This window comes from Ammodytes marinus (genome assembly GCF_949987685.1).
Source record: "Ammodytes marinus genome assembly, chromosome: 1".
In the NCBI taxonomy this organism is placed as follows: domain Eukaryota; kingdom Metazoa; phylum Chordata; class Actinopteri; order Uranoscopiformes; family Ammodytidae; genus Ammodytes; species Ammodytes marinus.
The window spans coordinates 25,927,964-26,205,457 of record NC_137230.1 but is presented as its reverse complement, the minus strand read 5'-3'; the positions used below and the strand labels follow the sequence as shown (position 1 = coordinate 26,205,457).

The 277,494-nt window shown below is 40.7% G+C and overlaps 13 protein-coding genes across 18 annotated transcripts in view; 6 read left to right on the top strand and 7 right to left on the bottom strand.

Moving 5' to 3' along the window:
- Nucleotides 1-32,014: 32,014 nt before the first annotated feature.
- On the top strand, nt 32,015-32,953 carry LOC307250086 (forkhead box protein B1-like; the record flags this gene model as incomplete). Its single annotated transcript, XM_080027044.1, has 1 exon — nt 32,015-32,953. The coding sequence occupies one exon, from the start codon at nt 32,015-32,017 to the stop codon at nt 32,951-32,953; it is 939 nt and encodes a 312-aa protein (XP_079883170.1).
- Nucleotides 32,954-92,808: 59,855 nt separating this feature from the next.
- LOC307255605 (annexin A2-A-like) lies at nt 92,809-101,527 on the bottom strand. The gene is made up of 13 exons (XM_080034324.1): nt 101,466-101,527; nt 99,849-99,910; nt 99,131-99,224; nt 97,446-97,540; nt 97,175-97,288; nt 96,543-96,633; nt 96,020-96,099; nt 95,501-95,560; nt 94,754-94,847; nt 94,402-94,497; nt 93,495-93,553; nt 93,218-93,340; nt 92,809-93,035 (listed from the first exon to the last, which is right to left on the bottom strand). Exons 2-13 carry the CDS (start codon nt 99,897-99,899, stop codon nt 92,976-92,978), a joined length of 1,017 nt encoding a protein of 338 aa, XP_079890450.1. The 5' UTR covers nt 99,900-99,910; nt 101,466-101,527; the 3' UTR covers nt 92,809-92,975.
- Nucleotides 101,528-110,016: 8,489 nt separating this feature from the next.
- On the top strand, nt 110,017-134,859 carry cngb1a (cyclic nucleotide gated channel subunit beta 1a; the record flags this gene model as incomplete). The annotated part of the gene is made up of 30 exons (XM_080028690.1): nt 110,017-110,124; nt 112,230-112,312; nt 113,968-114,064; nt 114,505-114,526; nt 114,613-114,676; nt 115,686-115,746; nt 115,840-115,867; nt 117,241-117,320; nt 118,442-118,539; nt 118,833-118,970; nt 119,267-119,308; nt 125,204-125,408; nt 125,810-125,915; nt 126,770-126,920; nt 127,622-127,720; nt 127,810-127,958; nt 128,708-128,941; nt 129,340-129,548; nt 129,639-129,689; nt 130,052-130,138; nt 130,573-130,637; nt 130,907-131,029; nt 131,120-131,261; nt 131,523-131,682; nt 132,037-132,134; nt 132,374-132,457; nt 132,564-132,682; nt 133,239-133,385; nt 134,140-134,329; nt 134,665-134,859. The coding sequence occupies 30 exons, from the start codon at nt 110,017-110,019 to the stop codon at nt 134,857-134,859; spliced, it is 3,435 nt and encodes a 1,144-aa protein (XP_079884816.1).
- Nucleotides 134,860-138,085: 3,226 nt separating this feature from the next.
- kifc3 (kinesin family member C3) lies at nt 138,086-190,835 on the top strand. 5 transcript variants are annotated; one of them, XR_013844984.1, is made up of 23 exons: nt 138,086-138,268; nt 163,768-163,888; nt 166,283-166,425; nt 167,539-167,574; nt 167,784-167,931; nt 172,335-172,423; nt 173,207-173,272; nt 173,526-173,675; nt 173,890-174,171; nt 174,679-174,852; nt 179,120-179,267; nt 179,360-179,490; nt 182,535-182,646; nt 183,014-183,195; nt 183,393-183,497; nt 183,578-183,708; nt 184,707-184,830; nt 185,061-185,190; nt 186,210-186,439; nt 186,781-186,927; nt 187,029-187,158; nt 187,924-188,100; nt 189,610-190,835. XR_013844984.1 is itself a non-coding variant. In XM_080032638.1 (23 exons), the coding sequence occupies exons 2-23, from the start codon at nt 163,807-163,809 to the stop codon at nt 189,616-189,618; spliced, it is 2,796 nt and encodes a 931-aa protein (XP_079888764.1). In that variant the 5' UTR covers nt 138,086-138,268; nt 163,768-163,806; the 3' UTR covers nt 189,619-190,835. The 5 variants fall into 5 exon arrangements, 4 of the variants coding, with proteins under 4 accessions (XP_079888764.1, XP_079888763.1, XP_079888765.1 ...); XM_080032638.1 differs by having other exon boundaries at nt 187,924-187,970; XM_080032637.1 differs by having other exon boundaries at nt 187,924-187,974.
- Nucleotides 190,836-191,124: 289 nt separating this feature from the next.
- katnb1 (katanin p80 (WD repeat containing) subunit B 1) lies at nt 191,125-200,974 on the bottom strand. Its single transcript, XM_080053477.1, has 20 exons — nt 200,841-200,974; nt 199,652-199,810; nt 199,156-199,286; nt 198,209-198,326; nt 197,777-197,877; nt 197,235-197,276; nt 197,031-197,114; nt 196,632-196,747; nt 196,202-196,273; nt 195,956-196,106; nt 195,655-195,845; nt 195,315-195,463; nt 194,992-195,042; nt 194,505-194,569; nt 194,181-194,402; nt 193,661-193,810; nt 193,419-193,498; nt 193,058-193,132; nt 192,720-192,836; nt 191,125-192,216 (listed from the first exon to the last, which is right to left on the bottom strand). The coding sequence occupies exons 2-20, from the start codon at nt 199,689-199,691 to the stop codon at nt 192,075-192,077; spliced, it is 2,097 nt and encodes a 698-aa protein (XP_079909603.1). The 5' UTR covers nt 199,692-199,810; nt 200,841-200,974; the 3' UTR covers nt 191,125-192,074.
- A 954-nt stretch (nt 200,975-201,928) lies between these two features.
- On the top strand, nt 201,929-206,111 carry cog8 (component of oligomeric golgi complex 8). The gene is made up of 5 exons (XM_080053620.1): nt 201,929-202,467; nt 203,030-203,237; nt 203,575-204,399; nt 204,697-204,865; nt 205,014-206,111. Exons 1-5 carry the CDS (start codon nt 202,139-202,141, stop codon nt 205,349-205,351), a joined length of 1,869 nt encoding a protein of 622 aa, XP_079909746.1. The 5' UTR covers nt 201,929-202,138; the 3' UTR covers nt 205,352-206,111.
- A 2,286-nt stretch (nt 206,112-208,397) lies between these two features.
- Nucleotides 208,398-214,138, bottom strand: nob1 (NIN1 (RPN12) binding protein 1 homolog; the record flags this gene model as incomplete). Its single annotated transcript, XM_080024826.1, has 10 exons — nt 208,398-208,884; nt 209,073-209,217; nt 210,354-210,451; nt 210,821-211,078; nt 211,219-211,359; nt 211,743-211,886; nt 212,046-212,117; nt 212,625-212,758; nt 213,037-213,169; nt 214,070-214,138. The coding sequence occupies 10 exons, from the start codon at nt 214,136-214,138 to the stop codon at nt 208,615-208,617; spliced, it is 1,464 nt and encodes a 487-aa protein (XP_079880952.1). The 3' UTR covers nt 208,398-208,614.
- A 487-nt stretch (nt 214,139-214,625) lies between these two features.
- Nucleotides 214,626-232,915, top strand: wdr59 (WD repeat domain 59; the record flags this gene model as incomplete). Its single annotated transcript, XM_080032879.1, has 26 exons — nt 214,626-214,679; nt 215,640-215,689; nt 216,215-216,350; nt 217,442-217,527; nt 217,643-217,723; nt 218,099-218,136; nt 218,735-218,823; nt 218,929-219,045; nt 219,446-219,523; nt 219,767-219,923; nt 220,304-220,383; nt 220,477-220,606; nt 222,126-222,235; nt 222,691-222,855; nt 223,013-223,108; nt 224,952-225,056; nt 225,304-225,425; nt 226,017-226,170; nt 228,345-228,478; nt 229,281-229,362; nt 229,816-229,928; nt 230,031-230,181; nt 230,843-230,927; nt 231,055-231,175; nt 231,271-231,413; nt 231,865-232,915. 26 exons carry the CDS (start codon nt 214,626-214,628, stop codon nt 232,098-232,100), a joined length of 2,913 nt encoding a protein of 970 aa, XP_079889005.1. The 3' UTR covers nt 232,101-232,915.
- A 205-nt stretch (nt 232,916-233,120) lies between these two features.
- LOC307251336 (serine-threonine kinase receptor-associated protein-like) lies at nt 233,121-239,789 on the bottom strand (the record flags this gene model as incomplete). The annotated part of the gene is given in 13 exon segments (XM_080028677.1): nt 233,121-233,246; nt 233,414-233,512; nt 233,879-233,947; nt 234,038-234,120; nt 234,322-234,406; nt 234,408-234,431; nt 234,435-234,483; nt 234,763-234,892; nt 234,965-235,103; nt 237,071-237,134; nt 237,611-237,699; nt 238,501-238,611; nt 239,667-239,789. Coding segments are annotated over 13 exon segments (1,191 nt in total).
- A 386-nt stretch (nt 239,790-240,175) lies between these two features.
- gpatch1 (G patch domain containing 1) lies at nt 240,176-250,002 on the bottom strand. Its single transcript, XM_080053555.1, has 20 exons — nt 249,921-250,002; nt 248,411-248,545; nt 248,113-248,198; nt 247,592-247,752; nt 247,055-247,152; nt 246,514-246,572; nt 246,101-246,349; nt 245,866-246,013; nt 245,634-245,713; nt 245,319-245,535; nt 244,818-245,114; nt 244,050-244,231; nt 243,480-243,607; nt 242,867-242,955; nt 242,321-242,517; nt 241,918-242,206; nt 241,426-241,503; nt 240,653-240,768; nt 240,435-240,565; nt 240,176-240,311 (listed from the first exon to the last, which is right to left on the bottom strand). Exons 1-20 carry the CDS (start codon nt 249,988-249,990, stop codon nt 240,278-240,280), a joined length of 2,844 nt encoding a protein of 947 aa, XP_079909681.1. The 5' UTR covers nt 249,991-250,002; the 3' UTR covers nt 240,176-240,277.
- Nucleotides 250,003-250,411: 409 nt separating this feature from the next.
- Nucleotides 250,412-255,024, top strand: ddias (DNA damage-induced apoptosis suppressor). The gene is made up of 5 exons (XM_080033389.1): nt 250,412-250,665; nt 250,925-251,086; nt 251,542-251,650; nt 251,773-252,080; nt 252,506-255,024. Exons 1-5 carry the CDS (start codon nt 250,544-250,546, stop codon nt 254,184-254,186), a joined length of 2,382 nt encoding a protein of 793 aa, XP_079889515.1. The 5' UTR covers nt 250,412-250,543; the 3' UTR covers nt 254,187-255,024.
- Nucleotides 255,025-262,302: 7,278 nt separating this feature from the next.
- Nucleotides 262,303-267,376, bottom strand: LOC307252595 (uncharacterized protein). 2 transcript variants are annotated; one of them, XM_080030305.1, is made up of 8 exons: nt 267,333-267,373; nt 266,507-266,584; nt 266,123-266,236; nt 265,844-265,933; nt 265,070-265,126; nt 264,580-264,747; nt 263,987-264,100; nt 262,303-263,884 (listed from the first exon to the last, which is right to left on the bottom strand). In XM_080030305.1, the coding sequence occupies exons 2-8, from the start codon at nt 266,528-266,530 to the stop codon at nt 263,840-263,842; spliced, it is 612 nt and encodes a 203-aa protein (XP_079886431.1). In that variant the 5' UTR covers nt 266,531-266,584; nt 267,333-267,373; the 3' UTR covers nt 262,303-263,839. The 2 variants fall into 2 exon arrangements, with proteins under 2 accessions (XP_079886431.1, XP_079886432.1); XM_080030306.1 differs by lacking the exon at nt 266,507-266,584 and having other exon boundaries at nt 267,333-267,376.
- A 1,673-nt stretch (nt 267,377-269,049) lies between these two features.
- Nucleotides 269,050-277,494, bottom strand: part of lpin1a (lipin 1a) — a 21,313-nt gene continuing 12,868 nt past the window's right edge. Inside the window, exons 12-23 of the mRNA XM_080034099.1 lie at nt 276,619-276,815; nt 276,381-276,474; nt 276,162-276,231; nt 274,678-274,770; nt 274,467-274,531; nt 274,231-274,369; nt 273,704-273,852; nt 273,418-273,504; nt 273,032-273,184; nt 272,485-272,599; nt 272,138-272,241; nt 269,050-272,033 (exon numbers count right to left, since the gene is read on the bottom strand). Of these exons, the coding sequence (XP_079890225.1) occupies nt 271,859-272,033; nt 272,138-272,241; nt 272,485-272,599; nt 273,032-273,184; nt 273,418-273,504; nt 273,704-273,852; nt 274,231-274,369; nt 274,467-274,531; nt 274,678-274,770; nt 276,162-276,231; nt 276,381-276,474; nt 276,619-276,815 (1,441 nt within the window). The 3' untranslated portion in view covers nt 269,050-271,858. The remainder of the gene's footprint in view (nt 272,034-272,137; nt 272,242-272,484; nt 272,600-273,031; nt 273,185-273,417; nt 273,505-273,703; nt 273,853-274,230; nt 274,370-274,466; nt 274,532-274,677; nt 274,771-276,161; nt 276,232-276,380; nt 276,475-276,618; nt 276,816-277,494) is intronic.

The following is a 277,494-nucleotide window of genomic DNA, read 5'->3' as shown; positions in this document are numbered from 1 at the left end:
CTTCAGCCTGCCTATGGCCCCACACCCTGCACAATGAGCAGGGTTGGAGCCGCCTGTATGGGTCCACAAAAAGTGTGGGTGCGCAGTAATTACTATTAATATAGGCTATGTATATGTTGATCGGCTCATCTGTTCTCTCATCTGGATTTTTAGCAGCTGGACAGAATAGGACACTATTACTGATATCCCGATGTGACTCTGGGTGAGATGAACTTGAGAAAAGGAGAATTTCTACACCAAGCTACACACACAGAAAATACAGATTCAAATATTCACATACCGTATTTCATATTACAATAAAATAAAACAATAAGACATGCAAGGTAATATAACAAAGTATATCAAATAAGCACTTAAGCAAGAGATAAAGAAGGAAAATTAATTATATTTACATGAGAGATAAACAGTTATGTATATGCATCTGTATAATATTTAAGTGATATTGCAACAAAACAAAATGTGAGGTGCTGGGCAAAATGAGGATAATTAGAGGTACAAGAGGAAACATCTAATTGTTTCTTTATGGGGTCCACCTCGTGCCCTTGGACCATGAACTTCACATTTTACCCGTATGGGGCCACATAGACCTGCTGGTCGTCAGTCTGTGTGTGAATACGACAAAGTGCCTCAGATTTCCTCTCAGACTGGGGTAAAAGCAACTTGGCTGCTATTGCTGCTGCTGCTGCTGCTGCTGCTGCTGCAAGAGTTTGTGTGATGGATGTTGTCGCTAAGCGTTGGGAACTGCTGTTTGCTAATGAACATATCTGTTTAGCCAGCCGCTCCGCTGACCTCTGACCCGGCTAACTCTCCACGCTGAAGGAAAATAAAGCACAATGTCGCTCGGTAAATATGGAGGACGGAAGAGACAATTATTGCAAGAGATTGTGGCTCAACGTAAAGTGAAATGATTAAAATTGATGCATGAATCTGGATTTTAGATATTCAGTCTGTTTTAGAAGAAGAAGGACTGATCACCAGACAGGAAGTGCTTCTTTTGAATAATGAGAACATTGAAGAATTATAGTGGCAGGAGTAGGAATCTATTATTATTTGCAAAAAAGCAAACAGAGCAAATTTATTTGTGATTTTTATCAACTCAGAAGATGCAACAAAATAAAGGTAATAAATCAGCTGCAGCAGAAAAGATACTGATGGTGTGTCTGTGCACCATATTAATGAAAAATAATAATAATTTAAAAAAATATATAAAAAAAACATTATCTGCATTCATCCAATTGTAGTGAGAAAGGTGGTCAAACCAGCTCCTGGGATTGCTCCCATTCAGAGATCAGAATATCAGTGAGGTCCAACGCTGATGGTTGTGCCGGCTCTGGCTCACAGTCAGTGTCCCAGTTGGGGCTGCAACTAACAATATTTTTAATTATCGAGTTATCATATTTTCTCAGTGGTGGGCCGTCAGGGCCAGCAGGGCCTTCTCTGCTGGCCCTGTCAAAATCCAAATAATATTTTTCTTTTTGTTATTTAAAATTATATTAATTTGTGTTTAAATGTGTATGAATTTAATTTAAAAAAATTCAGTACGTTACAATAATAATTACAATTTTTTTGGAATATAGTTATTTTTTGTGAGGCTGAGCTGGGTTTTACGGTGGCGCTGAGCATTCACCAAATAAAAAAAAGTTTCACAGCTAATGTAACCGTTAGCACACTCAGGATCTCGTAATTACGAGAAAATATCTCGTAATTACGAGATAAGGATCTCGTAATTATGAGATAATATCTCGTAATTACGAGATCAGGACCACCCATTCATCAATAACGATGGCTGTGTGTGTGTGTTTTTGTGCAGACGAGGTGAACCTAGCCATAGGCAAACGTAGGCAATTGCCTTGGTTTCCGGACTACAATGGGCCCCATAATCAATACAATTATTTTAAATATGTTTTGACTGTTCATTCATTAATCAGCGATCGCATCGGGTAGCCTATACTGAGGGACAGACTATCGGCTTTACGCCCGTGATCAGCTGCTGAGGTCCGACCGGGCTTTTCTCCTGAACAGTCCCAGTGACTGCATATCTGCGAAAAGTTGACAAGTAGAACGTTCTTATGTGTTTGTATGAGTCAAGGATCACACCAAGTTTAAACGACTGTATTTAATCAAAGCATTCAATAAAACTGCGCTCCGATACAGTAACAAACAGGAGGTAAAAGTGAACTAGCCCACCGGGCATTCTGATTGGATGATTCAACACAGTACGGTGGCTCCGGTGGCTCATAATGAACAAACTGCATATAATTTAACCAAATGCTAATGTAGCCGTTAGCACACTCAGGATCTCGTAATTACGAGATAAGTATCTCGTAATTATGAGATACTTATCTCGTAATTATGAGATCCTTATCTCGTAATTACGAGATATTTTCTCGTAATTACGAGATATTTTCTCGTAATTACGAGATCCTGAGTGTGCTAACGGCTACATTAGCTGTGAAACTTTTTTTTATTTGGTGAATGCTCAGCGCCACCGTAGGATTTCCCTCATCTAAACGCATCACAGCTATGTGGAGCAGCAGGACCTGCACTAGAAGTATTGCTAGCCTTTCATTGAAGCTGCCGTCCCCTATTGGATAATAACTTTGACTGGCATGTCTCATCAGCCAATCAGATTCTGATGTGTAGTGACAGCCCGCCCCAAGGCCCAGCGATATCTCAGCCGCTAGTCCCCCGTGATGTTATCAGCGATGTTTGAAACTTCGGCGACTACTAGCATTGTGATGTGAGTGAACTTCTATGGCCATCGCTTTCACACAACCTACTCATCCCGTTGCCGATCTAGCGTGGCTATTTAAAGGTGATCGTTTAACATAGTTTAGATATAGTTTCGACAGGAATACTACACATAAGCTGGATGGGCTGACAACGTTTTTTTGCGGCACTTCACTGACTGTAACTACGACGCTATGACTGGCTAACAGCTAGCACCGAGCGGAACACGTTACCGGTATGTTGCTGGCCGTGTCTGCTTTTTAAACCTGTGAAGGAACATGGCACATCACGGATTTTAGCAGCCTTAATGGCTTATAGGATCCGAGGATGGGTTTCCTCTACACGTGATGGGTGAGTGTTACTTTTGGCTGTGTCTATCTGTGAAGAGATAACGTTTTTTGTGGAGTTTTAAAACCATTTTGTTTGTTTGTTATGGTCGTTGTAGCCTAGTATATTGCTGGGACTTGGGCAGTAGGTGAAGCCTATATTTTGTATGTGGCTTTGTTGGCTGTATCGGCACCTGTCGTGTGCGTTTCTCAGTGTTTGGGAGGGGGGGCAGGGGAGGGGGGGGGGGTTGGAGTTCGCTACTGAAGGCCCTGACTGAAACCCCACGGTACGCTACTGTATTTTCTATATATGACAGACTAAGCATGCTCGGTATAATTTCCCTGAGCTAAATGTAACATCTTCAAAGTTCTTGTGTTATCCGACCAGCACTCCAAAAGCCAAAGGTATTAAGTTTACTGTCATATGTCTAAAAAAAGCACCAAATCCTCACATTGGATAGGCTGGACTGTGTCTGCTCTAGTTCCAGACCATCCCAAAGGTGTTGGATGGGGTTGATGTTGAGTCCTTTTAAACCAAACTGGGAACAGCATTTATTTATGGAGTTGCTTAGTGTGCATTACAGTATGTCCACACTAGTATCCACATGCTTTTGGCTATATGGTTTATATTACATACTGTGATTAAAGGGATTTCAGTGAGCATGTTGGTCTGCTGTATTATGAAGCTGTGTAAAGTTTCAGCTTCTAGAATTTTAGCATTAGAGTTCAGTTTTGAGGTAACAAAAGCAATACAATAATCCAGATCTCAGATGACACAAAACAGACAGGTAATCCAGTGAAGAATAAGAATATCCAGGTTTACACCATCATGCAGCCAATAAATAGCACTATCTATTTAACCTTCATCCTGACTGTTCATCCAGCTGTGGTTAATCGATCAGCTGTTTTGGTGCCAATCAGGATGCAGGAGAGGCGGGGCGACAGAGACATGGCTAAAATGACCTGAAAGGTTTTAGTCCACTTGCACTCTGATCCATAGCAGGTAGTGTTTCCCATCAGTCACTGGGGTAATGACCTCTGAACGTCGGGTCTGTCAAACAGCAGCTGCATTGTTACCAACTGGAAAGAAGCATGAGCGATAAAGCACCAAGACGCCACATACACTCCAAACACTGCCTTCATTTCAATGCCAATTTTGTATAGTACAATTGTCTTCAAAGAGTCCTCTTTAGATCAGACAAAAAAAATCAGCAGTCATCAAGACAGAAATACTGCACTTGCTAACAGCGGGGAGGATGATTTCATCTGCTTTATAATTATAGTAAAATACATATCTATCCCATCTTCTGGTTATATACACCACCATTTTCACGTCACATACACTTCAGTAAAAAATGTGTTCTCTTTTTTCAAATGTGTGGTATTTAAATAGCACACATTTTAATTGTATGAAAAAAATATAAAATTCAAATAATTGAAAAATGGCCCAAAGTTCACAGGTAGGATGGATGCTCTTTGTAACTAGATCTTTAAAAAGCTTAACAGTTGAGTGTTTAATTGTGGAGTATTTATCTGTGTGTCAGTGTGAGGAGGTTAAACAACTGATTAATAAAAGGCTGAAAGCGTGCAGCTCCACTCCATCTCTCACGGTTATGATAATGAGCTCATTCAATATGCAGATTCAGTCCTTGGAGGCCTCACAAATTAATTGTTCTCGTTGACTCGAGTAATTGTTTGTTTGCGGATTTAATTTGGAGATTTATAAAGTGTCGATGCCATATGATTTGTTAGCACATTATTTAATCCAGACCTGCTGGAAAGATATGCAACAGGTGATCATGTGGCGCAGCCAGAACAGAAACTGATCCTTTCTTGTTAAGCAAGTGGAAAAAGGTGACGCAAATCTCCTTTGTTCAAAGGAAGAGTCTGACATTTTTGTCCCTTTCAGGTGTGTTTAACCTAGCTTAGCACAAAGACTGGAAACAGGAGAAAACTGGTGTTATATATATATATATATATATATATATATATATATATATATATATATATATATACAGTGCTGCTTGAAAGTATGTGAACCCCTTGAGCCTTTTGGAATTTTAATTTATTTTACCATTATTAATGAATTTTTTATCAATACCAGTATTTTCTATGTGAAATAGTAGATGTTTGTTTATGAATACAACATGTTTCTTTTTGGAAATCAATTGTTAAAACAGATAAAACAAATTATTTACCAACTATTGTATGTGCAAAAGTTTGTGAACCCTGAGCTGCATTGCTTAAATTGAGCAGGTAAACACAATCAGTAGCGCCACATTGAGTGATGTCATGGACCAATGTAATGAGAGATCTTTATGGAAGAAATTGGGCGGCACTAGATAAAACAGAGATAAAACCAAGTCAGTTTAGGCCCCCCCCCATTTTTCTGGTAAAGGCCAACCCAAACATTTCCACAATAAGAAGAAAACTCAGTCAACATGGCTTTCAGAAAAGAACACAACTGCTTGTCACAACTTTGCCAGAGAGCACCTGATACCTGAAGTCTTCTGTAAGCCTATTCTGTGGACAGATTAATCAAAGATTTAACAAAACTGCCATGTTTGGGCAAAAAAGCAACTCTGCCTGCCATCAAAAGAACCATCTCCCAAGTGAAGAATAGTGGTGGCAAATGGTCTGCAAATCTCCAGATGTAATGTTTGGGTTGGCCTTTACCAGAAAAATCACTTTTCTTGTGGCGCTTGTGGATATTTTTGAAGGAAGACCACTCCTAGGCAGATGTTCAGTCACTCTTAAAGCTCTCCATTTGTAGATGATTTGACTCACGGTGGACCGATGGAGCTCAAACTTTTTTTAAATGAATTTATAGCTGTCCCCAGACAAATGTGCAACACCACAACTCTATTCCTGAGCTCCTCGGAGATTTTCTTTCCTCTTGGCATGTCTGACCTGAATGGGTTCACTTTGGTGAGCCTAAACGGACCTGGTTTTATCTCTGTTATATCTAGTCCCGCCCAATTTCTTCCCTAAAGATCTCTCATTACATTGGTCCATTTCATCACTCAATTTGGCCCACCTGATTGTGTTTACCTGCTCAATTTAAGCAATGCAGCTCAGGGTTCACAAACTTTTGCACATACAATAGTTGGCAAATAATTTGTTTTATCTGTTTTAACAATTGATTTCCAAAAAGAAACATGTTGTATTCATAAACAAACATCTGCTATTTCACATAAAAAATACTGGTATTGAGAAAAATGAATGATTAATAGTTAAACTGAATACAATTCCAAAATGCTCAAGGGGTTCACATACTTTCAAGCAGCACTGTATATATATATATATATATATATATATATATATATATATATATATATATATATATATACATATGTGTATATATATGCATGCATGACCTCATTCTAGTGCTACAGTCGTTTGACAAAGATGTGCATATGAAATGTTTTCAGGAGTTGTCAGGTTATCAATATCAAAGTCAAACGGTCACTGTCAGTGTTTTACTACAGTAGTATATCTGAAGTTTCTGGATTAATGTCCCTGCTGCATTTCAGTAATGTGTATGTTGCATTGTCCTGTTGCTCTAAAAAGTCATGAACTCAGAAAAACAACTGATCATAAGAGGTTTAAATACATAGTTTATTTAGCTACAGAGGGGGGAGAATTTCATTAAGGAAAACTTTGTCCTTCAGTTCATCACAAACATCTGGAGATACTTGGTTTTCACTGGACAGAATATGGAGGGAAAACTTTATCTGTAATCTATAAATCGAGTACAATATTTGCCTCAGAGATGTAGTCGAATGGTATAAAGTTGCATTAAATGAAATGGAAATAGTAGAGCTGTAATTCTCAGCAGGACATGAACATTTCAGACAAACAACAGTTAGAGGTTCCTACTCCTTTCTTTTGTCTTTGCTGTGATAACTTCTCCCTGTCACTAAACCTTCCGAGCAAATACAAATGATTAACATAGTACTAAATATTCCAGAGTGTGTGAAGTTGGATGCTTTTTGCTGTATATTCGTGATCCACCGAGCGTGTGTTTACTGACAAAAAGCTCCGATATATTTCCTCGGAAAAAGAAAAACAGACGGCAGTTTGTATAATTTTGGTGGATTACTCCTTTAATCACACAGCTCTGTGATCTCACAGAGCAAACACTGGCGCTCTAATCAGAAGCATTAGTGTTAATTAGCTGTCAGCAGGGCCGGCGGTAGCCAGGGGCCAGGGTGTGCCGTGCCCACCCAAATGTGGGCTGTGCCCACCCAATAAAAATAAATAAATAAATAAATTTAAAAAAATGTTTTAGGTGGAAGTCCAGACCTACTATCGGACGGACCTGTTCATTTGCTGTCCAAGAAAATGTAAAATAAAATTCAGACAATTAATTAATACTAAAGAATATAGCATTACCATGCATTGCTTCTAATTGTATTATTGGGTGGGCAGGACAGCCTGCCTCCAAGTTACCCACCCGCTTATAGTAGTCACTGGTCAGCAGAGCCGGCCCGAGGCATAAGCGAAATGAGCGGTTGCTTAGGGTCCCGACTGCCAGGGGGGCCCACCCAATTTATTTTTTTATTTAGTTTTTTTTTAGTTTGTGTGTTTGATATCAACATCATATTATGTAAATGTAAATTATCATACAATAAAAGGAATACAATGTTTTGGTAGATAGTTAATAGCTTAATAATTGAATCAGTTCATCTGGGAGGTAATCCGAGGTTAACTGATCACGTCACGTTCAAATCCATGGCATGCACAGTTAGTATTGAGTTTATTTAAAAATATTTGAAAATGGGTCTGCCCTCAGTTGCCCATGCATTGTGTATAGTCTATAGCCTATTTCAGCCTTGTCTGTGGAAAAAAAGATAACTGGACAACAGAGTTCTTCTGCTTCGTTCCTCTTACTGCATTTAAATGAATTCATTATATTACAGAAAAATATGTCCCGTAAAAGAAAAAGAGCACCAAGCCCATCCCAGAGGACACTGCATAATATTTTTATATTATTTAAAATTTATATTTCTATGGAAAATCCATGTGTCAACCTAGCAGAGTTGTAACCTCGGCTGGCTACTATTTTCACCCAGCTGGACATTGGAGCCAATAGTGGAAATACTATATATCTATGTGTATAGTATATAGCTCTGGACTACCACCATCCAGCAACACTCAAAGTTTAATTGCATATTGTGTTATACACAATTCACAGTAAATGTGCCAAAAATCAGATGCAGAGATCTTACAAGGGCAAAATATTTCGGCTCCGCGCGCGCTCGCATCTTCGGTCTCTCTGCCCAGTGTGCCCACCTAAAATTTCTACAGGCCCACGCTAATCTGACTTTCTAGAACCGGGCCTGGCTGTCAGTAATCTGAAGTCTACCCCACTGAACTGTGTATAGGGTTTTTGATTCCTTCATGAGTTGCACCACAATGGAAGTCTCTCTGGTCTCCCTTTCAACAAAATGTATAATACGTGTGTGTGTGTGTGTGTGTGTGTGTGTGTGTGTGTGTGTGTGTGTGTGTGTGTGTGTGTGTGTGTGTGTGTGTGTGTGTGTGTGTGTGTGTCATGGGATAGCATTCCCAACAATAACAACAAAAATACCACAGTCCAGCATTTTAAAGTTTGCCAGTTAATAACATAATTACATTTTCAGCTGAGCGACCTTGGGAGAGGTAAAACATAAAAACATGATGGATTGACGACACGAAAACACAGGGTCACTGCTTGTCAAAGGACTCAAAGTTATTGTACTGAATATTTCTACAACTGAAATAATATGACTTTAATATATATATTTAAACTTAAGGCTCAGAGGTCAGAAGCAGCACACTGAAAGCACAGGCAGACAGCAGAAAGGGAGTCAATGGTCAAATCAGCAGGAAACTGAACAGAGGGAAATAAGTTAAGATAAGATAGGATAAATTAAGAAGGAGGACTGAAGGACAGCACCTATTAGACTCATTTGCAAATTCATCCTGGCCGTGCTTTCAAATGTGCCTGCAAACTAAAATAAATGCATCCAAACAACATTTTAAAATTATTAATTGTTTGAAGTCAGAGATCAGAGGATCACATTATTTTGAATTGAGGGCTATTTGTTCCTCTGAGACACAGGACGGGAGAATAACAGGTAAGAAGTATGTGACGAACAATACTGAGGTTAAAATAAAATTAAAATCAATTTAAGTTAATGATTTTTAGTTCAAACATATAGTATGTGCAGTATATAAATAAACACCTGAATAGATGTATAATTATATTGCCATATTTGTAAAGAGTACTTCCTCCACCACTTTATCTGTCCTTACAGCCTTAGGACATAAGGACGTGGGACAGATTCAAAGTATAGACTTTTTTTTTTTTTTACAATATCATTAAATGAGAGCTACAGTTTAAATACAGTCAGTGATCAGTTTACTGTCAAAAATTAAAATGTGAATGTGTGTCATTAGTCTGACATGATGACTGTCAATATTGTCTGGATTCCGTTGATCCATGAGTTGTGGTCACCTAACAAACCAAATCAAATTACATATTAACTTTCCTTTACGCTACACTCGGCTTTTGTCTCCGTAATAGCATCGACTTCGCCGAACAGTCAAATCACCTGTCTGAGATAACTGGAGCTGTAAGTCATTTCTTCATACATGGTACGAGCGACCTCCTCTCAAAGTATTTTATGAATGTAATCTGATGCATCCATCACAGTGAGGCAGCGAGGCCTGAGTTAATCCTTTCTGTTCACTTGGAGTTTTTAGCTAAATGGCCCTAAAGAGTAATGAGAGAGCAGACTGAGCTTAACTCTTGCATTCAGAGGGATTCATCTCTTCTGTCACTGCTCAGTGTTGAACACATTGAATAATTATAGAGCTCAACATGAAATCACAGTTTTAACTTGCATAGCCATTTTTATGAAAAGTTACTCGGCTAGGACCCGGCAATACAACGATAAGGGTAATAAACTCGATAGAAATTTTAAAAAATCTATTTAAGTTAACTGAGCACTGAAAGGATGGACGATCTGCAAGATCTGAAACATGACACAGCTTCAATAACGTGTTTCATAGAAAACAAAATCAGCAGAGACATGATCGCCCTGTGTGTTTTGTAGTTTTGTTGAGTTTATTGCAGGATAATCCAAAATGTGCGTGTAGACGCATTTTTTCTTAACGCTGGTAAACCCGTGTAAAATACTGTAGGCAATTCCAATTTCACAGTGCAAGCAGACCCGGGTCTGATCAGCAGCAGGTGATGACTTGCAGTGTGTCCTGTTTGGCGGAGAACGGTGAAGTAAACAGCAGGACAAGCTGCATGGAAACCAGTGACACTGTGGTCAACGTTACCTAATCATATCATGTACTTTCGTCCCTCTTTCAAAGTAGAATTTGTGAATTTAAAGCATGGAATCCCTGTTGCAAGCTGAACCCACAAACGATAATGCTTGTTCCTCATTTGCACGTGCAATGTTTTTTTCCTCCGTTGCCGGCTCAATGCTATGACAAGACATTGGCACCCGCCTAATCGCGCAAATTAGCATTTTTATCCGGTTGTGATGTTCACATCAATGTTGATCGGAGATAAAAGCAATTCAGCTTCCGCGCGACAGACAAAAGCTAGATGTTTATGAAACAATCGAACAGTTTTATTTCAATAGCTCTCAGGTAAATATAACAGTCAGGTGTGAAGATGGCTACGGCCTCAGTCACGGCTGTCGCGTTGAGCGAGTGCTCTCATTGAACTGTGGGCCGCAGCAGATGTATCATCACACTCAGACTATCTGTCTTTATCTGAGGAGCTGCAGCGAGGGAGGCCCATCAACACCCGCTGAGACGCCAACACATTGGAGGGACAGGAAGCGTCTGATTGGTCAGAGTCTCCAGAGACTGCAGACAAAGCGAAGGCTGCAGCAGACATCTTCATGGGCCCTGAAGTTTAGATCATCTAAAATAGACCAGTAGAAAACCTACGGTGTCTGGACCTTTTCCGAAAAAGGGACCGTACCTGAAGGCAACATGAGGACAGTCAGACACTCGACAATCCTGCTGTTATTACAAACATTGAACTAACCACGCGCAACCTCAACTCAAACATGAACGCTTTTGTTGACTAGCAACATTTAGCACTAACAGAGGGATTTTTAATGATTATTCCTACTTCTGGAACAGAACCTTTTGGTTCTGGTTTGGGGATTTGTTGCAGTTGCTGGCAGATAGTGTCACTGCACATCTGTGGGTTTAACTTATTATAGACATTAGAAAGCAGTGAAACTGAACAGAAGACTAACACGATAAACATGGTGAGACTCCTGTGTGTGTGTGTGTGTGTGTGTGTGTGTGTGTGTGTGTGTGTGTGTGTGTGTGTGTGTGTGTGTGTGTGTGTGTGTGATGGATGGACTGCTCCAAATGATCTGTTCACTAACAGGAGGTGACACAATAATCTGCTCGTTTGTCGGCTTAACTCGAACGCCAATACTGTATCGACTGAAATGTCAGCCACACCGAGGCCTTCATTAACCTGCCATCTGTCACACACACACACACACACACATACACACACACACACACACACACACACACACACACACACACACACACACACGCTCAGCCTGAGGTGTGACTGTGTGTGTGTGTGTATGTGTGTGTGTGAGTGTGTGTGTGCAACAAAGACCCATCCCTAATATCAGACATGTGACAGTGTCAGAAGCTGTATCATGCCTGCAGACTGTGTCTTTCAATATTTAACATTTAACCACAACAACAAGCTTCTACTAGCCTGGCACTGTCCGCCTACCTACTTCCGCTTCATTTTCATTTCCCTTCAGTAGTCAATCTGGGGCTGCGGTATATTCCTCTCAGCCAGATTTCTGCCAGTCCAATCAGCGAACAGAGGGAGTGGCTGAGAACAATGATGTTGAGGTTGTGCGCCAGTTTCAGTTGAAGTCAGAAGCCGGCGCATGTCATACGCCACGACCAAACGTTATGCGATTGGTTGGCAGATCCAGAGTGGCACTGGGCACATCCAATAGTTTTAAACTTCAACAGACACCTGCCTTCAAGTGAGTGTACGTTTGTCAATTGAGCGATTCCAGACCTTCTGTACAAATGAAATGAAGTAAGATGGTCTGCTAGGACCAGGCTAAGCTTCTACTACATTCTACTGAAAGGTTTTAACTGGACAAGCTGGTTTCATGAAGTGTCAATAAATCCTCAAACATACTGTAGCTGTCTGTATTATATTCATCCTCACCTGTCTATCTCTCTCCTTACCTGGCTACCTTTATCCACACCAGACATTGGCTGAGATGTCTGATTGTTAACTAAGAACAAAAGATCGAGCAGTCTTCATGTGGTTCAGGAGTCTGTGGACAGACATCTCTACTGAATCCACCTGGCAACATGGACAATATGGACACAGCCTTTTCTCATACAAATTAGATAGCTTAGTGTAAATTGTCTTGGTCGATTGGACGTGTCCAGTAACAGTCTCTCGTCTTACAGCAGGAGAGGTTTCTCCTGGGGATATAAAAAGTTTTGACCCCCCGGATCATCACAGACTCGTCTGCAGGGATCTTAACTTCCTTCTCATCTTATTTAACAACCGCAGAGCCAATGCGGTTCCATCGCTGCACTTTGGTCCCACATCCCCTGAACACATCAGAGCAGTCCTTTTGGCAGATTGTCTCACTAACAGTTCAGGACCATTTGAATGGTCCTCCCCCCATCTCTCCTGGCTCTACACCTTGTTAAATCCCACTTTGTTTGTGGCCCTCGTCCACTGACAGTTAAAGAAGTGACGAATGGCCATTATTATGGAAAGAAGGTTACTTTTATACACGGCTCACGGCGCTGAGGGGAGGGGGGCAACAGTGGCTGTTCCATCACTGTCAGGCAAACTAATGATAAGATATCATAAGACACGGGACGGCCACGTTAAGATGGAGTGGCCTCCCGCCGACTCCTCACCAGCCGCTGTCTGTCTGTGCTCAGCATTCATCTTGATTCTGCATCCACTCGCACTTATTTTGCTTTACAGGTGCAGAAATACATCAGACACTCGCAGCTCCTGTAGATGTATAAGTGGTAGGATCTGCTCACACAATTGAAATGAATAATGATGTGAAAGAGTCGTCTTCACCCTTTATTTTTTTGCTAAACTTCACTGTTCAGTAAATTGAGAAGCTGCTGTGTGTTTGCACATCAAACTGTGACAGATTGATAAGCAGCGTCCGAACGCTGCAGCTGCACAAGAAACAAAGATGAAGTCAAATCAAACAGTTCTGACTTAAAAACAAATAAGCAGATGAACTGCAGAAGATTAGAGTAGAAACAATTTATTTTCTCTGGTTTCTATAGGTTTAAAGCATACTAAGCAATCATAATCTAGAACACTTTATGTCAAAATCAGCTAAAATCTCTCACCAACTGGCAGAAAAAAAGTCGAGTGTTTACACACAGCCGCGGCTCCGCTAACGGCGACCTAAAAAGCTGGCTCAGAGCAAGCAGCCGCCCATAATGTTGGGGATCGATGTTTAAGGGCACGGCCGGCCGAGGCCACTCGCCAAAACGTTGATCCCAGACGCACTGGCTTCGGTTAGTATAAACATAAACAAACTTTCGCTTACTGATCGCTTGGTGTGCCTTTAATTCATGGCATTAATGGGAACTCAGACCCAAAAACAGCCCGGTTCAACTTTTTGGCAGGACTGTCCTTATGTCGTTCTGGCTCTGCATCCATCTCTATTATTTTTATTTATTTATTGGTCATTTTTGACTGGTTATCGTTGTCAAAACTTGAAATGATTTATAGGCTACAAGATGAGGTCAGCCAGAAAGTTGTGCCCCATGTTGACTTTCAGTCAGACTCAGTGTTTACAATGATTCATGTAAAATCTTCAAAGTGTTGATTTGGACAGCTGTAGCATTAATGCACGTTGTTTTCAGTAAGTCCTCGTTTCGCCCGAACAGAGTTAGGAGGACCTCAAGAGCCACAATGGACACATTTATAGGAAATATTCCAGGCTTTTCCTGCAAGGTTCAGGAAAGATGCTGGCTCTCGGTTAAATATTGAAACAGGCAACAAGTCAAGTTAAGTCAAAGTTTATTTATATATCACATTTAAAACAACCTCAGTTGACCAAAGGGATGGACAGGCTCAAAAGACAATACAACATATAGGCTAGGCAACATTAAAAATAATTACAACAATGACACAAAGCACAATACACAACATGTTTATGCTTAACCAAATAAGCTTAAACCTTTTTTCTCTAATATTTGTATACTTTTGTTGCTTTGTTCACTTTGTATGTCTGTCACCCACTCCTCCCTTTTCTCTGGTCCTGGTGGAAGCAATCAGACATTGAGCTCCTCTGAGAAACTGAAGAGCAAAAACTGAGGAGAAATTTGTGAAACTTTTAATCAGACTGAAGGGGACAATGATAAGCTGTTAGTCCAGGGAGCTGTGCTGTATTCAGGGCCTGCTAAAAAAAACAAGGGTCTCAGGATTCTCCTCTGGGATGGATGGATTAGAGGTTCAGATTGTTTTCCTGCAGCAGTTTCATTGAAGTTTCCTCTGAATTAATTGAAATTGTGTTCTGGCTAAGCCCTAGAAAAACACTTTCAAACACCCAGTCTTGCAGTTTTTACCAGACGATTCCAAAATCTGAGTCTGAGGTTTGTGATGTGTTTGAGTAGGCTTTTTGATTTAATTATACCACCCATACAGGAATGGGAGCAAGCAATGCTCCTTTTCAATCAGAATTAATATCAAAACAGAATCACTCATCTTTTGATGATTAAATCTTTATTAGGCAGCTTTTATTTGTTTAATTAGCAGCAAAGGAATTGAAGTTCTGCTGCAAATATTTGCACAGACAAAGATAAAATAAAACCTAATGCGCTTTGACTATGAAACAAAATGAATCAGATATTACTGATGTCCAACTGAAAAACATTATTCTACCATGTAGAAATACTTTGGATATGATTTGCATCAGTTACACACTGTATTCAGCCTAACATATTTGGTGTCTTCGAAAATATTGAGATGACTGTTAATGATCTTAAACAAAGTTAAATCAGTATTTGGGTTCGTAAAGACGGAGAGGGTCCAGCAGAAACACTACAATCTTTAAAAGAGACAAATGTGTATACGGCCTAATCTTTAAACCTTCTACAGACAGACAGATTTGACTCCCCTCACTCGTTTGTTGGCCCTACAGCCGACAGCCTTACTGCGTGTCTTTCTAAGCAGTAAGGCTGTCGGCTGTAGGGCCAACAAACGACTGTGCTGTGTAAAGAACATTATTTCCTTTTGTCCCGCACTGTCTTCCGTCTTTATTATTGCATAACAGAGGAATAAATACAACAGATTCATCCTCTCTAATGACTTCCTTGTCGGCCGTGGCTCCCTAGACACATGCTCCGGTTTGATTAATGCGGTGCGGCGAGTCCAAGCTGAAGCACGAGGGAGGACAGTGGAATGTGACAAAACAACAACAGGAATAAACCAAAAAGGTTTTGGAGAGATCCTGGGCAAATTGTACGAGGATCGACTTGTTTATCAGAAACATTAAGAAATGTAATGTGCTATTACTCTATGAGCTGCTAGCCGCCTTCCTCCAGGCTCGGCTGATAATAGAGCCAGGCTTTAGGACTCGTTGGCAAGCGAACACACCGCCGCCAACAAGGGCCCTCGACACTCCGCCACCTTAATACCAACCTCGCCCATCGCTCCTCAGACAAAAATTGACATCGCCTGGAGAGCAAAGCAATCAGACCAGCCGGTATTACAGAGCATTTATGTCTGAGCTGAGCCCCGGCACAGCAAATCTTGACCTTAAAGAAGCCTGTTGTTCCATTTTTCTTTCAGACAACTCGGTAACTCCCTGTAAGAGCAACGGTGGGTAGGGATTTCCGGCAGGTTATCTGTGGGTTTAATTCACTGATTCACCAATCTGTTTCCTCCTAATGCAGCCCGGGACGAGGGCCTGACAACACCAACGGAAACACCGAAAGAGAAATATGGGCAAAGACTCTGGCATGTTGATATAAGTTCCGACACACAGACACAAAGCTTTTGTTTTTAAGAGAAAATACTCCTGAGATCAGCAGCAGGGCTGCACGGGTAAATGTAAAGGTGAGTAACTGTGGACCAACACAGACACAAACCAGAAGCGCTTCAACATGAACTTATCAGCTGCACCGGCTGCAGACTTGATCCTTCATCGTGTGGCATGGAAAGCTTTTTGTCTGAAGGCTCCAATAATCACAAACCTTCAGACTGACTGTTATGTCGACAGTAACACAGGAGCCTCAAAGTGCTTCTGATGTACTTTTTTTCTAATATCAGAAAATATTTTAACTTTCTGCTGTCAAATGCTGTGACAAGAGTATAATCGTATATTGAAGCTCTTGCAGGAACTAAGAGCTTCCCACTAGAACACAATTTAAAGAAATATTGAGAAAATCAGCAACCACAGAAGAAGAGGGCACCAAGAGATGAAGCCATGATCAGATGGAAAACCTGATGAAAATATGATTATCTGTGTTAATGTAAGAAAGGTAACAGTCCTGTTATTGCTCTACATAGATCTGATATTTTCAAAGACATTTAAGTCTCACACTTTCTATGCGAAACATAAATTCACTTAGTATGTTTCTGTTTTCATAAACACAACAATGTTTAGGCCACAGGCAATGGTAACATTTTTTTTTAAATATTTGAGTTTTTTCTTAATTGCTGCCACTCAACAGAAAATGCACCTAAAAACAGGTGGAAGTTATGTGTCATTGAGCTCTGTAAGGTCACTCTCACACCTGTAGTTTGGTTAATTGGTTCCAGACCTAGAAAAGGAAAATGTATATGAATTAATGTTAGTCCTTTGGACACAGCATACATTTCTTAGGAACTCCTCAGACTCAGACAGATTCTTTATTATTTCCCAACTGTCCAAGTCACCTGACCCTGACTTCCACCTGCTCACTTATTCTTCATTCACTCACAGTATGTATAAAAGCTCAGCTCCATCTGCTCAATCCGCCCATGCTACTCTCCTATCTAACCCCCAACTAGTGGCTTTTACCTGCCCTGCACCTTCTGTTGGAGGAAACTTTGATGCAATGTTTTACTATTTAAATCTCTGAACAGTCCCTGCCTGTCTGGTCGTCTGTCTTATCCATGCTGCCACTTTGTGATGAAGTGTTGGTGGTAACGTCTGGCATCAGGATATCCACTCCAGTGGTTTGGTTTCTCAGATCTGTAACATTGGTTGCTTGTTGCAGGTTTGCATACGTTCCACGCTGCATCTCCTCAAAAGTGAAAAACTTTACAAGCTACCCTTGATGATGACTTCCATGAAACCTTGTAAAGACATTGTATCCAGAAGATGAAGTCCAGTGACTTTGGTGATCCACTGATCTTTCATTGGCACCAGCTCCCATCAGAATTGGGGTCCTCCACACCCACATAGGTGATATCAGTAATGTTTGACTATTTAATTTCTTCTAGGGTTGAAGGTTTGAAAAAAGAGGTATTTTTTAAATGCTTTTCTCCCATTTCCTATTCTTTCCTTCCTTGTTGTCTCCATCCTTTCCAACCATTCTTTGTTTTTCCCGTTCTTGTTTTCTTGTTCTCTCCTTCCTTCACAACCTTGTCTCTCCTTACTCTTGACATCTTCCTTCGACCTGGTGACCTTTTGACCTTGTGGCGACCGAGGTGAAGTGTAAAGAAGAGAATAAAAGCCATCACTTTGTAGTTTTCTTGTTAGTTGCTGTGAGTTTGGCTCTGAAGGCTCCTCCGGTGATGTTTTGAAGTTGCCTCCTGGGACCTGCCCGTCAGTAAACACCTCGGTGGTGGACCCAGACGTTGAGGTAACAGCCTCTCCGGCCTCGTTTCAGCCATTAGAGCTGTGGACTCAGCCTTCACTCAGAGGAGACAGCCTCATTTTCTCCTCCATCCTCCTTCTGGGAACAGGAGGAGCAGTTTAAGTGATTTCTCTCTAAGCGTCCCCATAAGTGCAGCAAATATCTCTCTTTAAACCCTGTAAATTGTAAAACATGATGTTTCTCCTCTTTTTTTCCCCTTTCTCAGACGTGTCTTTTTAAAAAGCTCAGCAATCACCGCCCGCCATCCAAGGAGATGGGCTAATTAAATTGGTACTTTTTACAAGTCTTACTCAATAAATCTGAATAAATTAACAAGGCATTACTAAGGCTGCTACATTAAATTTGCATAGTGCATTTAATGAATATGCAACCACGAGTGGAAAGGTCTGCCACTGTGAACCCTGGCGAATTAGCATAACTACTTCCAGCATGTTTCTTAAATAATGCTCTCATTTGCACATCACTGAGTTGGCTAATTCTGGCTTCGGTGAGGGCGGCCTCGTAATTAAAGAATCCCACTTTAATTTTTAATGAAGTTTATGTTACATCAATCCTGACAGTAATGAGGGGGACGTGGAAACAAAAAGGCTGCTAATAATTAAATGCACAAACCAGTTTGAGGGATAATAACTCCTGAGGAGGAATTACATGACTAATTATTAATTAAATATTCATAGTATTGAGCAGCGGAGGCGACGGTGATGGCGGTGGCTCTCTGTAAGCAGCCGCCTCTGCGCCGGCGGAGCCCAGATGCCAAACGGCTTTTATCTGTGAAGGACTTGAGAGGCTTGTAACAGCGCTCTAGACTGTCATTAATTATAATGACCCCTAAAATAAAAACAGGCTATAATTGGTCGTTGTCTGCTGTGCATGGTGTGATGTCAGTGGAGGTTCGGTCACAGCTTGGTCAGGTTGCTTAACGCGGTACACATCACAAAGAGGAGATATTTGATTTACACAGTAAGTTAAGCTTTGACACCATTTAGTCTGTTATGTAGAATTAACTGTAAATGTGGAGTGAAGGAACTCCGTAGGGGGTTAAGGATTTTACTTTCCAATACAAAACTTGTCAGGAGAGTTTCACCAGTGGTGAAATAAGATTATTTACTTATCTAAAGGACAATTGAATGTCTTTACAGCATTATAACAATACTCCAATACAAGTTGAAATCCTGTGTTCAAACACTGAACCTTTTCCCTATTTTAGAAGCATCCAAATAAGGCAAATATAGTACTATTCATGAAAATATATCAACATTGGTACAATGTTCTCTGTTCTGTGACTATTCAGCCTGAGTTTAAGCTGTCCATTTTCAGATGACAAACAGGTGCTTAACATGAACTTTATTTTGTAGGACCTGTCTGACATTCAAATACCTTTTTGCAGAGAATCAGAAGGATAAATACCAACTGAAAGCCTCTCAGACGGCTGCTTGTAGCTGAAGGTGTGTTGGCATGACCTTTGACCTCTCTCTAACTGCAGTGGTCTCTATCATCCACTTTAATTTAGGAGCAGTGGATCAATGAAGTGATCACTCAGGAGGTTGTGACACGGCTGTGTTTGTTTCTGCTTCACACTGATGAAGATGTTCACTCCATAAATATTGATTGAATCCAGGCGCAGACTGAACACTTGAGCAACAAGACATTTTCCAGTGGACTGACTGCCAGGTTGGCCTGGCCTATACAGTCAACCAGACACTAGGTAAATTAAAACTGGCTAAATGTATTAGGTAAATCAAAGAAAAAACATCAGATCTGTGTGAAGCACAACATCAGGGGAAGATTTAGAGACGTTGAAGATTAGAATGACCTTTGTGCAGCAGCTAAATGCTTCCAAAATCAGCGACATGTTCGCCAGCACAGGAACATGTAAGTTTAAAAACACTAGCTATAGCTTGTACTGTATGGCTAGCTAATTATTTAATAGACAGTGGCCTATTATTATGCCACGGTTTGCAAAAAATATTTTTTGAGGGTGCATCAACTATGAAAACTAAGTAGGGGAGAGTGGCCTGAGTTGTGCCAGTGGGGAAGTTGTGCCACCCCTTGTTTCTAGAAAACCATAGAAGAAATTGGAAATGTGACCACATATTTAAGAAGAGCCATCCATTTAACTCATCCTGTACAGAAGGGAGAAACATGAAATAAGATATAAGCACATTTAAGCTAAAAAAAAACAGTTTTTTGCCTTTTAAAGTAACATTTTCATGGTTTTTTGAATATTGTGTCTGAACAATTATAGACACGTTTGAAAACATTTGACACATGTTTAGTACTTAAGTATTCTACACTTTGTGTCTATATAGTTAGCATGCTTATTATCCAAAATTCTGGGGTTGGGGTGATTTGTGCCAGAGGGCCTGGGGTGATTTACAAGTAAGTAAGTAAGTAAGTAAGTAAGTAAGTAAGTAAGTAAGTAAGTAAGTAAGTAAGTAAGTAAGTAAGTAAGTAAGTAAGTAAGTAAGTAAGTAAGTAAGTAAGTAAGTAAGTAAGTAAAATGTATTTATAAAAGCACATTTATAACAGTTTGCACTGTCCAAAGTGCTTTACATAGTGCATTCAGTAGGTAAAAAATGAAGGTAAAATAACAATAACCAAAATAAAAGACATAAAGCCCAGACATCCACATATAAACAAAGATAGTAGTGCAGAGGTAAGATAGTTAATGGGGAGGAAAAACCAGGGTGCACAGATGGGTTTTGAGCTTTTGATTAAAAAAAAAGAAATGGAGGGGGAATCGCATATGCCAGGTGGCAGTTGGTTCTACAAGGGCGGAGCAGCTAGTACAAAGTACATTTCTGAGAGTTGTGCCATCGGCATGGCATACACTGGTCACCAAAAGAAAGTCTACAGTAGCTCAGAAGGGAGTGACATCTCCATTCCACTTAACGACACCACTAATGAGAGTTCAGATGGCCAGAAAGATGATGATGGTGACTTTGGCATTGTGAGCTTTGCAGGTAAAACCATTCGATCTGCTAGGCCTTGTTCAAGAAAATTGTCCTTCAATCTTTGTAAAATATTTACTTTATTTACTTTAAATAAATATTAAATAAGTGATTGTCTAATGGATTTGTCTTGCAATACAGTTTATGAGATATATATTAATGGCACAATTGACCCCATGGTATTCTCTCCAACGGCACAAATTACACCACACCGGGGGCAAGTTGTGCCACAAGACAACTTTTTTTTCCGAAGCTATATATCTTCAACAGTTTATTCCAGATCCAAAGTTTTTATTGCCAGGGATGCACAACAACCTGAAATATATGTACATATTTGAGTTGGAGACTTTACTGTCAAGGCCTCACTTCAAAGTCACTTTGAGTAAAAAGTGGCACATCTCACCCCACTCTCCCCTATTCAGATAGGCAGTCTGAGGGTTTACGTGAACAGGGCAGCCTGTAATGTCAAATTTTGAATAATTTTTATAGTCTGCCCCTGATAGAATACATATAACTTCTCAATGTATTTTGAATCTTTACATGTATCTGGAACCTGGAAAACATTGGCTTCAATCTGCCAGTATTCGTCATTAGAACTGCTTGTGCAATCGTCCCATACAGACATCACAATATTTTTGTCTGTTCAGATGGTCAGATTCTTAAATCACAAATTATTGCAGAGAGACAATTGACACGTTGGTCCCTGACCAATCACAGCTCACCATATTTCAGTGCCTGCATGATGTCATTGTGAAAGAGGTGCTAGGTACGGTTAGCCTGGAAATCCAGACCCTGATATCTTGAACGATAGAGGGTCTGGCCACGATCAATAGTAATTTCCGACTCAAGGGGCGGCTCCTACTCGTGCATTTGAAATGCCACTGCACGCAGTTGGATAGCACTACAACCAATCAGAGCGATGCACAAGGTGACGTCTTAACCCCCGTTCGTTTAGCGAACAGCTGTTAAACTGTTAAGTTAAACGTTTGCCATGGTCGGTCGGCAAAACAGAACATTCTACTTACTTGCTAATGAAATATTTGAGATTTGTCTTCCAAATCGTAACTGGTCGAGGCCAAAGCAGTCTCATACTCGCACAACATATCCCCAGCCATCTTTGATGTTTACTATCACGGCTTTGACGTCGCATGCACGTCACTGTCGTCATCCGGTTACGTCCGCCCCAGAGCACCATACAAAGAGCTCTGGCGTGCCCATATTAGATAGAACCAATTGAAACGTGAGTCTGGATTTCTGGATTTTCTGAAAAAGCTTCAATGGAGAGTGTCCAGACCAACAGGCGCAGCAAATCTAATTTGCCAGCGCCTAGTGGCAGGTCTGGGAATGCCAGGCTAAGGTACGGTACCAACTCCTGGTGAAAAAAAAAGGATGCAAAAAAGTCCCAAAAAAGTCTTGAGTAATTTTTTCTTGGGCAAGTCAAGTCAAGTCACAGGTCAGGTCAAGTCAAGTCAAGTCGAGTCCTTAGTCCTTTTGGAATTTCATTTTCAGTATGTTTATGTGTATCTATTAACTCACACTGAACGAAGATGGGAAGAGACGTCAGTCACTCAGCGGTCCAATCTAGGCGGACACTTTCTGCAATTTTTAAAAGTTAATTTCAGAGGTAATGAGTGCTGAGCTCCTGCTAATTCACCACCGCACTCTGAAATCAGACGGAGGGGAGTACAGGGGGATGGAGGAGGGCCATCTTGTCTTTTCTCATTACAGACTTGTGAAACATTCTCGTTGCTCGTGTATTTAATTGAGCTGCAGAAATGCAACATCAGGAGGACTTGGGGATAAATAAGGAGCGTTCCCATTGGTCCCACTGAGGAGCTATTGATGTTCCATAAATCCGAGTCAGATACATTTAATTGAGTTATACCACGCTGAATTACCTTGCATCTAAATGGCATCCAGGTCCAGGCAAATGGAATAATTAGACCCCGACCAAAAGGAAATAGAGTGTTATCCCGAGTGACGTGGGGCCGTGGATATTCATGAATGTGATGCACTCGATTGGCTGCATTTATGTAGAAGCATATCAGATAACAAGGCCGAGCAGGGAGCACTTCATGAGTTCAGAGTGAAGACGCTGAAAATAACAGCTGCCTCAGTGGATAGACGACACATACAAAGCACTGTGTCGTACATCCCATTTTCCAAATATTTCCACCCCATTTAATCCTTTTCAACCCTTTTTTGTAAATTTGAGTTTGTTGGGTTTTAATTTCAACATAAAGAACTCTAGTAGATTTCTAGATGTTTTGCAGACGATAAAACCCCAAAAATGTACTCTTGTGTCTGAAAGCTCATTCTTCACTTTGGAGACGACAATTTTAGTAGCTCTTGTGGACAATTAAACAGTATCACCTGACCTTCATCAGTAGAAGGATTTATGTCCATTTGTCGTGGAATCGTTTTCTTGTTGGAACACAGACAAGATGTCTTCAAGGTTTTTCAGATTTTCTTTTTATTCAAGCATCTGCTATTACACGTCAACAGGGGAAGCTCCTTCTCTCCAGGAACTTCACAATAGCGACTGAAAGCTCAGGCCTATCGCTATGTCAGGTCCACAGAAAAAAAATTCTAGGCTGAGAATAATGGAGTTAATCAATGGAAATACTCCCGATGATATGTACTGTACATCTGAGAACAAGAAAGGAATAAAGAATTATTCAATAATGCAACAAAAGCACCAGTACGTTTGATAAATAAACATAAAGTCTACATAAAACTTTTAGAAAGGTAAAAACATTGTTTTTTTTGTCCGCTTGAATTCAGCTTAACACAACAATGACATCATCATGAGCTTTTAATTTGAAATAGTTTAACTTTTTAGCAAACAGATGCTAATTAATTAATTTCTTATTCATCTCAACTGATCAATATAGTCCAATATTCAAATATAGATTGGATTGATATTAAATAAAGTGCACACTTGCTTTCAGTCAATGAAGAAGGTACGTAGAATTTCTCTCTGCTGCCTCTCTTACTGTGATGAGGTTCGCTGTATTGGCAGCCTAGTGGAGTAATAATCTCTTAACGAGTATCAGCACCTCATTCGCTGCTCTTTAAAGCCACTAATCGCCTCCCTAATTAGCAGCTCTCCTGAAGACCTCTGCTCATTTACTAATCAGCCTCCAATTTGCTTAATCAGCGGTTTAATTGAAGTGATCGGCTCCTGAACACAGAGAGCCACTCGAGCATGTTAGTGACAGCCCTGACGAACTCAGAGATGTTAGAGCCCTGCTTTACAGAGTTCTTTTGTCCCCCACTTTTCAGCCGATTCATTGATTTCATTTACAAGCAGAAAGGGACTTAATTGTGGACTCTATTGCCTGAGATAGAAATATCTCTAGACAATACTCTTTACCCTTTTTATATGGGTTTGGCTTACCTACCGCAAACCATCTGCATGTTCTGTTAGGAAAGCAATCGTTTATTTTGGTTTTATTTACAGTTAATTTCCTTCATTATAAAAGAGATTAAAAAGTAGGGCTAATTAAAGATGGCAAAAGACACCATTTCTCTTTTAGTAAAGATACGAATACAACAACAACATCAAGTTTGTGTCAAATAAAACAAGGAGCATTAAGTAAAGCTGCAGTGATGATTCATTAATAGATGATGGAGAGAAAATCTATTGGTAATAATTTTATGTTCATTAAACATTTTCAGTTACAGTAGTTTTCCAGAAAACATTGCACAAATTCAGCTTTGAAAAGTCACCTGACCACTGAAAACCAACAATCGGACAAGTAAAGGACCTTGCTCCAGATGAAAACCACGCAGGCAGCAGAAAGCGGATTAAATCCTGGACCTCTGAAGTGTGGAGGTGTCGGGGATGGAGAGCTGCAGCCAGCAGGAGGTAAATCACACACTGCCACTAAACACATTCAGGGGGTCACAAGTACTTGCCTTTTGACCTTTCCTCTTGAGTGCTTACATGTCTATCTTTCAACACTGTCTGACACCTGGTACAACAAAGACACAATGACACTGATGATTGTTAAATGTCTAAAAGTCAATTTTACATGTCTGACTCAGGATCTTTGTTGGAGCCTAGGCTTCCCCCAATTCAGCTGGACTATCAACTGAATTTTAGTGTGGTAATTAAACCTTATTTTAGTTTTATAGGAAAATGTCAACACTTTGGGAAAAAACACTTATTCAATATTTTGTAACATGTTAAAGGTTTACATTTATTCCACACTCCTGTGAGAGTAACTTCTAGTAACAGAATCTGAAGCTCTGATATTGGATACATTTAATTTTGTAAAATGCACCCTGGGAGTCGTAGTTAGTCCAGCCAGTCCATATTCAAACAGTGTAATTGAGTGATTTACGCTGTTTTGAATTCTCTCCTCCTCCTGATAAATCAGCAGCTATAATGGAGGCCATTGGCTCTCACTGGGCTGGTGGAAGGAGGGGGGAGGTTGTAGATGGCGTGCTGTGTGGTAACGGCCATGACACATTCATTGGCACCCATTCATTTATTTCATAATAAGGGCCCGGCTAACCTGCTGCGGTGGCAGCAGCGGGGGGGGGGGGGTCTCCATTAATCCGTCACAAATTGGAGCCTCGTTGGTGCTCCATGAGTCGACGCCAGAGGAATATTTAAATGTGTTAGAGAGGAAACACATAGGTTCACATTATTAAGTCTGATATTTACTACCCAGTTACCAACATGCTGACATGGTGGAAAAACAACAAACCAAGGACAGTAAACAAACATTTAAACTTTTCCCTGACATTTTAACAAATACTGTTCCTTCCAACAACACTTTTTCATTCTGCGTAAAAACACTGTTTTCCTGATTGAATCTCCTCTTAGGAGACCACAGACACGGATCAGTCAGTTGGAGCAGCCTATTACATTTGCTGTTTCAGATGTTGGTTGTTTTCTTTACATAACAGTAATGTAGAGATAAAGATTTAAGAAGAATCCAGACTGGTCTCTTAATTTTTTCCAGAGCTGTATATGAGCATTATAGAATAAAGTAAAGGTGGCACAGGGATAAACTCCCCATGCTATCGGTCGTTCAGATTAAGCACTGCTTTTAATCAACACAAAGTGCTGTGTCTGTGCTGCAGGTACAGGTGAGACAATAAGAAATTACTTTGAATCCACTTTGAATATGAAGTCCAACATGGATCTGATTAAAGGACATAATGTGTTGCATGCAAAGCTGATGTGGAGAGATAAGATGGATAAGTTAACATCACACAGAACATTGATGCAAAAACTAAAAATTGAAAATATACTTACATACTCATGACATCGAAGGCTTATCAGGCACCCAAACACTGCACAGCATGTTGTATTAGGCTACTATAAGATAGGATTTTACATTAATGTGAGGTAATTGATGACATATTTATGGATATGATGAGTTGGTCGAATAAAAAGAGTTTGTCAAAAAAGGAATGTATATTTAGAGATCCTGTAGAACCTGTTACATAGTTGGAAAGGTATGCCTTTATCCTCCGTCTCCACCACCAGCAGGTAAACAGCAGAAAGACCTTGTTCAGAGTCATGTAGTGAAGAGAGTGTGACAGGCCCCAGACAAAGACAACATGTCTATTAGCGAAGTTAGCACTTTGTTTGTCGTGTGAGTTAACTGCGAAATATTGTGGAGAAAATATAGACTTTGTTTGTGAACAGGTTTCTTGACAGTGTGGTGGCAGATATTGAATGTTGGAATGCTTATTGATGTAATAGGAAACATTGTATTTATCTTGTATTACTCCTGTATGTCTAAGGTTAAAATCCTCAAAAGTGTATTACAGAGTACTCAGATTGTACCTCCCCAACCCCCCCCCCCCCCCTCTCCCTTGGATGGACCTCCATGTTCTACTGGATAGAACATGAAGCCTCTGTTGTTTGATTGAATACTCTTTTGCTTGATTATTAAACACTCTCTGCTTGATTATTACAGCCTTATGATCTCACTTTTCTCACTACAACAGTTGCTGGGAAAAGAATAATTGAACTGGATGGACACCTCACTGTATCCTGACATATATCCTAAAGTGTACAAACAGATGTATCTGTGTTCTTCTGCCGGTTAGATATACATTAGAATATGCTCAGGTCTCCATCTGCGTCCAACAACTGTGTGTGTGTGTGTGTGTGTGTGTGTGTGTGTGTGTGTGTGTGTGTGTGTGTGTGTGTGTGTGTGTGTGTGTGTGTGTGTGTGTGTGTGTGTGTGTGTGTGTGTGTGTGTGTGTGGATTATGCAGGGGCGGCTTTCTTGGTGCTTCAGCACGCTTCCAATCATCCTCCAACACTTCAGCTGCACTCACAGTTGTAAAGAAGAAAGACCACACACACACACACACACACACACACACACACACACACACAAACAAACACGCACACACACACACACACACACACACACACACACACACACACACACACACACACACACACAGTGGCATGGTCATTGATTCGCTGCGTCACATGATCTTCAAAGATCTTCATATTTTAGAGGGTGAAAAAAGAACAAACTTCCTTGAGATCGGTATGAAAAAGCATCATGCATCAACAATTTAATATTTTCAATGTTCTTTCCTCTTCCTCCAATCCTATATAAATCCATATCTCAACAAAGACCTGTTTGATTCTATTTGTTCATGGTCTCCACTGTTGACCTGTCGACCCCTGCACTTAATCATCTGTATGTGGTTTGTTGAGTGGAGGCTGCTCAGATGAACACATTCACAAGTTAAAGGATCAACCCAACCCTGATCTGCTTCCTCTGAGTTGTAGAGCTCCATTAAAAACAATAAGAGAAATGACCTCTGGCAGAACTTATGGTCAACTATCGTTTTATAAAAGCCAACATCAGTTGTTGGTGGTTGACTCCAACAAGCTGTTTGCATACTAATTAATTCTGTGTTTTGTTGAACAACATTTAAACATGTTTGCTGTTTGTGGCTAGAAATGTATCTTCTAGGAGGAGGAGTGCCTAATATCTCAAGATTCAATAGCTATTTGATAATTACTGGGCTGGGAGTTTTTCTAATTTAGCTATTCAACATCCTTAGTTTTTATTTGGGTATATTTCTATTGTGCATTGATAGTTAATCTGAGCAGTGTGTTTAGTGTTGGACTCAAAGATTCATATTTAATGATGCAAAGCCAGTTGTCAGTCTTACGCAGGATTTGAATCCATCCAACAGCATGACCTCCAGACTTTACTGTTTACTGCTCGACACAAGGTGACATAACTCCCAGGTTTATTGCTGAACACGTTGTCTTCGTGACTTTGGTCTTTTATGATTTTTATTTCCTGTCTGTACATCGAGGGTCTGAGGACATAGGGTGTTGTCTGTTGTACATGTTTGAAAGACAAATGAGGCAAATGTGTGAATTGTGATTTAGGGCTGTATAAAGGAAATTGACTGGGCATTTGAAATGTGTGCTGCAGAATATTGGAAGATGAAAGTTCCTCTCTGGAGGTGTCGGGATAAACATGAATCAAACTCACACTCAACGTGTGCGTATCCAACGTAGGTCAGAAAACGTTGTGTAACATCTTTGACGGCAACCTCTGCAACGCAAAAACACAAAAGGGTTGATACAGAGTATGTGGATGATGAAGATGATGTGTCCTCATTCATGGTTTCTCTGCAGTTTCATACACACTCACACACACACACACACACACACACACACACACACACACACACACACACACACACACACACACACACACACACACCCACTCACTCCTTATTAATAAACAAGCTGACTAATGAATGACACACATATGAGAAAATCCTCCTGCTAATTGATAGCTTGTTGAATATCCATGACTGTTAAAGTTTAATGTTACAATCTTCTGTTTATGATTATTTTTTAATTATGTATTCATTCTGTTGGTGGTGGTGGTGGTGGTGGTAGTAGTAGTGGAACAATAAGTAAATACACACAGTGTTTAATTCATTAGAGTACACCTTTATTTATTTAAGGAGGCAGCAGCACAAACACAAGGAAACAAGAAGCTATTAGTAACTTCACTCTTAAAAATCAAAGGCCATAAGAGGCTTGCCCTATATAAATAAAAATGGTAATACATACATAAATCATCTCAAATATATATACTCAGTTTGTCGGTCAAAAAACCTGTTTGACTTAATAAAACTCCTCAGGTTGTTTTACACAGGCATATAAACATGTATGATATCAGTATTAATCTATTTTAACATGACTACTATTAATATAGTGTTATCCTAATCCGCTTCTTGCTCGCTGATTGGCTGCAGTGTAACCAGTCACAAAGCTTTGGCAGGATGACAGAAAAGCTTTAAAATTTAAAATTGTATCTACATTTTCATCTAACATGCAAATATTAAATTATATATCATTTAATTAACACACACACACACACACACACACACACACCTCTAATTTCTGTTGTTTGTTTATTTGATTAAAATCTAAATCAGTGACACTATAAACTAAATTCTAATCAAATTAATAACTAAACTATTATTACATTGAATTATACTAATTAAATACTAATTAAATTATTACATTTTCAATCATTTAAACGTGACACTTAGTTAAAACAAATTTAAGAAAAATCTGAGTTTTCTTCCTTCAGAAGCATTGTTAAATTGCTATAGAAATACAACAAAAGTGTTAAGAAAAAAGAAAAAGATTAAAAAGATTGGTATTTATTAATGCATGTTGGGATTATACGTCTATTTATTTAAAAAAACGGAGAGAAGAGTGTTATAAATACACAAATTGAATGTTGTGTCTGTGTTTTCGGAGCGTGTCTCTGCATCCTGAACGCTCTGTGTCAGATTATCAACTCAACGGTCAAAGGTCAGACGTGTGAAAGTGGCTGTTTGGTGTCGAACCCCCCCCCCCCCCCCCCTCCCCCCTCCTCCTGGGAATATTAAAACCTTCGGCTTCTCCGCTTTAAATCCTCCCCTCTGAAACACTGACAGAGAAAGTGTCAGCAGTAATTCATCTAATCCGATAGAGAATACAATGAAACATGTGCTGCTTCGAATATTTTAATCAGGTAATAATGTCATAAAAATGTCATAATTCTACGTTAAATAAAATTCTGATTTAATGTTTGGTGGGCTATTTGAACATGTTCTCTCTTTAACACTTCATTCTTTATTGATTACTAATTGTCTTGTAAATCTATCAAATTAATCAGTCCAACAATTAACTAATGACTCCCACACATAATTAAATTACTTATTAAAGTAATTATTATCAGTCTAATAATGTAAAGTACTTCTCCGTTAGTATTTATCTGACATCATTATTGTATCATCATTATTATAGTGTAAAAATTATAATAATTAAATAGCATAATAAAGATGAAGAATAACTCTGCACACTCTCCATGTTCTTCATGGTTATTATTATTATTATTATTATTATTATTATTAATAATAATAATAATAATAATAATAATAATAATAATAATAATAATTATTATTATTATTATTATTATTATTATTATTATTATTATTATTATTATTATTATTATTATTATCATTATACATCCTAGGCCTACATGTATGCCTTGCGTATTTGTGGTCAATAGGCCTGTTTATTTATATTTCTCCAACAGGAACTAGTGATCAAAAGTTTGCAAGAGATAAACTCATCTTCACGTTGGCTTTCATCTCTGAAACACAGACAACATAGGCTATTTGACATTTTAAAGTTTTGATATGTAATGGTATGAACGAGAAGAAAAAAAGAAAAATACATAAAATAAAGGTGGCATATAACAGCGGAATTTAGACCTCAAACAAATTAACCTCTCGAAAGGTCCTTTATATTTAAAAACAAGTTTAATATGGTTCCCTAAATAAACGAAGTGTTACCTTAAAAAATGGGAGAACATTTCCAGATTCTATGTTTATTTAATTAAGCGTCAATGTTTTACAATGAGTATCGGTGAGGATCTATGTAGGCCAACTTAAAGTTGGAAACACGGAGACGAAGAGATCAAATTCAATCCATGCGGTTGAATTCAGCCAAATACTGAGGCCGTCGATAAAGGCTATAACGAAGAAGAGATCATTAATTTGTTTTGAACATGTTAAAAAAATTATTGACCCTTATTTTCTTCCTAAAAAATATAGCTCATCTCAATGATCATTTTACTTGGTGGGAGCAGACGGAGCGCAGCAGCTTCAGATCGGAGCTGTAAAGGTAAAAAAGCCGACAATAAAACGAAACAAAGCAAATCGCCATTAAAGCCGCTCAAACAGCAGCTCTCAGCGGATCTATTTGTCAATGCAAATTGGTGAGGGGCACCCAACAACCCCCCTCACACACAGACTTGCACATACGGGAACACACACACACGCACACACACACACACACACACACACACACACACACACACACACACACACACACACACACACACACTGTGCGTAAAATGTTTCCAAACACACCGACATACCTCCACAGAGCTCAGCGCCGCTCCATCACAAACATCCCCGACAATCAGGCTTCTCTGCTCCGCTCACTCCTGCTCTGCTTTCCTCTGCTCTTTTTGCCGCCTCGGCTTCAAATGGAAAAAAATGACTTGTGTTGGCTCAGTGCGTCAATGTAAATACGTGTAAACGAAACCACATTGTGCACCCCCGGACCCTCCCGCCCCTCCAGAACCCCCTCCCTCCTCCTCCTCGCTGTGATCATGTGATGGTGAGGAATTGGCCCATTAATGAGCCAGGCTCCTCTCCGGGGGTCTTTTCTGCTCCTGTCACCGCCGTCCAGCCCGCAGACGGGACAGACCGATAGAAGGGCATGGAGGAGGCAGCGGCAGCCGCTTAGCGCAGGAGGAGGACAGACACCGCGCTGCACCTGCCGGGGATCTGCAGCAGGCAGGGAGGGACGACAGGAGGAACCAGCCGCTGCTTCTTTTAACTTTTCCTCAACTTGACGTCGGAGTTGCGGCTGTGCGTGATTGACGGGGCCATGCGTGCCAAATACCAGGCAAGTTTATGTTCGTGCGTAACGGCATTTTGAAGTGTTGGAACTATTTGGACAAAGTTTGAAAAAGTGAGGTGAGTCTCCTGCTCGTTGCAGACTTGGGATTGAACTCATCTCGGCTCGGACTTGTTCTACAGAATAATGCCTCGCCCGGGGAGGAACACGTACAGCGACCAGAAGCCTCCCTACTCTTACATCTCCCTCACGGCCATGGCTATCCAGGGCTGCCCGGAGAAGATGCTCCCTCTCAGTGAGATTTACAAGTTCATCATGGACCGGTTCCCATACTACCGGGAGAACACGCAGCGGTGGCAGAACTCCCTGCGACACAACCTCTCCTTCAACGACTGCTTCATTAAGATCCCCCGTCGGCCAGATCAGCCCGGTAAGGGAAGTTTTTGGGCTCTGCACCCGAGCTGCGGCGATATGTTTGAGAACGGGAGTTTTCTGCGGCGCAGGAAGCGCTTTAAACTGGGGAGCATGCTGGCTACGGACTCGCTGGCGCCCAGCAAGCAGCATGACGCTGCCCATTACCTGCAGCAGCAGGCCAAGCTGCGGCTCAGTGCGCTACACGCCGCCGCGCACCTCCCGCAGATGCCGGGCGGATACAACCTGACCTCTGTGACCCAGCCGTCAAGCTTCAAACACCCGTTTGCCATCGAGAACATCATCGCCAGAGAATACAAGATGCCGGGCGGGCTTGCGGCCTTCTCCACCACCGGGTACCCGCTCCACAACCAGCTGACCCCGGCCTGGCCTCACATGTATGGCTCCGGGATGATGGACACAGCAGCTCCAATCTCTATGGCCACAAGCGACTACTCGGCCTACGGCATGCCGTTCAAGTCCATCTGTCACGGTGGGCAGACTTTGCCTGCATTCCCAGTGCCCATCAAACCCACGCCCACCTCAATGTCAGGCCTGCCGGGGCTGCCCACACACATCCCGGCTTTCCTTGCGAACTCACCCCAGTCTTTGAGCCCCACTTCACCGCAGACAGCCACCGGCCAGAGCAGCCCGGCCGCTCCCGGAGAGGCGCTGTCCTCCTCGCTGCTGCAGTCCACGGTGGCGGTTCACTAACGGGACCTAACTTTGTTCTCTCTTATAAATATAACTCTTTCAAAAAGGGAAAATGACAAACTTATTCGACTCCAAAGCAGTGTTTCATCTCCAGGACGCACAGTGCGCAAATGCGAGGATGTGCGTTAACTATTAGGATATTTTTGTCTTTTTGTTTCGAAAAGAGAGACATCCATAGCCTACTTATTGTCTTTTTGTTTCGATAAGAGTGACATTTATAAAGTTTTTCTATAAAGTAAAGAAACAGCAAGTTGACCTGTGACCTCCACTAAACAAAAAAAAATAACTAGGCTTATTATAGGCCTATACTTTTTTCGGCTTAACATTCATTTGATTTGTTTTTCGTCAGTCGTATTTAATTTAGAAATTAAAATAATTTCGTCCTGTTTTAATTTGTGTTCTCCACATTTCTTCACAGCAAGACCCAGTGTGGGATCGTGTCGTGACAAATTATCCGGGTCTTTTGTGTTTGCAGTCTATTTGCCTTTTCTTCTCTAAGTGAAAGAAAACTCGCAGATTAATGACTTTTTAACATTTATTTTGGTTCATTCAGGCCTATCTGCTGTTTCTTTTCTGCTCCCGAAACAAAAGTCAATTCCAAAAGGAAGTTTGTTTCCTGCAGGATTTCTTCCGAAAATATACATAAATGAAAAATATGTGAGGGAAATCTTTACAAAAACGCCACTTAGCATTTGGTGAACCAAATAATCACTCAGTATTTTCTTTTCCTATTTTAAAATGTAAATTTTTTATATTCCACGAGAACAATCGCAGAGTTGAGAAGATAAAATAAGACTTGAAATCATATATTTATGTCAGAGGTTCTGCATAGTTTAAAAAGAAAACCATTGGATTTTATTATTTTTTGACGTGAATGCGATGATCTACTGTCTCTGATGCACTTTTAAAAGATTGAAATCTAGATGTTTTTTATTCAGTAGCTGACAGTCGTGTTCAGTCGTTTTATGTTTGCTTTTTCTTTACTGTAAAGTGACCCAATGTCCGTGTATTTGTATTGATGCATGCTTCTCCTGTCTGAACAAGTTAAAATAATTCAGTGTTTGTACGTTTTTTGAGGCTGAAAGCATGACGCATAAACAAAGGGATTTTTATTCCCTGCGCTCTGTCTGCTCATCCAGATCTATTAAAAAAACCTTCGTGGGAAAAATACACAAAAAGCAGTGAGGCTTGTTTTCACACACACACACACACACACACACACACACACACACACACACACACACACACACACACACACACACAAAGGGTGGCGTTTCACTCAAGTGTTTACATTTTGAAGACTTACTTCTTTTGTCATTTTCATTTATTTACAGTATCTGCCAATTGGAGTTACTGGTTACAGTAGGTAGCCTTAAGTTTTAAAAAAAGAGTTTGTGGCTTTCAGATACAGTTTTGGTTGAGTTAGAACTCCATTCTCACTTTCTAAACACATGTTTTGATTACTGTCATATCAACCTTCAATGATTGATTACTGTGATTATTATACCTATTTAATTTCTGTATCTCCCACCTTTTAGAGAATTTCTTAACATGTTGGAACTAGTTACGTGGGAAAAAGCTGCAATATCCCCCAAATTACAAGATTTCCAGGGGATGTGACTGTAAAATAAAAATGAAGAGAAAACTACTGGTTGTAAACTGGGTTAATGTCACCACTAACTGTTAACACATTGTTTAACTTACTGTGGAGATGATCCGTGTGCTGCAAACAGTTTTTAAATTACTGTAATGGCATACTTAACCCATAACAGCAATACATCACAGAAACACTGTACTGTTATTTTTTTACTTCAACAAATAATGTTAAATATACACAAATGTACTTGTTACACACCTGTAGAACATGTCAATACAAAAACAGAAACCACACTTTTTTAAATATCCCCACCTTAATTTATCTTCAGTGCACTTTATGCCTAAACTAATTTTCAATGTATTATTCTTTTAGTAATATGTATCTCCAGTGTGCCAAAAATAGTGTTGAAAAGGAAATTTGGGAACGTAACTGAGCAGGTATTGTACTTGAGTGGCCTACACATTGAGGTACTCATACTTTACTTGAGTATTTATTATATTTCCATTGCTACTTTCTACTTCTACTCTTGTTAAGAGGTCAATGTCATACTTTTAATTATTCACGGTCTCATTTACTTTGCAGACCATAATACATATTGAACTTTTGAAAACTATCAAAACATGATGTAATTATTATTATGTTTTGGTAAATTCATAATGTGTTTTCGCATGAAAGATCCTGCTGAAATGATGATTATACAAGAAAACATCAGTAACAATAATCCACTTCAATAGGCATATATGACAGTATTAAACCTATTTGTCTACTTGTAATGCTTTTACTAAATGTTGCTTATAATATTAACATAGGCTACTTGTTCCTAAGCACCATTTTTCAATCCAGGATTTCTTCTTGTAAATGGATTATTTTCAGATTATGTAAAAACACAATTGACCAAACAATTTAGGAGTTTATATAAATATCATTATAGTTCTTGTAAATTAGTTAGCATCCCAACCAGATAAGTAGACTTAAAATAGGCCTATGCGTGTAGACTAGGCTATGTAATGCTGTTGATTCTTTAGAGCAACTTAATCATAACATTTAGGTTAACCTTTTCCTTTTCGCAGTGAGTTTGCTGCTGTATGTTGAGTTTAAAGCTGCAGACTCTTAAAGGTTAACCTGTGTGTCTGATGTGTTTTCTCTTGGCATATCTGTTCAGTTTAATCGACTCTCTGCTGCAGTTTCTCTAAACGCTGAAAGACGACAGACAGCTCTTCTGGAGGGAGAAAAGCAAGTCTGAAGAGCTTTTTATTCTTCCAGAGTGACGGAGGTCTGGTGTGTAAACACTGGCGAGTTTGTGGAGAGCGGTGAATTAGCAGCAGGCAGCGTCTGGGCTGCCGTAAGGGATTAGCCAGTTAACACTTTCCCTGGTGCCAAACACAATTGTGCCCGTCAATGAGTATAGGTCTTTGAGTGTGTTGCCGAGAGACGGCGACTGTTACCGTAAAAATGTCGGTTTGTGAACACCCCCCCTCTCTCCCTCCTGAGCTTTGTGGCCACACACAAGTAAAACAAATGACATTTAAACAGGAAAACTCTCGCCTGCTGTTATTGACATTCCTGCTCAGAGAAGAAGAGTAAGGAGGAAGAGAGCTTAAGGACCAAAAAAAATACCACAGGATACAAGAAACAGCCTTACGTTCAAATATTTATTAAGGTAAAAGTAATCAAGTGTTCAAGCAGTAAAATACACAGAGGTCTCGTAAGTAAAAGTTGGGACAGGAAGAAGATTAGGAGTTCAAACAAGAGGCAAAGGAGCAGATGGAGGAGAAGGAAAAGGTGAGGATGGAGGACAAAATGCTGAGGAGGTGAGGTCGGGTTGATTCAAGGTTTAAGTGAATAGCACACATTTGTTGTCACTGATTAATTTATTCCTTGGAGACGTCCCCAAAACTTGAAGTTGTGCTCTCTAACCCCAGTGTAGATTCTATGTATGGTCCATAGCCTATTTATGCAATAGCACTTCAATGCATTTCGATTCTGCAATCATCTCTCTTTATGTAGTTGCTGTTACTGTTAGTCCACCAATCCTGAGCAAATTGTACCAGAGCTGCATTAAATTACTTCTAATGCTATCGCAACATTTAGATAGTGTCATATCTTTTGTAAAGCCCTTTTTAAATAACATGAGGCTTATACCTTCATTCACTGACTTTTTTTGTCCATTTCTTTTTAGCAGAAACCAGTAGTGAACACAACACTGACACATCATCAGCTTTAAAGTTGATATGTTGAACTTGTTAGAAAAAAGTTGCTTATTTTCACATCCAGCAGTTAGGGAGTCGCATGATCCATCATCTGGAGTGGTGTTCGTGTCCAATATTCTTTATCTTTTTGCTCGGCTTTTCTTCTCCACCCACCTCCTGATGGAAATATGTGGTTCCTTTGCTGCTTAATGCTCCACTCAGTTTACCAGCTACATTATGTCCATCTGAGGTTTTCTGCTGAGCATGTAGTGTACAGTGGATTTATACAGCTTGTCCTCTGAACACAACTGGGAACCGTGAGGGTCGACTAGAATGCATAGGAAAAAATCATGAGAAACTCATAATTTAGCTCTGTAAAGTTGATGGGAGCTTGAGTTTCCCTATCAGAGCCACCAAACACACTGTCATTGGGCATTGTTATAAAAGCATATTTTATAGCCACTTCAAATAAGCTACCATGCAGTACCTTCTTCTTTAACCCAGTGTTCATTGAAATATATTAAAAAAAAGCTGTTGTGAAGCTTTCTTGCATTGACTCTAGTTTGACAACAACAAACCCTGATGTCATGTTTTGGTTCCAGTTGAGTAAAAACTTGACGGGACACAATTCAGGTTTGAAATATCACAAACACAATTAAAGTATAGATATCAAATGTCTGATGCTAACGGCTGGCCCTTTCACCGGCCGTATACGTTGAGCTGTAATTAATCACGAATATGTCTCTGCAATTTGTGTGCCATTAATTGGAGACTTCGGGGAGAGGCATGACAGCAAGGTGTCCGGGAAAAATCTCTAACCAAAACACTAATTAACAGTCTCTTTACCATACGGGCAAAACCCTGTGGAGAGATATGAGAAGGAGGAGGAGAACAACAAGAAGCAGAGTAGAACATGATGATGGTGATGATGACACGCTGGTGCACAGAGCGTCCCGCCCCCGCCAGCCAGACGGCCACATGGCTTATTTACTCCAATGAATGAATTCATCACATGATGAAATGCTGTGAAAGAAGATGAAGATTTGTCATAGTCGTCAATAAGAAATGATGAGACGAGCATGACACTGTGGGGGGTGACAGAGAAGGATAAAAGAGAAATCTCTGACACACTCAACAGTAAATGTATTGACATATACCAAAGTAAAAGAGAAGAAAGATATATACTGATTGTAATTACCTATTCAGTGTCGAAACTAGAATTGTTATTTCTAAGTTCTTCATGTTGAACTCAACCACTCTCCCACCTGTTAGTTTGCTTCCTGTTTGCCCCTATATTTTAGATGCAGAAGCAAAATGCTGTCCTATAAACAGCACCAGAAGACACTACCGATTTGTACATGTGCTAATTATTGTATGTAGTTTATACATCATTTCCATATTCATTCATTCACTGGGGTCTGCAAACTGCAAGTTGCTCTTTAAGAATCACCTGGCAGCAGAGAAGGCTATCATCAGTGTGGGCCTTCAATAAAGGTTCTCTCTGGGTATATCTAGGCATGTGTTGAAGAAATAATGTGAACTTTTTTTAAGTAATACATTACTAGGAGTGTGCTTTAAATCTGCAATGATCAATTTCTTCATATTAATGATTGATCAAATGATTATATGTAATATGTGTCAAGTTATCTCAGAGAATATTCACCATCTCTGCACTTTTTGGATGTTTTGTTAGCCTCGTTTAGCCCCTAGTTTAGGTTTTGTGCCTGGTTAAAAAAAAGCAGCACCATACAACTTTTGTCACTTTCCTGTTCTTCTACAGTATAGTGATTCACCACCCACCATATAAACCAATACATTCTGGGTTCAAACCCAAAATGAGTCCAAGTCAATACAATAAGTAACAAGACGTGCGGGATTTTCTTATGGGTGAACCCCTAGCAGAGCAGCAGCAAGAGTTGTCAACCTTTCTTCCCGTTCTCCACAGTGAAAACATAATGTACTTATCTGAGTGATCTGAGTTACCTGTTGAACTGAAACTCCTGGTCTGTCCCCAGGTGTTGATTGACCCCTCATTGTCCTGATGTGGAAGCTGGTTTTCCTGGTCAATCTGCTCCAAACCCCTCAGGTCTGATGTGGTCCTTTTTTCCAATCTAGAGGAACATTTCACTCCAGTCCTTTTCTTTCGGTAAATGTTTCTTTCCTCCCAACAATAATCTACGACACCTCATCAATCTGCACATATTTTCCCTTAAAGCGCTGGGCTGGTTTCTTTGACACCTCGGCCTCTAACGGCAGCTTTGAAGTGTCGTTGTTAGGTGTTAGTTTACGGTTGGCCGCTGCAGATAAGATTCCTGAAAGGGCCGTAAATTAAACTTGTTGCGCACAAAACTAAGCTGGAGGCGAAAATACACAGAGGCTGTTAAACCTGACAGGGTCTGTTATCACCTGACACATTCTCCAAATACAAGAAGAAGCTCTTTAACAGCCAAACAACAACTGTAACCTGCTGCATGAGGACCTCAAGGCAGATTAGACACTAATAATGGAGAAATTGAATCGTATAAAAGTATAAATGAACACAAACTTCTCTAATATGTAAATGCAGAATTTAAAATATCACTTATAAAATCAGGCCTTAACAAACATGTCACAGATTTTAATTAAAACATATTTTGGGACTGACTCATTTAGATCTGAAAAAAAGATTTGATATACACTATAAGGCCAACAGTATGTGGACACCTCACCAAATTGACTGACTAATAAGAGTTATCATTTAAAACACTAAGTATTAGGAATGGTGCTATTAAATCAATGCAGTCTCTGCTGCAGTACCTGCTGAAGTCTTTCTGTGGGTTCAGTAGTTCACCACGACAGTTTACGGCGGTGTTTGGCCCACCTGATGGCTGCAGGGAGCTACAACCAACCCCTCCCCTGTCCTCCCCCTTCTCATCATGCACAGGTGTGTTATAAGAGGGCGGAGCTGCCTGCCACAAACCATTTAGAGAGCAGAGAGAGGCAGGAGAGGGGAGGTTAGTTAGTGGGCGTGTGAAAAGAAAACGACACAAATTCATTGGCAATAAAAGTCCCCCCCTCCTGTTCCCAGGCAGTGCAGTGCTCAGCACCTTCACTCCGCCCTGCCTAACCCCTACTCCCACGACTAATTGTCAGACATGCAGGGGGGGAACCTGCTGCTGTACCAGCAGCCTGCGACCACCACAGCTAATAAGCATCATAATAAACAAACCAATAAACAGTGAGGTTCAGTGAGGAGTCCTAATGGTGGTAGAACAACTCAAGTTTAAGTAAGTAAATAGTAATGCACATGATGGAATTAAATATTGAGCATTGTCCCTCTGTGTTTTATTGGCAACAGAAGCTTTGAGAATGGCCTTTCCACTTATGCTAAGTGATAAGAACTACTTCAAGAGTTGAACAAACAAAATTCAAGGTGAAACCTGAATTGTCATTGGTTCAGTATAGCTGCTGAATGAATCTGGTTCAGTATAGCTGCTGAATGAATCTAGTTCAGGTAAGCTTCTAGTGAAGTCTTGCAGCTAAAACCTTTGGAAGAAATCAAACCTACAAAGCTAGTTCATGTCATGTTAAAAGTGTGTTTCTATTGGTATGATGTAAAGGTATGGAGAACTACAATTCGAATAATCTAAAGATTTGCTTAAATACAAACTCTAACCTCTCTAAATTCAGGCTCAAGCCAAATGTTATAGTCTTGAGTCTTTCAATGAAACCATAACAAGTATCAGCTGTTAAACAATTCAGACTGACAGCAATACAGGTCACACACTTACACACAGTGTGTTGTCTTAAGCAGTGGTGTAGTGGTGCCTGGAGAAGTGGGTATACTCTAAGTTGTACTGCGCGCGCATCCGCTTTTGCCGGTCCTATATTTCCCATAATTGCGCTGCCTCACACAGCCACTCCTGAGTAGTGGTCCAACACAGGCCTAATGCATGAATAGCCTATAAGATATTAGAGAGCGTAGCTGGCAGAACGGCTATATGTTTAGCCTCCGTGTCCGCTCCATTTACAGCCATTAGTGCGAGTGGGGGGGGGGGGGGGGGGTTCACTGTCCTGACAGCTGACTGCCGCTACGGTCTGCCGGACCATCACTGTTTGCACAGTAGGCTAAATAGGGAGACGTAGGTGGGGACCCTGGACCTTCTAGGGGGGTCCGGGGGAATGCTCCCCCGGAAGAAAAAAATGCAACCTTTTAAAGTAAAATTCATCAATCTGGTGCACTTTGAGAAGAAAACTGCATGCAACCAGGCCCAGGGGCCCAAGGGCTCAGGGGGGCCCTAAGCCAGAGATACTGATAGTAACTTTACATGTCGCATTGTCAAAGAGCTCAGTCACTCATGTCAATAACAGCCTAGGGTCCAAAAAGGAATAGGAAATAAATCATCATGGCCCCTAGCAGGTGAAAAATAGAAAAGCAAGTGCAAAACAAAAGCATTATTAGCTATGTCTTATGGGCTTCATAAGGGGCCTCTAAGGCCCCCACACACATACAGGAATAAGCTTTATACGTGTAAATTCTATACTGTTCATAAAAAGTAGCTTTCCACCCTGTATCTGTTGCAATGGGCCCCTCCATCATATAACATGGGTCTGCAGACCAATCTACTGAAATGTTTTTACAGTTGAAGAGTAAAGAGTGCTGCCTGTTTAAGAAAAATAATGTTCCTTCTGCAGCTCAAGATTTGATTTAAATCTAAATTTTCCTCTGAAAGTGCATCAGATTGATGCATTTTACTTTAAATCTCATAATCCGTCTATGAACCAACTGGTTTCCACAATCTTTTTTATTTTTGCGGGGAGCATGCACAAGCATTATTCATAGAAAAAAAATGTGGGGGCCCCCCACAGGGTCTTGAAACGGGCCCCGAGATCGTTAAGACCGCCCCTGCACGCTTGCCGCCTTCTCTCTGCCCGCTCGCCTCTCTATTGAGAATGCATTAGTGGGCGAAACAAACGCCTCGGCCCGTGTGAAAAGGCCTGAACTACTGAACGAAGGAAATCAAATGAGGTTCTGGCATTTTCCCCAAAAAACGGGACAAATTGTGTCCCGGGAGAGATTTTTCTTTTCCCGGGACAGCTGGTGAAAAAAAGAGAACAATTTCGGGGAAAACCGGACGGGTGGCAACAAGTCCCGCAGTCGCGGCCGTTAGAAGTGGGTATACGCAATGTCGCCTGAAAAATAAGTGGGTATACGCCGTATACCTGCGTATACCCCCCACTACACCACTGGTCTTAAGTCACTTTTGGGGACCTAAATAGGCTAGAGACTTACAATCATTTCCTGGAGACAAACCATAACCAGTAATTTTTCCAAACTTAACCACTGACCCAAAAATTCAGCGTTTTACCAGTGGGTCATGCTTTTGTTCCCAATTGCACAAGCTGTCCCCTATGAACTGGTTTTAAGTCTGGTGTGTGTCCCCAGAACCCACTTATGTCAGAAATACACATATTCATCCACATATTACACTCCACACACACACACACACACACACACACACACACACACACACACACACACACACACACACACACACACACACACACACACACACACACACACACACACACACACACACACACACAGGGGAAAGTCTTGTTATTTGGGTCACAAATTAAATCAAACAGATTCACCTCTAGCTGAGACAGATGATTTATTTAGTCGCTGGCAGCCGGTCTGCACGGCGACAGATTGTGTTCTTGGGGATCTGCCTAACAGCGCCGAAGGGAGGAATCCAAGAGACGAGGCTCAGCAGAGACACAGAGACCGAGTTTAGCCTATCTTTGCTCAGCGACTGTTTGGGGAATGCTCCTTCATCTACTATGTCTCATTTTGACATTTCTGTTCGTGGGTGTGTGTTTCAGAAACAAGACACAACATGTAAATCAGACATGGTGCTATGGAGACGTTGAAAGGTGGATTTTCTATCTGTTTTGATGAAGCTAGCATTTACCCCCTACTTACAGTCTGTTTGCTAAGCTAGGCTAAACATGGCCTGGACCTAATGAAGTGGATATCTATTTGATCAAATGAGAGTGGAATTTCACTAAATGAGTTGCCTTACTGTACAATCAGTGTACAGTAACAATGGTTCAGGTTATCTAACAAGTAACTATTATACACCAACCTGTTTGGTTTAGCAGCAACAAACAATTGGACTCGGGTTTAGATGTTTCTGTTCAGCAGTTAAACCTATTCTTATTACCAATCACGGCCACGGGATAACCCCACTTCAGGTTAATGGTTCAGTTTAAGCAGGTCTAAAGCAGTTTGGTTCAGGTGGTTAAAGGTTACTGTTTGGTTTTGCAGCTCAGGTTACTTTCAAATTTATCCACATCTAATCAGTAAACACTAAGCATTAGTTTGTGATTGAGCCTGTGTCTTGGGGGTAAATGTCCTGGCTATTTGACTTTCACCCTTACGTTCCATCACTAACTGCTTACTTTAGGTCTCTCAGCTTCTCTTAATGGCAGTGATGGATATCACCACTTTAGCTGCTGTAGCTGCTGGCAGTGAAATTTTGCAGGGTTGTGAAGCCCTTTTATGTTTGGAGAAGGTCAATCATCTGATTTGACACTTCGAAGGAAAAACTTCAATTATAATTCAGTGTCATGAAAAATTGTTCCAATCAGATTACAGTGAGACACATCCGTCAATCTCGTCAATGACAGCAGCCATGACCAACATTTTTGTTGACTTTGAAGTGTGATAGCAGCTCCCGCCCGCTTTGATGTTTGTTTCTCCAGCAGCAGTGTTAACACTCTGACAGCAGTGTGGTTCAACAAGTTGAAGTTCGCTCGGAGGTGAGCGATCAATCAATAGGTCCTGATCTTTATCACTCAAGTCACACCATCCAGTCCCAGTTGTCTGATGAATAACCTTCAAAACAACTTTTTTTATGCAAAATTAATGTGATCAACATAGATTTTAAATGTTTTATGCATCTGTAGCACTGGAGACATTTTTCGATGTTTGAAAATTGCAAAGATTAACCATTTAAAAGGTTTACTAAGGATTCGCAGAAGTATATTTTAAATAGTCAGATAGTATTTGTCTAGACGTTCTATGCGTCCACACCAATGTTTTCACTGGCTTAACCAAAGAAAAGAACCAGCACTAAAAACTATGTTTGGGTCAGTGTAACAGGCTGTAAAATATGGAAGGAATGTGTGGAGAAATAGCCACTAGATTGGGAGAAGCAGTAAAATATGCATCAATATTGGAGAATGTATGTCGGACACAAAACAGGAAACAAAAGGAAGAGAGATTGGTTGATTTAAATAAATGATCTCAGCTAGATGGCCGTAAACTCTGCAATGTAGAAGAGCTCTATGTTTAATACCACAAAAATACAAACAAGAAGACCAACACTTAAATTCAACAGTTTATTATTTTCATGATGTGTAAAATTAGCCTGGAAAGTCTGTGTACTTTCTGTCAGTTTGTTTTAAGAGTTGAATCCCAAGTGACAGAAAGGAGAATACCACTCATACTTTCGTTTTACCGTTTTCCTGCTGGAATGCAGAAACGAAAATACCAGCCGAAATCTCCTTGTCTTGCTTATTAGTTCAAAACCAAAAAAGACTATAACAGAAACAAGCGGTATTATCCTTTCTCTCACTTGGGATTTAACCCTTAAAACAAACTAACAAAAAGTAAACAGACCCATATCTAGAATGATATAGGGTCTGGCCACAATCAATAGACCTTCCTAACTCAAGGGGCGGCACCTACGCGTGGTTTTAAATGCCACTGCACGCAATTGGATAGCACTACGACCAATCAGAGCAATGAACAAGGTGACATATTAAGCCCAGTTCATTCAGCGAACAGCGGGTTAACTGTTGAAATAAACTTTTCTTTTAAACTTACATTGTTTTGGCTCTATCACATAATCCTTCTTTTTTAGCTTCCATAACCTGAGGCCACATCACCTGACTACTCTGCTGGACGATTAGACAAGTGGCTCAATGATACTTCCTCACCTGGTGTTTAGGGCTGGTGGGTGGTGATGGTGGGTTGGGGGTGTTGTTTGCCTCAGTGACCACAAATCAGTGTCAAGGCACAGGCATGCGTAATCAAAGCCCAGACCTCTTTCCTTTCTTTCTTTCTTAACTGTCTTTTTGTCTTTTTTATATATCTTGCGGCCCTGCACCTGCAGCCTTTTTAACAGGCAGAGAGGACAATCTCAGGCCGCACACATTCAAATGTACAAGGAGAAGATTAGGCTCAATTCAGGCTTCTTTCTCTCTGCTGCTCTTGAAAGACACAACGAGGGGAGGGTGAAAAGAACAACTGAAAGGACTCCTCTGGTGGTTTCTGCTCCCGAGGGGTGAAAGGCAGAGTGGATAAAGAAAAGGAAAAGGGAGGAGAGAAAACAGACGCCATTGTGTTTCACTTCAGAGCTAATTCACAACTGATTCCAAATAATGCACTTGTGAGACTATTCTAATTGTCTGAGTTTACATTCAAATGGTGTGTTTGTAGCTTTTTAATTGTCCTTTTTAACATGATATGGCTTATTTATAAAGTGCCTCAGACTATGATTAAATTAGTGTTTACTGGCCTGAAAGTCCTTCTGTTTCCTCCAGGACTCATCTAACATTTGTGATCGTAAGTCAAATGTCTCAGCATGGACTGTTCCCCTCAGGATGAGCTGTAATACATTGTTGTGACCCTCTGACTTTTCATCAAGCATTAGGTCAACATGTGAATGTGTCAAATACTTTAGTTTACAGATACCTGCAAACTAATGACACTCGTCAGCCTCAGCAGTACTCTGCCAATTAGCAAATGTTAGCATACTAACTAACACACTATTATGGTGGGGATTGCCATTGTCTGAATGTTAGCTGATTTTAGCATTTAGCTCTCCAAAGGATTCTTGATACATTTCATAACAGTTGCTCTTTCTTACCACTTTATTGCTCTTTCCTGTTTCACCTATAAACTTGTTGGATTTCTAAAGAAGAGACCTGCTTTCCGTGGCCATATAAACCCCTAATCAGTTATCTAAAGGTTATTTTTATGATTCTGCATTTACATGACAAAGGGTTGGTAAAGGGAATCTATCGCTGTGACAGCATTGTGAAAGGAAGGATAATAACATAGTCATTATGTCCAAAATATTACATTATTTCAAAGTCCACTTAAAGCTGAACAAAACTCTCTTAATCTGTTCTAAAAGTTACACTATTCAATAGAGACAGGGCATCTTAAAAGTCCTAACTCTACACTCAACCGAACCAGCTGACTACAGGATGGACTGCTCACTTGCTGGGTAGCTTACAAACTGTAATGAGCTAGGCTACTAGTTTCTACCTGTTTCAGTCTTTTTGCTATACTAGGCTAAACAGGTGATGCATCCACAGTATTCCTGGACACACAAAAGAATTAATCTGATATCAACTTCTGCAGAAGACAGAGAACAAGAGAGTTCCACAAAATCGGACTGTTTATTTAATTGTTTGGTTGATTTAATAAATAGATATCAGTGTGTTAAGTCATTAACAACAATTTGAGAAGCTTAATTGAATATTTTATTCATTGATATTAAGGTGCAGGTTAGTTCATGTGTATGTTAAGCAGCTAAAGCAGTTTCGTTAAGGTTAACTAAATAACTTTTATGCTTCAGGTTAGCTATTGGTTCAGTTAAGAAGTTAAGGCAGAGATTAACTGGGTACCCATTTTATCAGATGATTCAAGGTCAGACAGATAATGGAAGACTTCCAAAAATGTCACTGGCTCAGATAAGTTATTGGGACGTAGGAAGAGATAAAACAACTGAATTTGATCCACAGTTAAATCCCGTCTTCCATTAATCAAGTTTATCAACTATGAAGGCACCTTTTTCAGATTATAAAAAGGGAAGCCGGCTCTTAGTGTGTCAGTATGTAAATGTGAATTGATGGGAAATTGACTGGCTGGCCTCTCTGGTCTGCAATAAAAAGAAAAGAAAAGAAAAGAAAAGAAAAGAAAAGAAAAGAAAAGAAAAGAAAAGAAAAGAAAAGAAAAGAAAAGAAAAGAAAAGAAAAGAAAAGAAAAGAAAAGAAAAGAAAAGAAAAGAAAAGAAAAGAAAAGAAAAGAAAAGAAAAGAAAAGAAAAGAAAAGAAAAGAAAAACATTCTCAACACTCTTCACACTTAAAATTGGTAAAACTAACAGTGCACTTCCAGCCGTATTTGCTCACAGCTATTCAGCTCGACACAAAACACGGTTCAATCACTTTTTTCTACAAGTGGGACTCGAGTTTTGTTTCGACAAAATAAACTACCGGGGCAGTCTTTTTCTTTCTTTCAGCCTCCTCGCAGCTTTTATTTCACGGCTGCCCCAACTCTCAATGAGAGTGTCAGCACTAAAGAATGCCCTGCCCCTCCTCCTCCTCCTGCTCCGCTCGCCAGGATTCAGCCACTGTCCAGCCGGCTGACAGCTTCCCCACCACATCGCCTTGCGACTGAAGGGACCACACACACACACACTCCATGTCCTCCATCCCTGGCTAATTATTCTTCTTGGCTTTTTTGGAGAGTGAGACTGTTTGCAGCCACAGGTCTTTTCTCTTTGCCAGGTTTTTACACTCAAGGACTTCTAAACAAATTTCAAGCATGAGTGTAAAAGCTGTCGAGTGTTATTACACAATGAAAATGTCCCCTTCTTGTGGTGCAGGTGGAAACTATGCAACAGTCAGATCAGTATCAGCGGAGACCACAATCCAGTAGGTGTTGTACATGTAGGGTAGTTTGCGACATGTAATATCTTGTATGGACCATATTAAAAGTAGTGTTACCTTATTTTTTTTTTAAACAATTGAATTGAATGTCTGACAGCATGCAGCATTGTATTAGAGAGGATGCAGAGCTCCGCGTTGTTCAGTGCCATCTGAATGAACACCAAGTGGTTTTATAAACCTTATGTTGTAAGAGATCATGTTCGTGGACAGACATGATTGGAGTATGTGTGGAATATGTGAAGCTAAAGTGACTTCTGTGGCTGCCTTGACTACCGCAAGGTTCTAGAAGTCGATTTTAATAGTATATTTAAATTACTGGAAGAGTAAGACTCTATTGTGGGAAAAAATAAAAACAAAACGTGTTTATCAGTATAAGGTATGTATTACATATTTATAAATATATTGATTAAAGCCTTTCTGTAATTATTTTCAGTGGATTATCTTTTGATCATTTTGCAGGGAGGAATGAGGAGCCACACTGAGCTAATAACACAATCTTCACTCAAGTAGCAGTTTGTTTGTTTGTTTCTGAAATCTTTGGTCAAATTGGACTTTAAAAACAGATAAATGGGTCCGTAGCTAACATGCATAAACAAACCAAAAACTTATTAACACTGTAACTGTGAGTGGTGACCTGTTTGTTTGAAGTAAATTATTCTGCTCATGTTGATTCTTGTGAGAAAAAAAAATGGTTCCCAGTTCAGACAACCCTGACCCTGACCACCCTTCCTTCAAATAATTTTAAACGATTTAACCACCACTACCCCTGAAATGAAAACAGCACCTATGTCCTCTGAAAACATAATCCTTGTATGAGTGAAGTGACATTTTGTTAATTCTAATATTTCCTCTAGAAATCAATTATGACTTAGTGGTTTCTATTGACAATCAGTATTTTTTTTTTTTTTCATATTTAATTTTTCACGTGCCCTTCCCGGAGGATATGGTCTTCTGCTGTGTTGAATGCTAAACTTTTTTCTACGTAGTCCTGTAACCTAAAGAAATGTAACCAGAGGTGTGGGATTGTTTTCCCACTAGTTCAGCAGTGAAGAAGACACGAGACAAGGACTCACCACAGGAAGAATGTGCAAAGCAGTCCACATATATTCTGGTTGGACATAAAAAATTAAATGAAGCTGAAGTGGACTAAAGGATAACACTTTGTTTTACCTCTCAATTCTTCCTCAACTTGAATCTCTGAAGATGCTGATCTAAGTGACATGTCAATGATTGACTGATTGAAAAATTGGTTTTCCTATTCGACTCCTCCTTTTTCTACCAGACACACCCTGTCACGCTTCAGTTGGCAGGCAACTGAATAACGGGGGTTAAAATAAATCGGTTCAGCTACCGCCTCACAATCAGTCTTAAAAGTTAAACAGCCATAAAAGGCAGCAGGAACTCTGACCTTCACAATCTAACCGAGCAAGAAAAGCCAATGATGTGTACAAGGCCCCACTCGGCCTCAGCAGATTATGATAAAATATGTCTCCGCGTCACAAAAAGATAACGGCACGTCTCCCTATGACAGATACGGGCTCGCTATTTTAATAACAGCCCAATTTCTGCAGCACTAAAATGTTTTACTGTTGGCTATAAAGCATGCAGCGTGTGACACAGGAAGCACACGTCGTCTCTGAACAAAGTAAGATGGACCATGTGAAGCCGCAGAGGATTTAAACCAGCCGATGCAGAGGTAAGTGCTATAACATCAAAACATGTCAACTTCTGCTTCTGCTCCCCCTCAACAAGAACTGATTCGTTGCGTTTGATTTTCAGCAGCAATTGTTTTCCAATGATTAAAAAAGATGCAAACTATTTTAAAACCCACATCATGGAAATGTTTTGTTTCCGGTTATTTATAACAATGCCCAACATAACTTAACTTACAGCTTTAGTTTAGATAGAGTCACGGTCCTTCTGCAGCTTGTTCCAGGGCTTAAACCTCAGGCATATATTTAGTTTTCCATCAGAAGGATAGGATGGCCTAGGGCCGACCAGTAACCGAAGTGAGGTCGCTGGTTCGATTCCCAGCACCAGACAGGAGGGTGTTATTTGTAACACTAGTGGTGGTTGGTATTGTGTCTACGGTGCCCACCATCTCTACCATTGTGTCCTTGAGAAATACCCTTGACCCCAAACTGTTCCAGGGGCCCACAATATGGCTGACCCTGCACAAGGACCCCCTCTGGAATTGCATGTGTGTGTTATGTTAGAAATGTGAGAGGGGTTAGCGGAAAGACACAATTCAATAACCGTGTGTGAATAAACATTTGTGATTCTGCAGGTCTTAATTGACAATAACGAACTTACCTTAGCTTAACCAACACTGGAGGCACCACTGGAGAAAATCAACCCACTGCTTTCTGTCAGGTTTAATTTATTTGTAACAACTTCCTGCAACTCAGATGATGACGTACAAAGTAAATGCAAAGCAGGTTTATATGGTTGTTATAAATGTCAGTAGGATCATGAACAAGTTTTTCTTACTTCTCTAGCAGAACCTGGCAGTTCTGGTGACGCTTTTGACATAACGTCACATCCATCTTTCCTCTTTATTTTTTTTGTTTGCTCAGTGAACAAATTTTAAAGCTGTGTTTTGATATTTGTATTGGTAAATTAACAATATGGCCAGCCCTTCTTAACACAATATCACTTCCTGATAATCCTCCTGCAGCCTCCCTCCCGCTGCCTCCTCTAAGACTGATATACGACTGGCTGCTTCAATCTCATGGGACACTCCACCTCTCCTGATCCTCATCAGCAGCAGCATCTTTCTTAAACATGGACACTGCTGCCATGTGGGAGGCGGCTTTAGTGTCTGTCTCTGTTGTATTCACTTTAAAAACAGTTGGTTCCCTCTTTGTGCTCCTTAAATATTTAATGGGGAGTTTAAGCGTTTGGTGGGATAAGCTGCAGTCTCCAGGGAGTTGGCTGCATTGTTTCTCTCCCAGTTGACAGTCTGTCTGTTTAATCTGCCATTTACATCTCAGATTTTTGTTGTATTTTGTAGCTGTTCCTAGAGTGAATGAGCATGTAAAGTTTCAGCCTTCACACAGCAGGGGGTGATGGGAATTAAACCTTTGACTTTTCTGTTGTTTTCTGTTTCGGTTGATGAAACACAGAGGATACATTCATAGGTACTTTATAACTTCAAACTGTACTCTAAGGGTGTATTCACACTGGGAAAGTCCGCTAGTGCACTTGCTTTGGTCCAGACCAAATAGAGTTTTGATTTTTTTTGTTTGGTGTGGTCCACTTTCATATTGCCCCTTTTGCAAGTGAACCAGCATTACGAAGCAAAACCACACGTGATCTGAGGTCATTCATTCATTGGACAGACATTCTGGGGTGGAGAGAAACAGGAAGCACGAAGTTTAAACTGCGAAATATATATCATTGATATAATATGGGGCTAAAAATAATAAAAGGGCCTACATCTAACCTATAAATAAAGAGGAAAAACATCAAATTATTGCTGTTTCATATGGTCATAATGTGTAGCCTTATGTCAATGCCACGTTATGTGGCTTGTAGCCTACGATGTGAAACATCATTTTTACTGTATTTTTGGTGCTGGATGCGCGTCACGCGAGAAGAATAGGCTCAAGCTGACACTCAGCGGATTAAGCTGTGTATCAGCTGGGTCGGCGCAGTTCAGCTCCAAACTGACACGGGGATAGTATTGACGGTCCCGTACATGGGAAGCAAAATAAAAACACACACTTCTTGCGCAGCGTGAACCTGTTGGCACTGTGCGAGAGACGCCCCTCTCCTTCATCTGATCGCTGATCGCTGAACACATTCAGCATTTACATTGTTCTGGGCTCCCGGTCAAACCACAACTAATCTTCCTAACAATGGCGACAACAACACTTTCCCATAATGTGAAGCTGACGGCTATTTATTAAAAAAGAAAAGAAAGAAAAGGCACAGTGCCTCCTGCATTTGGGTCGGATCGAGTCCGAACGAATTCACACCACAAACGAACTGCAGCAGAGTGCGTTTGGAAACGCATCGAGACTACCTCTTCAGCTGGGTCTCGGAGCGTTTGTTTGGTCCGCACCCGAGTGCGATTGCTGTATTCACACCTGCCTGAAAGATGCGCACCGAAGGCAGAAGTGCATCTGAGTTCGTTTCAACCGAACTAAACACGGCATGTGTGAATACACCCTAACTCTGTGACAAATTTGGGGAAAGGGGGCCTTATCATGGTTTGAGGAGAGGATAAAGGGGACCTTTGTAAGGTATTAGGGGTTCTTGGTCCTTGGTTTTATGTGTCCTTGATTGGTGGTTAAGGGAATTTTTAGATTTTTGAGGAAGTGGTTGGGTGTCTGAAGGAGTTACAGATCTTTGAAATAATTACTGATGTCTTAGAGGAGGTCCTTGTTTGCCTGAGGAGGTTCTGTGGATATCTCATCAGCGTTTGAAGTGGTTTTAGGTCATAGAGTCTATGAGTAGATGTTGGAGAAGGTTGAAGGTTTTCTTCGAGTCGCCTTTTTTGTGTCTTTGACAAGGTTCTAGTTGACTAAGATTATGACTTTGTTTTAGGAGGTCAGACACATCTTTGAGGAGGGTTGAGGTAAGGTTAGGTTAGGTGTGTTGGGGGGTTTTGTGCATTTTTGTGGAGGGTCAATGTGTCCTTTCAAAGGTTCTAGGTTTATTGGAAGAGGTTATTGTGGTATTTAAGGCGGATATTTGTCTTTTTAGAATATGCTGAGTATATTCAATAAGGTTCGAAGGTTGTTTGAGTAGGTAAAGGGTTTCTTTAAGGAGACTCTAGGACTGCCTCAGGTTGGTTGGTTTGGGTTCTTGAAGATGTCTTACAGTCATATGAAAAAGTTTGGGAACCCCTCTCAACCGGCATTATAATTGACTCTGCTTTCACAAAAAAAATATAAAAGTGGTATGTCTTTAATTTACCAGGAACAGCTAAGTACTGGGATGTTTTCCAAACAAAGATTTTTTGAAAAGCAGTATTTGGTTGTATGAAATAAAATAAAATGTGAAAAACTGGCTGTGCAAAAATATAGGAACCCTTGTGGTTTTGTTGATTTTAATGCCTGTAACAGCATGTAAAACTGATGACTTTAAACACAAAGTTGGTTGGATTATGTTGTTAAGCCTTGAACCTCATATAAAGGTCTGTTTAATCATGAGAAAAGGTATTTTAGGTGCCTAAATGCAAGTTGCACTTCTCTTTGACTCTCTGCAGAAGTGAGACAGAATGCGATCATCAAAACAGCTCCCAAAATATCTGAAAAACAAAGATTATTCATTGTCATGGTTTAGGGGAAGGCTACAAGAAGCTTTCCCAAAGGTTTCAATTGTCAATTTCAACTGTAGGGAACGTTGTCAGGAAATGGAAGGACACAGGCATAGTGGCAGTTAAACCCAGGCATGGCAGACCAAGAAAAAAACAGGAGCGGCATAGGTGGAGTATTGTGAGAATGGTTGCACACAACCCACAGATCACCTCCAAAGACCTGCAAGAACATCTGGCTGCAGATTGTGTATCTGTACATCGTTCACCCATTCAGCGCAATTTGCACCAAAACATCTGCTTTTTATAAAGACCAAATAACTTAATTTTTGTCTCATCAGTCCAAAGCATTTTCTTCCAATATGAAGCTGGCTTGTCTAAATGAGCTTTTGCATACTCCATGCAACTGTATCTGTGGCGTGGGCGCAGAAAGGGCTTCCTTCTCATCACCCGGCCATACAGATGATTTGGTGCAAATTGCACTGAATTGTTGAACCATGTACAGATGCACAATCTGCAGCCAGATGTTCTTGCAGGTCTTTGGAGGTGATCTTTGGGTTGTGTGCAACCATTCTCACAATCCGCCGCATATGCCGCTCTTGTACTTTTCTTGGTCTGCTAGACCTGGGTTTAACTGCAACTGTGCCTGTGTCCTTCCATTCCCTGACAACGTTCCTTACAGTAGAAATTGACAATTGAAACCTTTGGGAAAGCTTCTTGTAGCCTTCCCCTAAACCATGACAATGAATAATCTTTGTTTTTAAGATCTTTTGGGAGCTGTTTTGATGATCGCATTCTGTCTCACTTCTGCAGAGAGTCAAAGAGAAGTGGAACTTGCATTTAGGCACCTAAAATACCTTTTATCATGATTAAACAGACCTTTATATGAGGTTCAAGGCTTAATAACATAATCCAACCAATTTTGTGTTTAAAGTCATCAGTTTTACATGCTGTTACAGGCATTAAAATCAACAAAACCACAAGGGTTCCTATATTTTTGCACAGCCAGTTTTTCACATTTTATTTTATTTCATACAACCAAATACTGCTTTTCAAAAAATCTTTGTTTGGAAAACATCCCAGTACTTAGCTGTTCCTGGTAAATTAAAGACATACCACTTTTATCTTTTTTGTGTGAAAGCAGAGTCAATTATAATGCCGGCTGAGAGGGGTTCCCAAACTTTTTCATATGACTGTATGTGTTTGGGGAGGATTTAGGATTGAGGATGTAAACTATGACGTTGTTTTGTAAAGTGACAGTTGCCATTTGTGAAGTCTCCTCTTTTCATACTGATAAGGTGGTAAACACACTCAGACATCCTCTGTTACACGTTTTATCATATAGAGATCTTACATTTTGCCATATCTTTGTGTTGGTGTTGTATGGTGTTTTCTGTGTTTACATGTATGGACTTGAACCCAGTTTAACAGAGCAGTTCACATGTGACTGGCAGTCCTTCTGTCTTTGTAGTGGCAAACCTCTGAAAACTGACACCCCGAGGGTTTCGGGGGCTGTGGGACGTTAGTATTGGGGGACTGTGGGGCCACGCCTTCCAGTCGCCATATGCTCGAAATAACAAGGCAAACATAGGACTCTTTTCTTGGCTCATTAAAGTGTTCAACATTTGGCAGAAGACAGCTGTGTTTTTCTTGACCTATTTTTTTGTATTGAGGATTTTAGTTTAATGTTTCAACAGTAACCCTGATCCACAGTGTATTTACACTTGGACGCACTTATGCTGGGACTGCATTGTTTACTTTGGTACTTTACCACAATGTAATGCTAAACAACCACATTTTTAAGTCCACACCTCCACTTTATATCAGTTATAACAGTTTTTCTTAAACATTCTCTAGTCCATGAGCCAAGCCACAAGCTGTTATAACCCTGATGACCTCACTGCGATGTTATCAGAGTTATGTTCTTGTCCAGGGCCACAGACGTGACATAAGTGTTTCCATGGGTTGGATAATACTCCTAGTATAAAAAAAGTTGACGATTCACATCAAGCGCAGTGCAATTATAATATAGCAAAATAATTGGACAACAGAAGGAAGCACTCATCAGCATTTACAACAAAAGGACTAAGCAAAAAGCTACACTAATTACCTTGGACATCACACACACTCTACACAGCCACCATTGCCTCTTACCCTCATGCCACAGATACAGAGCCCCTACAGTAAGAACAAACAGAGCCCTGTCAAGCTTTGTCCCGGCATCCATTAGACTTTTGAATGGTTAAACCCCTTTTTGAACTGTCGCCTCTCTTTTTTTAACACCTGGACTCTTTTTAACTATTATTTATTACTCCTCCACTATGGAGGTACTATTTATTCACTAGGCTTAGCAAAGATTGTTTTTATCTGCCATATGTCGATAGTGGGCTGATGGTGTGTGTGTGTGTGTGTGTGTGTGTGTGTGTGTGTGTGTGTGCGCACATGTGTTTGTATATTGTATGTACTGTTGGGTATGGACACACCCTGCTGCTCCTCCACATATGAAGTTCCTAACGGAAGAATAAAGTTCTTTGAATTGAATTATGCAAATAAATTACTAAGATCATGGAAGAAATCGCACTCCAGGAAGGAAGTGGAAAAAAGAAATGGTGACCTGAAGCTCCTTTAAGAGAAATGAATACAATATACCTGTGTCCAGTAGAATATTAACAAAGAGGATAACTTGGTGTGTTCTACTGCTAGGTTCAATAGCTTAAACCACAGTTGCTTAAGAACATACTTCAGGATGTTCATTGAACCATTTGAGGTGTTGCATCAACTCACACCAACAGTGCAGTAATTACAAAGGGCTATTTGACCCGGAGCGGCTTCTAGACTTGTGTCTGAGGTAAAGTGAAAGTATTTTATTTGAGGAAATTTCTGAAATGTTTGTTAACTGTTTCAACTGTGAATGTGTTTAGAAAATAATGTGTCTGGTGTGCAAAGGCCTTTGAAAATAGCAAAAGGTCCATATTTGAAAGTGTGGGTTAATGTGATGGTAGCAGAAACCTCTAGTCCAGTCAGTAGATTAAAAAATTCCTCTTGGGACCTTTTTTTTCATTTAAATTATGCCTAAAGCCAACTATGCATTTAAAGATTTTTTTATTTTTTTTCAGATTTCCTTTTCACAATTTTTTTTACTCATTTAACTAATTCCTTAAGCCACTTTTTGTGATAGTTTCTACTTCGTCTACCAATAATTTATTTTAAATCAATAACAACTTAAATGTAAAACAAAACAAACAAAAGTCTATCTGTATGTTTACGTTATTATTATTATTATTATTATTATTATTATTATTATTATTATTATTATTAATAAATAATAACACAATAAGAGGAGGAGGTGTTATTATTAATAATAATAATACCTCCTCCTCTTATTGTCCCGTCAAAGCAGCATCTCCTTTTATTACCCTGCGGGGTCATTTACAACCCCGTCCCGTCTATTCATTGGTTGAAGAGATAATCCTGTGATAAATCCTCCGCCGTGCCCTTCACAGTTGTCATAGCAAGACCATAAACAGCATTTATAACAATCTGAGGAGGGGGACGGGAGGGGCGCTCTGCTTAGCATGCAGAACAGATTAAGATGGGACGGCTCTGCTTAGAGCCACCGCTCCATCCGTGACAGACAGACGGACTCATGGGAAATGTTCTAGTGCCGGCCCGTTTATTCTCAGTGGGAAATGAGCTGCAGTGACAGCTCACACTGTGGAAATGATTTTTTTAGGATCGAAGAAATTGTTCTCCGGGTACAAAGTTTTATAATATATAGCCTTCGGTTATAGCGGTTGTAAAATTTGTTTACATTTTTTCTTCTAATCTGTTAGATCTAGATCTGATCAAAACATGTTTAAGGAATGTTTTTATGCTATTTAGTTTTTTGTCTACCGGATAAATGTGTATGTGAATGGACAGTGTATTAGATGTTAATGAGATATTCTGGGTCTTGGTGATCAAAATAATGTATTGACATACATAATAATAATTTAAATGATTTTTTGTGCTCATATTATTAGTAGCTGTTTTACTTTGTGCTACTACAGTGTCAATACGTAAATAAAATCTATAGAAGATTATATTCTCTGCATTCCATACCAACTTTACAAAATTAAAACAAAAACAAATCCCCCTCGTCAGTGACGAGTTGAGCTGCCATGTGGTGTAGCAGCATTTAGATTGCAGAGTCCAGGTTAAACACTCCTGAAGAAGTCTTCACAATTAATCTTGATTAAAGTTTAGTGTGACAAACAACACAGACATAAACACAAACACTCCCCCCACATTGTATCCTTCAGTCTGGATAAAGCTGTGATGGGTCATGCTGACATAAAATAATAATTAAAAACTAATGCTAATTAAGCTCTGAGAGAAGTGTTTCTTTTAAAAGTCTTCTTTCAATAAATTCCAACAGACAGACAACACAAAATACATAACAGCAGGTCAGTGATAAACATTTCACAAAACACTAATTAAAAGCATAGAATAACAAATGAAGTAGATCAACATATCCAGATATTTAAAGAAATGTTACATTACCTTACAATAGATAAGACATTCACTTTCAAGATAAATCTATAAACACTTTGCCAGCACAGTCACTACCCACAGCTGTTGTTGCTTAAAGTGAAGGATTGTAATCATTTTACTAAGGCCTTTCTGTTCGTCTAAACCTGAGAGGTCTCACAGAGCAACAGATGAAACACAAGAGGACACAAATATCAGAGGTAAAGTGCAGCGTAATCCTACAGAAATTAAAAATCTCCCAAATTGATAAACTTGTTTGTACATTTCGAAATGCTACTTTTGGTTAAACACTACATAAACTGTAGGGGCTCTAAATCCAAATCCAAAAATGTATGAAAAACAAAACAGATCAACACATCTCTGACTTCTGCAAAATATCCTCCATGCTTTTGCACTTTAGCTACACTGTGTCTCTGTAATTATCTGTCAATCAGGAATGATATACAATAGCCAATTTAAACGTAGGCTATACTTCTAACCATGTGTGAATTCTCAGAAACTAGAAACTCCAAAACATGAACATTAAGAGAACATTTCAATCGCCATTCATGCGTAGGTGTAACCCCTCCTCGTGTGTTACAAGTACCATGGTGATCCAATTGACATATAGGCATCAGTTTTTGGTCGTTTGCTGTTCTACTCAATGGTGTTAGAGAGATATGAGTTATAGCTGATCTTTAACCCCTATAAAGTCCAAAAGGTTAACGACTTGTGGTGGTTTACTTCAGTAAAAGATCAGTTGTCAGTGATCTGTGATCAGCTTTTACATGCAACACCTTCAAATTTCTTATAAAATGCCTCCTGGGCTAAAACTAAATTGATAATATATTATTGTTTATATAATGTATCAATAACTAAATTAATTATCTTAAATGGAACTTAAGGGTTAGGGTTACAAATAAATCTTGAGTCTCAAACTCAAAGTCTTGTAAAATGAGATGTACAAATCATCCACATAGCAGGAGACTGAAGGGTTGGAGAAGTTTCCCAATGCTTTTGTTTGATTTATATCATAATTTATTTTCTACTAATTACCAAAGCTTTAGAAGACACATTGTGTATTTCTTTAATTTCTTTGTTTTATCCTTCCTTCTCCTTCCTGACTAATTATCTTTCTATTATCCTTCCTTTGAGGTAATTTACTTCTTTACTGCCTTTACTTTGTCTTTGGATTATTGAGTACTTTTTACTACAAACATGTGTTTACATGTGTTGCAGTAAACATCTACAATATGGGACTTGACAGTGGTTTCTTCCAATTCTGTCCAGCAGTGATGACGAACTCAAACAAACTAATTGGAGACTTATCTCCTGTCATTCATCCATCAGTGCAGCCGCGCTGACTGTCTGCTGACTGCTCTGTAAAGAAAACAAAGGACAAAAAAGCAATTAAGTCCAGTAATAAAAGCCAAAGTACCATAACATGCAACATTAAATATCTATTGAGCTCCATAAATTAACAGGAAGCAGCTTCTTAAGCAGTTTGTCTCATTGAGGTTGTTTACTAGAGGAAAAAACTCTCTGTTGACTCTCCTGCAGCACTTTGGATTTTTAATGACCACAAACGCTGAATGTATGGAAGTCCAATAATGCCAAAAAATAGCTAAATACTGTACTTCAATGGGTCTTAATTATGTTTAAGCGTCCCGTGATAATGCATTATTTCATTATTATATAAGTGAAAATTGTACTGTAACTTATTTGGCCTATTTCTGAAATATTTGTATTCCTTGTGTGGGAATGTATTACTACTGGGAATTACAGAGGTAGCAGAATATTGAGAGACTAAGGGAGACTGAGGGTTTCAATCTGATTAATCCTTTTTTGTCATATAGGATGTTTTTATTATTTTTAGAAAATAATTTGCCAAAAAGGTTTCCTTTCACACAACATTTTTAAACAACTGTAAAAAAGAAATAATAATAAACTCAAAAATAATCTTAGTTTTAACTAAGCATGGTTTGATGCTGATTTCCACCAACAGTTAAGCTGTTAAGTGGGATGGGAATGAAAAAAAGTTGTTTTCACAGCTATAAATGTACATTTCAAAAAATTCTGTGAATGCTCTTCTCAGTGTCTCCTTAATCATGTAACCATCATCCAGGTCCATGTTCGGACCACAAATGTGAATTATTTACAGTTAGTTTCTTAGAAATCAGCTCTTAAAACTACATTACCCATGAGCCTCAACTGCTGTTGCATTGAATCTCAGGTTGCGTTCCGAATCGCATACTCTTTCTTTTTTCTATTCTACATACTACATCCGACGATAAAAAGAATCTAGTTAGGATGCAGTAGGCATACTATTGGGACATACTTTTCTCTCTTATTTCATCATAACATTGCGTCTTGATCTTGCCTCTTGCTTTTATATCCGTCGCATCCCCGTTTGTTTTCATATGGAGGCTTCGTCGATGTTATGTCACTTCACGTGCGCACTGGATTGTGGGTCAGAATCGCCCAAATAGGATGCACTTTTCAACACTAACAATCTTGGCCGCATGAAGTAGGACATACGGGTACTTCTAACCATCCTAAATCTGGCCACAAGAATCGGGACATCCTAAATCTTTTTTCTACATACATAGTAGAAAGTATGCCATTCGGAACGCAACCTTAGTCTCTAGACTAATAAAACCAACATCTGAAAACCTTAAATCATTTGTCATTTAATGTTTGTTTTGCCTGTGTAAAGCCACCCCTCTCAGTCCTCCTACGTAAATACCCTGAACACTGTTTGATTGCATAAATAATTTGACTCTGCTGGGACTCAGATTGTTGTTGGAGTGAGGACGTCGTTGTTTACCCTTTGTTGTGTGTAAAGCAGCCGCCAGACAAAACAGTTCCTTGAGCTTGACAGTTTGTACTCAAGGCCAGACAAGTCCTGACTTCCTCTTATTTAGCTTTTCTCTCAACAAAAAAAAAGTCTGCACCCAGAATATTTCTCTCTGTTCTGTCCTACTCTTCTCTGTTCTTTCCTCTCCTTTGTCCTTCTCTAAAAAGTGGGAGAGATGGATGGAAGGGGAAGAATTCAAGGGTTGGGGTTAGGGTGAGGGTTGAAAAGTGAAGAGAGGAAGAGAAAAGATGGAGTGAAGGAGATAAGAAAAGGTTGGGGAAAAGGGGGAGAAAGGGGAGGGAGTAAAAGGAGAGATCATGCAAGGAAGAGGTAGTGAGCAAATAATTATTGAAGGAGGGATATGTATGACAGCGTGAAGAAGGGGAGGAGAGGTTAAAAAGTTAAGAAAGATACAGGAAAGGAAGAAGGGAAAAAAGATAAAAGGTCATGGTGATGAGAAAAAGTGAGGAGGAATTAACAAAACCAATTAGACAAGGAGGAAGAGAAGATGAATAATAGGAGTTAGGGGAAAGGAAGAACAAGGGAATGAGGGAATAAAAGGAAAGAAAGAAGGAGAGATTAAGTAGGGAAGACACGAAGAAATAGAGAATAAAAGGAATAAAGTAAAGGCAGGGATGAGGAAATGATAAAGGAAGGAGAAGAAGAAAGATTCAGATATAGGAAGGAGGGAGGAAAATGAAGAGAGAAAACGAAGGAAGGATTGAAGTAGAGGAGCAGGTCCAGCAGGGAGACTCCTTCACCCTCTGCATCCAATCAGCTACTCTCCTCAGGCATTAACGAGCTTAACGCTCCGGCCAGCTTCAAACAGCGAAGGGAGGGAGACTCATTAATTCTGCAAATGTGTCTAATCGGCATCCAGTTCCACCTGTTCACATGAATAAACACCAACCTGAACCTGGAGCAGAGACAGGAAGTGACTCGCAGCGACTTTTCAAATCTCATTAACCAATCACAGCTCAGAGGGCGGGGCTAAGTTAGCCAAGTCCGTGAAGAACATGAAACTATCCCTAAGAAGTTTTTCCTAACTGATGAAAAACTCAACTATTTAATGCATCCTACCCCCTAAATTACCCAGTGATAACTCTTTAATAACCCCGTAAACCTGCACAAAGTGCCTCAAAAATTCCCCTTAATTGCTGGAACCTCCATGTATCGACACTTAAAAGCTCCTGTTACAAGCCTTGACTGTTATGACGATTCAATGAAGAATTCTTCGGGATTTAATGAACAAATTAAGGACATTTATTGTGTGAAATAACACGTTTTGGTTCATCTCGGGGGCACGAGAGGTAAGATGGCAGCCTTGTCAAGATAAGAGCACAGATCAAGAAGATGGAAAAGGGGAAGAGAGCACATTACAGAGGAAACAGTGAGACTTGAGAGTGTGAACTCCGTTTGTCTCTGAGCTCCAAAACAGCAGCCAGCATGGTGCCAATTAGCACGGAGTATGCTAACATACGCCCTCCTGTAGTTTCTGATTAAAGTGCATATTGATGGTATAAATTATCTCCCACTACAAAAGATAGCTGGGCATCTATATGTAAATGTTTAATTAACCCGTGGCTGAATCACCGCACCGGTCCAGAGTGGAGGTTATTAATCTGATGATGGCGGCCATAATGCCGGGCCAATGCCGCCAAAATGAGCCGCCTGGATGCTGTAGCAGATTCATCAGAGCCACTATCTCATTTCCTAAGTGCTGTTTGTTCTCAGTGATGAAGTCAGCACCACATCTCCCTTTAAGGTGGACTACGATCTCCCCACAGGACTTAAAACAGGATCTACTGCACGATATATCCAGATAACACCTGCCTAACTCTGTCTACCACTGCTCACAAAGTCCAGGAAATTATGCAATGAGTTTTCAGTCTAAATCAGGAGTTTCCAACCTGAGGCGAGGGGCCCATGAAGGCGTCGCAAATTAAGCTGAGAGATCATGATGTGTATAACAAGTATAATATATACAACTAGAATGTTTGATGTTGTGATGTCACCGAACTGTTGGACTTGTAATTTCATTGACTTCCTCCATCTTCAGACACCCCTAACACAATTAGTGGTATGTCTTAATATTAGTAGTGTACAACACTCACGTGTGTCACAGGCTAATTCATGACTTGGTCATGAGCATAACATTTACATTGTGTTTCCATTTCATCTATACATGCATCAATATTTCCACCACGTATGGAGACACTTATTGTAACAAGCCCTTTAAAATCCTCCTGAAAGTGAACATGTTTTCCCATTTTCACATAAAAACATCCGACTGACTGCAGCATTCAATATTTGCCATATATCGTTATCGTAAAAAAAGGCAAATACCCTGTTGACACTATGCTCACAGATGAAGCTACATGAATATGTAATGGTCTAATAGAAAAACTGTGAGTGCTTGTGTATCAGTGTGGAACAGAGTTGTTTACAGCCTGCAGAAAACAAAAAAACAACAACAGGGAGCATCAAAACTAACCTTGGAGCTGTCAGGAGACGCTTCAGCTCTTCACTTAGTTCATTACAAGAAGATGAAGTGAGAGATGGCACAGCAAATAAACAGTAAACACCAGCAGGTTAAAAGCTGCTTTAAGGAGAGAGCAACTGCCGATGAAACAGGTGATTTTGATCCGACCGGTAAACTGTTTTTGAAAGATCATCAGATTTTGTTATGTTCATATAGTGCAGTCTAAAACTTTCAGGACTGTGAATTATTTTCCCCATTCTTTTCTCTTGAATACATAGAACCTTATGTTAAACTGTGGCGATGATTTGAACTCACTGATGAAGTTTTTTATGTAAATAATATCACATTTTATTAAGCCAATCATCCATTCCCCACTGGCGCTTGTATATTTTGACAAGGACAGTAGTCCAACCAACTTTAATCCAGCTATAACCATAGCTTGACTAAACTGTGCATGTAAACGTACGGACTGTTTTAGGTTAATCCAGCTGCTTTAGAAAAAACTATGTTCTTCTTCCTGTCATGTTTTATTTTGTTCTCTTATTGCAATGGAAAAAGTCATACAACATGTTCTCCAAAAAGCCTGCTCTGACACTGGGTGAATGAACAAAGATGAATACTGTGTTGTCTGTATCCTGTCTCTTCCACGGTGAGGACTGACAGACAGACTGAGGTTTCAAACACCTCTTCCAGCTCTCAACCGACTAGAGGAGTGGGGATGTTTTCTCTGACAGAGAATCATTATTCCTCAGTCTGTCTGTCTGTCTGTCTGTCTGTCTGTCTGTCTGTCTGTCTGTCTGTCTGTCTGTCTGTCTGTCTGTCTGTCTACAGAGAGACAGACAGATCACAGATAGACATGTGAAAGATCCACTTTCCTGTTCCTCCTCTGCCTCCCAGACTCGTACAGGGGAGGAAATTGTCGCCGTCCTCCCTCCCTCTCTGCAGCAAAGTGACAGCCTGTCTAATTGGGATTAATCAACTGGCAGCTCCAGTTGAGTGGCGGCATCGCGATCTGAAGAGAAATGGCATTGACCCAAAGAGAGAGGTGTATACCGCCCCGGGGCCGGCGCTTGTAATGATTCATCTTCCTCAGCATAACATTATTATTCCCAACTCCACCACAGAAGAAGAAAAAGGAGCATCTTAAGGATTCCTGGGTCAAGAACAAAAAGCTAGAGAGGGAGAAAAGAAACTGAACTAATCAAAAAAGAAAGAAAAAGAGCAGCACTTGACACTTTTTTTCCCACCGAACATGAGAAGAAAAAAGGAATGACAGCTTTTGAGAGAAGCGGTGGCAGCGCTACATTATTCTTTTTTATTCTTTATCTCGCAGCCATCACTTTGAATTACAGAGGGAATCTTTTTGCTGAGAGTCGGGCGTTGAAGAGGAAAGAATCAAAAATTCATCTGAGAGACTTTCAGGAGCGAAGAGAGAGGGGAGGCGAGGAGGAGGAGTGTTTTGTGCTGGAACCAACATTTGCAGAAAGTTCCAGCTCCTTAAGCAATTATTAGCGGTGATAGTTTGACATGTTCAAGAGTTGTCAACAACTGGCTTTAAACAAAAGTACAAAGCAGGAATAAACACTGCCCGTGGTGGAATTAACTTGAGGGATGTGCAGAGTCGATGAATTAAACATGTGCTGCTTCTTCTTCTGCTGTGTTACAACCAAGCACGGCGTTCATGTTATCAGGAGGCTCCGACACTCACACTGAGTATATGGAAAGCAGAGGAACACTGTAAAAATTGTATTTAGACAAATCAACTGATCCTTCTGTCATTAACTCGTTATTAGTTTTTGTATATTCTTGAAATAACTAATCACTTCACCAAACTGAAAACAATTTTGGGATTTTGAATCTGAAGAAAATCCCGACTGATTGCTCTCATCACATGCAGTTTTTTAATTCACACAAGATTTCGGCGTTTTTATCCTTCCATCATTCAGTCAACATCGTCGTCAGTGTGGTGATCACAGCTGGCTGCTGTGTGTGTTCCTCCTCCTCCTCCTCCTTCTGCCACTCCCCCCTGTCCGTTTCAGTTTTCCACACCTAGTCCTCATCACCAATCAACTCACCTACATCTACTCCTGGTTTCCCTGCAGTCGGTGCCAGAGCGTACTTCGCACTACCCACGGTATTTATACGTACCTGGCTACTTGTATATGTTTTCTCTCGTTGTTCTCTCACTAGTGTTTTTGCTCGTTGCTCTTGTTGTTTTGCTACTTTGACTTACCTTGTTTTTCTTGTCTGCCTACAGCCACAGATGCGTGAGCAATTGGACGTACTGGTCCCCCACACCATAGCGCCTCCACTACCTACGGTACCCCCGCCTGCTCTCACTCCCCCGTTACACCTGCCACGAGCTCGTGAGCCTCTCATTCCTACGCCGGAGTGCTACGCTGGGGACATGGGTACGTGCAGAGCCTTTTTGATCCAGTGTTCCCTAGTTTTCTGTCAGCAGCCCCTCACCTATCCCACTGATAAAGCTAAGATCGCTTATATTATGGGGTCACTTAAGGGTAATGCACTAGCGTGGGCTTCAGCATTATGGGACAGTGATTCCCCAGTCAATAACAGTTTTGACCTTTTTAGTTGAAATGAGGAAAGTTTTTGATCATCCAGTAGAGGGAGGGGACGCCGCCAAGCGGCTTATTTCTTTACGTCAGGGCTCCCACAGTGTAGCTGAGTTCTCCGTCGAGTTCAGGACCTATGCAGCCAGGTCAGACTGGAACGACAAGTCACTACGTGGGCTTTTTCTTTCCGGTCTCAGTGAGACAATCAAGGATGAGCTGGCTACTAGGGAGGAGGCTGACACTCTCGTTGAAATTATCTCTCTTTCTATCCGGCTGGATAATCGCCTACGCGAGCGACATAGGGAAAAGACAGTCAGCTCCGTGCCCCCGGCATTCGCTGCTTCCTGTTCCTCACACTTCCCTAAGACTGCCCTTTCTGCCCCCGTGACGCGTGCTGTCACTGAAGAGGAGCCCATGCAACTGGGTCGCACACGTCTCACCCAGGCAGAGCGGCAGCATCGGATTAAGACCGGAGTGTGTCTGTACTGTGCGTTGCCCGGGCATCTCATCTCCACCTGTCCGTCACTGCCAAAAGACAGGGCTCTCACTGTTCTCGCTCACTGCTGGATGCCACCCTCCTGTCCCTCGGTCAGTCCTTCCCTGTATCGGCCCTGGCGATTCGGGAGCGAATGAGAACTTCATTGACGCTGGCTTCGCGTCTCAGGTTGGCATTAATTTGGAACTATTACCCTCTCCCTTAAATGCTAACGCCTTAGATGGCCGTCACCTGGCCCTTATTACTCACCGTACTAAGCCCCTTGAGTTAATTGTTTCTGGTAATCACCACGAGATACTTCAGTTTCATGTCATCCTGTCTCCCCTTACTCCCCTGGTTCTGGGTCACCCCTGGCTCAAACGGCACAATCCCCAATTTGACTGGTCTTCGGGCAAGGTGGTGAGTTGGAGCACCTTTTGTCATTCCACCTGCTTACAATCTGCCCTGTCCCCAGCAGAGGGAGGTGTTCCCTGGCCCAAGGAACCCCCCGACCTCTCCTTGGTTCCCCCAGTTTATCATGACCTGGGAGAGGTGTTTAGTAAGTGTCGTGCGCTCACCGTGCCTCCTCATCGCCCCTATGACTGTGCCATTGATCTCCTCCCCGGCGCCCCTTTGCCCAGTAGTTGCCTGTATAACTTGTCCCGTCCTGAGAGGGAGGCCATGGAGAAGTATATTAAGGATTCCCTTTCGGCTGGCCTCATGAGACCCTCCTCTTCTCCTGTTGGTGCAGGTTTCTTTTTTGTCGCCAAAAAGGACAAGTCACTTCGCCCTTGTATTGATTTCAGGGGACTCAATAACATTACAGTCAAAAACAAGTATGCTTAACCCCTCATCAGTTCAGCTTTTGAGCCGCTGCAGGGCGCCACAGTTTTTTCTAAATTGGACCTACGCAATGCCTACCACCTGGTGCGTATCTGGGAAGGTGATGAATGGAAAACGGCCTTTAACACCCCCCTCGGCCATTTTGAGTTCCTGGGGTTCGTCATTGAGAGCGGGCAGGTGAGGACCTGTCCCGAGAAGGTCAGTGCTGTGACAGGCTGGCCCATCCCCGACTCCCGCAAGAGACTGCAGCAGTTTCTGGGGTTTGCCAATTTTTACCGAAGGTTCATCCGTGATTACAGCAGGGTTGCAGCCCCTCTCACTCGTCTCACCTCTCCTGCCCTCCCTTTTGCCTGGAAAAGGCTTTTTTCGTCTGCCCCTATTCTGATCCAAACGGACCCCTCCAGGCAGTTAATCGTAGAGGTCGATGCATCTGACTCTGGGGTGGGGCCGGTCCTTTCCCAGCGCTCTGCTTCTGACGAGAAGATTCACCCCTGCGCCTTTTTCTCCCGCCGGCTGGTCCCTGCTGAGCGTAACTATGATGTGGGTAACAGAGAACTGCTGGCTGTGAAATTGGCGTTGGAGGAATGGCGGCACTGGCTTGAGGGGGCAGAACAGCCATTCGTGGTTTGGACCGACCACAAGAATCTGTCCTACATCCAGACAGCCAAGCGCTTGAATTCCCGTCAGGCCCGGTGGTCCAGGTTTTTTGGACGTTTTAATTTCACCCTCACCTACCGTCAAGCCTGACGCTCTCTCTCGTCAGTTTAACACTGTGAACACACCGGCCCTCCCTGACACTATCCCCTCTCCTTCCTGCCTCAAGGTGGCGGCTGTCACCTGGGAGATAGAGTCCCTCATCCGGGAGGCCCAAGCCAGTGAACCAGACCCGGGCAACGGCCCTCTTAACCGCCTTTTTGGTCCCAGTGCGGTGCGCTCACAAGTTCTGGTGTGGGGCCACACATCGCGCTTTGCCTGTCACCCTGGTGTGGGTCACACCCTGTCATTATTGAAGAGGCATTTTTGGTGGCCAGCGATGGACGCTGACACCCGGGCATTCGTGCTGGCCTGCACGGTTTGTGCTCGGGCCAAGTCCTCACATCAACCCCTTGCTGGTTTGCTACGCCCCCTTCCTGTGCCCAGTCGGCCCTGGTCCCATATTGGCCTTGATTTTGCTACTGGTCTTCCTCCCTCAAAGGGCAACACAGTCATACTCACCGTTGTGGACAGATTTTCTAAAGCTGTGCACTTCATTGCCCTACCTATCGTCTGGTTGACGACCACCCTGCCTTCACCGTCCGGCGGCTGCTGGCCATACGTCGTCGGGGAAGGGGGTACCAATACCTCACAGACTGGGAGGGTTATGGACCAGAGGAGAGGACCTGGATTTCGCGGGGTCTTATCCTCGACCCCTCTCTCGTCCATGATTTTCATTTGGCCCACCCAGATAAGCCTAGGCCGCCAAAAGGCGTCCATTGAGGAGGGGGTTCTGTGGTGATCACAGCTGGCTGCTGTGCGTGTTCCTCCTCCTCCTCCTCCTTCTGCCACTCCCCCCCACTCAGTTTTCCACACCTGGTCCTCATCACCAATCAACTCACCTACATCTACTCCTGGTTTCCCTGCAGTCGGTGCCAGAGCGTACTTCGCACTACCCACGGTATTTATACGTACCTGGCTACTTGTATATGTTTTCTCTCATTGTTCTCTCACTAGTGTTTTTGCTCGTTGCTCTTGTTGTTTTGCTACTTTGACTTACCTTGTTTTTCTTGTCTGCCTACAACATCTCCCATTTTGCCAGCCCTTCTAGAAATTAGCTTTATTGTACATTTTCCATGCTACATGGGTTGAAGTAAAATGTAAGAAGGCCTAATAAAAATTAAGAAAACACATTCGGTCTTCTGCTCAAGACACAGTTGACTTTTATTTAGTTTTTTGTAGGCCTACAGTATTTTAAAAATGTTACCATCTTTCTCCAACTTTATGACTGTAGCTAGTCAGTCTATAACTATAAATCTGAACCAGTGATTGTAGCCTAAATATATCCTATCATTTGTTCATTAATAATTTTTAATTCAACACACATTATACTCAGTTTTGTTTAACTCATTATAAATGTTAAGGCAGCCATTACTGGTTTTCAACAGAAATCACTGATATTTTTACAGTGCAGAGCCGAATAATTTGGAGCTGCTTGCATCATTTCCATCGACATGTAACGAAGCGACCCCTGGCTCCCTGAGGGGTTATTCATTCACTCTGTGGTTTTCAGTCCTGATTTTTATTCTGACTCCATTTACCGAAATATATTCATACTCTCGTTCCGCTAATTAGCAAAGTGCTTAAGACATAAAAGACTAAAGTTTTATCCGTTTAATCTGTTCCCCTGTAGTTCTTGGGAATGAAAACACTGTCTGCTCTTTTTCACACATGCAAATGGAAGCTGTAACCATCCGAGTAATTCTGCTCCAGTTTTGTATTTTTATTTAATTTTATATAGTTTATAGGATTAATTAATTTCTGGATTTAGGAGGGAGGAACTCTAACAGCATGATGATTATTTACATATTGAGTTGAGACTTCACTGGCAGCATGTCAAAAATCTGATACCCAACCAAGGCAAAAAATTATCTTTGACTTAGAGACGTTTTCTTGAGATATTGAGAATTTTAGACTGTGTTTGTACTGATTCAAATATATCTGTCTGATCTCAAAACAGCCAAGTGTAATTGCATCCTTGAGTCCTTCAAGAAGGATGACGATCAGATCTAATCTGAATACCCACACTGTTGTTCATTTGGGCAGGTGTGAACACAGCCATTGCATTTCCATGCGGGCCAAAACAACCGCACCAAGACCTTGCTGAAGAAGTGGACTCCAAAGAGAGAGAGAGAGAGATAGATCATGTAAATATTTTAAACTCACAAAGGTTGATGTCGGCATCAGCCTCAAAGCCTGCACAGGGTAGTAAAGCTGTATTCACTTACTTTAGGCCTAGTATCAGCAAGCTAGCAAGTTCACAATCAGCAAGGTAACCAGTTCACAATGAAAATGCTAAGATGCTACTGTTAAGCAGATATGTTAACCATATTCACCATCTCAGTCTAACGTGTTAGCACGCTAACCGTAGTTATTTTTTGTTAATAACACAGGGTAAAGCAGAGGCTGATTAATGTCAGTAAATGTTAGTAAATTTTCAGTTACTGTATGTGTTGGTTAAGCACAAAGTCAGACTTCATGGAACGACTCCTTGTGTGTTGAAGTGTCAGTTGGGTCCAGTGGGTCACACAAAGACTATCTGTGTCCTGGACCTTCTTACATTCTGAAGCACTCTCTCACAGTTTACATCTCTGTCATCTCAAACATGGCAGCTGCTCCTTCATTAAATCAGACTGAATACAGAAGGTATATTCACACAAACACACTGATGTGGAGAGTGTGTTTCATTTGATGAGCGTTGCTTTAATCCCGTCAGGTCGTCTCGAACAGCGCTCTGAGGAGGGAGGGGTTAATTCAGGCGACGGCAACATTGAGCGGAACAATTCAAGATCTCTGCCTCCACAGCGTACAGGAATATTATTAACAGGAAGTCATCGACTGGGCAGAGTCTTCTTTTCCTCTCCGCTCTCCGAGGTCTAGATTAATCCCGTAGAGGAGTTATTATTTCACAGAAGACTTTGGTGGATGTAGCCATACTCCACTGGCTGTTTCTGAATCTCTGTACACCAACCTTCGCTCTTTATAATCCATTATACTGTGATCAGAATGCAGGCTGTTGATTGACTCAAATGTGTATTAGATCAGGGAAGCAGGAGGTAGATTTAGAGTAATAGAGTATCAGACCTTGTTCCCTCAGCGGGCCGGTGCTCCATCAGTCCTGACGCGGTGAGATAATATTTGAAGTGCGATGGATGTTCACGTCCCCTGTCTGTGTTTCCTCTTCTTTCTTTTGCCCACAGTGCCTTTATGTGCCAATCAGCTGCTTGTTTTTCTCTCTCTTGTTCTTCAGGTGAATTCGGCAGGTCGTGTTGTGGTGGGCGGTGAATCGCTGCAGGATGTGACATTAATGAGGTTCCTCAAACTGGTTTTCCACGCCGTGGGATTCTCACATCAACACACACTCTAACACATCTTATGTTGCCTGACTGTGTGCAAAGTACTGCAAAGAAGATGTACCCCTTTAGAAAGAAGGCGATGAGTCGCAGGGCACATTTGCCTTTATTGGAAAACTAAAAACAAAAATAGTTAAAGGATTGCACAGTATGGCATGACATTTTTAATTTAATAAAAATTTCAAGGAGACAGAAAGTCACCCACCAAAAATCGACCTCAATTTTCAGATTAAGGGTCATTGAGTGTATCATAGTATTTTTTTAATATCATTAATAAAATCTTATAAAAAATATAAAAACCTACCTTTAATAGTCAAATTGAGTATGATAAGTGGCCATGTAATCAAGGTTTAATCAATTGAGCCTGCACAAAATCTTTCAGAAGATATCAATCATCAAAAAAAAAAAAAACACAAACAAAAAAAATAACACAATCAGACACTGGATGGTAAACTTAACATTTAGAATAAGTCTAGCTAATTAAACCAAATGCTGTGTGAGAGTAAAAAATGTCTACATTTATTTTAGGGTGTGCAGCAATATCCTAAAAATTAATAATAATATTCTTGTTGCGAGGAAAACAATTAAAACTGTTCCGGACGTTTAGACTCCAGACAACCAAAACAACATCTTAATTCCTGTCAGGAGGTAAATTGATAATTGTGGACCCAGAAAAGCAACCAAAGAGTCCCAGTAAAGTGTTTGCAGGCAGGCAGCGTCTCTCAGGCTTGCCTCTCCCATCTATCTGCAGAGCTAATTCACACCCAGTATAAACCAGTGCCGCCTGAAAAACAGCCATAATTTTGTCCGTCCTTATGTATTTATCAAAATGAATAATCAAGATGAAAAAGCACCCCGTCTGGGAGCCGAGAGCATAGGATCCTTCACCAACGATTGCTCCGCCACATCAATATTCAGACGATCAGCGGCCCATGAGTAAACAGAAAGAAGCGCTGGCCTCGGCATATTTAAAACGCAGCCATTTTAGCGTGGCGGCTATTAACTGATCTCCCTGTTATTTATTTCCTTTCCTTGTTATTAACGCCGGACGTGATATTATTCTAATTATATCAGGCCCAATCAGCAGTATTGCCTGTCTCTGACTCATTTCCATTAGCTTTGTCTTTCACACTGTGATACTAATTCAATGAGACATCAAAACATTTAAATGGAGCCGAGATGCAGAGGTCAGGAGTTTTTTTTTCTTCTCACCGCTGCACTCCGTTATTGCTTCGCTGTAATTGTGTTTGTCCCCCCGCCGGATGACTAATTGTGCCAAGCTGCCCGTCCCATCCAATGAACTGCACACTAATATGTTAGTTTGCTCTCTAATGCTAATATGTGTTTTGTTGTGGACGAGGCACCGCCGGACTCGGATTGCAATCCAGCTTTCTGTCACGCTCACAGATTTACAAGACAACAAAAGGACAGAACGGCATGTGGAAAAGAAGTGCTGAGTGCTGATGAACTGGTAACTGACAATGACACGACACTTGGGACAAGACAATAGAGACTGCGATGAAAAGCAGCAGGAGAGACAAAACAAGAAGAAATGGAGGACAGTGAGGCGTCAGAACTAGAGGACAGTGACAGAGGTGATGCGCAGGAGACAGAGGACAATGAATCAACAGGACAACACACGATGACAGAAAAGATGATATGAAGAGACAACAATGATGGCAAAGGGACGACATAGGACACCAAGATTAAAGGAACAACTCAGCAGGGAGAAAAGGGTTGGCATTGGCAAGAAGACCAGAAGAAAGGGAGTACAGAAGTACAAGAGGACAAGGAAAGCAACACAAGAAGACATGCAACTTGAAATAGCAAGACCAACTAAGAAGAGGACACGGAGGACATGTTCACACTAAAAGTGGGGAAACGACAGGAAGAAAGGTGTTGACATGCGATGTCAGGGATGACAACATGAGACAACTATGAGGACAAAAAAACAGATAGAGGGGACAACACAAAGAGATGCAAGGGAAGACAAGGTGACGGGGATAACAACATAAGAAGGGACAATAACAACAGTTAAAAGGTCAACAGGGACAAAAATAGATGACTGGGACAACATGAGATATCTGGAAAGACAAAATGAGATAAACAGGAGGACACTAAAACAAGAGGAAGGGGAAGAGAACATGAGATTATAGAGATGATGAGACTTCAGAACGAGGACAAGCACAGCGAGGGGAAGACTACATGGACAAACACAACTACACAAAAAGACAGGCCCATTGCCTCAAAGAGATAACGGGGAGGACAACTGAAGAATTTTTTTTTAATCCCGGTAAAGGGTTTTTTACTGGGAGTTTTTTCTCAGCCGAGCTAAGGGTGTAAGGGCAGGGTGTCATATTGTATCATATTGTATGGAATGTAAAGACCACTGAGGCAAATGTCTATTTGTGATATTGGGCTATACAAATACAACTGATTTGATTTGATTTGAAGAACGACAGGCGGAAAGGTCAACAAAACAAGGAGACAGGGTGCGAGATACAAGACTGCATGGAAAATGAGACAATGGAACAATAACAATAGTTGACAAGTTGACCAAATGCAATTAAGTGGTGGATCAGCTAGCTTGGTATACTTTAGCCTGGTCTGGATCCTCAAGACATAAATGCTGTTTAACTGAACATACTGTATGCTACTGTTCACATTTGAAGAGGTGGTATATGTGGTATTGTTCTGGTTTTATGACTGAACCTCAGTACCTTGAATGGTTTTCAATGGAGTTTGCAATTAGATTGCAATAAGAATTGATGAGAATGTGTTTCGGCTACAGTGATGGGACAGATAGTGTATTGTGTGTGTGTGTGTGTGTGTGTGTGTGTGTGTGTGTGTGTGTGTGTGTGTGTAGGGGGTTCTTGATAATAGTATTTAATTTATCACTTAAAGTGGTGGGCGACCTCTGGGCGTCCCGGTCCCTCCATCACCTCCTCAGCTGCTCCCTTTAATTGTTGGAGCCAAGAGAGTAAATGAAAATCAACTGGCCTCATAATGAATGGAGGCCATTACTCTGTTTAAACCACACACTCACACACACACACACACACACACACACACAGAGACACACGCACACACACACACAGCAGAACAAAGGCCAAATATAGTTTCCCCGTCGAAGATAAAAGAAAACAGTAGGCCTACTAAAGCATTAAACTGTAATGTGCTCTCTCCCCCCCCCCCCCTTCAGTATCACAGTACAAGTACAGTTCTATTATCAGTTTCCTGTAAAAGTATCACACTAAAAGTACTTCCTGTGCAATACATTTCTCCTGTTACAGATATTTTTTCTCTCTTATTACCTTCTAATGATAAATCATACTGTTGGAACTGCTCCAGGTGGAGCTGGTAGCAACTACTTTTTATACTTTTAGCTAGTTGAGTCCAGGGGTTCCCGACTTTGGGGTTGTTCCCTCTAAACGGTCACAAGATAAGAGAGGAGAGAAGAAGAATAGAAAATCTCGTACATAAATCTGCCTTCCGTTCTGGATTTTTCTCTAACCAATCATTTTTAATGTAATATTTGATAACTTCAGTATTTCTTGAAATAAAAACATGTGAGAATTTGGAACTGACCACAACTCTCAATAAATCTCAAACAAGGGGCCTTAAAAACACACTGACTTCTTCTTGAGGGCTCACAAGTCAAAAATATTGTCATTCATTACATTTAAGAATTGGATATTTGGAGTTGTTTATGCTTTCTAAATGTAAGATATTTTCTGGATTTTTTTTGTGCTGAGGACAACAAATAAAACCAATCATTACCGCATGTATATCAGGAACGAGCTGTAAAATGTGTTTTTGTTGTAAACTGACCCTTAACGTATTTAGATGACCGGCTAAACAGGTTTCATTGTAATGTTTTTAATTCCACAAGCCTGAAAAAGGTAATCAGTACTTCTGTAAAACTGTGAGATACTTTATTTGAGTGTTTCCATTTTCTGCTACTTTAGATTTCTAAGATTCTGAAATTCTGCACAATGAGTACTCTTACTTTTGGTACTGAGTGTATTTCAATTTTACGTTTACACGACTATGTACTTTTACTTTCAACAGAGTCTTGGTACACTGTGGCACTGCCACTGATATGTCAGTAAAAGATCTGAGTACTTTTTCCAGTACTGATCAGATTACCGAAACCCATGTAAACGCAGTCTGACGGACCAGCAATCTACTACTGCTGTGCTTTGAGGTTCAGCGGCGAGCTTGCCTAGACAGATTTGTGGATGAGCATCTTCACACAGGACAGTGTAATGAAAAGCCTCAGAGTCTCTCTGTGCTAAAGAGTTCATTACGCCCCGTCATCAATCCTTCCTCTTTCTGAAGCATTACATTCATCAGGAAAATTAAAAAAGTGTCATGTCTGCGGTGATTTGCATTCTTCCATCAAAAACACACACCGTCGAGCTGCTTCAATTTGCATATTCTCAGGAGGTAATAATAACTCATTGGGGCCTGGCTCAGCCTGTACCGACCCGGGGATGAGATGAAGTCTCAGCAGGACTGGCTGGAAAAGATGAGGATTGATAAAATCTCCGAGACTCAAGTCTAAGAGGAAAAATGTCTTACAAACTATGTTAAAAATCTGTAACTAGACACCTTTTTTTACATTCTTATCTCAATTTGTCTGTTCGGTGCCTGTTCTTCTTTTGTGTGATCTGTGGATAACACGTGAAAATAAAGAGGCTTTAACACCTAGCCAGCTTGGTGAGGTTTAAACAATGGGATTTTGGTTTATTCAGGCTGTCAAGATCAATCAAACTACTGTGAGCCATCTGGTATTTATAGGAACTGTCATGGATCTTTTCATCATGATGACCCCTCCTTGATGACAAACACAGAGTGTGTTAGCGCTATCATTAGCAGTCACTCAATTGGCTACTTATAGAGATAAGGCCAGAGTTGGAATAACCATCTTGCATCTTCTGTAAGAGGTTTAGATTGGCCTCAGAGGGCATCCATTATTTGTTGGGATGAAAATTATAGTCACTCAACGGATTTGTTCAACCATTTATAATGTATGTATGATGCCGATAACTTAGAAACAAAAATACATTTGTAAACTAATTTATTATTATGGGCTTTCCGAGGGCCCTCTCCCTATAGGGCCCTGGGTTGTCAGTTACACTTTTCCCACACTAGATCGCCTCTGTTCCTCAGTAACAAGTCGTCCAAATAATCAAGCCTTACTTCTGAGTTTTTTAGAGTTAAATTTAAACATCAAGGGTCTGCACATATTTTAACCCACAAATGTTCCCCTCAAGATGAACTGTAATACATTTTGTGATCCTGTGAATATTTTTTTATAGCTTTCACTTACGTCATCATTAGGCCAACATGGTTTATGACCAACTACGTGCAGAACTAATGACACTCATCAGCCTCCTCTTTACTTTGTTTATTTTCATTTAATTTGATTTAATTTATTTAGGACTCTTGACCATAGTATCATGGTATGGAGCACAACACATTCAAATAATAACTGAAACAAAAATGGTGTACGGCATGGACAAAACAAAAACACTATAATGGTAGGACATTTTTCATAAAGGCACCTGTTTTACCAATAACTTTTGGCCTATCTGACCTGAAAAGCAAAATCAATTTAAACATAGATGGAAAGTTAACATAATATTTTGGCAGGTACTTATTTCTATAATAGGTTACATTTATATTCTTACACTCAAACAGGACATGATACTTTTCGCCAAAACAATTGTCATCACAATGGCTGTACAATCTGAAACGCTATAATTGGATGTTTCTCACAGCAACACTCTCTAGGTCAATCACTGTGTTGAAATACGTTCAACTGACACTGTCTATGACAAACATTAATAAGACTGTCCCTGCAGGAACCCTGGACCATACGTTGATACCCACCCACTGGGATGTATGTCTTTGATCATAAATCCCCCTGGTGCTGTGGCCCCTGGAGCCTGAAGGTGGGTGAGGTTGGGGGTGAGGGGCTCTTGTGGTCACCCCAGGGGTGGGAGGGAAGATGAGGGTTATTATGTGGATGATATATGTATTGGAGAGGAGGATCAGAGAAGGAGGACACAGCTGACTGAACCCATTTACATGACAGCTTTGTTAGGAAGTTCTGTGACAGATGATGTGGTTTGATCAGCCCGATAACAGACCACGCTTAACTAAGCTTCAGATAAATGTTAAAGGGAAATTGGTGTTTGAGGGGAAATGAGGAGATATGTTGAGGAAAAAATTTAAATTTTTTCTTTGGTGAAACATTGGACATACAGAATTTAGAAAAAGGACAGTATTCAAGACAGATGTTTTTTTCTTTTAAAAACAATGAGATGAGATATGTTAACCGAGCATCAGGCTAGGAAAAGTGTCTAGATAAGAGGGTTATATAATTTGCTTTAGATGCGAGTAAGGATTTTAAAGGGTTAGGGATCAAGATGGTGTATGTGGGATTGAATGAAAATAAACGTCTGTCTGATGAAGAAACATGTTCCCCAGTAAAAGTGAGGCTCAGTGATGTGTTTTAATTGTTATTGGACAGCAGTGAAGCTCTGTGTGTCTTAGATGACATTTCTTAAATTGACTTTGTCACATTAGTGGATATTTGTCTTTGGCTTCTCTCTATACAGCAAAGGTTCAAAGAAAGCACATTACAGAGCACAACATTCAAAACATACAATATATTCAAAATACGATGCAAATGGACAGCAACAAGCCAACAATACATACACACCTTCTAACACAGAGGAAAAAGATCACAATAATATTTGATTGTTTAATTATCCCTAACGAATCCATGACTTTGTATATATCTGATAACCAGTAACCTTATTAGTTTCTACCCTATATAGTTAAATCTATGCAGTGGGACATAGTGGTTCTTCAATATTTCTGCATATTTTTTTTCGCTGCATAATCTGAATCTTTTATTGAGGGAGCTAATCAACTCAGTGATGACAAACAACATCAAATAGCGAAAGATAAGTGTTTTACTGGGGAACTGGATTCAGTCTGCCCCTGCAGTTTGTTTTGAAGTGCTGAGCAGTAGCCGAGGGCAGGAGTGGTGTAATTTTTTGCTTTACTTCGTTCACTTTAATTTTAATGATGCTCTTCCTCAAGCTTAAGTAAAGTCTTCCACAGTGGGCGCTGGAGCCAGAGAGGGTTTACAACTCCTTTGAAATCAGATGTAAGTATATATTTAATTTTGCTGCTGGATGGCTGCAGGCAGACGCAGACACACAGATTAATTGGCACAGAATGATATGCCCTTGTAATGTTTTTGCACCTTCATTATCTGCAGAGTGAAAGATTTGACTGATTTAAAACTTTGGTGAAAAGACAAATCCTCTCAGTTTTATGAACTACTTACCTGAAAGTTTCTTGACTTGTCAAAACTCACAGTGTCAGCAGTAGTGCGCTCCGTACAGCGGGGAGCGATGATTCCCTTGGTAAACTTCAAGCGGATGGCTTTCCATCTAGAATGTCAATAAGTTTGGTGTGAGATAAATAATGTGTACAAGTTTATCTCATAAATGCAGCAGGGAGATTTTCATACTTGCAGGCTGCAATCCATTGATGGTTTTCACCTCGTAATTAAATTCTACTCCCCCTGCTTCAAAATATGTTCAATAAAAGATTCCACAAAGGGAACATATGTTTGGCTGTGTGCCTCTCTTGCTTTATCTTTGTATGTTAATGGGGAGAAAAGTACACTTTACAAAGGTTTGTCGTTTTCCGGCAATGCTCGTGACATCTCTGGGACGCATCAGCCTTTCAGCCGGATTCTGTTTCAGCAGCGGGGACGACGAGCGTCAGAAAGACATGAAATATTTATGGTAATTGTTGCAAAACTTCCCACAAAAGACGACAAGATGCATGTGATGAGGAGCTGTCAAGTGTTGCTGTCATAATGACAAGCCTGAAACCCACTGAGGTACAGAAATCAAAGGCTCGTGCATGTAGCACTCGGGTCCCGGACGGGGCGCGCAGAAGGTCGGATCCCCTTTAAAAATATTTATAATGAAGGGCTGGCATCAGGAGCATGTCAGGGCGAATTAGCAGACATGGGTGTCAGTGCGCTGATTCAACCCTGCAGGCTAACTCTGCTTCTACCTGACTCTTCAATCTCTCTCAGCGTCTGTCTGCATCTCAGTCAAGAAGCCAAGGCCTGAGATGAAAGTCAGGATGCAGGCCTGATAAACTTTGCATATTCCCCAAGAACAAGAGCAGAAGAAAAAGAAATAGCAAGATTAAACATGTGCAACTCAGCAGGCGGGCATAAATAAAAATTTAAAGTCCCAGCGCCTGGCGTCATTTGCATTTGGCTTTGGAGAGCAGAATGAAAGACGGAAGAGACACAGGGAACAAGTGCCCTGTGTGAAATTGTTATCTTTGTTTTGACTCACAAACAAGTGTTTTTTGTTGCTGCTTATTCTTCATGTGTGTAATTATGATTCAACAAGCTGCGACTTTCATGGATCCTGTTCAGCAGGAAGTATTTGTTATTATCTGTCTGTGTCAGTTTTTAGTTTTCTGCAAAACACAGCTTTCTCTTTTGTAATAGGGGATCCGGCGAGCAGAGCATTACTCTGCGTTTAGCCACAGGAAATGTGCCATCTCGGGGCTTGTTCCTTGGGCGTCGCTTTGATCAAAGGACCAGTGGGAACATGGCCTTAAGGGCGAAGACAGAAAGGCGGTTGATCTCTGCGCTTAATTAGCTGCCCGTTTTTTAATTGTTCATTTTACAGAAAGGGGGAATGTGCATGTGGCAATCTGGTGTGCTCATCATAATTCATGACTTGAAGACTTGATTTGAGCTGAAAAGCCACTAAATGGTTTTACTGAGAGCAGCGTGAAATCTGTTGGTTTGCATTATGCATGAATGGCTTGTTGTACTCTTTTTATCTTTGGAATTGTCAATGCTTCTTACCAGAAAATCTTTCCTGTTACCGGCTGTATGATTGGCTGTGTCAGGTGATGTTTGAGTATGTTGAGTCCAGTTGTTTGCTGCCGAGAAAAAAAAACGTGCTCCAGCAGTAAGCAGTAAACTGGTTAATAAAACATTTACTCTACAGCTCTGCTGATTGGTTGTAGGCGACAGTGACAACAGGATTCACCAGGACCTTTCGCTCTCTGCTCCTTGAGAGAAAACAAAGCAACCATCCCGATTCACTGTTTCTGCTCACCACAATTAAAACAAAACCTGAGGCGGGATGGAGCAGGCGGGAAGAGGGGTAACCCGGGGATCAGAGTGAGGGGAGGTGTGGGGGGGGGCGCTATCCACTATCCCCTCCAGTGATTCTCCAGAGGGGGTTGCCAGTTGATGTTCTGGGGTTACAAGATGATTAATAATGTTGTATTAGATAGAACTGCAAACATATATATCACTTTTCGTTAAAATAGCATTACTTGTTTTAAAGGATAATGTAAGTGATAGTTTATTTTTGTATTATTGTCTGTAATCTGTATAGATCAAAACCATGGACGTATTATAGAGAAGGACGCAGAAACCAAAAATGGCATCCTATTGAGTCCTATGGAAAGTTGCTCAGTGGCACAATTTGAAGTGGATACTTCCTGGTTATGGGACCCATTCAGCATGCGCTTTCTGTTGCTTCTCATGAACCACTGTGAACGTGAGCGTTCTTAGGAATCTAGGCCTATTCATGGGAAATAAGAAGAACCATGGACATTCACCTGACATTAAAGTGGCTACGAAGAACTTTGGCAGCTGGCGGCCCCTTTGGACAAAAGCAGTAGTATTTTTACGACGCCAGCTATAGCCGTAGCAAGTGTCAAATGATAAGGACGCACTATAGTGCATGTCCGTGTTGAAAGTGTGAGGAGCTGAAAGATTCCGTGCCCTCACAGAAAGCGAATGAACGAGAGACGGTAGTTTGTATGGATCACGATGAGGTAATGTGTTTATGTTGTTGTAAATAATGACTATTTCAGATGAATAATGGTCATCTGATGATGATGCAGCAAAGTAAACTTTGTTTTAGTACCGTTCATTCACTCTGTAGTAAACACTGCAGGACGAGTTAAATTGTTTACACATTGCTTGGCAACGCCCTCCTCCCGCCCATCTATCACTCTCCCTTTTAGCTTTTCTTCTTTGAATTTTCTTTTTTCTTTGATGGTTCAGCCTCGTTATCAGCCATTACGACAAATAACTGTTTCAAACAAGGCTCCCCTTCCCTTACCTGGAGGGAAAGGCTACTCAAATTGCGTTGCTGCGCTACACTGAAATCTGCAACCAATACGAATATGTGACCATAGAGCCTGCATGCAGAAGCCGAAAATCCGACTGGGTGTGCGATCAGACCAAAGGCATTAATAAAAACTATATAAAAACTGCTTTCTTTGCACTTTGTCTCGTTTGCTGTTAAAGGTAATTTATCAGAAGAGAAAATTAGGCCTAAATATTAAGATATTTAAAAGTTCCTCGTAGTAGCTTTAAAAGTCAGAGTATTAAAGTAACAAAACTGTTACTCGCTCGTTTTTCGCTGAGGATAATTTATTAGAAATGAAGCAACGTTTTTGTCAAACAACCTTCTTCAGTCATGTTTTGACCAAAATGTTGCTTCCTTTCTAATAAATAATTATCAGCGCGACGGCTGATGTCAGGAAGATCTGAATGACATGACATTCCTTGAAAAATGGAGAGTGACACAAAGCCGAACTGTCGCTACAGGATGTGAGCACACAGGGGCGTAGCACCAAATTCTGGGCCCCTATACAAAAAGTCCTGATGGGCCCCCTGAAAGGCGGTCTTACAATACACATGGCTTTCTGAGCCAGACAACTCCACAATATTTCATTTGATGATTGACCAAATTGTTATTTGTACATAAACACACCCCCTGGTCTAATGACGTTTAATAACCATACACACATAGAGTGTTTTTCAGAGGAATTTGGGAGACTGTGTCGGGGACCCTGGACCTTCTAGGGGGGTCCGGGGGAATGCCTGCTTGTGACTACACCTCTCGAAAAGCCTGCGCCTCCCTATCTGCCCAGTCGCCTCTCATTGAAAATGTATTACCAAGCGCATCAATCATGTCTTGACCTTGCAACTCATCGATACACGCAAAGTAAATTGATGAATTTACGTTATCAGTTATGTCGACCTAGCCGTACATTATACAATCATATGAAAAAGTTTGGGAACCCCTCTCAGCCGGCATTATAATTGACTCTGCTTTCACAAAAAAAAGATAAAAGTGGTATGTCTTTAATTTACCAGGAACAGCTAAGTACTGGGATGTTTTCCAAACAAAGATTTTTTGAAAAGCAGTATTTGGTTGTATGAAATAAAATAAAATGTGAAAAACTGGCTGTGCAAAAATATGGGTACCCTTGTGGTTTTGTTGATTTTAATGCCTGTAACAGCATGTAAAACTGATGACTTTAAACGCAAAGTTGGTTGGATTATGTTGTTAAGCCTTGAACCTCATAGAATTGTCTGTTTAATCATGAGAAAATGTATTTTAGGTGCCTAAATGCAAGTTGCACTTCTCTTTGACTCACTGCTGAAGTGAGACAGAATGGGATCATCAAAACAGCTCCCAAAAGATCTTAAAAACAAAGATTATTCATTGTCATGGTTTAGGGGAAGGCTACAAGAAGCTTTCCCAAAGGTTTCAATTGTCAATTTCTACTGTAAGGAACGTTGTCAGGGAATGGAAGGACACAGGCACAGTTGCAGTTAAACCCAGGTCTAGCAGACCAAGAAAAGTACAAGAGCGGCATATGCGGCGGATTGTGAGAATGGTTGCAGACAACCCACAGATCACCTCCAAAGACCTGCAAGAACATCTGGCTGCAGATTGTGTATCTGTACATGGTTCTACAATTCAGTGCAATTTGCACCAAAACATCTGTATGGCCGGGTGATGAGAAGGAAGCCCTTTCTGCGCCCACGCCACAGATACAGTTGCATGGAGTATGCAAAAGCTCATTTAGACAAGCCAGCTTCATATTGGAAGAAAATGCTTTGGACTGATGAGACAAAAATTAAGTTATTTGGTCTTTATAAAAAGCAGATGTTTTGGTGCAAATTGCGCTGAATTGTTGAACGATGTACAGATACACAATCTGCAGCCAGATGTTCTTGCAGGTCTTTGGAGGTGATCTGTGGGTTGTGTGCAACCATTCTCACAATACTCCACCTATGCCGCTCCTGTTTTTTTCTTGGTCTGCCATGCCTGGGTTTAACTGCCACTATGCCTGTGTCCTTCCATTTCCTGACAACGTTCCCTACAGTCGAAATTGACAATTGAAACCTTTGGGAAAGCTTCTTGTAGCCTTCCCCTAAACCATGACAATGAACAATCTTTGTTTTTCAGATCTTTTGGGAGCTGTTTTGATGATCCCATTCTGTTTCACTTCAGCAGAGAGTCAAAGAGAAGTGCAACTTGCATTTAGGCACCTAAAATACATTTTCTCATGATTAAACAGACAATTCTATGAGGTTCAAGGCTTAACAACATAATCCAACCAACTTTGCGTTTAAAGTCATCAGTTTTACATGCTGTTACAGGCATTAAAATCAACAAAACCACAAGGGTACCCATATTTTTGCACAGCCAGTTTTTCACATTTTATTTTATTTCATACAACCAAATACTGCTTTTCAAAAAATCTTTGTTTGGAAAACATCCCAGTACTTAGCTGTTCCTGGTAAATTAAAGACATACCACTTTTATCTTTTTTTTGTGAAAGCAGAGTCAATTATAATGCCGGCTGAGAGGGGTTCCCAAACTTTTTCATATGACTGTATATCACCCGCCTTGTTCTCTAATTATCAGCATCGGCACCAGCCAATGAAAAACCCATATCGCTCGACCACAAAAGAAGACTATAGAATATCACCAGGCTACACTGCAGAGACTTTTATGCAGAATAAAAAGGTTTGTTTCACCCTCCATGTTTTCTTCCTGTGTATTTATTTGACAAGATTTAAAGATTCTTCATCCGATGATACTGCAAACGTACTGCTAACAGTTTGCCCTGTTAGCTGATGTTATTCAATCTTGCTAAGTTTAGGTGTGTGTTCTGTTACTAGATGACTAGCCTAGCAGCTTTGATAATGCTATGTTAGCACCATGCACTGGTATATTTTTTCAGCGTAACTTGGTTAACTTGACAGCTTATGTTTTTTTTTACTTTTTGGCCCTTTAGGCTTTACTGATGTGAAACGTAGAATGTTTTTATTTATTTAAAGATATGTCAACACTCAACGCACGATAATTTTGATTAATCAAAGTCAAATAGAAATATTTATTTAACCGTGACAAAAATGTTTTAGCTGGCGAGAAAGAAAAACACATAATGACAATGTATTAATTGCCAATGCTTTAGTTGTATTTAGCTAAACTAATGTGCAATGTTTGAACATTGAACAACTATCAAATGAAACACACAGCTGAATAGAACAGTGAAAAGTGATACATTCTGCCGCACTCTTTAAAAGCCTCTTATCTTTGAAGCCTGGAGGTTAATGAACCCGCACTGGATCACAGAACAGAAAAAAATTTCACAAAGGAGAAATATCATCCTTCATCAGCAAATACACTTTCTCTAAATAAGTATTTTTTAAATGTCTCAATGGCTTTCTAGACTTAAGATACACTTAGGATTTTACAATGGATTTATCCTAAACTCATATCTCTTTGTTTTATGTTTAAAAGATCCTCCTCTCATGTCTTCAACATCAAAGTCCTTCAGATGTTGTTTTCTTGTCCCAATGCTGGTGGTCAGAGGGAGAAAAAGATGGTAGCTAACAAGTGCCGATCTGCAAACGAGCGGCGACTGTAATTATCTTTTTCCTGCGGCTCCATGGGGAGGGAGGCTGACATTTGGTTCATGTTGGAGTGGCCGTTGTGGTGATTTCTGCTCGCCATCTGAAGGTCCGCGGAGTGTGTGAGAGAGAGGGGGATGATGGGATTGAAAAAGAGTGCCTGCGGCGGGATTATGAAAGCGTGACAATTGAGGATCAGCTCTGCTTTAAACAAATAACACAGGCAGGTCAACAGATCAACACTCAGTTCGGAGAGCTGAAAGAAGAGCTGCTGGTGACTTCAGAAGGACATCATTAATCAATCTGTTTTATGTATTTATCTATCCATCTATCTATCAATTTATATATCCATCTATCTATCGATCTTCAATCATCAGTAATCAATCTGTTTTGTCTATCTTCAGATGGATTTTATCTATCCATCTTCAAAATAACATTATTGATCAATGTTTATCTATCTTTATCTTTATTCAGGACATCATTAATCAATCTGTTTATTCGTCTAAATCAATCTTTTTTTCAGAAGGACGTCATTGATCAATCTGATTATCAATTCATCTGAAGGACATTATATGTATCTATCTTTCTAACTATCTATCAATCTTCAGTTATTAATTAATTAATCATTATGTTTTTTATCTATCTTCAGAAATACCTAATCGTTCGATCTATAATTCAATTAATATACTGTATATAAGAACATTATTAATCGATCTGTTCACATGTATTTTTTCAGAAGGAAATTGTTGATCAATCTGTTTATTTATCCATTTATCAGAAGGACATAATTTATCTATCTTCAGATGGACATCATTAAAGGCATACTAGGTTATTCTGGAGAATGTTTGTTGACAAATCACTTTTAATCAATTAGTGAATATCTCCTTACAACCTGCTACCTGTCCGTACTTTTTGTGCACTGAAAAAAAAATCTGGTGTTAACAGGTATGTAAACAAAGTGGGCCCGCTTTGTTTACATTCCATTACAGACAGGTAGCAAATTGTAAGAAAATATTATAACTGATTTCGACAAAGTTATTTGTCAACTAACATTCTACAGAATTACGTAGTATGCCTTTAATCAATCTGTTTAACTCTCTATAGATTGATTGTTACTTACAACAATTAATAAATACTTTATTTAATTTTATCTTCATAATCTTTTTAATAAATTATATTTTTTGTCCACAGCACGACACCTTGTAATAGCTATATCTTTCCTGTTGATGCCACTAGAAAAAAATTCGGACTAGGAGTTACAATGCAGAGGGTGTTGCAGTTTTCCAGGTAGTTGATTTTGGGCTCCATTACATTTGGTTCTGTCATGTAACAATTCCACCTCTCTTACTTTGAATCAAGGACGGTGATGGAAAGTCGGTCTCTACAATGATGACGTCCTACTTAAACCTTGTTTCCACTGAGCAGTTCGGTTCAGTGTGGCTCGGCATGCTTTTATTTGCGTTTCCACTCTCAAAGGTTGGGAATGGTCCCCAAAATTTGCGAGTTGAGCGGCACCTATTTTTGGGACCCTTTCGTTGGGGTACCAAACTTCCATAAAGGGTCCCAAAGGGGTGGAGCTACAAACTGCTGTCTGATTGGTCGACAGAATCATTTCCATGGTAAACTGCTCACTGTAATCTTCTCTGCAAAAGTAAAGACTCTTGTGTTTAGCGATAAATGTCGGCATGCAGCAATTTTTTATTGTGTGCTGTTTTTCCTCTTAATTTATTTAATCAGTAGGCTACACTCTGTCCTGCTGCTTTGAGCTGGTGCTGCCAGCACCGTTCAACTGCTCTGACCCATATCGACTGTATACTCTAACTGTGGCTATTGCCGTCCGGCATAAACCCGTACCAAGTAAAGGTACTGTTGGCAGTCACTGGCTCATGACCAGGCTACCATAGTTAATAATAATGCAACTGCTTCATACAGGAGAAGAGTATATATTATGCGGACCTACCAAAGTGACTAAACTACACTCAACAAAAATATAAACACAACACTTTTGTTTTTGCTCCCATTTTTCATGAGATGGACTTAAAGATCTAAAATTCATTCCAGATACACAATTGTACCATTTCTCTCAAACATTGTTCACAAATCTGTCTAAATGTGTGATAGTGAGCACTTCTGCTTTGCTGAGATAATCCATCCCACCTCACAGGTGTGCCACATCAAGATGCTGATCTGACATCATGATTAGTGCACAGGTGTGCCTTAGACTGTCCACAATAAAAGGCCACCCTGAAATGTGCAGTTTTGTCTCACAGCAAAATGCCACAGATGCCACAAGCATTGAGGGAGCGTGCAATTGGCATGCTGACAGCAGGAATGTCAACCAGATCTGTTGCTCGTGCATTGAATGTTCATTTCTCCACCATAAGCCGTCTCCAGCAACTTCGCACAGCCATTGAAGAGGAGTGGACCAACATTCCACAGGCCACAATTGACAATCTGATAAACTCTATGCGAAGAAGATGTGTTGCACTGCATCAGACAAATGGTGGTCACACCAGATACTGACTGGTTCTGAGTCCCCAGACCCCCAATAAAGCAAAAAAATGCACATTTCAGAGTGGCCTTTTATTGTGGACAGTCTAAGGCACACCTGTGCACTAATCATAATGTCAGATCAGCATCTTGATGTGGCACACCTGTGAGGTGGGATGGATTATCTCAGCAAAGCAGAAGTGCTCACTATCACACATTTAGACAGATTTGTGAACAATGTTTGAGAGAAATGGTACAATTGTGTATCTGGAATGAATTTTAGATCTTTAAGTCCATCTCATGAAAAATGGGAGCAAAAACGAAAGTGTTGCGTTTATATTTTTGTTGAGTGTATATAATCCGTCAGTCAGACGGTCATGGTGGAAGGTGCTGCAGTCTCTATATCTTAGAATTTACATGTTAAGATTCAGTTTCAAGTTTCACCAGCTTTCAACATATCTAGCCTTCAGCATCCTTCTCGCTGTATTTGACAGAAAATAGACAGAGTCAGATATCCCTGTGAAATCGAGGTTTCTTTTGCTGTCCATCTGTGACGTGATGATTCCCTGTTAGTGTGAACTGTGGCAGAGAGACAGCTCAGTATGTCAGTCCAACAGGACGTGATATGAAAAAGGTGCAGCTGTTAGTGAAGAACTCGAAATGCTTGCCCTTAATCAAAACAGTAGCTGTCTGTGCAACCCTTTGGTCCTGCATGAGATGTCATCACATCGAATTCAGTGTGATAAAAATGTTGTCTCAAGAGGTCAAAAGCAGAACTTTAGAATGTTTATTTTGCTTTAAGATCCATGCTGATCAATTATAGGTAAAGGATGGGATAATATGACAATCTGATTTTTACAAACACCAAATATGTTGTCACTTTTTAGCCTCCAAATAAGGACAGCAACCAAGCAATTGTTCTTGATACAATACTTAAAGCCACTACGAGTAACATTTAAATATCTTTAAAACAGCCTCATGTTTCCTCTGATAGTCATAAATTACCTTTAACAGCAAACAAGACCATCAGTGCAAAGAAAGACGTTTTTATATAATTTTTATTACTGCATTTGGTCTGGTCGCACACCCAGTCCGATTTTCGGTTTGCGCATGCAGGCTCTATGGTCACATATTCGTATTGGTCGCAGATTTCAGTGTAGCGCAGCAACACGATTTGAGAAGCCTATCCCTCCAGGTGAGGGAAGGGGACTGGGAGCCTTGTTTGAGACAGTTATTTGTCGTCATAATGACTGATAACGGGGCTGAACCATCAAAGAAAAAAAAGAAAATGCAATGAAGAAAAGCTAAAAGGGAGAGTGATAGACGCGGGAATAGGGCGTTGCCAAGCAACGTGTACACAATTTCACGGGAGTGAACTAGACTGCAGTGTTTACTCCTAAATGAATGAGCGGTACTAAAACAAAGTTTACTTTGCTTCACCATCATCAGATGACCATTATTCATCTGAAATAGTCATTATTTACAACAACATAAACACATTACCTCATCGTGATCCATACTAACTGCCGTCTCTCGTTCATTCGCTTTCTGTGAGGACACGGAATCTTTCAGCTCCGTGAGAGTAGTTAGGTGACACTGCATCAACTCATTGCAATCAGGTGTGTGTGGCACTGACTGGCATTAGTTGATGCAGTGTCACTAACCACTTGAAAAATTATTAAAAGTATTGACAAATTAGTTGGAACAGCAACAGCAGCTGGACTCCAAAAAAACATCCGGAATCTGCCGCACAGCAGATAATGAACGATCTACAATCGCACAGAACACACACACACAGAACAGGCTGGTGTGTCATTAGGGGGGTCCAGCTGGTTGCAGCAGGACCCCCTCACCGAGCTGTTTAACGCCTTGGGCTGCAGACAAACTGATGGACAGACATACAGAGAAACATACAGGTGGTGCTCTGCAGAGGCTGTGCAGACACTTGAGTTTTGAAAGGGAAACACTGCTCAGCCCACAACTGACAGGACTGAAAGGATTTTTCAGGCTTGGGTCTTTCAGTTCAGTTTTTGGGCAGATTCAGTCTATGACTAAGTCCAGACTGGCCGAATGTGAACCTTGACATCACACATACCCCGTTTCCACATAGGCAGTGTGGGCCTCTGATGACTTTTGTCAGGGGCCAGGGTTGGGATTACCTATAACAACTGGACCAATTAAGACTTTGTGACTAAATTTTTTTTTAAACACGATAGTACAAACCTAATTGAAACATAATCGCTGGCTGTAGCTATCACTATGAGCCACACAAATACAATGTATTTGCCGCTGTTGTTGTTGTGCTTAAAGCTAGCACTAGCTGGGAGAGTTCCGACTAGCTGTGAAGTATACAATGATGCCATGGCTCTCTATCCCGTGGAAATGCAAACTGGTTCTTTATAGGTTTGCAAGATGAACCAACTGCAAACCGGCAGTAGCACATGAAATTGTTACCTGGTTCGCGTTGGCGAAAAAGGTGTAAAAACAGAGACAGGATGACTCATGAGAATATCTTCCTCCTAAAATTAAATTTTTTAAGCAGCTGATCTTGCTGTCAGTGAAAGATTAGCAGCCTGTGACCTAATTGGTCAGTCTTCTTCCTCCCAACTGTTTTAACAAATGACCACGTGGTCTACCAGAGCAATCCCAGCATGGGTTTCCCCTTCTACGAAAGTGAAGGAGAAATACTGCTGGATCTTTTCTTTATGTCGATCAGATGAATCTGTTGAGAGGTACATCTTACTCTTCCCTGTATCTTTGCAACACATTTAATATTTCATTGTGTGTTGATGAACATAAAAGCTGCACAAAAGGCTAATGTTCTCATCAATATCATTACTAGATGATAATAAAAGGGACGAGGCTGTTACACTCCAAGGGGAGTTTCCTCTCAGAGTCTGGGATAAAGCAGTGTGTTTGTTACAGCTAATGTGTGTGGTAAATTTTTTTTTTTTTTCATCTGGAAAAACAAGCTTCACTAATCAATAAACTACACTAAATATGTTTCCAGGTGACTTTTATTCTTAGGTCATTTCACCCAGACCTAATTAAAAGCTCTGTGGCGCTGCATTGTTGTTGGTCATCTAATATTTTAAAATTATTGATAAGAGCAGTTTTAAAATGTGTTTGTTTGAGGGAGAATTTGACTCGCCTCCTCTCTCTCTCTCTCTCTCTCTCTCTCTCTCTCTCTCTCTCTCGCACACTCTCTCTTGCACAGTCTATACAGAATCTATGAAAGCTGTTTTTTCTGAGGCAAGAATGCAAATTAGTTACTGTTGCTGGAGGTTAAATTAGCATCTTTAATTAAAAAATTAGCAGCAAACAAACAATGCAAAACATACGAACGATTAAAGGAAAAACAACCTGAAGGAGCAGTGGAGGAATCTTTTCATCTTACTTCTACTGGATTTAATTGTAAAATATGAATTAATGTGAGATTACACAAATATGTGTCTATGAGTCTACTGGGGGGGTGATTAATACCAATATTTTCATGTAGAATACTGACTTTGATCCAACCATCTCTGATCCATCCTCTGGAGAAAACTGCAGCTAAGTAGAACCAAACTGTATTAAAAATAGTTCATCATCGTGTGATTTTTTAATTTGCAGACTAGAATTAATTACCTGCCTGACAGAGACTTCCATGACATTAATTCATGTTTTATTGTTGTTCCTGTATAAAATACTCACACAATGACCTGTTAAATATTTTCCTTTACTGGAGCTTGCATGTACACAACAGCCATTAATCATTATCGACTTGACAAGCTTAAACAAAACATTGAGTGGGTCTCTGGTTCCCTCTACTGGTCATTTCAACTGTATAACAATTTAAACTTGAATCAATTCATCATTTCTGATCATGTCCTCTAATTAGTCTTGTATTTGGAGTTTGGCAGTGGTTTGATTTCCTAGCTGGCTGTGGTGATGTGCAGTTGTACTGCAGGACACTGTCATTTCTTCTGACCTCAGCCTAACTCTAAATTTGTTTGAGCTCTGTTTGGAAAGGATGTCGGACGGTAGTGCAACCAACTAATTATTATTATCCTAATATAACTGTTATTATACTCTCTCTCAGTGCTGTGTTGACCACAGTGCCTTCCTGTTGGCCTGGATACTGTATATGTGTCTTACAGGTCCTACCTGGACGAAGCCAAGGTCTGAAACACCTGGCCAGTGATCTTTGGTATCTAAGGGTGTATTCACACTGGGAAAGTCCGCTAGTGCACTTGCTTTGGTCCAGACCAAATAGAGTTTTGATTTTTTTTGTTTGGTGTGGTCCACTTTCATATTGCCCCTTTTGCAAGTGAACCAGCATTACGAAGCAAAACCACACGTGATCTGAGGTCATTCATTCATTGGACAGACATTCTGGGGTGGAGAGAAACAGGAAGCACGAAGTTTAAACTGCGAAATATATATCATTGATATAATATGGGGCTAAAAATAATAAAAGGGCCTACATCTAACCTATAAATAAAGAGGAAAAACATCAAATTATTGTTGTTTCATATGGTCATAATGTGTAGCCTTATGTCAATGCCACGTTAGTGGCTTGTAGCCTACGATGTGAAAACATCATTTTTACTGTATTTTTGGTGCTGGATGCGCGTCACGCGAGAAGAATAGGCTCAAGCTGACACTCAGCTGATTAAGCTGTGTATCAGCTGGGTCGGCGCAGTTCAGCTCCAAACTGACACGGGGATAGTATTGACGGTCCCGTACATGGGAAGCAAAATAAAAACACACACTTCTTGCGCAGCGTGAACCTGTTGGCACTGTGCGAGAGACGCTCCCCTCTCCTTCATCTGATCGCTGAACACATTCAGCATTTATATTGTTCTGGGCTCCCGGTCAAACCACAACTAATCTTCCTAATAATGGTGACAACAACACTTTCCCATAATGTGAAGCTGACGGCTATTTATTAAAAAAGAAAAGAAAGAAAAGGCACAGTGCCTCCTGCATTTGGGTCGGATCGAGTCCGAACAAATTCACACCACAAACGAACTGCAGCAGAGTGCGTTTGGAAACGCATCGAGACTACCTCTTCAGCTGGGTCTCGGAGCGTTTGTTTGGTCCGCACCCGAGTGCGATTGCTGTATTCACACCTGCCTGAAAGATGCGCACCGAAGGCAGAAGTGCATCTGAGTTCGTTTCAACCGAACTAAACACGGCATGTGTGAATACACCCTAAGTGCCCGACTCAGTTGCCAGTTTCCTGTTGTCCTGCTGCCCGCTTTATGTTTTGCTTTGTTACTTTTGTTCTGCACTTTGCAACATGCAAACACTTAACACTGCTTTCATTCACTCACATGCACTTCTGATTCCCACATACATACTTCATTCACTTTTGTAGCGAGTTAAAATGACAGACATTTGCAAGGTGGATGTTTGTGACAGAAGGCTAAAGGCAACTGGAATAGTGATTTTAAAAGTGCAATTGTTTTAAATAAAAGGGAGCAGAAGGAGGTGCCCTTGGCTGCGAGAGCCCAAGTGCTGGGCTAACATGTTGATATTACGGTGTGTTTGTTAACTGTTAACTTGTTAGGGCTCAAGAAGTTTGGCGTTATTAAGTGCAGCGACAATTAGTAGTATGCTGTAATAAAATTATATTTAGGTCATATGAGCAAATTATTTTATTTTACATGTGCAGATATTAACTGCCACCAAATGCTGCACGGTTTAGTGTTACTAGAAAGGAATTACCGACACCGTGCATCATGTCTTCCTTCAGCTCTGTGGTTTCTCTCTCAACAGTCTATGTACCTGGGCTATTCACACAGTGACCTGTTCAATTTTTCCTTTACTGGAGCATACAAGTAAACATCAGATAGTGTCTTTATTGAGTCACAAGCCTCAGCAAAACAAAGTAAAAGTGTCTCTGCTGCCCTCGTGATTGTTTTATCAAACAGCAAACAAAAACAAACTGGGTTAAATGTTTTTATTTCACAAACTGAAGCTGCTCAGAGAGATGGAAGTTACACCATCTGTTTCATGAGGAAGTAGAAACAAAGGCTCTAATACTGTAAGAAGATCTGCAGTCAGCTGACCTTCCATACCCAGTGGCCTTCTGGGAAATGTCTGGACAGCATTGAGGTCTCAGTCGTCTCCTCCACACAGACTGAGCAGAGCCTTCTGGTAGTCTCCTTTAGTGTGCTCCTGAATGATATATAAATAGTATATTATTAATAATGGTCCAACATTAATAGTCTTTCTTACAGTTCAAGAACAGTAAAAGTATTTCAAAGTATTAAAAGTACTCATTTTGCATTCTGAAAAATGAATTATGTTACTTTGTTGATAAGTGTGTTTACTGTATATACACACAGGCTGATACTCACAGCAATGGTCTGGTACAGTGATCTTTTGTGCTGCTTCTTGAACTCTGTTCTTATCTTCATCAGGTCGATTTCACAGCGAGACACCATGATCCTGGTCACCACTTTCTCCTTGGCTCCTTTACTCTGCAGAGAAAAAAAAATCATCAGAGCAGATTGACAGACAAGTCTCCTGTCTGATCCCCTGAAGTACAAGTATCTCCACATTGCATTTAAGTACAATACTTGAGTAAATGTACTTAGTTGTTTTTCCCTACTGGACCAGACTTTGAAAATATACCTTCATGGCTTCACTGAGTCTGTTGGCGAAGTACAGCTGCCTGTTTTGGAAGCATTCCACTGTGAACAGAGGACATACAGACATTTAATAAACCTGTCTTCACCACCTGTCATTCTTAATGGACCACCATTCCACTGTGTTATTACTATGTTACACTCTGGGTTTTTTTCACTGTCATCTAACCTCATGTACAGACCCAAACCAACAGTGAATTGTCATTCTGACTCCCTTTAATTGAGCTGAATGACTCAGAGGAAGAAGACACATATGGCTGTGTTACAGACAGTACTAGTGAGTGGCAAATTCATGTTGGTTTAAGATTAAGCCTGAGATTTATGAAAAACATAGCACTCCAAAGGTCACATCGATTTTGAAACTGATATGATTCTCATTGCACCGTATTAAACCATGAGAACTGGGAACAAAGCTATTGACGAGATGAAGTATTTAAAGCATGTTTATAAGTAAAAGTACGGCATCATAATACTTCCACCATAACTAAAGAATATTTGCTCACTGTCTCATTATATCAACAAAAGCTCTGTGGTCTTAACGTGATGTTTTCTAAATAATATAAAATACTTCACATGTAATTCTGAATATTTCTACATAAAATAACCTGTGTATACCCAGTGCCTTGTATTGTTTTATCAGGGAACCTCTATATTATTTCACAATCAACTATCCTGTTAAAACCAGACCCCAAAAAATGTATTTGCTGTTTCAGCGGGGAAAAAAAGGGTGTTGTTTCTAGCTTTGGTGGCTGTGTGGCGCATCTGTCAGAAAAGTTTTGTTCAAGTAATTATTGGTGTCTGATTAGATGAGTGATTGTCAACAGTCCAGCTTCAACTCAGTGTTAAAATACCCTGCCAGTGACTGGTGTGGTGTTTTGTTTTTGTGTTTTTACCTAGAGTGAGGAAGGACTTTTCCATATCTCCCTTCACCTCCTTACTGATGCTCTCCTTCATGTCGTACGGACTGTAGCTCTTATACCTATCAAACACTGAAGGACAAAAAACACATCAAAAGGAATGGACTCAAACTCAAGTGTTGGTTTTGTAAAGAAAGAAGCCTTTGTTAAAAGTTACAACAAGGTTTTCTCCAGCCTTGTTGGACAAATTGACATGGAATGTTGAAAAAAACCTATTGAAAAAACAGGAATGTGGTACATCAATGTTCCTTATTGGCTTGTGATATGTATATGGTACTGTGTGTGCAGACATTAGCTGTGTGTGTGCAGTGTTACAGGTGTAGTTCACCTTTCTGCAGGTGTGGAACACTCCTCTGAGACATGATGGCGATCCAGGTCGCCACATCAGTTCCCTTCCTCTTGACACCGGCTTCATATAGAGCCTGAGAGATGTGCACATGGGAACAGAATACGATTCAAAATTTGAGAGCACTGAGGTGTAATGCCTCACTACCAAAGTATGGTAGTGAGGCATTTCTCAGTCTTGTGATTGATGACTTCCTATTTAAATACAATGTATCAATAACTAAGGGGTTGATCTACTTAACGTTTGCGTACAATAAAAATGTGTGCAAACTTAATTCCATCCGTAAAAAAACTTTCAAGCTGATCTATTAGGCCTAATGATTGCGCACTGATTATTGCGTGTCAAATAACAACCGCTGTCCGTTTAGTGTTACTTAGTGATTATGCAATATCAGCAATTCTGCCCGAGTTTGCAAAATATTGGGAGTAGATGCAAATAGGTCAATTTAGTACACACACTGTGATTTACAAAACCTGAAAATAATTGTGGTTGTTGTGATTGCGTCTATATTTAATACGTTTGAAAAGCAGGGTGTTAAGCCCTTGCGCACAGACAGCTGCAGTTACTTTGGTGAGAAGGAGACATCATTTCGAGACGTATTGCCTATCCAGCTGTTACTGCTGCCATCTGGCTGCCGCATAGTGTATGTATGTATGTGTCCCTGCTAAATTGTGTGTGCATTCTAAGCACCAAGAATGAACCAACTTGTAACTGGAGGGTTTGACTCACCCTGGCGTCCTCATCAATCTTCTCGTAGTCAATCACATTAGAGGGTTCATCTCTCTTTGTCTATAGATCAAGAAAATAAATGTAATTTCAAATTGAAAGCAACCTGGTGTTTTTAACAAACATAATTAACATAAACATCATTTGGCAGCCTGATGAAATGGGTCAAAAGAGCCAATACTTGCAGAATGCAAGAGCAAAATAGCAAAATTACAATTTTAACAATATTTAAACTCGACAATTTTGACATCTTCACAAAGCTTGTGAACTACTGTATTATCAGAAAATTAGAAAGAAATTGGTGATTCATTTTCTGTTAAACTAGAAATAGTTATTACCTCAAGTGTGTACTCAAGTACAGTACTTTAGTAGTTACCTTAAGTTACATTCTACCAATGTGGTCCATAAAAACACCAAGTTATTAGCATCTTTATTGTTCTGTGACGATACACCACGATAAATAATGGAAGATGTGTGTTGTTAGCAGTTAGCATTGTTGTTAGCAGTTTGCATTCAAGCTACCTGAACCAGAGAGAGCAGCAGTTTGGCGAAGTCTCCTGATGTGTCTCCTGCAATGTCCTTCTCTAAGTCCTTCTTAAACACTGCAGATATAAATGAAATATATGAACACCATGAGTAATTTTAAACCTTTTGAGGTAACCAATGTTAGATAATCCAGTTAATTCAATTAGTATACAACTGAACACATTTTAAGTTTAAGGATACATTAAATATATATATAAATATCAATTCTATTTTTCCTGATATTTGCATTTTCAATCCAAATGTCAAATGTGAGACATTACATCTGGATCATTTCCATTGTGGAACTATTAATTTCACATATTTTATCATATAATCATTAATGGCATTTTCATTTAAATGTACTGTAGACACAATACATATGTTTGTAATGTAAAAACCTGATATTGCCATATATTCATATGCAAAACATTAAACATGTTATTTATTATTTTTTGTTGATAGCTCAAATTCCATATTCCAGATTTAATGAATATTTTTCATACAATGTTTCCAAACATACTTTCTTTGTAAATCTTCTTGATGTCCACCATTTCTTCGTTGTTTCTAGAGCAAACCATTTCGATAAGGGTCTCCTCGTCTGTTCCCAGTCCCTGGAAACAGATATACCTGCAGTTAAGACTACCACTTTGAAATTACAGATCATTCTGTCTGTCAACTGATTTGTAAATGTTACTTTTCTACAACAAAGTTGGTACATACCCGTTGCATAAATCTTGGCTAGTCCTGCTCTATACACTTCATCATTCGGTTTTTAAAATTTTCCATAAGAAGAAGTAAATAAGTCAAATTAACTTAGAGAATCAAAAGTTTAAAAAAACGTGTAATGCGGAACATTGGCCATTGTATCCGAGTTAATAAAAGTAATAATACAGATTCATCAAGCAGAACTTTACTGTTGGAGCTGCTCCAGATGCTGTTTGTTTCAACTACTTTATATACCGTTAGCTTGTTTAAAGAGAAATGATCTGTCCGGTGCCCGTGTTAAAAGATCAGCCCACGCTCTGAGCGTCAAATATTGCCGCAGTCATTTAAAAACATAAACAAACGTTCGCTAGAGAGGCACTAAGTATACTTTTAAGTACAGAACTTCAGTAAATGTCCTAAATTACATTCCACAACAATGACTCTGACCTTCATGGAGGCTTTGAGCTCTGAGGCGTCGTACTCAGTGGCGCTTTTCATCAGACCCAACATCAGGGCTTCCAGAGATCCAGACAGTGCACCCTTCAGTGCAATGATCATATCCTGAAAATGTACAGGGGCACACAAACAATTATTGAAATGCCTCAAATTATGAATGAATGTAAATGTTGAAAATATTGTAAACAGAATAGTTATGTCATCTACTGTAGACAATCATGTCTATGTACATCATGTTGAAAAAAGGAAAACAATTTTTAACCTTCTTGGCAAGACGTTCATATTCAAAGGCGATCTCTCGCCGCTGCTTGTAGCTGCGTCTGGTCAGGATGTCGATGACGGTCTGTTCATCTACACCTGCAGAATTTATTGAAGATTTAACTTTTTATTTTGCGTTCAACTTTATAAACTCAGAGGCCTGTGCAATTTATTTCGGAGCAGATCACAAATATTCAGCTTTTAACTGTTGTTAAGCTCTAACTCATACCTATTTTATTTATAATAACCAATTAAAAGACAGTTTGGCTTCATATCTGTATCCATATTTCTCTTTTGTACGTTGCAATGTGGGAGGGAGCCTGAGACCATTCATTGCCAATGACTTTGCTGTTATGCATATGATAATACAGAACTCTTCTGCCTTTAACTATTTAATTATCAGCATTTGTGTTCCTTTTGTTTTGTTTAATTAAAAAAAAAATTATGAAAAGTCTTTATTTTTCTGAGAGATGTCTTGTTTGTATGGCAGCTCGCACACAGGAAACCACCGCAGATGGAAAATCTGAAACACAGAGGATTCCGAGCTGTACACTCCATCTCACAGATTCAATTCCCTCACCGCTGCAGTTATATCTGCAGATGAATTCTGCCAACTTTAGTCAGTTTCCAAAGAAAACATGCTGTTGTGGTTTAAACAATATCTGATATGTGGTTGTAACTGGATGAGATCATATTTTGGCTGCTTTTCCACTAACAAAACTGAGAGAAACACAAAACAATTGCACCATATAAAAACAGACAGAGGCTTAAAGTTCGGCTAGCAACACCAACTGTGGTTTTTTCCTGTCGGTGGACCTAGAGGAAATTAAATCAGTCATTAAAATCTAAAGAATGAAGAACTTGGATCTGAAGTGTTATGGCGATTTGACCAGACTTGAGATAAATTAATATCAGCACAGATAGTTTGGTTAAAATTTGCGTGGCTACGCTTAGCAAGCTAGGCGATTGCATTTCACTGTTCAAACATATTTCAATACAAAACTTAAGCGCATAACTGTTCAGATGTACCTCAGTATGTAAAATGGTATGTGAGGTCATGTGTGCGTCTTCACAGGTATCACATTCTGTTTTGTGTATTTTAGTATTTTAATTAGTTAATATGTAGGACTTTTACTGAGCTGACAGTGCCACCAGTAAGGAGCTACACGGCTGATAGCTGCCGATTCAATGTCAAAGGTTTGTTCACATATGTATTGTACACCCAGTTGAACCAGGTAAAACTATTTGCCATACTACTATTGGAGAGTTTTACCAAAGGTAAACCTTCATAAAGTTATAACCATTAAACAATGAGTCATAATTGACCTTGAGACTATTTTCCTTTCAGTACCGTAAGTGATGTCTTCTAGGTCTCGGTTCATATTCCAACAAATGTTTCTCTGCTACTCATTGCACATGTGCATTAGGGTTTCTTATCTTGGCCACATTCCCTCACCAGAATGTACAGAGACGATTTAAAGTTTTACAACAATGAAAGCATTATCATGGAAACCAGTTTCTAATGGGAAAAATACTATATCAAATATATCAATACATCCATGGTGAAACCAGTGTTATTGGCCTTAATAAACACTGATGAGCTGATAGAACAAATCATAGTTACATAATTCCGAGAAATATGTGGAAACTTCCAGACTGCAGGCAGGGTGTGCTGTTGGACTCTCTCACCTTTGGTTTTGATGGCAGTCTCGATCCTAACAGCGTCTCTGGCTGGGTCAAAGTCTGCTACTGGCACCACTGTAGGGAATGTGGGCTCCACTTCCTACAAGATAACATTTACTTTAGTAAAATTAACAATACAACAATGTCAAAATAGTAATAGATAATTGAATATATGTGAGTACTCACTCCACCTAGAGCAGCTACAAGTAAAATCCTGCTGACACATTGCTGTATCAATTTATCAAACAATTAATTAAGACTTTTACTTTTTGGTCTTGTTTTCCTTGAGTAAAGGATCTGAGGATCTGATGCACTTAACCACTTATGATACATACAAAACGGCAATCCAATAGGTTTGGCTCAGATGTATTCACTATGAAGTTATCAGGAAAATATTCTGTAGTTTTTCACAAATTGTCTGAATATATTATTGATTAGTTCAGTCAACCTGTTCTTTATTTTATCTGATGAACTCTGGGTGGAGAGCAAACCACACCTTTTTACTGCAGTAAAACATTATATAGCTCTATGGCAATAAAGATACGAGAACCTGTACATACGTGCAGTTTTATAATCCTAAGAATATTCAAACCAGAGCAGCGTCAACATAAATTGTCACATGTTGGAAACTGTATGCTAGAGGTGGATGATATGAAAAAGTGTAACTGTTAAAGCATTATTCATATTAACATTATGATTACTTTTATGTCAGCAAGTGACTCACCGTTCCATATGACAGGGTCAGTTGACCCAGAAACTCAGATACCATCGCCATGTTGAGTCGACCTGCAGGGAGTCAAGACAGTTAGAGCATCTGTTATATGACCAGACTGAGCCTCAATCAGTGAAATATTGTTATTTCTATCCACTATATTTCTCAAAGTAAAACGAATTCTAGAAAATAGACTCTTTCTTTTAGTGGTATATTTTCCTAGTGGGGTTTTAGTACTTTTACTGAAATAAACAATCTGAGTACTTTGTCCGGCACTGCTCAGGACAAACTGAAGGTTTGACCTCTCCTCCTCCCAATGGAAACATTTGGTTTCCTTTCCTGATCCTCTAAAAATGAATAAGCAAACAATGGTCTGTTCAGAATCCAGTGGGCTGTAAACGCGTCAGAGATCTCAGGCAGGTGTGTTTGATTTATTGACAGGGACGTGCCACACAGGGTGTGTCTACAGGAGAGGCTGCAGATAAGGAAAATGGGTCACAAAGCAAACCGAAGATGTATGGATGGAGCCTGTTAACACACACACTGAACTTCCTCAATGAAATCCAACCCTGCCCTCCCTGTTGTTAATTAGCTACTTACCCATAAACAGTGCAGTTATCGTGATTTAGTACAATTGAAAATAACTTGAAAGCTTTAAGGACCCTTGCTCCTCTTATACAACCTGAACTGGAAGTGTGTGATGGTCAGCTTTTAATCTGGCAAGTTAGCCACCTAGCTTTTACAAACTCCTGAAGCTGAGTTTCAGTCCAACATGCAGAGTTATAAGGGGAATTTAAAGGGGGATTCAGACTTGTGATGCAATAAAAGCACAGATAGAACCAATAACATAGATAAAGGCTCCATTCCATTAATCATTGTGCAGTGCACACAATTAATGGTATTCATCAAACATTCTATTAAAATTTACTTTTACTCTACATTTCTCACCCTGGTCATCATGACCTTCTCCCTGAAATCCTTGAATTTTAGATCAGTCTTATTTAGAAGATTTAGAGGTAACCAAGCATGCATGTTTTTGGTTACATGCAGCTAACAAAATACTTTTCATTGAGTCATCTCCCTGCAGCTTTATCCAGCTGGTTTCAACATAAAAGCCTTCAGTCAGTTGAGTGTTTTGATTTGTCTACTGAACACCATGTGATTATTTTAAACGTTTTGCTATGGCATTTAAGGACCAACTGCTGCTGATTAACAAATGCAGAGAAGGAGAAATAAACTTGAAACTGCTATTTTCTGTAGAATACCATACACTATTTTTCTACTTTAAGATAACGAGTGTTACTCTCATTTCCTCTGTAATCCTCCTTCTGTAAATTATATGACCTGGTAATTACAGGCAGACAGAGAGGGTCAGCAAGGAAGTGCCCATTGACCAGTCGGCTGTTATCACCTCTAAAGCGTCCTGGGTGAGAATTTAGCTTTAAATACATGCTGAATGACCTTTTTCAATAAATGTCTCTTGCAGCTTAAGTACAAAAAAACACCCACATATACATTGTGTTGTATAAGAGTTGAAGGTCGATAGTTCACACATGTGCTCTTTTAGCAGAGTGCAACTGAAACCTCTACTATCAAACAGCTGTAGGAGAGTTATTCAAGTTCACTTACCTTCAGAGAAACAGCAGTAGTGAGGCAGCGAGTAGCAAAAAGCTCCGTTATGATCCAGGACAGGGAAGGGCGTGGTGTTTAAATACCAGCTGACTTACACACACACACACACACACACACACACACACACACACACACACACACACACACACACACACACACTGCCCCATCTGACTGCCTGGATGACTCAGTGGATGAAACTTTTACACATCAGAGTGAACACATCGACAAATTCCTCACTGCGGCTCAAATCGCCCTGCCTGCTTTCGGTCCTTATCTAAACTCAGAGACTACACTGGTTTATGTTTAACTGGCAGGTGTCTATTAAAGTAGTAGACAAAGAAAGACATCTGAAACCGTTGTTGAAGAATCTTGCTTAATCAGAGCTCCAAGTATGATAAACTCTAGTTATCTATAGAGATACTTCACATTGCATTCAAGTGATCTGCTCTGCTCTCTCTTGTTCTGCTTATTGTCTATCTTATGGACAATTGGACAACATTAATGCAGGAGACCAGTGTTTGTCTCTCATTAGATACTGTACCTGCAATGAATGTTCACCCTAACAGTAACCTTAATCTTTACCTTACCTAACCTCATTGTACCCAGACTAAGTCCTTGGAGAGAGATCCCTCCTTTGTTGCCCTTCTTGAGGTTTATTTAATTTTCTTCCCTGTTCAGAATGACAGTGTTATTAACCAGCATTTTTCAGGTTTCATGTCAGATTCGTCATTATGTTCAGTTTTACAACCGTTACACCTGCGAGTGGGTGTAATTGTTCATAAATTAACTTCTACATGATAACTAGATGGTCATGATAAAACTCATAAAACCTTGCACACCCACGGCTGTCATTTTAAAAGTGGGAAGGGCTTGGGTAGGGCCTGAAAGGGGCATCCAACTTTTCCAGCAGAGAACAATGGCCATGAGGTGGTGAAGTTTACCCTTACTGCTTCATCATTGGCTGAAATCTGGCCCTGTCGTTTGGAGGTCACAATCTCAAGGCAATAGAACCGCATCATCTGCAAAAAAGTGGAGACGCAGTCCTCATGTTTCAAATCCAGATGACACAAAAGCTGTCATTCTTATGACAAGGACCATTTGACTCGCAATAATAATAATCTATAATACAGAGAATAGACAGCACATGCAGCCAGAATGTGCAAATTCCCCTGACCCCCCTACGCAAGACTCAAAGGTTGCTCCACTGCATCTCCAGCAAACACTTCTTCCTGTAGTGATTGTAATTGTGGTTTTATCAGGTTTCATTAAGCAAAGAATGAAAAATAATAATAAAATTATGTCAATCCTGGCTTCAGAGTCGGAATGATCCTCTGACTGTTTGGCTCTGATCAGCTGGACTCTGCAGTGTTTCCTCCATTATGTAACACAACACTCTTCCACTTACAGAGGAAACCCATTCGGATATAGTTAAAGGTTAGCGGAAAGCTCTATTGTTCTCTTTACTGCCTCTTTTTTTTTACCTCCACCAGCAGCAAAAACTGACAAAGGACTCTCAATGTTTTTTTCAGGAATGTATTGATTGATGACATGAAATTCACTGTTTATTGTCCTCAAAGAAAGATGTATTCTTTTTCCAAAGATTCCTTAATGTCCTTTATGCACTTATTTGCTGCTGAGTGGAGAAGGTAGGGGGATACAGTCATCAATGAGAAATCATCCCTTGCATTATTTGCAGAGATATAAGCTTTGGTATTTGGCAGGTAATACTGTGTGAAACCCAATGCCTGTCTCCTATAAATACGACATACACAGGCTATTCTGTAATTGTTCGTGGGGTAAATACTCAAACTACATAAGTTCTCCTGGAAATCATTTTGAGGAAACGGTTTAAGGTTCATAGCAATCATTAAATTGTCACTGTTTGATTTTCTTGGCATCTTTCCAACCCTCGGCACTTTAACAAATCAAAAGTATCCTTTACCAATTGCTGATACAACAGACCAGGTGTTCTGTATCACAGATATTTACCCAGTTTTTCTCTGGTAGAAAGACTTTCTCATTAAGAAGTGAAGTTGTGTTATCTAAAGGAATGTGAGCTGCCCTCACAGGGAGGCACTGAATTCTCAGTTAGTGAAAACAGCCTGTGTTGCCATGATGCAACAATCAAAAGCTGCATATGATCGGATATGTGAGGAAGATGCTGTTAAAAATGATGACAGCGTTTCAGTAGAGGCGTTTTTTGTAGTGTTGGTGTTATGCAAGTCGTTTGAAAACAGGAAGTGGAGGCGGGCCATAAGACAGGAGGGCAGTTTTGATTGGATAATTTGAAATAGGCTATACCATCAAAAAGACATTCAGTAGGAAACCAAAATATCATGAGATGAAAGTTTCAAGTATCCAGCTTAGTTCAGCCACTTGTTTTGAATAAGCTTCAGGGTAGAAACACACAGATGGAAATTCAAAAAGATGGGATCTGTGCGAATGTTATATTTTCATCATAGTTTTCCGTATTGTTTTCCATCTATTAATGGCGTCATCTCATGGATTCCTCTTCTTTAAAAAAAAAAAAAAATGAATTTTCTTCTTACCATTTTCTGGGGATTCGGCCAGAATTTGCATTTAATCTGGACTGAGATGGAATTTTTCCTACAGAGCGATGTTATCACTCAGTCACAAAGTTTGTGTTCTTGTCTGAAGTTAAGGCAATTACTGTTGGCATGGTTACCATAGAAACAATCAGTCACACAACTGTGACTCATATCTGTATCTGTGTGTGTCATAGCCTATAGCCTCTGCTTTCACATGGAGAATGAACTGCTCAGAGATCATTCTGTTTAGAAACATTTTCATTTCATTTCATTTCATTTCATTTCATTTAACTTTTATTTATCCTCGAGAGACCAATTGAGGGGTGACCCTCATTTTCAATGACGTCGAGTTCAAAATAAATTCAAAACAACAATACATACAAAATATTCAATGCAAATACATCAAATACACAACAAGTGAAGAGAAGAGAAAAAAAACAATTGAAACATTTACAAAGTGGTGAAGAGTGGCAGCAATTAAAAGGAATAAAGTACAATATAGTCTAATTAAAACAGTTACAAGTAGAGTTTGGCAGATCCAGGATAGTCTGTTTAAATTGGCCAAAGGATATTAATGTATTTAGTTTAATTTTTAGCTGTAAGTTGTTCCAGGAGTCGGGGGCACTGAAGCTAAAAGCTGTCTTTCCCATCAGCTCAGACCGGGCTTGTGGGACATAAAGCATAAGCATAACATAATTGTTAAGCATAACATGTATGTGTATTAGGAGTTCATTTGGAAACAGATGTGGAGAATATGTTCAGTTTAATGTAAAGAAAATAAAAAATAAGGTAAAATTGCACCATGATTATGTAAGAAGTTATTAGATAAGTGCTCACTGAACACAACCCAGTCAGTTGTTTTCATTTGACTTTCTTCTACGTTTTATCCCTGCCTCTGTTTTTTTAATTTTTGTATTTTTTTTTCTCCTTTGGGATTTTATTTCTGTCCTCATTCAACTCATCTAAAAGCCAAAGAATCAGTACATCTGAGTTGTTTTGTTTTGTTTTTTGCTATCAGTGAAATGCAACTACTCTCCTAGTTTTTATAGTTTTGATGCGGACCTTACTGCTTATGGCCTTTTTTTGACAAACGTTCACTGTGACAAACACATAACCACCATAAAGGTCTGAATCAGTCAACTGCACTGATTCAAACCACATGATACTCTGATGTTACAGTAAGCAGCTTCTCCACAGGAGGGCAGTGTGAACTCGTTTTACCTCAGGTCCTTTCATGATGACACATTTAATTATACCATATCAACCAGAATTCAACATGTACTAAATGCATAATTCAAATGGTCTTAAATCCTTGCAGTGGGAATTAAATACAATGTTGCCAGATCTTGATTTTAATTTAGTTGTTTAACTTACGCAACTTGATCTTTTTTTAAGAATGAAAGGACCGCTTTCTAAACCCAGAATTTTCTCTAATACTTTTAGGATGAAATACTCCTTTCTCACATTAGTTTGCTGGACAAAAACGTTTAAGAAACCTGGTTGAGGTCTTCTCAAGTCTCTGATCTGGTCAATCAATGGTGGTCAATCCTCTGTTTAGCTGACACTGGACTTAACTTCGTATGCAGCTAATCCTACTCAGGGCAACATTAACAGCTTTAACCTGGATCTGCTGCAAGATGCTCCCAGCTGAGAGGCTGGCACAAATGAAGCAAACTTGAACCTGAGGCTCTGTATTATTATCTGTAATATTGTTAAATTATTATAGAGGAAACATATTCAGTAAATTATTGTATGTTGTTCAAAAATAAATTTTAGAATGTATTTAAGCCAAAAGGAAATAAGGTATAGTTAAATCAAGCAAAACAGTGCATCAAGAAGTCAAAGACATTATTTTTTGATTTTTTTAAGTAAATACAGTTGTCTGTCAAATAAACTTGAAATGTAAAAAAGATTATATTGATTAATTCAGTGTCTTATCATAACATATTAAAACATTTAAAGGAAGTGGCTTAGATCCCAGTGTGTTTCCTGTTGTTTGGAGTTACAATGCAAGTAACATGTGTTAAAGTAGTATAAAGCCTTTGGTGCCTCTAGAGATAGTCGTGTGAAGTCTGATAAACTGCCCCAAGTCACTTGAGTGAACGTTGGTTGGGGCTGAAGAAGTTTGAAGTTGGAACAACCGGTTTGTGTGGTGCAGATAGACAGAGGCGAGCTCACCAGACCTCTGTAGCTCACTGCTTATCTCCAATGCAGGCGAGAGTCTCCACTCAATTAGCCATTACTTGCATATTTATCACCACAACCTACCACACAACTGTCAAACGAAAAGTTGGATTGTGGCTAACATTTGCATCAGGTTTCGACATGGAAGAAGAATGTATGGAATTTAAAAAGAAAAGACAAGGGGTGTGTGCCAATACCCCTACTTTAGCTAATATTTAGTATTGTAGAAAATGATTTAGGATGTCCCAATACCTGTTGTCAAATGCAGTATGCTGAAAAATATCCGGATGTCCTATTACATGCAGTCAATTTACGCGCAAACTAACTAGTTTTCTGGTGTTTCAGACCAATAATCCTTTGCAAAGCAAAAGTTATGTCACATCAACTGAGGCTCCAATGCTACTTTTACACCGACACGGTTCTGATTCTGGCTCTGGTTCCTTTCTGGAGTCTGAGAAACATGGTGCTTAATGGCAAATCAGCCGGTTTTCATACCAGTATAAGCTAAACTAAAGTTCCACCCAGTCTCAGAACAGGAAACAAAAAGTGTGCACGTTCAGCTGCAGCATCAAAAGTATCTAGCTTATAGCTAACAAAGCTGCAAACACATGTGGAATTGGTCGTCACCGGTGTGTGTAAATGTCTACACAGTAAAACAGTGCTAACAGAAAACCTTTCTGAAAATAGTTGCAGTAATGCATGTTTACCTTTTCCGCCATTGTAGCTGTATTTCCTTCACCTCTATGCAAAGAGTTGTGCCCGTTTGTAGTATTCTCTCCTCTGTTTGGATAAACGGTTGTATGATACCAGAAAAGTTTGTATGAATATAGAGCGATTTAACACGTATATTAACCTAGATATATATCGCTTACTTCTTCTTTAATGTGTTTGTGATAATGTTGAGCTTTGGACTGTTGGTTGGACACAACAAGCTTTGTGAAGGTGTCACTTTGGGCTCTGGCTCATTGTGACGGCAATAGACAGAATATTTACATACCAATAATTCATTGATTAGTGGAGAAACTAACCAGCAGATGAATTCATAATAGAAATAATTATTTGTTGCAGTCCGCAACGAAATAGCTCAAAATGAGCTCCACTTCAACAACAATTGTAAAATCCTGCTATCAAATGAATACAAATTCATTATCATTTATTTACCTTTTCATATTGTTCTTATAATCCCATCCCCTCTGTGTGCTAAACTTGGCTAAAGATGTCCAGAACTATACCTCTTTTGTCTGTACCAAACGCAGAGTGATAAAACATGTTTATAATCCCATCTGACTCTGAGGAAGATGGCAAATAAGTGTTTCCATTTGGCTTTTCACAGTTCTAACAAACATTGTCAATGGTTCTTTTCTTCAACATGTTCAGCCTGAGGAACACAGTTTGGTTGAAGGTTCCCTTCATGTTTCAGCTTTTGGGAATCTAATCTGAACCGCCATCCCATCCCATTGTACATCCCGCTGCCCTTCACTTTCCTGGTAATCCTGTTAGCAGAGTTCCTCCATAATCCTCCTACAGTGCTCCTATTATTGCAGGGCTTCACAGGTTCTCCGCCGCAGCTCTGTGGGATGCTGCTGGACCCGGACTGAACAACTCAGGTAGGTCCCCCCAAACCACACCCACCTACACCTCTACGCTTCATCTCAAAATGCAGTATTGTGGACACTGGTGTTAGCTGTGTAAATACTACAGAGTAGAGTGGATTAGTTGTGTGTTAGGTCATTTTATTTTTGATTTGTCACAAAAAATATATAAATTTGAGAAAAATAACTAAAAGGCTACAGTACCTGCAAGAAACGGTCACTTGATTCAAGATGGTTTATTGTCATATGCACAACAATTGCTGCAGCAGTCATTGACAATTCAATTCGTAAATCCCAGGCTCCTCTCAACAATGCAATAGAAGAAAAATGTATAGTAGAAACACACAAGTGAAGAGAGCTACCTTAGACACAAACAAACCCGAAAGTATAGTGCAAGAATACAGTGCAGATAAAAAGTGTAGAGATAAGTTGCACCATATAAATTGGTTCTAATTGGTCTCATCAAGTGTCAGTTCAGAGTTTGGGATCGTATATTGGTCAATTGGGGCTTTACAGCCGAGGGGCTAATAAAACACAGAATATTGGCATAATGTAGGTTTCATGCCACATCAGTTGGCAGTTTTTGTTTGGTAGTTTTTCCTCATCTGATTCAAGTCCCTTAGGATAGAGGGTGTCTGTCGATTGTATCTATCTTTACAGATTGTAAAGCCCATTGATTCAAATGCGTGATTTTTTATATTTGGCTGCATAAATATATCTGCCTCAAGGTCCAGTTTGGGGTGTTGACGTTGATGAAAAGGTTAACAAAGTAGCTGTAGTTCATTTCTGACCTGATATGCCTCAAATCTGGCAGCAATATAGGCCTTTGGGCCAGAGCTGGTTCACCTTTGGTTCTCTGGGACTTGGACACAGTTGAGTATGCCGACAAAGCTGTCAGTGAACAAAAAACAAATGTAATACATTCAATGTCTAAAACTGATGGAATGAAAGTTGTAGCTCCAGAGTGGGGTGATCAGGGACTGGCTGGTTAACCAACAGGTTATCTGTCTCAAGGTTAACTACTGGCAAGCTTGTTGTTTGGATGAATGGCCACTCACCATCTTACGAGCCAAAGAGCTGACTAGCCAACAAGGTAACGTACGGTTAACTTGCGAACTAGCTAACTCACTGACAGACTAGCCTTTTGACTGACTTATTGCTGGAAGATTCTGTGACGGTGCAATTTGTTAAATTTGACTAACTGGCTGAATATTAACCCCCCAAAAAATGTGGGGCAGTTTCTGTTACTGGTCAACTTGTTAACTGGCTGATTATATCTACCAAGTTGGTTTTCTGGGTCATGACAGTCAACGACTGATAAACTAAATGGCTGACTAACTGGTAGAATTTAAAATAAAAATGTATCAATCCCTAATATGTAACTGGAAAATGTAAGTGGCAAACTGGACACCAGTTTATTTGAATGTATGGATGTTCAGAAACACAGTAACACAGCTGTATTCTGCTGACTAGACAGACATCCTCTGGCGAATTAGGGTCATGATCAGTCAGCTGTAATTGAGGCTGACATTTAGCCAGACTCAACCTAAACCCCATTAAGCACAGAAGCCTACGGAGCAAATCAGATCAGATTTAAATTCAATATAAATGGAGTTCAGTATTTTCGTTTGTTTTTCATTTAAGTTTAAGTCCAAGAGCATATTTTTGAATTTTTATTTCATTAACCTTGTAAACTCTCCTGGACCTTATACATATGTTGTTTTATACCAGCATTGTTCAAACACACAGGAGTATATTTCAAAGATAGGTTCATATGATCATCTAGACATTGTGTATAATATTTAAAGCCATGTTTTATTTTCATTTGATGGGATGATGGGTCTTTTCTTTGAACATTGTATTTGGTGTCAATAAAAGTTGGAAAACCACTTCACTGCAAGGTCCATTAGCAGCTGTACAGCGAATAATAGTTTGATTGTACAATAAACCATGAAAACTATAAACTGGAAATAACTCATTTGAACCTGTAAATGGGCACAATTTGCCACCTTTAACATTCTAAATAAATTAAGGTAAATCCAGAGTCTCAAAGAGGACTCAATTTCTTGATATTGTTGTTGTTTTGATTAGGAGGAATTGAACAAAGCTGGAAAGAAAGAAAAACCCAAAAACTAGAGCTTGCATGCAAAATATTGTGTACAGCTTGTGTTGGATGTCAGTTGAACCTTTTTTTTAAGCTCTCTGTGTGCTTGTTCATCGAGGATGTTGAGTTGGATGGTCAAGGTCGTTCCCCAGCTGCCTGGGCCTTCGAGCAAGAAAGTTGAAGAACATAAAGAGAAGCTACCGCTTGCACCAGCCCGGCGTGGTTCTGTAAGCCACTCTCCTTGTGTTTTCATTGCTAGATATATCAACACATTTCATACAGGCCTCTCGGCTGGAGAGAGCTGGTTATTTTCCCTATGTATGTACAGTATGTCAGATAACCTCATTTTTCGTTATCAACAGGAGAAGAAAGTGACATTTCAAGATCAGTGCATAAATGAAGGTAAGATCACTCACACAGTGATCATTAACATTATGTGGTTTGTTTGGTTCTTTTGTTCGAACATTAAACACTGCTTAATTGACAGCTCCAAAAGCTGAAAAACCCAAGATGGAAGCACAGGGGATGAGGTGAGTTATACTGACATCCACCATTTTATCGTATACGGTATGACAACAACTTGTTTGGTAACATACTACTGTAGAGCCACAATGATAGTCCACCAAGCTAGCATGCCTTCTAAAAGAAGATAAGGAAGCTGACTAGCTCATCCGTCGTGGGGGAGAGTGGGTTAAATAGAACTGGATGTTGCTGAACATTGCTAATATGTTTGGCTTCTATTTGGACTCAGCAGCTCTCTGTTCCCTCAAATGTCCCACAGAATGTGTCTATGAGGAATTGTAAGGTGCCCGTTAGTAAATCCTCATTTATGTTCAACATTGGATCAATATAAACTCAATGTAAAACCTGTTTTAAAGGGATCAATCATGTAGTCATGAATGAGTTGGTGCTGTGGTCATTTGATTACATTTTAAAGGCCAATTTAGAGATGGACATTTCAAATGAGCATTGGTGACCTATGCTATGGTATGTGCAGAGATATCATGCCATATATACAGTACATGTCCCTACACAAATAAAGATTAAATAACTGTTCAATGCCGCATCTAAATTATATGAGCCATAAGTTGCAGTAATTCTATTGAGATGAATGCATTGCTGTTACAAATGTTTGTCCTACTGAGCTCTAAAGGGCTTTACTAAACAGTGCTTTGCCATAAATCTGACCACCCATTATTCTGAATTCTCAATAGTCCAACAAATTTAAGCTACCGCTGGACCTAAAGGCCATTAGTCCGTGAGAACCCATAGTTGCTTTGTTAGCAACTGCTAGCTAGTCATCAGATGGATGTTTGTTTGTCTCATAAAAATGGCTTTAGTTGAAGAAGATTACATAATTACAAATTTTTCATATCAAACTAGAAAATGCAAGGTGTAATTCATTACGATTGTTGGGTGGTGTGGTTTCTGGGTTCTGGTGGTGGTGTGGCGTGATGAAAGAAGTTGACAGCTGACGCAGGTTTGAGGAGGCTTTCAGGAACAGCTTAATTTATTTAACACAACAAATCTCATACTGCAGTAAACGAAGCCAAATAAAAGTCAGAGTATTTTAGCCAAATTGAAACAGAGGAAGAGACATGTAGACAGTTCCTGGTCAAACGTAAAAAGCCCCCCGAAATGCTGTTTGCTCGTTATCTTATTCAGGGGTTCAGTAAGTTGATTGGTCGTCAAAGACGACCTTCTTTGTGGTGATTGGTCAGTTTTAATTATTGCGCAATCACCACTTCTAAACATCTGTGGAATAGATTGACAGAGGCGATGCCTAGGCTGGCGTCTCCAGGTCTGGTCCTTGACCAGTAATACCAACAATTTTGGACAGTTGTCATATATTATACCCTTTCCTGATGGGTGGGAAAAGCCCGAATCCGGCTTGTGCTAACTCAAATCTATAAAACAGTCATGCAAGTGTCTGTCTTAACTTAAACAGAAATAAGGTGATTTAAAGAAGCTCAGTCCCTGTCCAGCCAACTTACGCATTCCTACAGGACAGGGGGTTGGTAAACTGTTAGGCCTTTCAGCCAGTCTACAGAAATGTGCTTTAAGAAGTTAATACACTACAGTGGTTTTTGAGAAACTAATGCCGTTTCAGGTTGGACACCTAGAAACTTCTGTTTTAGTTTATATTGCCATAATTCTCATTTAAATGTGGATGCCCTTTGCCTTTGCTTTCTTTTTCATATCAAACCTTACCATGAGTAAGTTAAAATGTTAAAACTCTGGAATGTATATTCTCAGCTCAGCACCTGACCATCAGCCTGGTGTTTTGGTGTGGATCACAAGCGCTCTGCCTCAACCCCCTGTCTCACCAAAGCTGAGCGGAGCCAACTCGACCACAGTTGAGGTGAGGAACAGATACTGGCAGCGGATCAGATTCTACATTAATTCTGAGTTCGGGTAGCTGGATGCACTGATAATACTTTCCTTTCTTTTCACTTTCCACCATCATCTTTATACACAGGAGAAAAATGCAACCAGGTAAGGTTGAAGGTTTTTCTGTATGTGTGTTTGTTGGATCAGTTCAAACAGGGGAGACCAAGAAAAGCATACATAATATCTTCATTATGTGTTGATAATGTAGGAAAAGTTCAAAAAGTGAGTAATGTAGTAGGTTAATCTTTTAAGGCCAAGCTTTGATAAGATGTGACTTGGTAAGACTTAATATTTGGAGTTTCCATCAATGTCTTGAGATTTTTCTTGAAACTGGCTTTGATTAGACTTGAACTGTAGCTTGTTTTATATGTATTTAGATTTAACTTGGACATGAGTTGATGAGTCTTGAAACTTGACTTGGACTTTCCCCTCAATGAATTAAAACTTGACTTGATATTTTATTTGATAAAATGAGACTTCGGTTTTGATTTGATTGGACATGAAACTTTACTTTACATCAATCTTGAGTCTTCATTTACACTTGCTTTGAAAAGAACTGAGACTTGACTTGGACTTGCTTTGCAAAATCAGTTGTGGATGTGGATGACATGATGGACTAGAAGGTTGAACTACTGGAGGTCATGGATAGGACACTGATGGGCATGGAAGTGGGAGTGTGGAGAGTTTTCAAAGTCAAGTCTTTGATGAAGAGACTGAATCAAGTCTTCACTGCCTGTCAGGGTATACCGAAAGACAACAACATAATGATTTGTAAATAAATAAGATGAAGAAAATGTATATAGTTAACCTATATTCAGTATATTATAAATAGTTATGTTCCTGGTTGAGCACTCACTACAAATACGTCAGTTTGTAACAACTAGATTTGTTAGAGGTAAAATAGTTTACTGATGACAGTAATCTTGAAGACAAGTGAGTACACATGACAGGAGAACTCACTGCCAAATAGTGAACTGCTTAATCAACCCATTGAGGCTGGAGGATATAGCTGGTAATAAACCCTTACACACACAGAATGCTAAAAAGTGAGCTGTTTTATAATCATATCAACAGGCAGAATGCCAAATACTGAGCTACTCTATAAACATGTTGGAAGTGGATACAAAACATGTTATTCTTAAAAACAATCCTAAACACATACTTTACAGTTCCCTCCATCCTGTTGCCCAATTATATCACTAACATTAAATATTTTGTAAGTATAGAAATGTCATAGGTCGGGCACTCCGGTGGCGTAGTGGATAGAGCACGTACCATATTGGCTCTGGCCTTCGTTGCAGTGGTCGCGGGTTCAAATCTGACCCGTGGACCTTTACTGCAGGTTGTGTCTCCCCATTTCAACTCTACTATCTAATATGCTTGAAAAAATAATCTTTTAAAAAAAGAAATGTCATAGGTGATTGGATGGAGGGGGATTTTCACTGAATCTCTTCCTGCCTTTGAAACTGAACTTACATCCATGATCATCACATTCAAAATCCCGGAGCCATAAGCTTCTGTCATGGATCAATACACATGATCCTCAAACATCAAAGTTTAAGGCAGTTGGGTTTTCCTGGTCATGGCGGCTCATGTGCTGCTCTGCGGTGTCTGCTAGTGTTGTTAAACAGCTGCCTGACAAAGGGATCACTTTGTTTCTGCTTTGCTTTTTACCACAGAAAAGGGATGATAGCTTGGATTGCTAAGGGTTTGGAGAACGTTGTTCCTCAGCCTAGTGTGGACTGCAAAGAGTCATCGCCAGATGAGCATACTGAGGTACAACAACAGTTACGACAGGACTTCCTGAAGTGCAACCACATTCAGCTCCCATTTGATAAAAATAAACAATAATTTATGGTATTTATACTGCACTTTTTGGAGCTCACTCAAATACACTTTACATCACTCATATAGGAAAATCATACATATAGAAAAACTAAATCAATTTACAGATGTATTGTATTAAACCTCCTAAAAAAAAGCTGAACCATGATACTGAAGTTATTTGGGCATGGTCAATAAGCTCAAATGTGTATTAACTTTAATGCTCAAGAATAAACTGGATCCTACATTTCCATTTAAATTTTTTTAGTCTCGATCTCAGATAACGCTGATATTATTTTGCCTTCCAGACTAACAGAACACATTATAAACTGAGTAGAACTCTCAATGACCTTGTCTTTGGGTCATGCAACCTTATGTCTTTTTCCCTTTAGGTCTATTCAATAGAAGCTGAAGGTGAGAACAGACCAGAATGTTCCTTCAGATATATATAGAGACTTAGACTGTACTACAACTAAAAGGTTGGTCCCTTGCATCTGCAGAGCGAGTGGTGGAGGTGGTGGAGGTGGAATCAAGCATTGAGGAAACAGCTGACATCAAACCCAGGTGTGTGTGTGTGTGTGGGGAGGGGGGTCCAATCAAATAATAAAACACTCACAGGGACCATTTTACTTCTGATACTTTATGTACAAAACGTTCTTATGCAGGACTTGTAGTGGAGTATTTTTACAGTTGAAATAGGTGTTGAACAAACTGAGTACTTCTTCCGACTCAGCTTTTAAATTTTTTTTAATAGTAACATCACAAAGTGACAAGATTTAACACTATATCTCTCCATCTCCTTTATGAGGGTTAGGGTTAGGTTTGAGAAATGTTATGATGCAATGATGTGGATAGGGAGGTTAGTTCCTTAGTACTAACGGCTATCGGTCAGATGATGAGTAAAAAGTTAATATTTCGAGACTAGTAAGCTCCACCTGCGATTCTTCCGCTTAAAATAAAATTTGAAACTTCAAAAAAGAAAAAAAAAACATATGGCTGCTCAGCCAGTGGCGTTACGTTGGATACTTTGCATAGAACAAACTTTCATCTCATCAGATTTACTATAAAGACAGCTTAACATTTGACATTTTCAATGTTACCCTTAAAAAAGCATAATGCAGGGGCGCCCTTCAGTTGTTAGGGCGTCCCCCCCATGGGCCTCGGCCAGCAGCGGACCCGGGTTCGATTCCAGCCCACGGTCGTTCTCTGCATGTCACTCCCCTCTCTGCCCCATTTCAACTATGTCTCTACACTATCAATAAAGCCTAAAAAAAAAAAAAAAAAAAAAAAAAAAGCATAATGCCAAATATGTACGTATGTCGTTTGTAGTTTTCATTAGACTTGCTAGCCAAAAGGGTACCATAATTTCTAAAATGCTTGCTGAACAAACAAATAGCATTATATGCCAAATACCATCCACAAGTCGCAAGTGTAATGTCTGATGTAGTAGCTGGTGTTTTTAGAAAATGTAACATTGTATTAAATTGGAGTGCTTTAAAGATAAAAATGTTGCCAGAATGTTTCAGGAAAATAAAAGTTTTTAAGGTAGTCTAACACAGTGTTGTGTTGACAGTATGATGGGCTGGATCGCTACAGGGATTAGTCGCATGTTGCCCCAGCCTGTACAAAAGCAGGTTAGTCACCAAAGTACTTCTCTCTCATACATATACATCCATATTAGGACAATCATTGAATATGTCACTACAATATGTGTTCCCCTCATGCAGGACTCATGCAGTGATGAGCTGCAGAAAGGTGAGTACAACCTTTTCACAAACATCAATCAGCATCATATTGCATTGACGTATTTTTTGTTACTATACAGATACTATATGCAGGTAATATACAGACTATACAGACACCAATTCAGGATACCCTTTACTGTGGGTTAGTTTGGACTGAAGCTGGAGAGGTTAGGTAACGGCTCTCAGTAATGACAATGTTAAGAAGAGACTAGAAACAAAATCTGGGATTCCAGCTAATTTCTGGGTAAAAAAAAAAGGTAAAAAATTATTTTTGTTAATCAAACAATGGCTTTAGTGAATTTTTTTCCTCTATTCTTTTACTATTTTCTTTTACCAGTCAATCTGCAGCGGCTGGTGTCGGTGATGAGGTGGACTCTAACCGAGCTGCTCTTCTCCTTCTGTTTCAGGGGGGAAATGCCTCAAGAGCCCCTTAAAATAAAAGGAGAAGGAAGAGCGGGACAGAGTCACTCACACAGACACTGACAGCAGCAGAAACTCAGAAACAGCCTTAAAAATGTTCTTTACAAGACATTACTCAAATACAAGAGATCAGGGAATTAAATATTAACATATCTATGACTTGTCTCTTCTGCACATATTTGAACATGTTCAGACCAACAAGGTGATTGTATGATATTTCATAAATTAGTGTTCCCCAGCTGTCATGTGTGATCGCTAAACCGACTAAAAAAACTCCCAACTCTCACAGCATAATTGACATGCCAGTAAGTCTTAATTGAACTGCCCTGTTTAATATAATCTATAGATACCTATAATATAGTTAAACTATATGTGCTATAGTTTTAAGCAGTGATTATTTTGCTATTCCTGCTACTTCATACTGGAATGTCACATAAGCTATAAGCTGCATATTTGGAATCTAGACTTCAGATAGTTTATGACAACTCTTTGGATTTATTTAGCTGATGATATAAGGCCAGCTAACTAATTGCATCACAAATCATTTAAGCATTTCAATTATAATTTTTTGTTCATAAAAAGAAAATACTTTAAATAGTGACTACAGTAAGTGCTTTGTTAAGTGCTTTTGTTACGTATGGTTGCTAAATCTGAAAGTGGAGGAATCGACCAATCAATCATTGATTTTATCCAACAGCTATTAAATGTCCAAACATGTAGAGTTTATTTTGTATAAGTATAATATGATCAGCAGTATTTGTATTACATATTGCATTTTTTAAATTAGACCAGGTCACCAATTTAACTAACAGTAGAGTGACAGATTCCCATTTACTCCAGTATATGGACAGAAATAACTGGAATCATGAATTGCCAGTGGTTGATGAATATTCTCAAAAACAAGTAAAATAAAGAATAAACAGATAATACTCAGCCCTGCTCTTCCTGCCGTGTGCTGTTCAGTCTGCATCATTCAGAAGAAGACGGACCTGGTGCTGGAGGACATTGAACAGGACAAGGAGGCCAAACAGGAGGAGAAAAAGGTGAGCCTGACTTTAAACCATCCTGTCCCACCACCCCAAGGTAACATTCAGGGTTCTTGTCAGACTGAAAGTGACGAGCATTTTTTGCAGTAGCCAAAGAGACATCTAATGCATTTTATTAAATGAAGTAATAGTTCTATTCTCTTAACAAAATAATAGATCGGTGTCATTAAGATGCACCAAGCTGGGGCCCTTTGGTGGCGTAGTGGGTAGAGTGTGTACCATGTGGACGCAGTTGTCGCGGGTTCAAATTCGGCCCGTTGACCTTTACTGCATGTCATCCCTCCTCTGTCTGTCTCTCCCTAATGTCAAATAAAATTGAAAATGCCCAAAAAAAAATCTAAAGAAAAAAAAAGATGCACCAAGCTTTATTTTCTTGGATTGAAAAATATATTTATGATACCTTAAGCTCTTTATGTACTCCTGTGATTATAACACAACAATATACGTTAAATAATTCTATTGACTTAACATTCAATAACCTTCATCATGTCCACCTTTCCAACAATATAGTTTATTACCGCTATTACTAATGACCCCGTTTCCATCAACCTCTTGAATAATAAATGTATGAATGTGTGCGTGAATGGTAATGTGTAAATGGGAACAGGTCTCCTTTGCAAAAGACTCTCCGGTCTCATTAGAATTTACCTGTATTAATATAGGTTTAAAAAAATATATATTAATTTAAAAAAAATACTTACTAGAGTAGGTTTCAGAGTACTTTGAATGGTACCATTGTACTTTGAGAGGTGCCATGGTTAGATACTGTGGTACTTCAGAGAGTACCAGATGAGTCCCATGAGAGGGGCACTACTAGTTCCAAAGTAGGGGATTATTGCAGTGCTATGGTACCTACTGTGGTAGTTTACAGGGGGGACTAGGTTAAGTCCAGTGATAATGACCATGACACTTTAAAGGTTACAGTGGTTTTGCCAGAATAGTTAGCATGGTACTGTAAAGGGTACCGTGGTAAGTACCATGGTGGGTACCATAGCTGATAGAGGATCATCATGATAATGTTATCAATACAATATTTGAAAAGGGACAAAAATGGTACCACACAGATTTTTCCATATGAAGAAAGTAAAAGTGAGATCTGTCTCTCTGGTTGGTTGCAGAAAGAAGATGCAGAGACCCACATAGATCAATCGACTCCTCTGATAGACAGCATCAAGAAGGAGGTTGAAGATGCACTTTTAGCTCAAAGGGAGAAAAGGTTAGTGATAACTCCTTCAGCCTCATTTACTCCTTTCTTTTTTTTCAGATGGTTTTCTCTATCCCATAAATTTACAAATTATTATAATGTTTGCCAGCTGTTCTTTTAATTTTTCTGAGCAACCGACACACTTCAAGTCCAGAGTGACACATCTTTGCAACTGAAGGCCTTTGCTATTGTAGCATATATCTAGCAGGCTATAGACTAGTTTATGTCTTCCTTTTGCACTGATTATATATTCAAAGTGTAATATCCTTACATTTTGGCGAGTATCTATACTTTTCCTCGTACAGACTGCAGCTTGAGCATTTGGAAGCAGCCCGCATCGCAGAGGAGTTGGCCAGGAAGGCAGCAGAGGAGGCAGTCCGACAGCTAGAGGTGGAGCAATCAGCTAAGATTGTCATAGAAACGCTGCCTGAGTCAAATGAGCAGTAAGTCACATAAACACACACAACACACAAGTAAAACATTATTACAGATACTGTCCAATCAAAACCCTGTATCTCTTAACTGCTAATGCATTACCATTTGTAAGGGGAGAAAATTACCCTTTGAACAGTTTCTTAAAACTGAAGAAAATTCAGCCAATGTTCTCAAATTGGTTTTAAGAAAAGCTGAATATGGGACCAAATACGTTCTATAAGGGGCAACATATTTAAGCGCATGGACAATACAAAACCTACATGCACACATAGAACACATCCAGTCTGTTGTTTGATTTCTACAGACTTCCCAACATCCTGGAGGAAGAAATTGAGGACGAACCAGAGTGAGTCCAACTTTATAAAACCAAAAACCATCACTCCATTACTTTCTCATAAACTACTGCTATGTTGAGTTCAAAGCTCTGAGTTACCTACTGAAGCTTTTGTGACAGACAGAAGACAAAATAACATACGCTAACTTGTGAGGATTAGGTTGAATATTACTTTCATTTGACATTTATCTTTTTATTTATTTTCATGGAACGGATCAGAAATGGTTACAATGGTTTGTTATTTATTTTCACCTATCTTCTTATATTTTCATATACCAGTAGGTTGCACACTTCCTGTTAATAAGCTCAAGTCCTGCCCTATTACAGGCTAGAATGTGATCTTAAAAGAGGGTCAGTCAAAACTGGACTTTACATTCACTGGCAGCTGGTCTCTAAAAACACAAAGAGAATTGGGATGATTCACTGCCTATTCACTAGACTAGATAGGGTAACGCTTTATATTAAGGTTCTTGTTATAAGCCTTAGTTAATAGGTAATAAGGACCTTATAAGATGCTTATTAACATTATAAGATGCTTATTAACATCAGTTTGTGTTAATAAGACTATATTTAAGTGTTAATAATAACACAATAAACATGTTTACTGTGTGATTATAAGACTTTTATAAGCACTTATAAGAATCTTCTTAACTATTTATTTATTGCTTAATAGCATTAATAAAAGCCCTATGAGTTTCTGATAGCTGTTAATAAAAGCATTACAAATCCATCTATTGAGTCTTACTAACTTACCTATTATGTCATAGTTAAACCTTTACTAAGGATTGTTTGTTGCTTTATGAAGGTGAACACACCTTTATTATTTGTTTATTAGCAGTTAACTATGTTCTAAGAACGATGCTTATTAAGGTTAATAAGTCCTTTATTAAACAGGTAATAATGCATTTCTATGCTCTAAGAACAATGCTTATTAAGGTTAATAAGTCCTTTATTAAAGGGTAACTGAACCCCCTGTTTGAGCTACTGCACGATTTTGAAAAATGCTTTCAGACCATGGATTCTGAATTCCGTTTGAGAACCATTGTTTTTAAACATTCCGACATCAGCCGGCCGACTTTCGGGAGGGAGGGGGCGCGCGGTGTCTGTGAAGGAGGGGGCTAGCTGCTAGTAGCTGTCACTCAGGAAGATCTGAATGACATGACTTCATTGAAATATCGAGTGACACAAAGTCTAACGGCACTATCGCTACACAGTGAGCTCATATGCCACACAGATTGGTCGTCTGAGGTGGAGGACTTTCTTATTCTAAATTGTTGGCGGGTGTTTCTATCGTAGTGTTAGGAGACCGAGTAGCGCAAGTGAACGAGCGGCAGTCTGTGTGTGTCTGTGTGTGAGCGAGCGAGGAGAGCGAGCGAGCGGTAGCGTGTGTCAATCAAGTGAAGTAATGAACAAGTCCGGGTCCGTGTGTGTGTGTGTGTGTGTGTGTGTGTGTTATACAGTGTGAGATAATGCAGACACACTGCCGATAGAAGTGAAGTGTGTTAACCCCCGAAATAACATCCTTGGAGGGACAGTATAACAGTAGTAGCTCATGGATCAGCCATGGACCTATGAAGAGCGTGACCGGCTTTGCGGCGACGTGATGACGTACTACTGTACCAAAAGTACAGTAGTACGTCATTTTTCGAACCCGATGGAAAAAAGTTTTTTTCAAATCTTAGTAAAGTTCTCAAATGATTTACAATACAAAACATTTCTTAAATTGCCGATATTTAACATATTGCAATTGTTTTCAATGTTAACACCAGCATATAAGTGTTCCTTAACAACATAGTGATTTAATTCAGCTTCTATCTCAAAAAACAAGTAAAAGGGTTCAGTTACACTTTAAACAGGTAATAATGCATTTTGAAGGTACCTGATCTAAAGCGAGAACAATGCTTATTAAGTCCAATAAGTCCTTTATTAAACAGGTAATAATGCATTTTGAAGGTACCTGATCTAAAGCGAGAACAATGCTTATTAAGGTTAATAAGTCCTTTATTAAACAGGTAATAATGCATTTTGAAGGTACCTGATCTAAAGCGAGAACAATGCTTATTAAGGTTAATAAGTCCTTTATTAAACAGGTAATAATGCATTTTGAAGGTACCTGATCTAAAGCGAGAACAATGCTTATTAAGGTTAATAAGTCCTTTATTAAACAGGTAATAATGCATTTTGAAGGTACTGGATCTAAAGCGAGAACAATGCTTATTAAGGTTAATAAATCCTTTATTAAACAGGTAATAATGCATTTTGAAGGTACCTGATCTAAAGCGAGAACAATGCTTATTAAGGTTAATAAATCCTTTATTAAACAGGTAATAATGCATTTTGAAGGTACTGGATCTAAAGCGAGAACAATGCTTATTAAGGTTAATAAATCCTTTAATATACACTTTTTAACAGTTAATAAGTACTATATCTTGTCAAGGTGGATACGATGTGAATTAAAAAAACTACATGTAAATACAATGTTAGAGAGGTGAAGCACAAAAACTTACTTTTAAAGAAAAAAAAAACACTTAACACCTGTGCAATTGTAAACATGTTTGTTTGTTTCCCAGAACTTTCATGAACAACATTTTACTAAATGTAAAAAAATAAATACCTTTGTAAAATAAAAATGCTGCCTGACATCAATTCAAGTGTCCAATGATTAAGACTATTAATTTAAAATATTAAATGAATAAGAACAACAAAACAATTAAACGAGTAGAGCAAAAAATAACTTTCATCAAACAATAATAAAAAAAAAACTCTGTTGTAGGTAAAACAATATAAAACGACGTGGGGTTGTATGAGTTGCTTCTGCATATTGAATCTGTAACCTTATGGAGATGGCAATCCTCACTATAAGAATTTGGGTGAGATGTTGCTGTATCAGAAGTCAGCATTATACTGTTGCAGATAGGACAAGCAGAAAACCACATACAACTAATAGATGCTAACCCAGTGGTTCTCAAACTTTTTTTGTCATTCCCCACTTTGGAGGTGGGAATATTTTCAAGTCCCACCGTTCCCCGATTGTGTCAACAAAATTGTAAGAAAATTGGTCAGGCTTAAATGTTTAAAATGTATTGAAATACAATCAAGTAATACAATTCAAAAATAGATCATTTTATATACAGTATGTGGTAAAAAAATTAAAAAAAAGCCTTCTTCTGCTGGCCCCCTCTGCAACAGTACAATGCTGACTTCTGCTATACTTCCTCTTCCCATCGTCTGAGGAGGGGTCAGAGGAGTCAGAAGACAACGGGCTTTTCCTTAGCCTCAGGGGAAGGTTGAGTCAGGCTGGTCTTTCTTGTTACTGTATAAAGACAACACAAAGAAACATTGATCACAATTAGACAGATAGCAGACAGGTTATACTAAGCATTTAAGTCATTTGGACATGGAATCTGCAAAAAGGGGTGCAGTATCAAAGTAAATATAGTCTGTAATGGTGAAAATTGTTCGAAAAGAGTAAATATTTTCTTTCATTCAGATAGTTGTCCCTTCAAGAAATAAATCTCTCTCCGTTGTCAGGTCTTTTATTTTTACATCCTGGCATTCTAATTTAAACCTGGCCAGCTCATGTTTATATTTCTGTAGACCCAGTTTGGCAGTTGGGACAATTTGGGCAGCATCTGGGTCAGCACAGAAATAACCATTTAGCATTACTTAGCCCCTTCCTGACAAGCTAGCATGACACAACTGTTAATAGATAGTTTGGTTGCAGTTTTTATGATAGTGTAAGCTAAACGTTAGCTCAAAAAGGAAGCTCACCAAAGCTTCTGAAAGAAAGTAATGTAAGCTAGGCAAACAACTAGCAAGCTAGAACCAGCTAACGTTACTATAACATTACATTCTTAAACTTACCAGAAGAGTCATCCTCCAGTTCGGACCTCACCCTCTTATTTTTCAGAGACCTGGTTTGGGGTGCTGACCGTGCTGACGACTCCGACATGTTCTCCTTACTTTAGTGAAATACTTTGTCAAGCATGGCCGTCAATCTGGCGTCAAGCCATCAGCGACTTGCATACACGGAACTTCCGGTTTTACAACTACCTTCAAAATAAAAGCCCTTTAAGGATCTGATTTGAGCAAACCGATCATACGAGTCATATTCATCATAGATTGTGAAAAATATACTACGTTCTCTGGGCATCTAATTTTAACACTCACTCAACATGTGTGCGCACACATAGAGGTGAAATAATCACTTCAGAGCAAAAACAAATATATTATGCACTCATTATGCTACATGCCAAAAGACAACATTTTGGAAAGAGGGATGAAAATCAGTGACTTTAGCCTACTAAGATATGGCGCTGCAAACCAAACTCAGAAAACTTATTTTTGAAGGTACTTCAACAAGAAAAACATTAAAGCTAATCAAATACCTTCACCGCTCTAACATTGTATTTGCATGTCGTTTTTCTAATTCTCATTGTATCCTCCTTGACAAGATATAGTACTTATTAACTGTTAAAAAGTGTTTAATAAAGGACTTATTAACCTTAATAAGCATTGTTCATAGAGCATAGTTAACTGTTATTAATTGATTAATAAAGATGTGTTTACCTTCATAAAGCAACAAACAATGCTTAGTAAAGGTCTAACAATGACATAATAGGCAAGTTAGTAAGACTCAATAAATAGGTTTGTAACGCTTTTATTAACAGCTATCAGAAACTCATAAGACTTTTATTAATGCTATTAAGCAATCAATTAATAGTTAAGAAGTGTCTTATAAGTGCTTATAAAAGTCTTATAATCACACTGTCAACATGTTTATTATGTTATTATTAACACTTATATATAGTCTTATTAACACAAATTAATGTTAATAAGCATCTAATAAGGTCCTTATTACCTATTTACTAAGGCTTATAACAAGAACCTTAATATAAAGCGTTACCCTAGATAGTTTCAGGGGGCCCTGCTAGCATACTCACACAGTACTTCCACCACAAGACATCTAGGGGTTTAGTTGGGTTTTTTTTCTACTTCAACAAAGCAAATGTACATTGCTAAACTCCTATGACTCCTCAGGATTTTTGCTAAAGCTGGTCTACTGCTTGACTTCTTCTGTATTTCCACTGCGACCCAGAGCTGGGTACGAGACAGAAAGTGGATGGATATCATTTTTTAGGGCCCTACCCCTTGTACAAGAACACAGCTTAGGTGTTATTTGCCATTATTCAACCTTGGTTTCAAACAGCTATCAACTGTATTGTCCAGTTAAGCTGTTGATTTATATAGGCTAAGATCTCCTTAGCTTTAGGTTAACTATATGAAATAGGGCGAGACCTGTGCTCTAAATAGTTTACTTAATCCCAAACAGTTAGTCATCTAATACATGTTTCTGCAAAAGCTTTTGCCTTTTACCGCAGAGTCTCCTCATGGTTAAATTTGACTTTATTTTGTGCTGCTTTTTGCCAACTTTTCTTTTATGTATCAGGGCAGACCTCAACAGGTAATTCTACTGACTTTGATGAAAATATTTTGCTTACTCAATAAACATACTCTTATCTGTGGTTTGGCATACAATTTTGCATATACTCTTTATGGTAACCATTTAACTATGTCCTAAAAAAAATAATTTTCCTCTCATAAGTCTTCCAGAAGATTAAGGCAATTGGGTTGATCCAAGAAATTGCTTTTAAAAATATTGAAATATCACAGATTTGATGCGAATTGAGTTTAATTTGTTTGTTTTGCTAATTTTACATGTCCCACATGTGCACCTACTGTAAATGTTGTTTAACCTTTACAGTATGTGAACACACCTTAATAGTTATACAGGGAAGCCAGTCATGTTAGTTCTCAACCTCCAACTCATATATGAACAATGAGGATACCAGTGGAATGATCAGTTTTGCAGTTTTTCAGGAAGTTTAATCTGCCCTTCTCCATCAGGTGCCTTGCAGACGTCTGTCCAGCTGAGGACAACGCCAATGCTACAACTCAAGTGGACAAGGAATCCGAACAACCAGGGGAAGTCATTCCTTCGTCCGCGGATGTAAAGCTAGCATCAGAGAAGAGAGACCTGGAGAGTCCAGTCTGCCAACCGATCACCCAACAACCAGAGCTGCAAGCCCCAGAGGCAGCCACAACCGATCAGGTAAAAACATTTAAGTTTAGTATGTGGCAGAGACAGAGCTAATGCGCATGCGCAGTACATCACTTGGTGATCAGGTCAAGGACACCTCCAACACAGTGTTTGGTGTTCAGTGTATTATTTATTATAATTATTTTCTTTCTTCTCTCAGGAAAATGCAGCAGCAGCAGAAGAGGAAGAAAGTGGATGTGAAGGTGACAGCTGAAAATGAACAGCTCAAGTTTAACAAGTTTAACTTGTAACAAACCATGTCTATATAGTTTCTATATACTAATTGTACTAATCAATCCTACCAGGATCTTACATTTTCATCTCGCTTTTGACTCTGACTGTCTCTCCATACAGTTCCCGACATTTGCTCTCCGATAAAAAGCTTTCTGCTTCAATTCCCGCACATCACTGAGTGTCTGGAAAACTACAGGAAGCTGATACATGACCATTACCTCACCCCTCCCAAACTGTTTATGCCAACCCTGCCGCCGGAGCTCGCACAGCTGACCCAGGAGCTACGTCAGCTCCTCCAGCAAGCGCAACAGTGCTGCATGAGCATTGCCAGCCACATCAGACGCCTTAACTCCAACTCCCAACATCCTGAGCAGCCTTAACCCCGTCCTCCCTCAGCAGAGCCTCAGAGAAACTTCATAGACAGCTACTTTTTTTATAGTTCCAAACCTTTAAAGTGCCAAACAAACCTGTCTGTATCGATAATATACCGCATCCTCCTCATCATCACTCCCACCATGCTCATGCTCTGCACTGCTTCACCATGAGCTGCTGGCTTACCGCATTTCAGGTGATCTTACCAGAAGTGGATGTTTGTGCTAGGCTTGGCTCCCTCGGCTTAATAGACATATTTAGGCTTGAAGGAACATTTGGTTGAATTACAGGGTCACAATCACAGCGATATTACTTACAGTTTTTAATATTTGTAAAGTAAGTCTAGTGATATCCCCATGTCCCCAAGTGTAATGCTGCATTAATGTCATTTGAGATGTTGTCACATACGTATATCCTGAAATGAACAATGGCATTCTAGCTGTTTGGAGATAGTTAGAAGCTGAAACAAAAAGTCTCAAATATGCAAGCTAAATGTAGCTAGCATTTTGTAAAGACAGCTACATCACTTATTTTTGTGCATGTGGCCACAACAATAGCAGCTGAATTGTTTGTTTGTTTAGTTTTTTTAGAAAATAAGATGTTTTTTTTTATTTTTATCTCTGGACACAACATTTAAATTAGCTTTATAGGTTCTAAATGGCACATTTTTATTATTTATTCTATGTGTCACTTTTGTTATGCTGATTCAGCAAGATATTACCTATACTCAGTTTTACCTGTAACAGTTTCTCTGTTCTGTTCCTTAGGGAGCTGTGGTGGGGGTTTGGGTAAAACTTTGATGCTGAGTGTGAAGGATGTGAGGAAGGGAAAAGGCCTGAGCATCCCCACAATTATAACAACCCCAGACCGAGAGTTCAGCTCTCTGATCACCCCAGATGTCCCGCTGTCAAAGCTCAGGTAACAGACATATGTGTATTTAACACTATTAAATACAATTAAAAGCCTGAAAGTCGAATTTGAAATTTTAAAAACACCAGCAGCTACTACACCCACATGTTCTCACGTCTTTACAGTACATGTCCTAATATTTGTGTCTGTCTCTGGTTTATATTATTATTAATTATTTGTTGGTCTTCATATTTGTCATCAAGCTTAACCGAGTACATCATTATCCTGTGAAAGTCAACAGATCAAGAAAACAAATTCAACCATACCATGAAAATACAAATTTAACTGTTACAGGAATCATAAAACACTGTCTATAAATATATTAGAAATGTATTCTTAAAAATAGGTTCCGCAAAATATGACAGCAGTGTAGAAAATGCATTATGCCCCACTGACTAGAAATAATGATAAAGGGAGAAATGTAAGAGATGTAACTGAGCAGTTGAAGGATGGTCAGCCACAATCACTGAACTAGACAGTCTTTAAAACAGGTAAAACAAGAAAGACAAACATAAAAGTTTTCTATATACCTAGGCTATATATAAATGATCCTTTATCATGTTGGTAATTTGTTTTACAAAGGTCCAAACTCAGTCTATTATCCTGCATTTGGACTAAATATATCACAGGACGTACAACTCATGTTTTCATATGATAGTCTAAACGTGTCCTATAGCTGCTGTCCTCATGTGTTGCTGTTGTGTCTTTAGGCTTGCAGGTAATCTGTCTGCAGATGAGGACAGCGATGAACTGAACACCGGCCTGAAAACTTGGTCCAGTCAGGGAGACTTGCTGACTGCTGTTGAGGAGTGAGAGAAACTACACATGAACACCCCTGTCCTTTAATCCCGTTCCCTCTGTACTCCATATTTACTGTGCTGTCGTTGTCGCCCTGCAGGAAGCGTCCTCTGTCAGCAGCCAGCGTAGGCAGCGTAGTGATCCAGGACCGTCTGACCGAGCTTGTCTTACTGTTTAAAGGCCGGACAGAGCGCCAAAAAGATCGACTGGTGGACCCGGACGAGTCTGAGGGAGAAAGTCCCTTAGCCTGTATGTACTAACTTTTAGACCTAATTTCAGATTTGTATTTCTTCCTGTTCTGTTTTTTAACATGTTGTTGCATTTGTGGCTTCATTTTGTCATATTTTCTATATTTTATAATCATGCCCTGCCTGTTCATCACATATTCAGAGAAAACTTTGACAGACAGGTGTCCACATTGTCAATGTTTTGTTATTAGTTTTTTATAGTGATTATAAACGATGAGGGGAAACAATGTCAGTATTGTTGACAAGGACAGAATCCAGGGATACATTGATACATACATTTTTTTGAAATGTTGTGGAAGGCTGCTGCACTTAACATCCAACATTGTTCACTGTCCATGATTTTGTTCTCATATAATCTGAATAATAAAAAAAAACTCTAAAGAAAGAATTAATTAGATCATTCTTATTTACTTCAATAAGTTGAAATAAATTAACTGCAGCATTGAATTAATAAAACTCAGAAAAATGTCAAATCGCATTTTAGATTGAAAAAAAATGTCGGCGGCTATGGTTCAGGAAGTTGAGGGAGTCAAGCATTCGTTAGTGGGTTGGTGGTTTTGAAGAATTATGGAAAATTTGCTCATCTTTAGTTTTTCAGGGTTACTGAGCAAACTTGCCATGCAGACCGGTGTTGAATGGTTAAAAGCTTTAGACGAAAACATTAAAAAGGCTCATTCACCCGATATCCATGTTGATTAGAATCATGTAAATACTGCAATATGGGCTGATAGATCTGATTGATTTCTGCAGCCCCAAGCAAAGCTCCACCTCCCCCTCCTCCTCCACCTCCACCAGGAGAAAAGAAGGAAGATGCAACTGCGCCAGAAGAAGAAGAAGAAGAAGATGAGAAGGAGATTGAGCTTCCCTGTAAACTTTTGGGAGTACCAGTGAAAATTCCAAAGCTGTTCAAGCTGCCCACATTCCCCGACTGGATGCAATACATTGTGCACTATCGCTTCCCCTCCAGCATCGACCCCTTCACCGGTGAGCAGCGTTATATATGTACCCCATGCCTTTTGAAATCAACTTCGAATTGTAAAACCCTCATTTTGAAGTTAAGTAAGTTATCTTTATTAGTCAATTTACACGAGGCACATTGAAATTCGTCTTTTCACAAACAAAATAAGAAAGAAAGAGTTCAACATTTTGCTGGATGTTTTCCCCTCTCCTCCCAGTTTCCTATCTATCTATTCTACACTGTCCTATCAAATAAAGCATGAATTTTAATTTTAATAATAACATTACTTTAACATGTTGTCATGATTGATACACATTCTGAATAATTATGTGAAAACTAAATGTTTCTTTGTTAAATGCAGTTTTTGTGGATTTTCTTACTGTAGCGGTAACTGTTGAACTGATCCTTGTCTCTGTCTCCACAGATCTGATCTATGTGATTTGGCTGTTTATCGTAGTGGCTGCATGGAACTGGAACGTGTGGTTGATCCCAGTCCGCTGGGCGTTCCCCTACCAAACCCCTGAAAACATCCACCTGTGGCTGTTGGCCGATTACACCTGTGACTTCATCTACATCACCGACATCCTGGTCTTCCAGCCCAGACTGCAGTTTGTCCGCAGAGGAGACATCGTGGTCAGTGGCATCAACAGAAAAAATAAATAATAATCTTTTTCTTTAGATCAACAAAAACACCCTCTTTGACCTTGAACTTTTTTATTTCAGTGTGATAAAAAGGACATGAGGGAAAACTACATGACCACTGATAGATTCAAGGTAAGACTAAAAGATAAAGCAGAGAAAATACTTGAGTTAATTTAAAAGGAAGAAGAAGATATCCGACTTTTATACCAGGGTCTCACTTATTGGTAATCATGGTACCAGGTTATACAGTATACAGCTGCATAGCAATGGGGGAAAACATTGTTGTAGGTGTATGCTTGACCCTATATAGAGTAAGTGTATAGTGTTTATGTACAAACAAATGTAAGTAACATTGATCTCTCTGAGTCAAAAGGTTTTTTAAATGTTGTGAAAAATAAATAATATATTACATAACATATAGCTATGTAAGATATTAGGCTGTGAATGTCTAATTCATTACCTAATTTTAAAATGTTCCTGCTGTGTGTTTACAGATGGACATCATAAGTCTGTTTCCCATGGAGATATTTTACTATTTCACTGGAGTGAACTCTCTGCTGAGATTCCCTCGTCTGCTCAAGGTCCGTATATGTTTTATCTTCATGCAGATGTTTGAGTTGAAGATGGATAACCAGAGGTGGAAGAAGTACTCAGATATTTTACTTAAGTTAAAGTAGTCATGTCACATTGTGAAAAAAAGAAAATAAATCAGTTTAAAGTCCTGTTTAGTTCTCAAAACTTTACATAAGTAGCCTTAGGGACCCAGGTATTAGCATTCAAGTGTAATGTCATTATATTATTATCTTGATAACAAGTGCTCACACTGACTTTCATATCAAATAAATAATATTGAAGCAATAAGTATAACAGTATAACTGCCTGTTTAAAATAATTTTGCAAAGTAGCAGAAAATGAAAATACTTAAGTAAATTTTTGAGGGACTTGTACTGCTGTACTTGAGTTAATTTAGTAAGTTACTTTTCAACCACTGTAAACTCTTGTCTTTCTCTCTCAGTACATGGCTTTCTTTGAATTCAACGACCGAATGGAAGCTGTGATGAAGAAAGCTTACATCTACAGGTGAGGAAACAGCCACATCATAGAGACACATAATTTACTACTACAACCGTTGGAAATGTGATGTGAAATTTTAAACAAATATTAACAGATTTTTAATGAAGGAATGGGTGAAATGTAAGATAAAGAGATGGTGGAGGAGAAGAAAACATATGCACATTATACAATAAAACAAGGCACAATGGCCCATGAATGTATCCTTGAGGATGTTATTAATTTACTATATTACTTTCATTTAATCTTCAACTTGTGTTGTTGTTGTTGTCTGTCAGGGTAATCCGAACCTCCACCTACCTGCTGTACTCTCTGCACATAAACGCTTGTCTCTTCTATTGGGGCTCAGACTATGAAGGACTGGGCTCCACCAAGTGGGTCTACAATGGAAAAGGCAATGCGTAAGAACATTACTGTCTTGACTCAGTAATCTGCTTTGCACCCCACTGTTAATACACAAGAAAATAATTTTAATTTAAATTTTACCACAGTTACATCAGATGTTATTATTTTGCCGTGAAGACGTTGATCACCATTGGAGGGCTTCCAGACCCCACCACCGTCTTTGAGATCTGCTTCCAGCTCATCAACTACTTTGTTGGAGTCTTTGCTTTCTCTATCATGATTGGTCAGGTCGGTTTACCATATATATATTTTTTTTCTCTCTGGGCTTCTGCTGGCATTAACACTCCTGGGCAAATTTTTTAAATATATATATGTGACCTGTTATAAAAATATAAAATTAATTTACAAAGGGCTTTACAGAAAAAGGTAAATACGCAAATGTACTAAGAAAACTATCCTTTTTTGGCACAAAACAAAATGCTGGACTGTATCTTTAAGTATAACCTGATTCCGGCTCCCTCTGGTTCTGGTGTGATTTTTGTGTCTCAGATGAGAGATGTGGTTGGAGCTGCGACAGCCAGTGAGAACTACTACAGGGCCTGCATGGACAGCACCATCAAATACATGAACTCTTACAACATCCCCCGAGATGTCCAGAACCGCATCAAGACCTGGTATGACTACACCTGGAAGAGCCAGGGCATGTTGGGTAAGCAACAGGTGTTAAATGTTTGGCTAAAAATCAAATTTTAGATGAAATTGTGTCCCACTAAAATACTATTATTTTTGTGGGACAACGATACAGGGAGCCAAAGTGTGAATCCTCAATTAACTGATACCTTTAAATTAGATATATTACAATTCTAGCTTCATAAATCATTATAAATATTTTCCTTTTCAGTTTTCCAGTTCAGCAGTACTGGAAGAAGGAATCAAAGCCTTTATTGATTCATATTAGTTATAACGCACATGCAAGCTCAGAAATATAGAAATAAACTTTGTCCCTGAAAGTCTCCTTTAAAGTTTATGTACATTCACAGCACTGAATTTCTCTTTCCTGCAGATGAACAGGAGCTGCTGGTGCAACTTCCTGCTAAAATGAGGCTGGACATGGCGGTAGACGTCAACTACGCCATCGTTAGTAAAGTGGCCCTGTTTCAGGTTAGAAAGACACAGAACAACACAAAAACACAAAAATAAAAATGTTGATATTTTTTACCTGTTCTGTTCCATGCTCAAAGGCGTTTTAAAAAAATTCTGTTTACACAACTGATATTTTAAGTCGATTCATTTTTTGACTGAATGTTGTTAAATAAGCTTACCTTATATCAAGAATCTGATGTAAATCTGCCAAGAAACCTCACGTTAAGAAGAGTTTACTATGTGTCTATCTCTCTCAGGGCTGTGATAGACAGATGGTGTTTGACATGCTCACAAGGCTCAAATCTGTTGTCTACTTACCCGGAGACTTCGTCTGTAAAAAGGTGAGGTCACACCTTTGTGAGCCGATGAACCGGTACGCTGCAGCAGTGTGTGTTGACAGTGTGTGTTGACCGTGTGTGTGTGTATGTATGTGTGTTTGTGTTGCAGGGGGAGATTGGCAGGGAGATGTACATCATCAAACAGGGGGAGGTTCAGGTTGTGGGCGGTCCTGACTTGCAGACGGTTTTCGTTACCATAAGAGCCGGCTCTGTCTTCGGAGAGATCAGGTCAGGGGAAGCTACCTCTCATCCTATTAACTAATTAAAAACTGTATGTGGGGCGGCTTGTTGGTAGGAGTTCACCGGACAAATCCGTATGTTGGTGTTCATATGATTTAAGTCACAGTGGAAGTTTGATGTCTGCCTGTATGTCACTGCAACATTTTGGTCCAGATTGATATTTTGACAACTATTGTATTAACAACAAGTGTGAGTGCTCCTTTTAGAGAGCCAGATAACCTTTTCTTCCAATATGCCCCAGTAGCAAACTGTGATACAGCTCACTTGCTAATGCTTACATTTGAACCAGAATGATAAATGTTGCTAACGGGTAATGTGCTTAATGGTTAATGGGGAGGTACTTTTTAACATCTAAAAGTTGGTGGTGAGCATGTTGGCGCCACCTCCAGGGCAATCACTAGTTTGGCTCCAGACTTGTATTATTTGCACCACTGAACACTTTCTGCAGAAAGGCAAACTTTTTCATTTCAGCTGGAGTTTAAGCAGGGTAATCATGTTTGTTTCTGAAATTTGTGACAGCTGTCTCTTTTCTTGGATTGGTTAGCTTGCTGGCTGGTGGCGGAGGGAACCGACGTACAGCCAACGTAAAGGCGCATGGATTCGCCAACCTGTTCATCCTGGATAAAAAAGACCTGGCAGAGATCTTGGTGCACTACCCAGAGTCACAGAAACTCCTGCGCAAGAAGGCCAAGTAAGTCTTTATGTGGTTGAGTCTAATTTGATATTTTGCTGCAGCTGATTTAAAGAAAATTCACAATCTGACAGATGCAGCAAAGTGTACAGACTGACTGCTTCATTTACTCATGCTTGTGTTTTAAATGCCTTGCCTTTTTTCTTTATCAGTATGACTAATTGACCTAATCGTCATATCTACGTTTGGTTGTTATGTGAATATAAACTGCAGGAATTGATTTAGCAAAAAAATAGAACGTTTTAAAATCTTGTATAAAATAAAATATGATTTCAAAGTGGAAAGCAAATTAAATAAACATTGACATTTAATAAATTATTAAAATTACAACTGAGATTGTTTCAACCGTTGCTCTTCCGTCTCCGTCTTCCTCGACTTCTTCTCCCCATATGATCTGCCTCGTGTGTAGGCCTACTGAACGGGATTAGACTCTAATCTTTTTCGGGACGTGTGACTTGCGAGTGCATACAGTCAAATCTCTGATCTAAGGCGATCCTCCTCTCAGTTGATCCCCTCAGTCAGATCATGGTGCCGCAGCAGAGTGGATGTATGAGTTGGCGTTGCTGTAGATGTTGGTACGGGACCTCCACAGTTTTTATGGTGTTTGTGGGTCAGATTCTCAGCCTTGGTTTTTCTGTTTTAACAAATTATATTTTTGTGTAGAAAAAAGCCTTTATACTTGTTTGTGCTTTAAATGTAAGTCCCTGTTCATGTTGTTGATATTTCCCATCATTGAGTGTTTGTGTCTGTGCAGGACAATGCTGACAAAGGATACGAAGCCGGAGGAGAAGGCTGGAGCTAAAGTGGCGATAGAAGTCATCCCGCCTAAACCGGAAACCCCCAAAATGTTCAAGGCGGCGCTGCAGGTGACGTCGCAGGCGGGAATGGAGGGAACCTTAGCCAAAATGAAGAAAACCTACAAATCATCTGAGGTCTTAGGAGAGGTGAGATACCAGAAGCATTCAGCCCTCAATCTGTACACTTCTGATGGCAGAAACAGTAAGAGGGAAGATGCTCAGCACTCACAGCTGGATTAAAAGGAGGTGGTGTATTTTACAAATTTAAGAAAATGTCATCCCGGACCAAACTCCTGTAGTATGAATATAGAGTGAATAAAGGAAGGAAGGAAGGAAGGCAAGAATTTGGGCTTGATCACAAAAAGAAAGAAAGAAAAGAGAAAAGGTCAGGAAGTAAAAGATAAGGATGAAGAGGTCAATAGAGGAAATAAAATAAGGGAAGGAATGAGTTAAAACTCATGTATCTTTTTTCTCCCTGCCAGTCCCCAGGCATGCTCCCCCCACCCTGTCCGAAGCACCGGCCCTGTCCCATCCCTGTGGGTGTAGTACAGGACGAGGACGCTGTGTCAGAGACCAACGACAGCTCTGTCATCATCAGGATGACGCCACGAATAGAAGGAGAGGAGACGCTCACAGTGGAGGTGATGGAGGGAGAGCAAGAGACAGCCAAAAAGTGACTTGACAGGACAGTTTCTGCTTCCCAGGATGCCTTTCAGCAATCTTTCTAGGAGATGGGTGGGTTTCACGTGGCAGTAGGGTGAGGAAGACGACTAGCCCCAGTGCATTCTGCTCTGTCCTGGAGTACAAACAATTTCTTCTTCCCTGGTCGATTTCTTTCATGTTGTGAAACATGTTTTTCGTCCTCCTGGCACCTTTTGAGTTTGTGCAGAAATTGCAGCGGGAAAAGGGCTGGGAAGAAATGATCTACAGCGAAAGTAGACTGAGTTATCGTCTGCGGCAGACTCCTGTTTGCTTTAAGTCCCCTTAGAGTCACACACACAGTAGGGGAGAACGGGGTAATTTGTCACACGGGTTGGATGTCACAATCGTTATATCTCGGAACCAGAAGGCCCTGTCTATGAAATTTTGGTATGTAAATATCCAGAATTGGAATCAGAGGTCACCTACATAGTCTTCCTTGGAGTTAGACAGCTGAATTTGAGGTGAGACGCCTGTTTGTGTTTTTCATGTCAAATTGAAAATATTTAGCTCCTCGGTATTTTTCTTCTAGGCTTTTACACAATGGGTTTATAACAAAACACTTGTTACCCATACAAAGTGTGAAGGGTAAACTATATTTTAGATTGTGGTTAGCAAGCTAATTAGTTGTCAGATGGTTGTTGGCCTTGATGCTAGCAAGAAATGCAAGTTGGGGTTGGTCGTCACATTTTCTGGGGGGTTGGTTGTCACATGTTATCTCAAGGCTGCAGCCAGAAAAGGAACCCAATAACGAAATAAATTGTCAAGATATATCGTCACTGACACCCCAGAGAAGGAAAGAATAGAGCAGGAAAAGGCAGCTAGCATGCAAAAGAAAAAAGGGCAACAAAATCAAAACAACACAGTGCATCCCAAACTAGACCAGTTGCCAAGGCTACAGTAAGCCTATTTGTCAACTTGACAATGCAATTAAACTTTCAAATTTAGTTCTACCTTCTTGCCTTCTTTTTAAGATTATTCCCATTAAGATAACATTGTGACAAACAACCCCATAGTGTTTGACAACCGACCCCTTTATGGGGTTGGTTGTCACAATGTGTAAGGATGTCTTTGATGATTAATTTCTTCTTTATTACAATAAGATAGAAAAAGTGAGGGGTACATATTTCAAGCCAACACCTTAAGCTTCAATTTAATGTAGGAATGACTATTGAAAGATGTTTAGGTGATAAGCAATTCTCACTAGAGTAAAAAGTGTGCCTACTTACCCCATTCTCCCCTATGCTTGGAAGTTTTCTCAGAATTTACCAAATGATAGGATTAGATTGTCAAACTGTCCTGACTGGCCACGTAGTCTCATACATGTCCCGTCAATTTCCACTGAGTGAAACAATAACAGTTTACACTGACTGATGCTTGAGGGCGCTCAGCTTAGCTTTCTGATGAAGACATAGATATCTGCAAGTCTGTAGTTGGGAGACATTAGTGGCTCCCATGTTTAGAAACACAGGAACAGGAAGCTCTCATTGTGTCGGTCTGAGCCACAGAGGAAAGACAGAAAACAAGAAAAAGCGGGAAAACAGAAACAATGCAGAGCTGATACGTATGCTGCTGGACACAGGAAGCTTCATCACCACTGCTGATTACTGAGAGTATAGGCTAGCCTAGAAGAAATGTATAACAGTAAATATTTACTAGTGCGTATGGAGCTGCTCTGCTCTGCTCACCAGATTATTGAAGAGTTCATGTGTTTCTACTAAGGTGCTGAAGGTGTTTTGTAGTTTGTAAATAAAATGATCTGTAATGGAGCAGATTTGTGTGTGTCTGTAAACTAATGTCTGCAATTTATCCTGAGGCTAACCATTTAAAAAAGCTATGCCTATTTATTTTTGAGACTTCTATGTTTCTGTGATATGCATTCTGATTCTGAGCACTATTATCCTAAAATGATAAATAATGGGGGAAAAAGTCACACAATGTTCCCACAACAAGGGATGCTGCCTTCAGGATTCACTTGGAACTCCTAATTACTTTTTACTGAAAGGTTGTGTTCAGGAATTTGTGTTCCTTCAAGGCAGAAATCTGTGATTTAAGTGGATCGGTAGAGTTTCAGATGCTGCTGCTGTATTTCTCTTGAGCAGGGCCTGCAACACCACACTCAAAGGTCAAGTGATTTTAATTTATTTTCACTGAGAAAAAATAATACCAAAAAGATCAACGGTACACCTGCAAAAACCTCTGAAGTTTACAGATTAACAAGTTATACTGGATCTTGACCCTTGTTGGTTCACTCTCGGGGGCTAAACTCGCTCAATGTGACGTAAGTTTCACTAAGCAGAGGAATGTGGATCAGTCAAGCCAAAGAAGCATGCACGTATCACTATATCTGCATACTGCAAAATGCAGTATGCAGATATAGTGATACGTGTGTGTATCTTTGGCATACTTCATTGGACATCATATTTTGGGACATTTAAAATATTTTTCTTGAATGCCAAGATAATATGGAAGTGTGGGTATTAACGCACCTTACCTTACCACATTGAGGTTGGCAGGTTTCTGCGATCGTGCCTGTACAGAAACCAAAACCTAGCTCAGTGACCCTATCTGGTAACCGGCTCTACACCTTTAACGCATAAACATTAAATTATTTAAGCAAACTTTAACAATCATCAGTTTGAGATGAGGGAAATACTCAAAGAGGGAAATATTGGACTTTTTATTTAACTATGTCTTTTTGATAACTTGAGGTACGAATAGAAGAATATGATAAAAAATGAACGATGATGTAATAGTCCTACTGTATATCATATAGATTGAGATACAACTTTATTCATACCAAACATGAAAGTCACCAGATATCCTGCAGTAAAAGTAAAAACGCAGCCCCACCTTTACTAGCTGTGACATGAAAGTTAAAAAACATTAATCCATCAATAATTAAATTAGTCATTCTGCATAATGAGTAGCCTAGCCTACCTTTGAAAGAAGTTGGCTATTTGTTGACGTTATTACAATGTGACTGACTGTATAGCCTATAGGACAATCATAACTAACTTTTTCTTGTGTTACACTGATCGGATCCCAAAACGGGTCCCACCCTCATCTCTTTTATAAATGTATTGCTCTTTTTGTCGCTCATGCGCGCTGACACCACTGAATTGACACATGTCTGACAGTCAGTGAAGGCAACACAGGCAGCTCAGCAGTCTTGACTTTTTAGCGGCGCGGGTCGGCGGAGCAGTGGGACGAAACACGGAGCGTTCACCGCTGGAAAACAGGACACTATCCACAGCTTCAGCCCGGGTTTTACTTTGAATTCACATTTCGACACCTGAGCTCTTTCTTATTGAAACTGTTGGGGAGTTACTCCGAGGAAGCGGTGGAAAGAGGAGGAGGCAGAGGAGTCGCTGCTTGGGACCAGAGGTAAGGAAAAGTTTGGAGTCTTGAAACTTGTTAGTCTGCCGACTTCTGGGCACTAATTCCGGCTGTGGAACTTGGTTTATGCGGACGCTGTTCCCTTCGTTAGCTTTTCTGTCCCTGGCGCGTTGTTTAGCTGTTGTCCTTTAGATGAACCAGCTGTTGAAAGTGTCACACATTGCAGATCTGATTCACCTCTCTGCCCGTGACCCTGTCTCTTTTCATGCAGCCGTCCAGCAGTTTCCACCGCTTCACCGTGCTTTTATTTCTCAACAAAAGAGCCTCACCTGCTACTCACTCACTCACTCACTCACTCACTCACTCACTCACTCACTCACTCACATAATTCAACTATAGGCGCCGCGCAAACAGTGAAAAGCAGTCTAAAGCCACCTTAACATTAACATAATGGCACTAATGACAACTATTACTAGCCTATAGGCTCCTCTCCTTTATAAAGCAATTTTCAGGTAGCCCTAGTCTATGATACTTTTACTTTATTTTTAGACAATTTTTATGCTACTTTTAACTTATATTTTACCAGCCTATACTTTGTCAGCTGCAACATTAAAGTGATTTACACATCAATGCATCAATAATTAGATCCAATAATGTAATAGCCTATATCCTAATTCTGGTTGGACCACTCTGCATGAGTCCTTTTACTTTTGGTACTTTGCTAATAGGTCTACTGATGTAGGCCTATTTACTTGAGTAAGATTTTAAGTGCAAGACATTAATTTGCAACAGAGTATTTTTACATTGTGGTATTGGAAGCCTACTCTGAGCACCTCTTCCACGTCCATTCAGCATTGTAATGTTTAAATTAATTTAATAGTTTGCTTAAATTACACTAAATAATCTCATACATACATCACTCATTTGCAACTTCTGTGAAACCAATGTAATCTTTCAGATGTCTTGTGGGTTTAAAACCCATACGCTTCAGTTGCTGAGATATAAAACAAATTAAGAAAAAAAGCAGTAGATCCTCACACTTGATAAGCCTTAACCAGTAGTTTAACAGTATTGCTTCATAATGGACAAAATTGTTTATCAATGATCTCAATATTTTGTTGTGGGGTGTCTTATCAATAAATTGACTCATTGTTTCAGCACTAAATTAGGGCCACAAATAAAAAGTTTTAAAATACTGCATTAATCACTCTTTTTTTACATAACATGTAGGCCTATAATGAGATGAGACTGTTTCTTGCATTGAAAAAACTTCAGAGGAATTATCCTAAAACTCTGCAGCTCTTGAGCTTTTCAACCTCCTTCAGCTCCTCCGTTTTGGTTTTGCAGCGTATTTCCTGTCTGGTTCAGTCTCAGTGTTTCCAGCAGGCAACTGTTTCAAGGTTGACATTTTAAAGATCTGTGACTCCCATAGAACTGGAGAGTAATACACTGATTACTGAGCGGTCGGATCCTCTTCAGTTCAAAAACAAGTCTATAAAACTGTCCTTTTAAAAAAAGCAGATGTTGTGAGCATGTGAGCAGCTCCTTTAATTCCCTTAACTATCCCTGATTAAAAGCGCAGTTTTAATACTAATCCTCCTAACACTAAACTCATGAAAAAACCTTAAACAACACCTTAAAGGAGCTGATGGATCCTCATTCTGTAGGATTGATTTATTTTTCCTGTCCTCGTGAGGCATTTGGGACACACTCCCTGGTTTCCTGTTCCTGCTGTGTGTGTGTGTCTGCCTGTGTGTGTCTTCACTGTTGTATGAATCACTGCAGCCATGATGACAGTAACATCAGTGTGTGTGGTTGAGGAGGCGGCTGGCCGGCAGGGTGTGTCTGCAGAGACTGACCGCTACAGAAGTAGCCTTTCTATATATAAAGCTGGTTTTGTCTGCAGGTTTTTATCACTGAAGCAAAGCTGCAGCCACATCACTGACCGATAAGATAGTTCAATGACGTAGAAGCAGCAAAAACTGGTGTCCCTTTTGTCTGGTTCTTTATTCTTTTAAATTAGGGGAAAGGTAACTACAAATGATGCCAGAAACATGATAACATTGCGATAGATTTACGGTTGTAAAACATTAAAACACACTGCTCTGAATAATTCAAAGTAGGGCTGGATGATTGATCACTTTCAAATGGCATTGGAAACAATGTGTTTTAGAAAATTGCAAAGTCTGCGATTGAGGATCTACACTACGCTGCGTGTCTGAGCCAGGGTTTGAACTGTTGTGTCAATGGTTTTACAAATTCCAACCATCATCCACATGTACAGTCATTCTTACCAATCAGAAGTGCACCAAGGCCGCCAACAACAAACACAGTAGCTAAATGTTAGATTTGTGGTGCGTAAAAACTATCATAAAGCAATGTTGGAAAATGTAGAGAGGATGAATGTGGAACTGAAGCCTGACTTCAGAAAATGATTTTGCAAATAAAATCGCAATATCTGTCTGAAAAACTGCAATTTAATATTTTCTCCAAAGCGTTCAGCCACATTTCAAAGTAAGGGCAGGTTCCACACTAGACCCTGTAGTCCTTACATTATGATAGGTGTTACTAAATATTGTTACTAAATATTTACACTATTAACTTACTGCAGATGGAACTGTTGAGTAGCAAACATAGCCTTGGATATTATTTAATTAAAAAATAAAACCATATCCTTCAAAAGACAAAACGCAGTGTTTAAAAATATATTTGACTCAATTACACAATAAACAAATACATGTTAGTTAGATTAGTAGTTATAATCCGATTTTTTTTCTCACACTAGACGGCATTAAAATAAGTTACTCGTACAGGTTTGTGTTTCAAAGGTATTGTCAATCAGATAAGTGACATATTGCATATGCAGCCAGGTAAGTGGCTATACTGGCTAACCTAGACTGAATTCACCCCCCGCCCGTTACTTTGTTCTTATTTATTTCCACTGCAAAGACGTATGTGTGTGTGGTCATTGGTATGTGATTGAAGTGGCTCTCTCACTGACCTTGTCTCTGTAACAAACTCCAGCAGCAGTCACTTTGTCCTCACAGAAACTAGCTTCACCGAGCTGCAGCCACTCAAAGATCATTATAGATTAACTGAGGGTCTGCAGAGTTCAGGGTCGGGGATGACTGAAGCTGCTGGTAGCAAATATTTGTGCTAATTTACCTGCAGGTTGTACCTTTTTCATGACAGAAAACAAGTCAGTGTTCCTTCTGTCAAGAGTTCATAATTAGATTAAGACTTACAGTATCCGTCTGTCTGTCCGACTGCCTTTGAGTAAATCTGATGAGAACGCAGCACGAGGTTTTAGTCTTATCTGAGGAAATGTGATTTACTGCTTCAATCAGATTCCCTTCATGGGAAAACGCAGCTTGAGCAGCCCTTCATCATACAGCAGTGGGGGTTGGGAACATGTCGTCACGTGACAGCACAAATAGCCATTCATGTTTTTATTGATGGATGGAAAAGTTTTGATAAACAATAATGAAAATAATTTGTTAGTGACATTACCGGCCACAGCGTGTTTGCTCACAACTAGCTTAGTATACTTGGGCTTGTTTTTACTTTCTGACAGTGTGTTTGAGATGTTTAATAGTCAAAGATGAGCTCAGTGAATTTTCTAACTCTGTGTTTCCAGGTGTTAAGTACGTTTGCTCTTTGAAGTTTAATAAATGTCCTCTACTGATGTCACTGTTGGTGATCGAGCTGTGTTGTTGTGGGTAATGTAGTCTAGTCTACTGTTGAATGAGTGTCTGTCTCTGTATCCAGTGTGGTCCAGGCAGCGGGAATTAACTAAAATCAGGAAAACCTTATGATCCACCACGAAGTAATGACAATTCCTCTGCTAACATGATTCATGGACTAAGTTTTATAACAATCTATGCGATAGCTTTTGAGGTATTTCAGTCGGGACCATAGTGGAGGACTGACTGATGTTAACATCCACTGCTAACACGGCAGGAATGACTCCTCGCCTATTTCCATTGTCAATGGAAGCTGAAATAGAGGATTTGGCTGCAGGGCATATGTATGGGCAACATTATGAGAGCTGGAACGAGTGCTGGAGGGTGTTGCCTACCGATGGTTTGGAGTGGGAGGTGAATGTTCTTTTAATGGCACGTTCAGTGAGCTGAAAAGTTTTCTTTTCTATTTTTTGTGTTTAAAAGAGAAATGTGTACCAGGATTTTAAAGTTTCAAATGTTGAGTATTATGTAAGAAAAGGAGGTGTGCTTGTGTTCATGACATACCAGAAAATGACCTAAACACATGTCATAATAACATAACTATATAATTCATAACGTGTTAAGAAAAAGACTTAACATTTAGTTTATTAGAAGAATGATCATTCTATGTTGTATTATTCGTCATAATTGGCATCCAAAGTGAATTGTCGACATAATTTATATACGTTTCTTCAACAAATCTCATGTGAGTCAAACCAACAGATAAACTATTTTCTCTGCTTGTTTGTTAAAAATACAGTGAGCAGCTGTTTCAAATTCCTGAACCTTTTTTACACATTAAAATATATATATTTTGTATTTTTTTCAAAGCTATAATTCTGTTCTGGCTGTGTTGAGAGACAGAGTTATGATACAGTGAAAATTCATCTGTGTTCAGTGTTTCCCCCAGAAAATGTCTTAGTCAAGGTGGTCACTGCCCCGTGTCAGGGGAGGCGCGGCGCATCGCGCCGCGGCGAAAATTTTAGGGGTATTTTGCTCAAAGATGCCAATGCGCCGTAAAGAAATAAAACAGACACTGACCTTACAGTTGTGCAATTTTGTTTGCTATGTGCAGGTACAAATTATGTGTAAACGTGCAGACAGTACAAAGCACAATTAAAGAAAACTTCTACTGTTTTGGTGCAATACTATACAGACACACTAAATACAAATAATGGACCATACATTCAGAGCCGGCCCAAGCCTTCAGTCCAATGTTAGCGCTGCTGAAACTATAGATCTTTGCTAAATATTATTCACACACCCAGTGTTTTCCGCTAGTGCCTCCACTGTGCAGCTGTGTGAAAATGTTAGACAGCCGAGATTCCGACCTTCCTAGGGGGGTCCGGGGGTATGCCCCCCCGGGAGATTTTTTTTAACCTTTTTAAAGTGAAATGCATGAATCTGGTGCACTTTGAGAGAAAAATTAAGAAGCTGAATCTGAGAAATTTTGTGTGAACAAATAATTTGGATACACTGGTCAGATGAATTAGAAGCTATTGAAGGACACATGGATTTTCCATACAAATATTAATATAAAATCAAATATTATGGAGGGTCCTCTGGGTTGGGCTTGAAGCTCTTTTTCTTTAACGGGACATATTGCTCTGTAATATAATGAATGCATTTAAATTCAGTGAGAGGAACGAAGCAGAAGAACTCTGTTGTCCAGCTACTGTATCTTTTTTTCCACAGACGAGGCTGAAATAGGCTATAGACTATACACAGTGCATGGGCAACTGAGGGCAGCCCCATTTCCAATTGTTTTTAAATAAACTCAATACACACTGTGCATGGATGTGAACGTGACATGATCCGATTCGGATTACCTCCCAGATGAACTGATTACATTTTTAGGCTATTAATTATCTAGACCAAAAAATTGTATTCTTTTTTTTTGTATGTTAACTCACATTTGCATAATATGATGTTAATATCAAACACAGAAACAAAAAAAAATAAAAATAAAAATGTTTTTTTTTTTTTTTGAGGGGGCCCCCCTGGCGGTCGGGGGCCCTAAGCGACCGCTTAGTTCGCTTATGCCTCGGGCCGGCTCTGACTCTCATGCATTCATCAAACTTTTCTCTGCGCTGTCCTAGCTGATAGAAAGGTTGTGTTGCCACAGTGATGTGGAGTCTTAAACTATTCTAGCTTTGCAGAGCACTTCTTTCTGTTCAGCTAAATATCCCCATAGAACTGCACTGCGTTTATTATCGCCACCAGTTAAATCTCGGTTTGCTTCTGCTCGTTTAACTCTCCCGCGTGCATGCCGTAGTCGCACGCGGTGCGGTACGGTCGCGCGCGCAAAGCCGCAGACACAGAGCAGCTGATAGAGAAACGCTTGGAGACACATGCTTTTTACCGCAAATCGCGGCCTTTCGCGCAGTTATGACCATGCACAACACACACATCGCGCTTGCTATTACATTAATTGTGCAGCACGAAATTTTTTTTTTTTTTTTTTTTTTTTGGGGGGGGGGGTCGGTTGGTAGTCAAGGCGGGAGGCTGGCGTTGCTAAGGCGGCCGCCTTAGCTATAAAGCGCTGGGGGAAACACTGGTGTTAATTTGAATATTTTCTCCGTCTTTCCTTCACTTTTGTTAAGTCTGCCCTGTGGTATTATTATTAGCTCTTATATACATTATTAAACTACCAGACCACAAACTGTAGAAAGTTCAATGCTCTCAAACCTTGTTTAGTCTTTACTGAACCTTAATGTGACCGTTCTTCACCATGTTGACTGTTTGAATCTTGTGGATTGTTGTAAATATATAATATGAGAATAACATCAGATGTGTTATTCTTAATGTGACATGTTTGTTGAGCATGAACAGATATTTGGCATATTCAAGTTATTCAGGTTTAGGTTATGTTCTGCCTTCACACCCCTGTTGAATATTTTTCTGAACCTGACTGTCTTGTCAGGCGTGACTCTAGGTGGCCCCCGGCTTTCAAATGTTAAGACAGCAGGACCGGCAGGGTGTGGTGTTATGAATCTAATTTCAATGTAAATGTCATGATGATGCTGATCAGGATATTTTTTCATCACATACCAAACTCAACATGGCATGGAAATAATTTAACTGTGAAACTGTGTGTAGGGAAACGAAGTAACTGTAGAAAGTCAAATTGTATCAAAAATAACAGTCTGCAGTGTGTTTGTGTATGTGTGTGTGTTTATGTGTGTGGTTGGGGTTGGGGGTGGCTCAGCTGGACGCTGTTATGTAACGTGTGTGTGTGTGTGATTAAAACCAGACGGCAGCAGACTGTCAGATTTATCTGGTTGAGTCCAGCAAGCGGAGCTGTTGAGCCAGATCTCCCATGATGCTGCAGGGCGTCTGGCTGGGCGCTGCTCTGGGATGGTCGGATGACTCAGACTTAATTTACTGCTGAATAAAACACAACATCACATAAGGAGTCTATTTCAGTTTCACTGCAGCTGAAGCCTCAAACTGGATTGCATTTATATTTTACCTTTTTGGGAAATAATGTCAAATGTTCCAAAAATGTGGTTGTTACTGAAGTAAACGTGTCTGTGTGTGTGTGCAGTTGCACAGGACTTATTATTAATTTATTATTTCTCCTTTTAATGGAGAGCTGTAGGCGAGCAGTTTCCCCCTGCTTCCAGACTTTGCGCTAAACTAGATTAAACACGTCCTGCAGCTCTCTTTGTACTGAACACACAGACATGAAACTGTGGGAAATCCTCTCCACCCAGATGTTTCAGAGTGTCTGTGTTTGCTCCCATGCTGCCTAAAACAGGAGCAAGACAGAAACACAGGAAGAAGAGGAGGAGACAAAGGCCACCCTCCTCCTCCTCCTCTCTGCTGAGTTGTTTCCTTCACCGTCAGCTTTTTTCTTTTCTCCACCTCTTTTTTTCGGTCTCTTTTCCTTTTTTCAGACGACTGATGTCATTTTCCAGCTGTGTGTTTGTGTGTGTGTGTGTGTGTGTGTGTGTGTGTCTGTCTGTAATTTTTCCTCCTAAAATAGCTGAGATGGAGAGCTGAAATGGGTGTGTACAATGCATTTTGGTAATATGAAAACAGCTAAATTCAGATGGCTCCTCCCTCCATCTTTCCCTCCCTTACCATTCCTACAAAGCTGGGGTGAGTTCAGGTGGTCTAATAATCTGAAATTTGTTTTCTTACATTTTTAAGGGCCTGCCATTTTTCAAGTTTTTAGGATTACACATTTCTCTCCTAAGAGTGCATCATTTCCCCCTCAATTGACAGTTGGTCCTGCTTTCTACTTCATCTTATTAGCAGAGTTCCTGTGCTGTTCTGCTAAAACTGGTTTTCCTTGTTGTAAATGTTCTGACATTGATCATTTTAGCATGATAATCCTAGCGTTTATTGAAATTTAAACTGTGTGTCTATACAGCTGCACAGAGCTGCTAGCATCGCTGCAGGCTCTTTGTAAACTGTCTGACATGATTATAAATCAGGTTCACTTGTTAAAAACCACACTGAAGTGATCCTTTAAAAAAAATTGTATATAAAATTTTATATACTTTTAACTTTTTTTTTGTCTTTAATTTGACTGGATATTCATTTCATTGCTTAAAACTGCAGAATATTACTGGTTGTAGAGTTAAGTTGTTGTACTGTCATGGTAGACACCTGAGATAAATGAATTGAAATGAGGGGCATTTTAGGACACGCGTCAGGATTTTTTTTGAAAAATAACTACAAAAAGTTAAATGTGTCTTTGAATTAACCTATGATAACTACAAATTCAGCAAGATACATTCACAAAATGTATATTAATATCTGACATGAAAGTAAATGAGTATAGGGCTAATTTAAAACGTCATCTGATCAGTTGACGGTTGCATGCTTCTTCAGTTTTTCGTCCTACTGAAAACGCACTTTATTGCAATTTTTTCCAAAGGAGAACCTACAGCTGGACTTCAGTCAGTAAAAGCTCCTTAAATGAAGAACCTGTTACCCCTAATCTGCTCTAATCCGTAGGGTCTGAGCCTCTTAAAGTCACTAACACACCTGATACCCCCCTTTCATAACACACACCCTCATATAAACGTACAATGTGACTGCTGGTTTAATAAACCTCCCCTTCCACAAACATACCAATCTGATCTGATAAAATTCACACATTCATCTCTCTTTGCGAGACATGAACTGGACTCAGCCCATGTTTACAGTCTCTAGTGCTTTTTTATTGTGTCAGGCGGACTGACTGTTGTGGAGGCTGGAACCTGATTGAGGAGTGTGTAGCGTTAGCATGACGAGTGGATGTAGCAGTGAACGCTTGGTCTGATTCCCAGTCTTCTTCGCTGTGTTTGAATTCTAATAACTATGGTGACCTGTAACTTTGCAGACGTTAATATTCAGCCATTTCAGGCAGCTGTTCTGATTGGACTGAGACACTCTATGTTCCTATTATGTTCATATTATCTTCAATACAACCTTCAAACTGCACAAATCCCGTGCTGTGGAACATTTCAGTGTTGTGGCTCAAACTACAGTAGTTACTTTTAATGCCAGGATATGTTGGTGCTGCTGACCTTATGACAGCAGGGGCAATATTGGCAACTGTGGCTTAGGCGGTAGAGAGCATTTTTTACTGATCACAGGGTGGCCCTTTCAATACCCTTGGATCCTAATGACCACAAAACACTGGACTTTAGATTCCTGGTAGCTTGCTGCTATAGCTTTGTGATTGTGCGTATGAACAACACAAACCTTGTAAAGTATTTGGATAAAAGACATATAAATGTAGCCATTTTAGGCAGATGTTCAGAAACACATCCATAGACCTCTGTTGATATGGGAAGATGGCAAAATGTGCATCACATGGAGCTTTGGGAGTATTAGGGTGTATATAAAAAAAAAACGCAATAGTTAAATGTCTCTCAGATTTTTTCTAAGTTGTATCTTGAGTTCGATGCCCGTTATATGTTGTCTGGTTGGAGTATTGGTACCATCGGACTGTTTGGAGTGATCCAGAGTGAAGTTGCTGTGACAAGCCCCCCCCCCTCTCTCTCTCTTATTGGGAACATGAAAGCGGTCGTTGGACTGGAAACGTCCTCTTTTGTTCCTGCAACATTCTCCAGAAACAGTCCCAGCTCTGTGTACAGTATAGTGAGGACCCAGGATGGGTCCCCACTATATACACTGAGGTCCTGAACTGATCTATGCATCATTATTCACTGGCTGTGATTCAGACTGTCAGCTCCCACTTAGTCCAGTTTCCACAATCCTGGGACTGTCACATTAAGACGGGGTGGTCAGTTTCCAGTACAATGAACAACGAGGTCGACTCTGATCAGGACAATTGTTCATGTCCTTTATTGTAATTAGAGTATGGAAACTTCACTTTTTAAAAATGTTGCGAAATTTGGTCAATCCTGAAGACATGGATATCTCCGCATCAGCTGCATAGATTTTTGCCATTTTTGTCTGGGCCCCAGCAAAGCAGGGTTAGAACAAACCCTGGTCTTTCCCTGACGGATGAAGTTACACCATTGGTCAGTCGAGTATTGGCGTTTCCCCAATTGGTTGTTGCACTTTCACAGTGATTCACAGATTTAAGTTACTTCCCATAAATTCCAAATTCTATGAGTGGTTCTGGTTTCGAGTAATGTGCTTTTTTACTCATAGAATTCAAGAGTGACAGTAAGTAACTAAAATTTATTTTGTAAAGGCTTCGTACTCCAAAGCTTACACTGGAGGGATAAGGATGTTGTGGTCCATGCACATCTGGGTCTGTCCAGTACCTTAACACACAAACTACTACTGCTTTTTAAACTGTTGTATAATGTACACGTTATTATATTTAATTCAGTTATCTGAGAGTCTTCGTGTGAAGACTGACCTAGAGATGTTAATGGTTTACGTAAATGCATCATGAAGTATCATCATCATCTGTTACATCATCAGCGTGCGGCCGAGGTCCTCTAGAGTTTTATCCTGCAGCAACAACAGATGGTCCCAGGACGGGGAGGGAGAGGGAGAGGGAGGGACATGCGAGAGAGGTGCACACAGAGTGGAGGGCACTCTCTCGGTCTGTCATGTTATGATGGAGGTGAAGACCCGACTAGCCTCAATTTTAATCCGTTACGGAGGATAATGGGACAGAGGGACAAATCTGCACAGTTTCACTCTTGGACTGTCCTGGACCTGCTGCACATCCAATCAGCACACAAACTGAACTAACAACTTACTCATGAACTAACGAACCAAACGGAGGAATGAGACCAAACACCAGGAGCTCAACGCTGGAACAAATATGAAGGGAAAGAAAAGCGAGGATATGGATATCAAAAGTTACGATGTCACAACAGAAACTTACTGTATTGACAAATTCAACTGAAAACCTCGGTTTCATAACCCTCTGGAGTCACATTTCTACCAACTAAAATCTTTTTTATCTTTAATGAAGGGCAAGTTTTTGAGCACAAATTAAGCAGGAATTTTTCGCACAGGTCTGCCTATTTGCAAGATCATTGATATATATCTAAAAGTAACATTTTTGGAAGTCAAAAGTTTTTAGTAAAAACAAAATATAGCAAGATTTTGATTGTTGAAGATAAACTTTTCTATAATTTTTTTTTCTGTGACATGTCAGTTTATACCTGCTTACTACTTGATTCATTGTTTTTTTGTGACTAGTTTTATGCACAAAACCGAAGTGTAAAATCTTGTGTGGAGAGTCTGAACGGGTATGTAGTGTAGGGAATTTATTATGATATGCTTTGAACTTATTTGATAAGTTTTACGGTTACAGCTGCTGTGACTCCAGAGGGTAAACCTGACCTGAAGATGTTTGTACGCGGAGCGTTGTAAGTTTAGTGTCTTGAGTTACACTGAGAAACTGAAGCTCCCACCCGCTGGCTCTGGTTACTCGTCTTGATAAATGTGGACGTTACCACAGCAGCAGAGAGGCTGGACAAAGTTCACGGCTTGTTATCAATTCTGTGGAAATGTGATGTTGATTGTGACAGGGCGGGATTCAGGACAGAGGTGAAACAACAGGTGAGGTTCAAATGCAAAGCTTGAGATACAGAGAAAGGGGATTATACAAACTAAACACAGCAGGATTAAAACGGTTGATGCGTTTTGTACTACTGGAAGGGAAATATTTGGCAGAGAGCACAGAATCCTGCTTTTTTCGTCTGAACTTCAGTCGCACAAACTTTGGAGATATAAATAAGACGCCTGTGAGCTCTTACCTGGATCGTATCGACCTCATCCTTCGAAACAATGAAGTTAAACATTCACTTGGAAAAACCTTCCGTCTGATCAGCTTTATCAAGGTAAACTGGACCTGTGGGACAGGGTCATGTATGTCCTATGCACCCTGGCTGTCCTGACCCTCCACAGCCTCTTCAAGAGCTGGAACAACAAGGCGGTGGAGCACAGCAGAGGCTCCAAGGTTGAAGGGAAGGAAGGTCGTCCGGAAGGTGGAGGTATCACTGAGGTCTTGGTAGTGCCCAGGTTTCGGAGTCAGGGTAAGGGTTTGGTGAAGAGCGTGGAACGAGGAGGAAGTAGGAGCTTCAGACCTGAAGGGAAGCAGAAGCGACGAAACGTCTCCAACAGCAGGAAACAGGTTCAGGTGAGAAGATGGAGATTGGGATCAGTCTTCTTTATTTTCCAAATACCGTAATTTTCGGACTATAAGCCGCAACTTTTTCCCCATTTTTCGACCCTGTTATTACACAGCACAGAATGCTACTAGGGATGGGCGTTAATAATCGAGTACTCGAGTACTCCTCGTTTCAAATGAACTCGATTGGTGGATTAAAATGTTATATACGTGTACAAAACGGATAAAATAAAGGTTAACAAAATTAAATATTTTGATGCAAGTGCAATAAACTGAGCATTGTGTCAAACGGCAATTGCAAATAACTGCCACCTCCGTGCCACCGGAGCGCACGCAGCCTGTGTTCTCCAGGGCACCGCGGAGCTGAACACGGTCTCTCCTTTCTCTAGAACATTTTCAGGAATATAACTGTCCAATTATTTCAAAGCAGATGATAAAGTTACGTTTATAAAAAGGGGAGATGACACCTGTTACTCTGTTAGTAATGAGTAGACTCCAGAACAGGTGAGCATGCAAGGTGCTCTCCGCTTGGAAAGAAAAGTAAAGAAGAAGCAAGGCTTACTTCAGGCACATTCGCACCGAGCCAACAACAGTTACGAAGCCTTAACTATGGAATATGGGGATGAGATTCAAAAACCGACCGGTGTAACATTCCGTTAATGAGGAATTAGTCGCGGTAATTATTCACGGACACAGAGTGAGCATTATGCGGTTGGATATAGTCTACTGCTTTGGTGAGTTATTTATGTATTTAAATTGTAGGACAATAATTTTATATTATTTGCTGCCCTTCTTATTTTAAATGACTTAGGCTATTTTTTTTGTTACAACTACAGCCCATGCTTTTTTTCTCTTTTTTTCTCCCCACCGCATACCTAGGCTACTCGATCGGTTTAAATTGTGGCCCTTCTATTTAATTACTTTCAGTGAGGAAAAGGTGTTTTAAACTTGTGGAGAAAAAATCCTTAATATCATATGGCAACTGTGACTGTTTGACAATGAGCATTGAGCGCTTTATTGCGGTGAACCGTTGTTCTGCAGACAGATGCGTTGCATTCTAAAAATAGAAAAAAGTTTAACGAGGAATCGATTGATCCTCGAGGAATGCAAGCGATTACACGAGTAGCGAAAACACTCGTGCCCATCCCTAGTAGCTACTATTGCACTAAATGGTAACACTTGAATACGTTATGCAAATATGCAACTTGTTTGTTGAAATGTTAATAAATGGGAGCTTCCTCAAGCAGCCATCTCTTTCCCAACAATCCCCTCAAACGCTTACATATGGTAATTAAACATTATAACACCTGCGGCTTATAGTCCAGTGCGGTTTATAGTGCGGAAATTACGGTACTCATAAAATGTAACCGACAATCGAGTCAAGTACATTTACTTGAGTGCAAGATTTAAGTACAGATCTAAGGAACTAGTACTTTATTTTGCCAGTTTGACAGGTTAGGTCACTGGTTGATTTACAGACTTAGATTTTACATCATTACTTCAACGTATAACTCTCCGGGAACCATCACCTTACCGTGGTGGAGAGGTTTGTGTGCCCCTGTGAAGCTGAGAGCTGTGTTGTCCGGAGCCTAGTACTCCTGGTAGGGTCTCCCAAGGCAAAGTGGTCTCAGGTGAGGGGCCCGACTAAGAATGGTTCACAAAGACCTCATGGAAGAACACAATAGAGGAAGAGTGACCCTGCCCAGAGAAAGCCCGGGGCCCCCGTCTGGAGCCAGGCCCAGAAAGGGGGCCCGCCTGCGAGCGTCTGGTGGCCGGGTCTGCCACGGGGCCCGGCCGGGCACAGCCCGAATAAGCTACGTGGCAACACACTCCTCTGCAACTGATGGGCCCACCACTCATCAGAGGAACCGCTGGGGTCGGGTGCGCTGCCTTAAGGGTGGCAGTGAAGGGCGGGGACCACGACGGACCAGACCCGGGCGGCAGAGGCTGGCTTTGGGGACGTGGAACGTCACCTCGCTGTGGGGGAAGGAGCCGGAACTGGTGCGGGAGGTGGAGCGCTACGAATTAGATCTTGTGGGGCTTACCTCCACGCACAGTCTTGGCTCTGGAACCGTACTTCTGGACAGGGGTTGGACTCTATTCTTCTCTGGAGTTGCCCAAGGTGTGAGGCGCCGGGCCGGTGTGGGGATACTCACGAGCCCCCGGCTGGGCGCTACTACGTTAGAGTTTACCCCGGTGGACGAGAGGATTGCCTCCCTACGCCTCCGGGTTGTGGGGGGGAAGACTCTGACTGTTGTCTGTGCGTACGCACCGAACAGCAGTTCGGAGTATTTGGCCTTCTTGGAGACTCTGCTGGGAGACTTTAACGCGCACGTGGGCAATGATGGAGACACCTGGAGAGGCGTGATTGGGAGGAACGGCCTCCCCGAGTGGTCGTTTGTTGTTAGACTTCTGTGCTGGTCATGGTTTGTCTATAACAAACACCATGTTCGAACATAAGGATGCTCATAAGTGTACATGGTACCAGAGCACCCTAGGCCGAAGGTCAATGATCGATTTTGTGATCGTATCATCTGATCTGAGGCCGCATGTTTTGGACACTTGGGTGAAGAGAGGGGCGGAGCTGTCAACTGATCATCATCTGGTTGTGAGTTGGGTCAAAGGATGGGGGAAGACTCTGGACAGACCTGGTAAGCCCAAACGAGTAGTGCGGGTGAACTGGGAATGTCTGGCGGAGGCCCCTGTTCAAGAGATCTTTAATTCGCACCTCCGGCAGAGCTTTTCTAGCATCCCTGTGGAGGTTGGGGGCATTGAACCCGAGTGGTCGATGTTCAAAACCTCCATTGCTGAAGCTGCGGCAGGCACAGAGGTGGGCAGAGTAGCCAAAAAATGTACTCAAGTAAAAGTAAGTTACTTTAAGATTATAATTACTCAAGTAGAAGTAAAAGTACTCATAAAAATTATTACTCAAGTAAGAGTAAAAAAGTATGCAGTGAAAAGACTACTCAAGTACTCAAGAGTACAAGTAGGCCTACTGAATTACTCCAGATTTATTTTTGAAATATACAGAGCAACACAAACGGTACAGAATAGACACGAACATAATATAAAACAGCAATGTTCAAATAAAGATATGTTAAATAACATAATTTTAAATAAAACAATAAATGAGGTATTTAAAAATCAAATGAATAACCCTTGAACTCAAACAATAATAAATTAATTATCTGCCAAATTAAATACATCACCCTTCAAATAAAATTATAATAAATTAGGCTTGTCCAAAATTATATTAATTAAAACCAATACACTTATAACACTGTTGCAATTGTTTTGCACATACACATTTTTAAACAAATTCCTACAATATGTCACTGGCCCTGAGAAAATTATCTAGGTTGCGTTTAGCCCCAAAAATATAAAACACAAAATTAAACTTCGTTACACATCACTTGTGAGTTTGTATTTGAGGCCAGGGGTGTGGCTATTGCTCCTCGGAATCAGCGGTTTCTTCCATTTTCTCGACTCACCCAGATAGTCGGTAAAATATGCGTTTAACCTACATGGCACGGCCACGGACACAACATCGGTGCGGAACCGCAGCCTTTAAAAAGGTCCGCGGACATTGTTGAGCCCATGGTTGAGCCATATGACAACATGACAACACTTGTCATGTGACTGAAGTGGTTGCATTTGATTGGCAAGCTTTTGTAATGTGGTTTTTATTGGTTGAAATAGTCACGTGATAGAGATGTTGGCTGAAGACGTCCCCGGGGAGAGAAATCATGAGAGAAATAGCTCTCGCATGTAATAAATAAAATATATTAAAAAATAAGGTAACGACCGTCACGTAGCCAAATGGAACGGCGTAAAAGTACCGTTCTTTCTTCAAATATTTACTCAAGTAAAAGTATGTTGCAATAAAACTACTCCTAAAATTACAATTTATTCAAAAAGTTACTCAAGTATTTGTAACGGAGTAAATGTAGCGCGTTACGACCCACCTCTGGGCAGGCAGCTGTGGTCTCAAGGTCTTAGGTGCCTCAAGGGGCGGTAACCCTCGAACGCCGTGGTGGACCTCGGTGGTCAGGGAAGCCGTCTGACTGAAGAAGGAGTGCTTCCGGAATATGTTATCTCGGGGGACTCCTGAGGCAGTTGCAAGGTACCAACAGGCCCGAAGGGCTGCAGCCTCTGCCGTGTCAGAGGCAAAGCAGCGGGTGTGGGAGAAGTTCGGAGAAACCATGGAGAAGGACTTTCGGTCGGCACCAAAGTGTTTCTGGAAGACCGTCCGGCACCTCAGGAGGGGGAAGCGGGGAACCATCCAAGCTGTGTACAGTAAGGATGGGACGCTGTTGACCTCAACTGAGGAGGTAGTCGGTCGGTGGAAGGAGCACTTTGAGGAACTCCTGAATCCGACTAACACGCCCTCTATGTTGGAGGCAGAGCTGGAGGCTGATGGGGGATCATCGTCAATTTCCCTGGTGGAAGTCACTGAGGTAGTCAAACAACTCCACAGTGGCAAATCCCCGGGGGTTGATGAGATCCGTCCAGGAATGCTGAAAGCAATGGGTGTGGAGGGGCTGTCTTGGATGACACGCCTCTTCAACATTGCGTGGAAGTCGGGTACAGTGCCAAAGGAGTGGCAGACCGGGGTGGTGGTTCCTATTTTCAAAAAGGGGGACCAGAGAATGTGTGCCAACTACCGGGGTATCACACTTCTCAGCCTCCCCGGCAAAGTCTACTCCAAGGTGCTGGAAAGGAGGGTTCGGCCGATAGTCGAACCTCAGATTGAAGAGGAACAATGCGGATTCCGTCCTGGCCGTGGAACAACGGACCAGCTCTTCACTCTCGCAAGGATCCTAGAGGGAGCTTGGGAGTTTGCTCATCCAGTCTACATGTGTTTTGTAGATCTGGAGAAGGCTTATGACCGGGTTCCCCGGGAGATACTGTGGGAGGTGCTGCGGGAGTATGGGGTGAGGGTTTCCCTTCTCAGGGCCATCCAATCTCTGTGCACTCAAAGCAAGAGCTGTGTCCGGGTTCTCGGTAGTAAGTCGGACCCGTTTCCGGTGGGGGTTGGCCTCCGCCAGGGCTGCGCTTTATCACTAATCCTGTTTGTAATATTCATGGCAGGATATCAAGGCGTAGTCGTGGTGGGGAGGGGTTGCAGTTTGGTGGGCTGAGGAGCTCATCTCTGCTGTTTGCGGATGATGTGGTTCTGATGGCATCATCGGCCTGTGACCTTCAGCTCTCATTGGATCGGTTCACAGCCGAGTGTGAAGCGGTTGGGATGAGGATCAGCACCTCTAAATCTGAGGCCATGGTGCTCAGCAGGAAACCGATGGATTGTCTACTACAGGTAGGGAATGAGTCCTTAACCCAACTGAAGGAGTTCAAGTACCTCGGGGTCTTGTTTGCGAGTGAGGGAACAATGGAGCGTGAGATTGGCCGGAGAATCGGAGCAGCAGGGGCGGTTTTGCACTCACTTTACCGCACTGTTGTGACGAAAAGAGAGCTGAGTCGTAAGGCAAAGCTTTCGATCTACCGATCGATCTTTGTTCCTACCCTCACCTATGGTCATGAAGGCTGGGTAATGACCGAAAGAACGAGATCGCGGGTACAAGCGGCCGAAATGGGCTTTCTCAGGAGGGTTGCTGGAGTCTCCCTTAGAGATAGGGTGAGAAGCTCAGTCATTCGTGAGGAACTCGGGGCAGAGCCGCTACTCCTTTGCATTGAAAGGAGCCAGTTGAGGTGGTTCGGGCATCTGGTAAGGATGCCCCCAGGGCGTCTCCCTAGGGAGGTGTTCCAGGAGCGTCCAGCTGGAAGGAGGCCTCGGGGAAGACCCAGGACTAGGTGGAGAGATTATGTCTCCATGCTGGCCTGGGAACGCCTCGGGATCCCCCAGTCAGAGCTGGTTGATGTGGCCCGGGAAAGAGAAGTTTGGGGTTCCCTGCTCAAGCTGCTGCCCCCGCGACCCGATTTCGGATAAGCGGTTGAAGATGATGATGATGACTTCAACTTATAAGTAATATACTTGTACCCAACTTTGTATTAAGCACCTAATTTAATGGCTGTATTTCTTGTAACAGTAAAAGTTCTGAACACTGTATCGATGACTTATAACTCTTGTCTGAAGTGCCTACCTATCCTAATAACTACCAAACATCTGAGTCTTCAACAGTTGCACAATAAACATGATCAGGTAATGCAATTTGACAGAACCTGCAGTAAGAAATGCTGTCCTACTAAAAATACAATACAACTTAATTGGGTGTTCAATAATTTTCTGTTTAACTGCTGTTTTAAATCAGGTGTGTTCACCTGCAGGTAACCATGGCAAACATACTGATCCCTCGGGTAACCATGACTTCATTTACCACAAACACTCTTGAAAAACACGTCTCACAAGGGGTTTTGAAAAATTTGCCAAACCATAATGCCTAAAATTCTGGTACTGTGGTGGTGTTGTAACCTTCTGGAACCTTCTTTTTTTAAAGTAATGCTACTATTTTTACCGACAAAATCCTTTTTTTGTAACATAAAGCTTCAAGCCTGATTTTTGTGTATTCTTGGCGTACAGCTTGACCAACTATCTATCCTCCATAATATTTTTTTCAAAATAGGGCACTCAAACCTGAAGATTATTCACTCTGCTGGAGGGGGGCATTTGTTTCTGTGCGTGTTCAAAGACTATGTGTCTCCTGGTCGGTATTTTCCAGTTAAATCTGATGATTCTGGTTTTCATTTCCTGTCATTTGCACAGGAATGTGAAGAATCTGATCACATGATAAAGACTGAAATCCTGTTGCATATAGAGTTATGTCAGAGTTATGTAATCACAGACTCGTTATCATCTGATGATGTTTATCTGAGCTCTTTGGCAACAAGCATCCACTTTTAGTTTTTTCGTCATCTGTCTATGACCGCCAGCCGGGTACAGAGTGGCCCAAGAAAAAAATATTACAAATGAATAATATATAATAGTGTCACCTATTTTGGATTTTCCTGCTCTCCATGCACAGATCAGCTCTGTCAGGATGCTTTGATATTGATCAACATTGCATATTCATGCGTTGTTTAACTTGGCCTGGAACGCTTGAATTTATTTATATATTTTGTGTTATCACAAAACAAAATTGAATGAAAAGGCCAAATTATAAAGAATAAGTACAAAAGAATAAATACAATATAAAAAGAATATACAAACTTCAACCTCGACCACAAACATTTAACAGAACAACTAATAGAAAAATAACTAAGACATTTTTTTTACAGTAATTACACACACACACACACAGTGCTGTTGAATATTTCAGTCGGGGGGAGGAGCAACCTCTCATGCTTCAGTTGAGGCTGAAATATTTATCCGTCGATGGGATAGAGGGGGTGGGTGTTAGGGGGGATGCTGCTGTGCTGTTGCTAGGGAAACAGGGAAGAAGCTCTGTGTGTGTGTGTTGAGGGGGTCGGCCGGTGGCTTTGACGCTGATCCTGCTGTGTGTGTCTGTCACTGCGGTCGGTGTATGTGTGTGAAGCTGCTGCAGCGAGCAGGAGGATGCAGCGATGATGAGAACAGCTAGGCCGCTGCCAGTTAGGTAAGAACCGAACGAACAGACACAAAGAGGCAGAGACGGAGATAGTGACGCTGCAGAGGAAACAGACATGTTGAATAGAGAGACTAGAATAATCCTGTGAGATGGAGGTCTGTCTGCAACCTGATGCAGAGTGTCGTGTTTCTACCGGTGACCTGAATACATGTTGTGTGTCAGAGGACGGTACCATTAAGCTTTTATTTTTCTATTTTGTTTTAATTCCTGTATAGATTTTTCCACACTCGTCCTGGTAATCCATCCTTTTGTCTGGTAACGTTTTCTCTCGCCTCCATTTTTATTTTCCTCATGTGATAACCAATGTATAAGATTCATCAATATGGCTCCCTATCTGTTCCCTCTAAGGCAGAATTTGACGTTGCTCACAGTCATTTTGCTGTCACAGGGAACAGTCATGTTCAACCAGAGTGCAGGGGAATGTACAGGACAGGGATGATCATGTGGAGGAAAAGGAGTGGTTGTCTGCATGCTGAAATGTGCCAAATCCAAAATGTTGATTAATTTCCACCTTCAGGTTCTTAATCAGGTAGCTGGTCTAAAGATGTAGGCGGAGCAGCCGGCAGGTATTTTTTAACTGCATCAGGTCCCATATTGACCTGAGCTGGTTTAACTGACAGAGGTATGTTCATCTTAAAGAGTGTGTGTGTGTGGATGGGTGTGGGTGTGTGAGCAGACATGGTTTGACTCTGAGCACATGGAGACTGAAATACAACAGAAAGAGATCATTTGACCTAGTTTAGTGTTGGAGAAGTGGAGGGAGGGATGAGGAGGGGCTCTCGGAGTCTCTTCCGGAGGTAAACAGAGCAGGAGAGACGGCCATGCAGATTTGGTGATTTTAGTCGGCTATATTGGGACCAGATATTTTTGGATAATAAATGTTGATATTTTCTTCTCTTATAAATGATGAAACCACTTACGTTTGCAGCATCAGACTGTTCCTCTCCCAACCCACCATCATCTAAATATGAAACTGAATATTTGTCAAATAATATTGATATTAACCTGGTTATACCGGTTGATTGAGCTGCTGGCTGAAGAAAAACGATGTATTCTGTATTTGGTGTTATTCTTGTTCTTCCAGTTAAAAAAATATTCTGGGAAAGCCTTTGTTAGTCTGATCTTTTATTATTATTATACAATGGATTTCTCTTCACTTAGTGGCAATTAAATGACTGGCAATGTAATTATTGTCTGTTTTTAAGGACAAAAGGACAGCATTAAATGTGTAACGTTGAGCTTCAAAACAAAGCTGAACAAATAAAAATTGTGAAAATGTTAGTAAATACAGCCTTCAGTTCAAACTGTTGATTTAACAACCTGACATTGAGTCACCAAACACGTTTTGGTTTTGCGGGGGAAACAAACATCTGGAATCTGTTCACTGGTAGTTCAACTACAATGTGGAAAAGTTGCTAAGCCTCAAGTGGCTTTTATTAGTGCTACTTAGTAGATTTGTAGAAAGATATGTTAAAGATATACATTTATACTTTCTAGATATAAATATTATTCATCAATGGTTTATCAAGATAGCTTCTGATTTTAATTGGCAGAGGATCAACTAATCAATGTATTGACTTTATCTTTGATATTAAATGCTTTGGTAGCTGGCTATGCTACTGTCCCTTTTTGAAAATAAGAATCAAATAAATAAATAAATAAAATGTGTGTCAAAGGAAGCAGCAACAAATTACAGAAAAACTCTGTTTTGTGTGTGCTGGAAATGGCCCCAACTGTGGTTCTTCTCAGACAGTGTGACAGTAGGTAGTCCGTGACCGGATAGCTTTTTTCAAACCTAAACTTGTTTGGCATCGTCGCTGCACAACTCTTCTGTAGCTTGCCATCTTACGTTACTTTTGTTATTCATTTAATGAACATGTTTTAAACAGACAGGTCTGTGTGCACTGCAGTCAGAAAAGGGAGGGATTATCCACAATAAACTCAGTAATAGGAGCCATTTACCACAGGGTGGCTTCATTTTACATTAGTGATCTGTCAGTAAACTGTCCCCTGTGTCTCTGTGGCAGGCGGAACCTGATCCAGAGTCAGTGAGGAGGTGTTTTCTAGATAGTGTTCAGATCAAAGCGTTGGACCGTGGAGGTGTCAGACTTCAGCAGATGGCTCTCTGTCTTGACAGTCAGGAAGCAGTCGGCTGCTGGTTGGAAAACTGTGGGTGGAAAAAACAAATCGTCCCACATGTTCATCTTTTACTGCAACAGGGAAAAATAAACTAAGCTGAGATTCAACGTTGCAACATATACCTGAGATGAGATCAGAATAGAACCAGAATCAGTTCTGTTTTCTCTATGTAGCTGAGAGTAAGTGCATTCTGCAGTTAACCAAGGCCAAATAAATTCAGACTGTGTGTGCATGATCATCAGTGGCAGTGCGAAAGGTTAACCTGAGCTCTGCAGTCTGCAGGGAGAAATGTGTCAGCAGCTGTCAAGATTAATAATACTTGAATATACTCTGATGTGTGTTCTCAGCATTTTACTCGATCCTTAAAGCTCTAATCCGCACGTTCACAATGCTTCGTGTGTGTGGTTGGTATGTTTGTGTGCAGAAGTGTAATACCTTCTTATCCTGCCGGTTTTAAATATCAAAGGAACGCTGATGTGATAAAACATCATTTGTTTTGAAATCCTAAGGAAACCTGGAGAACAGGTTCCCACATGTGTATCTATGTTTTGGACTTTAGGTCGGACATAGAGAGACATCTGAAGTCGTCGATTTGGACTGTGGAACATAATAACCCTTACATTAGCCACCGGGTTGACCATGAGAAAGGTCTCACCATAACAAAGTACATTGTTAGCCCAATCCAGGATATTTCAGCATAAACCTAACCAGACCTTAACTAGAGTTTTCACATTGAAAAACAGACAATGATTTGCAAGGGAGGTCTGAACTATATGTTGAACCTTTTGCTATGACAACTGTTCCAGATGAATTTTGAATCTGTATTTACTCAATTGTCTTGCTGTGTTCAACACCGCTACAACATCAATAATAAACAGTCACATTAATTCTTCTGACACGTTCAATCAAAACTGACAATTATTATTTTTGTAAAGGTATAATTTATGGCTGGTTGTGGTATCAGGAGTTTACCGGTGTGCCTAAAGTGTCAACTGAATAGTACTTTATTGGTCTCAGCAGGTGAACCTGTAAGGGTGAGAGTCTCTTGATTTAAACTGCCTGTGTGAACTGATGGAACCAGTACTGAACCAGCGGTCAGTCGAGGGTTAAACGGGCCATCTGCTATGAGGATTATCAGATTAAATTTAAAGTGAGTACATCCTGGAGGCTCTCATCAGCTGGTCTGAAATCAGTTGTTGACTATCCCGCTGTGCTACAGTAGGTGGGTTTACTGACTCCAGGTTAGACCAAGTTATCTCTAATACGCAGAAGGTCCCTGGTTCTGTTGACTGGGCTGAATGGGACCAGTTCAGGACCTGGTGAGGATATGAGTTTGGAGCGGCAGCATGCTGTGCTGGGTGGGAACTCTGATCAACAAGAGCTGGTTGGAGAGAGAACGCTATGTCCATCCGACCGAACGAAAATCTCGCAGTGGACATGGAAGGGTAAGAAAAGAGGGCCTTTAAAGAAGGAACGGGTTCAGTGCAGAGGCTGTTGTGTTATTGTTGGATGACACAGGTGATTAAGGAGACTTAATGGTTGTTTTATGAAGTGCAGCCATTTTAGAACACAGGCTTCACCTGTAGAAATGTAATTCGTCCATTTCTTCTATCATCATATTTCGTACTTGTTGAAGGCTTAATTTGACAGGGACAAATTATTGTGAAACATTTTGGCTGCACAGCCAATTTATCTCAACGTGAAACTATTTTTTATTTTAAGTTCTAATTAATTGTCAGAAATACAGTTCAATCTTCAAACATACTGACTTGTCTACCAGTGTGGTGCGTTCATGTACAGTTCATAGTCCAGCTTTGAGCTGAATGCTATCACCAGCATGCTAACATTAACTAATAAGCAGTACACTTAAAGTCCAGCTCAGGACGAATGTCATTAGTTCTGCAGGTAGGCGAGAACGGGGTAAATTGTCACACGGGTTGGTTGTCACAATCGTTATATCTCGGAACCAGAAGTCGCTGTCTGTGAAATTTTGGTATGTAAATATCCACAATTGGGGTCAGAGGTCACCTACATAGTCTTCCTTGGAGTTAGACTGCTGAATTTGAGGTGAGAGGACTGTTTGTGTTTTTCATGTCAAATTGAAAATATTTAGCTCAGTATTTTTCTTCTAGGCTTTTACACAATGGGTTTATAACAAAACACTTGTTACCCATAACAAGTGTGAAGGGTAAATTATATTTTAGATTGTGGTTAGCAAGCTAATTAGTTGTCAGATGGTTGTTGGCCTTGATGCTAGCAAGAAATTCAAGTTGGGGTTGGTCGTCACATTTTTTGGGGGGTTGGTTGTCACATGTTATCCAAAGGCTGCAGCCAGAAAAGGAACACAATAACGAAATAAATTGTCAAGCTGTATCCTCACTGACACCCCAGAGAAGGAGAGAATAGAGCAGGAAAAGGCAGCTAGCATGCAAAAGAAAACAGGGCAACAAAATCAAAACAACCCAGTGCATCCCAAACTAGACCAGCTGCCAAGGCTACAGTAAGTTATGTAGGTCTATTTGTCAACTTGCCAATGCAATTACACGTTCAAATTTTGTTCTGCTTTCTCGTCTTTTTAAGATTATTCCCATTAAGATAACATTGTGACAAACAACCCCATAGTGTGTGACAACCGACCCCTTGATGGGGTTGGTTGTCACAATGTGTAAGGGTGTCTTTGACGATTAATTTCTTCTTTATTACAATAAGATAGAAAAAGTGAGGGGTACACATTTCAAGCCAACACCTTAAGCTTCAATTTAATGTAGGAATGACTATTGAAATATGTTTAGGTGATGAGCAATTCTCACTAGAGTAAAAAGTGTGCCTACTTACCCCGTTCTCCCCTACAGTATTTGGGTCAAAAATCTAAGTATTGGAGACATTTACATGTTGACCTCAATGGCCTGATGTTGTCAGAGAATGCCCGAAGTTATTACAGTTCATCCTTATGGAACATGAATGGATGAACCACATTTCATCATAATCCATCCAACAGGTGTTGTGGTATTTCAGTTTGGGCGATTCAAGAATTCAATCGCAAACTCGGCTGCTGGTCTTTAAAATGGTCTCACAAGGAAACAGATATTTGATAGACTTTCCACATGTTTTACCTCAGTGGAATCCGACCAATCAGTGAACGGGCAGCATGTCAAAGTTATAGAATTGAGTTTTGTTTTACTGGGTATGATGGCTGTTTTTTAAAATTTGAAGCCTAATAAATATCGTCCTGATATTGTTTTGTGTGACCCGGTTCTGTTTGTTTCAAGGTGGGCAGAATCCTCAATGTAGGGATGCAACCAACCAGCATTGTCATTAAGGTGTTAAGCGATAAGTCCTTTAATCGATTACTAGATTAGAAATGCAGTTGTCCTGATTTTGTCTCACTGTGTCAAACTTCAAAAACCCTCTTCCCCAGAGGAGGAATATCGGGCTTTGATAAACACACACCATACATTTGGTGCTGCTGGTTCAGCTGTGCACATGGAATCAATGGGACTAAATCCTGATTGATTTATTCTTATATCACTGTTCTAATGTTTCTTCGGCGTGTTTTTTCAGCCGGTCCAGCGGTCCAGCACTCTGCTCAGCCCGGCGGTCATGTTCAGCACAAGAAAGACCTGGGACCTCGGCCACGCCCCCTGTCTGCAGGACCTCTGGAAGAAAGACATCTCATTGGACGGTGAGTCAGACGTCAGTCGCAGGGGAGGAGGGAGCTTAAAACACCAGCGTGGCTGCATATTTGGCTTGACAGCAGTGTGTGTGTCTTTGTGTGTGTGTGTCTTTGTGTGTGTGTGTGTGTGTGTGTGTGTCATACCTGTTGCTAATGAATGGAGCACAACAGTAGGAGTTAGCGGAGGAATCTAAAGTGTGTGTGTTCAGTCTTTCAGAGGGACCAACGGGTGAGTTGAAATATCACAATGTATTTATTAATGCGTTTGTTCACTCTGTTTGTTTTTCTCAGCTGATCGTTTTACAGTCAGAGTCCCAGGAGAAGGCAGCTCAGGTTAACAACACTAGAGCTTTTGTCAGAGCTACCGAGGGAAATAGGCACAGTTTCTGTGTTTCTCTTGTTATTTGTCTTCTTCTTTTATCCACCATTATCCAATATAGCAAATGTATTAACCATCCTTTATTGTAATAGTCAAAGAAATGTGTTGAGTTGTCAAACATTTCTCTGGTGTCAGTTTCTCAGAAATTAGGATTTTTATTAGTTTTTGTCGGTTTTTATATCTGTTAATCAGACTAACCAAGGTATTTAAAAGAGAAAGCCTCAGACTCTGAAAAGCTTTTAGAAGTTATCACCAGAAATGTTGCCATACTGTTAATACCACACACTCTCCCTTTATGTCACTGAGCAGGACGGCTTTATGGATCATTGATATAAGTATTTTAAGTGCTGGAACGATATTCAATAATCTGATTTAATAATGAATGATTTTTCCAGTGGATTTTTTATTTCTTATAAAATATACTGTACCCGTTTCTCATCATATGAAAACACTAAAACAGTGCCAGTTCATTGTGGAATAGGTTCTCAGATATTCCTCCTAACTAAGTAAAATAAGTAATACCACAGTTAAGAAGTACTCTGTAAGCAGTAAATGTCTCGCGTTCAGAATCTTTCTGAGGTAAAAGTACAGAAGTATTAGCATCAATCTCAAAACTGCAAACTTAAGTTATCCGAGAACGTATTGCATTAAGAAGTACATTTCCCTCCACAATGTAGTGGATTCGAAGTATAAAGTAGCATACAATGGATATACGGAAGTACAATTTTGAAATACTCTGAGTTGAGTACTTTATTAATTGTGCTTTTAATTCAATATAACAGGGAGAGGAAACTTGAGAAATGAAATACATTTTGAAAATTTCTAAATTAACTGATGGTAACATTTCCATATCTGTGTGATAATTTCAGAATTGTCAGCATTTACTGTTTTCCATAAATGCAGCGTTTTTGCAGTGTTTAATCAAGTTTATCCAGTCTATCAGTGTGTCGGTTTAGGTCAGAAAATAATTTTGTTTAAGGCAGGTTTCCCCCCGTTTTGACGTGTATGTGAGTTAAAGGCCTACTTCACCGGTTGGAATATGAAGGTGTATTGAACTCGGAGATCCTATGAAGTATAAATGTGCAAAAAAAAATTTAATCGGATCATCCTAGCCTGAGAAAAGGCAGAAAGAGTGTTTTATGGTCTCACTGTCTAACCCTACATTTCTCTTTCTGTGATGTCACAGAAAGAGAAAGAAAGCCTTTAAGTCTGTTTAATGGTCAGATTTTTCCAACAGAGTGCAGATTGTTCTTGGGTTGATAAGATTTGAGGCCTTGTAGAAAGCTTGTGAACACACACACACAGACAGACATACACACAGACAAACACATACACACACCTACATATACACACACACACACACCCACACACACAAAGTTTCAGGTTAATGTATCAGCAGCTGTTATCACCTGTTATCTGGTTGGACTGGTTTCCACAGTATGCAGTAGGAGTGCAGGTTTACTCAGCGACAGAGGAAGGGAAGATTAATGAGCTGATTCAGGGCAAAAAAATCTGGTTATGGTTGTTTTGTACAAAGACCTCAATAATCTCTGATCACTTATAAATCTGCTTATGGATTCTGTTCACTTTTCTCCTAAGAGACTTACATTTCTTCCCGTACACTGGAGGAGTTTAAACAACAACCCTTTAGATGCTGGAACAGGCCTGTGTGTTCTTTTGGATGTATAGTGTCATTCAGAAGAGTATGAGATAGTCAGCTTTGACACATAGGCTTGTGTGGTCAGGCGTGTTTCAGCATTCATCTTTATACATGTCTTGAGTCTGCAGCTCCCCTGGTTTCTGCTGCTAAGTCCTCAGAAGTGTCCTCAATTTTCATTGATGAAAATTGATAGTTAAACAGGGAATTCATTCAAAAGTTCAATTTGAATTTTAAGATCGACCTCTGCTGGACCACAAGCCAAAACATTGGTTGATTACTGTTGACTGTTTGGGCAGCAATAATTATCTTATTGCAAATTGTGACTTAAACCTATGCTCTGTTTGTCCCTCCCATGTGTCCATAGCCAGCTCAGTGGATTTCCTAATGAGTGATGGTGAAGACGACGGCTCCTTCTTGTCTTTGCCCACTGCCGCCTTCTCACAGCGCCCGTCTCTGACTGCAGAGCTGTCAGAAACAACCGCACCCAGCGAGCAGCTGCTCATCCAGGTAACACGGAGGATACACTCAGAGACTCTGCACACACTGTGTGTATAGTGACAGAGTGCTGGCTCACAGCTGATATCAGCAAATACCCTTACACCTCAGGGACATTTCCTGTTGACATGCTCATCACATCTGTGACATCACTGTTGATCTACTCTGATGTTTTATTTCTCTGCATCATGTTCCACACACACACACACACACACACACACACACACACACACACACACACACACACACACACACACACACACACACACACACACACACACACACACACACACACACACACACACACACACACACACACACACACACACACACACACACACACACACACACACACACACACACACACACACACACACACACACACACACACACACACACACACACACACACACACACACACACAAATTTTTTTCAGTTGAATTGCAACATTCAAGGGATTTGCTTGGGCGAAAAAAGTAATTCCATGAGAATGTCGTCATCAAGTTCAAATTCAGAGTAGTTTGAAATGGTCCACACCTCACAGTGACTAGTGTAAGGAGGTTAGCTCTTGGCTCTCCAACTAGAGCAGTTCACTAGATACTGTCGCTCTTTGTGGGGGCACTACTCTACAGACACCTGCTTGGTGAGGATGCATGAATGTATTTTCCCATATGTGGTCCAGGTCCCTAGAGCTAATATTTTTAAATTGAGGTCCTTAGGGTCATATTGGATGCTGAGTCAGTCAGTCTTTATATTGGACAGTAAGGACTAGCCTTTCGGCTAACTCGCACATCACTAGATACTGTCGCTCTTTGTGGGGGCACTACTCTACAGACACCTGCTTGGTGAGGATGCATGAATGTATTTTCCCATATGTGGTCCAGGTCCCTAGAGCTAATATTTTTAAATTGAGGTCCTTAGGGTCATATTGGATGCTGAGTCAGTCAGTCTTTATATTGGACAGTAAGGACTAGCCTTTCGGCTAACTCGCACATGTCTTAACATATCAAACTGGTTGGTGTCAAACAGTCATGTTTGTCATTTCTTCTTTTGTTCGAACGTCCTCATGTATGTTCAAATGTCTTGTCTCATTGTGATGTCCTCCATTCTTTTCTCTGTCTGAAGAGGGTCACATGGTCTTGCTGGTGGACTCCTGCCAACGTAAAAACCTTCATTCTTCCTCTTACTGTCTCATAGTTTCTGCTGCTTTCACTCAGAGCCTCTTATCCACCTTCTTTTCTATCCGTACACGTTTCATTTAGCCTCCTTGTCATTTCCTCCCTTTCCTCTTCCTGCTCTTAGAAACAGCTTCTTAGTTCCACATGACTGAATACATAAGTGTTCATGGTTCTCTGTGTGTGTTCATTCAGACTCTACAGGACAAAGTGTGTGAGTTTCAAGCCCGTCTTCACTCTGAAGAAGTCACCCGTCACCTGCTGCTCCAGCAGCTGCAGCAGCGGAGCGTTCACGACAGGGCGATTGTCGGTGGAGGCGTTCAGACGTCTGCCCAGCCCAACGGTAAGAACAGCTGAGCTACAGGGTTACCTGTGACCTTCATCACCAACTCATAATGACCAAGCAATAAAGCTGATTTTAAATTTGTCAGGCAGATGAGATTAGCTTAATGTAGATGCATCGGTGTCTGTGTTTCTGTCTGTAATCAGGTCAGCAGAGGAATTCCAAAGTAGGTTAGATTTCATATAGAAACAGTAGGTGAGTCAATCTAGGGAAAAAAAAGGCTTAACCCCAAAAAAATTGATACAAAAGGTTTTTCAATGGATTCCAGTAGTATTTGGTGTGCTGAATAACATACTAAAAGTCTACCAAAATCTACCCCCCAGAAAGCCCTCATTTCCAAGATGGCGGCCGAAATGGCGGCGGGGAGCTTGAAATGGCTATATCTCAAATTGAAAAAATGTTGCAAAGGAATTTTCAACTGATTTTGGTACCTCTGGACATGCTTACAAACATACTAAAAATCTAGGAAAATACACCTTCCGGAAAGGCTTCATTTTCAAGATGGCGTCCAAAATGGTGGCTGGCCAAGCTTAAAATGGCTATATATCTCAATAGAAAAATATTATTCAAATGATTTTTCACTTGATTCTGGTACCTGCAAATATGCTTATGACCATACTAACAATCTAGGAAAATATACCTCCCAGAAAGGCTTCATTTTCATAATGGTGTCCAAAATGGCGGCCGGGAGCGTAGAATGGCTATATCTCAAATGGAAAATGTTACAAAAGAATGTTTCAACTGATTCTGGTACCTCTATACATTAAGAAAGTGCGACAAATCTAGGTAAATATAACTGCTAGAAAGGCGTCATTTTCAAAATGACTGCCTGATGGTATAGGGGAGGGCTGGGCGATTAATTGAAATTCAATTTCGATTACGATTTTGGCGTCCCTCGATCATGAAAACAAGATAATCGTAATAAATTGATTATTGTGTCGCACGCCGTGTCTTGTGTGGTAAATGCAGCGAACCCTTCTGTGCCCCCACCCAAACACTTTCGCTTTCAGCGATTGCAATGCAATGGTTTATTCAGCATAAAGTTAAAGTACTCGCCCAAGACTGATGTTAAATCGAAACACAAAAGCCTTGCGTGAGCGAAATAGCGAGTTGCCAGTTGAAACTCCGTGACGGTGGGTAACGGTGTCATTCACAGTGACACCTCGCCAGTGTGAGCCGCCGCACAGAAAAGCCCTGTGGCTTTACGGCTAAAATGAACCGGGGATATCCTGCCCGTTAACGTTGTTGATGTGGAAGGCTTCAGCTCAGATCTTGTCATCGAGACGACATTGATGAGGTCATTGAAGACGCATGGAAGTGGAATGACTGACAATCAGAGAGCCCTTTGGACCATGTCAAAGTGCATAACATCACAGTACAACACCGCAATGCAGGAGTTCACAAACCAGACATACACAACATCAGAACAGCACAAGGACTCAACAGAGGCAAGGATGAAAAGGGATGCTGCTGACCTGGAGAAGATCACTTCAAAACTTGCTATATGGTCACCTTTCTCTCCAGACTCTTCTTTAAGGAATGTTGTTACAGGTGTTGTTGCTGAGGACGGAGTGAACGTGCATGATTATGACTCTGTTGGACGCAATATCATGCACAAAATGATTGGACAGCCTGCATTCACGTTCTCATTTAGTAGAAAGGATAAAGCCATAACCCTTGGACAAAAATCGTCTATCAAGGTTGCTCCTGATCGAACAATTGATTTTGCACTTCTTTTTCAACGTTTCCTGATTGTCTCCCAAACTGGAGAGCTATCATTGGAGGAGGTTATGCGTTACGAACTCAGTCCTTTCCCTCCTGCCCTCTTTGAAGCTGGAAACATCTTCCGCAAGGCTGATAAACCACAACTTGCGCACGCAATCTGTGATCATGCAAGTGATGCAATCCTAGATTCTGTACCAGAAACAGATCATTATGTTCTTGATGGAGGTTCACTCCTTCACCGAATACCATGGAAGCACGGACAAAGCTATAGTAAAATTGTGCAGTCATATGCAGACTTCACCATCCAACATTATGGCTCAGCTACAACCATTGTGTTCGATGGCTATGGGGATGGGCCATCCATTAAAGACAACACACATCAAAGAAGAGGAAACAATATTCATCCCATTGTCAACTTCACTGCTGAGACAGAGTTCTCAGGTAAGAAGGAGGAGTTCATGTCAAGAGATCTGAATAAACAAAGGCTGATCCAAATGATAAGCGATGAACTGAAAGAAAGGGGTTGCACTGTGGTTAATTCAATTGGAGATGCTGATGTAGACATCGTAAGGGCCGCAGTGGAATCATCTCTTCTTCACACCACTACGCTGATTGGAGAAGATACAGATCTCCTTGTCTTACTACTTCACTATGCACAGAGAGATAGTAAGGGCGTATATTTCAGATCAGACAAGTCAAAAGCTGATGGCAGTTTTAAAGTGTATGCCGTAAACCATTTAAAAGAAGTACTTGGACATGATGTGTGTTCTCAGTTGATGTTCATCCATGCTCTCACTGGCTGTGACACAACTTCTCGTATCTTCGGGGTTTGCAAAAAGACTGCTTTCCAGAAGCTTGTAAAAGGGGATCCCGTCCTTCGATCTTGTGCCAATGCATTCATTGTCCCAAACCAGACCACAGAGGTGATTGATGACCTTGGGTGCCAAGTAATGGCTGTCCTCTTTGGTGGAAAGTGCACAGATTCCCTTGCAGCAATGCGATATAACATTTTCAGCAAGAAGGTTGTCTCAGCTTCATCAACTGTAACGCCTGAACGTCTGCCACCAACTGAATCGTAGAGCGTACTACCAGGTCATGGTCTGGATGGGAACAGAAGATGGTATGGATGCCCTGAACTGGGGGTGGAGCCTGCAGGACAATAGATTTGTCCCACTCATGTCAACAACGAATGTTGCTCCAGACAGTCTCTTGAAGGTCATTCATTGTAACTGTACCACTGCCTGCAAGACACTCCGCTGTTCTTGCAGAAAATATGGACTACCTTGTACTACTGTCTGTGGACCATGTCAACTTAAGGAATGTGACAATCCACTTAACAAGTTTCTTCCAGAGGAGCCCGAAGATGATGATGAATAAAGACCACAATAAGTGTGGCATTTATGTTATTCAACAACAACACCACCTTTCTAGTTTGAATAGTAACCAATTTGAACCATTTAACCAATGTAAGCTTACAGGCAGTCATTTTGAAAATGATGCCTTTCTAGCAGTTATATTTACCTAGATTTGTCGCACTTTATTAGTGTATAGAGGTACCAGAATCAGTTGACATTCTTTTGTAACATTTTCCATTTGAGATATAGCCATTCTACGCTCCCGGCCGCCATTTTGGACGCCATTATGAAAATGAAGCCTTTCTGGGAGGTATATTTTCCTAGATTGTTAGTATGTTCATAAGCATATTTTGCAGGTACCAGAATCAAGTTAAAAATCATTCGAATAATCTTTTTCTATTGAGATATATAGCCATTTTAAGCTTGGCCGGCCACCATTTTGGACGCCATCTTGAAAATTAAGCCTTTCCGGAAGGTGTATTTTCCTAGATTTTTAGTATGTTTGTAAGCATGTCCAGAGGTACCAAAATCAGTTGAAAATTCCTTTGCAACAGTTTTTCAATTTGAGATATAGCCATTTCAAGCTCCCTGCCGCCATTTCGGCCGCCATCTTGGAAATGAGGGCTTTCTGGGGGGTAGATTTTGGTAGACTTTTAGTATGTTATTCAGCACACCAAATACTACTGGAATCCATTGAAAAACCTTTTGTATCAATTTTTTTGGGGTTAAGCCCTTTTTTTTCCTAGATTGACTCACCTACAGTGTTTCTAAGACAAACGCGTTAACCGTCCTCCTCCCACAGTGAAACTCTGTCAGTGTTTGTCTCCTGTCCTGTGATAACAGCAGTGAACGTTTTACAAAGGTTAAGCATTCATTCTCATTGAGGCAACAAGAAAAAAACAGTGCAGCCATATCTACGCATACAATCTGATCTCTGATTAGTTCAACCACTGAATGATCGGCAAAATTACTATTGTCCCATATATCCAATATATTGGTTGAGTTCTACTTTATGTTTCTAACTGTTTCTGGAGGTTCATCCCCCGTTTATGTTATCTCTCTGTGAAGAAGTCCTGTAGTTGCAAAGAGTTTAAAAACCAAAAGCTTAATGTTTATTTAAAGTTTTTAATTTTTTTATACAAATATTTTTTCACCAAATCCACCGTGTGCATCATTGAGCGCTAACAAAAATGTATGTTTTCACTCAGAAACATTTGCGTAGCCATAGCCATATTTTTAGTATTTTGTGAATTGTGTACATTTGTGTTAACTTGCTTGCAGTCTTCTTCTTTACTGCATCTGATGCTGTATTTTTGTCTGTAGGTGTGAGAGTATTGCAGATAGGTGAACAACCTTCAGATCAACTCAGCTGTTTAGAAGAAGAGCAGCTCGTTACTCGGCTGCGCAAACAGGTACGTCTACAGAAAAAGCACGTCACACCTGTACAGCTCCTGACACATATTACTCCTGGGGCCTGTTTCAGAAAGCAGGGTCTGTCAACTGAGTTCAGGATGGACTCAGTTTGTTAACCCACTGAGTTTTTGTCTTTAGAACAGCTGATAATTTTTAGTAAGTCAAGTAAAGTTAAAGTTTTACTACAAGTGTTTTGAAGAGTCTTATCTCCTCCAGGAGCTGTAAGACAATGCTGCAGCCGCAGCGCCACTTGTTAAAAACTAAAACTTTGTGATTTTAGTACACCTGCATGTACCTCTCTCCCTCCACACCTCACTTGTAAGAGGCGTCAGAGAAACCCTTGACATGGATAAAACAGGTTGCAGGAGCTTGAAAGACCTGAAATTTTAGAAATTTAGAATGGGTGTTACAACTTTGTCTTGCATAAACAATCACAGGTGATGCCTTATCTCTCATACTGATATGTGCATATCAGCATGTGAAACCACTTTGACAGGTTTGTTTTATTGATTTAATGAATCTGTCAGTAGAGCCACTGCAGCTTGTATGTTTAACATGTGAGAGCAGGTTTAGTGCTTCACTAAAGGAAAGATGGTTTCTATGTTATGCATCACACGGACAAACAAATTCCTAATGTATTGATCCTCAAATGAGCAAAAAAATTTTGAGGTGAGTTTGTTCGACTGAAATATCTCAGCCATATTAAAATAAGAGCTGACATGTCAAACAAGGTGTTTTTAATATTTAAACGTATTTGCATGTGCACGTGGTGGCGTTTGCAGGTGGAGGAGCTGGAGGAGAAGCTAGCGGATCAGACCCAGGAGGTGGAGAGACTTCGCTCTGAACTGGTGAGTCTATGTTGGACTACATTCCTGAGGAACCCTGGGAAAGAGAACACATTCTAACAACATAAATACAGCTAACACAGTAACACATCATGTTGCTGGGTTCAAGTGTGTCACACAACATATCAGTCAAATCGGTCAAATTATAACACAAGACACCACATTGTTTTGTGCTGTTTGATAATTAATTTATATAGAGTTAGTAAAATAAATGATTTTTAAAAGGATGATGTTTGTGTATGGTTGTGTGGTGTAGGGGGCGACAGACCTGGAGAAGCAGCTGGAGCTCCTGGTGGTGGAGAACCAGCGTCTGAAGCAGGAGCTGAAGTCATGCAGGAGTTCAGAGCTTCAGACCTTCAATGCTGCTGCAGAGAGCTGCAGCTGCAGCCACTGCCCTCACAGCCAGGTAGAGTGGCTGCTTTTCTTTGTCTGCTGTGAAGGGAACTGATTATCTTTGGTCAAAACATTTGCTGACGTTGTGAATTGTGCTGAACAGTGTTGAGCAGATTAATCCATACTGACAATAGTTGCTAGCTATAGCCATAACATGCTTCCTGTGTTGGTGCGAGCTCCACCCAGCTGCCTCAGGTAGAAATGTAACCTTGAAGGGTTTCTCACAGGATGCCGAGTCCCTGCGGAGGGAGGTGTCTCGCTGGGAGAGCCAGGCCCGGCAGAGGGAGCGGCGGCTGGCCGAGCTGGAGCGAGAGCTGCTGGAGAAAAGCTCCAGAGTGGAGAGTCTGTGCCGGCAGCTGGACGACACCACGCGGCAGCTTGACGACAGCAGGAGGCAGCTGGAGGAGACCAGGAGGAGGAAGGGGGAGTCGGAGCGCAAGATCACACTCCGACTGCAGGAGTGTGAGGAGGAACTGGCCAGGCAGGCGGCGGCACCCCCTAGAGTCAAGGTCAGATGGATGTCTTAGCAGCTAGAAATATTGATCAGCTGTTCTGACATCAGGTTTTTAGGCGATCATTTATAAACTATAGTGAGATTGTGGTATAGCTATCATGCGTAACTTGTGTTGCCCCCCTGAGGAATCCTGAGCAATTCTAAAAAAAATCTACATGAGGTAAGCTTTCAGGGATTGCGCATGGACTTTATTCCTTCTGCTGCTCCTTTTTCTTAAAAGTGGAAAAAAACAACTGAAAGATTTCTTGGGCGCTTCATGAGATTTTTCTGAGCTCCTGCGCCACTGTCGGGGGGGCCACACCAGTTTATAAACACTCCCATACTGATGAATACATTTCTGTGGAGCTTATAAACTAGATCAACTTTATGTCAACTCGTTTGAAGAAAAAGTTATGCACCATACTATAGCTTTAATATCTTAATATAGATTGGTGAATGAACATTATAAATTCCTCCTGTCTGCTCGCATTGCAATCTAATCCGAGGTTGTTTTGTTGTACAGTATGTGACTCAGACGGTGGAGGTGGAGTCAGCTGACTCTCAGAAAGCTCTGGCTGAGCTGCAGACGAAGAGCGCAGGCTTGCAGGAGCAGCTGGCTGTGCAGAGGCAGCTGCTGAGAGAGCTGGAGACACAGCTGCATGAGTCTCAGAGATGCTGCGCTCAGCTCAGGACGCAGGTAATGACAGCAGGAGCCATAATCGGCTGCACACCTAAACGTCACTACTGTTTACTGTCTAAGACCCAAGCAATTAAAGCTAACCACACACACACACACACACACACACACACACACACACACACACACACACACACACACACACACACACACACACACACACACACACACACACACACACACACACACACACACACACACACACACACACACACACACACACACACACAACCACACAGTCTGTAGCCGACTGCATGGAGCAACTTGGAAGTCTGTCACGTTCAAGTTATTTTCTTTTGGATTTTTCGACTCCATTTACACTTTTAAATTATTTATATTTTATAAGTGTGGGAGATACTGTGACATTCAGGGGGTCAAAAAATCCTCAACGTTAGCCACCTGTTAGTGAACACACAATTGTTATCCTTTATGCAGCAATAACTATTCCTTCACCTTTCCAGTTTCACATCTCTTTACATTAAAAAAAAATAGAAGAAAATGTTTGTTTTATGAGGGAATATAGGAATCTTGTTGAATGTTGATGTTTAAAAACAAACTGGTTCCTTCATGTGACCAGTGACGGCCCTCTAATGCCTCCCAAACAATACTTCTCTGTTAACTCACTAAGTGTTCACTACAGTCTTACGTGAGTTCCACTGACTGGTCGTATTTAATTTTTATTTGTTTCTTATTTTATACAGAAAGCAGGTGATGCATATTAACATCATGATTGTTTATATATTTTTGCCAATATTTATTTTCTTTATTTGTATCACATTACATAACGAGCAGTCCACACACAGTGACCACGGGTCTGTATCATGAAGCGGGTTCACCTCCATCTGGCTCTGTTTGGGTCACCTGTCACTGAGACTAAAATCCGTGAGCCTGGATAAGCCAGTCTCAATCTGGTTGTGTAACATATAAAACCTTTGTCAGATAAGACTTAATTTCCAAGAGAAACCTGTGTATACAATTATAAAATATTTTATTTTACAATTGTAAAATAAAAGATACTGAAAATTATAATGTACACCAGAATATACAAATCAGAAAATCTATATTTGTAATCCATAACCTAAATAAATAAAAATGCAAGTTAAAAAATTAAAACTATTCAGTTAAAACAAGTGCATTTACAAACACAGATGTAAAATAACAGAATTATCATTGAAAGCAACGTGAATCTACTCATATCTTTCTGTATTTCTATCTGTATGTGGAACTTTAGTCCCTGTCGGGATCCTGTAGGAACTATGACTTTGATGAGGTTTTCCAGTGATCTGATTTGTTGATGGTCAGACTGTTGGCAGGTTTTGTTTGATCCTCTAACTATAATCTTATCTGGAGCAGATTAAAGGTCCAGCATCTGTTACCATGGTGATCTACCCGCATTTAAAGGTAGCCAGCTTCATGATACCAGAAAACTTGATAAGGAACATTCTGGTGTATCTGGTGTTGAAGTTAAACAGGATGTGGCTTCCTCTGCAGTGAGGCATAATGGCGGCTACGTCCCGTGTTTACATCGGGTCATACTCACACACGTTTAAAACGATTCTTATCAAAATAATTTATTGGCAAAGTCCCAATTTCCCAGAATCTCTTAAGCATGCAAAGTTGGTTGGGAAATAGCTCCAGTCTAGAAATGTCGGAGTTTACCAGAAATTGTCCAGCAAGTAGCGAGACTTATTTGTCTTCATGATAGAGAGCTGTGTGTTGGATCGGTGTGTTGAACCACAGCTGTGTAGTAACGGATAATGTGATTATTATAATGGAGTTAAATGGTGAATAAATAGGTTCAGGTCAGTTTCACCACCTCACCTCTACAGTTAAACACTCTTCTCTCTGAATGCGTTGGGCTGCAGCTGCTCGCTGATCGAGGCCGTCTGTGTGGCCTCCTCTCCAAGGCCGTCGGCAGGGGCAACGGCGAGATGGTTCGCAGGTTGTCCAAGGTTGGCCTCACCACCTCTCTCCCCTTTTTGTGTCATCACTGAGATTCACAGTGACAGTAACCCCCTGCTGCTGGGTGAGAGCTCAGGCTCCAAAGCTGCCAAATAAACCACACAGACTCATTTAGAACCAAAGTGTTTTAATGAGAAGAATGTTATTGATTGCATACAGAATATTAGCTGCAAGCATATTGGGAAGATTTGGAATGAATCTATGAATGAGTTCAAAAAGCATGAGATGAAATTATATGCAGGATTTCCTCATCTGAATTGTACATATTATTTTGAATTATACACATTATAAAATATTGATATTCTTAATATCTATGTCACACATTGTAGGAAGTTTAGTTTTCTGCAATAGTTTATATTACTTGATTCATTCCTTGACTAAAACGCTCAGACATTAGTCAGACTCAGCTCTGTCTTTTCTGTTAATGTTGACATCTGAAAAGATTTCACTCTGAGGTGGACGAATGGTCAGGAAAAGACAGCAGCATATGTGGTTTACCTGGCAAACTAGTTTAACTGGGATGCTTTGGAGCTTGTGAGAATGTCAGATCTGAGATCTTCCACTGTGTGATATGGATCCATTAGGCCTCAATCTCTCCCAGTGTTCCCTTACCTGTTGTATCTGTCACCACCATTAAGGCCTGGTTCACACTACAGCCAGGATATAAAGATTGCTTATTTTACTTTATCGCGTCTTTCAAACTGACCACTACGTGACCTGGTGTAAAACACAGACTGAAAGAAGGGGGGAACTGCTAGCCTAGCTGCTAGTCTGTCTTTTTCACTTTATGTATGAATAGCTGTAAGCAGCGTTTGGTCAGGACATAACTACCAATCACTCCTCCTCTATATTTAAATTGCCTGAATACGCCTCTTTTGTCATGCTAAGTATTTAAAAGTGGTTAATTATGTAGTTAAACCAGACAACAATGTAAAGTTATTTTTAAGTAAGCTTAACTTAATTAGTATGATTATTATATTATTTGGTGGATAGAACTGCACAGCGGCAGCCATTCAGTGTTGTTGACAAAGCTGTATGTAGTTATGTATACAAAGTGAGAAATATCTTGGCCCTCAGAAATCACAACATCACTCTATTACAGCCACTTATCTCAACAATATGACCTTAATTTAAAATTTGGCAAAGGAGCTGGCAATTAAACCCAGTAAGCTTGGCAGCTGTCCTGCTAACGTGCAAGATTACTCGTTAGCAAAACAGCTAGTGTGTATCGCTTAAACTAACCAAAGAATTTCCTGCTATTTCACTACTTATTTAGACTAAATAAATCTATTGAAGACACAAGGAAATGGAAAGATGTGGTATGGCAATAAATGTTGTTACAACTTTGTTTCCCCTCCAGTCTTTGTGCTAAGCTAAGCTTAACACTTTGACATAGAAACCTAACCATAAGCCTACCTTTAACTGCAGTGTGAATGAAGCCTTCCTGTGTCTCGGGCTCCTGAACCTTGTACGCCTGTGTGATCAGATGTCTGTGTTCTCCAGTGATACCAGCTGTAGTTCTAGTAGCTGCTGTTGTGTTGATTCATACAATGTTCCTAGTAACTTGGTCTGACCTTGTCTTCAGATCACATGTTCACTTGTTCAGTGTGTAACTACTGGCTGTAGCCTAGTTGACGGAAAATAGACTTGGACTGTAAAACAAACAAACAAAAAATTCCTGCTGTTAAGTTGATTTAAAAAACAAATTGAATGTGTTCAGACATTAAACCACTTCTTGTGTAGATAGGCTGCTGGTGCACTACCACACTGATGTAAGCCGCCTCTAAGCTGATGAGCCATCGGTCCCTTCTGGGCGATGCTCAGGAAACACAAAGAGCTCTGTTGGTGGTGCAGGTCCAGTTTGGGTTACATTTGACTCCATGGCATGAGTTGAGGTTCCCGTAGCCTTACTGTGAAACAAGATTTCCAGGCTCCGTGCAGCTGGCGTTTCATCGTCTGTCTCCGTGATCAACATGTGAACAGCAGAATCACGCTGCTCATGATACAAAGTAATCTGAATGCAGAGCGCTGGTGTGCTGCTGCTGGTCTTCTCTCTCTGTGTGTGTGTGTGTGTGTGTGTGTGTGTGTGTGTGTGTGTGTGTGTGTGTGTGTGTGTGTGTGTGTGTGTGTGTGTGTGTGTGTGTGTGTGTGTGTGTGTGTGTGTGTGTGTGTGTGTGTGTGTGTGTGTGTGTGTGTGTGTGTGTGTGTGTGTGTGTGTGTGTGTGTGTGTGTGTGTGTGTGTGTGTGTGTGTGTGTGTGTGGTCCTGGTCTGCCCTCTCTGATCATGTCCCCCTGCCTCCTTCAGATCCTGGTGTATGAGGGAGAGATGGAGCGAGCTCAGGGGCAGCTGGAGGTGGAGATGCAGAACCTGGAAGAGGAGAAGAACCGTGTGATCGAGGAGGCATTCATCAGAGCCGAGAGCGAGATGAAGGCCGTCCACGAGAACCTGGCAGGTCAGACGCTGTGTCCTGTTTGCTGTCCTCTGCAACAGTGTGTGTTAAGACTTGTTTTCAGCATTGGTGGTGGTGGTGTTGTTGTGTTGCAGGAGTGCGTATGAACTTGCTGAGCCTGCAGCCCGCCCTCAGGACACTCACCGGTGACTACAACTGTCTGAAGAGGCAGGTGATGGACTTCCCCTTCATGCTGGACAAAGCTATCACAGAGGCCAAGCAGGAGGTGAGTGAGCATGCTCAGAAGACGAACAGCTGGGATTTGCTTCTGTCCTGTCATTTAACCATGCTTGCATTTCTCTACTAGTTTATGACTATACATCAGCTAAGTATAATCCATGACTCCTTACATTGTAATATGAAGACATGCTAATTTTTGTGTTTATTGAGTTTTTCATTTTGACAAATGAAGAAAAAAACAACAACAATATATATATATATATATATATACAGTCATATGAAAAAGTTTGGGAACCCCTCTCAGCCGGCATTATAATTGACTCTGCTTTCACAAAAAAAATATAAAAGTGGTATGTCTTTAATTTACCAGGAACAGCTAAATACTGGGATGTTTTCCAAACAAAGATTTTTTGAAAAGCAGTATTTGGTTGTATGAAATAAAATAAAATGTGAAAAACTGGCTGTGCAAAAATGTGGGTACCCTTGTGGTTTTGTTGATTTTAATGCCTGTAACAGCATGTAAAACTGATGACTTTAAACACAAAGTTGGTTGGATTATGTTGTTAAGCCTTGAACCTCATAGAAATGTCTTTATTTTAGGTGCCTAAATGCAAGTTGCACTTCTCTTTGACTCTCTGCTGAAGTGAGACAGAATGGGATCATCAAAACAGCTCCCAAAAGATCTGAAAAACAAAGATTGTTCATTGTCATGGTTTAGGGGAAGGCTACAAGAAGCTTTCCCAAAGGTTTCAATTGTCAATTTCGACTGTAGGGAACGTTGTCAGGAAATGGAAGGACACAGGCACAGTGGCAGTTAAACCCAGGCATGGCAGACCAAGAAAAAAACAGGAGCGGCATAGGTGGAGGATTGTGAGAATGGTTGCACACAACCCACAGATCACCTCCAAAGACCTGCAAGAACATCTGGCTGCAGATTGTGTATCTGTACATCGTTCAACAATTCAGCGCAATTTGCACCAAAACATCTGCTTTTTATAAAGACCAAATAACTTAATTTTTGTCTCATCAGTCCAAAGTATTTTCTTCCAATATGAATCTGGCTTGTCTAAATGAGCTTTTGCATACTCCATGCAACTGTATCTGTGGCGTGGGCGCAGAAAGGGCTTCCTTCTCATCACCTGGCCATACAGATGTTTTGGTGCAAATTGCACTGATTTGTTGAACCATGTACAGATACACAATCTGCAGCCAGATGTTCTTGCAGGTCTTTGGAGGTGATCTTTGGGTTGTGTGCAACCATTCTCACAATCCGCCGCATATGCCGCTCTTGTACTTTTCTTGGTCTGCTAGACCTGGGTTTAACTGCAACTGTGCCTGTGTCCTTCCATTCCCTGACAACGTTCCTTACAGTAGAAATTGACAATTGAAACCTTTTGGAAAGCTTCTTGTAGCCTTCCCCTAAACCATGATAATGAATAATCTTTGTTTTTAAGATCTTTTGGGAGCAGTTTTGATGATCCCATTCTGTCTCACTTCAGTAGAGAGTCAAAGAGAAGTGCAACTTGCATTTAGGCACCTAAAATACATTTTCTCATGATTAAACAGACATTTCTATGAGGTTCAAGGCTTAACAACATAATCCAACCAACTTTGTGTTTAAATTCATCAGTTTTACATGCTGTTACAGGCATTAAAATCAACAAAACCACAAGGGTACCCATATTTTTGCACAGCCAGTTTTTCACATTTTATTTTATTTCATACAACCAAATACTGCTTTTCAAAAAATCTTTGTTTGGAAAACATCCCAGTACTTAGCTGTTCCTGGTAAATTAAAGACATACCACTTTTATATTTTTTTTGTGAAAGCAGAGTCAATTATAATGCCGGCTGAGAGGGGTTCCCAAACTTTTTCATATGATTGTATATATATCTCACATAGAAAATAATAAGAACAGTATGTACTGTAACTGTACGCATTCCCAACACAAGCACATTATTATCAATGACATAATCTTTTTGCAATTTGTATAAAAAACCTATCCAGCATCCTTTAACAATGCACCCATACATCTACACAAAGTAGTGATAATTATATCTGCAAAATTAAATTAAATTAAAGTAAAACATATTTAAAAAATTTAAAAAAAAATATAAAGATACATACACGCATATATATACAAATAAACGCTTAAATAATTCTAAAGATATTTTTTTTTGGCATTTTTATGCTTTTATTGATAGTGTAGTGACATAGTTGAAATGGGGCAGAGAGGGGAGTGACATGCAGAGAACGACCGCGGGCTGGAATCGAACCCAGGTCCGCTGATGGCCGAGGCCCATGGGGGGGACGCCGTACCAACTGAGCTAAGGGCGCCCCCTAAACGCTTAAATAATTAATAAGAAAAACTATTTTAAAAAAATAAATAAAGACAGGACATTCAATAAAAAAAAAATAAAAAAAAGTAGGTACACTACAATGCATTACTTATTTCTGATTCTCAGCATATACTACATGACCTCTAAAGCAGAGGTTCTGCTGATCCCTCCTCCACTTCATCAGACATGCTCATTTAATAAAAATCAGAAACTTGTGAGTTTTATAAGTCGAAAATTGTTCAGGAAACATACAAATAGTGTAGTTTTCAAAGAGGATTTATTGGTTTATTAGGGTTAAAAAAAAACTTACTTTGTAAATATTACTGTGATGTCTTTTACTGTGACATCACAGTAATATTTACAAAGTACGTTTTTTTTAACCCTATATTTCTCTTTCTGTGATGTCACGAGAAAGAGAAATATAGGGTTAAAAAAAACACTCTTTCTGCCTTTTCTCAGGCTAGGATGAACCGATTTCAATTTTTTTTGCACATTTATACTACATAGGATCTCAGAATTCAATACACCTTCATATTCAAACCGGTGAAGTAGGCCTTTAAGGATAACACTGATGTATGCCACAGCAGTGATGGCAGCTTGTTTAACCAGGCAGCTTGTTTAACCAAGCTGCCATCACTGCTGTTTTCACTGCTGTTTTCGTTTGGTTTAAACTCTTCTTTTGATAGTGTGATTAATCGTGTGTGTGTGTGTGTGTGTGTGTGTGTGTGTGTGTGTGTGTGTGTGTGTCAGATCTGTCAGGTGATCAGCGAGGTGAGCAGCGCAAATCAGGAGCTGCTGCGTAAATACAAGAGAGAGATGAACCTGAGGAAGAAATGTCACAACGAGCTGGTCCGACTCAAAGGTCTGAAATGACCTCTGACATCCTTCAACATTCAAATGTTTCCATAGTTATTCTGCACCTGCTCACTCACCAAAACTGGCATATTGTAAAACTTTATATAACATTTTTGATACACTACATTTTTTCGGTTTGTTATGACACTACATAAAGGGCTACATACATACAGTTGCGAAGCCTTATCCATGCCAACAGAAATACAATTCTGGTGGGGAACACTATAGGTCTGAAAATAAAAGATTCAGCATAAAAAGTGAGAGGATTTTGAAAGTGTGAAGAATTTAGTTTGAAAATGGTGAAATGTAATGTTTCCTTCCAGTCTGTGTTACTAAAATACACCTCACGTGCGCCCTGACTCTCTGTCTCCCAGGTAACATCCGTGTGTTCTGCCGTGTCAAGCCGGTCAGTCAGGAGGAGCAGGACTCCGCCGATGCCAAAACCATGCTGAGCTTTGACTCGGACGACGACGCCGTCCTCTACCTCTCCAACAAGGGCAAAACCATGACCTTTGAACTGGACAAAGTCTTCTCTCCTCATGCCACACAGGAAGAGGTGGGTGACCCTTCTGTGAGACGTGTAGCCAACACACGGTTATCTATTGTCTCAGTATTTGTACTTGAATCTAATCTAATGTTTGTGACAGTGCCACCCATTACTTCTGTTCTATTCTATCAGGATAATATTAGCCAGACTATTTGTATTTGTGTTCTGTTGGGATTATCAGTGTCTCTCTCTGATTGGTCCATCAGGTGTTTCAGGAGGTCCAGTCTCTGGTCACGTCCTGTATTGACGGCTTTAACGTCTGCATCTTCGCCTACGGACAGACGGGCTCGGGGAAAACTTACACCATGGAGGTAAGAAGAAGCTAGTCTCCAGTCCAACAAACGGTCCTGTTTCTTCTTCTATGGAATAATAATGACGTGTGTATGTTCAGGGTGTGGTGAACGACCCGGGCATCAACCAGCGAGCACTCCGCCTGCTGTTCTCGGAGGTGACGGAGAAGGCTCCAGACTGGGATTACAAGATCACTGTCAGCATGGTGGAGATCTACAACGAGACGCTGCGGTGAGGAGACAAATGCACGCAGCTGATCCTGAGACAGTTTTTATTAGATCTGTCGGTCAAATCAGACTGAAATAACTTGGCAACTACCTGACGGATAACTCGGATGTTGGTACAGATTTCCTTTTTTTTTTCCAGAAGATGAATTCTAGAAAACGTAGGTGATGTCTTCTTGACTTGTAGCCAGCTGGTGCGCCAGTCTTCAGTGAATATTTCCGAAAGATGATGATTTGTCAAGCACCAGATTTTCTGCAGTTTGAGAGCAGTTATGTAAAGGTGGAGCACATTTAATGCCATCTGAGTGTCTCCTGTTTGTCCAGCTGTTGCGTAACAGAACATCTGGTCAAAGCCTCTGATGGCTCAACATCTGAACGCTGGATAGAATTTTTTTTGGCAGAAAGTTCCAGAGTTTGAGTCGGATTAAACTCTCAGATTATCAGGCATCTCACAACACATCAAATTAAACAGCTTTATCTGTGGAGAATCATTTCATACAGAAACTAAAAACAGAGAGCATGTAAAATAAGACAAGGTTTCGATTAGTGATTTATTGCTTGTGCATTAACATGAGGATTTAGTTAGGTTAAGTTTCTTTGTCAATTTACACCAAAATTAGTTCTTCAGTTCGCATATGCCCTCTCAAATTACCACACTTTGGAAGGGGTCAGAGCGCAGGGTCAGCCATTACGGCGCCCCTAGAGCAGTTAAGGGTTAATTCCTTTTTTCAAGGACACAATGGTAGAGATGGTGGGCACATGTAACAGCCACCACTAGTTTTACAATTAACACCCTCCTGTGGTGCCGGGGATCGAAACCAGCATCCTCATGGTAACTGGTCGGCTACCTTTTCTCTAGTCTAGGCCATTCTGCAACCCCTTAACTGTTTCAAACACATCATTTAGTCCTCATGTAAGTACGTAATTGAATAGTCACTTCCCCTGGTTTGTGGTGTGATATGTTGTGTGAATCTGCAGGTTGTAAATGTCTCTGTTGTTGATCAGGAACCTCCTGGGGGAGACTCCCTCTGACAAGCTGGACATAAAGTTGAACCCTGACGGTAGTGGACAGCTCTACGTCCCCGGACTGACAGAGTTCACTGTCCAGAGTCCAGAGGACATCAACAGGGTGAGGGCTTCCTACTGCACTTCTCCTTTCACACATCTGGCCATTCTGACCAAAGTATTAGTTGTTAAAGCAAAAATATATTTTTTGCTTTAACAACTAATACTTTGGTCAGAATGGCCAGATGTATTCTAATATTTGTTAGTTGTAGCTCAACCAAAGACAGACAAATAAAAAAATATAATATAAGTGCGTGTGTGTGTGTGTGTGTGTGTGTGTGTGTGTTTTCTCAGGTGTTTGAGTTGGGGCACATGAACAGAGCGACAGCCTGCACCAACCTGAATGAACACAGTTCTCGCTCACATGCTCTGCTCATCATCACTGTGTCTGGATTCAACTCTGCTACTGGAAACCGCACACTAGGTACAGACACACATACGATAAACATTATGTCTGCCAAACAACAGCATGTTAGCATCGCTGTGTCTGACTTGGCTGCAGACTCAGGTTGGTTGAATGTTTTCACGTCAACTCGTTATGCATTACCTACTACAAAGTTTTTTTTTTGTTTTTAGTGACTACTACATAAATATGCATTACCTTTTTTTAGTTAAAGGCCTACTTCACCGGTTTAAATATGAAGGTGTATTGAATTCTGAGATACTATGTAGTATAAATGTGCAAAGAAAATTGAAATCGGTTGATCCTAGCCTGAGAAAAGGCAGAAAGAGTGTTTTTTTAACCCTATATTTCTCTTTCTCGTGACATCACAGAAAGAGAAATATACGGTTAAAAAAAACGTACTTTGTAAATATTACTGTGATGTCACAGTAAAAGACATTTATGCTACATAGGATCTCAGAATTCAATACACCTTCATATTCAAACCGGTGAAGTAGGCCTTTAAGTTAAAAAAAATAAAAAACCTATGTAGTAGGTAATGCATAAGTATCTAGTAGTTTAAAATAAACCTATGTAGTAGGTAATGCATATCTATGTAGTAGTTACTAAAACAAATACAAAAAAAAACATGTAGTAGTTACTACAATTGTGTACCTTTTATTGTAAAGTGTTTAGAGCCTTTTTGCACAGAAGTTGGTATCATCTGCATAAAAGTGGATTCTGTACGTCTGAGTTGGAGTGATAATATTGTATATGTAAAGGAGCAAGCACAGCTCCTTTTTGTATCTTGTAATAACCATGAGAACAGATTTGTTCAGACAAATGAAACCAAGTTTGAGCATGGTCATTGAAACTGAGAATGTGTCATTCATTGTAAAATAAACAAATTAGTTAAATAAATGAAAAGCTGTCAACAGTAATTAAAGCTCAGAAAGGTCAACAAACGAGTGTGCTGAACACGGCTTTGATGTCTTGAACTACTGAAGATGAGAAGAGTCTTGATTGAGTGGTCACGGTGTTTTTTTTGTTGTTGCTTTCAGGCAAGCTGAACCTGGTGGACCTGGCGGGCTCTGAGAGGATCGCTAAGTCTGGGGCGGAGGGCAGTCGCCTCAGAGAAGCTCAATGCATCAACAAGTCTCTGTCTGCGCTAGGTGACGTCATCAACGCGCTGCGGGGCAAACACTCCCACGTCCCGTTCAGAAACTCCCGCCTCACCTACCTGCTGCAGGACTCTCTGAACGGGGAGAGCAAGACACTCATGATGGTCCAGGTGAGTCCACGAGGAGGTCTATTTCTGAAAGAATATTTCTCACGGCTCAGGTACAAGGATTTGTTATTGTATTGTTTATACTAACTGAAACTTCAACAATATGATCAGTGCCTTTTAGATTCTGCCCTTATGTCATGCCCCGTGTCGCTATTGTCCACCTGTCCTTCATTACTCTTTGCTTGTAATACTTCCACCCATATGATTTTCAAATGAGTTTAATTTTTTCAAGAGCAGTTGTAAAAGCATATATAAATATTATTAACTTTATCCCATTTTATATTTTATTAATCACATATTTTCAATCTCTGGTAATATTCCAACACTGTCTGTGTTGTGTTCAGGTGTCGCCGCTGCCAAGCAACATGAGCGAGTCAGTCTGCTCGCTGAAGTTTGCTCAGCGTGTTCGCAGTGTGGAGCTGAGTTTCTCGTCTTCTAAGAGACACGAGAACTCGTCCACCTCGTCCTCGCCCACGCACGATAGCGTTGAGGTAACGGACACAATCAAACACATAAGGCTGAATAAGAAAAACTTTTAATGTTCAGTGTCCATGATCTCATTAACACATGTCGTCTTTTGACCTCTGCACAGCTGGACTCCCCCCCAGTGACCCCCGCCCCTCTCCCAATCTCTCGGGCCAGCAGCGCCGGCTCCACCCTCTCCTCCACCTCCAGAACTACAGGCAGCACCCGCAGGAGGTCCCAGTCCCAGCTGTCCACAGGTAAATATACATATACATTATTAACACACAGCAGTCCACAGGTTAATATACATACACAGTATAAATACACACAAGTACACACAGCAATCTGATTGAGGGCACATCAAATGTTTTTATTTGACATTTGTTTGTTAACATTATAATCTGCAAACACACTCTGTAATTCTGGAATGACTCTGTCAGCTGTTGGACCTGCAGTAACCTGCAGAGAGTTGTAGTCTGAAAGTCTGGCCCCTATTTTCTGAATCTCCTTGTTTTATATTTGATAATATTTCAGTGAGTTCCTCCCTTCTCTAATCAGCTCACCTGTTTCTCTTCATTAACTCAGTCATAACTAACTTGTTTAGTGCAACATAGTAATGTCACAGTCACCTCTCTGACAAACACAAGAGCACCACTTTAATTCACTATCTACAGTCGATTTGTTTTATTTAAAGATATATTGAAGTTTATTTATTGTTTAGTTTATTTAAGAAGTACTTTACAAGCGCTTTGAGTCACATAGAAATAAAGCGCTATATAAATCCAATCCATTATTATTATTACTTGACAAGAACTTGTCAAGTTATAGTTGAGGTTACTACAACTGTGGCTGAAACTTACTATTGATTATTTTTATTATAAGACATATAAAATCAGAAAATAAATCAGCACAATCGTTGTGTGAACTGTGAGTCAAGGAGTGAGTGAAGGAATTTCTCCCGCCATCAGTCTGTCCCTTTTCTTCTGTGTCCTCATTCTTTGGTCTTATTGGTTGGTTTGCAGACAGACAGGTAGACAGAGCCAGCCCATTGGTGGGGGACGGTGGGCAGGTAGGTGGGGATATATGCTGATTGGTGGATAGCTTGGCATGGAAGCGCTCAGCATGGCATGGTGCCTCCCCCTTCCCTCCATCCGTCTAACACACTCCCCACTTCTAACCACAAAGCTTCAGCAGCTCCTGTATGTGCACCTGCAGGGCCCACAGAGCCCACAAGCCTCCTGTGTGCAGCGCACTGTGCTGTTTGTGTCGCCTATTCAAATGCTGGAGTCTCGTTCTTATTAAACCTTAACTTCTGTGAAGAAACCATTTTAAGTCACAAGGAAGTTTTCTTTTTTGAGGAATTCTTGTTTCTCTAAAGTTAGATGTTTTAGACAGAGATCAGTTTCATCTGTGTCACTGTCCAGTACAGTGATAGTCCAGCACTTGTTTAGACTAGCTTAGCACAAAGACGGGGTGCAGGGGGAACCCAACAACCTCACTGATTTCAGGACTTTAGAGACACCTCAGCAACAAACAGCTATGCTAACTCCTGATAATACCGCAGCGTCTCCTTTTACATCTCGTATTCTTCGTTTAAACAGAATGTATGGAGATGTAAATCAGAAGGATTTGAAACTGCTGGAAGGTGGATTTTCTTTTATTTTGATGGATCTAGGCTAACAAATTCCCTCTGTTTCAATCTTTATGCTAAACTAGGCTACAACATGGACACACAGATGAAATACAAAGCTGGAATTTGTTTTTATATATCCTTAATTTCTTTAAATCCTGAAACCTTTCCTTGTGACTTCAGAGAGTGTGGGTTTTGTGAGTGAGTTAGTGTACACCATCCCCCCACCCCACTCCCCCCGTCTCTGCTGCTCTGTGGCCTGGCTGGGCGTCCTGTTGATGAGCGGAGGATTGTGGGATTTGGTCCTCCATGTCCACACTGATGAATCTGAAACCACTGTTGATGTTTATTTAAACAGAACTCCAATTTAGTTTAACTCCTAGATTAAACCAGTAAAATAAATTGTGCTCAAATCCTTTGCAACCTTAAAACCATGGTTACATGGTTAATATATCAATCCATGTATACATCCATAGGAAGCAAATAATGGCTGTACATTTTATAAGCAACCAAATGTTTAATGAAATCTTATCACTAAAGAGTTGATGTTGAAAATTCCATTTCTCTGAATTTATTTTATTTAACTAATATATTTCACTTTGGAAGCCATTGGTCTGAATTTTTGTGGTCTGAATTCAACATTTTTAAATGTTTAAAAGTTTATCACTATTTGTTATTCAGCTGCTTAAAGATTACAATCCTACACTGGTGTCTTCCATACATCCATATATTACACAACTATTTATTGTATTTGTCATGCATTTCTTTTATAATTCAATTCCGTAATTATGTTTAGTGTTTTAGCATGCCAACGTTTGCTATTAGGCACTTACCACAAAGTATAGCTCTTGCTAGGAAGTTAGTTGGTTGCTTATTAGTTTTGCAAGGAGGATCACCACAGTCAGCAGCATTCGTCCTCTGAGGAACATGAGTATTTGAAGAATCTTTCATGGCAATCCATTTAGAGATATTTTAGCAAAGTGGTGGATGAAGGAGTTTTCACATTTATTGGTCTCATGTGGACATGGTCTCATGGTTGTGACACGTCACATGACTGCTGGTTTGGTTTTCTCCACAGGACGACTGAAGATGACTGCCTGAGGGACCCGGAGACGTCACCATTGGACGTCTGGGTCAGACTGCTGGGTGTCAGCCAACACCCTGTGGCTTCTCCCTGCTGGGACACCAAAACCCATTATGCCCATCCTGGATGTATAACCCCCCTCAGCCACGAACAGCAGCAGGATAAAGGAGCAAAGACTAATCAATCCCAATTAATACTCTTGTCTCTGTTGCATGCCAGCAGAGAAGCCAAATGCCGTGTCTTTTTGCTGTGATGATGGACATTTAAAGACTTAAACTGATTAAAATGACTGGAGTGAAATGAGAAACCACTGAATCCCCAAATGTTCTCCAGCTCCTCCTGTCCGAACTGAACTCCTCATTATGGTCCAATTCTGACAACATCCCCCCCAACAGTATACACTATCCGATCACAGTATTTCTTTTTTCTTTGTGAAGTTGCACTTTAAACTTTTAGATTATGTTAACCCACAGTTCCTGATGTGGTTGATTAATATATGCATAATATGGTTATATATTTATGTTTGACATGCTTTAATCTTGTTTTATGTTTTTATTTGGATTTGTTTTTTCGAGGGATGATGCAGGCCGCGTGAACATTTCCGAGGTTAATCTTAGAATTCTGAAATGAGGTCCAATACATTTTCTCAGAAAAGTTTAAATTAAGAATTTATTTTATCACAGCTTGAATTCTTCTCTGTAGCTTTGTTCATGGATGCTGTCCTCGCGGCCTTCCTTAATCCAATCAGGGTACTCCACTGATACCAAGCTGTCCAATTTAGGACGTGAGCAATACGAGGAAATCTTCACTTGTGTACATGATTGTTGTTTCCATTGTCTTCAGTTACTGTGGATGTTTTTTGTTTTTTTCATGCCGAGCTTCTGTCAGCTCGGCGAAGTTGAACAAATCTTGAGTTTCTTTGACTGTTTCTCCCCTGTGTGCTCCTGCTGTTGTCTAGTCACCACTGTTCAAGACAAATGTAGGAAACCACAGGTGACCTTTGACCTCAGACCGACCTGTAGCTGTTGACCTGGTGCTGAGTTTGACATGGGGCAGGAGGTGGAGCAGATAGTTAGTTGTAGCCGTAGTAACAGGAATGCTTAGAAACGCGATAAGCTGCTGTGTTGTCAACATGATCGTCTTGCCTGCTTTGTCTCCGCTGTAGGTTTTTAGTTTTTTTTTTTGTATTCCCTTTTTAATAAATACTCAAACAAACATGATGATCTTGTCTATCTTGACCCACTGTTGAATATCTGAAGTAACCATTCATCAAACCATTTTAAAATCGACGTTAATCTTATATCTGTGTTAAGTACAGAGCTGGAGCCTCGACCCAAAGAGAGAGAGGGACAGATGCAACTGCCTGGTGATGATTTTTTCACTTCCTTTTATAGATTCGAGCATCCCGTTTCCAGTTATTCTGATTCTTTGCTGCCGGTACAAAAGACACTCTTCTTTAATCCCAACATGTACAACTTTATTTAAATAAACAGTAAGAAGTGTGTATTTTAAACAGTGTCTCTAGAAGTCCAGAAAGTACAAAGTTCAGAAAGTAGAAAAAGACAGGGAAAATATTTTAACTTCATCAGTGTCTATGATGGAATGAATTATTCTGCTTTTTATCCCCTCAGGTGTCAGTCTCTATTGGCATGTCTGTGTTCAATACTCTCTTTGAAGACACTGAGCCCCTTGGATACATTGAAGGAATGGTTCAAAGTTTTGGGAAGTATTCACTTTTTTGAAGATAATTAATGTTCAGACTGATCTACTAGAGGCTGCAGCTAGCAGCCACATAGCTTAGCCTGAAAACAGCAAGTCTGGCTTTGTCCAAAGGGAACAAAATCCTAATACCAGCTCAACTAAACAATGTGTGTTAATTTGTGAGTTTCAAAGGTCGTTTCGAGTCTTTATTTTATGTTATTGTTGTACTTTGGCTTCATATTTATCAGACATGTGTAGTATCAATCTGAACAGCTACCAGATGGCAAATCTACGACTATCCCCTAAATGTGGGCACCCAAACCTTTCCTGATTGCCTTTTTATCTCTGGGAGAACCAACATAATTTCACACCTGCTCCTGTCCGTCTGCATCACGTATTAGCGATGCAGAGCTGCACTCAGAGGGATTCAGATTATTGGTTTAACCTGCAGACTGGTCCCCAAACTGACATGGTTCTTCAAGGATTTATTGTTGGTGTTCCTTTAGAGTACAAGAAGATGATCATCTTTAAAATAACAACTTTCATAATCACAGTCCTTCCCACACCTAGTGACACTTGAGTCCTGAGGAGGATTTATGTCACGTGAACATCATCACACAATGTGTAGAAATCATTTAACGTGTGAAGCTTCCATTGAACTTCTGATCCCTGTCTGTGTGCTCCGTCCTGCTGCCAATCAGCTGATCATCCAGTGATGATCTCCATCCGTCACATCAGTAGTTTGCGTGAAGTCGGTCTCAGAGTGAGTCATCGAGCGGCGCCATGAGAAGCTGCAGCTCTTTGAAGGTGCTGCCGTGACGACCGACCTGCCCTGCCTTGTTTTTCACCACGTTGCTCAGGTTCTTCAGCTGCTTGCAGCATGCTCGGCACTTCTGGTGTCTGCAGCAACACAAAAAAAAACAGGTTCAGAGATCAATTCATAAAGACAAGATCTGGTGGTGACGCTGTTTATCATCAGATTACTGAAGTTCAATATTTTATTTTTAGTTTAGATTTGTTTATTAAAATTGTTAAGTGTCCTTACATGACTACACACTCCTCAGTAGACCTCATACAGTTCAGCTGGAGATAACATGAAGCTTCAATGATCTGACTTACACTGGAAGAAGCTTAACACTTTAATTATTGTAAATATATTGTCTAAGTTTTGTTCAGCAACCAAGCAGCACACGACTACCGGGATGTATCCTTCCACTGCACTTCAGCGGGGGACACAATGAGGAAGCTTGGCACTAAACGGACTGAAGCTTCATGCTATATTCAGCTGAACTGTAGGAGGACGACTGTGGAGTTTGTGTATAAAGAGAGATCACTTTACAGTCAGGATGCTACTGAAGCCTCAGACGCGACATAAAGCAGAACCTCAGACTGCCATGACTCACCGCTCCTCTCGTGTGATGTCGACACCAACAGACGGCGTGGCCCTCAGCGTGTCGGAGATCAGCAGCCAGAAGTGTTTCATGATCAGCTTCAGAGACAGGCAGCCAGTATGCATGTAGCTGAACACGCACATTTGTAATATCATTAATTACAGTGTGGCCTTTTAAGGTGCATTGGTTAGATCACAGTTTCAGAATATTATTTAACTACAGAAAGAAGAACAGAAAAGTTGGTATATCATAGATTAGATTTTCTGACATTGTATGGACAAAACAATGAATTCAAATAACAAGTGGGAGAGACAATAACGGAGCAGTATCAGATGTGGCCAGTCACTCACCTCTCATATTTACTCTGTAGCAGTTTGTCAATCTGAGGGAGTATTGTTGTACACAAGTCCAGTTTCCACAGTGACCTGAACAGTTGTTATTGTTAAAAACATTACAAGCACAATTTAAAAGGCATAAATATAAAAAGTGTAAAGCATGATGTGAAACTATTATTTATTAAGAATTATTTATTTATCCATTCTATATTTTCTAATAATATTTCAATACAAATAGCCTGATTTGGATTCAAAATATATACAATGAACTGATTCACCAATTCAGAGTTTAAAATTAGTGCAGTTCAATTAATCTACACATTACCACATTGTGTATGTTATGTACTGTGTGTGTGCTTGCGTGTATGTGACTCACTGTTGGAGGTTGATGATGTTGAGGATGTCCACAACAATAGACAAGTCATCACTCATGGAGGCGGCGGCGTCCAGGGCGCTCTGCAGAGAGGAAGTACACAGGCGGTCAAGAGCTCAATCAACAGCAATATCACAGTCTGAGTTTATCAGAGCTGGGCTTTCATTGGCTGTGCTGAGTATGTTGAGTGGCGGTTGGAAAACAAAAAGCTACATTTCAAGTCACTGAGTCACCTGATGTCTTACCTTGGCGTCCTCTCGGGCCCACACGGCTCGGACCGTCTCCAGGTTCTTGCGTCTGCTGCTCAGCATGACGCACATGGTGTCGTGACCCTTCCTGATCTGAGACAGAGCCTCCTCGTCGCTCAGAGCTGTGGCTCGGCTGTTGGGTGAAGACTGAGGAAGGAGTCGACATACTGATTGAAACTAAAAGTGTTTTGGATCTTACAAACTAAGTGAGTGCGTTAGAAACTTTGTTCATTCAAACACCTGAACTTGTGTGATTAATTGACAAATCAATCATTTTGATCAAATCAATGTTCATAATGTTGCAGTCACTAACAAATGTGCAAAAGTGTGAGATGTCACATGACACCTTTCTTCTGAAGCAACAGGCATATTTTTTCTGGTAGTTAGTTACATTCTTCCATTTGTAACTAAGGTACATTGGGCCCCATAATGCATAATGTTAAATTACCTTATTGGATTTTTAATGGATTCCTTCTCTACTTTGTGGTTTGTGGAATTTAAACCGAAAAAAACTCACAGGTAGGAAGTCGGCAACGTTTAGTCCAATGGGCTCGTTCCTAGTGCTGAGGATGATTTTTTGTTTGGTCTTGGTCGTGATGACGGGAGGCTGAGGAGGCAGGTTGGGGGTGGGGGGCTGAGGGGATGCTGGGCAAGCAGCTGCGGGGGTGGGCCGTTTTGCACAGGACACCACTGTAGGCTCCACCCTCTGAACAGGTGTGGAGGAGGCCAGTGGAGGAGCCTGTAAAACACACATTCATGTCACATAACCAAAGAGAGCATGAATAATAAACACATGAGAAGCCCCTCAGTGTTAGACACTAAAGCTGCTGCTTTCACTGACCTGCGGCTTTTCAGGAAAAGAAGATAGTATGTCCTTCAGGTGGCGGCCAATTGCTAATATAGTCTCTGAGAAGAAGAAGAAGCAAAAGCAAACAGTCCTCACTATGAGACATCATGTGTGAAATACAGAGGATTAAAGAGGTTGAAAATATGAGAAGAGCTGATTGTGATGGAAGAAAAGTAGTTATTCCAAGTAAAATAACCTTTTAAAATGTTAGTTTGGTGGTGTTTTAGCAGTAGAACAAGCTGTAAGCAAAACATCAGATATACTATCAGTATCTGTGTCCAACATGTGAACTAACAGCTGCCTCCTTCCACATCCAGCAGTAACAGAGCAACATGATATTTCCTCTGGAGTGGCATTTGTGTCACCTGATGAATAACAGCCGTATACATGATTTCCTGCCTGCACCTGATGGCTCATAGTAATCTGGTTTCTGGTGTAAATGCGCTGTAAGAAGGAAGAGATGAATCTCAGATGGACTCACCGTCCTCTAGAGGGGCAGGGAAAGGCTCCGACATCTTAGGAGGAGTACGAGCTGGAAGACAGGAGAACTGAATCAGTGATGATTTACTAAAACTATTAAAACAGACCCATAATGAAATGAAATCAAAAACAAAATAATATCATGAATATGTCACGTGTTTACCAAAGGCTACTGAAAAAATACCAAAAGTCGAAATCAAAACCTGATCCACACCGAAAACAAAATGAGATTATAACCTGAAGATAAAAATAAAGAAAAGAAAAGCTGATTCCTGAACCAAAACCTATGTATTTCAGTGGTGGATCAGTTGACAGTGGACCTACAGATGGCATTCTTGGGTTGGAAGAGACCCTTGTAATCTTCTGCATTGTGGATTTCAGCTGACGACACCTTCTCGTCTGCCTCGTCCTCACTGGGGCTCCGTCTCTCGCCTTCTGGGCTCCGCCTATCAGCTTCTGAACTCTGACTCACCCTGATGACATCACAACGTAAGAGTATGTTTCTTTGCCTAGACAATAGCTTTGTTCTTTTAACAGAAGAAGTCAAGTCTTTGCACAAGCAGCTAAACAAAAACTATGGCATAAAGATAATAGTATAAAATTGCAAAGTAATGATTTAAATCTATCAAAGCATATGTCAAAGACTAAACTACTATTCAATTACCTCTGTGAGCTGCAGGTCGTTGTTGGTCTCTCGTAGCTCTTGCGCAATGCGTTTCCTTTGGGATCCTTGGGAGCGGTCAGCGGCTGGTTGTCCTGGATGATTCCCTGGATCACAGAGCCACCGCTCTTCTTCACCCGCTTCAGATCCACCACATAGGATGACACACTGGAGAGCTGGTGAGACACACCAATCTGACAGGCAGAGGTTCAGAAAGGATATTTAGAGTTACTTTTTCAGTGTGTAAACACTTGTGTTTTTATAACCAACATCTGTTTATTCTTCCGTAGGTGGAGCAACACACCAGCTGTTGGTTGCAGACTGCCAGGTCGGAGACTTTTCCCCAGCCCACTGACACTACGTCGAAGCAGCGGTCGGGTTCCCAGCCAAAGACCCGCAGTGAGTCTGTGGCCCCACTGAACAGACAGCCGCCATCCGGGCTGAAAAATACACACCTGAACCCACAGAGTTCAGGGGTCAGAGATCACAGTCCTGCAATGCTTCAATCCTTCCCCCCCATGATGCACCACTCTGCAGTGAGGAAACTCACCTGACAGGAGTTGTGTCTCCCTCTAATGAGCCAATCATCCTAAACTTCTCCAGGTCCCAAAGCTTGATGGTCCTTTAGACAGCATAGAGACAACACACATACAAACAGAGACAATGTGGGGACAGCACAGACACATACACAAACTGTCAACATCCAGCATCAGGTTCATATAATAATAAGAAATCACTATGTTCCTACTACTGGCAAAACAGGAAAAAAGCAGCTGTCAGTCCCACTACACTGGTGACAGGTAGAGAGAGACAGAGCTGGAACTGTCAACACATTGCTCGTTTGTACTTAAAAATCAGTTTGTAAGACTTCATATAAAACCAGACCAAAACCACAGACAAGTCAATCACAGCCTATGAGGCAGTTTGATTAAAATAGTTTCTGTCGTGTCTGAAACAGGCTTCTGGTTGTGGGGTCGTACCTGTCGGAGCTACCTGATGCCAGCAGGTATTCATTGGGGTGAAACTGGACGATGTTGACGGCTGCTGTGTGAGATTTGAACTCTGTGATGGTTTTCCCCTGAGTGAGATCCCACAGCTGACAGAGACAAGAGGTGACAGGAGAAGACATAAGTGTCCACTGCTAATATAAGCATCGGCAACATGGAAGCAGAAAACCCCCTTATTTTGGGGTGGGGTTGCATCTGATCTGTAAGTCCTAAATGAAAGAATGACCGGAATAACTTGACACACGTTTGTACGCATGGTTTAAGTATGAATCTGTGCATACACACTTTTAGTCAACGAGGGCCAATGTTCAGTACTTAACAGTTTGGATGCTCAGCTGTATCAGCAGAATCATGCATTAGATCAGTTTGTACCTTCACAGTGCAGTCGTCACTGGCAGAGGCCAACCATTTCCCATCTGGACTGAAGGCCAGACTCCTCACTGCGTCAGTGTGACCCTACAACACAAACACAACTTGATCTTTTGACGATATTTTAAGGCACTGTACAACTCTTTTACTGTGAAACACACAACTCATCACTTGGTTGGTGTGGACACACACACACTCAGGTCTTACCTTGTACCTGAACACGTATCCTTTCCTCCGCACATCCCACAGCTGCCAGAGGGGACACATTCAGATGTACAAATGAGAGGAAAAATGTCATTAATGCATATTATGACACACATTCTCAAAGAGTTATGTACTGGTGGGGACCCTCTTTGACAAAAAGCATTGCCTAGCCCCTTTACTTTAACCTACACATGATTTTATTCTGAACCTTAAAACAGTTCTTTTAAGTAGGAGGAGAAATGCAGAAATGACGATAGCAAGATATCATAACCCCCCCCACACACACACACACACAATTATTTTGTATGAGATACTTGGAACATAATGCATTGGCTAGCACTAAGGTTACATAAACCATCCCAAATGAATGCCTGAATTCAATCCTTATCATAACCTGAACACCAATTTCAGTCTTCAAATAGTCCTTTAAAGTGAGGACCAACCAAAACATCCTCAATTTACAAAAATATCCTTGCTGCACAAAGTCTAAAACTCCCATTAATTCTCACAAAGACGTACAAAAATACACCCAAAGGAACACCTACCTTGATGTTTGTGTCCATGGAACTTGAGGCGAGAAAGTCTCCAAAAGGATGGAAGCCCAGACTTGTGATGTTGGCTTTGTGTCCCATCAGAGTCCTTAAACCTGAAGAAGACATGAAGCCGCTGTCTCAACTGTCCTGATGTAACAGCATCAAACACCCTTTTTACACTGGGCCACGTAATACATCGGGGTTAGATCAGATAACTATCAAATACTCTTAATTTCTTGTTTTTCTTTATATATCGTAAATGCAACCAGTAAGACTTGGAGATGGGTTACTTTTTCTTTTTTTAAAAGGGCCTTTGTTTGTAAACTAGGTGCTGCGAGTCAAAGAAATGAGCGTACAAACGGCAAAGAAAGTTGTAAAACTGAAAACACTTTCTCTCAGACACACACACACACACACACACAAACACGAAAAACTGGGTCTCACTCTTGGCAGCCTCCAGGTCCCAGATCCGTATTGATCCAGACTGTGAACCGGCTACGACCTGCTCCTCTGACATGTTGAACAGGACACACTCCACTGGATTTTTGTGACCAGTCAAACTCTGAGAGACAACAAACACACAACACCGTCAGGAAACTCCACCAACATGTGGAACGGACCAAGTAAACCCTTCTCAGGATAAATTGATATTCGTAAAAGTTAACAGTGCAAAAGTCCTGCATACAGCTTCATTTTCTCTAAAGGCCAGGACACACCGGGCCGATAATCGGGAGTCGGGCTTCGTCGGAGAGTCTGGAGGGGGCAGGGACACAAATCTGTTCGGTGACGTCAGCCATTGTATATGTCGTCTGCCTTCTTTTCAGCCGATTCAACAGTCTTTCAGCCAGAGCAATCTGATTGGTGGAGGGCTCGCCCGTCTCTGCTCTGCCACGGCAGCGGAGCAGATATTAGTTTCACTTTTGTCAAACATGATTTAGGAAGCTATCGATAGAATCGGGGAATGTTCGGATTTTCATGTAGGCTAAACACAATCAGCACACAGCATTAGATTGTCCGTGCATGACGTTTTCACATGTTCTCAGAAATAGTCGAGGTAGTTTGGGCAAGGAGCGGCCACAGGTGTGTGTGTGTGTGTCTGCAGCATGCATTCTCTCCGTTATAATGACAGCCTACGTTATGACAACACCCTACTTAGTGTCATCCCGCGCAAGCGCAGAGCATACGGCAAGTCAGTAGTCGGCCCGGCTTGTTCTTCACACTTCTTTGATCGTGTCGGGGAGAATGGAGCTGACTGAATCGACAGACTCCATTTTCTGGCGACGGTCGGTAGTCGGCCCGGTGTGTCCTGGCCTTAAGGTGTGCTTGGTGCGTCGTGTTTATACTAGAAACAATGCTGAAGGTGTTCAAGTGGTGCAGTGACCCTGTCTCACCATGATACAGTTGGCCTTGCTCACAGCCCAGATGTTGACCCTGCAGTCTTGCCCTCCTGTGGCCATCAGGCGCCCGGAGCTCTTTGCCAGAGCCAAACAGGAAACACTGCTGGAGTGAGCCTCAAACTCCTCTGTACAACAACATGGGAGGGACACATTTAGTTCTGTTTTGACTGTGATGATGCTGCTGTTGATGCTGCTGCAGCTACAGGGATCAGGGCCAACTCATCCCTGGTCAAGAAAACAATATCCTGAATTTGAGAACTTTATTTACTTTTACACAACAAAAACCTGCTTTCTTGTTTTGTTTAGAGTCTGCTGGAGACGTTACATCCTGATATACTGCCGCCTTGCAGTATTCATTATCATGTCTGTCACCCAACTCTGGGCAAATCAATCTTTGAAATTTGGGAAAACAATGTTTTGGTAGTGATTCACTGTTTCCTTATGTTTTCAATTTGGATCAAAGATGATTTTTTAAACAGGTTGCACTCACGCAGTCTCCATGAGATCTTGGTGGTGTTGGCAGCAGCCATGTTGGTCACACTGGCTGCTTTGTCTGCTGGACCACTGCTGATGTTAATTCAATCCGGATCACTGAGGACAGACATCGGCTTCTCATTCACTCTGCACACTGAGCTTCCTGCACTTGCACCTGCACAGAAACACTTATGATCAAACAACAGATACATAAAGCTGTTACACTCACATGTTCTGACAACAATGGCAGTAGCATTTTGTCTATCAGGCTCTGTTACGTCCCTGTCTGTGTCTAGGAGTAGGGACTGTAACTTAAAAATCAGATAAAAGAAAAGTAGGAGTCGGGCAGTAAAATACGGGGTATTTATTTCTCAAATAACAAAAGAGGAAAACTTAACTTCATGACAAAAACAACAGGTCAGCAACTTGGCAAAAAAAAACAGGTACATTCTCAAACAAAAGCATAAACTTAACTACAGGAAGAAGAAAAAAATCATCATGGCGACATGACTGCTCTCTGTGCAACAAACCTTTTGTGTTTTGACACTTGAAATTATAATTATTCATTCGAAAGTTGTATTGACATAGAAACTCACATATAGGCAGTCTAGCAGGCAGGTGTGAATTTAATATTAATCCGATTGTATTTCTTTATTTCACTTTAGTAAACTATTCACACACCTGTTATTGTCAGGTGAATTGTTGCTGCTCTACAGACAGGCGTGTACATTGAGGTGTTTACTAACAATACTTACAATTGTAATAAAGTCTGTCTTGAATGCGTGATAAACAAGCGAAACTCCTGTTCGAGTTAAAGGATAAGCGGTGTAAACAGAAGTTTCGGTACATCAGGAGCTGTACTTCATACGATAACTAACTGCTAATGCTAAATTATAACTAGTGGGTTTAGTAAGAAACATGGACGGATTTATGAAGCTACACTTGATAAACACACACAATAGACACTCTTACGCCGTAACTAAAAGGCTCACATTAAATGATCGTTAAGTCAAGTAAACGTACACTGTTATGTTAATCAACAAACCTAAACGCTTAGTCAGACGTCGCGCGTGGTAAACTAACTGTCGTTAGCAAACATTAGCTAATGTTAGCTAGCAGGTAACTGATGAGGAGTTAGCAGGTAAGATAATTAAGGCTAATTGTTGTCAAGATCAACAAACAAATACACTTCGCGCCCAGTTTACCTCACTCTGTGTGCCGTTAAGCATGTGGATGAGCGGAGAGGTCAAAGAGTACACTTTAATCCGTCTCAGCCGCTGATGACAAGTTGTTGACAGTCTGATGGATGCTCTTCGGCTGGCTGCAGCTTAGCAACCGCTCACTTCCGCTGACGACTGAAGCTTGCTTTAAAAAAAACTTTATTAACATCAACGTTTACACTTTTGCAGTAGGCCTACATTTTTATTGTTACTTTTGTGCAGAAAAATACCAAGACAATACAGAGATATTGGACACAACATATACAAAGTAAACACACTCCTTAGGCTGAAATAGGTTATGGCCCATTTACCACATTATCAATTATCAGTGATATTCTTCCATCTCTAAGCAGTAGCATATGGTGTAGCCTAATTGGTTGCTTTGTAGCTCATCTTAATCTCACATATATGTTAACGATAGCAATTATAGCTGTCAGGTTAATATAGTGTAGTGAAAGAAAGGCATTAGAGCAAAACAACTAGGCCTACAAGTAATTAAAATTGTATTTGAAGAACTAGGCTACTAGATCTATTTACTATAGATGTATTATACTATCTATGCTATAGATGAGTAGTTAGGCCTAACTGTGTGGCCTTACACTACTTGGTAAACAAGGAAGAGAACTGGCTCAAAGTTGCCTTTTTATTAAGTCTCAATCCCTTAGGAAGAGTTAGACTACCTGCTTTTATACATTTTATTTTATTAAATCACTTTCCAACCCATAACGTCCACACTGTAACTGGGCTGTTGCTGGATTTAGCTCACCCTAAATTTATTTAGATAGATATAGCCTACAGGTAGGGTAGCCTATATTTGAGAATCTCCAAGAAATACAGGTCTGACCGGTTACACAATGAACATGTTATAAGGTGTGTTTTACACATTTTTACTTTATAAACCTTCAAAATAGGTTTCATAAAACAGTTTAATCTAGAGTTAGGTTAGTAAAATCGCACAACCACACCAAACTACAGCAAGTAAACTAATATATCTAGGTTTGAAACACCAGGTGGCGATAATGCTGCGGCTGGATGCACTGAGCGACGACGAAGAAGAAGAAGGCTGGAGGAACCAGGAAGTGGTTGTCAACACTGGGCTTGCTCCCATAGGTCCATGGTTTCGCATAGTTTTCCCTGATTACATTTTGTTAGTGAATGAAATTAACTGATTATCTACAGTAGTATATCTGTATACCGCCTCGTATTTAACGGTTTAATGTGTCCGTTTCACTGACAGCCCGTCTGCATCAAGAGGTTTATTCACAGAAGCTTAGCTGTCAAACATGGCGGCGGTAGACGTGGAGGATGAGAGCATACTGGCGTCGATCTTTAAGGACAGCTTCCCGGACAGCTGGAGGGACAACCCGGACTTCACGGCCTACCTGTCCGAGCTCAGCTCCTTCGGGGTGGAGAAGCTGCGCCGGGAGCCTGAGCGGCTGGCAGAGGAGCGGGCTCAGATCCTGCAACAGACCCGGGAGCTGGCCTTCTCCAACTACCAGACCTTCATCCGCACCGCGGACTGCACCGAGCACATCTACCGGGACTTCGGCCGCGTAGAGTGCAGCGGGTCTCGGCTGCTGGACAAGCTGCCAGGCTTCGGGGAAAGATGCAGGTCGGTGATGCAGGTTGATAAAGACGTAATAATAGTAGAGAGGGTTACTTTTCCGGGGTCCCAGGCCCTCAGAGGGCTCAAAGGCTCCAGGGTTATTGGTTAGTGGTCTGTGGGAAATTAATTGAGTTGCTCAGTTTGCACCACTGATGCACGTTTAACTGAAAGATATGCGTTATTAAAAGATGATGCGGTAATCTGATCAAGACATCCAGACTTGACAGTTGTTTACAATTGTTTTAACACATTATTTGGAACATCAGACACAATGTGCACAACCTGAAACTCATGTAGCAACTGCCAAAACAATTCTGCTGAACTCCGAGTCCGAGCACATTTTCTGCTTGTCAAAACTGAGGTTATGAATGGGGTCACAGCATTATCAAATAATAATAAAAGGATGGTGTGTGTGTGTGTGTGTGTGTGTGTGTGTGTGTGTGTGTGTGTGTGTGTGTGTGTGTGTGTGTGTGTGTGTGTGTGTGTGTGTGTGTGTGTGTGTGTGTGTGTGTGTGTGTGTGTGTGTGTGTGTGTGTGTGTGTGTGTGTGTGTGTGTGTGTGTGTGTAGGACATTTATGAAGGAGGCGGAGGAGATCGGAGCCAGTCGACGGATGAACAGCCTCACGTTGAACCGTCACACTGAGATCTTGGAGATCCTTGAGATCCCTCAGCTCATGGACACATGCGTCCGCAACGGCTACTACGAGGAGGCTCTGGAGCTGGCAGCGTACGTCAAGAGGCTTGAGAAGAAGCACTCGTCACTGCCAGTCATCCAGGTTAGTCCAACATGAAAATATTGTTTTGGGCTGAAAAAGGTTGAGGCATCTCCATTAAAACTGAATATTGTCGGGGCGCTCCGATGGCGTAGTGGATGGAGCGCGTACCATATTGGCTCCGGCCTTCGTTGCAGTGGTCGTGGGTTTGAATCCGACCCGTGGACCTTTGCTGCAGGTCATCCCCCCTCTCTCTCTGTCTCCCCATTTCAACTCTACTATCCAATAAAGCTTGAAAAAAATTAATAAAAATAATATTGTTGGCTTGGCAGTCAGATGAATTTTTCTTGATCCATTTATCAACTTATCCCAACTAATAATTTACATTTTGTACCTTCAGGGAATTGTGCGTGAAGTGCGTCAGTCCACTCAGCTGATGCTCAACCAGCTGCTGCAGCAACTGCGCAGCAACTCACAACTTCCCGTGTGCCTGCGTGTCATTGGCTACTTGCGCAGGATGGATGTGTTCACAGAGGCGGAGCTTCGGGTGAAGTTCCTGCAGGCTCGTGGCACCTGGCTGCAATCCATCCTCAGCGCCATTCCTGAAGAAGACCCCTACTTTCACATCACCAAAACCATTGAAGTCTGCAGAGTTCACCTGTTCGACATCATCACTCAGTACAGAGCCATCTTCTCTGACGAGGATCCGTTGCTGCCCCCCGGCGGCGAGCAGGTGGCGGTGAACGAGGCTGCCATCTTCCACGGCTGGGTGGTGAGAAAAGTGACCGAGTTCCTTGAGACTTTAGACAGGGACCTGCAGCGGGGTGTGGGAAGTCGCTTGGACTCCCTGCTGGGTCAGTGCATGTACTTCGGCCTGTCTTTCAGCAGGGTGGGGGCGGATTTCCGTGGCCAGCTGGCGCCCATGTTCCAGCGAGTGGCGGCAGAGACATTCCGCAAAGCCGCACAGGAGGCAGTGGAGAAGTTCCAGGAGGACATGAACCGGTACACGCTCATCGCCCTGCCTTCGATGCTGGGAGGGACCATCCCCCCTGTGGTCCCCAACCCCCAGCCTGGCACCCTGCAGCCCCCCATGTCCCTGCTGGACTTCCAGCCGCTAGCGTGCTTCCTCAACTACATCCTGACCGCATTCAACGACCTCCGGCTCTGTTGCCCCCTCGGATTGGCTCAGGACGTCACAGATTGTCTGGAGGATGCTCTCAAGATGGTAAGTAGCTTGAAGTCAACATAAAGTCTGTTGGAGGCCCTTTGTAAACTTTTTTTTTTAAGATATTTTTCTGGCATTTTTATGCTTTTTTATTGATAGTGTAGAGACCGAGTTGAAATGGGGCAGAGAGGGGAGTGACATGCAGAGAACGACCGCGGGCTGGAATCGAACCCGGGTCTGCTGCTGGCCAGACGCCTTACCAATTGAGCTAAAGGCGCCCCCCGCCCCTTTGTAAACTTGATGAATTGTGGTTTCACAACTGGTTTGTTGAGTGTTGTCGGTCTTGTTTCCTGTCAGGTGACTCGTCAGATTTTGGTCTTTCACCGGGCGGAAGAGTCGGCCTTTAGCAGCAAGGAGAAGGAGCTGTTTGTTCAGTTCTGCTGTGCATACGCTGACCATCTTCTGCCGTTCCTCAACCACTGTCTGCAGATCCTTTTTCCCCCGGCTCAGCTCGCTCTCATTCTTGGTAAGGAGTCAAGAACAATCCTAGTTTTAATCTCCACAGTCACAAGTTAGAGGGGGCAATGGCAGAACTGTTACTCTTGTTTTTTTCTTTGCAGCCCAAAGTTTTGAGTCGATACCCAATTTTGAACCGGTTCTTTGTGTTTCTGCAGGTGTTCCTGCAACTCAGTTGCACCGGTATGGAAATCTTGGCTGCATTGACCTCCCTGCAGTTCTCGAGCCTCTGGACTTTGTGCTTCCTCAGAGAGAGATTGTAGCAGCACCAGTGCCGGAGGTCGACATCAACACCGAACTGGGCAACCTGACATTTGAGGAGCAACTCTCTGAATCAGCTACAGATCCTGGCCTCACAGTGGAGGAAAACCTCCCCGAACTAGCACCGACCCAGTCTGATCCCACGGACTCCGAGTTTGAATCTGAACTGGCAGAGCCAAAGTCTGAAGAACAAGATGAAGAGATGATACAGGATGAAGAGTTTTCTTTGGAGTGATGAGGATAGAATGACTAAAATGTATATTATGTGAGAGAGTGCTGAATCTCTTTTATCTGAGCGAATGAGCAGTTCAACTGGGAACTGGTGGTGGTCATATTATATTTTTACTCTACAATTAAAAACTTGTAAATTCCCACTTTTGTCTCTTATTCTCTTATCAGACCAAAGACCGAAAACAGCCCTGAAAAAAACAAAGTGGTTGATTTGATAACTCTGAACATAGGTCCAATACACTTCTGTCTGAACAGGACTCGGAGGGCTTTGGCTGAAGGACAGCCCACTGAAAGTCATCGAACAATGTTGAAGTATTTATCCTTCACTGAAGTAAAAGTACTAATTGCACATTTTAAATCTTCTAAAAACATTCCTTCTGTAAGTATAACAGGAAAACATATGTTAAAGTATGAAGCAGACAAATGAAGTGACACCTTCACAAAGACTGTTGTGTCCAACCAACAGTCCAAAGCTCAACATTATTACAAACATGTTTAAGTTATTACATCATTCAAAAGTAGCAAATCTTCACACGAGAAGCTTGAATCATCAAACCTTATGAAAAATTAACCATAATCAGAATATTTGCAGATTAATTTTCTGTCAATTGGCTAAGGATTATTCTACTTTTTTATTAAATGATAGGCAATTGATTTCATGTTGTGTAAAAATTCTTACTCAGTTGTTAAGAACCTAAAGTCAGACATGTAAAGAATGAATTACGTACTTCAGTAAATTGACTTAGAATGGCCTGCAGTGGTGGTGGTCAATCACACGTGAGAAATAATTGTAGAAGTAACATGTCTATTTGTAAACAATAAACTAATTTGATCATTGTTAATCATTATTCATTTGATGGTTCCACGTTCTCCAATGTGAGGATACAGTTTTCCTTGGTTTATTTTAGTAAACTGAATATTTTGGGGTTTTAGTCAGAACAGGATATTCAGAGACGTTGTGATCGGGATTTGTTTTTCTAATATTTTATGAGCTGAACGAACTGAAAATCGATGTTGAAAGCACGTTTGAGTTGCACCTTGTAGCTATGTGCACTCTATTTCTACTCTTGACCTCATGATCTGCAAGAGGAAAGATAAAATGTGCCAGCTGTGAGAATTCTCCTGTAAAATCCAGTTTATATATTACAAACCTTCAAACTCAGACTGTGTTTCATCAGTCATGCCTCTGTATATACGCCAAGTCCTTGTTCACTTTAATTGAAAAATGCCAGTGACCTACACCAGTCCTGGGGCCTCATTTATAAAGCTTTGCGTGGGATTCACGTGGAAGCTGGCGTACGGAAGAAATGTAGGATGTACGTGCGAACAAAAATATTCGGATTTATAAAACAGTGCGCACTCACGTCCTACGCCTGTTTCCCTTTATAAATCACAATCAACTCTAAATGTGGCGCAGCCTTTGCGGGCTTCACGTACCGCCCATATTTACCCATACATAGTCATCGACACGCCCGAATTAATATCATTTACTGAGTGCATGAAGGCGGTAGTGGCAATCGCCGACTGAAAGGGAAATGGAAAAATAAACTCCACACGGTGTGGATCACTGCGGTCACCCCGAAGTACCCGTTGGAGAAGTGGCGAACAGGGAAAATATAGTTTGGTGGCAGTGTGAGCGTAAAGGCGATAGAGTGCAGCCTGTGGCGATCTCTGTGAACGCTGTGGCCGAAATAAAAAGAAGTGATCCGACATAAAAGTGGACGCAAACAAGTGCATATCCTCACTCACACAACAGTGTTTGTGCCACGAGCGGGGGGCACCATGAGATACAGATTCGGAGAATTCATCCCGGGGCAGTGACGGGCGGCGGAGGGTTAATAATAAACTTCACAGTCCCTTTCAAAACACAATTGCGACGTGCTTAAACACAAAGAAAAACACATAGATAAAACGGACTAAAAGCCGTGAAAAAAATCACAGTAGCCTATGTGATGTACAGTAGGCTTATCATTAGTGTATGAAAAGATGCACTCCTGTCTGCCTGACTGAGGCATCGAGAACAGCGTCAGTGTAAAAGTAATAGGCTGTATTCCACCTCAATATTATCAGAATTAATTCCACAACATGCAGATAGGTTATTCTTTAATAACTGCAGAGCTTATTCGAACGTTGCTATTTTGTTTTTATTTGCACTCATATGTCTCCGTTTGTAGGCTATTTAAGATCCTAATTCGTTTTGTTTTTGTTGGTATCACTCCATGGAAAAATCCGTGGAGGCATTTGTTCATTAGTTGTAAGAATGGCTTCATCCGTTTTGCAAAGGAACTCCCAATATATGATAGACCTACATGGCTTATAATAGGCCTATCTGGATCAATTTTACACAAACACATTCGTTCTCGCACTTCATACATGTGCCGACGGAGTCGCCTTTTCTCCTTTCTCCACTTTCTGTGCGTACGCATGGGTCAGAGTTTGCGTGGAGGACCGCACATCTCCCGTCAAGTTTGGTTTTTATAAATCCCAATATTTGCTTAGAAATTGGCGTGCGCCCTCTTCTGGGCGTACGCAACGTTTATAAATGAGGCCCCTGAACCTGAAGTCTTCCTGAGTAACAGAGGCTGCTTCTTTCATTAGTGCTCCTGTGAGGATTCTCACTTTCACCTCTTCAAATGCCTTCATGGTCACGACAGTACCCACATACAAGTCGGAGAAACAAAAGATTTAAAAAGGGACAGTCCGTCTTATCTGTGTTCAGTACAGTTGTGTTTACCCTATCTTATCACATTGACTGGAAGCAGAGGGAAACTGCTTGCCTAGCTCCATCAAAGGAGGAAACAAATCTACCTTCCGTCCGATTTACCTGAGACTCAAAATTGTACACCAAAGTTTAGAATAAAAGATTCAAACTGAACAGATTTTGAGTGTGTATTTGTGATTCTAACAGTGGGAAGAAAACTGAAAGCCCTGAAGCAGACCTGGAATACCATGCAAAAGCTTACCTAAAACAAACCGAGAGTGGCGATCCTTTGTTTCCCTACATGCTAGTGGGCATAAAGGGCAGTAATTATTTGTGATTCTGCAACAGATGAAGTTTAAACATTTATTAGGTTGATATATTGATACATTATAAGTCAAAATACATTTTTTAAGGGAATGGGTTTGCTTTTAAAAGGGCCATCCTGCTATTTCTGGGTGGTTTACAGACTAACATGATAAACCTGAATGGTCTTTTAATTAACTTCAATGTCAAACAAATCCAATGATTTTGTATTTTCATGTGTCCAAATGTCCGCCGCCGCCTCTTCACTTCTTTTTGACAAACTTCTTTTGGCTAGCGTTTGGGTTGGCTCGTCTCCTCCCGCCTCCAATCCCGCCGTCTCTCAGGTGGAGGTTGGCAGATCGACTGTAGATATCGTTCTCGCAGAATGGCGAGCCTCCAGCAACGTAGTCCGGGTTGTAGACGTCGGTCTTCTGACGAGCTTTACGGGACAGCCTCTGCTGGGGGAAACGCTGGTCCTCCACTACATGGGGGTTGTTGGCGTGTTTCCCTCCATGAGGAAGAGGCAGCGAGTGCTGGAGAAAAAAAAAACACAGAGGTTCAATAAAACTGAAAGCGGTCTCAGATCTGTGTGTCAGTATGTTTGATACCAGGGTCAAACATGAGGTGAAGAATTCCTGCTGCTGTTTCAAGTCTGTTGTACATCCTAACTACCTATAGCCTTGGTGTTTTTATACTTTGTATGTGTGTGTCTGTGTCTCACCCTCAGCCCTCTGGGATTCAGCACTTTGGGGTTTTTGGAGAAATGCATCTGCTTGCTGCCGTCTTCATTTATCGTCACTGCCACTTTCTTCAGAGTCTTGTTTCCACAGTGAGGACAGAACTGTTTATTCATGTTGCTTGTTGTCCTGAAATTAAAACAGTCAGCTTTAAATTCTGATCAGCATTTATTAATGGAGCATCTGCCGCATCCATCCATCCAACACTGTCTACATCTGTGCAGACCGAAATTAAACTTAACCCAAAGATTTCATATTCAGACTGATTGAAGCATTGATGAGGAGCTACAACACAGTCCTGGGGCCTATCCGAAAAGTCCAATCTCCTAACCTATAAGCCTCCTTTCCTATACCTTAACCCCTAAACGTCATCGGGGTTAAGGAGAGATGAAAGGTGCTGCCTATCGAACATAGGAAAGGACAGCGCTGTTTCAAATGAATTTGACTACACTTTTCCTAACCGACGTCATTGCGCGACGGCGAGTATTGCTGACGTGAGTCACTAGCGTGAAACTACACTATTCTCCGAAAATTGACTACAACAAGCGCTCGTTTGATCCATGCGTTCTTTTCATATTGATTTTAATCAAGTTGTCGCCAACAGAGTGAGAATCACTCCCATATATCCCAATTCACATGTGGAATAAAAAGAGGCTACACTTATGTTGATGTTGAAATGAACTGCCTCCAGTAACTTCATTAAATGTGAAGTTGGTATTTTATTTTCTTATGGTGTAAATTATGTGCTACGAAAATAACTATTATGATGTTGGTCTTTTATGAGTTCTTTATTATCTTAATGGGGGAGGGGGGGGGTATTTTGTTTTAGCCGAGTTAAATCTTCCTCTCTTCTCCTCTCCTCTCTTCTGTTTTACCTCTCGTTCGTATTCGTGTAGAGTCGGTAAACTCCATCGGTGGCTTGTTGCTTTAAATATTGCCGCCGTAAAGGATTATGGGATACCACTATCTCCTTTCCTTTCGCATAGGTTGGTCCGGAGTAACCTATGCTAAAGGAGGGTTAAAGGATGAATCGAGGCTCCTTTCCTATGCCTTTCCCAAGCATTTTGAGAATTCGGATCACCTATCCGCCGAGTACTTCCGGTTCATCTCGATAGGAAAGGAAATTTCCTATGCAAAAAATACTTTTCGGATAGGCCCCTGCCCTCAGGACAAACTAGACTTGTTTGGCTCCACCCCTCATATTGCAGCATTCCAGCCTGCAGTGGGAGTGACAGGGCTGCAGGTCTTTCACAGAATGAACTCACTTGAAGCAGGCGTGACACCTCAGGATGTAGTTCCTCGCCTGTTTGATCAGCATCCCGTTCACAGAGAGAACATGGAGTCCGATCTGAATGAGAACGTTCTGGAACAACAAAAGATTTGAGCTGAAATCATTTCTCAATCAATCGCTAAGTTTGTCAACGATTCATTGTTTGACACAGTTTTTCAGTTGCTGATTCAAGCTTCTTAAATGTGTAGATTTTCTTTTCTTTTCTTCTTTTGACTTGTATCACAATAAAGTAAATATCATCATGACATCTGAGGACATCACCTTTGGCTCTGGGAAACATATCACTATTTTCTGACAATTAATATATCCAAACATCTTTCATTGATGGAAAAGCTGTATATTTAGAGTATAAAATATTTTAACTAACAGAAATCTTTAGGATAAATTAAGTCAGACAACAGTTATGCGGCCTTCAGGTGACATTAATGACATGTCTGTTACCTGCATGGCGAAGTCGGTGGTCAGACATCCAACTCTGACATCAGCAGATGGAGCCGTCCAATCAGCTGACTCCAACTTCACTTGTTGGATGTTACTCGGAGTGATCCAACCGCCACCACCGTCGTCCTCGTCATCATCCTCTTCTTCATCTTCCTCAGGCTCATTCTCTTTGTCCTCGTCGTCTGATTGGTCCTCTGACTCCTTCGACTGCTGTGACGTGTTCAAGCTGCTCTCTGATGTGGAGATGCCGTCCACTTTCTGCAAACAAACATCACAACAACAGCACAGTCGTCAAAATCAGGGTCTTAGATGGAACCAGAGACACCAGATTCTCTACTTGTGTTATATAGTGACGCTAACTGCTTTGGAAACGCCTGATGTTTTTTTTTCCATCTCACCAGTAAATCCAGCAGGCTGTCATCAATGGACTGCATAGGCACTCTCCAGAAGCAGAAGCTGCTAAACTGGTCACTGTCAGAGGTTGTCTGTGTCTCTGTCTGTTTTTGTTTGTTCTTCAAATTCAAACCCTCAAACGGCTCCTGGGAGAGACACAAAGATATGAGACCAACGGCATGTTTAGCTGCACACAAGAAACCTGGACCTTGCTGTTCAAATGGGGCTCAACTGACTCAGGCTTCAATAAACCTGTTTATTGTCATATCTGCAGTTTGAGGATTGATTGGTAGTCCAGTGTGCTCTTACTTTAAAATAAAGGGAACATCAGCAGAGACTTGATCAGCATTCATATGAGTGGCTGAATGCTGATCATTTGATTTCCTTGTCTTTGATTACTCTAAAAACAGACAGATGTTACCAGTGAATTTGGTCAGATTCACAGTAATGCGAGGGCTGAATATTATAACCTCAATGTGGTTGTAAACCTGTGTGAAGACGCTGAGAGTTTCCTGTTGGTTCGACTTACCAGTAAATCCAGCAGATCGCTGTCGATGGGTGGCAGTGGCGTTCTCCAGAAGTTAAAGCTGTCAAACTCTTCGCTGGCACTGGTATTTGATGTCTCCTTTTTCTCTGTTTGAGTCTGTCGGACATTCAAACTGTCCACAGGCTTCTGAAGAAACATTTGAGGAAAAAATAAACTGAAAAAACTTCCACAGATGTTTCAGTGTAAAGTACACATTCTTAATGTTCCTCTCCTGTGGGGTATTTTCATGAGAAGGTACATAATAATGAACAGCCTGGATGAGTCAAACTGCCGTCTGTCCTTTACCTTTGAGGGGAAGTGGAATCCTGCAACATTGAGCGGAGTCTCTGGGTGGCGCTGCGTGTTCTGAACATTAACCTGAAATCAAATTCAAATGTTCAGATTGTAAGTTACTATCTGCTGAAACTTCAGCCATCATGTATGAGGCGGCATCCACCATTGTTCAGAAATAACATTTAAGTAGAGGTGAATCATTCATGAGTGAAAGTCTTTGGTGCAGCTAAGCACAATGTCTGCAAAGGTAGAAAAACACAAACCAACAACACGTTTACATTTGGATACGTGCAACCTGGAGAACAGAATTCCAGCTGTAGAGTGAAAGTAGTTTCTGTAGCAAAGTTTCCAACCAAATGTTGCCTGCATTTCCAGAAAAACCTATCCTTTTGGATAGGATGGAAACTGGTTGCAAACCGTGTGCAAAACATGCTGGAAATATATTTCATGTACTGTCTATTACCTAACAAAAAATAATGTATTTAGTCTGTTTCTGTTTTTATCCAAACACCAACTGTTCCATCTCATAAGGGAAACTCTTTTTACAGATATTTCCAGTGTTTTCACTCAGGGTCTTCCAAACTCAGGTACCTTGACTTCAGGCTCTTTCTTCAGGTGTTGGGAGCCGACATGCTCCAGCTCCAACTGGTAAGTCAGGGCTAGGACTTTGATGTCGGTGGCTGACAGACTCGGATAGTCTCCCGTCTTCTTGGAGAACTCTGTCACTGAGACAAGAAACACAAAAACAACTCAGGGTGTTTCCTAATAGGAGCTTGTCACACGAGGCACAACCTGACAACAGACCCATACGACACGAGTCCCACATTTTTGTTTACAGAAGACGTAGGTGTGAAATACAGGGGAAAAGGCATGTAAACACACTATCTTTTACTTAAAGCGACTTTCATGTGATGAAAGATTAATCGAAATACATTTGATTTTTTTTTAAGGATTCAGATTTTTCGATGCGTTGTTCGATGCGTTGAGGTTTCTTTTAATTTACCCAGTCTAATGTGTTCAGGATGTGGTTCTTTAAAATGAAGCTGGTACGGCAGGAAGGCCAGACTCCTCCTGGTGGGTTTGTCTCTGATCTCCTCCACCACATCTTTCAGTGTGTAGATGTTGCTGCCAATATCCTGCAACCCAAACAAGATCAGGAGGATTAACCTTCACACTGGCCTCTATGTTGGCAGTGGTGTCGTCCAGGAAACTGCAGCATATTTATGTTGTAGACATGCTACACCTCAGTCTCAGTAATCCTAAATCACAAGCAACATCATTATGTACCATATTACAAAGACATGGGACTGATCCAATCCAACATGGATATTTGGTGTCGATACAGCCATAATTAAATTTATCAGACTGAACTCAACAGTCATGTACTGATCCATATTCCATAGGTTTATGTTTATACGGGTCCCTTTTCCTCACATCCCCTTGGCCATCAACTATGCTGTTGTTTATTTACAGTTGCTGCTTCTGCATTACGATATACAATCCGATTGAATTAGTCCTTTTTAGAATTAAGAAGCAGCCATTGTTGTACAACTTATTTGACAACACTATAAGAATGATAATGATAATGTTCAAGAAAAAAATGCTCTGGTAGGAATCAATATTGATATAGGCAGATATCCATACTATATAATTCGAGTAATAAGGTCAATGTTAACGAAAAACACCAAAAGAGTTACACTTATAACTCAAATATGATTTCATAGCCCTCACGCCGATTTTCTTCTCAGTTAGCTACTGCTGTTTTACAGCAGAAACACTATTATTACACACATGAAAGTCAACATATTTTTGGACACGAAATAATGATATGTACACCTCGGTAAGCAATTAAATGTATATTATTAGACGCAGATGGCAGTGCGTGACTGTATATAAAAAAAGGTGCGCACCTGAGGGCCAATGCGACACAGAGCGTATTTCTCTCCAGCCTGACAAACTGGCGGCTACGTACTAACAGTCTGTTAGTTACTTTTACAAAAAGCTTAATTATGTTCCAAACATTAATACAATCTTACCTGGAGAGGTGCTTTTTTCAAAAACGCTCCTGCGTCAGCGACAACATGCTCCACCAGGGTAGTCGCCATCTTGGATTAATGACTAAAAGCGACTGACCAATCGGAGGAGACGAGACAGTCTCGTGACGGATAGAACACAACGGAGCCTCACTTTAGTCGAAAATGCAAAACACCTTTTTAAGAAGGGTCATTTTGAAAATGTTATTGTGGATTTTTTGGTCTAAATAGAACAGAAACAGAGGAAAATATTTAGTGTTTGACTCTAGTATCTTCTCTCCTGTTTGTGCTGTCCTTATATCATGTTGGTTTTACATTACGTTGTTTTATTTGAAGATGTGAATATGTTATCTTTTATAGTTAAAATATAAATATATTTATTTTTTCCATGTGAGTTTTAAACCCGGATAAAGTAAATAGTTTTAACCAAAATGCTGTTCGTTGGGATTAATATCGCAACCTGTTGAAATCTCCCTGTTTTCCAAAGAGATCTTGAATGCAGCGTGATGTAAGATTACGACCACGTGACGTTTTGTTGACAGGGGAAGTCGAAGCAAAGATGGCGGCCCGCTGGAGCAGTGAAAATGTTGTGGTTGAGTTTCGGGATGCCCAGGTATTTCTATCCGATAGCTTAGAACTGAATGAAATGATTGACAGTCTGTCAGTAACTGCCGGGGTGAACAGGTGGAGGACAATTTAACAACGTGAAACAAAGTCAATTTACACCGCCACACCTACCCTCTTTAGTTAAGTTCTGCAGCAAGTATACGAATAATCGTTCACGTTTTTTAATTAAGTAAAACACCTTTTTTTTTTACAGCTTTGACAAAAAGTTAAAGGCTGATCCAGAAATCAGAGTTCTTACTAAAACTATAAACATAATAAATAGATTTAAGGTCCTCAAGTTCAGAGAATGTTAAAATAATGTAGTGGCAAATTGTGTCTCGGTTCCCGAACCTCCTCTGGTTGCAGCTGATGTTTCTGCAGTGTTTCAGATTCCCTACTTTTCTCTGTTTTGAATCGTAAACTGGACGTCTTTGGGTCGAAATAACAAGACATGTAAATAGAAGTTGAACTTTGAACTTTTTAAACAGACGGTAGAAAAACTCCTCACATTAGAGAAACATGAAGACCCCAGGAGCATTTATCTGCACATTATTTGGACGTCCACATAATTGCAATTGATACATGATTTAGTATTATAGATTAATATAAAACTTAATTGATGCACAGGGTGAACTTAAGCTACCTAGTAGAATATGAAGCCATCACCTTTACCAGCTGCAACATTAAAGTGATAGACACATACATTCATCAATATAATCCAACACTACAGATCTGGATCAGAACTTTGTTTAAAGGATCCCTATTAAAATGTTTGTAAAGTGTTACTGTAGGAAAATAAATAGGAAAATGTTAAATTTTTACTTTCAAATATTGGCAACACGCTTAACAATCCAGTATCTGCTTTTTAGTCCATGTAGTAAAATAAGAAACTAACAAAAAGGAAAAAAGGCTAACCTTCAGACCAACTATCACCCTTACCTTTTTCTTCTGTGTTTTCACTTTTCAGGCCACCGCGATGTCAGTGGACTGTTTGGGTTCTCACGCCGTGCTGTCTGGGTAAGTTTGGTTCACTTGAACACACCACAGTTCTTCACTGGGATAATATATAAAAAAAGATTAATGTATCTCAGTTTAGACCTGTGTGTTGACTGTGACACCGACTGATGGGAGGAAGCAGGTCACCAAAGAATAACTAACAAGTTGAACTGTTGATGGAGCTGCATGTAAAAGTAATCATAAGATATCATATTTGTTAGCTTTGGGATCCAAATCATTTACTTTACAGGGCATTGTGGGATTCCAGGCGACGTGGTACTGGTCAGTGACTGCAAACATGTCCGTATTAGTTCCATAGACCTCCAGCTGGCAAATGATGACACGCTCATTGCTGAATGTGTTTGCGTGCAGTGGGTCTTCTTACTTCAGTCAGTCAGCACTCATCAGATTGTGTCAAAAATAAAACCAGACTTATTTCCTTGAAATAAGGAGAAAAGTTGACCCAGCGGAGAAGCGAATAACCCTCAATCACATAACGCTTCTACAAGACTCTCTCTCTTTGTTCTCTTTTAAAATGTTATCCAGGCGGCGCTTTCTCTACATGGTGAACCTGGAAGCACCGTCTGAGCCTCCGAGGAAAATCAGCCGTCAGAGTAAATGGGATGTTGGTACGGTCCAGTGGAATCCCCATCGGTCAGAGTCCCATGTCTTTGCTGCCTCGGTGAGCTCTGCTGTCCACAGTGAGAACGATGCACAATGCAAAATGAAGAAAATCTGCTCCTAAGGGGCCACTCACACTAGGGCCGCGGCCCCGTGCCCAAGCTCATTTGCATTCTAAAGTCTAGAACGTTTGGCTAGTGTGACCACGCCATCCGTATTCCAGCACGGAACAGCCCCTTGGCCACGGCACACTTGGGAGAGGTGTGCCGTGGCCAAAGTACAGATGCTAATGAGATGACACGCGCAAAAGCAAGCGCACAGGCGGCGTTCCTGACGTGAATGTATTAAGAATGCAGGTCCGTTAACGTCCGCTGCCTTACTAGTCGGCACCAGAATTGCCCACCACTTGGACTTGTAGCTACATAAAATGTGTGAGAATTAACGTGTGTGTAGGCCTAGGTGTGGGCTAATAAAAGGGAGAGAGCTAAATAGGTGAGCGCAGAAAGCAAAGCAAAAAGGTTTTCGTGTTTACTCACGTTCGTCAGATGATTTTTTTCATAATAATGCCTTTACGCATGGCGGTTGAGACGAACCCAACACAACACACAGCGGGACTCCGCGGCCCGGTGATAAGGAAACAGTAGCTACTTTATAAAGACACTTAAAATAACGATCTCTGCCCATACAAAAAGTTCTGACTTGGATTACTTGATAGAGCGATCAATGTGTGTAAAACCATCCGGTACGTATGGTCTGATGACGGGCTGTTTTATTAATAATAAACAGCGTGCTGCACAAATATGAGACTGTCCACCGCGACCTATTACGTCAAGGCTACATTTAAAAAAAACAATTGCTTAAGGATTCTCGTTGCTCTAATGTGGAAGTGGAATATATGATGCAAATTTGGCCGGATGAAAATATTCACAAACAGTCGTATAGCCTACAAGTAGACTACGCTCCAAATCCTAAACGCGCACGGTGACGTAGGCAAGGTGCAATCGTGCCCAGGCCACGAGCAGTGTGACCACGGGCCATCGGGGGGAGTGGGGAGGGGGGGAATCGTGCTGAATATTCCTGCAGCACGGAACAGGCAAACGGCCCTTGTGTGAGTAGGCCCTAAAACATACTGATTGATGTGTTTGTCTTCAGAGTAACCAGCGTGTGGATCTGTACTCTTGGAGGGACGGATGTGGAGATGTTCACACATCCCTGCAGGGACACACACGGGTCATCAGGTAAGTTAGATATGAACACACCTCTATGCTGGATAACAGGCAGCAGTGACTCTCTGTGTTGGAGTCTATGTGATGTGATCATGGACTTACCTCACTGTGATGTGTTGTTCCTCAGTGATCTGGACTGGTCATGGTTTGAGCCTGAGTTGCTGGTCACCAGCTCTGTGGACACCTACATCTACATCTGGGACACCAGGTGAGAGCAAATTAGGAGAATTACATCAGTTTCATAGGCAGCTCCAATCCGTGACCTGAATCATGAATTGTCGAAAATTCAATTTGTTCAGCATTTGAAAGACTCCTCATCCACGTTGGATTACAAGTTTAAATTCACAAGTTGTTCTTGAGTTTGGAAACAGTGGTTGACAAACCACTACATATTTTGGTAAACTAACTTTTATAGAGTGAACTTTACATCTTAATTAAATGTTTGTTCCATGAATGACGATGTAAAAAATAAATATATAAACTAGTTTTCTGCTACAGGTTTCTTGTGCTGATTTGTTTGATTAGAACATTATTTCAGTTGATCTTGTTCAGTCTCTTAAAGTTTCTCTGTTCGACTACACAGAGACACACGGAAGCCTACAGTGGCGTTATCGGCTGTTGGTGAGTATTTAATCAACCAAACTGCTTTTTTATTTATACTGGTTGCTCGGTTTGTAGATTGATATTTTCTTTTATCTGGCAGACAAGAGATGACCAATCATTGTCGGTTAAATTTATAGTTTGATCAAAGTAACATTGGTGTGTGGTGATGCAGCTTATAGAAAAGGCCTCTAGGTGTGGGACACAACATTTGAGAATTCAGAGTTGAGGAACAACCACATGTTTGTGTGCTATTATTTCTACGCTGATAAGTTTATTATTATCTTTATTAAAATCAACAGAACAAGTCAAATTGTTTTTGCTGATGAGATTAAAATCTCAAACCTCCGAGTGTGCCATCAAAGCAAATCATTAGCATACATGTTTGCTTTGAGTTTGTTTTGTGGGTTGTGGGTAGTGTCTTTGAAGGCTCCACCTGCCTATGAATAAGGCGTATTTCTTCCTCTTTAACTTCAATAACTCCAGTTTGTATTATTTTTCTTTATTCATCTACAAACCGAGAGATCAGCATTATAAAGTAGACATTTAAAATCACAAGTGTTTCACCACCTGGTTCATCCATTGATCGATTCCGTCACTCCGCCTCTCTTGCTTCCAGCCGGGGCATCTCAGGTGAAGTGGAACAGGAAGAACCAATACCTGCTGGCGTCCAGTCATGATGGAGACGTACGGATCTGGGATAAAAGGGTGAGCAGACAACACATGTTATTTGAGCCACACAGTGTGTGTGTGTGTGTGTGAGTGAGTGTGTACGTCTGTAGTAAAAACATTTGTATGATTTTCTCTGAACAGAAGCCGAACACTGCGGTGGAGTATGTGGCGGCTCACCTGTCTAAGATTCACGGGCTCGACTGGCACCCGGACAACGAGTACATCTTTGCCACGTCCAGCCAGGACAACTCAGTGAGGGTGAGGAGAAACCAGCAGACTCAAAGTCAAAGCTGTTGTTGGTGTTGGGTTATTAAAAGGGTTTCAATCTGACAGGGAAAGACCCAAATTGGATCTAAGAGGGAAATCTTTTTCAGTGACTCTGCCATGGAGGATATGTTCACATGACAGTACACTGTGGCTTTGAGAAAAAAACACTTTATTTAAGGATCTCTCTAATCACGTGTCTTTAAAAACATTTTTGAGACATATTTTTAAGATAACTCAAAATATTTTCTGAGGATGAAGCTGAACTCTTTCACTGCTGCTATTCAACACCTCCTGTCCACACCTAGTCATCAGCATTTAACTTGTACATGTTGTCGGTGTTTGTGTTTGAATGTCTATCTGTCTGTCTGTCTGTCTGTCTGTGTGTGTTTAGTTTTGGGATTACCGACAGCCCAGGAAGTATCTGAACATTCTGTCCTGCCAGGTTCCAGTGTGGAAGGCCAGGTACACTGTGAGTACCAAGAATCAGATCAAACTTTGATGATCCCATCAGGGAAATTTAGCATTACAGAACATTAACTGTTTAGAACTCTGCACACTCAGTATGTCATTTGACCAGTGTGCACTTATTACTTACTTACTTACTAATAAGCCAATTTATATGCAGACAATGACATCTATGTGCTAAAATAATAAATGATATCAGCCATGCCGGTTTATAAAGGATCATGCCTTGTTTCCTGTGTGTGGTCAGCCCTTCTCTAACGGTCTGGTCACAGTGATGGTTCCTCAGCTGAGGAGAGAGAACAGTCTGTTACTGTGGAGCACCCTCGACCTCAACAGTCCCGTCCACGCCTTCGTCGGTCATGACGATGTGGTGCTCGAATTCCAGTGGAGGCCGCAGAAAGAAGGTGATCAATCACATGCTTTACAAGAAGTTCCCACACATCCTGCAAATCCTTCCGTTCTTTAGTGCTGCTTTCCAGTATATTCATTCAAATGTCCACACGATCAACGAGTTCTGCGTCAGTCAGTCGGTGAAGTGGATTCTCTTTTGACGTTGCTAGGCTAGCAGTTGACCCCTGCTTCCAGTGTTTGTGCTAAGCTAAGCTAAACATGTGCTTTTGTTATAACAACTGGGGTGCACCAACGTCAGAACTTTTCATACTCTGCACAAATTGGCTTGAACATGTTATTTTGAATATTTAAATAGTAAGTCAGTTTTGGGTTATCTGTCAATGGGTAACATCAAAATGTAAACCTAACATTTTGTTGTTTGTTGACTCTGCAGGCTCCAAGGATTACCAGCTGGTCACATGGTCCAGAGACCAGACTCTGAGGATATGGAGGGTGGATCCTCAGCTGCAGAAGGTCAGTATGACGCCTCAGAGAGGAGAGTGTTCTACTGCCTTTGATTTATCCTGATGTACATGTGTTGTTGTTGTTGTTGTTGTTGTTGTGTAGCTGTGTGTCAGTGACGTGGTGGAGGACCTGATGGAGGGGATGTCTCTCACCGTGGAGTCACAGAAGTCTCTGCTGTCTCAGGAGACTGGGAGTCAGCGCAGCGTCGGCCCCGTCGCCGAAAACCTGCAGGGTGAGAGAAGTAAATAAGTAGACATTGCATTAAGTAAGTAATGTCTTCAATGTGATATACTGCAGACTCACACGGTGTCTGAGCTCTTCTGGAAAAGGCATTTTCCACTGAAAAAAAGTCAGCCCAGCTTATTATGGCAAAGAAAGGTATTAGATTTCTGAATGTGGATTTCAGACACTTTTTGTTTCATTGAACCATGAAACCCAGAAAGCAAATAATAAGCATATAGTATATGGCCAGAAAATGACTATAACTGTGTCCTACTTACAACAGACTACACACTATATGAGCATGTAGATCACATGTGTCAAACTCAAGGCCCGCGGGCCACATTTTTTTTTTTTCTTCTTCATGGAGCCTGTGCCATATCCGCAAGTCGCATACACTCCCAACTGTTAGGAAATTTACGTGGCTTACAGCTAGGAATGTCTGCTGAAAGTTCTACAGCTCAGGATTTTAAGCCATGAATTGATGAACTTGCATCTAAGAAGAGCTGTCAGTTTTCTGAGGGCTGTAAATAGGCCAATATATATGGCCAAATAGCATGCTAATATTGATGATTGATTGTGTCAAGTGTCTAAGGCAGTGGTGTCAAACATCTGGCCCGCGACTTGTAGAGCACACATTTCTGAGCATTTAAAAAAAAAAAAAGTAAGTTAAATTAAAATTAAATTAAATTGGGAAAAACGTATTCCAAAACAACAAATAACCTCTGTATTTAAAAATAAATCAAAACAGTAGAAGTTGCACTTTTATTTAATTGTAATTTGTACTGTCTGCATATTTGCACAAAATTTGTCCCTGTACATATAGTAAACACAATTGGACAACTGTAAGGTCAGTGCCTGTTGTATTTGTGTATTCAAATAAACAGTTGTTTATTTCATTAGTGCGTATTGGCATCTTTGAGCAAAATACCCCCAACATTTTTGCTGCGCCGCACCTCCTATTCCCATGGCCAGCAGCAACCTTTACTAAGACATTTCGTGGGGGCTACAGAGATCCCTTGTGATCCGTGATAATGTAGGTTACATATGTAGGCTGAGTTATAAAGCATATAACTGAAAAACAAAGCTAAAGATTTGGATTTGACATATGTACGTTATTTTGCCATTATTTTACTGGTCCGGCCCACTTGAGATCAGAGAGGCTGTATGTGGCCCTCGAACCAAAATGAGTTTGACACCCCTGATGTAGATCATATAATGTAAAAGTAATTGTATAAAAAGAAAGAAATAATGAAAGGTACAGTATGTGGATTTTCTAGTACATACTGTAGTACATATTGTATTCGATCCGTATTGTATGTGGGATAGCATTGAGACACCACTAAAGCCCAAATAATACTTTAACCATCCATGTGAACGTAAAGTTTGTCATCTGCTTCTGTTGGCTTACCCAAAATCTACCATCACATATTAAACCAAACTTCAGTTCACAGTTAGTCCTCTCAGATGGACTATCTCTCACTCTCATGCTGGACTCTGACCTGTCCTCTTTCCGTCCTCTTGTCTCTCAGATCAGGACTCTGGAGGCCGTCAGGACTCCGCGGTGGGTTCAGGGCCCCCTCAGACTCTGCAGCAGGAGTTCTCTCTGGTCAACCTGCAGATTAGAAACGTCAACGTGGAGGTGAGACTCTAACATTTAAAAGACATTTTCTTTATGCTGAGCAGGCTGAGCTTTTGCAGTGTTATTATAATGGATTCCGGTATATATACAGCAAACTGCACATAACTTCATAAGCAAGCCTTTTCATAATTTAAGTGATTTTAATTTGTTGATCAGTCACAGTGTCTTCATCGCTCTTTATATGTGTATCTGTAGATGATACCGGACTCCTGTTGATTATGTTGTTCCCAACCGGTTTCACTCTGTGATTAACAGCGTTTTTTCAGTTATGAAGTAAATGTAAACACTGTTAATAAGAAACTAATATTAGGTAAAAGCAATATCTAAAGAATCTAAAGAAATGTCCTAATTATTTAGGATCAAGTGAATGGGTGATCAAGCAGTAGGCTATGCGGCAGATGGAGAACTGTCAAAGAGGAAGTGACATCAAGCTAAAAGAGCTTTGTTTTGTGCAGATGGATGCAGTGAATCGCAGCTGTGTGGTGTCGGCTCACTTCGGTAGCCATCAAGTTCACTTGGTGGTCAAGTTTCCCGCCCAGTATCCCAACAACGCCGCACCCACCTTCCAGTTCGTCTCCCCGACAACCATCCCCTCCGCCATGAGGATCAAGATCCAGAAGGTACTGACGCTCCCAAATACACCACTACACAACATTTCCTTTATGAAATATTCACCTTTTATTTAAACACTTTAAACATATGTTCTTGTATTTTTTTTCCTCAGCTAAATATAATACTGATTGAGGTCTTCTGAGTTCTTTTTGTGTTTTTTCACAGATTCTGACAGACACGTCTCTTCAGAAGGTAAAAAGGAACCAGAACTGTCTGGAGCCGTGTGTCCGACAGCTGGTGTCCTGTCTGGAGTCGGACATGGTGAGGACAAACACAACCACCAAACACAAAAATATATAGGGTATTTAATTTCCTTTAAAACAATCCCTAATTAAATGTTCCCATTCCTACCTCCTTTCCCTTACCTGTGAGTGTGAGATGAAAACAATTCTGTCCAACACAAAAATTAAGATGATTCATAATGCATGTTTATAATATTTTCTTTGATTCTTTTCACTGAAATGTCAACAACTCCTGTCCAGACGTCAAGGACGTTTTAGGATGTTCATAATCCACACAGGATGGTTGTTCAAGGGACATACTTCACACTGATATAATACTCTTTATTAAGGACTCAGATGGTCCACTCACATCCAACATACACACACACACACACACACACACAGAACACATTAAAATACATTACTCAATAAAATACTGTACTAAAATAGGTGCAAGCTATCATGCCAATGCTTTCGAAGCCTGGATGTGAACCTATAGCCCATCATAGGGTTGGTTAAGGCTATAATGATGCTATTTTCTGATAAATCCAATCGACACATGAAATTGAACATTAACTTTCGTAACAGTGCCTGACATGTAGGCACATTAGAGGACACAAATAACTGGCTAGCACTGTGCCACCTAGGAACACGGAGCAACAACCTCATGGCATCATTATATGCCACTCTGCATACTTCTCACTCTGTAAGAGGACCAGAGATGAGCTGTATACAGCGGCGTGACATAAGCCCTAAACAGAGCACACTTAACATCTGTGGAACACATGGAACATTTCCTCATCATCATGTTGGCCTGTGCATATATTTTACACCATTGACGACGAATGTTACTGTCATCCATGAGATCATCTGAGAAGACATGTCCTAGATATTTTAATTCCGTGGATATTTCTAAGAGACCATCTGAGAGGTGGAAAGCAGGAAAAGAGGATTTTTTGTCCTCTCTAGATCTCACAACAACGACCCTACTCTTTTTGGCATTATAGTTGATGTCAAATTCTCTTCCATATTGTGTGCATATCCTCAACAGCTCTTGTAACCCAGCAGAATATGGACAAAGTAAAACCAGGTCATCAGCATACATGAGATGATTCACAACTTGATCTCCCACAATACATCCTGTTGTACATTCATTTAGCTGTCTTGAAAGGTCATCAATATACATTAAAAAGAATAGGAGATAAGATTCCTCGTTGACGGACCCCATTCACCACATGAAAAGGATCAGAAACAGCATTATCCCATTTGACCTGGAATGTTTGCTGAGCATACAATATACATTACAATTCTAATAATATATTTAGGAACATCTCTCATAAGTAGTTTTCCAAATAGTTTTGCATGGTTGATTCTATCGAATGCCTTAGAGGCATCAATGAAACAGAGAAACAGAGGTGTTTTGGCATTGATATTTAGCGACAAGCTCCTTTAGAGCATAAATGCATAAATCAGTACTATGTTTTCTCTTGAATCCAAATTGATTGTCTGTAGTTAATACATACATTTCCATCCTATTTAAAATATTTTTTTCCAGCACCTTAGACAGGGTACTGGCAAGGGTAATTTGCCAGCCTTCTCCTTAAGCACAGGAACCAGCAAAACAGACAAGATGGAGTCAGGGAGAACACCATGCACCATGATACCAGTGAAACACATGGCTAACAGTGGAGAGAGCCTATAGCTGGCATGCTTAAGATGCTCTGCAGCAATACCATCTGTACCACATGTTTTGTTGTTATCAAGCGTCTCAATAGCATGTGCCACCTCTGATAATACAGTCTTACATTTTATTCCCCATTCTGCGTCCTGTGATTTAATCTTCTTAACATTATGGCTCAGCAGTTTGATACTTCCTCTCTCAGACGCAGGAGGACGGCCCAGCCTCCGGCCCCTTTGTGCTGTCCAACCCCGTCACTCCAGCACATCAGGCTTTCCCTCGAGTCACCAACACATACGGCTCCTATCAGGTAACAAACATGGACTCTTTTACAGCAAACACATACATCCACATGAGGAGCAGGAGTAGAATGTAGGAAATCAAGTGAGGTATAAGATAGATTAAAAAATAACTCATTGGACACCACAGGAGTGTGGGGAAGTTTGTGTACAAAATACTCATGAGCAAAATATTTGCCCTTACTCAAAAAATGAAAGGTAGTAGGTTTTCCCTGTATGTTTTTAGAACGTGTTTTTTTTTCTTATTTTTTTTTCCAGGACGCCAACATCCCGTTCCCTCGGACATCTGGCGCTCGTTTCTGTGGCACTGGCTGTCTGGTTTACTTCACCCGGCCAATCACAATGCACCGCTCTGTCCCGACCACTGAGCCCACTCCCAGGTAAATAAAACCACAGAGGGGTTTTTAAGAGTCTTAAATGGTAATGGCATCATTTGCACCTACATGGATTAAATCAAAATCATATCTTGAGACAAAAGTTATTGGAGGGCGACTGTGTCATATGAGCTGCAGTTCAGAATGAGATGCGTTCTTCATACTCCATTATTTTTTCATCTTCCTCTTCCATATCCTTTCTCCCTCTCACACTTACTTCTTACTGATGTTTTTTTTGTGGAGCTATAGGAAGTTATGATGAGATGTGTTGACATACTTAAAAAATAATGGTGGGGGGGTGAGCAATTCTACAGGAGCATACTGGCAGCTTAACCAGACCCTTAGGGAAAGACACAACGGCAGCATATAATGCAATTATAAACACTTGTAGCCGTCACTTTCTACCTAGCCATACACCAAACACACACATCAGTGTCATCTCTACAAAAACAATTTAGCACAACAATTAAATCACATTAAACATTTAATACCAGGTATTCTCTTTGAGATCAAGGTTACGCGTCTGTGTGCTTCCAGTCTTTGTGCTAAGCCAGACTAAATACGTTTTGGACCTACAGTATCTGTGTGTGTGTTCAGGTCCCTGTCAGCTCTGTCGGCCTATCACAGTGGAGTACTGACTCCGATGAAGATGCGTTCAGAGTCTCAGAGCACTCTGCGACTGTACAGCGGCAGTCCCACTCGCTCTGACAAAGACACTGTCTCCATCTCCTCCTTCTACTATAAAGAGCGGGTGAGACACACGTATACACACACACACCATTTCCAGAGATGCTCTGTTTTCTTTGTGGATGTCTAAATGTTTTTGTCAGCTTTGGACAAACTGAGCATTAGTCCCGTAACCCTTTCTCTACTCTTGGGAGATATCTGTCTCACTGTATGTCTGTCTGTGAAGAGCATTACATTAACATCTTCATAAGGTATGAGTGCTCCTAATGCAAGAAAAATAAAGGTGTATCCATGTCTCTCTAATAAGCCCGGAACAAGATAGTTTGTTTCCTCGCATTTAAACTCCAGCGGAAGAATCCACATTCCAATCATGTCATTTGATTATAGACTCAACATGAATCTTGTTTTTCCAACTTGTTTGTTTTGTTCTCTGTCTTACTTCTATAAAAAGAGTAATGAGGAGTCGTAATAAAATAACTGAAACAAACACACCTCATTACCTGGCCCCACATGAAGAGCTGCTTGCTTCACACTCCCCAGTAAATACACTGAGTAGATGTGTAGTTCAGGGGGAATGGGAATGAGGAGTGCTGCCAGCTCTTTATGCAGCCGATCAAGTTCCAGAAGACTCACACACCTCGCAACCTCGCTGTTATCTTGTGGTGTTTTTCAAACAATATGAATGTCCCTTCCTACTGGATATCTCTTTGATGGGCTTCTATTTGTTTGTTTTTATTTTTGTTTTTCCTGTGTGGTTATTCTCTGGTCAATCACCTGCCCCCATGCTGCCCCTCTTCCTTCCTATTCTCCTCCAATCAGAAGCTTCGTATCCCTGCCTCGCGCCGCTGGTCTGTCCAAACTCTCCATGATTGGCCGGTACAGAGCTCTGTCCATCCATCAAACCAATCGATGCCTTTTTTCTCTCATCCCTTTCCGTTGCTCCTCCTTTTCTCTGATTTTCACTTCTTTAGGACTTTAACAATGTTTGTTTGCATTTCCCTGAGCTGACCTCGTCTTGACTAACACAGACTGAGAGCTGTGTCACTAACAAAGTAAATTTACATCATGTGTCCTGAATGTGAATTTTGGTGTGAATCAACCAAACTGGATCCAGTTTGTAATTTACAATCATTTAGTTTACTTCAGGTGTTTCAAAATGACAGGTATAAAGAAACACACATGATTTCGTAATCGCTTCCCGGTGCATCTCAGTTTAATACAAACACAGCAACTAAACGTACAGTTGCTACTTTGACTGGAGGTCAACTCGTAATGCGGCCCACCATTCAGAAGGATTTATTATAACTTAGTTTGGTAACTATCAAGCTGTTTTTCTACATTTTCCCACACAGCCGCAGAATATCCATCTTGTAGCATTAAGCAGGGATGATTACCACAGCTATCACGTGGTTCAGGCAATAAGAATAGCAGTGACAAGCATTGCCAGCAAAATTCTAATTCAGAACAAATAACTGCTGCCTGACTTCCTGTCTGCTTTCCTGTATTGAGCTGTTTATGTTAACTAACATTTAACAACAGGTGGGTTTCTGTAGTCTAATTAATTTCAAACAATCTTTTAGGTAATTTGGCTGTTAAGGCTACATATAAGTTATTTAATAAACTGAAAAACTAACTTGTGTTCACACTGTGATCACTCAGAGACAAACTGCTCAACAGTTGTATCACTGTCAGACACCTGCACTGATACTTCACTGATACGTTTTCTAGTTTTATTTTGAAAGGAGATGTAAACCTCCAGGTAGCCAGCCAGTCACATCACACTCATGTCCTTGTCTTGTTGAAGTTCATCTCTAGAACTTCTGTCTGACTTTTAAAAGCAGCTATTGTTCCTCTGAGTAATAACGCTTTTTCATCCCTTGAACAGAACATCAATTTGTCCTTTCAACTGCTGTTAAGACACAGTCAGGGAACTTTAGCCACAAAAGATCATCTCAAATTGAGATCTATCTCAAATGTTGATTGAATTTAACCAAGAGCCACAGATATAAAACATATATGAAATGGACTGTGTTAACTATAAACTTTCATAGAAACAGTCTGAATCTCACCATCAGTCAGTGTCTCTCAGTGTGAACAGTATCTTAAATGTAATTTGTAATCCAGACCACTTTTAATCAGGTGGTACTTTTTGTCTCCTCTGGGCCTGCTGTCTCCATCGTCCTTCTCCCATCTGTGCGTCTGTCTGTCTATCTGTCTGTCTGTCTGTCTGTCTGCTAGAAATCCCGCCGATATAAGACGAAGCGAGAAGGGGCAGATTACGGCAACCGTCCTATCAAACTGGCTGGGAAGGTCATCATCCAGGACATCTCCTGTCTGCTGCCCATCCACAAAGCTCTGGGAGAGAGCTACATGTGAGAAAACAGAAACCAACTTTATGAAAACAGCAATTCATTTGATAGACCAAATTATGAATTGATTATTCGAAAATGAAAATAATCAGTTTACACTTTCCGGTCTCAAAAGTGTAAATCACAATAAAGTAAATTGGACAAATGAAAGTTTCAACTCACCCAAATATCAGAACAACCACTTCCTATCTTCCCTATAGTTTTATCTGTCAATGTTTGAATTGAATTTAGTTTGTTTTTCTCACTTTCTATAAACTGAATAACCCATAGTTTCACAGGAACTACCTTCTACAGAAGAAATAGTCCCTGACGATTTTATTACTTTTTTATTTTGGGTGAAATTACCCTTTTAAAGCAAATTCCACCAACCCCTATGCAAACTCTGATCACCACCCTATGTCCACAAAACGTATGAAGTTGAAAATGTTATCAATCAGCAAAAAAAAAAGTTTTTTGTATGCTGCAGAATTTCTCCGCTAGATTCATTGGCCAATTCTAGACTGTTTATGGTCCACTAGTTCAAATATATGTGCGTCCAGGCAGGTGGAATACTGGACAATAACACGCTCATAGGCTGAAGTCAGAGCAAAATTGGACCATTCATCATTATTCAGCTCTCTGTTCTCAAGTAAATAAATAGTAGTAGAGAGCTTGGTGGATAGTATACATGTTGACTTTCGGTTAAAACCTCCCAGCTTATGTCTGTTTCGTGTTTGAAGTCAGCTAAATATTGTAGTTATTTATGTTTGGATGCCAATAATATGTATTTATGTTAATAGCTGCAGATGTTTTCTGTCCTGCTCAGTCTGAACATGAACGACATCCAGGAAACATGTAAGAAGAATGCAGCGGCAGCGCTCACAGTCGGACGCAGAGACGTCGCTAAGGTAACCATTTTATTAGTTTATTTTTATTTTCATCCTTTTAATTGGAGGAGAAACAAGAAGCCTGGTCCCAAACAACTTACAATCAAAAATGGGGTCTCCTGATGATGGTGCTATAGCAGCGGTCTGAATTTCATCTGCCAACATCTTTAATCCACTGCGGCTCTTAACAGTAATTAAAAATAATCCAAACTTCAACGGTCCGTCATAATCTTTAGACCTGGATCTGCATTGTTTGGAATGCATTGTTTGAAATGCTTTGTTCTGTAATACTCATTGAATATGTGAATATTTCATTTAGATTATGAGAAACAGGAGAATTCACCCATAATAAAACCATTATTTATAATTGTTTTCTAGCTCACTTAATGATGACCAACAGAGTACCAATATTGTTCGAATACCATTATTGGCAAGACCATTTGTTTGTCATATCTGTATATTGTGTTTGTGCAGGTGTGGGCCCTGGCATCTTCTGCTACAAGTCAGGACCTGAGTCCAGACTCGGACCCAGACACAGAGACCCCCTGGGCCAGACACCCGTTTGGACGCCAACTGCTGGAAACTCTGTGAGTTGATTTGTTTCCTCCGATTTCATTTGAATCAGAGTTAGCTTCATGTGCTGTGAGGAGTTCAGGGCCCAAACTAAAGACAGTTTGTTTGTGTGTCAGTTTGGATCACTACAGTCAGATGAGCGACGTTCAGACTCTGGCCATGCTGTGCAGTGTGTACAGAGCTCAGACACCACCTCCAGACTGTTACTCTCTGTATGGACATCATCCATCCCGCTCCTCCATGTTACCACCACACCACTCACGATATGTAAGATTTATTGATTTATTTTGGACATTTGGGAACGTAATGTTTAGGAAATTGTGAGAAAATGTATCCTATTTATGAACATTTACTAAATTGACAATTACAAATTGAGAAAATAATCAATAATATAACGGACCCCGTCAATGTTGCTGCCTTGCTCAGGGTTCTCACCTTCAGCAGAGAAGTTGCAGGAGCTCACGCTACCCTAATATTTAAAAAAAAAATTAAAATAATATATCGCAGCTCTACTTGAATTAACTCTTAACTTGCTGTCTGCTTTAGTGACTGAGAATATCTATGCATTTAAATAAGAGAAACTTACATGAAGGCCAATACAAATGTACACATTTTTAGTGATACCCACAAAAATTGTATCATAGAACCGAATTATTGTTCCACTAAAAATACACACAAATACAGCAGAATGTAAGAAATAAAACCACAATAGTCTGTTTAAATGTAGATTTTCATTAAAACAATGTGAATCACTAAACATAAATGTGATTATGTGAAAGCCCTGAATCAGCACTTTGAACTACATTATGTTAGATTAAGTAATTTTGTTACTAATCAAACATGCTCTGTGTGTTTTGACGGTTTGTTGGGTTTTAAAAGCTGAAATCAACTACAGGAAGTGATGTAATAATGCATGTTGTTGTCTCAGCCCAGCTACACATCTGGCTCTGTCACATCTGCTGGTTCGTGCTCCAGCACCTCTGACTCCATCACTGCAACCCCCTGGAACCCAGGTGAGACACTACAGAGCCGCACAGAGGCCGGCTGTGTTACTGCCACACCGCTCTTGACAGTGTTCGGAAATGAACAAGATGTCTAGATTTCTATCCACCCAATCAGTTGATCTGTGATTGTTTGCAGGCCGAGACGCAGAGCACGCCAGCCCCTGGGGTGAATCCTCTCCTGACGACTATCGCTATGGCAACCAGGGCTACACAGATCCACGAGAACGAGAGCGGGAGCAGCACGACATGAACAAGAGGTGACGTTAGACTCTGAACTTAAAGAGCGCAGTAGGAGAACTGGTGTGAATGGTTTGTGTTTCATTAACACAACTCTGATGTCATTTTGCTGCAGATTGCTGGACCCGGCCAACACGCTGCAGTTTGATGACTTCAAGAAGTCTTACGGTGAAATCTTGTACCGCTGGGGTCTGAGGGAGAAAAAAGCAGATGTGCTCAAGTTCGCCACGTGCCCTCCTGAACCTCACAAGGGCATCGGTAAGTTACTCTCCAAATTGTAGTTTCATAAATCAAAATCAGGAGATAAAAAGTATAATTTTTAAATAAATGAAGGTAAAAAGACAAGTGTAATAACTTGCAAAAGAAGCAAAAGCACTTTAGTTTGACATTTCAGAATCAGGGGGCAAAGTTTACTTCTTTTTTTTAAACATGAAGTCAGAGACCTATTGAGCAGTATAGTTCACCTACCTGTTTAGCTTAATATTGTCAAAAAAAAGGTAAAGATTCAGAATTATGAGACTTTTGTAAACACTAACACCTAATTTATACTTTCTGCACCACGGACCAAAAAAAGTGTCAAAAGTGGGAGTCTGTCTCCTTCAGGAATAAAAGCAAACACACCATGTAGACATCTGATTGGGTGGATCATCCTGGACATACTGTGTTATTGCTGTTGCTAACTCTGCTGCTTTCTGCCGTCTCTCTGCAGAGTTTGGTGTGTATTGCTGCCACTGTCGCAGTCAGGCTCGTGGTACACAGTGTGCCGTCTGTAAGCGTCTTACCTTCCAGTGTGCCATCTGTCACGTGGCCGTACGTGGCTCCTCCAACTTCTGCCTGAGCTGTGGACACGGAGGACACACTAGTCATATGATGGACTGGTTCCGTCGGCAGGACGAGTGTCCGGCTGGCTGCGGCTGCCACTGCCTGCTGCAGAGCACATTCTGATACAGACCAAAGCCAACGCACCTCCTAAACAAGGAGGGGTCTCGTCAGTCTGACACTGATATCAGCCTCTGATACACAGAGAAATTCATGGAGGAAGCTGTAAAATCAAACGGAACAAACTGGATCCCAAACAGAGGATTTCTGCTCAGAGATGACCAATGAGAGATGGATGTGATAGGATGGCATTGGTTGGGTTAGCTTCAAGCCCCAACCTCAGCGATTTTTACCGGCATCCAATAAGGAAGTGACCTACAACTGTAGTAACCAGAAAGTGCCACTGGGGGTGGCGCCAAGACGAGCAGTTTTTCTTTGACTCACTTGTTAGATAGGCCGTTTTCAAAGTCTTATTAAACCTATTTACAGCCTGGGCCACAAAACCATTTTAGTCTGTATGTTTAGGTCATATCTCCATGACAACACTGAGGGGGGTGAATTGTTTTGGCCCACGCTAGTTTTTATTCTTTTGGAAGTTAAAATGTATTGGCGCGATCTCTTGAGTGACAGCTCTCCGCCCGTTGTCCCTCACTTTGCCTCGGAGGTATACGCCAGCTATCTCCCTCCTCCCGACGTGACGGCGATTCCCCTTTTCGGCAAGAGGAGTGAGGCGGAGTAAAAATCTCACAAGATGGCGACGCGCACAAACCAGGATTATTGGATGCCGTGTGAATAACTGAGGTCAGCCCGGATGCTACATCCATATTATTTACTATCTATGGTTAGCTTCCATCTGGATGTGTCTCTTAATATTCAGAGCAGCCTTACATTAGTAACATTTAAATGTGAAGCGGAGGGAAACACTTTCTGCATACTTCTGAAGAAAATAAAGAATGTGCAAAAAGTTTACAATGTACTTTATGTAAAATAATAATAATAAAAGTGTCTGAATTCAGTCAAAGTGTCAAATCTAAGACCAAAACTCAACGGGACATTAGATCTTAGTGTCCTTACTGTCCATGAGCAAGAGGTTGAGTCCCTACCAGCTGCTGCTTTGAGGCTAAACTTGACCTCATTCACAGGAAGTTACATTAAAGGTGGAGGTTGTGGTCTGTATCTGAAGGGTGATTTGAGCCGACAGAAGACACACTGGGTCAGCAGATCTGAGGTCTGTAGTCTGGACACAGGAAACGGCTTCCCACACTCCTCACACTGGAAACAAACCGTTACTGTCAGTATTCAGACTGGACTTAAACTAACGTCATCATCATGAGACAAACAACATTTAATATCAGATAAAGTTAAACTTATGTTGAACTCTGTCACTTGCAGTAAATGTACGAATACACACATCCAATCGCTGAGTGATAGTTTTTCACCTTGAGGATGTGAGTTCCTGTTCCTTCAGTCTGCATCTTCTGCATGACTTCAGGGATTTCCTCCATGTTCTCTATGTTCCACAAACGAACAGTTCTGTCCTACAGAGACAAAGGAGACCCTTAACTCTAATGTCGCAACTACTCGCCAGATCATGAACGCACCACAGCGTTAGACTTATCATATACATATCTGTGATTTCCACTGTGTTACTGCAACATGCATCAATAACATATCAACATTTACTTCACTGATACTGTAGAGTTATTTCGCAATAATCCAAAAGCATTAAGAGGTATTTGGGAAAACCAGTCTTCCTACTCTAACGGTTTGTATCAGGTAAATATCAACCATTTTTCTTGGTTTTACTTGTTTAAAGTTCTATACGTGTGTAGAAATTCATTTGAGCAATTCTCGTCTGCTGAGTTCAGCGTGACAGTGATCATATAAATACAGAGGACTGGTACCTTGGAGGCAGAGGCCAATAACTTCCTGTCAGCAGCGATTGACACATGTGTCACCCAATCACTGTGGCCCTGTGATAAAAACAACAAAACATGATGCCTCTCATTTCAGAAGATTACTACAGTATATTACAGTGGAGTGTGTGGTGACAGTTTGATCACCTTCAGGATGAGAGTCTGGCAGAGGGAGGACATATCCCAGAGTGCAACAGTTCGGTCATAGGAGCCAGACACCAGCAGGTTTGCTGTGTTAACATGACCAACAATGTTTTATTAGACAAACAACATGCGCCAGGACTAAAAATCTTTGAGGGATTTATTTCTGGAGTTAACATTGGACACCATTGTTAACATACTCAAAGCTTGGCTAGATGGTCAATTATATTTCATGCATGTTTTAGTGAGAGAAACTGCTGATAGTAAAGCTGGTAGATAGTAGGCCTCACCGTCAGCAGAGAAGTTGCAGGAGCTCACACTGCCCTCGTGGCCTCTCTGCAGTGTGGTCCCGCCCTGCGATCGAAACTTTCCCCCCTGCAGGTCCCACAGCTTCAAACTTTTATCCCACGATGCCGTACACAGGGAGTGGCCGTTGTTGGTGAGGCAGCAGTCAGAGACGACGTTGCTGTGGTTACTGATGGAGAGACAGGAAACACAGATAGAAAGAAGAAGAAACAATTTAAAACATTAATTTCCAATGTTCTTTAAATTACAACGAGCAGATCATCCTTATCAATCAGCTGGATAACCAACCACTGCCACCACGGTTTCACCATGAGAAACACGTGACAATTAGTATATGTGTTAATTTAATTGTTTGCAGGTTTTTGATAATACCATATTAAGTCAAATGTAGTTACGAATAACTAAGTGTGTCTGCTGTTCGTCACCTGCTAATGGACATGGTGGTTTTCTGAGCCAGCAGGTCCCAAAGTTTGATTTTCCGGTCTGCAGACACCGTGGCCACCCGTCTGCTCTGAGGGTCAAACCGACAGCGTGTGATGGTGGCCCGGTGTTGTTCTGGAAGAGGAAACAAACGTGTAATAAACGCATTGTTAAAAAAACAGACAGTTTGTGACTTTGCGGACGTACCGCTCACACGGTGCAGCGTGTGTCCGCTGGCGGCGTCGATGATGTAAATGGCGTTCTGCGGATCTGCAGCACAAACCAGAAGCCGGCCGTCAGACGAGCAGCTGCAGGAGGTCAGCAGGCCGGCCTCCCTCCACCTCCACTGTGACGAGGATTAGACCATATCGGTGTTTGATCTCCATACAAACTGGACCATCAAGTACTTGTTATTCTTTAAGTTAATCATTCACTCCATAACATGTCTGTTAGTTGGACAGTCTAACGTGAAAAACAGAGAAAAGTTGAACCAATTAGTCCATTCATAATGGGGGAAGATTCACTGCATGTTAATGGTATACAAATGTTCAAAAAGCTTATACCTGTACAGGTCCTTCTCATATAATTAGCATATTGTGATAAAGTTGATTATTTTCCATAATGTAATGATAATAATTGAACTTTCATATATTTTAGATTCATTGCACACCAACTGAAATATTTCAGGTCTTTTGTTGTTTTAATACTGATGATTTTGGCATACAGCTCATGAAAACCCCAAATTCCTATCTCAAAAAATTAGCATATCATGAAAAGGAACTCTAAACGAGCTCTTAACCTAATCATCTGAATCAACTAATTAACTCTAAACACCTGCAAAAGATTCCTGAGGCTTTTAAAAACTCCCAGCCTGGTTCATTACTCAAAACCGCAAGCATGGGTAAGACTGCCGACCTGACTGCTGTCCAGAAGGCCATCATTGACACCCTCAAGCAAGAGGGTAAGACACAGAAAGAAATTTCTGAGCGAATAGGCTGTTCCCAGAATGCTGTATCAAGGCACCTCAGTGGGAAGTCTGTGGGAAGGAAAAAGTGTGGCAGAAAACACTGCACAACCAGAAGAGGTGACCGGACCCTGAGGAGGATTGTGGAGAAGGGCCGATTCCAGACCTTGGGGGACCTGCGGAAGCAGTGGAGAGTCTGGAGTAGAAACATCCAGAGCCACCGTGCACAGGCGTGTGCAGGAAATGGGCTACAGGTGCCGCATTCCCCAGGTCAAGCCACTTTTGAACCAGAAACAGCGGCAGAAGCGCCTGACCTGGGCTACAGAGAAGCAGCACTGGACTGTTGCTCAGTGGTCCAAAGTACTTTTTTCGGATGAAAGCAAATTTTGCATGTCATTCGGAAATCAAGGTGCCAGTGTCTGGAGGAAGACTGGGGAGAAGGAAATGCCAAAATGCCTGAAGTCCAGTGTCAAGTACCCACAGTCAGTGATGGTCTGGGGTGCCATGTCAGCTGCTGGTGTTGGTCCACTGTGTTTTATCAAAGGCAGGGTCAATGCAGCTAGCTATCAGGAGATTTTGGAGCACTTCATGCTTCCATCTGCTGAAAAGCTTTACGGAGATGAAGATTTCCTTTTTCAACAAGACCTGGCACCTACTCACAGTGCCAAAACCACTGGTAAATGGTTTACTGACCATGGTATTACTGTGCTCAATTGGCCTGCCAAGTCTCCTGACCTGAACCCCATAGAGAATCTGTGGGATATTGTGAAGAGGAAGTTGAGAGACACCAGACCCAACACTGTGGATGAGCTTAAGGCCGCTATCGAAGCATCCTGGGCCTCCATAACACCTCAGCAGTGCCACAGGCTGATTGCCTCCATGCCACGCCGCATTGAAGCAGTCATTTCTGCGAAAGGATTCTTGACCAAGTATTGAGTGCATAACTGAACATAATTATTTGAAGGTTGACTTTTTTGTATTAAAAACATTTTTCTTTTATTGGTCGGATGAAATATGCTAATTTTTTTAGATAGGGATTTTTTGTTTTTCTTTAATTTTTTGCCAAAATCATCAATATTAAAACAATAAAAGGCTTGAACTACTTCAGTTGTGTGTAATGAATCTAAAATATATGAAAGTCTAATGTTTATCAGTACATTACAGAAAATATTGAACTTTATCACAATATGCTAATTATATGAGAAGGACCTGTATGTGTCATTAAAGCATCTGCCTCCTCAAACACAACACCTTTTCAAATGTCAACACTGCATACAGATATAAATAATAATAGTCTCAAAAGGACAACTACTACAACTACTTCAGACAGGGAAAAGAAAAGGAGTTACCAGAGTCTGTCCTGTCTCAAGGTCCCAGGCCACCATCTTCTTATCCCAGGACACTGTAGCCATCCTTAAAGACACATTGATTGTCCAGTCAACACTGACTTTACTCTCCCCAACACCGCAAAATCTCTTTCTCTTAATGCGGTCAGTCAAACCTCTTCATTTATTATACTGTTAAATTACTCCTTGTGTCAATCAAACACCATTAACTCTACACTCTAACAGACAGTAATGTAGGGACATCTGATTCTGGATTACTATAGTATCATGTAGTCACTGTTTTTGGCACACATTATTGGCAACTCTTAAATACCCATAAAGCTAAATATCACACAGAGAGTATAAATAGAATAGTAAAAAGTAATGATGCAGGAAGCTGTGTTGGAAGCTGTAAGTTAAATGTGCATCCGGCAGCTGTCTTTGGTCCATCCTGTGTTGGTGTTTTCTCATACACAACTGTTGTTTGCTTTTTTACTAATCATCTAAAATTATCGATTAATCATTAATCTAATAAAGGCAACAACATTGTCAGTTGAGACTCACCTGTTGCTATTTGGGATCACAGTGCACTCACTGATGGTTTTACTATGAACTCCATCAAACACCCTCAGAGGTCTGCAGTTCTCCACATCCTGCACAGGTCAAAGGGCAAAGCTTGAGCTCTAGAGCTAGCATCACAGCTAACCATCTACTAACACTCCAAACAGGGCGGCTTGTCTAGACATCTGACTAATGTGCAGCAGAACAGAAGTTTGTCATATCTGTTAGTTTTAACTTTTTCTGTCAGTGGTGGTGAGGCGGGCGACATCATGACCAAAAGTGACATAAAAAAAGCATCTATTACAGTCATATGTTTCAAAAATATAATGTAGCTCATAATTCATTTTTATACAATTTTGAAAATAATGTATTTGAATCTCATTGTTGTATTGGTTGAAGTAATCATTTTTGTCTTCTTATTTGTTGAGGTCTCAGTAAAAGCAGGTGAACTTCACTCAATGGTTGTACAGGAGGTCCCTGTGCTGTCGATCAATGACAAACTAAAACATTTGAAGTAATATTTTTTATGTTGAATCCTTGGTGAAGGGCTTGAATGGAAATTGTTCGTAAATCTTTTTTGGAACAAAGATATGTGTAAAATATATTATCACGAAAATACTTCTTTCAAATAGTTTTCAAATTCAGGCCTCTAAGCAACGCTTAATAGATTCATAAAGTCTTAAATGTCCAAAACGAACTCTTCATGTCTTTGCTGTATTTATGTCTAAGAAAAGCCTACAATCCTCACATTTGAAAAAAGAAAATACTTATAAAATAACTAATGCGAGTTCAGTTATCCAAAAAGTAGCCGGTCAATTTTCTGTAGATCAACTACGTCATGTTCTCTAAAACAGCGTTTTTTCATTTAACAGTAAACAGGAGCATTGGTTTACCCAGAGAATGGCAGTTCTGTCTGACGAGCAGCTGAGGACTCGGCTGTCGCTGAAGCAGAGTTGAGCAGCAGTGACCGCATCACTGTGACCTCGTAACACCTTCACTGGAATCTGCAGGTACGTGAAAGCAATATTAATATGAGAAACACTATAATCAAACATAGAGAGTTATGTCCAAAGTAGCCCATGTAGTGTTGCCTTCTGGTGCTGATTTTGAGTCACTGCTGGTAAACTGTTTTAAAAAAAACACACATGAATTTTCCATAAAAATATTACTTTAAAACCATAGTATAAACACAACACGTACAAAATGCTATGTTTAAACAGGTGTGTCCGACTCTTATTTAGTATTAATAAAAATAATAATAATTGCTTGGATTTATATAGCGCCTTTCATGATACTCAAAGCGCTTTACAGGGTTCCAGACAATTCGTTCACACACAGTCATACCGGTGGTGGTAAACTACCATAGTAGCCACAGCTGTCCTGGGGCAGACTGACAGAAGCGAGGCTGCCATTCAGCGCCATCGGCCCCTCCGACCACCACCTCAAACATACAGCAGTCATACACATTCACACGAGGCAAGGTGGGTGAAGTGTCTTGCCCAGGGACACAACGACCATGACACAAGTGGCCGGGCTGGGATCGAACCGCCAACCCTAGGATCATTGGCCAACCAGCTTAACCACCTGAGCCACAGTCGCCCCTATTATTTCCTTGTATTGTTATTAAGACACTAGGTCACATTACATGGAAGCTATTGCAGAAAGATATGTTACCGGTACTTTTAGGGGCATTTAATATGCTTTATTGACAGTGGAGAGACAGAGATGAAAAGGGACGGAAAGGGGGATCCGGAATGAAACGAGGAATGGGGGGGGGGGGGGCTCTCTAATAACTACACCACTTCGCTGGAGAATTTGGCAATTAAAGAATTGTAGCATATTCTGAGCTGAGCCAGTACAAATGTAAGTAACATGTTGTTCTTTACATGAGTATTATCATTCCATGACACACCACTACATTCAACTAATGGTTAAACATATTGACTTGAATAATTTTTGAAGCGAGAATACTTTTTCCACCTCTCAAATAAATGTGAAATTTGTACTTTTGACGACTAGCATTTGTGACGTACTGTCATGGAGTCACCGTGCTTCTTACCTGGCCCTCGTAGTTCCACTCTCCTGCATCTCCATTCCCCTCTTCTTTAGTCCTGTCTTGTTCCTCGTCTTCTTCTGCTGAAGGCTCCTCAACCGATAAAGGGTCAGTGTTTTTCGAGGCCATTCTTGAAACAGTCGGTGGAAAGTTTGTTTGTTTAGCTAACTTTAGCTCTCTGCCACGGCAGTTACCATAGCAACAGTATCTCTGACGACTGCGACTTGGTGCCTTCAGGAGCTGTGGGAGGTCAGACAATTTGACGAGCAATAAACTACTCCAATGAGGGAACGGGATATGTTCCGATAAATACCGTTTTAGTCCTTATTGTAAATCCTGCACACTTACCATTACTACACTGCTTAGTTTTTCCAAACCCACATCTTCCTTTCCTTGCTATGTCTTCTTCCACCTCTCCTGCTATTATTCTTCCCTAGTCTTTCCCAATGAAAACAGTCAAAACTACACAGCAGCAAACCAGTACAAAGCATCAAAAACAACCCAAGACATTAATGTTTAATGGCAAACATTTTATTATTTAAAACATCAGGTGATTTGTGATGTGTAAAGAAGACTGATATCCATTTGTCCTCACAGAGGACACACTTCCAGCTGTTTCACCAGGTGTGATATGGCTGGACACTTTTCAATCTGGAAGGAGATGATAGAGGGACATGAAGACATTATCACCATTAAACATACCTTCTTCATTACTTTGCATCACTATGACAAGTTAATTTTACTCTAATGTTTGTAAAGTCTCTAAACACTGACCTATTGAGCAGCTGTTCTGTGGACACCTCGGCAGCTTCCTCATCGCTGTCCTCAGAGCTGCTGTCTGATTCCTCCTTCTTGCTCTTCTTCTGCTGCTTCCCTTTGTGTTTGTGCTTCTTGTGTTTCTTCTTCTGTGGGAAAAATAAATGATCCTGGAGTCAGAGGAGAAGAATGAAAAGTCAGGAGGAAGGATTTATTCTGTCCTTTTATGTTCCTACCTTCTTCTCCTTCTTGTGTTTGTGCTGCTTCTTGCTCTTGTGTTTCTTGTCTTTGCTCTTCCTGGTGTGTTTCTCCTCCTCAGTGGGCGAGCAGATGGAGGTGGCGCCTCCTGTGACTGAAAAGGGAAAAAAAGGCAGAGCTTAGTCAACTTAAGGCCTCTATATAAGCTATGCTTTTAAAATCCTGGCTTTACCAACATCTGTTAACACCAAATTCACAAGTCATGTTCTTACATGTTTAAAGTATTAGTTAAAAAAAAACTTAAAGTAGCTACGAGGAACTTTTAAATAGCCTATTTCTTAAAGTCTCAGTTTTCCTCTGAAGATCATAAAGTACATGTTACAGCAAACAAGACCATCTGTGCAAAGAATGCTATTTTCATATAGTTGTTCTTAATGCCTTTGTCATGGGTACGCTCACCCAGGAACTACAGCTGGCCTAGTAAAAACACTACCACTTTTGTCCAAAGGGGGCGCTAGAATGAACACAAACTGAAAGTTCCTCGGAGCACCTTTTTAAAAAAATAACTTTATTCATTTTATCAACATGTCCAAACACACTGTTGTTCGTTTTGACTGAATCCAACATACATACATGTGTGATGTCCGTTTATAGATTTAAGTCTTGTTAATTCTACTTAACATAATCGTATTAATGTCTTGCCAAGTTACTTTTCTCTAGAAAAAGGTTGTAATGACAAGGTAAAACTTGAAAACTTATGAACTGGATGAGACAAAACAACTGCACTGTACACAGATGTTTGTGGACTCACTTAGAGCAGCTGAAGGAGGCGGCAGCTTTGGACCAAACGCTTCCTCTTCTCGGGTCGAGGTCTGAGATGGAACCACCACTTAAAGAAACATAGAAACAAACCGCATGAAAAGTCTGAAATGCAGACGTTTAAGGAAGCAACACGTCTCTGCTTCAACGGCTAATTGGCATATTAGTTACTGGTCACCTTTAATTTTAAGGACATTTTTTGTAATTCAGTTGGGCTAGTTTTTTTTAAACATAATGGAAACTATAAAAAATTTAAATTTTAAAAACAGACTTCCGTTGATTTTATCTTTACAGCTTACAGTACGGAATATTGTCTCAACCCAAGGTTAATCTTAAACCACTGGCCAATTTTTTTTTACAGGGTCCATGAAGTTGCTTACATTTTCCTCTGCTTCAGGCTGCTGATTTCTCATTTGTTTTAAACTTAAGGGCCAAAATACAATATGTGTTTGTCAGTTTGAACGGTGGTTTGAACTGCTGTTACCTGTCGGCTGGCTGGATGTGGTGGTGGTGGAGGAAGAGGTGAGGGAGGGGCCGATGTTGAAGAGGTTCAGTGGCTGTGGGTTGACTCGGACCTGGTCCTCCTTGGAGACCGTTGCCTCCTCTTCATCATTGCTCTCTCCCTCTGACGAAGAGGAGGATTTCTCATCAGAGGAGCCGGCGAATATGGCCTTGAACAGATCCATGGGAGGTCGGCTCTCCTCCTCCTCCTCTTCTGCGTCTTCTTCACCACCTTCCTTCTTCTTGTCTGAGCTGATCTGCTGATCCACTGTCTGTATGAAGAAAAACACTAGTTCATAGTTCCATTATCACGTACCTGGTATCCAGAGAAGAAACCCCTATTTAAATTCACATTAAGTATTGGTCATATGTTCTGAACACTCCACCTCTGTTTTGATGTCTGGAGTTTGATGTATGGTGCTGGTGGGGGCAGGTAAAGCACAGACTGAGGTTTGTTGTGTCTCCGTTTGGTTTCGTGCGGCGCTGAGCAGCTCACTCAGCGGGTCACTCTGCTTCTTATGTTCCTTGTGCTCCGACATGTCCCACCGAGACCTCTTTCCAGCCTCTGGAGGCTTTGGAAGATCTGAAGAGGTGATATTAGAGGAATAAGAGGGAAAAGTGGGCAGTGACTGAGTACACAGGAATATGTGACGGATAATAAATTAATATTTAAAATGTAAATAAAACTAAGATAATGTGATATAGAAGCTAAAAGGGAAAACATAGTCCTCAAACATGTTAATTTTCCTCCGAGTTTAGAGCTCTATTCGCTTTTTTTATCTGAACCGAAATCTCATTCCTTATTAATGTATTTTTGGTTGTGTAAAAAGCAATCAAATAGAATAATTATTGGTCGGACATACCAATGGAAATGTGAAGGATTTTAACTTAAAATTTATTAAACATCAACCTTTAGTTAACAAGTCAGTTACCTGGCGTCGCTCTGCTTTCCGTCACAGTCAGGAAGTTGAACACTGAAAACGTATCCCTCTTCACCTTCGGCAGGCCGATTGTACTGGACCTGTAGGACCCACAACAGACGTCTTAAAAATCTCGGCAGACAAATTCTGAGCCGGCTCAGACATTCAGATTTTAAACAGGACTTCCTGTCAGATTTATGATTAAGTACAGTTTTAAATCTCCTTGTAGTTTACTTAAAGGCCTACTTCACCGGTTTGAATATGAAGGTGTATTGAATTCTGAGATCCTATGTAGTATAAATGTGCGAAAAAAATTGAAATCTGTTCATCCTAGCCTGAGAAAAGGCAGAAAGAGTGTTTTTTAACCCTATATTTCTCTTTCTCGTGACATCACAGAAAGGGAAATATAGGGTTAAAAAAAAACTTACTTTGTAAATATTACTGTGATGTCTTTTACTGTGACATCACAGTGATATTTACAAAGTAAGTTTTTTTTTATATTCTTTCTGTATACAAATACAAAAACATGAAAAGTTGAAAAAATACCACACACTGATTAAACAGGTAGTTAGTCAACATTGTTTTTGGTTTATGACAATAAACCATTGTGTGTGCGTCTTTGTACCCTGGGTAGGGGTGGGGAACGTTGAACCTCTTGCAGAGCAGTTTGTCAGGATGCCACTCAAACGTTTCTCTGGTCAGTTTTCCAAACATCTTCATTTCTACGGCAGCCTGTTTGTCATCCACATCGCCCTGACAACCCAAAAAAACAGAGAGAAGCAAAGTTTGACAACTTGACTCAAAATGTACTCAATAAAGATCAGTTTACTAGTCTGCTGTTTCTGCTTGTGTCTGTTGTCATCAATATGACCATGATGCTGTTACAGCAGAGTTACAATTAGACTTTGTCACAAACTGGAGGTGTGGAATTTGAAAGACGGCCCTGATCAATGACACTCTCTAGATGCATTTTGGGAAATGTAGGATCTGGTGTTTTGGACAAACGTTAAAAAAAATTATAATAAAAAAAAAAGAGTCTGGAATGTGACCCACATTGGCTGCTTTTAATCTCTCACAAACACAACTGTTAGAAGAGAAACAGTAAAATGCAGGACTATCCCTTTAAATGTTTCATGTACAGAATGGAGAAGATAGTTTTTTTAATAGGTGGATGAAGCCCAGAGTGATTTCCTACCTCCTGGTCCCTGGTGACCTCCACCACACTGCTGTCGTCCTCCTGGGTTTTGGCGCTGGTGAAGCGGGAGGAGAGTGACGAGGAGCTGGGTCTGTACAGGATGGAGGCTCGCACAAACTCATCCCTCTCCCTGCTGCGCTCCCACTCTGTTGTCCCATGGTCTAGACTCTGCTCCAGGGCGTCTGAGACACACACACAGGAGAGAGGTTTAAATCACACTGCACTTCAGCGCAAACATCCACTGGATCAAGGTCTGATACGGATGCCAAACATGCAACGTTGAAGGCAGAAATCCATGTGTGACAATAATAGGAATGTCTTTTTTTTTTACTGTACTAACATATTTATCATGTTACCAATGCTGCCCCAACAGCTTCATATCAAAACTATTTGTTTATGTTGGCAAGTAGAGAAAGAGAAAAATGAGAAATAGAAGGAAACCAGTGATAGGCCAGTTTTCATGCTTCCAAATGTCTTCGTTTTCCTATTATAAGTTAGAATATAATAGAACTTCCTCTCAGCCAACATTCAGTCAACAATGTCAGTCAGTCAACCTGCGTTCAGACTCTCCTTGGTCTCCATCACTGTGTTTCAATGCAGCTCAATTCAATATATAGTTTTAATAATTTTTTTCAGTTTCTGTTGTAAGATGAGTGAACAACAAATGAAAAACATAGCTGCTAACCTGCAGTACTTGTGTAAAACATGTTTATTGGAAATGTGTGCTGATAAATAGAATGCCCCTGTCGTACATGATGGGGCTCCTACCTTTGTCTCCCTGTTTCATGCCGTTCAGGTACTGATCGTAGCGCGCCTGTTTGCTGGGGTTCTTCTCAAACGGTCTGAAGGTCTGTGAGGAGGTCTGGACGCCTTTCCACGCTGCCATAGCCTCCTGCTGGAGGCCTGAGGAGGCCGCACCGCCCGCAGCCACCGGCCCCGCCGAACGCAAGGCATCATGGGAGTCTGGGGTGGTGGTTTTGCTGGAGGGCACATTGGAGGAGTTGCGTCGGTTAAACAGTCGCTCTCTGTCTTCAGGCCTCAACAGCTCCATGACTGAACTGGGACCTTAGGGAGAAAAAAAATGTTTTCTGTGGATCCCTTTAATCAAAGAAAGCTATCATGTGACATATATAGATATCACCCATTACTCTTCATAGTACTTGTTACGATGTTTTTACTAAAATAAACTATTGAATGAATGGTTGTAACTAACAACAATATTCATTATCCATTCATCTGACATAGAATAAACTAACATTATTTTCCTACCTTGCAGGGCATCTTCTCCCAGCAGTGCCCTCCTCTGGCCGGAGTCCAGCTTGTGCCGTCCATCTTGTTGTGGCTCCTCTTTGACCATTTGGCCCTTGGAAACCCTCAGTGCCTCAGCCAGAGCAGGACTGATCCCAGACAGGCCTGAGAGATCAACCGATGGGTGGAAACGATGGATGGGACGAAAGTCACGGGGAAGATCAGGGGGAGGGAAGATCTACAGACAGGCACAGACAAAATCTGATTAGTTAAGGTTATTATTTACAACACAGATACAATGATTGATGGATCAGCAGACAATATAAAGCTGCTCACAGTTTTTTCCTTGAATGTTTTTTGGGCCAGAGTGAATCCCTCCAGGATTTTGCCAAGATAAGACGCATCTTTGCTCTTATCTGATAGGAAGAAGAAAAATTGGTAAATAAAAATAAGATTTATTTTTTTAGGATGAGACATCGTTAACTGTCAGCGAACAGCTCCAAAATGTGACAATTCAGAATCTGAAAAAATATAATGAATTAATCAGGTCTCTCCTGAGTAGCGTTACCTTTTTTCTTAGTGTACTGCTGTGGAGCCGTCCAGCCGTACAGGCCGTCTCCAGGCTCCTCTCCTCCCAGCACCTTGTCGTATTTGGACATGGAGTCTCTGTGGTAAATGTCTTCATCGTCATCCTCCATGGCCCCCACTCCGAACGCCTACAGGTAAAAAGGTCACCAATTTAGAGTTCCACCATTATGGTTTTCTTCAATTAAAAACAGGATCTTAGACACTAGTGATCCCACCTGTCCAGCCACACCTCCTCTCCGCGAGCCTCTCTGGGGGCCTCCAAACAGCCGACTCCTGCTCTCAGAATGAGGGTTGAACAGGTCGATGTGTTCAGTTGCTCCGCGGCCGAACAGGGCCCGACCCGGGTCCAGACCGCGATAGCCCAGACCCTGAACCCCGATCTTGGGGTTGAAGTCAACCGGGGTTACGTCCTTGGGGGCAAACGTCACGTTCTCTGGAGCAAACTCATCAGCGTCATCTTCGTCCTGAGAGAGAAAATAACAGGACTTTTACAAAAACACATACAGAAAGTTTGATTTTTGGGCTGTTGAGTCGGACATTACAAGCAAATTTAAACAGTCTGCATCTGGTTTTATTCCTGAAAACTGTCCTGGCAGACCACCAGAATGGGAGCAGCTGCCTCACCCACCTCTGAGTCCTCTGATCCTGCAGGGGGCAGCACACAGCCGAAACCTCTAGTCCCTCCATCTGTCAGGAGGAGAGAAAGAAGAGAATTGTGAATATTTGAATGATCAACCGATATGACAAAATCACAGGACTCACAGTACAAGTGAAACACAGGAATATATTAAGATATATCTAAAATCTTAATGTTCATAGAGGGGGAATGAAGCAGGAACACCAAAATACAGACTCTAGTTATGGCCTTGGCCATAACTAGATAACACCAACAAACACTAATGAGTTAATAATTAAAGCTGCAATTTAGGATCAAATAATCCCTCCGATTTATTCACAGCGACTGAGACAGACTCTGTGTTATTGTTCGTATTTTGGTGATAAAATGAGTAGGACATACACTTCAGGCTTTCTATTGACATTTTGATATTTTATTCCACCATGAAAACTCAAAAGAGCACACTACATTTTACAGCCAACTTCCCTCAGTCTACAGGAAGAGAGAAATGTAAGAGCAGCTGTGAAGTGGAGGTGATGTGTCTGGTACGTACCCGCCTGCTGTCGGCGAGCTTTCCTCTTCACACGAGGCCCGACACCCTGACCCTCCCTCCAGCCCATCTTCCTCAGCAGCTCCACCCCGATGGACGACCTGAGAGACCAAAACCAACGCACCTCAGAGGAGACTCATTCTGCACAATCAGATATTCCTTCACTGTGTTGGTCTGATCATCACAAACTTTAAAAAACAGAACATATTTTTCTGCAATTCCTGGATGTATTGCCCAGCACGCATTTCTACAAGCACATGACTGATGTGGGCTGAAAAAAGCAATCTGTGTTTGAATCCTGGAAATAAAAAAAAAATCCAAAATGCTTCTCTTCTCTAGATGTCCTGTCTTTTGTGTTAGAAAATTAAACTGCAGCAGGTCTGGTGACATCATCTCTCTGAATGGAGCTCATGTGTTCAGGGGGGCAGACCATGAATACATGGGCCCTGCATCATAAACAACAATAATAAAGTCCTGTTGTATGCAGCATTCACAGATCCCTTTAGGCCCAGGGAAAGCTGGTTGACGGTGATCAGTTACCTGGCAGGTTTAATTAGCTCCTCGAGCAGAGTGTCTCCAGCGATGAGAGACGCCTGGGCATTGACGGCTCTGGCCTTCTCTGTGATCCGGTCTCTGTGACTGGACGAGAACTCCTGACTGGTGGTAATCTGTCTGGGAGCGATGCCGTGCTCACCCAAGTCCTGACACACAACAACAACGATAACGACACTCAGTTTTACCAGCATCAGAATCAATACTCAAAATAAAATATCTTATGAATAACCGTTAGCACACATATGGTGTGAATATGAATGTTTTACAAATTGTTTCCCATTACTGGAACTAAACAAACAAGCATGGCAGCTGGATAGAGACACAAACCGAAGAACGGCATTTTATGTTTTACTATCTAGGGTTGTTTCCCTCCTCTTATGTAATGTGAATGCAAAACTCAGTGCTGGAGTCTCAAATGTAGATTTAAATAAATAAATAAATGAATGAATAAATAAATAAGTTGAAGGTGCTTAATCAAAGGGTCTCTTTTCTCAGGACAACAGTACCTCCTCGTCCATGAAATCCTCTGGTCGGACATGTTGTTTGTCTGCCTTCTGTTGCCTTGAGGACACAAAGGTTGACGGGGCCCAGCCTAAAGACACAACAAAATGACATAACAAGATAAAAAGTCGATAAAACAGACAATATAAGCCTGAAGAAGCTGAACTCTTTGGAATAAACAATGCATCATGGTTGCAAGACCATGTTATTCTCCCTCCCTCAGACCCTGAACAAAATACAACAACCCTTTTTCTCACAAACTGAACTGACACACAGGTGTGATGGTGATGCAGCAGCACTGACCTTCTTTAGTGCCGACTGTGTTGAAATACCCAGCTGAAAAGCCTCCAGTGAACGCTCCGTGGAACCTCTGATATCGTCCCTTCTCATCCTTGACTGTTTGCTCGTGGAGCGGGACGGGCTTCTTCAGTGGCTCGTCTACAACAAACACAAAGAGCAGGTTTTGTACACACAGTACATCATGTAGTAGAGTATATAGGTCCACATTAAAGCTCCCATATTATACACTTTTCGGTACTATTATACACCATATTATATGGTCTTAGTGGTCCCTAGTACGTTTTTCTTTAATTGGTTGCTGAAAAAAACTTTCAGATAATTTATTGTACTATGCTGATGTTCAGCTAATCTCACAATGGCCTATTTTTTAAAAAGAGCTGCAGCTCCCCTCGTAAATATACAATCTTTGAGCTGCCCCCACCCCCTGTCCAGAAGCGAAGCCAGGTACGCCTCGCCCTCTGTCTGTCAGGGCCGTGGACCAATAAGAAATAGGGGTGTGGGCTGCACAGTGGAAGCTTCTGGCTTTCCAGTTTGGGAGGTCAGAAAAGGGGAAAATTCTAACTAGAGTATATTGGGGGGGAGGGAGGAGGGGTTCAGAAAGGGGGAGAGTGAGAACAGGAGAGATTGTTATTTTTTTAAATATTTTGGCAGTCTCTAGGCACACCGTGGACCCATGGATATGTTAGAACACATTTAAAAAGTGCATTTAGCATAATATGTGACCTTTAAAATACTGCAGTAAATGTCCTGCATTGGATAATTGAATTAGTATAAATTTTAGTATAAACACTGACAGTATTTTAGGATGAAAATTCCCCTTTCACAGTGATGGAACCCATGATGAACAGTACAACTAGAGGATGCACTCTAACCTACAGCTGTAACATGTAGCAGAGGCGGAACGCAACGCAACATTATTGCAATTGTCATTCCTTTGCTGACAGGCAAAAGTGACGGTACAAAATGTATCTCACTTTTTACGAATAGCTGAAAACCACTCTCGAGACACATCAGAAACCAAACTGCATCGACTAGAGTATTGTAGCTATATCATGTATAATGTATTTGTCTGGCTCTGTCTTCACCCACACCCTCCCTATGATATAGAAACAAGATAGTTAAGATAAAATATAAAAAAAAAAGTTAAGACAACATATCAATCTTTGAATTATGGTTGCCTACTTTATTTTTTGTTACAGGATAACTTGTAAACCCAATTCAAAAGTGGAAATTGGCGATTAGAATAATACCACAAACGACAATCCATTGAGTAGGTACGTTTAGCCGGTATGCTCATCGATACAGAACAGACAGATATTTGACTGAAGTCTGGCTTATTAAACCAAAAGAGATAGCTGAAAGCTTGTTAGCTAGCTGCTGATTAGCTTAGCATCCTAGATCGCCAGCTTGAAACGTCGCAACTCACACTCTTGCCATATGAAACAGCCGGATAGTGTGTAGGTGCAACCGGACGGATTAGATACGATTAAGAAAATAAGGTAAATAACTTTACCATCTTCCAGAGGCTCCAAAGGGGTCCCGTAAGTCACAAAATCCTCCTCGCCGTCACTGTCCGACGCCATGTTTGTACTATAACTACGGTAGCCGCATTGGAACTAAACATAGTGACATATTACTTAATTTACATATGACATAAATGTGTTGAGTCATTGTTGGTACATCTTTATAAAAACCTAAGTTAAATGCATATAAATAAAAGCTGTTATAGCCTATTCAAATCCTCCCATTTAGCTGAGAATATAGTTTTATTGTTTACTTCCAATCTACTGTTCCACATCTGTCCACTGGGTGGCGGTAATGCAGCTATAAGCTTTCCATGTTAACCGCCAGTAAATCAAAACAAGAAGAAGAAGAAGAATTCAGTATTTGGTTTACAACGTCTCAAATGGGTGATTTCAGAAAATTTAAGAGGAATTTAGACGTTAAAATTGACATGTGTTGTCCATTTCTACCGCTTTCCACCACATTTGGGTACATCTTTATTACTTATTGATACTGAAGTGGCTGCCTTTAGATTTGAGTCAATATGGCACGTTTTGCGAACTGTTTTGGTTAGCCTAAGGTCAGCCTGCTAGCTGCACTAAAGTTTCGGGTGCCTCAGAGTGATCAGATTTAATGTCTGTGAAACGGGCTCTGGTGGATTGTGTTGTGTTGTCGCTGCAAGATGCCTGTTTGTTTTATCCGTGCTGTAAACGCTGCTTCTCGAGGATTGATGTTGAACAGCAGGACACGACGAGGTAAGGAAAGACTTGTTCAAATGTATGTTCTGGGGGGTCAAACAGTGGAAACAAACACAGTCTTTATTGTGTCTCACTGACAACTTCATATACCTAAGCTATATAAAGTCTGACTGTGTCTGAATTGGCTTTAAACCGAAATGTAATGTATTCCTCATTTTATGTACGTTGCCTGAAGAAAAGGCATAAGCGTTACATACAGTGTAAACTAACTCAATTGAACACACCTTCATCTTTCTTCTCCGTTTACTCACCACAGATGCAGATGCTCCAAATGTGGTTACATCTGTCCGAGGGAACAGGTTGATCACAGATATCGTCTTTCACTGAGGGTGGCCCGGGACGGATGTATATTTGGAGTTACAGTATTTGGAGCCTGCTTGAACCAGTTCTTTGGCATTGCTGCATGTGGTTTACAGAGGTAAGGTTTTAATATTGAAGGTTATCTTTCATGCAATTCCAAAGTTTTACTATGTCAAATCCCATCAGTCTTACATCCTTTTTTCCTTGAATTCGACACTGTAGTGTAATCAACCCTACAGGGAATGAAAAGCAGAACAAGCCACCTAGATCTTGACACATTTGAATTCTTGTGTCATGATATTATCAGTTTAGTAAGTAGGCGATGGCCTGAAGAACAGCTACACATATTATATTTGAATAACTACAATCTGCTGTTTGAAACAGCATCTCAGCTCTTTGTTTTATTTCCGAAAAGTGTATTTTAAGTTATGATGATTTTTTTTTGTTTCCGGCAAAGAGGTCACACTCTGCTTTAAAACCCTTGTAGTGAACAGTGGTGTGTTCAGAGGTCCTCTCTTTTTGACAGTTAATTGAAAAGCTGTGTGAATCTCTGTTGTGTCTGCTACCCTGTAGGCTGGTGGAGAACTATGATGGACCAGTTGTCGCAGCAACCAGATCCACATTGTTAGCGAAGGCTGTCACTGACTGCTTCATTGGCAGACATTTCATCTTTGGTTTCAAGGTACAATTGCGATTGGCTTACCAGATCTCTTAATTGGTTGTGCGAGGCGTGTAAAAATACATAATAATACACTGATTTGTATATCTTGCTCAACCATCGCTTGTCTTGTCTGTGTCCTTCAGATAACTGAAACAGAAAGTACACCTTGGTTAAGAGGGCCTCTTGTGAATGGCTCCAGCTGCAAAGACACAGTCCAGTTAATCGCCAGCCAGATGTTTCTCCCCAACGCTTCGGGCCTGAGAGGCTGTACAGTGGTCAGTTATTATAGGATTCTTCTTCAGAAAGCTGCAGAATATGAGCTGGAATCCACTGATCCCAGCAACACTGCCAGACACCCAGCAGCATCATCCCTGTTGCTGATTCCCCTTCCTTCTCCAGCCAGCAGCTGGAGTAGTGCCACACAGCCAGGTCTTTCCCAGTCACTGCAAAGGTAATGACATTAAGAAGCTTCTGTTGCGCTTTCTATTAGATCATTATCAGTGCTTTAGATAGAGGGCAGACTCTTTAGGGCCCAGAAACAAATTACACCTGAATAGTAGTTGAGAGAGAAAGTAAAGACAACGCAAAGTCTGCAATATCTGTACATTTTGTAACGTATTAATGTGCCCTCAAGTTGGTTTTTGGAGAAGAAGAAAACCGCAATCAAAAGTAATAAAAACTAAAATTGCAAAGAATAAACTTGAATTAATGTCTTTATTTTCTTGCATTTCTGGCAACAAGGACCAACATTTAATACATTTTTAGCTGTTTCATTTAACCATTGACTTGGAAAGGTGACATTTTATTTTATTTTAAATATCCAGTGTGGTCAGTGTTTGTGACAATTCCTCACAGTTGTTTATCTTTTTATTTTAGATCACAGTTTCAAGATTGCACTCTTAATCCCACCCCTCCATGGCAACAATCACTAGGACTGGTTACTTCCTCGGCAGAGCAGGAGGAAGGCTGCAGTACCCAGGGCAGTGGAGATGAGAACAGCAGACAGACGGCCAACAAAGATACATCACATCATGCACTGAGAGGCTGCCTGCAGAACCTAAAAGCAACAGAGGGGAGGGCACTGTCACCTCTTCCCTCTTTAGACTTTAGCACTTACAGTTGTCTCTCTTTTGCCAAATACCCACACTCATCTGTTGAGAAAGCTGTTGGAAACACTTTGTTCACCTCACCCTCACCTGGCCACAACAGCACCACGTCTAGAAGGCTTTCTCCCAGACAACTCACCGAAACATTTTCGTCAAGCTCTTTGGTGTGGGAGGATTTGCCTTTCTCTGAAAGTCTTACTGAGTTTGTATGTGTGGAAAACAAAGACTCTGACATTGTTAGTGGGTCAGAGCATCGTCTAAATGTGCAAAATCATAAAGAGATGGCAATAAACAACATGGAAGTGAAATCGTCAACTAAATCACCTTCAGTTTGTCAAAGTAACACAGAGACAGCAGACAGCCACTCTTGGATATCAGTGGCTATCACTAATACACCTGCACCGCATGTAGGTGACAGACATGATATTTCTGACCTGGTACGTAAGAACCCTGTCAGCTGTGTAAACAACAGTCAAGCCAAAAAGATGTGTTCCCATGAGTGTCATCAGGAGGACAAGGAAGCTACTTCTCTGTGCTTTGAAAAGGTAGAAGAAGAGCAGCTTGAAGGGGATACCTACAACTGTTCCGCAGACCTATTCAGCAGCTCACTTGTGATCGATAAAAGCACAAACACACTCAACGTGCATGCAGAATCTGCGTCGACGACCACAGAAGGTTGCCCACTTTTTTTCAAGCCAGACAAACATTACCTAAGGAGAGAAAAGGCTAGTGTCCCACATTCAACACCAGTCAAACAGACACTGGAGAGTAATACATGCATCAATAGAGACAGCTTAATCCCACCGGGCACACAAGATCTTCTTGACTTCATCCCTCCCTCTCAGTCCACCCCCATTGTAACACGATCAGCTGCCTCCTCATACAGAACTCCTACCAAAAGTACTTCTTCTCTTTGTAAATTAAACTATGTCAGTTCTAACCGGCTGACTCGTTGTGGCAAAGAGTCTACAAAAGAAAACTTGACGTGGGGTACACCATCCAGCAAACACAGCCACAGATTTACCCCAAAAAAGAGGTTCTGGAACTCATCAGACAAGAGTGAAAACCAGCTGCTGGGTCAGCACTACCCGAGAGGGGCTCTTAACAAAAATGGAACATTCTTTCACAAATGTGACTCAAGTGACTGTGATTGCGAGGACAGGGAAGTCATTTTGGTTCCTCCTACTCCTGCTGCTAAAACATGGCAGAGTGTGAAGCTCAGGAGAAGGTGGCAGCCTGATAACAGCAGGGAAGGGCTGCAGGGAGATGGAGTTCAATGTAAAAGAAGTCTGTTGGATCAAAGTGCCACCACGCCACAGAGACGTCTGACACAAACAGGAAAGTGTGACAGTGATGCTGTAGATGAAGGGCCTCTGGATGGATCTCATTGTAACTGCCTCGAGGATGAGAACGAGGATTGGTCCAGAGATCTGTTCTCTGACTCGGTCTGAATGAAATGCTTTTGTTTGGTTATAATTATACACCTACTTTTCTTTTTTTTAAGGAGGGAATACCACTGAATGTCAAGAATCTAAGAATAGAAAAGAGCACATATATTAAACACGAAAGATAGGTCAAAGTCTGTTGAAAGGCAATATAAGAAAGGCCTTACTTTCCCTCTCCTCTGCTATTTGCACAATAATCGAATATAGAATTAGTCGTTTGAGCTGCCTCAGGTACATCCAGTGCTAAAAAAAAAGAAATGTGTAAAATCCAGCATGATTTGTTCCAATTTAGCATCTGCTAAATTGGAACAAATCCCTGCAGCCGGCTTTCTACCTCTTGGGGAAAGCCTTCCCATAAGAGTAAATGCTCTTATGCCTTATATATGTCTATGTGGTTGGACTGAGATATTCAAACAGAACATTTAGGTTTTTATATTTAAATGGCCCCTTACTTTAAGAGATTTTTAAGAAAAAACTCCTGCACATGATTCACCTTCAAATATCTTTTGGCTTTTTATATTAAGCTGACACTTTTAATCCAAAGTGATTTCCAACATGACTTGGGCAGATGGTATCAAGGGTCTTGCCTAAGGACCCACACTGGTCTTGCCACACCTTGACAGGGAATCAAACCCCAGCCTTCTGTACCAAAATCAGTCGTATTACCAACTGAGCTGTCCAGCTGTTTTACATAGAAACATCCCACTAACTACAACCTTCTGATCACATGAACTTTTGAAAATGCAGGTGTGTCAGTTTTACCGTGTCTGAGATATTTGGATGTGCCCGCCCATTACATATTTGCAACTGTGTTTCGAAAGACTTTCTGTTGTGTCTGTACAACTTCCTGAATACTATTAAAGTGAAGTGAAGAAAAAGATAATATCTCTGTATAAAAGAATATTTGAATTAAAATATTACAATTCTTATCAATTCCTTTTTGTATTTCTCCTGCATTTTAGCCTTTAAGCAGAGATAATAAAGTCAAAAATTACTGGTGGGGAAAAAGGAGTGTGATATGGAACAAATCCCACCTTCTGGTATTGAACTAAGGACATTGTAGCTTCATTGTATGCATCAAGACGTGCTGTCACTCTTAAATACTCTCAAGTCTAATTTGAATCACTCTGCTCCTTGGTATTTGTGTTGGCAGCAGTGTCCCGCTGCTACTATGTGTGTGTTCTACAGGGGTGTTAATATAGGGATGAGTTTGTACAGAGCCTTGCCAAAGAGCTAGGAATAGCAGCCACCAAATATCTTGATTACAATGTTCTGGATGTGTGAGTAAGAGAGAGAGAGAGCAAGAGGCTCGTGATTTATTGTCATCTTGGTATGGTGTGATGTGTGTGTGTGTGTGTGGGTGTAACAGCATCCTATTTGGTTGATCCTTTTTTATTCGGAGTGCCATGTGCACATTTTTACCATTGGAACTCTTGGGGTCGGTTTCACAGACATGGATTAAGCCTAGTTCTGGACTAAATTGTACTTTCAATGGACAATCTCCATTCAAAATTCCATTTAGTCCAAGACTAGGCTTAATCCATGTCTGTGAAACCGGCCCTTGATCTTTTAGTACTCCTGAAGTACACATAAATAATTTTTTGCCATGAGATGTGCTAGTTATTGATGGTTTGGTGCCAGTAAGGCAGTTGAATAATTTCACGTTAAGGCTTACTTCTTAGTTTTAGTTTGGTTTATTTTGTTATAGTTTTGTGGACAATAACTGTTACTGTACAGTAAAGGGAGCAGCTTTAGCCTTTACGGCTAATTTCCAGCTGTAGTCCCCGGGCTGTTGTCGATAGGCAACTTAAAAGCATCGACAATACATTTATAATGACAGAAGGCCAATTCAAAAGGTAGATAGACATACTACATTTTGAGCAAGCCCAGATCAGCAAAGACACCAAAGCAGTTGATGCAAAACACACAATACAGAGGAGACAAGTGAAAAGAATTGTCCAAGAGGTCACATTGAAAGCACATGATATAACATGGAAGCAGGCAGCAGAGAGCAGCTCCAGCAATAATGCTTATGTCACATCAAACACATTACAACTAAGAGATGAATGTGTGCAGTTTAGTTATAGTGGTCGGACAGCCATGACATACATGACATTTTGACTTTTCATTTTGCAATATCATAAGTTAAGAAAATGCAAATATTGCAACTTTATAGGAGAACTTAAAAAGTTAAACTGAACAACAACTTTAGGCAATGTTGACACTGATATTCCGTATAAGTGCCAGTGAAGTTTGGCTTCAATTGTGTTAACAATAAAAACATTAAATATAACCTCTGAATGGGCAATCAGCCCAATGCTGATGGCGGCACTAAAGAAAAATACCCTCTCATGTTGAGAAATACCTTTTTGTCTGACCTTAATACAAAGCAGATGGTTGGCATAAGACACTTTGTATGACCTTTTTTAATGTGGTCTTGATGAAGTGTGTTTGCAACCTTTTCTTTGAACTACCTTTGTAACTTTTAACTGATTCAGGAAGTAAGTACTAAAGCACTGTGTGTGTGTGTGTGTGTGTGTGTGTGTGTGTCTGTGTGTGTGTGTGTGTGTGTGTGTGTGTGTGTGTGTGTGTGTGTGTGTGTGTGTGTGTGTGTGTGTGTGTGTGTGTGTGTGTGTGAGTGAGAGAGAGACCTATTTTATTTGTTTGCTTCTCTGATTCTGGGTCAACATGACACCCTCTTTTGGTGGGGAGATTGGCCCTTTGCCTTAGCCTTGGATGTTTTCTAAATAAAGTCCCAGGACTTGATAGGGATCCAAAAGGTACAGCTGGTTGGGTTTGTGTGTGCTAGTATGTAACATGTACTAGTACATGTACTGAGCATGCAAGTCATTCACCAAGCACCCAGTGAAATTAAACTCTCAATGTGTTACTCTGTGTTCTTGAATGCATCCGAATGTTATTTTTTGATTTAGTTTATTGTTTTTTGATAGTATTGATATTCATTTATTTAATAGTAAACACTGTATTCTTTTTCAGTCTGTATTGTCAGTGTTTTTGAATGGAAAGCACAGCAAAAATTACTGTTTTTGTCATTTCCTATATGCTTCGACATATTTTGCATAAATCATGTGCACATTTTTGACATTTGCATATATACTTTAAAACATTTTCATTTAGCATAAAAGTTAGTTGTGTGACACGTTATTATTATCTACAAGTTAGTGCTAAAAGAGTCATTCAAAATAGTTCACTGTGCGATAGTGGGCATTGCAGTAGTATTTCCATTGCACAGTTTCCAGGGCAGCTGAACTACTGTGCCGGGCAGTAATATTAGAGTGCTGTGGAGCTTAAGAGGCGTGACAAGCACATGGTGTGGAAGGGTGGAGAAATGACTTGGTATGGAGTTGTCAACAAAGCGTCAGCCGGGGCCCGCCTTATACCCATGACACTGGTGAAGCTTCCCTTTGTAGAATTAAAGCAGATAGAAATGTTAACATACACAGCACATACCTGATCCTTTATTGTTATGCAATTTAATATACAGCAATACTTAAAAACAACAATAAATAATAGGAATTAAAAGGAGGCAGTAAAAACAAAGGGTAAGTGCATCACAGCTTGAGTCAAGTCAAAGTGTATGTAAAGCAACCAGGGGCTGTACAGGTTTAAAACACAATTTAAAAGAACACATTTGAGTGACATTAAAAATAAAAACACAATAAATAGGAGCATAATAAAATGCCAAGCTCAATCTGTATTGGAGTTCAACTAATCCTTTTGAAGGCCTAGTTTATGAATTCAGCAGCTGGTCCACAGCTCTGGGGAAGAAAAAGCTGTTCTTTAGATGATTAGTCTTTCCTCCGCAGTGCAGCTTGAGTACCACACTGTGCAGCAGTACATCAAGACAGTCTCAACTGTGCAGCAGAAGATGCTGTTCAAATAGATAAGGGGGAGCTTCAACCGGCTCAGTTCGCAGGAAAAATAGGCACTGCTGGGCCTACAAGATATTTAAAATGACTTACTCGCTCAACCCCTCATGTGTATGGTGGACTCTACTAACTTTTCTTGAAGTCAATGATCATTTCCTTTGGCTTCTTGGTTTTGAGTACCAGATCATTGACCTTCCACCATATGATCGCTTGTTCAGTGCATTCACAAGGGCTTGTTGTCACGCTAACAGTGCAGTTCAGAGAACTCCAGTGGAGACATAAGGCTGATAAATTAAGTCTGATAACAGATCCAGTTCTGGATCTGTTATCAGACTCATGTTCTGCACGTAAACTGTCAATTCAGGCCTTCTTCTTAGTCTGTTCACCATTTGGTTCCCACAATCGGCCCTCACTTTAACATTTCAAGCCAGAGAAGACCCTAACACTGCTCTGACCAGGCTGTTGAGATTTTTTCTCCATGTATAAATATCCAATAATGGTCTGTATTGTCTTCTGAAGCTAAATTAGATAATATTCTTTCCATAAAGACTTTGGAGAGAAGTGTATTCTTCTTCTTCCACACTTGAAAGCTTCCTCTTGCAATGTGAATAGGAATACTGTCTCTACTTGCTATATTTCTGTGCTCTCCTGCTGACAGGCCCCCTCCATGACTGGCTATGGAAAGTCTGACGTTAGACGCCACGGCTCCTTATAAGCACCTGTCCTTCTGTGTCACACCAGGCTCCTGATATGAAACCCGTGTGATTGTTTTCCGAATGAGACAGTGTGCGTAGATAGTAGACTGTGGCTATATAGCTTCCCTGTAGGATCTTTTCTCCATTCAGCTGCAAGCAAGACCTGTTGGGACACTGAGCACAGGGAGCTTTAGCTGCACACAACAGGACAGAGGGGTCTTTAGTCTACTATCCTACTAAAGCATGGAGGTAAGAGGAATATTGATTTAACTGATGTACTTGTTGAAGTAGTCTGTACTTATTTCAGTGGTTAGTTAGAATAATCAAGATACAGTTTGCTCTTCCTTTGGGTCATGTTTTTTATTGTTTATACCAACATCTATTTACAATTATGCATGTGACAAGTATATGTACTGTCCTGCTAATGCAGTTATATAAAACTGGTAAACCTTATAAATGAATGTCTTAACATGATTAAAACGTGTGTAGCAGAAAAGTGGACTTATTGTGCTTGTTTGCTCCTAGATGTAGGCCTAACTGTTTTAGCTCTCAGTGGCAACCCTTGGTGCATGTTGAGCCTCTAAAGCAGTCTGAGAACCAACAAAAAATGTGGTTTGCCCCCAGTCAAGTTAACACAGAATAGACCAGGTCTTAGAAAGGGGTTTATTGGAGCTTCTTTTAGTTCCACTTTCCTTGATGTAATCTTGTCATCTAAGCAGCTATAACGAATATTGACTGAGTTCTGTACTCTGAAGGTGGCCCCCCGTGTCCAGGAAGTTAGCAGCCATGCAGCATTGCTCTTGGCAAGTCTGAACCTCCAAAGAGAACAAGCCCAGTTCTGCGATTGTGTGGTTATTCAGAAACAGAACCCAGGACATCTCTACCCTGCACACAGGTGAACAACATAAACTGGTTGCATAAGTTGCACCAACAAAACATTGCATAAATGAGAAAAATGCCTTTTTACATTGTTGTATGTATTATGGTCATTATTGTCTTTGCTCTCCCAGGTGTGTCCTGTCAGCTGCTAGTCCGGTGTTGGCATCAATCTTGTCCTCGACCGGTGCCTTGGTGGAACTGCAGGCTCCATGTCTGTCTGACTCCGTGCTGGCCCTTCTTTTGGCTTACATCTATACAGGGGTTTTGCCATACACCCCTAGCCAGCAACAGTATTACAATCTACTCACTGCTGCTCGCTATCTGCAGATGGAAGAACTGCAGGAGACGCTAATGGCTTGGCAACAGCTTGAGGTGAATGCAGCAGATAACGCCAATGCTGGAGTTGAGAATCAGCATTATCAAGACAGTAACGTTACCTATTGTAAAACTGTGAACACCTTTGGGAAGTATCTGCCATCATCACACTCTTGCAGTGTAAATTCACTGGAGAGAGAGGATCATCAAAAGTCATCTGATGTGGACGCACAGGAGGACATAGTGAGAACAGTTGAGGACTGGAGGAGCTTGCAAGTATCTTGCTCTAATGAGGTGCAAGAGGCAAAGATGAGCAGGATGGAGAAGACACAGGGACTTTGTTTAACAGTGAAAAGTAAAGCAGAGGAGAAGCAAAGTGACAGAGAAGAGGACAAGAAGACTGATGTGCTTCAATCTTACGCTCTTTTTCGCTCAACCTCTGATCTTAATGACAGTGTTTCTCCATCCCAGTGCAGTGGGGCAGTGCCTGTCATCTGTCACAGTAGTAGAGCAGCTATGCTCCAGCAAGCAGAAGTGTCTACTTTGCCTCCTTACCATCCAGTATCTCAGGATTTAGAAAGCTCCAGCACAGACAATGACAGCATTGTCAATGGTATTTTCACCAAAAGCACCGCTTGTTATGGGGCTCAAAACCACGATTACAGAAACAATAAAAAAGGCCTTGTAACACAGAAATGGGATTGCAAGGATAGTTCGGATCAATGTGCGACAGAGGATTTATGCTACAAATCCAATACAAATCATGCTGACATCCTAAAACCGGATTGCAACAGCAGTAATACAGATCCATTTATAAGACACAACGATAAACATACAGACAATGGATTACCCCACACTACAGATCATAATGATCACCATGCTTATTGTAATACTTTTCTGAGTGTGAATCACACAAAACGTCTCGGGGACAATTCATTGCGACAGGGCAAGGATCGCAGCAATTTCACCAGAGGATTCAAGTTTAAAACTGATCAAAATTTTGACGATTTCCCCTCCAAACGTCAGCAACTTGATTGTTCTGATGTTCCGATGGCAACGGCAGCAGATCAGCAGGCCATTCGCTCCCAAGGTACTAGAGCTACGGTTCCAATTCCTGTGCAAGATTCAGACACAGGAAGCGACTCTTACTCTGAAGATCTGTGTCCCAAGGGTGAATCAAAAGAGGAACGCATCTACTCAAGCATAGAAGATCCTTCCTATAGCCAGCATGAGCATGACTCAGACAACAGGGACCTGGCTATGACAGACGAAAGACGCAGCGTTGATGTTTCCATCACATCAGAATCAAGTTTGGATAGTGTTGCTAGCGGTCTCTCTGCTTGTGAACGCTGCACATCTCTGGAACTCGAAAATACCTCAAGCACTGACATTACAGAGCCAAACTCAACTTTTACAATACCTGAGGACAACATGTCTGATCCTACATGTTATGTTGTGGGGCAGTCATACCGTGGACATGTTCATTATCAATGTCTACCCCAGGAGGACACACAAGTACCACATGGAGACTGTAGCCGGCCTGCTCATTCTGACCAGTATAGTGATGAAGGGAAGGTTGGTCCCTTTGCCAGTCCAGTTTGCAGTCCTTTGAGGCAACACTTTGCGACAAGGACTACAGACCAGGTGCTACTACTGGACATTAGCTCCCAACCTGCGGAGTTGCTAGTGTCTTACAAACACAGATCCGATGATAGAGAACAATGGAATGATGCAACATCTATAACAAGGGTTGACAAGAGAAAAAGTAGAGATAGGATAAAATGTGGGGCTAAGACTAAATCTTGGGTTGGAGAAAGCACACCAACAAAGTCTGCTCCTGACCAAAGCAGGCCAGGAACTGAGGTCATACATGAAGCTGGGTTTATGGATGGCGCGAATCAGATAGCTACCTTGACAGTCTGTTCACCTCCCAGTGTGCCAGATTCTGCACAAGCCTACATGTCATCTACCTTGTCTGTGTGGATACCTCCAACACTCTCAGCCAGCGTGCATACAAATGTATCAGCTCATCTTTCAACTCCCGTTCACCACCCGTTCCAGTGCTCGCTGTGCGACCGTTCCTTCAGCCAGCGGGGCTCTCTGAATAGACACGTCCGGAGCCACCTTGGCGTGCGGCCCTTCCCCTGCCCCCGCTGCCCTATGACCTTTTCACGCCAGTACCGTGTCACAGAGCACATGCGTGTGCACCAGCGCTGCGCCCTAGGGGGTGACCTTCCAAAACACCCTGCTTCTTCAATTTAAGGCAGTGACAAGCAAAAAATAGTGCCATTTTTTGTCTTGTTATTGAAGGACAGTATCATTCAAATGCACTTGTTTGTTTTTAATAGATGTTTTAATGAGTAGATGAGGATTATGATAATGTTGCTCCAAAGTTTACTTACATTGTTTCATAAAGTGTAATTATTGACAGTTGTAATAATCAAATGATAAAAGAAAACATTATTAATCACAATTCCCCTTCCTTTATTAATGCATATCATTGTTTCCCTATGTTCATGAACTTCATGGGATGCTATATGGTGCATGTAAACTATAGATTCATTACAGCTGCTCATCATTTCATTTTCATAAACATAGTCTGAACCCTGTGAAACAAAAATGAACTTCACACGTGTTTGACTTGCATTCAGAAAGAAATCAGTGCCTGGAACTGTTTCTACTCCCGACCCTTTTGTACATACTTTTAGCACAGACATACAAAGTTGCTAGCCTGGTCCAACCAGACCATCGTACTTCATTTCATTTGACTACTGAAGGGAAAATTAAATTTGGCCGGAAGTAGGCGGGCGGGCGGAGCCAGGCTACAAAGTTGCAGCCTGTTTAGCTAAAATCTACCTAAAATCAAGATCTGACCGGGAGCGCTTTTTGCAAACTTATGGTGACAGTTGAACAGGAAGGGTACAGACATGTAACAGTTTGAATAACAATAGCCTTTTTCCTGACTAGCTCTTCTCTTTGTTAACAGATAAATGTATCTGTGACTCGTCTCACATGCTGTCCTCTGTAAGTGAGGACACGTTGGATGTCATAGTGTTTGTGCCTAATGGCTTTGCTGCTGAAACATGAACTGACCTGGCTTTGAAAAAAGAATTATCAATGCCAGCCATGAGCTTCTGTGCATGCTCTGTCCTGTGTATGCCAAGTTTTTCTGTAAGGGACCGATAGGTGGGAATGTATTACATCATTAAAAATGTCGGATAGTAGAAACATTGAGAGCAGTTTACCAGAGTTGACATGTCTACAGTTGAACTTGTTGAAATTACATTTCAGTTGTTACCACAGTTGTTTGAACAGAAAAACACACTCTATTGATTTATATTGATAATTCACATATCTTTCCATTTGGTAATAATGCAGCTCTAGCTGTGAACCATTACTAGATGCTTACTATCTAATAAGGTTGTGTACGCTATATAAAAAGCACCAGAAAACCAACAGAGTTTAGGCCTGCACTTGACTAGTTTTTGAAAAATGACAACAACCCATACATTGTGTTGTAGTAGGGCAAATATCATTTGGAGTCAGGTTAGCCAACACCAGTCTGTATAGTAAGTAGCAGTTAGTTGTCTGAGCAGTGGCAGAAAGTTTAAAAACATCATCATGCATATGTAATGTTCACATGATGAAAGTACTCACAGATCCCAGAAACACCACAAGGAGGAACATATCATACATAAACACTACCTGTATTGCATTGTAAACAACCACAACATAATAGTAGTGACTGAGTAGTGGTTAACATTTGGGAAGTATGTTTTTCCTGTTGCACGCACAAAGAGAAATACTTTTCTGTCAACACCACATATTTCATCTCTGTGCATTCTATGCCTCTTTATACCTCCTTCCTCCAGTGCTCATATTAAGCTGGTGTTTCAGTCGGCACAGTGGTCATCACTACTATGGTCTGAAAAGAAGAGAAAGAAGAGCACTATAAAGCTTGTCTTAACTGATGGGTGGGACATGCAATGCTCCCAGCAATGTATGTAATCTGAGGAAGACTTTTTACCTGGCTATTTGAGGAACGCAGCGCAGTCCCAGCCAGAACTGACATTACAATTAAAATAATTGCACCCCCAAAACTGTAGAACAGGAAGACTGCGTCCACAGAATTCTCCATGGCCTTAACAAACACATGGATGCACAATTTTCAAAAACACATGAAGAACACAAAGAAACATATAACTGATCACACGTTTACATAATTTTTTTTACGATAACTAATAGTCCCCAAGTGTTCATTATTTAACTCGTTATTGTGATTTTTTCAATTCATACAGTTTTTTTAATTACAGTTAATTTTTTACACTTTTAATTTTTTTTTTTATAAATAGTTACAGACATTATGCCAAATTGTGATTGAAAGGGCAACTTTTACCAAGTGAAGAAAATAACTGAAGAAATAGTAAGTACAGTACAGTAATCTATATTAGCCCGAGATGTTCAAACAGTATATGTTGTTTGTATGATTGTTCAGTATCATATAATGAAGTCTTAACCCAACAAAGACATGTGAATGCTCAAACATGTCTTCGATTTGCGATCAATATTATATTCACAAACAATCCATAAAACACAACAAATAATACAAATAATAATCACCCAAAAATGCGATTTCCATAATTCATCACTAGTCTGAGTCTCATTATCATAGTAGTCATACATATCATGTCTGTAGTAGTGGCGGAATGATAGGCCAGGCAAGATGTGCAGGAAAGACCAACATGACCCCAGTATGGTCACAATAGTCAGTGCCAACGATATGGTTACCTACATTAAGGGTAAACAGACAGAAATATACAAATTTATGTTGGCAATAGTTCATATGGACAACAGGGAGAGCCCTGCAAATCTTAAGTTAAGTAGTGATTGTGTTTAGTCCATGCCGTAACCCATTGTTTTGCTCTGTTATTATTTGAATGTTTTATGAGTCGTAAATAAATCAAATGAAATTTCAGTGGAAAAAGTTTTATTTTAACTTTAGATGTCTGGAAACATATAGATGATATTTAATTAGTTGTTTTTTTTCCCATCTTCAGGGCTCTCAAAAGACAGCTGTAGGATTGCTTCAAAGTATAACAACACAACTTACTGTTTTCTTAGTTGTGCTGTGCTCGGTCAGAATATAGAGAATCCCACATGTGATGAACTATGAGAGAAAGAGAAGCAAAAAAAGTTTCATTTTGTATCCCTCAAATGTTTTGGTAAATCTCAGTACTGCATTGATTGCAATTGGTACCCAGGATGGCGAAAACACAGCCTAGTGTGTATCTACTGAGGTCAGTTCATATCAGTCTTCAAACCAATTCTGGTCTTATTCGGATTAAAAATGGGTTCTTGTTTTTGTAAAATACATTTAAAAAGGTAAAGTTCTGAATACATAATCCACTATAACACAAATCCATCCATCCCAACCCAGAAACAGTCGTTCTAGGCTTGTCACATCAACTATAGACTATAGTTCGTACAAAGGCTTTTGTCTATCAGTATGGGATGGTTATCGCTAAAAAAAAAATCTTAAGGTTTGGAATAAGTAGATAGCCCCCTGCTTTGATATGTGGCTTATGGAGTTCTCTAGTACTATATACATGGAGAAAATCTATTATGAGATCTCAGGGAACATTTTAAACAGATATGGCAGCCTTTCCTGGACTATATAGCAGCGCTGAAGTGACCTTCATGACACCTTTTTGACTTTATTTTTTATTTAAGTCCTTAGAAACCTGTTAAGTAGTACTCCATGATTGTTGTTTATTTTGGTTTGTCTTTAGTTTGTGTTCACTTTTTCAGTTGTGTGTTTGTCCAAAAATAAAGTAGCCTATTTAAAAAAAAAATAATAATAAAGCTCCATGATCAAGATACCAACCAGTGTCCCCATAATTACACCATATGGGAAGTCTTCCATTCTCACGATCGAAACAATGACGAATGACAGGCCCAAGATCAGCACCACGACCTAAGAGAAAATCAACTCTAAATATTCCCTCTTTGCCTCAGTCTTCATTTTAAATTACATTTTCTGTGACAATAGAAGCATTATTTGTGATACAAAATAGGTCTCGAATGTGTGACCTTGGAAAATACTGTTGTAGGGCACAATCAAAAGGTATGAGAAAGAGAGAGTGTGTGTGTGTGTGTGTCTCACGCCAGTAGTTTTGGGTTGTCCCTTCAAGAAGCGATGTAAAGGCTTGCTGCCCCCCACTGTGGTGCTTTGGACAGTGGCATTATTCCCACTCGCAGAGTAAAGCGCAGCAGACATCTAGTGTACATGTACATGCAGGAAAGAAACAGATAGAAAATATTAATCAAGGGAGTTCAAAGGTGCCCCCTCGCCTGTGGAATTCCCTCCAACAAGACAATCTGAGGGCTCCTGATTTAACTTTAGCACTTCGGGATTGAAAGGTGCTTTACAAATAAAATGTATTATTATATTATTAGTAGGCTATTATGCATTTTTCTGTGCTGCATGCTTATTACACTCAAGGGGGTCAAATTTGATGTAATTTTGATTTAACTGAATCTGATTGACCTCTTTGTTCTGCCCACTGATCATGGTTCTGTTGATTCCTGGTTATAGTTCTTGTCACATTTTCTGAGGAAAATAAACCTAAAAGAAAAATTGATTGCACCATATAGCTTAGGACTTGAAAAGCAGAACTGAAAAAGCATGATATGTCACATTGATCTTTCGTACCAGCAACACCATTTAAATCCTGACACCATTTGGATAGTAGCCTAGAGGTTCTATTGTAGGCATAGGCCTACATATTACAATCAGTTTAAGCTATTAATTTGTAGCCTACTTAAATAGAAATTCCATAAAACAATTCAATAAAAGCAGGCAGTGTGCACATATGGCTCAAATGAACTTAAAATTAAGGCCTATCTCCAGATCCTAACAATAGCCTACAATGTCTGCGTCATTAAAGTATTCTAACATGTGTTATTAATTTGGAAAGAACTCAAACTAACTGCCCCCGTGAAGCCATAACGGCAAGAAGATGGTCGATAGACCCGCGGGATATGTCGACGTTGAATTTGCTGTATTACATAGAAAAGGTTAGGGACTGACGCTTTCTGTAAGCTATGTGTTATCTCGAAAAAGTGCCAGTCGATGTTGTTGACATTAAGCAAAGCAGAGAAAAATTACACAGCTGGTTTGTCTCAAAGGAAAACCCCAATGAAGTTGCAGAAAATAAAAATAACTTGAAGTAGCCTAGGCTAGTTATAGTATGTGGTGTTAATTTGAAATTACTGTCTCTACTAAAAACGTAATAACCTCATGCGGACGAGAGTGCTGTAAGTTTCAAATCCTAAACAAACCCGTTAAAAACAAGACATGTTAGAGAACAGACCTTGTGCAGCTCCGTGTTTCAGCGTCAGCTGCCGTAATGACTCACATCTGGAGCAGCGAAATAGGGGGATTGGTGAACGATCCGCTAATTTTGAACACACCCACAACTGTTAAGCCTACTTTATTACATAGGCATGTGCTATGTCCCTACCTTTGAGAATAAGAAAAACACGTAGGGAGTCATAGGCTTATTCTTTGTCTTTCAAACTAGAGAATGACATGTAGCCTAGGCCTAATTCTTGGGCATTTTCTAAAATGACTGATGTTAGCCTACCGTTTTTCTTTGAAGGGCACTCTGTGTATTAGAGCCAGATGCTGTCAAACCCATCATTTGTGAAAAGTGAAGCTGTCCATGTCCATGTACCCTACTTTACCTTCTTTTAAAAGACAAAGGACCACCAACATGAACATTTCTTGCTAGTACGAAATGGTCAACTCCTGAAAGAGAGCTGAACTTCCCTTGACTTCAAGAAAAAACACAGGGTGTGTGTGTGTGTGTGTGTGTGTGTGTGTGTGTGTGTGTGTGTGTGTGTGTGTGTGTGTGTGTGTGTGTGTGTGCGTGTGTGCGTGTGTGTGTGTGTGTGTGTGTGTGTGAATGAGAAAATAAATGTGATAGAATAGAAAGCGGAGGAGACATGATACATGATTTCCTGTTTTCAAACGCACAGCTGTGTGCTTTGGTGATGCTCCATGCACACAACGGTTTTTTCCTTTATTTAAAAAAATGTAAGGGCACAAAAAAGCAAACAAATGGCAAATAAAGCAAGATTAAATGTGTCCTTCTCTTCATTGAGCTGTTTACAACCTCATCTCCCCCCTTTTCTTCCAATGGCAAATAAGAATTAAGATTCCACTTAAGAACTCACAATAGAATAGGCTTCTCAGTTACAAGTGAAAGTATTGCATTCAAAAGTGTGCCTTCAGTAGGTAAAACTACAAGAGCATGAGCAAAAAACAATTGTAGACCTACTTATAGATCTGAAATAGCCTACTCAATATGCAGATAGAGGCCCTATTTTAGTGTTATTATATTGCATCATTATACTTAAAAAAGTATTATTATTATTTATGTTGTACTTTGTCTGGGCAGAGCCAATTTAAACCTCTTTGTAATGTGTGGGTCTGTTTTTCTGTTATACCGTAGTTTTTTGTTTGTTAATACCCACCTTGGTAACACTTTACAATAACCTTTAACTATTAAATTAAACGATTAATCTTGTGAAGTAAAAAACACAATATTTATTTCTGAATTGTCGTGGAGTAGAAATATAAAGCGGCATAACAAATACTCAAGTAAAATACAAGTAACGAAAAACATTTACTTTAGTAGACTACTTTTACTAGGCAACTTTCCAGTTTCAACCACTGTGCCCCCCCCCACCCCCTTAAAGCTGGCTAGAGGGGACAATGAATGTTGGCTGCAGCAGAAATGTGATCTCTATGTTATCATTCTCAACGACGTTACTTACTTATGTACGCTTCAGTGAGTTCAATTAACCTTAAACACACATTTGACGTAACTCAGCTTTACTTGATAGCTAAAGTTTCATGTCTACAAATAAAAAAAACATTGCCAGAACAGAATCAAAAAGAAGTGTAACACAAAGAAGGGATCAAAGAGATTTTCAATCAAGATTTATTCACACAATAAAACCATCACTTGAACACCAAACTGCTGCTTAGTGCCTATAGAACTAGATCTGTACACAGGACGGAAAACTGGATCAACATCCATGTCAACAAAGACACAGACTGGATAAATGATCAAGAGCTTGAATAGATCTTTCACAGAAAGAATAAGGTAATAACCATTTAAAAACATGATTAACTCTTATTAAAACCTGGGGAAATCATTGCGCCCACAAAGAAGGAAAAAAAACACTTCCTTTTTCTTTTGACTTCCTAATTTCATGAATAAGATCTTGAAATAATGAGATCTTTACATTGGAATTGCAAGAAAAACTGTTTCTTGATGGAGATTTGGTGACTGACACATATCAGTTTGCTTTTTAATATTAAGAATGACGTCAAAACCTTAAACTGCTGACTGAAGTCAAATTGTTCTCGAAACTGTGGTAATGTTATTTTACAATTATGAGGCATGGAAGCCAAAATATTGAATCACTTTTTCCTTTTAAAAAGAAAAAAGGGATGTGCTTCCTTGTAAAGATTAGGAGACAGGACAGTGATCATTACATCCAGGTAAATATGCATCTTCACATCACAACAGCATGCGTACTTTGCGTATTTTTCTCTTTACACAAATTCCATGGCAAGGCATGTGAACATCAATAGTTTTAGATTCAATAAAAGGTTAATTCCTGATTAGTTCTCCTTTAGGCAAAGTCAATCACAGTACAACAATAGACAGACAGTATGTATCCTATGCACTAAGAGTATTTAACAGCATTACAAACTGAAGTCGCAATCAATCACAGGGCTTGTTTACAGTATTCGGCCATTTTGATCTCACTTTTCGTTCAAGAGGGGACACATTAATAGCAGAATAGTCTGAATATATCCTTACTTTGATAAGTAAGCTTTTTTTCTCATCCAGGCATCAAATCAGAAGGACACAGTAACATCAAATCGCTCTTTTCTGCAAAGCTGTCAGATATTCAAAGCTGATTTCAACTACTTCATTTAGTTTGAACTCAAACAGAGCATGGTACTTTTCTGAAAGTATTTTCAAACAAACTGTACTTTGCACTCCATGACGTTACGTTGAGAAAGACTGCATGTTGACGTTGTGCTTTAGTGGTCACTGCCAACTGCCACCTCTTATTGCAACAGGAGGCAGCTGGTTTAAAAATACATTTACAGTAAAGCAAGTGCCTTTCGATGAGCACCTTGGACAAAGTATAATATATCACCTCTAAAAAGATTAGCATAGCTTTTGAAAAATTTAATCTTACTTTCATATGGTCACACAAATCAAACATTTTCATTTATAATAAGAGTGGTATACCCCATTTTAATTTATGTCTGGTAAAATCTCACATTTAATACTAATGAAAAAAAATATGTACAAAGGACAAAAAAAATGGATGTGTTTGTGAAAAGAAAACGTCACAGCGTCCAAATACACTGCATTTAGTTCTTATTAAGTATACTGATCTGTGCAGAAACAAACAATACAGAACTAAACATATATGACCATAGTCCTGTCTACAGTGATTGCATTGATGAGCATTAGTCATTAGAATAAAATACACTCTGAGTGATATATACACCACAGTCTAGCACTAGCATATTAACTCATTTTAACGTATAAAAACATACATAAAGGAACATAGACTGAGGTTATTTTGCGTTGTCCTGCATTTATCCTGCGTTTTATAAAATGTGCCAGGTCCACATTTTTCACAGTAACACGGTCAGAAGACCACACGTACACATTTAGCTGGACCAACAGGGCAGAAGATGACTGGATACACTATTCATGCCATTTTGTTTTTCCACGTTACATTTATATTGTAATGTGGTGTTTCTGGTGCAAAGTGTTGAGCTTTATCTACTCTCTTGAGTTCAGAAAAGAGCGCTGTAGCCACATAACTGGACTGGGCCAGACTTTGGTGAATATACTGCATGTTTCTCCAATGGTGATGCACCAAGAGGGAGATTTGAGAATTGAAAAGCTGAATTGTACACGAAATGTATATTGTGTCATCAATTCTGGAAGCCAGCTGTGCAGGCAATCTGGAAAGGCTACTTGTCTTACAAGCTCTACCAGGTTGAGCTAATTTCCTGCAAAATCATATCTTACTGTATTTAATTAACATGCTCTACGTTTTGGTGGACTTCACCCAATTCTTAAAGTAGGCGGGTTGATTAATTTAAGAAAGGCATGCCTGAAATACTTTTGCGCAGAATTCTGAAAAAAATCAGATGATAGGAGAGAGGGTGCAGGTAAGCTGATATTTAAACCAGCCTTTATAAGCCATTTAAGTGCAAAATAATATCAGCGATCCTTTTTTCCCTCTTGCAAACAGTATGTGTTTTGTGTGGCAGCGTTTTCTATCTATAGGAGTGACGTTGGATGAAGGTTAGAGTGGTAACCAGTCAAAGGAAGCTTTTGGGAAGCTGTGTTTGTGCGTGTGTCTGTGTGTCAGTGCATTTGTTGCAAATTTGCTGCTGAGCCTCAATTGAAGCAGCTGTTAAAACTCTTCTTCCTACACAGCAGTCTTTTTTTTTGCCATCGACCCCTTTGCCTGCTTGTGTTCTCACTGTTGTATGATGGCACTTTCTTTATGTGGGCTACTGAAAACACCGACTCAGTACTCCGCAGGCGCTCATCTTATAAGTAACATCTTTGAGTCTTGAAGGAGCCAGAGAGCTCCATTCATTTATCAAGTACAGAGTTAGTGTTAGCATGATTGCTATCTCCCACGCAGACCTTGGATAGGTTTTTCAATTCTAAAATAATAATCATCTTTACTCTGGATCTTGGCTGTCGGTTACCCTATCTGACCATGTGGAGTAGAGCTTGTGTGCAGCCTCCTCAGGACTGGACTTGATGGGGTTTCCTCAGCTTGTCTCCAGGGGCTGGGGCAGGTCTTCTTCTTCCTGAATGGTGGCATCAGTCAGTTCTTGACTCCAGTAGTTGCATTGTCCAAAGGTGTCAGAGCGGGGGAACTCTGCTCCCTCATCTCTAACCAGGAGCGGGAAGACATGGTCCACAACCTCACACAGACGCCCATAGCTGAAAGGGAGGCACACAGACATTTAGTCAAACATCTTTGTATGAGCATATCCAGAGTCGAATTACATTGATAAAAATCATGAGAAATGGAGAATACAGCTTACGAGGAGATATTGGTTTTAGCATGCTCCTGTATCAGCTCCCCCTTGGGATTGACAGTGAAAATCCTGTTCAGAGGAACGCCCACCTCCTTATAGGAATACACATCCTGAAATCACCAAAAAAAAACAATCAGCATCACTAAAGTAAGAGGCATTGAGATCATACAGTTGTGACACGGCTGAAATATGAACGAGTGATTTCACAAATTCACATTTCTACAAATAATGTTTTTTATTACAATGGCATTTGATAAATAACAACATTTTTCCCTCGACGTCAAGACCCGAACTGTTCTTCAACATAGCCCTCTTGTTACATGCTTGCGTCTGCTCATGTGCAGTAGTCTCACCGTAGCTCTGTTGCCAAAAGCAGCGTAGAAAGGTTCAGTGTTTGGGTAAAAAAGGTGCTTTATGTCTCCGAGACACTCGATCTTGAACCTCTCTGGTTTCTTCTCAATCACCTCCCTACAAGACATGACATGACATTGAGCACATTTAACATATCTGCCTGGAAAAACTTCCTGGAGCTTATCCATGTATACTTATCGGTTCCCATGTTATTGTTTTGAAAGTGGTTCATAAGCTAATAGATGCTAAATGAAATAAAAAAATGACAATTGACAATCTCTTAAATTGCACTTCAAATGTTTGAATATGACCAAAGCAATGTTCCAACAAATGTCATTAATTGTGCATGTCCAAATAAGAGAAAAACATTCCTCATCAGTCAGCCTCTGTACTGTACATGCTAGGCTACTGGTTTAACATTGATAAAAATACATATTATACAAAACAATGAAATTAAAACAATTACAAGAAAATAATGAATGACTATTGTTGAATTTTTTTTGTTTATGGCCCTATAAAAAAAACAATTTATGTACACGTGTGTCTGACCTGTGCAAGGCAGAAAAAAGACTGCTGGGGCTGAGTAGCACTGGGCCCACTGGCAGCATTGTTCCTCTCTCATTGACCCAGTTCAGGTAACCTCGCGTAATATCAGCCATGCCAATGGCCCTTGCCGAGCAGTACATGAATTTATATCCATTCCTGAAACAGAGAGAGAGAGACAGAGAGACAAAGAGAGAGCTTGTATGTAGCCGTGTTTAAATAAAAAAAATATTAGAATGATGACCAGCCATTACATGCAGTCTAGTTAAAAGCAAACACACAAAGAACAAATAAATGTGATATATGTATCTCAGAAGCAGCTTGAGCCAGATTTCCTTAGCTCTACAACTGTGTTGTGTAAACTGTGTTGAAGAGTGTAAGGTAGCACTCACTGGCTGACTTTGTGGTAGAGCCGTGCGATATCCTGGTGGGTCCAGTCTTTGCCCAGCGTGGGGAGGATGTGACCCAGGGTGTCGGACCTACAGCGTCACATGAGAGAGGCAACATCACTTAACCATACAAATGGTCATATTTAAGCTAAATAGAGACACACCCCCAACATGAAATCTCTGTCAAGCCTGACATCTTGTGGTGAGGAGCTGAAACTGAACTGTCTTCTGTTTAGAGACTGGTTTGTCTATTGGCTAATAACATTGAAACCGTCTTGCTTGCCCTCACCTGGTGATTGTTCCATCTATATCAGAGATGACTATCTTGTCATCCCAGCTCCAAAGATAGATTGTACCGTTGCAGCGGCAGGTTCCCTGATACTGAGTGGTCACGCTGAAAACCACATCATTAGGACCGTCCTTCAGCTGCAGGCTAGCCTGTAAGACACACACACACACACACACACACACACACACACACACACACACACACACACACACACACACACACACACACACACACACACACACACACACACACAGTGTTCCATTCCGTGTTATGTTTGTCATGTTTGTAAGGAAGACATACAATAACATGGGGACATATGGGGTATTCCTCTAATGTAGACAATGTAGGTCATAATAGTTAGAGCGTTGAAAACCATGTTGCTGAAAACTGCTGCCACAATACATAAATTATGAATTGAAACCATGAAGCCACGTTTCCATGGGTTATGGGTAGGATTTATATCCTGAGACTCAAGGCTCAAGGAAACACAAAGGGTCCATGTTTGTTACGTAAGCAGAGAAACATACCAGCTGCTCTGAGGAGAGCCGAAGAGTCTTCTTATAAAAGACACTGCCAGAAGTCATAAGGGGCTCTGGCTGGCGGGACCCTGACGCCTGATTGGACAATCCATGCTCCTCATCACTAGAGGATGACTCATCCTTCATCCTGAAAAATAGAGAAGAGAGAGAATTATGTGGATTCATTTAAAGGATAAAAAATTAATGCGACAAGCAAATAAAGACAAGTATCCATCTTAAGTCACCTATTCACTGAGGCCATAGTGAGTGAGCTCTCCGGGGTGTCTCTGCCTCCTTCTGTCACTGAATCCTAAAGTGCACAAAGGTCATAACGGGCTTAGGCAACTGAAACATTATGTTTTTTAAATAAGGCTCCCAGCCTACGCCTCCTTTCCTGATGGAGGCGTAATGAATATATTAAGGATATTAATGTGAGTATCTGGGTAGCCTACTTACTGATTTGGAGTCACTGTTCCTGCTCCTCCATGAGAACCACCAGCCTCCTCCTTTCTTTGGCATCTTCTCCTTCATGATGTTCTCCACTGAGGCCTGGACACAACCGTGCACATACAACTCAAAAATGACTGAAAATGTAACTCAAAATTGACAAAATAAATAAATAAATACAACATAAACTGCAGCAGAGAAATGAACAGAAAGCATACAAATAACAAAATGTAAAGTAAAACATACCAAAAAGCACATTTCAAACCACACTGAACACCAAAATTAAGGTGAAAATTCACTGGCACACAAACAAAGAGCAAAGGGTGCAAAGTAAAACCTTAAAGGAAACGGTTTCGGAATATTGTGACTTAATAGAGGTGGAGAAAAATTGGAAAAATACATTCCAAGAGGAGAAAGAGAGAGACATGCAAGAAAGTTTGAAAATAGTGGGAAATGATGACAAAAGATAAAACAGGCAGACAAAGCCATGCCCTGACCATAACACAAGCAAAACGAGACAACATCGTACAGGCTGGGAAGAGCTGGGGCCAAACAGGCCAGGGAGGCAGTATGTGAAGAGGCCAAAGGCAGAAATCACATAACTCAAGCACCAATACTTAGTACACACAAACATCGGGTGGATGGTGTGGAAAACAAGAAATTTAAATAAAAGGGAAAAAAATGAGGAGGGGGATAAAGATTATTCTAGAGTTAGGAGAACAGTTAGATATAAAACCATATTTAATTCTGGTTTAAGACCAGCAGCTTCCTGATGTGTGTTCACTTACCAACATATACGACTACACAGTTTCCATAACAACAATGTCTTAATCAAATATCATATCTACTGTGCAACAATAACCCAAATGATTGACTATGAGAGTCAGAATCAGGTAGCATTTGGTTGAATTTCATTCATGAAATTGTAAGAGGGCACCGGCAAATGACAATACTGAACCAAAGTGAAACATCAGATTAAAGATTTAGTTGCAAAATGCTGGGAATGCACAGGACAAAGTGATGCAGGGGGTTGCAGAACACTCACAGATATCACACACACCACTTCACAATTAATAATGCTAGCATAATGTCATTCAAAAAATTAAGGGATATGATATAGTTATTTGAATTTTTTTTAGGGCACAACATAACCATGAAGGGAAAACATGTTGTAGCTCAAAGTGGTTCATTCTTATCCCACAATCAAAAAAAGAAGGGCTCAACAAAACTGGGGCTAAATATCCTGTTCTGACCCAAAAATAAAATAAATACGATATGATGAATTTTATAAAATAAGCTATTACACAGTACATAAAGTACCATTTGAAATGTGATTATTCTGATTATGCTATTGTTGATAAAACTGGCGACACTGATAAAACAAATCAGAGTATTTTTTTCCACCACTGATGCCATAAAATAATTACATAAATCTTACAGTCAACTGTTAACAACTGAGATCATGTATTAGTTCATTTCTGCAGTGGTCTTACCTGCGGTAGTGGTTTCTGATAGACCTGCATGGCCAACATGACAGGAGCTGCTGTGCTCCAGTTGTAGTACCTACAGTAGACGACAGAGAGAGAGAGCTATAAGCACTTGGTGCCAAGTAGTGCCAAGAGTTAAAATAGCACTCCATTGTTTGTTTGTCAAAATAATGATGTGTTCAGACAACTAAAAGAGACAAATGACCAGAATGGTGTAATACATACTTGTTTCCTATCTTGACCACCAGGTTAGGGTCATCAATAAGAGAGGGGTTTTCAGAAAACTGCTTGAAGGAAATTGCCCTCTCCTGGAACTGCTCTGTGGCATGAAAAACACACACACATACACTCAAACTTGGTACATACGTATATGGGACATACCGTACATTTTAAATCTAACGCAACAGTAAATGATTTGTTTGTGTCCTCACGTCATTGCCTCCTTGCACAATCCTTATCCTACCTCTTGTGATCTCCCTGTTGTCAGTGAGTCCTCCGCACAAAGAGATTGCGACATGAGGCAGATCCCCTATATGGTCAGATAAACTGTCCACACCGCTGTCCATCCCACTGCTGCCAACTGACTGTGGGGACTGGTCAGCACTCCGCACTGCCATCATCATATCTGAGTCCCCCTTCATTGAGCCACTGCCTCCATCACTGATGAGAGAGAGAAACACACACACATACACACACTGTCAAATACGCACCTCTCTGAAAAGTATTGTTGAGAGGGTGTAGGTCAGATTGATAATTTTAGGTTTACATAAACATTTGTTTTAAAGGTGGAGTCAGCGATTCTGGAGAGCGCTTGTTGTCAAAGTCAGTAAATATCTCCTCACAATCCACGCTACCAGTCCGTAATGTGTGTGCACTGAAAACAAGTGTATAGGGTCCAGGCTGTATAGTGACAATAAGCATTCTCCAGAATCAATGACTCTAATTTAAGTACCTTAAGATTAGTTGCTAATTTTCGCAGTTTTCACTTCATCTTTCCTGCTTCGCTCCACCCCAGAATGTCTGGCCAATGAATGAATGACCTCAGATCACGTGTGGTTTTACTTCTTAATGCTGGTTCACTTGCAAAAGGGGCAATATGAAAGTGGACCACACCAAACAAAAAAAATCTAAACTCTATTTGGTCTGGACCAAAGCAAGTGAACTAGCGGACTTTCCCTGTGTGAATACACCCTTAGGAATCCTGCTGAGGAGCTTTATTTGTGGCCACAGATGAGGTGGATTACACCAAATGTAAGACCTACAGAAGTTGTGGTTATTTTGGGTGGAGTGTGTTTTGTACTCATGAGAAGGCATGCACAATCAGGTTTCGGTACATGCT

Bases quoted from the DNA above. Each gene is read 5' to 3' on its own strand.
- LOC307252595 (XM_080030305.1), bottom strand. From the start codon at position 266,530: ATGATCAGTGGGCAGAACAAAGAG. The intron at 264,748-265,069 runs GTAAGTTGTGTT...CCCTTAATGTAG, and splicing joins ACAGCACAACTAAGAAAACA to GTAACCATATCGTTGGCACT. The intron at 264,101-264,579 runs GTGATTATTATT...GTGTTTGTTAAG, and splicing joins TATGGAAATCGCATTTTTGG to GCCATGGAGAATTCTGTGGA.
- gpatch1 (XM_080053555.1), bottom strand. From the start codon at position 249,990: ATGGCGTCGGACAGTGACGGCGAGGAGGATTTTGTGACTTACGGGACC. The intron at 244,232-244,817 runs GTAGGAGCCCCA...TGTGTGTCTCAG, and splicing joins CATGAAACAGGGAGACAAAG to ACGCCCTGGAGCAGAGTCTA. The intron at 242,518-242,866 runs GTAACTGACTTG...TCACCTCTTCAG, and splicing joins GGAAAGCAGAGCGACGCCAG to ATCTTCCAAAGCCTCCAGAG.
- ddias (XM_080033389.1), top strand. From the start codon at position 250,544: ATGTCTGTGAAACGGGCTCTGGTGGATTGTGTTGTGTTGTCGCTGCAA. The intron at 251,651-251,772 runs GTACAATTGCGA...TGTGTCCTTCAG, and splicing joins ATTTCATCTTTGGTTTCAAG to ATAACTGAAACAGAAAGTAC. The intron at 252,081-252,505 runs GTAATGACATTA...TTTTTATTTTAG, and splicing joins CTTTCCCAGTCACTGCAAAG to ATCACAGTTTCAAGATTGCA.
- cog8 (XM_080053620.1), top strand. From the start codon at position 202,139: ATGGCGGCGGTAGACGTGGAGGATGAGAGCATACTGGCGTCGATCTTT. The intron at 202,468-203,029 runs GTCGGTGATGCA...GTGTGTGTGTAG, and splicing joins GGCTTCGGGGAAAGATGCAG to GACATTTATGAAGGAGGCGG. The intron at 203,238-203,574 runs GTTAGTCCAACA...TTGTACCTTCAG, and splicing joins CGTCACTGCCAGTCATCCAG to GGAATTGTGCGTGAAGTGCG.
- katnb1 (XM_080053477.1), bottom strand. From the start codon at position 199,691: ATGGCTGCTGCCAACACCACCAAGATCTCATGGAGACTGC. The intron at 194,403-194,504 runs GTCAGTGAAAGC...TGTGTTTTACAG, and splicing joins CTTTTCCTGAAAAGCCGCAG to GCTCCTCCACTGGCCTCCTC. The intron at 192,837-193,057 runs GTGAGTGACTGG...GTGCGTGTTCAG, and splicing joins CTACAGAGTAAATATGAGAG to CTACATGCATACTGGCTGCC.
- LOC307255605 (XM_080034324.1), bottom strand. From the start codon at position 99,899: ATGGCGATGGTATCTGAGTTTCTGGGTCAACTGACCCTGTCATATGGA. The intron at 97,541-99,130 runs GTGAGAGAGTCC...TAAATTCTGCAG, and splicing joins GACTGCCATCAAAACCAAAG to GTGTAGATGAACAGACCGTC. The intron at 93,554-94,401 runs GTAAAAACACAA...CTCTGTTCACAG, and splicing joins AAAGTCCTTCCTCACTCTAG to TGGAATGCTTCCAAAACAGG.
- kifc3 (XM_080032637.1), top strand. From the start codon at position 163,807: ATGTTCAGCACAAGAAAGACCTGGGACCTCGGCCACGCCCCCTGTCTG. The intron at 174,853-179,119 runs GTAATGACAGCA...TGCCTCCTTCAG, and splicing joins GCGCTCAGCTCAGGACGCAG to ATCCTGGTGTATGAGGGAGA. The intron at 183,196-183,392 runs GTGGGTGACCCT...TTGGTCCATCAG, and splicing joins CTCATGCCACACAGGAAGAG to GTGTTTCAGGAGGTCCAGTC.